Source organism: Ursus arctos, unplaced genomic scaffold (genome assembly GCF_023065955.2).
Source record: "Ursus arctos isolate Adak ecotype North America unplaced genomic scaffold, UrsArc2.0 scaffold_20, whole genome shotgun sequence".
Taxonomy (NCBI): Eukaryota; Metazoa; Chordata; class Mammalia; order Carnivora; family Ursidae; genus Ursus; species Ursus arctos.
The window spans coordinates 52,620,113-52,908,470 of record NW_026622875.1 but is presented as its reverse complement, the minus strand read 5'-3'; the positions used below and the strand labels follow the sequence as shown (position 1 = coordinate 52,908,470).

At 38.7% G+C, this 288,358-nt stretch overlaps 1 protein-coding gene across 46 annotated transcripts; it reads left to right on the top strand.

The window, feature by feature from the left end:
• Positions 1-116,743: 116,743 nt before the first annotated feature.
• On the top strand, positions 116,744-268,480 carry ARPP21 (cAMP regulated phosphoprotein 21). 46 transcript variants are annotated; one of them, XM_044383262.3, is made up of 21 exons: positions 116,744-116,974; positions 157,645-157,818; positions 159,586-159,752; positions 160,790-160,831; positions 161,594-161,683; positions 165,662-165,806; positions 167,238-167,316; positions 167,981-168,040; positions 168,766-168,906; positions 182,595-182,703; positions 184,594-184,695; positions 190,960-190,997; positions 192,824-192,883; positions 196,819-197,051; positions 204,604-204,834; positions 212,488-212,669; positions 213,561-213,665; positions 214,597-214,857; positions 219,034-219,160; positions 266,337-266,485; positions 267,673-268,480. In XM_044383262.3, exons 3-21 carry the CDS (start codon positions 159,624-159,626, stop codon positions 267,928-267,930), a joined length of 2,541 nt encoding a protein of 846 aa, XP_044239197.1. In that variant the 5' UTR covers positions 116,744-116,974; positions 157,645-157,818; positions 159,586-159,623; the 3' UTR covers positions 267,931-268,480. The 46 variants fall into 46 exon arrangements, with proteins under 46 accessions (XP_044239197.1, XP_048072140.1, XP_048072139.1 ...); XM_044383256.3 differs by lacking the exon at positions 116,744-116,974 and adding an exon at positions 117,378-118,267; XM_044383266.3 differs by lacking the exon at positions 116,744-116,974 and adding an exon at positions 117,418-118,267 and having other exon boundaries at positions 192,827-192,883; positions 196,819-197,048.
• The last annotated feature ends 19,878 nt before the right edge of the window (positions 268,481-288,358 follow it).

Below are 288,358 nucleotides of genomic sequence, written 5' to 3'. Positions count from 1 at the left end.
ATAAAATAAAATATGGTAACTAATGAATCATCTAACTTTACATCAAAAACCAGGGATGTACTGTATGATGACTAACATAGTATAATAAAAAATACTTTAAAAAATAAAAAAAATAAATTCAGCTGATTAGCAACCTCAAAAAAAATAAAATAAAATAAAATATGGTGATCACACTGGTGACATGTAAGTCCACTGAGCTCTTATTAATTGCTAATCACCACACCAAAACTTGACAAACAGTAACACTCTAAGATAGGTAATATTAACTGCATTTTATAGAAAAGAAAACCCAAAGAGCATATAGTAGTACTCATGGCAGTCACTTATGTTACTGTGTGCTACTGTGAACTATTATCTATCTTTCTGTATGTGTGTGTATATATCTATTCATCCATCCATCCATCCGTATAATTTTATAACAACCTTATGAGAGAATTCTTGTTTTATTCCTATTCGCAGAGGAGAAAATGGAGGCAGAAGAGGATAAGTAACTTGGTCAAAGTCACACAGTAAAAATACTACAGAACAGACCTGAACCCAGGTGACCCAGTTCAGAGTTCGTATCTAATCACCAAGTTAGAGTGCCTCTCAGGTGCAAATAAAATACTTGCTTTAAAAAAAGATAAATAAATGGATGAATGAATGTTCCTATGATAATGTAGCAAATAGGGGATATGATATAACAGAAACTCCTGCTCTGAACAAATAAGCTACTGTGCTTGTCATTTTGTTCTAAAAAAATTTCAGTCAGCATGGATTTTCTTTTTACAAACAAAATACTTGAAAAAAAGGAAAAACTTCATTTTCTGCATTCATCAATGGCAGAGTGAGATATTAACTGCACTGTGAGTGTAGGGTCTCCTGGATAATACAATTGTATCTTGCTTAGTATTACTTTCAGTAATGGGGCAAAATATTCTGAATATATTATACAAAAATTAATGAGAAAAAATTAGGGATTTATTACCCTACTCCCTCACAAACAGAAACAGAAACCATCTTGGTTTAACATCACTAAGTTTGATATTTTAAGTCATAGAATAGAGAAGCGGGGCTTACTTAGACACGGTATTCAGGGATTGGGTGAGGTGACTGACCCTTCATAGTGTGCAAAGTAAGCTTTTATCACTTACCATCATAATTTTAGAGGTAATGTCTGGTTTATTAAAACTGGTAATTCTTTCAAATTCTTTCCTTCTTTTTTCTGATTTTCAACATCTCCAAGGTACACTGGGCATTTGTTGGTTTGTAAACTCCTTGGAACGTCCCAGGTGTAATCTGAAGCCGGCTCCCTGTACGCAGAGGGCAGAGAGAGATAAAGAAAGAGGCAGGCCCCTCTAGGTCGGTAGGTGGCGGGCACAGTAAGCAAAGGGAACTTACACAGGAGGTTTGTCTTGGACAGCCGCAAGAAAAGTGGATCCCCACACCCACTTGCCACATCGTAGAAGTTTATAAAGAGGTTTTCAGTCCCATATACTGTGCAGATGCTCTAAACACCACATCACCATCTCAAGGCCATGTGCTTGGAGCAGCCTCTGGGAGCAGGAAAGGCAAGCAGAACCCACATTCCAAAGGCAGGGGAGGGGGTGAGGACTTCTAAGTGCCCAGGTCTAGCTCATGGGTCAACCGGTGGTCACATCTTTTTGATGACCTTCCCCAACAGCATTGGATAACTGTGGCCAAGTGGATTCAGGTTTTAAAATTCAAGTTTAAATTCAGGTGGGGATGTTCAGCTGGCTCTTCTTTTTAAATGATTAATACAGGTATGAATATAAATTATGAAAAAATGGAAAATATAGAAAAACATACAAATAAAAATTTTAATTTCAGTGTTTTAATTAATATATTGATATGCATTCCAAATGATGTCAATTACTTACTTATGTCTGTGGATTTTACAAAGTGAAGATTTTACTTTCATGATGATGTGTATATATATCATTATCATTTTCCATGTGATTAAATATTTCTCAAAACATAATTTTAGTCATGCAGAATATTTTATGGGGTCAGTGAGCCATATGAAATTTAACCAATCCTCAATTAAAATTTGTATTTCAGCTATAAACAATACTACGGTAAGCATTCCTGAACACTGCATTTCTGATAGAATCTGCAAAGTATCTAGGTGTTTCTCAAGAATTTCATGAGGATTAATATCTTTTTTTTTTAAGATTTTATTGATTTATTTGACAGAGAGAGAGAGCACAAGCAGGGAGAGCGGCAGGGAGAGGGAGAAGCATGCTCCTGCTGAGCAAGGAGCCTGATGTGGGACTTGATCCCAGAACCCTGGGATCATGACCTGAGCTGAAGGCAGCTGATTAACCAACTGAGCCACCCAGGCACCCTAAGGATTATCTTTAAAAAAATGCTTATGAATGTTGTTTGAAAAGTATATTAAAAAGAAAAAATCGAAAGTGCTATGTGCTATTTTATTTGCAAATAAAAGCATCAGTTAGGTATAAATTCAGGCAACGTCAACAGATGGTAGTTTTCTTTTTTTTTATTAAAGATTTTATTTATTTATTTGACAGAGAGGCAGTGAGAGAGGGAACACAAGCAGGGAAAGTAGGAGAGGGAGAAGCAGGCTTCCCACCAAGCAGGGAGCCCGATGTGGGGCTCAATCCCAGGACCCTGGGATCATGACCTGAGCCAAACGCAGACGCTTAATGACTGAGCCACCCAGGCACCCCAGATGATAGTTTTCTAAGTTGTATCTTTATTGTAACAGTTGGAAAACAATCTTGTTGCTCAGATTATTCCAGTTTCAATTAAATGTATTTGAAATGGCAATTCCATTATAATCTTTATTTACGTTACTAACTGACCCATGTAAAAAAATATAAATGGAGAGAAATAGCACACTATTTTTTAAAGAAATAATAATATTTCACAATTACTGTAGCAATTAACACATTTTTGTAAAGGAAAATGGAATTTTATGGGATGAAATAAATGCCATCTACTTGGATACTACCTTGATATGAAGTTTGGAGAGCACTTGTTATCCAAATACAACTGTATTTATAAAATTATAAATTAAAAATTATAGAGACAGTAAAAAGATCAGTGGTTTCCAGAGGCTGGGGTGGGGGTGGGGAATGAGTAGTTGGAGCAGAGAGGATTTTCAGGGCAGTAAAAATATTCTGGGTGATATTATAATGAAGGGTACTTGTCATTGTAGATTATTCCAAACCCGTAGAATGCACAACACCCTAATGAGAAATATGGACGTTGGATGATTCTGATGTGTCAGTGTGGGTTCGTCAGCTATAACAAGTGTATCACTGGTGAGTGCTATTGATAATGGGGGAGGTATGCCTCTGGGGACAAGAAGGAGTATACAGGAAATCTCTATCCCTTTTTCTCACTTTACCGTGACCGTAAAACTGCTCTAAAAAAATGAAGTCCCTTAAAAAAGCACTCATTTTCTCACATTATTTTTTCAATAAGAATATAGTGAATAAAACAAAGAAAACACACGCACATGTCAAACACCCCCTTTTCCAAAAAGAGAAAAGAACAGCAAACATACCCATCTTTGACTTTATATATGACACACATATGCTCACTTGATTATTTCATGCTGCCTTGTAGAGATTTATATGGGTTAACCAGGACCTTCTTTCAAAAGGTAACTTCTGTCAGGAAGTTTAACTGCATGTCTTCCCAGGGGAAGAAGAAGGATTGAACATGGATGCAGTTTTCAGCTCTTCAGCAAAGTCCAGGCCTGGCTGCAACAGTTAGAAATGCTATAGGAAGTAATTTAAAAAAAAAATTGAATAATTGGTGTAAATTTCCCTAACTTGTCAAATTCACTTGCTTTTGCATAGACTCTTGTTGCCTTAGTAAGAATCACTGTCTCTCTCCTATTAATGAGAAGTCCTTGCTGTATTGTTACTGTGTGATATATCCCCTTAACCCACCTCTGATTTCAGCTACAGCCCCAGAGCCAGTTCTTGTTTTTATATTTTACTTTTTATTTACTTTACGTATTATTGAAGTATAGTTGGCATATAGTGTTATATTATTTTCAGGTGCACAATGTTATAATTTCACAATTCTCTACATTACTCCATGCTCAACACGCAGCGCTATGACAATACCATTGACTATATTCCCTATGATGTACTTTTCATCTCTATGATTGATTGGTTGATTGATAATTGAAGTAGAGCTGACACACAATGTTACATCCGTTTCGGGTGTACAACATAGTGATTCAGCAACTCTATCCGTTATGCTCCACTCAGCACAAGTGTAGCTCCGTCTGTTACTTCTGTTGCCACACACCTCTAGTACAGTGCCATTGCCTGTATCCCCAAAGGGGTAATTTTCATTCCAAAGATGGTAATTCACCATCTCCAATAAGTGGTACTTATTTATTTCATAGCTAGAAGTTTGTACAGCTTAATCCTCTTCACCTCTTTTGCCCTTCCCCCTCCACTAACCTCCCCTCTGGCAACCACTTGTTCTCTGTATTTGAGGCAGTTTGTTCGTTCATTTGTTTTGTTTGTTAGATTCCATGTGTAAGTGAAATCATATGGTATTTGTCTTTGTCTGAGTTTGGGCCCACTCACCTTGCGCTGCTGGCATATAAAGCAACAAGTCCTCTGGATTCTGCTAAGGGCCTAGTTTTCTAAAGTTCCTGTTCTCTCTGGGCGGGGCTTACAAGCTTATTCTGGAAGTACATTAATTCCTTAATGCCTTAGAAGTAACCCTCATCCAAGGAGGTGGGGCCAGTGGATTAATGCCCAGGCTGGCTTTCCATCTTCAGGTGGGCAATCTTGGGCGTTATCCTACCAGCTCCTCAGGGGGGCCTGGTAGAATCAAAGGGTAAAACCCTTTTGCTTATAGGAAGGACGCTGATAACAAAACTTTATCTGGCTTTTCTTCCTTCTCTTTCTTTCTCTATTCCCTCATTCCTGCTTCTTGGGATCCCTTCCCTAGTTAACCTCTAGTACTGGAGTCCTTTTCTCAGACAGTCTTTGTAGGAGAACCTGAACGAAAAGCAACATTCCGGGGGGGGGGGGGGGAGGAACAAAACAACATTCTGTGGTTTATAAAAATTGGCAAAACATGTATTAGTAAATAAATGCAGCTTTTGAGTGAACATGCTTCTTTTAAAAGATGGCATGCATGAAGACAAAAGCAATATATGGACTTATAAATATTAGAGACACTTCTTTAAGGATTAATAATTTGTAATTGAAAATCATAGACTTCAATAAAAGGAACAAAACACAAAATCAGTAGACTCTGAAATTTGATTCCTCTTAGAGGTCTTCCTTGAAATGGAATTAGAGCAAATAATTGGTCTCAAAACAGTATTTAACAAAGGTTCAAGTTTTCCAACTTTGTGATATTGCAAACCAAGGACAGCCAAAGAGACCGATGTTCCCTTTTTTGCTGCTGCTTTCTACCATTTTCCCCCCATACTTCTATCACTTCTGCCAACCATATAATAAAGACCCATGACGCTTTACTTAGACCACGTAGCTTATGGTGAAAAGAGCCCAAAGAAAGGAAGCAACTCATACTGATGCAATTGGAGCAAACCTTGGAGTGGATCACAGTGTTCCCAAATTATTATAAATTGTGAGCCAATGGTTTTCTTTGTTAGCTTTTTTCCTTTAACCTTCTGTGCTTTACTGGAATTGATCAACTCAGCATAATCAACATCCTGGAGATGACTGAATTTAAAAAGAAACCAGTATTATCTTGAGTTTCAAGAACAAATTCATTAGCAATTAACAAATCACCATAGGAATGCTTGCTTTGAAAAACAAAAGATAAACAATAAATACTCACTTTCTCCTGAAGCTTACCTCTTTACTTACTGATAGTCAAAATAAGTCACTCATAGCCATAAAAGATGACATTGACCTTCCCTTAGAGATTATCCAGTCCAGGCAGTGCAAATACAGCTACCTCTCTCCAACCCTAACTGATTGGTGATGGCTGCCAGATTAGCTATGTTCAGATGGATTATAGGGCTTTGTACAAAACAGGAGAAAGGAAACTGTGATAGATTAATAACGACTGTCAAGGCCTGAATGCAAAGAGTGTCAGTTTACGCAGAATCTGAATTCCAACCTCCACTTCTAGAAAAGGACACTAATTCTCACAATGTCAGGACTTCAATTTTGAGGAAATCATTAACATTTGAAAGTGTTTAATAATTTAAAAGCTAAAATAAAGTAAAAAATAAATAGTGGGGTTAAGATCAATCTAATGGTTCTGAAATTTCTGAGTATGGCTTACCTAAGTCATCTTGGATGTCTTTTTCTCCAAAAAAATGAGCTATAACAAATATGTCATAAAATATAATAATCTTAAGTATACAGTGTGATGAATTTGTGTGTAAGTAAACACCCATGTAATCATCAGTGTGATCAGGATGTAAATGTTGCAACACTCCAGAAGTTTCCCTTGAACTTCTACCTGGTCACTAAACCCAGAAGTAATTCCATCTGGCTTCTATAACCATTGATTGGTTTTGTATGTTCTTAAACTGCATAGAAATGGAACCGTAGTGTGTACTTGGGCATCTTTTTATCGATGTCAGCTTATTTTCTGTCTTTGTGCTGGTAAGTGATTATTCACAGTAAGTTATTTGAAAGCCCAGCATCATACAAACTGAAAAAGTATTGTACTTTACAAAAGAAATTGTTATGGAGAAAGGGTATATTCTATCCTATGCACATCCCTAGTATCAGTGCAGTACCTCTTTAAGACAGGGCTAAACTGCTATCTGCACCTTTGAAAGGCTTTCTGGAAAACTGGATACTCTGAGAAAGCTCTATATAGAAATAACTAGAAATGTTAGATCAAATATAACAAATAGTCTTTTAAATGCACAAATGGCCTCAACAAGCCTCCAAAGAAAATTGCCAAGGACCAGGAAGGAATAAAGAAAACTGGAAACCAGAAAAGTAATTTTACAATCTACTTCTGCAGCTTCCCTGCAGTAAGGGGATAAGAGGAAACCACACTCCACAATCAGGGAGAGGAGCTGGAAAATTCTGCCCTTTCAAGGGGTGGCCCTGGAACTGAGACTGCTTCTTAAAGTAGGATACATCAGAGCAGCCCATGTGCAGTCAAAGTGTAGGGGAGAAGTCAACCTTTTTCAGCTGATGCAGGGAGGACAAAGGAGGTGGTTGGAGTTGCACAAAAACGAAAACAAAATCTACTTAGAATTTACTTAGGTCACCTTGCCTGGATTTGAGATTCCAATTTAAATAGTCTGGGTGGTCTGGAAATTCTTAACAAAGAAACTAACATAAACACGGCCATACTCCTGGAACACCTGGCAGAGGCAGCCATGCATCCTTAACCCAGATCTACAGGATTGTCATGAGTGCAAGATACACACGACAATTACAAGATAGTGCATGACAATCAAGATATACAGATAACAATGTTATTCAAGTGATTTAGTTTATTAAACAATTTGTTAAAATAGGATTAAAAAGACTGAAGCTAAAAAGTAAATACAAACTGTAAGAAATAAATAAAATACTATCAGGAGGAAGAGGAGAAAAGGGACAACATAAAATTCTATAATTGAGTATATAGGTATATATATCAGAGGTACACTTAAATGTTTAGATATGATGTATACAGGTTACAAAAAGTATAAAATCATTGGTGAAGTGGAAGATAGATGTAAGGCCATTATGCTGAAAAAGAAAGAATTAAAAGGTAAAAAAAATGAAAGAATTTAAGAAAAGTGAGAGAAGATATAAAAATAAAACTTAGCATACACAATAATGAGTGCTCCATGAAAAAAGAATGTAGGGAACTGGAACAAAAGAACATTCAAAGAAACAAAGATACACTTATCTAGGATTAACAAAAAGCATGACATTTTAGATTTATGAAGCATAATGGATCCCAAACACAATAAATAAAAAGGAATCCTCTCCTACTAGGAAAAGTGTAGAACACTAAAGAAAAAGAAATCTTAAAGACAGGAAGTAAATATCAGATCATAAGAATGGCACAGATTTCTCAAAAGGAAAACAAAGGTTAAAAGTGTTCAATTATATTTATAAAATTATGAGGACAATCACCAACCTGAAATTTTATATCCAGAAACATTATTCAAGAGTAAGTATCAAATAAATATATTCTCAAAAACAAATCAAACGTGACAGAACACACCTGTTTTTCCTTTTTCTTTGCCATTCTCTGACTTTTATAATTCAAGTCAAATTCACTTATGTACATTGCTGTAAAATTTTTAAACACGACATTACAAAATCAAATCCAACATTGCACCAAAACTGTGTAGTCTTCTAAATTTAATGTTGATGAGCAAGTTTGGCTTATCCCAGAAATACAAGAATATAATAATAGAAATCACTCAAAAATATGTGTTGAGTAACATAAACCCCTTTCATTTGAGTTATACATTTTTGGTCATTTTCCAGATGAAATACTGTGGAAGTTAACCTAGTGTGATGCTTAAGACAAAATAATATTTCATATTTAAAAATATAAATATATAAATTTTTATTGAATGTTATATTCATTATGTACTGCTGTATAACAATGTTATCACAAACTTGTGGCTGAAAATAACACTCCTTTATTACCTCATAGTTTACTGGGTAAGAGTCTTGGAACAGCTTAACTGGGTGGTCTGCATTAGGATCTCACAAAAGTTTTGGTTGGGGCTGCAGTCTCATTTGAAGCTCAGTTGGGAAGAGTACACTTCCAAGGTCATGTGATTGTTGGCAGCATTTAGTCCCTTGGCTATTGGACCTCCATCTCTTGTTGGCTGTCAGCTGGAGGTCATCATCTGTGTCTTGCCCCAGGCCATCTCAACATAATTGCAAAAACTTCTAAACTCATTCTATGAGGCCAACTTTACCTTGATCCCAAAACCAAAGACCCCATTAAAAAAGAGAACTGCAGACCCATTATCCCTAATGAACATGGATGCAAATATTCTCACCAAGATACTAGCAAATATGATCCAACAGTACATTAAAAAGATTATTCACCATGACCAAATGGGATTTATTCCTGGGTTATAGGGGTGATTCAACATCTGCAATCAATCAATGTGATATACCACATTAATAAAAGAAAGGTCAATAACCATATGATCCTCTCAATAGATACAGAAAAAGCATTTGACAAAATACAGCATTATTTCTTGATGAAAACTCTGTGCTGTGTAGGGATAGAGGGAACATTACCCCAATATCATAAAAGCCATGTATGAAAGACCTACAGCAAATATCATTCTCAATGGGGAGAAACTGAGAGATTTCCCCTAACGTCAGGAACACACCTGACCACTCTCACCACTCTCACCACCACTGTTCAACACTGTAATGGAAGTCCTAGCCTTGGCAATCAGACAACAAAAAGAAATAAAAGGCATCTAAATAGGCAAGAAAGAAGTCAAACTTTCACTCTTTGCAGACGACATGATACCCTATGTAGAAAACCCAAAAGACTTCACCAAAAAATTACTAGAACTGTTACAGGAATTCAGCAAAGTCACAGGATATAAAATCAGTGCTCAGAAGTTGCATTTCCATACACTAACAATGAGGCAAAAGAAAGAAAAATCAAGGAATTTATTCGATTTAAAATTGCACCAAAACCCATAAAATACCTAGGAATAAACCTAACCAAAGAGGTAAATGATCTGTACTCTGAAAACTATAGAACACTCATGAAAGAAATTGACAAGACTCAAAGAAATGGAAAAACATTCCTTGCTCATGGATTGGAAGAATAAATATTGTTAAAATGTCTATGCCACGTAGAGCAATCTATACATTCAATGCAATCTCTATCAAATTATCATCAGCATTTTTCACAGAGCTGGAACAAACAATCCTAAAATATGTATGGAACCAGCAAAGACCCTGAATAGCCAAAGGAATGTTGAAAATGAAATCCAAAGCTGGAAGCATCACAATTTCGGACTTCAAGTTGTATTACAAAGCTGTAATCATCAAGATAGTATGATACCGGCACAAAAACACACATGGATCAATGGAACACAATACACAACCCAGAAATGGACCCTTAACTCTATGGTCAACTAATCTTTGACAAAGCAGGAAAGAATATCCAAAGGAAAAGAAGTCTCTTCAACAAATGGTGTTGGGAAAATTGGACAGCCACATGCAGAAGAATGTAACTGGACACTTTCTTACACCATACACAAAAACAAACTCAAAATAGATGAAAGACCCAAATGTGAGACAGAAATCCACCAAAATCCTGGAGAACACAGGCAGCAACCTCTTCAACCCCAGGCACAGCAACTTCTTGCTAGACATGTCTCCAAAGGCAAGGGAAACAAAAGCAGAGATGAACTATTGGGACTTCATCAGGATAAAAAGCTTTTGCACAGTAAAGGAAAGGGTCAACAAAACTAAGAGGCAACCTATGGAATGGGAGAAGGTATTTCCAAATGACTTATCAGGTAAAGGGCTAGTATCCAAAATCTATAAAGAACTTATCAAACTCAACACCCAAAAACCAAATAATCCAGTCAAGAAATGGGCAGAAGACATGAAGACATACAGATGGCTACCAGATACATGAAAAACTATTCAACATCACTCAGCATCAGGGAAATACAAATCAAAACCACAATGTAACACCACCGCACACTGGTCAGAATGACTAAAATTAACAAGTTGGGAAACAACAGATGTTGTTGAGGATGCAGAGAAACGGGAACCCTCTTATACTGCTGGTGGGAACGCAAGCTGGTGCAGCCACTCTGGAAAGTAGTATGGAGGTTCCTCAAAAAGTTAAAAATAGAGCTACTCTATGACCCAGCAATTGCACTACTAGGTAATCAACCAAAATGTACAAAAATACTGATTTGATGGGGCACATGCTCCCTGATACTTATAGCAGCAATGTCCACAATAGGCAAACTATGGAAAGAGCCCAAATGTCCAACGACTGGTGAATGAATAAAGAAGATATAGTATATATATAATAGAATATTACTCAGCCATCAAAAAGAATGAAATTTTGCCATTTGCAACAATGTGGACAGAATTAGGGGGTATTATGCTAAGCAAGATAAGTCAGTCAAGAAAGACAAATACCATATGATTTCCTTATTGTATGGAATTTAAAAAACAAAACAGATGAACATAGGGTAAGGGAAGGAAAAATAAGATGAAAACAGAGAGGGAAGAAAACCATAAAAGACTCTTAACTCCAGGAAACAAACTGAAGTTTGCTAGAGGGGAGGTGGGTGGGAGGATGAGATAAGTGGGTGATGGGCATTAAGGAGAGCATTTTCTGTAATGAGCCTGGTTGTTACATGCAACTGATGCATCACTAAATTCTACACCTGGAACAGTAATATAGTATATGTTACCTAAGTTGAATTTAAATAATAAAAAACGTATCTGTTTGCTTCTCAAAGCCTGCAAGAAAGAAAGTCTCGTAGTAAAATGGGTTAAAATCTTATGTAAGATTATCATGATAGTGACATCTTATCACCTTTTCCATATTCTATTGAATAGAAGCAAGTCACCGGTCCCAAGCACAGTCGAGGGGAAGAAATGTCACAGGGCATGAATGAGAAGATAGGAATCTTGAGAGCCACCTTTCAGTGTGTTCACCACTAATGTATTTATATATTTAATATATTTTATAGCTATAAAGAGTTGAAAATAAGTTATTTTTCTTAACTTCTTTTCTTTGCTCTTTTTCTTCTTTTCTCTCTTCACTGACATTAATCTTTCAATAAGGCAAATGCTATGCATATCTCTTAAATTGGGATAGCTGGCATACAAGGTGAGTACTGATTTTGGCTACTGTCTACATCACAGCACATAAATGACACTTTTAAAGAAGTAATTTCACCAAGAGCTTTGAAGTGGATTATGTTTTCTAATAATTAAGTAATTTAAAAAGATAATGATATTCTTATAACAAGATCCAAGTGAGTGGGGAAAGGCAAAGCTCTGGAGATAAATTTCAAATTTTTTGGAGTTTTAACAATACACTATAGTATAGAAAAATTAATTTATACATTTCATTGAATGCAACTACTTCAAATTGGGGCCTACCAGACCAACTGACTGACAATAAAATTCTCCCCTTGTGCATCAGTCTGGGATTTTCTTATTGTACCTCTGCAGAATGAATTTTTCAGGGGAAGTGATCATTTATGTCTATTCCATTGTCTCTCAGAAAGGCTATTTTCTTTCAAACAACTAGGGCTCATTAATTTAGACTACTTCTTGGGAAGTCTGATCAAAATATTCAGAAATAACTATACTTGTTCAAAAAAGATCATATAAGCTCTTACTATATAAAAACCACTATACTTTAGACTTCAGAGTATATAATGTTATAATTGATTAAGTCCCTGTATTAAAGAAGAGTGACATCACTATCTATAGTGAAATACAGTAACTCAAACTATACCAACAAAAAGGTGGTTAGGTTTGGAATTAACAAGATTATGTTTTAAGAATCTATATTCTTTCCTCCCTAACGGGGCTTCTTTTTTTCTGTTTTAATTGTCTTGGGCTTATTGGCATTACATGACTAAATACTTCGGCATTTTGTTAATGTTGACTTAATGAAATGATCTTTATTCTTTTACTGCAAACCAAGCTGTTTCTGAGAAATTCGTTTATAGACTCCAAATTGTCTTAAGTTGCATCTCATAATTGTTAGGATAGTTTCCATCTAAAGTAGAGGGAAGATCTAGGCATCTTACATAAGCCAGGAGTCTGGAATCTTAGGTATTATTTCTCCTCCCTAATGACCTACATTAAGCAATTTTACAGCTCTTGAATCTGCTCCCTCTTAAACAGAGACACCATAGAATAGCCTCAAATCATTTTCTTGTAGAATGTTTTCTACCTTGTCCCTATTTGATATGAAGGATTGCTGTATCAATTAGAGGAAGAGATCAAATATCAATGTATTTGCAAAGCCTGAATTCATCAGTATAAATAGCTAGATGCTGAAGATCACAGGCAGATCTTGAGAAGAATAGATAAGAGTTTAAAAGATAAAGGTTAGGTTACTATGATGAATGATGTATCCTTCATTCTTCCAATCCTTTATGTATTTGAAAGCTAAAGTTGTATTAAAAAACAAAACAAAACTCTCCCTTTCATTTCTTTCTGTTTATCATTCCATTGCTTTAGGATAAAGTCCAAATTTCTTAAAATGTTCTTTGGGTTTTGCACAATTTGGCCCATACATACCAATTCAGCTTCAATTTATACCATGTCCACTCCACATCTTCAATTTATACCACCCACACCCCAGCTCTTTTATTCTACCACTGTGACACTTTGCCCAGTTCACGATGTATATGTTCTCTTCCACCACAGTGTCTTTGCACATAACTCTTCCTTCCCCTCGACCTGAAACCTGAATTACTAAAAGAATTCTCCCTCAACATAAAAACTTTCTCTCTCTCTCTCTCTCCCTAGTTAACTCTATCTATTCCTTTAGACCTCAGCTCAATTTTTACTTGCTCAAAATAGCCTTCCCTAATTTTCCAGATGAGTGTGAATCTCAGCATTATAGCATTTAGCAATATGCATGTCTTTTCACTAGCAATTAACATAATTGTAATTTCCTATAGTTTGTATGACTATATGCCCATCTGTTTCACTAGACTGTAAGCTGCATCAGGGTGATGTCTATTCTGCTCATCATTTCCTAAGTCATGTCCCCTAGTTAGAATTCAATAAATCTTTACTATTGAATTAATTTATCATGTCTTTACCGTAATGTTCTCTTCCGCTGCTGTCATATAATGTGGATAGTTACTCTGTTATGATAGAAGAGACCAATAATTCGAAAAGATGGTGCTATACTATCTGCACTGTGACAAAGGGCTTCCTGTGATGTACAGGAGTCTTTTCAATAGGCTCAAAGACCACAGGGTCTTTAATTTCCATGATGAAAATTATAGCTTGCTTGATTAGCCTTTGTCATCACTTAATGACCAAGAACAAGAGTATGAAAAAGGGAGGAAATAATGACACAAAAGCAGATTTACACCCACTTCCTCCAAAATCTAGCAAAATATACCAATACAATTTAATACTGTACCTATATTACAAAGCCATATATGATTCAACTTTTACTAATGAATCAATGAGGCGAGAAGATCAAATCCCCAAAAACAAAGTAAAGCCCACACCACACTGATGGCTTCATAAAGAAAGATGTGAACTGAAGGAACTGCATTTGTGACACGGGTGTAAAGAAGCTGAAAACCCCTTTAGAAAAACAAAAACAACAACAACAAAACTACCTGCCATTGTGGATAATCAATGACTCAAAGGATAAAGGGAAAATTGTTTAATTTGCCATTTATTTTGCCCTGGCTAGGAGAAATGCAGGAATGAGCACAGAGAAAGAACTAATCATTAAAAAAACACATGGAAAATGCCTTCTGAAAATCTCTCTTCCAATGATGATTAACCATTCCATATTCAAAACCCTAAAGCATTGTCTATCTTCTCTTTCCTCTTAGCCCTGCTCTGTGGCTCTTGGCAACAAAAGAGTAGATAGAAAAGCAGACCTCAAAAAAGATCAAAAAAAAAAAAATGACGGCACACACAGGGACTAAACAAGATATGAAATTAGTCAGAAAAGAGCCACTCAAAATATATTTGAATAGATGGTCTGAGTAAAAATACCCATGTGTTTTGTTATTTTCTAAGTAGAAATATTATAGACCACCATGTAATGACTTTGGTAAATAATAGCATAATTAGAAAAGTTTTAAAACTCATCTGCTTGGAAATATTTTAAAACTTTCTCTGAACAACTTCTAAATTGCAAAGAAAATCAAAATCCCAACTGTACACTATAAAAACAGCAATAATAAAGTCTCTGAATATGAAATCAAGCATTTAAACTGTATGAAAAGACATTGCAGAGTGTTAAACACGTGCATTATTAAACAAGAGAGAAGAAAATGAATGACTTTTCAAAATCATTAAGAAAAAACAATGCAGCTGAAAAAAGAAGAAAACTAATAAGAAAAAAGAAACACAAACAAACAATGATTTAGTAAATAGGTCATAAAAATAGCCTTGATATATAAATTTAGGTACTGATCTTTTAAATCTAATAACATCTAGTTTGGGGCGCCTGGGTGGCTCAGTCGTTAAGCATCTGCTTTCGGCTCAGGTCCTGAACCCAGAGTCCAGGGATTAAGCCCAGCATCAGGCTTCCTGCTCAGCTGGGAGTCTGCTTCCTAGGCCCCTCACCCTGCTCATGATCTCTCTCTCTCTCTCTTTCTCTCTCTCTCAAATAGATAAATAAAATCTTTAAAAAAAATCTAATAACATCTAGTATTTAGAGACAGATTTTAAAAGGTAACCTAATCATAAATTAGTAAAAAGGCAAAGGTAAATAATCTTAAGAAATAGAGAAAATATGCTGCAAAACCACAGGCAACGTTGTAAAGTCTATGTGTATTTTTTTTTTGAAATGTGCATTTATCTGTGTCTGCTTCAATTTCTTTCAAAAATGTTTTATGGTTTTTAAGGCATAAGTCTTCACCTCTTTGATCAAGTTTATTCTTAAGTATTTTATTATTTTTCAGGATATTGTAAATGGAAATGTTTTGTTAATTTCTTTTATAGATAGTTCCTTGTTAGAGTATGGAAAGACAATTGATTTTTGTGGGCTGATTTTTTTATCTTGCAACTTTGTTGAATCCATTTATTAGTCCTAATTTTTTTAAGAATTTTTTAAAAGATTGTATTTATTTTTGCATGAGAGAGAGCACACATGCATGCAGGAGCAGGATTGGGAGGCAGGGGAATGGAGGGAGAAACAGATTCCCAGCTGAGCAGGGAGCCCAATGTAGGACTGGATCCCAGGACCCTGGGATCATGACCTGAGCCAAAGGGAGATGCTTAACCGACTAAGTCACCCACGTGCCCTCCTAATTTTTTTATAGAGCCTTTAGGACTTTATTTTTGAGTTGCACACTTAGATTTTAATTAAAATGAAACTGATGTAAGAAGATTCTACAGAAAAATGACCTTCTAAGATCTATAGCTATCACTTTCTATAAATGTGTGTTTTTCGTATTGAACTATAGTGGACGCACAATGTTATATTAGTTTCAGGTGTACAACATAGTGATTTGGTGAGTTGATACATTATGTTATATTTAACACAAGTATAGCTACCATCTGTCTCCATACAACACTATTACAATATCATTGACTATATTCCCTATTCTTTACCTTTCATACCCATGATTTATTCACTCCTTAACTGGAAGCCTATAGTCCCCACTCCCCTCACCCATTTTGCCCATCCCCGTACCCCTCAACGCCCTCCCCTCTGGCAACCAGTTTGTTTTCTGTATTTGTGGGTCCGTTTCTGCTTCTTGTTTATTTTTTTTCATTTGTTTTGTTCTTTAAATTCCACATATAAGCGAAATCATATGGCATTTGTCTTTCACTGTCTGACTTATTTCATTTTAGAATAATACCCTCTAGGTCCATCCATTTTGTCACAAATGGCAAGCTTTCAATCCTTTTTATGGCTGAATAATATTCCATTGAATGAATACACCACACTTGGGTATATTTTTTAAGAAGATAGAAATTAATTAAATTAACTACAAGCCTACTAAAATGCTCTAGAAAAAAATGTCCAATAGAAATTTCTGATTGTATATTCTTAAAGAAATAAAAACAGAGGGGTAATTTTGACATGACTTCTTTCTCTCTCTCATTCACAAACACACACACACACACACACACAAATGCACGCATACCGGAAATGCCTAGAAATATTTAAAAATGCCCAGGAATACCACTATGATTTATCAATATTATGACTGTACCAGTCAGAGCAATTACTAAGAGTATAAAATAAGAGATGAAAATATGGGTTGAAGGAGACAAAATTATTATTAATTAAAGATGTTATCACTATATGCCAGAGAACATATAATGAGAGAAAAAAAAGAAAGTAAAAAATAGGAATCCAGTAGAGTGTCTGGTTGCAAATCAATGTATTTCATTTACACAAACAGTAACAAGTTAGAGAATATAATGAGAGAAGAAGTTCCTTTCACATTAGTGACCAGAAAAAATGTCATGGCTCTGAATGAAGTTAGTAAGTAAAATATTATAAGAAGAAAAACTTAAAACTCTACTTAACAACATCAAAGAAGGTTTGAATAAAGCAGAACATGTAACTGACTGGTCTTGGATAAGAAAACTCAACATTACAAAGACACTAGTACTCCCTTCCATGATCTTTACATTTCCATTTCGAATGAATTTATAGGAGGTTTATTAGTTTCTTAGTTTATAGGAAGTTTATTAGTTTATACAAGCACAGCGTAATGTATCAACTCACCAGTAGTTTACAGTGTATATCTGAGGTGGTGTGTGTGTATGTGTGTGTCTAAGTCAGAGGGTGGGCCTGGGAGAGAGAGGTGGGAGAGAGAAAAGACACTAAGGGCAGGCAATAAGGGAAACGGACCTGGAAAATAATACAGTAAAATTGATAGGAAAAATTTTTTAAAAATTAATGTGTAAGAAAGACTCTTACCAGATAATAGACCATATAAAGCTTAAATTTTTTGTTCTGGCATTCAAAGAGACATAAAAATCAATGAAATGACAAAGATTTCACACAGCCTTAAATAAATATTGAAATAAAGATGTGATAAGGAAAGTAGTTCAGACAAATGATGTGACCCTCTCTGTTTGAAAAAGAGGGAGGGGCGCCTGGGTGGCACAGAGGTTAAGCGTCTGCCTTCGGCTCAGGGCGTGATCCTGGTGTTATGGGATCGAGCCCCACATCAGGGTCCACCGCTATGAGCCTGCTTCTTCCTGTCCCACTCCCCCTGCTGTGTTCCGTCTCTCCTGGCTGTCTCTATCTCTGTGAAATAAATAAATAAAATCTTAAAAAAAAAAAAAGAAAAAGAGGGAAAAAATCGCAAAACTTTCTTATTTTATACTACAGTAGCAGTCCAATTAAAATTTTAAATATAATAATGTATTTTTAAAAATTCTAAAAAAGCATAAGTGGTTGGTTTGTATCTTACTTGAAGAGGAAGGTGTTACTAATTATAACGTGAATTCCAAAAAAAATAAATTTGAAGCAAATATTAAAAACGTTGATACTAAAGATAGATTTTATTAAAAGACAGTGAAAAACTAAAAAGTATAATTTACACATATTTCATATTTCCATAAGTACAAATAAAATATATTTCAAGAACTTTTTATCAATATTAATAAACAGAGGCATCTTATAGAAAAAAAATTCAAAGAATAAGGAAATCCAGTACACTAAAAAAAATACAAATGATGATGAGAAAATATACTAAATTTTATTAAGAATCAAATGCAAATAAAACAATTAGGCACAATGTTTATATGCAAGTACTTTTAAATTTGCAAAGATTAAATTTTAATCTGTTAAATAAACCATTGAATAGGGTCATTTTTGAGACAAGAAGGAAAATGTTTTTTTGACTACAGACTTGGTATTTGATTATAATACGTAACTGTTCATTTTACTGAGTTCAACAATGATGCAGTGGTCACATAAAGAAGTGTCCTTATATGTTATAAACAGAAACTGAAATAATGAGAGATAAACATAATACCATAATTTTATTAAGCACTTCAGAAAGAAGAGATGAAGCAAAATAGTGTTCAAATATTGTCATACCTATGTGATGAATACATTATACTATTTCCCCCACTTACGCGTCTTTGAAATTATTCATCATAGAAGGTTAAATAAAATGATTTACTGTATGAGCCAGTATGTGAAGAAGTAGGCAACTTCTTGTACCTAGAGGTCAAACTAAAATCGGGTGCCCATTTTTAATCATCTTAGTGGATGTTTTAGGAGCTTCTGATACTGTGGGCCATTCATAAAGCTCTGCTTCCCCAGCTCCTGGGACAACCCCTCCTTACTCCTCTCAATATTTCTTCTCCTTCCCCTCTGCACATACATCCTTCCCTATTGGCCATCAGCTCCTGTAGTTTCTTAAGGCACAGTCCTGGACTCTCCCCCACTGTCCCTCTAAAGTCTCTAGAAAGCTCTGTCTCCTCCTTACCCCACTTCAGTTACACCTATACACAGAAAGTTCTTATTCATGCAATGGTTGCAAACGCTGGCTTAGACCATCTTACCATCTTACAAAGGGTTGAAGGGTTACTAGGGTTTCTAGCAATATAGATATACATATACATATATCTCCATATAATCTGTATCTGTATATATTTACAACTATATAGATATATAGATTCATATCTATATCTGTATCTATTATCTATCTATCTATCTATCTATCTATCTATCTATCTATCTATATCCTTTTATAACTTTATATGCCACTACTGCTAACCCTGTTTAGAGGAGATGGAAATGGAGAGCTAAAGAGGCCCCTAATTCTATAACTAGTGGAGTGTATATATTTAATTCTCTAAACAAGTTTGTATTGCTACTACTGCTATTCCTGTATATGTGTGTGTGTGTGTATATATATATATATATATATATATAGTGCTTATAACATTACCTGAAATCTAATGAATCCAATTAGTGAAAGCTAATACTATTGCCAAACATATACCTCTAAGCCTTATTTTCATATAATTTGGTGGCTACTTGATATCTCCAAAGATATCTATGTGCATACCGAAACTTAGCTTTTCAACTTGCACCTGAGCTGGGTCCTCTTTTGATGTTCCTTATGCCAATAAACAATGCCATTATCCAGTTTGTTGCACAAAGGAGAATTTGCCTGGTTAATTTCCTATTTCTGCTGTAGCAAATTACCAAAAACTTTGTGGCTTAAAAGAACACAAATTTATTATCTTGTAATCTTGAAGATCAGTATTTGAATCTGAAATGAGTCTCACTGAGCTAAAATCTAAGTATTGACAGGACTGCCTTCCTTCTGGAGGCTCCAGGGAGAAGCTGTTTGCTTGCCTTTCCAGCTACTTGAGGCTGCTTGCTTTCCTTGGCTACTGGCCCTTTCCTCCATCTTCAAAACCAGGTGTGTGAGGTCTTCAAATATTTCCCTAGCTCTCAGTCTTCTGTCTTTCTACATTTATAGGACCCTGGTCATTCCATTAAGCCCATCTTGGTAACTCAGGATAATGTCCATATTTTAAGGGCAGCTGATTAGTAACCTTAATTTCCTCTTGCTATTTAAGGTAACATGCAGGTTCTAGAGACTAGGATGCAGATGCTTTGGGGAGCCATTATTCTGCCAAGAATACCAATTTACCTCCTATTTCTGATATATGATTCCTCATCAAATTCTTCCATTTTTACCACTTCTGTCCAATCTGAAAACATTTGGTTTGACAATCGCAACAGCTACTAACTAGTCTCTCTAACTCACTCTGTCTCCATATAAATCAAGTTTCTACAATCAAAGTTATACTTTCACAACAAATCTTATAAGCATCTTGTCCCTCCTTAAACCTCTTATGGTGTCTTATTGCTTATTGTTCTTAGGATACAGTCCAAAAGCCCCATTATGTTCCACAAGGTCATTAGCATTAGGTATCAGAATCTACCAAAGATCTTAAAAAACAAAAACAAAAGTAAAAACAAAACAAAACAAAAAACTTCCTGAAAAGTGTTGTGTATCACTCAGGACCCCAGGAGAGCAGAGGACATACTAAACAAGGATAATTTGAGGATAGCTCATTTACAGAGGATTTAACTGCAAAGATGTGTGTAAGCTAAGACATATCACCAGTAACAGTGCAGGTGTGCAAGGCCAGTAGCAGCAGCTCTGTTACTAGCCTCCATGTGAAGGCATGAGGAATGGGAGAGATTATCAGAACCCAGAAAGAATTGTTTTATATTGAGCTAGAAAAGCAGAGATATCTCTCAAGGGAAAAAATCAGCCTAAAGCAACCTCATCAAGAAGGAATATATACCCTTAACTCCACTACCCTTAACTCCACCTCAAGAGGGAATATACACCCTTAACCTCCACTTCTCTGATCTGTTATCAGGTCTCCCCACTGGGCAAATTCTACCAAAAGCCAGTAGACATGGGATTCCTGTTACCTAAACCCTGCTAGTCAGCCTCCCAAGGGAAAGAGTGGGATAGAAATGGTAGAAACTTATGGAAGGGCAAACAGAAGATCACTGGCCCAGGCAACAGAACAGGTGAACAGAAGTTAGAGTTCATTCTGAAAAGTAACAAGACTTTTGCCTGGGTATGTCAAGTCAGGGAGAGTGTGGCAAATAGCCAGATACATTTAGAAGCTGATGCTTGAGTTTATAGGCAACAATGACAGGTTCTCCAACAGGGAAATAAGATTTAAAGTTAATGTCTCAGGAATATCAGTCCGACCATTGTGGGCAGGATAAATGGGAAACCAGGAAGTAACAGTACGGGCTTGAAAAAATATATAAGCATACAGCCTAGGACAGTGTCCTTAGGAGTAGAAAGTAAGTGGTTTACACTGATATAATTATCTGAATACATCTTTGAGCAACTATCATATTACAGTTTGGGGCAAATTTTTCCTAGAATATTTCCAGAGGGTAAGAACCACTTTGAGGACGGATACAAATTGTCAAATTGCATTTTGGAACACTTGAGTTGATTTACACTCCTCACCATTGGGAATGGAATTGTCAGTGTCCGTATTCATCGATTGTTCTCATTTTTCTTTTTTTCCAATCTCATAGGCCACTGAGAAATTCCTTTTAATTACTTTGCAATGCTTTATGAACACCTTGACACCACACCGACCATATTTTTAGTCTGTTTCTGTTTTGGTCCTAGGTCTTCAAGTGCTGTTCACGGCAATGTTTCTGTTGTCTAATTTCCTCCCGTGTTTTCATTGTGACGATCTCTGAGAGTAAAATTGAAGAGAATGTCTCAAAGGAGGGTGATTAAACAGATGGTATTTTTAAGACCAAATGAAAGAAGATATCACATAAATGCATGGATTTTATCAACAAAAGAAATTCATTTAAAGAAAATAGGATTGATGGACTAGTAAGAAAGAAAGCCAGATCTATGGCATCCTTAATCAAGAAAAAGCAGAAAAAATATATATAAGCAATGAGTGTCAGTGTAAGGAATGCATTTACAATTAGAAGGACTGGTAGGTTTGGACCCTGATTCTGATGATAATCTATCCATTAAAAAATATGAAGAAACAGAAGGGCAGTGTAACAACAGGAAATGAGTCAAAATAATTAAGCAATTGCATGAAATCCCAGGGCAGAAAAGTGATTTTGGTGAAACTAGGGAAGATTTTAATGAGAGGTTCTTAGTTAGGAATGCAAGGATGTGCCAAAGTAGAAGAGAGACACGATAAAAGTGAAAGAAAAAGCTGATGCCTAGGAAGTATATATTTGCCTCTAAACAAAACTGAGGAAACCAGCAGCTATACGTGGAACCGAAGAAGATAGAGAATTTTTGAAATCTTGACAAAATAATGAAGATCTATTAGAGAATATAGTCACATGAGAAGATGTAAATATCTTCCATGCATGTCGAGGAATAAATTGAGATATCACAATTTAAAAGTTAAGATCATTTGGCATAGTAACTAGAAAATAAGCTTAATAGTCATATTGTTGTATGGTTGCTTTACTTCTAATTAAGAGATGTCATATATTTTAAATAAACCTGTAACATCTGGATTATTAGTCTATTCCATTAACGTTTAATGTAGAATTTAATGAAACTACTTTATTAAAGTTCTTCCTTCATTAAAAAAATGAAAATAGGGAAAGAATTTATTAATGAAGACAAAATGAGATGGGATTTGCTTACACAGATTCAAAGTCTTCCTAAGATCAGAAACTTCCAGTTAATCCCACTTGTATATCACCTTCATTTACACTCAGGACAGGCTGTAATGCCCTCTATGGAAATAGTTTATTGAAATAATTATGTATTATATCATAGACATTAGTCTGCAGGCTACAAAATTGGAATCTTACTGACTTGGGTTTTCTTCACTGGGAAAAACAGGCAATTAGAACTGTGTGTGAGTGTGTGTGTGTGTGTGTGTGTGTATTAGCCAAAGCCCTTGCAGCAAGTAGGGAATGAATACACTTGAGAGGGGCACCAACATTGTTTCTACGCCACATATTCAAATATGCATAAGAAACTAGCTCAGACTAGAAGTATTATAAAACCAGATATTAAATGGTGAAAGGACATCCCTTATCTCTGTGAATTGTTGACAGAGTCCAAGATTCTAGACCTACCTGCCCTTGCTTTTGGCCTCTTGATCTCATATTACCCTTACTCTGCCCAACAAACTGCCTGATTCCTCAATGCTTTTCTGAGTGGGAAAGATAGTATGCACCTCCTCTCTCCAGCAAGAGAAAAGGACTTTCAGTTTGATACCTGCTTATTGTGACATTAATTTCCTATTAGTTTCTTAGTGCAGCAACCTGTGTTTCTCTGCTCTTTACTTTTTCCATTGAGCATCCTCATTTCTGATTAAAAGATTATAGTTGTGGTAGCCATGGGCATTCAAATCAGAACTTCTAACACTAATACCCAGTGACAAATAGCCTGTTCCTCACACCCCTCCTCCAGCTTCTTTGCCCCACTCTTTTTTTTTTTTTTCAGCTCTCCTGTGTCCATCAAGGGGTCTTCTGCTCCTCTGTTTACATGCAAACAGGTGAATCATGATAAAAACACTAGAACAAGAAGAGATGTTAGATAACACCCACATTTTACATTAGAAACTGATTTTGTTGTGAATGCACAATTTCTTCAGTTGGTACTGGCTGCCTGGAGAGCCTGACTGATAAGGATAGTGAGGCTTTATTTGTACCCAGTGGGAAAGCTCCATGATTATTAATAATATCTGGTTCAGTCATGGGATAAGAGAGTGAGGTCACTTGAAACAGAAATAACACATTTTGGTCTAGTCCACTTTCCTTCTTATCAGATGAAGGATCTAGGTTTTTAAAGTTGAAATATCTGGTTTTCTAACACACCAGCTAGAGTCATGTCACTGCTGGAGAGATAACCAGATTCTCTGAGTCCTCGGAGCCCAGTGTCCAGGTATCAAAGAAGTCTGATTCCACAAATCACATTATCTTTACTTCTTGTTATGGTGAATCACAGTCACAACCCTTTAAACCTTCTCTTCTTTATTTGTGTCCCTTCCAGCACAGTCTCTTGCCTTTTCACACAAACCTGATGTCTTTGGGTTTTTTTGTTTCTTTGTTTTCTGTCTCTCACTGATTATTGTTCCAATCAATTTTGTTCTTGGTACTAGATAAATCTTCCTCATATGCTATTATCATAATCTTAATCTCAAATTTTAAAATGATCAGCACTTTAAGTATTTCCAAGATAAAATTCTACATTTTTAAGTTCTTCCATGGTGTTAAACTACCACTTGGGAAAATGTGTCTCCTACTATGACCCAACCAGCTCTTTTGGTTTTGCCATATACCTGAATATGGCATCATACTTTCTACCTAACAAAACCCTTCATTTGTTTTCTCTACCCAATTGTTAGCATCTACTTCTCCACTCTCTATAGCAGTTCATCCTACCTCACAATGCAAATATCCACACACATAGATTCACAGTTTACTTTTACCCAACAGAAATCTCATCAGTGCTGCCAGGGTCAGCTGAAATAACTACCAGACCAAAATATTACATGAGAAACTTAGCACATGAGGAACCACATAGAATGTTGGCTCAAATCTATGCCATACATAGTAAGAAACCCAATAAATATTTCTCTGTTAATGATGTTAATATAAAAAGATTGTAGTTACTCAGTTTGCCTATAATTTCATTAGCTTGGAGTATATCTACATACCGATTTTCTCCCAAAATAGACGCTTTAGAATCCCTAGACAATTCTTTTCATTACTTTTCTGAAATTGATCAATTTTATCCCTGGCTTGTTTGACAGTCAACAAGGAAATTGAATTGCTTTTGAACAAGTAAATGGGTTTCCACTCCTTTTCCTACTTGAAAGAAAATACTTATTTGCAGCCCAGATAAACAGCACACATGTCCATTTCCACAATACAAAAGTACTTTGAAGAATTCATTCAACTGGAAAATATATGGGGGTAAGAAACTATACACAAGTCTAACAAATGCATTAGGGTAAAAAAAAATCTGACAGTGTCTGTACTTATTTATTCCTCGTATAAGGGACAGCTGTGGCACCAAATTTCAGTTATTTTAGGCATCTCTTCACCATAAACCAGGTGGGTTGAGATTGTGCGAGATGGATGTAGGGAAGGGAAAATATTAGCTAGATATACTAGGATGTTTAAAATATTGTTCGTTTGATATTGTTTTATATTTGATTAATTTTAAGAGAAAATAGTATTGGTTAATAAGTAAGTTCTGGATACATGTAATCCCACAGATTCCTGTAGTCTATCTGTATCCCTTACAGATTATGCACTATGTCACTTACAGGCTATAGGAAGCATATTGTCACATACTCTTTCATGGGTCATATCATAAATTCTGCCTCATGGCCTTCTACTATGTGGTCAGCTCATGTTTTCTCTTGAAGAGACCATTCAACCAAGGTGGCTCTGTGATGTACTCATTCTGCCCATGGTCAGCTTGTTCTCTGTGCCTACCAGAGTCAACTGTGGGTTTTTCTTTTTTTCCTGAGAGTTCTGTGTTTTAAACTAGAATCCAGTTGTCCATGGTATACTTGCTATTACCCCGGGAGTTGTCCTCCTAACATGATCGTTGAATACTGCTCTTCTATGGCAGCCATGGCTTTGGTAATGAGTTGTCAGTTTCAAAATTCCAATTTCAGGGCTCTATTTATTTCTGTTTTCCAAGTGGATGCTATTTTACATCATCATTATCAAATTTTAGTATTTATATGCCAATATATACAGATCTACATTTTAGAAAAAACTGCAACAGGTTTTATGAATGTATCATGATTTATTTTATTTTTCACCTCAGTAAAAAATACCTACTCTTATCAGAAGCTGTGAAATCAAGAAGAGAGTGGAGTGAAATATTAAGTGTTGAAAGAAAAAAACCCACCGACTTAGAATTCTGTATCCTCACAAAAGTATCCTTCAAAAGTGGAGTCTACAGCCCTACCACCTGAATGTACCTGTTCCCATCCAAAATGAAAGAGATATGCTAAGAAAAAAAGGAAAAACTGAATCACATAAAATGCTTAATTAAAACCATGAAAGACACTGGAAAGCCATAAAAGAGTGAAAGCCAGAAATTGGAACAAAAAAAATAAGGGCAACAAATTGAAAACACTAACAGATGTGGTAGATATTAACCCAACTATATCAATAATCATTTTAAAGGCCAATGGTCTAAATATACCAATTAAAAGACAGAAATTATCAGAGAGGATCAAAAAATAAGACCCAACTATATCTTGTCTACAGGAAATTCATTTTAAATATAAAGACAGATACAGATGAAAAGTAAAGAGTTTGAGAAAGAAATCCATGCTGACACTAAAAAGAAACCAAGAGTACTTATATTAATTTCAGATAAAGCAGATGGTAGAGCAAGGGAAATTATAAGGGAGAAAGAGGGACATTACATAATAATAAAGGGGTCAATAATCCAAGAAAATATCACAATCTTCAATGCATATGCACCTAAAAACAGAGCTTCAAAATACTTGAGGAGAAACTGATAAAGCTGTTAGGAGAAATAGAAGAATCCGCTATTTTGGTTGGAGATTTTATCATTACTCTATCACAAGCGGACACACCAAATAGTTAGAAAATCAGTTTAGAACACAGTTGAAATCAACAACATAGTCAGTCAACTGGATATAATTGACATCTATAGACTATGTCATCTAATAACAGCATATTACATCTTCTTTTCAAACATATAGAACATATGCCCCAAAAAAACCAAATCCAGATACAGACCTTATATCCTTTGGAAAAATTAACTCAAAATTGATGACAGACCTAAAAGTAAAACACAAGATGATAAAGCTCTGAGAATATAATATAGAAGGTAATCTAGATAATCGTGGGCATGACAACAAATTCTTAGATACAACAGAAAACACAGGGCCCAAGAAAAGTAATTGATAATCTGGACTTCATTAAAATAAAAAATTCTCCTCTGTGCAAGACAATACCAGAGAATGAGAAGACAAAGGGACATAGACTGGGAGAAATATTTGCAATAGAAATATCTGATAAAGGACTGTTAGCCAAAATAGACAAAGAACTTTTAAAACTCAACAATAAGGAAATGCACAACCAAGTTAAAAAATGGACAAGACTTAAACAAATACCTCACTAAAGAAGACATGCAGCATGTGAGAAGATGCTCCACATTAATGTCATTAGAAAAATGCAAGTTAAAACAACAATGAAATACTATCTGTACAACTATTAGAATGACCAAAATCCAGAACACTGATAAGACCAAATACTGGCAAGGATGTGAAGCAAATGAATTTTCCTTGGGAAGGTAAAATGGTGTAGACTCTTTGAATGACTGGCAGTTTCTCACAAAACTAAACATACTTTTGTTCATACAATCCAACAATTGCACTCCTTGGTATTTACCCAAAGTGGTGCTTGGGTAAGCACTACCCAAAGTGCTTAAAAATGTATCCACAGAAAATGTTGCACACGGATGTTTATAGCAGCTATACCCATAACTACCAAATCTTGGAAGCAACGAAGATGTCCATCAGTAGGTGAATGGACATATAAACTGTGGTATATCTATGATGGAATATTATTCAGTGTTAAAAAGAAATTAGCTATCAAGTCATAAAAAGATATGGAGGAGCCTTAAATGCATCTTACAAAGTGAAAGAAACCAATTTGAAAAGGCTATTTACCCTGTAATCCCAACTATATTGCATTCTAGAAAAGGCAGAATCATGGAGACATCTAGAGATCAGTAGTTGACAGTGCTCTAAAAAATAAAGGAAAAAGGAAAAAAGCAAATGTTTAATGATATTCCATAACATACCCATATCCATATCCCATAACATAACAATACTATGTAACTACTGAACCCATTCTACTATTGATCAGAATTTATATATTTGTTAAAAATAAGGCTGTAGGGAAATTCATTTTTTACAATTGTTCTAACATTAGACCTAAATTATCAGAAGTAAAAATTGGCCAAAAGACCCAGAAATATTGAAATTTGATACTGATTGACAAATGCTCTCTGTAACCTGATGCCAATATTTAATCCTATTAACAGAATATGAAATTTAATTTTTTCTCCTGAAACTATGCTAACATTGAGCACTATTATTACTTTTAATCTGTACCAAACCAATAGTGGGAAACACATAAATCATTCTAAAATATTTGAATGTTTCTTATTGTGCAATTGAGAAATTCTTCATATGTCTATAGATCATTTGTACTTCTTTCAATAATTGCTAGTTTACACACTTGTCATTTTTCTGCTGAGTGACTTGTCTTTGATTATTAAATAAGAATAAGGGATTGAACTAAGTATCCAAATTAAAATGTTTAAAAAGAATAAGATAAAAAAAAGAATAAGACAAACTTTCAAAAGAGGGAGAAAATAATAAATTAATAATTATTCATAATTTATAATAAATGTTAAAACATTAAAAGAATAAGTATAAATGAAAAAAATACATAAATGCTTATTTTATAAAAATGTTATTAAAACAACATTTTGCACAGCTTGTAAAAATAGATTAAATAATTACAATAATTTTAAAATACTATTGACGATATAATCATAGACATATAAAATATTAAATATAAAACACACTACACTATCCCATGCTATTACACTTGAAAATCAGATTGAAATGCCTTTTTTTAGAAGATCATAAATTATTATAACTGATTTGAGAAGACACTGATATCAGTGGAAAAACATTAAAAAATTTGTCTAAAGTACCCCAAAAAATGTTTCATGGACATTTATTTCCTGGATAATTATTTTTAAAATGAGTGAAAAAAAATATGGATGTGTTTGTTTAAAAAGTTTTTTTCTGAAATATGTAATGCATTACAGGAAACACATTTGAATCTTTTAAAAAAGATTATTGCTGGAATTATTAATATTGCTTAAGAAACTTTAAAGTTAATTTTCTTTGCTGGCCGTTAGTAATATGAGTTCTAATTGTTTCCATTTATTCATTCAAGAAAAAGTACACATCGTTGGATAAATGAATAGAATCTATTGGAAACAAAGGAGATGTTGGATTCATTTTGTGCATGTCTCTAGAAAGTTATTTTATTAAAATTAACATACTTTATTTGCAAAGATAAATTTGCAATGATGATTAGTTGTAAATAAGGTCCTCAGCCCAGAGAATTTTATGAAGTCTATCAAACCTTCAAAAAATGATAATGCCAAATACAATATGAAGTTTTAGAACATAGACAATGCCAGCTTCCCCATTAATATTATACAGCTAGCAGAACCCTAAAATGCAGTTAGATTTTAAAAAGCCCAACAGGAAATGTAAAGGCCCATCACAACTAGAATATTTACAAAAATAAATTTTGATTAAAAACAGTTGCAGCTCAAATTTATATTGCATACTATGATTAAATAGTATTTTGAAAGAAATCAAAAGTTTTTGATATAAGAAAATCTACTAATATAATTAATTATATTAATAAAATTTTTAAAGGGATCTTTTCATTGGTTTAAGGGGGAAAAAAACAGTTGATAAGGGGATCTGGGTGGCTCGGTTGGTTAAGCCTCTGACTTTGGCTCAGGTCTTGATCTCAGGGTCCTGGGATCAAGACCTACATTGGGCTCCCCCCCATCAGGGAGTCTGCTTCTCTCTCTCCCTCTGCCTCTTCCCCTATTGATATTCTCTTTCTTTCTCTTTCTCTCTCACAAATGAATAAATAAATTCTTACAAAAAACAGTTGATAGCATTTGATGCACATTTTTGATAGAAAAAATATCTTAGTGAACCACAATTGAAAAATTGCTTTCTATATGATAAACATGACCGTGTAGAACCATGAAGTACTTGAAGCAGTGAATCAAGAATAAGGTGGTCACTGTCATTGCCATTAATTAACGATTTTTTTTAATTTTAATTTTTCTTTTTTAGAGACAGAGAGAAAGCATGAGCAGGGGGAGGGGCAGAAGAAGAGGGAGAGAGAGAATTGTAAGTAGGTCCCATACTCATCACTGAGCCAACGTGGGGCTCAAATTCACAACCCTGAGACCATAACCTAAGCCAAACTCAGGAGCAGCAGGATGCTAAACCAACTGACCCACTCAGACACCCCAAAACATTTTTTTTTAAGTTCTAGAGTATGCACAGAAAAGAAAAAACAATTAAGAAGTGAAAAAAGAAATAAGAGAATGTTGAAAGAAAGGAGGCATGATTTTACAGATTTTACGACATGAAAGTACATTAAATGGAAAACATGATAATCAAGGAAATAGTCGAGTATAAAAATTAATGTGCTAGCCATTTACAAAACATAATGAAAAGTATTTCCACCATAACTAAAAAGCTTTATAATATAAAGAAGTAAACATAAGGAAAGTGTGCAAAATTCATAATAACAACATTTCAAACCTTTAATTTTGGATATCAAATAATACTTGAGTAAATGAAAAACTGTACCACACCTCTAAATGGTAAGAGTTAAATTTGTAGATATATATTTCTTATGAAAACTTATTATACATACACCATAATTTATAATCAACATGTCACTATTATTGGTGTGTGTTTTTGTTTTTAATTCATTTTGAGTTTTAATTTCGGTGCAATGTTGAGGACTTGCAATACAGTCAAATTTCATTTGGAAAAATATATTTTTTAATATTTAAGACAATTTTGAACCCAAATGAGAAATGGAGGCAATACAAAAAATTAATATATAGCTATAAAGTTACAATAACTAGAGTGTGTCAAATGGGTGAGTAGTTCAATTTAAATAAGTGAAAATCTAGAAGAAAATGTAATCGTAATAGTTAATACTTATTAAGCAGCAACTATGTGCTAGACAATTTTCTAAGGACTTTATATACGATTACTATTTATTCTGCACTACAAACCTTAGAAGTAGGTCCTAGTATTATCATTTTGATTGTCAAATGAGAAAAAAAATCTTTAGGAATCTTTAGGACATCTTTAGGAATAATTTGTCTTTCTAAACATTATATTATACAGGCTCTAAGTGCATACTAAAATTGTAATCTAAAACCAGTGGGAATCAAGGTAATCACTGTAAATGATACAGAGATAATGGGTAACTATAAATAATGAGATATTCTTTATTATTCTATAATAATAGATGTGATATTCTTTATTATATATATATTATATATATATATATATATATATATAGGTCAAAGACAGAAAGAGCAAGCACAAGCAGGGGGAAGCAGCAGACAGAGGGAGAAGCTGGCTTCTGCTGAGCAAGGAGCTTAATGTAAAACTCCATCTCAGGACCCTGGGATCACGATCTGAGCCGAGGGCAGATGCTTAACCAACTGAGCCACCCAGGCATCCCTATTCTTAACATAATTAAGATTTAAATGTAAATAAAAGTAACCATATGGTTTCACTCATACGTGGAATTTAAGAAACAAAACAAATAAACAAAGACAAAAAGAAAAAAAAGAAACAAACAATAAAACAGACTCAAGTACGGAGAACAAACTGGCAGTTTCCAGAGGGGATACAGGATTGTTGAACAGTCAGGCAAGGATCACCAGACCATTACGGAAAGACTATAAATTGTTAGAAAACAAAACAAGACAAAACTAAACGATCATAAGGAGTTTGACAAAAAGCCAGGACAATGGAGGGAAAAATTTCAAAATACTGCACTTAATACCTTCTGAATGATGGGATGTTGCATCCTTGAAAAAGAGGAAGTTACAAATCCAAACAACATGAAAGATCTCTAGAAAAGTTTTCTTTTTGGTCGAAAATATTTAATGAAATGATGGCATTTTAAATTTGTGGAAATTTAAATAAATAAGAACCCTCCCTCCAATAAAAAGACAAAAGAGATAAATGGAGAAATTAGACAGAAAGTTTAATCCAAGTAAGCTCCTCTCTCCCAAAAAAGAGAGATAGAGTATAGGAGGAATTTACAAACAAATCAGTGAAATTACTTTAAAGAACTGAGAGAAATTAATTTCCACATTGAAAACTCTCATGAGCACAATAAATAAAAACAACCAGTAGCAAAATATGCTATTGAAAAATTTCAGAAGCCTGGATTAGAAACAAGGTTTTAACATTCCAAGAAAGAAAATTAACAAGCCACATACGAAAATATGAGAATCATAATGTCACCATATGTCTTACATAAACAAGGGATGCTGGAGAACAATGGTGCAAAAAATTCAAAATCTGAGAAAGATGAATTTATATTTGTATACTCACTTTGCCAAATTATTATTCAGGAGTAAAGGTAGGGAAGATCTTTTCAAAAACTAGTAAGCAAAATTTTAAAGTTCCCAAAATGTAGTTTTTAAAGTAACTTCAAAAATTGATAAGTAAATTGAAATAAGATAATAAAAAGACGGACATGAAACTAGGGAAGCTATTGATAAAGGAAAAAGAGGCAGCCACTCTCAGGAAGATAGGCTCCACCATCACAAAATGTTAAACCAAGTACCAATAGCGATAATATTAATGCCAACAAAAGACAAAATTTCAAACTGCAAAATATAACATGTGTGATTATTTGGGGTCTTAGGAGAGGTCGCTCCTTGGTGAGTTACAGGTAGACACTACACCAGGTAAAGTTGTCACACAAAGGAAACTATTTGCAGCAAATGAGATCACAGGGAATTAACTTCCCAAGCCATGACTTACTAGGTAGGGGTGAGTGGGTTCATATTATTTAAGGTTTTGGATGAATATTCAGAAAGGGGAGCTTTGTCATCACATGTAAATACTGACATAAAGTTATGTGTGTGTACTTAGAAAACATGCCTATACATGTGTCCTTTGTTATGTTAATGAAATTCTGGCATCTCCTAAGGCAGAGACTTTAACATTATAATGAAGCAGAGATAACTGCGGACAAGGGGAAGGAGCTTTGTGCTTGCTCTCAGAGCTGGTATAAATCGGATGTGGTCTTGGGCTCCTTAACTCCTAATAAGGAATGTAGGGCCTCGCTTACTTTTGAAACAGTACTGGGAGTTTTGCCACTGATTCATTGTCTCTGATATGGTTAGGTTATTTCCTGGCCTGGTAGAGACTGTTAGTTTTTGCATTCCCTTCATTTCCTTAAAGTCCTTAACTACTGAGGTTTTTGCATTTCTTTGTAATTCTGACATCTCCTAGGAAGTTCGACAAGAAGTGTGCTTGGCCAAATAGAGCCTGTAGGGCATAGAACATGGATAATAGCGGGGACCCTAAAATGAATTGTCTTACACACAACAGCTACATCAAGTCTTTCTTTTTCTGAGGACTCCTCACTCTTTCTGCTTACAATTTGACCAAAACTGAAAGTCTGTTCCAGAGAGACAAAGGAGGTTAGAGTTTTTGAAGAGCAAAGAAGGAATTTACATAATTTATTTTGAACGAAATATGATTGGTGTTGATATTAGCTATAGTTACACTAATCTATATGTGATTGGTTGTCAGGGCTAGTGGTATGCAGAAAGTCCATTTACGTACATTTTAACATGAAGCCAATGTCTTGACTTTTAGCTGAGTTCAGCAAAAATTCTGAGAATTTGAAATAGAAGTTGTGCATAGGCCCCAATTCCTCAATGTCTTCCTGGCTCCATTTTAAATAACCATCTTAACAACACTAACTCCATCCATTATCATTGAGAAAGAAAAAATTCCAAAATAAAATTGCCCCACAAGAATAGTAGAGTATCAGGCATTAAGAGTAACCAGTTTGGATTGAAGCAAGAAGATAGAGGACCAGAAATCTCCCAGGGCGGGATTGGGAGCAACTGGAAATGCAACTGAGTGATGAACTGATGTTGAGACCTCTTGAAAAGAATTTGGAGCAAATCAGTGATGTTGTCAACACCTAAGCCAAAAAAAATAAATAAAACAATTGCTAACTGTAGCAAAACATGAATTTATAAGAAAGGAAATCTCATTGCAATATACTTATGGCTTAGCTGTGAAAAATATTTACAGTCAAAATATTACAACTGCTGGATATTGATTTTACAAAATATTTTTGATATTACATTGGATGAATGGAAGGAAAGGGTAGGAAGAATTTGGGGATAATGTAAAAGAAATGAATCCTCAGTATCCGTGGTAGGAAGTCACTACATCATCTATACCACTGAAAATCATGAAATAGTACCTTAAGAATCTGCTGAGAAGTATGAAAGGAATACTAGAATAAATCTCTAAAATGTTAGGAAAAATGATAAGACTTAGAGGGGATGGTTAGATATAAGACCACTTTATTATTTTTTTTTCATTTTCATCTTTGTGGTACTTTCTGTTTTACTTTTTAAATTACAGTCTTCTAATAATTTAATACAATAAAATTTCATTTTCTGTAAGTTAAATAATAGCTTAATGAAATTTTAAAAAACAAATAGTGAACCAAGAAAAATGGCCAACATAAAAAATAAGTAGTGTTTAGGGTCATTGATACATAATGTGTATTTAAAAATTAAAACTACAATAAGAAAATGAAAGAAAAAGACCCAGAAGGGCAATTCACAAAGAAAAAAAAATAAAGCAAACTCAAAAAAAGTTTTGAACTGCCAATTAAGGAGATTTTCTACCATTTTTACACATCACGTTTTAAAGGGGTTGTTTGTTTGTTTGTTTTTTGGAAAGAATTCTTTTATATAGTAGATGACTGCACGTTAGAGTTTCAATAGCATTTCTGCAATTTGGCAGTTATTAAAATATTTCAGACACGTATATTGTTTTTAATATGGTCACTCTAATTCTAAAACTGTATCCTAAGAAAATGGGAAAGGCTGGATATCATAGTAAATGATGAAGGGTATTTTACATTGTACCCAGCTACAATGATTGTGGTTGTAACCTTAGACCCATAAAATAACTGAAATGGCCAGTGATGAGAATCAGTTAATACATTATAAAACTTTCCAAACAATATATCAACACACAAATGTGTTTATATACTTTGAAAGAACTTCAGAAAGTATTTTTCATATCGTTTTGATAAATTTGTGTCATCATCCACACCTCTGTTTTTCATAGCAGGGGAGAATCTCCTTTTTGCGGCTTCTAACAGAGCTTTCATTCTCTAACAGTTTCGTTATAATCCATTCTCCATGATGCCCATCTTCTATGGCTCAGTGTCTTCACACAGTCAACCTCTAGAACCCTGTGGATGGAGAAGACGTGGAGAGATGTGAATGAGCTAACTATTTGTAAGTAATTTAGTTGACTTCTCTGGTATTCAGTTTGTGTGCCCTATCTCTGCCTTCCAAGAGATATAGGGTGTCAGAGGACAAGGCTTTCTCTACTCTTGCAGGAAAATCTGCTTCCCTCCATTGCCTCCTGTATAGGCACTTCAGTTTCAGCTTCTTCTACTCGGATGCCAGTTCCCCCTCCTTCCCTCCTCTTCTTTCGTGCTTATGTTCTTCCTTCTCTCGTCCTTGCTGCCCTTGCTTGATTACATCACTTCTTATTCCATTCTCATAATTTAATGCATTTCAGGAGGAAACAAAAACAGGCATCGTGTATTCAGTCCTCTGTGTTTAGCAGAAAATACAGTCTGTCCTTTTCAAAGTGGGGGCTGATGTTACTGGACAAATGATTTACAAAAGGCTAGTTGAGGGAGGAGGAAAAAAATGGATTGTATGAGATTCTTTAGACTTCTTTCTCTTCCTCCACCTGGGACCAGGAGCAGCATTGTATCTTACCACATAGCTCCTCTTCTGCCCCATACACTAATGACCAGCTCCTTGCAAGGAAGGCATTTCTGCATGCTCACTGGTTAAACCACACTTCTCTGACAGCCCATCATTTTGTACCACCTTCAGGGAAATTCTTAGGATTTGATCATGCCATTCTAAACGAGAAGACATTGGACTTGCCAATCAGGGAATACCTACTTTGAAAAACTCTTTTAATAATTTGAATTGTGTGATTTTTTAATTTAAAAAAATAGATGGGTAGCTTGCTTGGAAATATTTGTAAGGCATGTTCTGTAGGATGGTGGCAGGTAGGCTTATGATTTAGCATGGGTAACAGACATTTCCAGTGCTCCACCCAGTTCCTTTGGATCGGATTCCTTGTTATCACTGTAGCACACCCCAGCTTGACTTCCAAAAGCTAGCCCCCTGGTTTCTGTTCGGAGAACTGCCATTAGACTGCTACAACTCTTTTTGCTTCAATATGTAGAGAGTCAGAGGTGCCTGGGGATTTCATCCTCCTGGTGGCCCTCAGCCAATAACTGTTGGTGCAGAACTATGGAAATCCAGTTCCCTTATCTTCAGTGAGGATACCTCTGAGTCACAACTTATGCCCCTGAATTTGCCTATGAAATCAGCCTGCAGTCACCCCCCCTCCCATGGAGTTCTACCTGAGATCACATCCTTGACTCCTCCCTGTGCTTTCCTGTCCTGCTCCCTGACTCTCTTGCATGTTTCTCCTGGTAGCACTTAATATATCACATGCACACAAGTCTCAAGCACTGGTTCTCAAGAACTTGACCCGAGAAGTAAGGCATTCATTTTGTTTCATGTCTTACTTTTATGTGACAGAGTATATATTAATTATAAAATAAAATTGCACTCTGCATCAACCTTCTCTGTAACTCAGGGTGCTTCTAATGATATGATGTCTAATGCGTTTTGAGGGAAGACAGTTTCTACTGCAAAACTCTAACCTTAAGAAAGGCAACAAAAGTTATGTTGTCAGATGTACAGGATTCAGAAAATATGGGCCCTGTATATTATTCTTTGAAAACTTTTCTGAAGTCATAAATTATTATTCTATGAAGTAAATAAAAACAAGTTAAAAACTCTAAAATGATGATCTTGTAGTAGATAAATTTTAAGAATTGATATTTTGTGCTGACTGAAAAAAAAAAAACCCGAACAACAGATAAAATGTTCTGATGACCAACACATCTTAAGTGCTGCTTCATACCAGGTAGGCACTGCTACATCAGGAATACAAGGGTGAGCAAACCAAGGAGGGTTTGCCTTCATGAAGCTTAAATTATAGTGAAGAGACAAATATCAATCATAACAGTAAATGTTAAATTGTATCTGTCTGAGTGATGTAGTTTGGAGTGGTGGGGTTCAGAACTGACAGTCAAAAAAGAATTCTTGAGGTGTCTTTGGGGACAGGATCCACGGGCAGAAAAACCTGCATTGTAAGTGGGAGGAGTGACTGATTATATAAGATTTTCTCTCCTATGGAGGTGAGGGTGATGTATACATAAGAGACGGAGTCTACAGATTTGCAGAACGCTGGGTATTGATAAGATTGCTTTTTTCATGTAAATCATTAAGACAGTTGCAAACTGATGGACACTCACATCCTGAATGACTGTGATCCTATCAGTTAACCACTTGTTTTTCCTTTTCCTTTGTTCTTGGGCAGCCAGGAGTGCCAGAGGAATGCCACACATATCCCAGCTGCAGGGGCAAGTGGGGTTGCAGGGTGTAAGCTTGTGTTTTGCCCTCAGATTGTGTTTTGCTCCCTCATCATTAGATTTGACCTAATAAGTTCAAAGATGAGTATGAATTCCTCACAAATTCCTACAACTTTCAAGTGACAGTCACTTATAGTTGATATCCATAATGCTGTTGAATTCTTTTGATCATCAAAGAGATTAGACTGGTATCCTGTACAATGCTGTATGAGCTGTACGTCTGTCCCCAACAATCCACAGACTGATCTTCAGATCACCATAATCACCAGTCACCACATCTAATGATGTCTATGCATGTGCCTTCAGGACTTCACATCACAATCTCTACTTAGGACCCCCTTCTCTCTTACTTCTCTTGTGCTGTGCTCTTCCCAGTCACCTGTGGGTTCCCTGTCTAAACCTTCTTCTTCCATTCGACTATCCCCTAAGGACTTCCACTGTCCTAGCCTACACTTTTGCTTGCAAAGTTATGACCCCAAGTGGCACCAGCAGGTAAGTATACTACCAAACTTCATCCAATCCCTATCTCTTTCTAATAACCCAAAAACCTGTCTGCATAGATATTTAATGCAGAACTCCAAAACTTACATTTGAAGTTCACTATTGCTGATAATCAGATTACTCTTCTTGCAGTAACATCTTAAAATTTTTATCACAGTGCTGGCTTCTCTCTTACATATATTCATCTTATGTTACCTTACTGTAATTATCTGTTTACATCTTTTCTCCTTATCATATATATGTGTGTGTGTGTATGTGTATATATATATATATGATATGATATATCATATAGTTATATCACATATATACAATCGTATCATATATACATACACACATACATGCATATTTATATATATTACATATTTACTCAACAGAGAATCCAGCACATATCAAGGATGTAAATATGTTTGATGAATGAATGGAAGAATTAAATGTGCAGATTGACCAAACCATTTGCTTATTGTACATCAACATGTTTCCATATTAAAAAAGAACTCATGAGCAATCCATTCAAAATGATTTATAACACACATACTGTATGTCAGGGATAAAACTCTTTGAGGACACAGACATGAATAAATCATAGGTCTTGCCCTTGAGGAGCTCACAGTCTAAGAGAAGATAATAAGCCTATAACATACATCCATAGTGGATTTGCTTCAAGAAGAAAATTATTTTTTATTAAAGAGTCACTTGCACTAGCAGTAAAGTCCTGCCTTAATTTAAATCCTCAGTAGAATACCCATCACATAAATGACAACTTGGGGAAGTACTTCACTTTGGAGTGTATGCCTGGATTTCGAATTTCAGCTTCCCCTAAGCCCAGTTCAGTGGATGATAGTGGATTGATTCTCACATCAAAAGTAACACAAAGCTATACATACTTAACCTTTGTAGCCAGCTACTGCTGGAAAAATAATAAGCAAGTCTTAGGAAAGGAAAGGAGTTGCTTGAAATTCTGCAGTTCTTTTAATCTTGTGAGAGATGGTTTATAAATCAATAAATAACAATAACATCACGAGGTGCAATTACATTTTCTATCCACTTAAAAACACTGGGAAGAAGTGGTTGGTTCCAACAACTTTGTTCCTTTAAAAGTAATAACAGACTAAATCTTTACTTGTGGAACTAGGGCATGAGTCTGGGTCTGGGTCAGTGTCCTTTCACTGTGCTAGAAACATTCTAACAAAATTAAATTGAAAAATAAGTCTATGTCAAGGGATTTTTCCCCCCAAACTTTCTCAAATTAGAAACATCTACATCTGTAAAGCTATATGTTAAAAAGCTCCAAAAAGTGACTATTTATTCGAAAAATTATAAAGATAATTGCAATCTTAGAGATCAAGTGACTTATTTCAAGTGAGAAAAACGTGACTTACCTAAAGTAATACAGCTACTTTTTTGGTATTATCATATTATAATCCTAACCTAAATACAAAAACGCTGCTAAGAATTTAACTGAACTTGGCATAATACCACTCAATGTTTTTTCTTCTTTTGTAGTGAAGTGGTTGCTTCTATGCCAAAGGTATTTCATTTTCTCAGTTTAGAATCGTTGGATCCTTTCCCCTGAATGGCTTGACAGTGAATTTTACTTTCTAGAAACAGGTAGCTTTATACCTGTTCAATTTTAGGTGTAAAACAATTTGCCTAAATATTCAAATAGAAAATTATCGATGGATTTGTGCTCAGAGTTCATCAATATATGTATCCTTCTTAGAATAAATTGTTCTCTCACTTAGCACTTGGATTTTTAAACTGGGAGGTTTGACGTAGGGTTTTAGAGCAGTGCAAATCCCAATAGGAACCCAGGCAGAAGGGAGGATTCATCAGCAGATTAAGTGGAATGAGTTGGAATAATAAATAAATAGAGGTACAATGACATCGGTGACTCATGAAAACTTCGTTGGAATTTATTGAAGATGAGGTCAGAGCAGAGACACTGGGAACATGCTACAGTAGCTTGCTTTTACAGAGATAGGATATTCAGGTGTCACTGACCCTCTCTAACTCAAATCTTTTTTATCTCATGAACTTCTTTCCTCAGCCAAAATGAGCAACCAGACCTAGAATTTCCAGGCTCATTCATCAAGTAGAGAGAATCTTACACGGATATTCGCTGGGGAAATAATCCTTCTAAAGAGATATAAACAGATGATGGCAGTTGCCTCATCCCAGCAGAGAGGTAAACTGAGGATTTGTGTACCCTGGGCTTACCTCTTCTTCCTTGCCCCACAGGTCTGAAATTTGGGCTGCAATCAAGTATGTGCTTAGAAACTTATCTGTGTGCGTGTGTGTGTGTCTCTCTCTCTCTCCTGCCTTTTGATTGTAAATACAACTCAGATACAGACTACCAGACAAAACAAATGAATAGCTTGGCGAATTCTTATAAAGCAAATACTGATATCAAACAACACAGATTAAACAACAGAACTTTGCAACCTAATGCCGAAGGTCCTGCCCTCCACCAAATGTAACCCTTCTCTTGATGTTCACTGCAGCCTGTTTGTAATAGCTGAACAAATAAATACATTAAATAAACATGCTAAAAGAGAAATAATGAAGTAAGGTATAGACACTCAGTGACATACTATGCAGCAATTATAAGATTGAAGTATTCAGTAAATACTTGATTTGTGAATGTGCAGATATAGTCCTAACTTCTGAACAAAATAAACAGTATTCATGTGCCTTTTAGAGGTGACATTTGGATGGGGGAGACAGACAACAAACAGGCAAACAAATTAGTAAGTAGTGCAATTGTAGTAAGTGGAAATACTTGGAAAAGAGACAGGATAGAAAGGCGCTGCCCAAGGAAAGGCCTTTGGATCCATGTACATGGGAGCAGGAAGGAAGGTAAGGGAGAGGATTCCAACCAATATGACTAGCAAGGAAGACACAATCTTTGAATAAGAGCAAAGCTAGGGTGGGAAGGTATTAGGAGATAAATTCCAAGTGAGGAAACTGCAGATCCTGGAGGGGCTTGAGACCCAGGATAAGGAGTTTGGATTTTATTTTCATTTCATTGGGAAAGCATTGGAGTGCTTTGAACAAAGAATCATCATTGTTATGTTTTTAAAGACCATGTTGGCAGTGAGGAGGATGAGTAATATATGTAGGGGGCCTCTTGCTGTATGTCTAGAGGAAGATGATGGGGAAGGAAGCTCTGCACAGAATGATATGAAAAGGCCTCCAAGGCATATTGTTGATTTAAAAAAGAAAAACCAAAACATGTCTAATGTGTGATCCTCGTTATGTAAAAATAGCAAAATTAGTACTTTCAAACCACACAATATAAACTCTGTGTGTGTGTGTGTGTGTGTGTGTGTGTGTGTGTGTGTGTGTAAATGCTTATTTAAAAGGCCCTCAGGAGAGACATGAAAGGCAACATACCAGACAAGTAAAATAACTCTGGGAACAGAGTGGGTTTGGCTGTGGGTGGGGATGAACGCTTTTGCATGATTTATTTTTATTTTTGTTTTTGCAGCAATTATGTATTCATTTATTGATTGCATATCTAAAATACAAATTATAAGAATTATGAAACTGAATGAAACTGGAAGGTATTGTCAAAATAAGAATTATAAAGATTTTTTAACTGCTACTTTTAAAAAGATAAATATTTTAGAGAATAGGTGATTCTGGAAGTATGAACTAAGTCCAATAATTTTACATTTACAAATTTACTGTTGAAGGGAAACCAACTATGATACCCCAAAATATGCCATTTTGGCACGTGGATTACTTAGAGTCAATCAAGACCCAGCAGGTTCAAAAACAGACAAACAAAAAGCATTTACTTCTCTCTTAACCAGCTAAAAGAATTTATATGGAGGGCCTGGCCAGAGATAATTTTTATCTGAAAGATCTATCTGTAAGGCATGGCAAACATCTAATTACCAAACATCTGCTCCAAGTCTTTTCATCCTATGAGTTACCCTTCTCCCTTTTGAAGTCCTAGGCCCCTATCCCATCCCGTAGCTCAGGAGAGCATATAAACCTCTCAACTGCCTGACTGCCCTTGAGCCTCATACATTTGGGGCTCCCATATGAAATTAAATTTGTTTTTTTTTCCCTGTTAATCTATTTTATAACAATTTAATTATTAGACCAGCCAAGGAACCTAGAGGGAAGAAGGAAAAATTTTCCGCCCCTACACTGTCAAATTATTTTACTACAAAGTTAATTTTGAAAAAGATTGGATATACATTTACATAGAAGATGAGTAGGATGTTGAGAAGGTGTGAGAACATGTACAGATTTATGACAGTTCTTCCAGAGATTTAGATCTAGAACGGCTGATAGAGAATAAGCAGAGAGGAAAAGCTAGTTTTAAGCGCACAGGATTTGGAAGGAGAATCTTGACAAGGAACCCTTTCCCCTCCATTTTATAAGGGGACAATGAAAGGCAGGTCACACATAACCTCTCAAACCTTCATCTAAGGTTTCTCTGCTAAAATGTGCCTAACCATTTCTACCTGATAGGGTTACTAGGAAGATAGAAGGAAGAGAGAGAAAGAGAGAAACAAAGAGAGAACATTGTTATTTAAAATCACAACTGACTGCTACTGCTTCTACCCCCTAAGGGAGTGGTTGTATTTTCTCCCTGGGGCAGGTGACCTTCTGTTTAGCAAGCCAAAGGATGGGACATTTAGCTGTGACAATATTGGCCTCAAGGCATGGTAACAAAGAGATTTTGTGAAACAAAGGTTAAATTGCCCTACAGGGTAAATAAGAATTTGTGTTTCAGGACTGAGAGAAGCCCTCTAAGGAAGGTGTGGATTTCAACCAAGGAGAGTAGCCCCAGGCCTTCTTAAGAAAGCTGCCATCTAATAATAACCAATTTCAATCTGCTTCCTGGTTGTGTGCAACGTGGCACACTCATAACCATTATTCACAAATCTCAGTTAAAGACTGCTCCAGGAGGAAAAAAAAGTTTTTGATTCTTGGGACTCTAGTGAATGAATATTGGGAAGGCGTCTGTTTTGGGGGATTCAAAAGTACACAATGTGTAAGATCCCAGAAGAATCATAATGTTACAGTAAGTTTTTTCTTCTCTGGTGCCCATGGTTCTTGGTCACGTTGCTTCAAAGAATGAAGAGGTAGACCAGACAGAGTGGTGGGCAGCTGAGCAAAGTTTATTGAGCAAGAACAAAGTGATAGTAGTACAAAGCTCCTGAGGAGGGAGGGGACCCAGGAGGGTTGCCACTGGAGTTTCTAAGTCTTGGGGTTATTATGGGCTGTTTTAATCTGATTAACCCTCCCTGTGCCTGCCGTCTAATCAGGTTTTTGTCATCTATCTATCACGTGGGAAAGGGTGGCGAGCTTCTTCCAAGGTGCTATAAAATCTCTGTTGATGAGGTCGGGGAATATACATGAGGTTCAGTGGGGTGGAGTCCGGAGCCGATGACCAAGAAAGAATTCTTGAGACGTCTTTGGTCAAAACTGGTGGTTTATTAAAGCACAGGGACAGGACCCGTGGGCAGAAAGAGCTGCTGCACCGGGGTTGGGAGAGGTGGCTGTTATATACCATGGGATTGGGGGAGGTAAGGAAAAAGGGAGGTTGAGAAAATACTTTCATACGTTAAAGAAGACTTACAGGATACGGGAGGCCTGGCCATTGTCAAGTTAAGGTAGTTTGCCCCTCTAGTAAGGCATTACCATGAAGATAGTTGGGAACTTCCTGGATTCCTAGAAGTATCTGTCTATGGTCTGCAGGCTATAAGACATTTAATTGCATTTACATTCCCTTCTGGAAACTAGGTTAGTGATAGAAATGCTTTGTTCTTGTCAACTGCTAAGACATTTGCAAACTGAGGGAGACTCAAGTCTTGCAGGATTGTGGTTAACTCTTTCTTTGTCCTTTAGGGCAGCCAGGAGTGCCAGAGGAACATCACATACATCCCATGGGGGGGGGGGGGTTGCAGGGTGTCAGTTTCTGCTTTGTCCTCAGCTTGCCTTCTGTTCCCTCATCACTTGTAAGGGTGGTTTCCTGTTAGGGCAGAGGCCCCATGTCCCTGCCTGCCTGCCTTCAAACTATACTTCATCAGTGGGTTTCTATCATAAGTGCAGTAGAATTTGTCACCAATGACAGTGTGCTTCCAATTATATCTGAGTTGCATAGAGGTGGTTGAAACAATGTGGGTGATAAGGGGTTCACAATGCCAGGAACAGAGCAAGTGATCAATGAATATTACTTCTGATTGACATACAGACAGTACTTGAGATAGCTGCCTCATTGAGTGCGGTCATAATTCTAGTTTAGCCAGCAATGTCAACATTGTATATTGCCTGCCACTGGGCAACATACTACTCTCTGGACCTTTATAAAATCTGCATACTAATTTTAACTTATATATTTCTTAATATATATATTTTGCAAGAATTAAGTTAACATTCATATGCCTTGAATGTTGAAGTAAATAATGTTAGGTTTTTTCTCGTCGCCAATGAAATCAAGACCGCAAGGCAAACGTGGTTCAAGGGATGAACTTTATTGCAAGCACCCTTGGGCGAGGTTCCGCCACTCAGGAGAAAGTGGTGAGTCGGGGAAGTCGCGCCCAGGGCAAGGCAGCAAGGGTTTTTATCGGGTACTGCTGGGGGTGGGGAAAGTCTGTCTTGGAGAGTCGCGGCAGGTTTTCATTGGGTACTGCTGGGGGGTGAGGAAAGTCGGTAGGACGGGTTTTGGTTTCCCGCCTGGGTTTTGGTTTCCTGCCTAAGTTTTGGTTTAAATCTTGGCGGGAGATTCTGTTATCTTGGCGGGAGAGTCGGCCATCTTGGATGTCTTGGCCCCTTTTTCTTGGCCAGCCCAACAAATAATACATATTATAATTATTAAATATTTATTTCTTGTACCTGCTACACTGTAAAGTAATCTCATAGCATTTAATTGCAATGGAGGCAGCAAGAAATTTTGGAAAGAGTAGTAACCCCAGGAGATGAGGAGCCCATCCCCACAGTGGCATTTACTCACTGAGCGACTCTGAGCCCAGTAGTCCCTGAGGCTAAATTGCTTGTTTATAAAGCATGGATTTAGAACCAGATAATGCCAAAGGTACATTTCCATTCTTATCGTCAAATTTTGAATCTCTAATGCTATATAAATGTATCCATTACTAAAGTTCACATACATATTATTTAAATATCTTATATACAAAGACATTTAAGCTTGTTTCCCATCCCCTTGGCAGAATTCTCTAAAGGTTAGTAAAGTAAAAAAGTGGCTTTTTATCTAAACCACATATTTTTATGGAAATACCTTTGTCTCTGTGAGGCTTAGGCAGCCCATGTATAAAAATAAAAGGCCATTTCAGAAGAATGGGATAGTGTTATGACCCAACATTGAGGTTGTCAGAATGGATGGAGGAAGGAGGCAAGAGGAAGCCAGGGATATGGCATATTTTCTGGCTCCGAGGGTTGCCACAGTGAGAAGCCATGGTCACTGGGGAGCAAGAAGGAAGCAGAGCCTTCTGGGAAACTAAGTGGGTTAAAGGTACCCATGGGAAGAAGGTAGTAACAGAAAGGGAAGAGCCAGAATTTACTTGGGGCAGGAGACAATTTCTGAGTTTTGCCCCAAGCCAACTAGTATGAAAGTGACTTGTAGGTGAGAAAAAATGAAAAAAATCCTCTTTATACTCAATGTACCACGCCAAACATGAGAATATCTCCAACCAAAGTATTGGCAGTAGAAATAGAGAGAAATTGATATGTTTGAGATATCTTTGCAAGTAAAATCAATGGATTTACCGATTGATATTATAGATTGGGGGTTTGGGAAAAAGAAGAATCAAGGATGATGCTGAGTTTCTGACTTAAGTAACTGCGTATTGGTTGATATCATTTAATTAGGTGGGAAAGACTAGAAAAGAAATAAACATGGGGAAGAAAATAGGAAAATTGGGGTTTCCATATTGGACCAGTTAATTTGAGATGGACATGTTAACTTCTGAATGGAGAAATCAAATAGCAGCTTATAAATAACTCTGGCATACAGAGGACAGGTTTTTTGGGATTTTGTTTTGTTTTAAGATTTTATTTATTTATTTGAGAGAGAGGGAGCACAAGCAGGGGAGAGGAGCAAAGGGAGAGGGAGAAGCAGACTCCCCACTGAGCAGGGAGCCCAATGTGGGGTTTGATCCCAGGATCTCGGGACCATGACCTGAGCTGAAGGCAGATGCTTAACTGACTGAGCCACCCAGGCACCCTGGAGGACTGGTTTGAGGTACAAATATTCTTCTTGTTGTAGCCCATGCATGAGTGGCATTTTAAAGCATCCAGAATAGATGAAATCACCAACACTAAGGGCCTAGCATCAAACCCAGGGAACCAGCATATACATTGGAAAAGAAGAAGGAACTGATAGAGGGGAAAGAGAAAGAGGGGCTAAAAAGGTAGGTGACCTTTAAGGAGGTCTTTAAGGAGGCTGGAGTATTCAGCTTTGTGAATTGCTGCTAAGAAAAGGAGGTTGAGCGTAGAGAGGAGTCTTTTGGATTTTGAACATGGCGGTTACTGTTGACCTTATAAGAGCAGTTTTGGTGTTGTCTTAGGAGCAAAACCCAGTTGATGTTTTTCAGAAGTGAGTTGGAGGTCTGAGTGAAAGGAAGCAACCTTTGCAGTAAATTATTTTGCAAAAGCTAGTTTTTAAGAAGAGCGGAAATATGGAGGGGAGCTTGATCAACTTGCATTTATTAAAAATTTCTTAAGGGTTTTCAAGTGTTTTCTGCTCATTGCCTGATACTGCATTCTAATATGAACACAGTCTCTGACTAAAACGAACTAGTAGTGGTGGCCTCTGGACCTACCATTCCTGGCCTTTTCATGAACTCAATTTAGTTGGAACTGATGGAGACATCTAGTGTATCATGGGTTTATAGAAGCCCTGGAGCTTGGGGTCATCCTTGATTTGAAGACAGAGGCTAAGGATGATACTAGAGCAATAGAAGTAGAAGTGTCCCACTTAGGTGTGGAACTGATCAGGAATGTGGTAGCGATTGGGTTAACGGACACAGGAAATTGCTCATTTTACCTGGGGCTCTGTAGCTGATGGGGAGGAATGAAGGCTGCAGCTAAGAGAAATGCCTTGTGGTAACCTTGAAGAGATGCTGTGAAGGCAGCTAATTATGCAGTGATTAGCTCAAACTATTCCAAGGCCTGACTTACGCACTAAACTATTTTCTAAATTTCTTTTCTTCCTCAATATTCTGGCTTTGGCACAGCTTCACAGACCCCAGGGACAGTTTACCCATTTAGTTGGCTCAGACACAAGTGCTCTTGTCCTAGGAGAAGACGCATGGCTGGTACCTAGTGAGATGGGATCTGAGATGTAGAGATAATAAACTTGAGGCCCTTAGAGAGTAAACTGCTGGTCCAGTGGACTGGAGCCTACACAGATCTTTCTAGCACAATTCAGAACCTAGAGGGTCCAAAATAAGATTGCATTCAAGTTAATTGACTTCAGATAGCATCTAATATTTATTATATTATTTCAGACTTCAAGCTATACTATGTTATATCTTTTGTCTGCATTTTGTTGTGTTCTTATTATAACAATCCTATGATACAGAATGTAGAGTATGATGAGAGAAGTCTAAAGCAGGGCACCTGGGTGGCTTAGTCTGTTAAGTATCTGTTTTTAGCTCAGGTCATGATCCCAGGGTCCTAGGATCAAGCCCCATATCAGGCTCCTTGCTCCGCAGAGAGCCTGTTTCTCCCTCTCCCTCTGCCTGCTGCTCCCCCTTCTTGTGTGCCTCTCTCTGTCAAGTAAATAAATAAAAATCTTAAAAAAAGAAAAAAGAAAGAAAAGTCTGAAGCTCTGAGATTATGCCAACTCTAGCAGACTATGGTGGACAGCAGGCTTGGGAGTAGATGGGCAGGGCAGGTAGCTGGCAATGAGCCAAGCTATGAATATGTGCCACATAGTTATTCTCTATAAGTCAGCCGTCATCGCTTTCTCTTTCCAAACAACACCCTAACTTTGTTTTGAAGAACTAGTTGTTCTGCAGTAGAATAAGTCTGGCAGTCAATAATTTAGGGGCCTTGTCCTAGCAAGAAGTTGAGCATAGGCCACTTGGGAGTTTCTTCTCCGGGATTTGAAACTTAGAAGAATAAAAAGACCAAAATGCCTGGTATCTACTTCATCCCCATGAATGTGACCAGTTGGGACTGTGATTCTGCTTCTTACTTCTGCAATTGCCTTGCTTCCTGCCTTGTTCCTCTAGCCTAATCAATGCAGCAACTGATATCCTTCTAAGGGGTATCATTTTGCTTAAATGCACTAGGGCTGAATTTTTGTTGCTTGCGGTCAAGGAGCCCTGACTGGTTCTGTGTACAAAATCCTGCAAAAGTTAGATAAAACAGAAGGGGGTATAAACACACACCAGAAACCGCAAGAATGGTGAAGGTGAACAAGGAGGAGCCACAGACAAGGTTTCATTTATCCAAATCTCAAACGCAAGAAATGTCTTTGTTTTGGGGCACCTGGGTGGCTCAGTCAGTTAAGTGTCTGCCCTCGGCTCAGGTCATGATCCCAAAATCCTGGGATTGAGCCCCACGTTGGGCTCTCAGTTTAGTGGGAGCCTGTTCCCCCTCTCCTCGTTGCTCCCTGTGCTTGTACTCTCTCTTTCTCTGTCAAATAAATAAATAAAAACTTAAAAAAAAAGAAATATTTCTGTTTTAATTTCTTCTAATCATACTTAATCTGTTCACAGAACTCCCTTTTCATCTGAATGGCAGATTATTTAATCTGAGTTACTGTAGAGTCTCTTCTTTCCTACGGAGAGGTATATAAGAAACCAGAACTTACCTGCCATCAGAAGAGGAAGGAAGAGCCTTGCTCCTGGTTTGGTGTGGTTTCTACTGTGGGTCCTTTCATCATCACTCTTTGGTCCACAGTGCTGCTATCCTTCTCTCACTCCATCATCCAGAGCGGTAGATGCTAGAAGCACACCTGTCTTCAATTTCCTCCTCAGTGTCCAATTCTTGCTCCATGAGAAGCTCAGATTTCATTTCCAGCCACTTTAACTTCTGTAACTCAGAAATTCTGGTCCATTGCCTTCCTCTACCTTGAACAATGCAAATCCGATAGAATCCCCTTCAGTTGGCCTTTAGGAACTCAACAATGGCTGCTTTCTTGGAGGTAGAGGTGTAGAAACGAAATGCTAACACCAGTTAGTCATTTTTTTTTCTTAATAGCATACTCTCTTAAATAACTGATACAACACATACCTCATGATGTCATAATCACTTTGTTTCTAACTGTAAAATCTATGACAACATGAAAATTTTGATTATCTTTACATGCCTACTCCCTAGTTCCTGGACCTATTGAATACTCAACAAATGCTTGTTAAATAGAATGCCACAAAAATGCACTATTTTTTCAAAGACTCATCTTAATGTCTTTGCTCCATTTCTGAGAGTAGCTTTTGTGTGAAGTCATAAAAATGCATTGATGAGTAGAGAACGTCCCCAAACCAAGATTTTCAAGTGCTTTTCAATAATTAAATTCTGAGGAACAATTTAAAGCTTGCATAGTTTTCTCTCAAATACTCTCTAGAGACAGCTGGTGCTCGCTGGGGTTCATGGGCTTCATTACGAGTTCATTTTCCTCTCTTCAGTGTTGGATGTACCGGCTGAAATGAGGAGGAGGGAACAGGAGCACAAATTAAACAGGTGGGATCTGGAAGCCTGCAAAGCCCTTGCATAGAGAGTTAAACAGCAGTCTGTGCTCAATCCTGGCAATCCTGGGCTTTCGTGTTCTAAATGAAATCAAGCAAGTGGTTGCATGGGCATAAGATGGCATTTGGGGACTTCAGGTCTAAGATCTGTTCAATCAATGAGATGCCCTCAACAAGTCCATTAGATATTTCAGCCTCATTTCTCTCTCTATCTCTGGATAACAAGATTTATAAACTGCTGTCCCAATGGAAAAGAGTAAAAAAACATCTTCAGACTTTCCACATGCCCAGAAGCACATAGACCATGCTAAAACTTTAATCCAAAGGGGCACTTGGTTTGCCCAAGTTAGAGTTTAATAAAAGTACACCTGGAGACCTTTCTATTTCTATCCACTCAGATCCCTGAGGCTTCGCCACCATGTTAGGGCTGCCCAGAACTAACTCTCCCCCCTTATCTACAACCCATTATAGGAATCCCTAGTCAATCCTGAACTTTCCAGTCACATCCTCTTCCTCCTCCAGGAAATCTTTTCTTTCTTAGATTATGTTTTCCAAGTTCCATGTTAGGCACACATTGGCATTACCTATCACTGTGAATTATAGCACTGATTATTGCTGATTATGTAAGAAAATAGTTTGTTCTCAGATGACAACTTCTGAGCCCTAAAGAGTGATATCTGGTGAAAGTTTTAGACTGCACATCATGGGCAATGGAGAAGGCACGTGGTAGGAGGTAGTGGCAAGAAGGGTTCAGGTCAGGGGCGCCTGGGTGGCTCAGTCGTTAAGCGTCTGCCTTCAGCTCAGGGCATGATCCCAGAGTCCTGGGATTGAGCCCCGCATCAGGCTCCTCTGCTGGGAGCCAGCTTTTTCCTCTCCCACTCCCCCTGCTTGTGTTCCCTCTCTTACTGGCTGCCTCTCTCTCTGTCAAATAAATAAATAAAATCTTAAAAAAAAAAAAAAGAAGGGTTCAGGTCTAGCAAATGAAGGATAGTCAGAAGAAAGACAGGCAACGACAAGGGGCCCCCACCCTAAGAGGAAATTACCCTTAAAAGGATTTTATACCACACTGGAAGGAGTCCTCCACTCTTTCCCACAATAAACAACTACCTGATAGGTAGGTGACCGTATGGAAAAAAACCTGATAGGGTGATGGGAGCATGGAGGGTTGGTCAGGTTGAAACAGCCCTCCAACAATCTCATAAAAGCCCCTAGACTTAGAACTTTGCTTTGCTGCCCACCACTCTTCATCTGGTCTACTTCTTCATTTTTCGAAGGGGCATGACCAAGAATCATGGGCACTAAAAAAAAAGAAATCTTGCAACATAGCTCTAGAGAACATTTCTTTGTCCTGCACAGTGACTAGGAAATGCTGAGAACCACACTTTTATTTGAATAAACGCCACTAAGTACTTGTGGAATAGCATAGGATTGAATGTCTCACAGTTCACATGTCAAAGGACATTCTATCAATTATTTAATTTTATCCTCACTAACAAACACCTTATAATTAGAAAGGATTAATCATTAAGCATAATTCCACAAGGTGAGGAAACTATAGATCATACAGAAAAAAAGAGGCACTCTTTTCAGCTCTGCCCTTATCATATCGTGGACTGGCACTGGGGGGATTAAGGCCTACATAATGCATGGGAGGATTGAAAGATTAGTATGATCACCATCCCTACTCCTGCCATGGGAGGTGAGGCCTGTGGGAAATCTGTGCTATACCTAAATTTAAACATTTTGATATTTAGGGTGTATCTCTTATAAATGCTTTGTAAATGGCTAGCTTTATGTTACAGCACGAGATTCTTCCCTTTGTTAAATTCTTTAACCCAGATTAACTCAGGTTGTAGGTCAAGAATAGAAACTGATAAATAATCCAGAGCCTTGCTTGGTCTTCCCATCTCTGCTCTAGAGTCATCAGGTTTTTTTATTTTTTGTTTTGTTTTGTTTTGTTTCATTTTGTTTGGGAGAGAGAGAGAGAAAGAGTGAGAGAGAAAGTGCGCACAGGTTGGGGAGGGGCAGACGGAGAGGGAGAGAGGATCTTAAGCAGGCTCCATGCCCAGGGTGGAGCCTGGTGGTGTGGGGCTGAATCTCAGGACCCTGAGCTCACGACCTGAGCCAAAATCGAGAGTTGGATGCTTAACTGACTGAGCCACCCAGGAGCCCCTAGAGTAATCAGCTTATAAACCAGTTATTTATTCAACAAATATTTATTGAGCTGCTTATGTCTCCAGACAAAATTTTAGGTGTTGGTGATTCAGTAATAAAGAAAATAGGCAAAATTTTATGTTGTAGGGGGGATTGTTGGGCAATTGAAAATATGAGACATTAATTAGATCCAGACGGTCTCAAGAGAAGAAAGAGCACATAGGAAATCATTAGTCCAGGGATGAAATTAGTATTCTGTGATGACATTTAATCCAAATATATGAGCGTCAGCTTTGCCCAATTAGGGATGCTTTGACCATGACAGGTGACAGTGGGCTAAGTACATTCAAGGACAGGTGTGTGCAAAATAGGAAAGATATGGTTGACTTAATAGCTTGCTTTCAGAAAGGATGTGAATTTTCAGTTTGGTCTTATGTTTCAGTTTGGAATCTCAAGTCATTGAATCATGTCGCCTTAAAGGTGGAAGGGTCTTCAACAGACCCCTTATTTAAACCCTCCCATTCTAAGACATCAACAACTGAGGCCAGACTTGCTCATGGAAATTATTTACAAAGTACTTTGAACAGTGCTTAACACATATCACATGCTTAACTAATGTGGATCTCTATATTTATTTTCAAGAAATAACATAATCTTACAGGATTATGTTAGCTAAGGGACTGGCATATTATACTTAGGTTGTGATGACAGGTATGTTGTCCTTTTATTAATGAGAACTACTTCCTCACGCTACCTTTGCTCTCCGGGGAAGGAGATGAGAGACCTAGATTCTCATCTTGCAGTAGAATCTGAGCAACTCATGAAATTCTTGAATACATTGTTCTTATAATTTAAAAGATAGTGTCTATCCTACCTCCTTTATGTGGACTCAGTGAGGTTGGTGAAGTCATGGATGTGAAAGTTCCTTAAATAAAACATTGTAAAATAAAACATACTAAACAATCTTGTTACTCTACAGACATAATAAAGAATTGATGGTTTGTGTTTGGGTCAGTCTTCATGGCTATCAAATTTCCCCAATACCTCTTTCAGTTACATCCCCTTTGCCTTAGAACATAGTGGTTTTGAGAGGAGAAAGGATATAAAGTTAAAATATATGTGGGGATTCCAAGACAGCTGATGGACTTGGCAGCAATTTTGAATGACTTGATTGCGTATGACATTTTTTTTTTAGCAATTCATTGTGAAAGCTGTAACACAATACGGTGTAAAGATATAGGGATCATTCAAGATTTCCCTGAAACTTGTATATATGCTTTCACATTAATTATTTGATGTGTTGGATGCAGTTGTTGCCTACTGGGGACACCAGATAGGTATTGTTCTTCAAGATTTTCGCTTACACAGAAGTGGTAATGACATAGCTCAGTCCTCACAAAAACAAATGCTTCATTGGGTATCTAGGAACTTCTCTTTTATCATTTATTAGGGCTCATATAGGCCTATACAGTGTCACTGAACATTCCAGAGATAAGTCCTGAGCTCTGAGGTCTTGTGCCACAGCTACTAATGTGACAGGATAGTGAGGTACAAAGACCAAAACAGACAAGAAAACTAAACTTTCTTTTCATTCAGCGGGTCATTAGAAGTACATTTACTATTTGACTTTCCTATTTGTAATGTAAGAAAGGTTTCTAGGTAAAAAGTTGCTATCTTGCCAAATTGTTATTGGATTTTTTTTTCATTAGTTCAGCTAAATCAAGTCATAGATGGGCAATAAGCTGAAAACTATTAAGACTTTTTTTTTTTAAACCAGCCACATCTGTAAAAACAATTGTCTTATAGGATACCCACCAGCAGTGTTTTTTTCACATTATTTCTTAGAGAAAAACAAACAAAAAAAGCACAAAAAACAACAAAACAAAAACAAAACACTATTCTTAGGAGCCATCGTTATTTTTTTTCAGTATTTATTTTTTAAATTTAAATTCAATTAATTAAATATAATGTATTATTATTTTCAGAGGTAGAGTTCAGTGATTCACCAGTCCCATATAATACCCGGTTCTCATTACTTCACACCCTCTCTCCAATGTCCATCACCCTGTTACCCCACCCCCACTCCCCAGCAACCCTCAGGTTGTTTCCTATGATTAAGAGTCTTATAAGAAGTTGGTTCCCTCTCTGATTCCGTCTTGTTTTATTTTTCCATCCCTTCCCCTATGATCCTGTTTTGTTCTTTAAATTCCACATGAGTGAGACCATATGATGATTGTCTTTCTCTTATTGACTTATTTCATTTAGCATAATACCCTCTAGTTCTATCAACATTGCTGCAAATGGCAAGATTTCATTTTTTTGATGGCTGAGTTGTAGTCCATTGGGGGTGTGTATGTGTGTGTGTGTGTGTGTGTGTGTGTGTGTGTGCATCTTTAAAAGAAAGACACCAAGCTAATGTAATCAGATAAATTTGGATGATTCCAGGGGTCAGTTTTTCTCTCCCTTTTACTGTAATTTAAGGACCTTTCACTTGTTCTTTCTTCTATTACCACATTGCAACACTGTTCTGTATGTGGGTCAGCCTCCCTAGTTTGGGTCTACGTGATGTGGGCAAGGTCTTATCTTCAGGCTGTCTAAGCCCAAAGAGGGAAAGTTTTTCACTAAGTAATGGAAAACAAAATCTATTTGGTTCAATTAAAATATTCATTTTACCCAATTGCTGTGAAAGTGATGATTCCTTTACGAACACATGTTCCCAGTAGTTGGTATGAAAGAAAAGAAGACATGACTCAAGGGCATACCCTTGGCCAAAGGCTCTGGAATGAAACGATGGCAGATTAGAGGCCAAGAACCAGCCCCAGGTGGAGGGAAAGCAATTGGACATTAAAATTCCCAGTTTATACTTCCAAGTTGCACTCAGGTGAAGCTCTGCTTTGTTAAGATCCTATAGTTTAGTTTTTGACCTGATAGGAGTGCTGAGAAAATCTCTAACCTTGGGAGAACTCAACAGATAGGCTTAAAGTCAGGTCATACATTCATATCAAGTTTCCCAGAGTATAGGGCCTATATATACTTATCACATATTAGTCATGTATTTCTTACTAAGAAATGCATCATAAATATCAGAAATCTTTTAGGTAACATTAATCATGCTGCACATGGAAGGCTCTAGTAACAGTGTCTAGAATACTTTCGACAAGAATTTGCAGTTATATAGGATAAAGAAGTCTACAGATCTAATATACAACACGATGACTATACTTAATACTTCTGCATTGACTACTGGAAATTTGCTAGAAGACTGGATTTCGAGTGCTCTCAACACACACACATACGCATGCACGCACAAATGGTAACTATGTGAAGAGATGAAATGTTAATTAACTTGACTGTAGTAATCATTTCACTATGTATATGTATATCAAATAATCATGCTGCACAACTTCAATACATATAATTTATATTTAAATAGAATAAATAAATAACAATTTAGAAAACAAGAATTTGCTGTTCATGTTGACAGAATAACATTATAGAAAAATTACTGTTCCCATAGTCAACTGCAGTTTTAAACATTTTAATGAAAAAAAAAGAAATGTATATTTATGAAACATATGAAAATATGAATAATTCACAAAACAGAAATGGCTTAATCCCTAGTGTCTAATATAGTAAAGTTTACCATTTTGCAGGAAAAAGAAGACCCATACTGTTGATAGTAGTAGGGGGTAATTTTTATTTTCCTCTCTATATTCCTTATATTTTCAAAGTTATTAACAATGTGTATTAATATCTAATATAATTACAAAAAAAATCCATTAAAAGCTTCTTTGGCTAGATTTCCAAAAAGCTGCCTCTTCTTACAGAGATTCTTTTTTGTGATCTTGCTACTAATCATTCCAGATGACCACATTCTTTATATTCACGAAATAACAAAGAGATTTTATTTTTAACATTCATCTGTACATTCCTGACTTTTATAGTTAATATTTTGATGGGACTTGCTCTCTAGAATCTCCTTTCTGAAGCCTTAAGTAGACTTTTTTGTGGACTCAGATGGTATAAATTGATTGCCATGAATCTGAAAATCCTTCTTCATAGCATGATTCATTCTACCTCTGATTAAATTAAAAATAATCCATATTCCCAGACATGACTTTTTGAAAACTTTTCTAGTTTACCTTTAATTTTGTTGTTGTTTTATTAACTCTGCTTTTCCTGTCACAAGTGACATCTCTGTATATCACATACATGAGAAAACTTAATGTCTTGAAAGCACTGCTGTAAGACCAATGCCAGGTAGGGTCAGAGAAAGTTGTCAGGCTGTCAGCTACCTTAGCCATCTTTAGTGTTCATATTATTGGCCTGCTCAAGGTAAGGTTATAAAATAATCAAATTGGTTATTAGTGGCCCTCTGCTTTTTCACTCAATAGTGTCATTGTGCTTCTCAGGACTCCCTTAATCAAGTCACTACCCCTCAGTCTTATTCTTTGAGCAGTGTCTCAAAAACTGTTTCTTACTTCCTTCAGCTCATGTCAAAAATTACCTGTTCTATAATCTCTGGGGAACCTTGTCCCCTGCATTCCCTGCTAACATCATAATCTGGTCTTTTAAAATTTATAGCAGACAATTTGATCATCAGCAAATAGATAATGACCATCTACATCATATAACTTTACACATACCTTTTCTTAATCAGGAAAGTATAAAAGCAAATGTCTGAGAAAGTCTACATGAACACAAATTGACAGAGTGGCTGAAAGGGAGCTTAAAATGAAAAAAGCTATCTGGGAGAGGTCACTTGATGGTCGTTAGCCGGTGACAGGGCTGTGGCTAACACCACTTGGTTAACTGGGCTTTTCCCTCCTCCGTTCCATTTATAAAAGCAGGATTTGGTAGAAAGTGATGGGAATACTGGGTTCTATGTGGAAAGGACTGACATGCTGGAAGAAGCAAGGGTTCTGCTCTGTTCACAGAACTGACCGGAATGGATCAGGCTTTTTTTCTAATTTGGTTTCTTTTTAGCCACACATCAACTTGGAAAATGTCTTATAAGCCTATTCTTACAAGATACTTGGTAAAACAGTGAGAAACAGAGACAGAGACAGTGAGAGACAGACAGAGATAAGAGAGAGACAGATGGGAGAGACAGAGATGCAAACACCATCCATTTGCCTGAGCCCAGTCTCCATGTGGATACCCTCCTCATTCTAAATCTCATTAGAATACTAAAAGCAGATCCCATGAACTTCAGAGTCTTTCCATTCTGGTGTCTATTCCAAGCCAGATGGCCCTTTCATTTTTCAGAGAAGTAACTGAGATAACCAATAAGCAAAAAATAAAAACTGGCTCTGCTGGAGGAGCAGAGGTTCCCCAGTTCACCTTTAATAAAATGTGTTCACACCTGTTAAACAGCTTCGTGACATTCCTACAGGCTGATTTCTTAAGGTTTAAGTGATTCTTGAATATTTCATATGGTATTTCTTCAAAGACTCCTATAACCTCATAACACCCATCAGCAACTTTCAATAATACCAAAAGGAAGCAAAAGCGAGGGTAGCACAGAGAAAGACGCACACATTTTCTGATGTTTGTCCTGCTTCCTACCATCTCCCTGCCTTTAAAATGCCCTGTGTTTTTCAGTCATTATAGTTCCCTCATGTCTTGTTCCCCAGGACACCGTTCTGACTGGCCTGTGGAAGCTGAAAACTTCACAGCCTGGTCCTTGTCAACCTTCATAGATTCACTTCCTGCTGTAGTTGCTACCTATGATGAGCTTCTGCCACATCAAACTGTCCAGCACCCCTTGGATCTTATGTGGAGCCTTTGCGCACACCATGCCTCTTTCTTTACTTGATAGCGTTTATCACCAACCCCTAACCTCCTCCACTGCTCCCATTAGCTCCATATCACCTCTCCACATCCATAGAAGGATCTGAAACCTGTTGTATTTAGCTCCTAATGATCTTATCGTAGGGTATTTACACCTTTGCTAGTCTACCTCCACACTGAATTGGGGCTGGTCAGGGCTGACCCTGTACAACTTCGAAGACTAAGTTGTAAGGCCACTGGGGCTTCTGTTCTGTTCTCTTAGATTGTTTGCCCTGAGGAATAATAGATACCCTGCTGAAAGGACACTCAAGAGGCCCAGAGGGAGAAGAGCCAAGGACTCCTGCTCACAGCCAGGACTAGTTTGGCAGTCATGTGAGTTACCTTGAAAGCCAATCCTCCAGCCATAGTCAAGTCTTCAGAGGATTGCAGCCCTAGTCAACATCTAACTAAACCTCAGAATAAACCTGAGCTAGTTCTGCCCAGCCACGCCACTCCTGAATTCCTGGTCCAGAAACTATGAAAGACAATGCACGCTTACTGTTCTTGTAAGCACTAAGTTTTGGAGTCATTTGTTATGCAGCAATCGATAACTAATACAACATCTTTCCTGTAGCTATGATGCTTGCCTCAGTGTGGGCTGAATTCTGCGTACTCAAGTGCTTTCAAGCTTCATATTAGCCATATTAAACTTTAGTCTTGGCATATTTGGTTTTCTTGTCTATCTTGCTCACTTGCTACAAGGTGTTTGAGGAATTATCAAATTCTCTCATTCCTGGAGGCTGCACACCACAGTAGCATTTAATTGTCACAGATAACATATATCCTGGACTGGTGAGAATTAATGAATAACCTCAACCTTGCCATCAGTGATAAAGGGAGAGAGGAAGTACCACCTAATTCTCTTCTACCTGGACCTTCATAAACATAAGGCATTTGATTGGTTTACAACCATGATTTGCCTAGATATTTTCTCTGCAATATGCAGTGGTGGAAAAACCTCAGTGGGATATTTCCAGGTGAAGATTATAGATCAAACACACACGTGTATCTTTTCCCACTAGAATGATTTTAAGACAAAGAGAAATGGAGCGCAGATAGCGGATGGGAGATGGTGCCTCACTTCTGGAAGAGGCAGAATGGTTGAGGATTAATGACTTAGTAGCACTGCTACAGCTATGAATGTGGAAGACTGTTTTAAAGTTTATATGAAGAGTAGTCAGATCCCTGGCTCTGCTCCAAACCCCACATAACAAGGTCTAACCCAGAAGGGCAAGAGGCTGATTCTATAAGGAAATGAAACAACAGGGAATGCAGGGAGGCAAATAGGGTGCTGAGCTGCGAATGCTGGCTCCTGAAATTAGACAGGTGGGCTTATACCTCCCCAGTTAACGGCTTAACAAAAATGTTTCATCGCTACCTTACCACTATTTGAGGAAGCCCAGAATCAATCTTCCCCTCCTCCACCACAGACACAGAGTTTCCAATAGGCAGTTTAGTGCCTCAGTCTTTAACGTAAATGGGAAACCATTAATCAAAGACATTTGGCGGATGTCTCAAATATGAGAACTAGAAAATGAAGAAAAATATAACCTAAGATCACAAAGAAAATGAAAGTGAAAAGAGAGAAAATCCGGGAAGCAGAATAAAACACCCCAAATAAGACTTTATCATTAATGTTTCCAGAAAGGTAATAGAAGGGACGGCAGCCCTGCAACCAGAATAGGAAACAAAAATACCAAAGTAAAGAAAACAATCAGAGTACAAAAAGAGTTCATGGAAATGAAAAATATACACAATAGTAAAATTTCAAATAATCAACACAGGAGTTAGAGGAAGAACTTGAAGAAATCTCCTAAAATATTAAATAAAAATACAAAGGCAGAAAATAAGAGAAAACTGGAAGAAAATTAGAGGATCTATGCATGAGGTCTGATACCCACTATATTAGTCCAGCAAAAGAAAACAGAGGACAGAGGGACAAAAAGACAGGCAAGTGCTTTCAAATTTTCCAAGATGAATCGTCAGAGGATTTAAGAAAGAAAAATGAGGATTCTCAAGTGATACTGATACCATATCTAATCTAAATGTAGGGAACTAGCACCAACTGGGTGACCACTGAATATGCTAGATGTTTACAAAGATAAGTTAACTTCGTTTTCTTTCTTTTTTATTTTTTTTAAGTTTTTTTTTTTAATTCATTTGACAGACAGAGAGAGCACAAGCAGGGGGAGAGGCAGAGGGAGAGGGAGAAGTAGACCCCTGCTGAGCAGGGAGCCTGATGCGGGGCTAGATCCCAGGACCCTGAGATCATGACCTGAACCGAAGGCAGACGCTTAACTGACTGAGTCACCCAGGCAGCCCTTAACTTTGTTTTCTTTCTTTTTTCTTTTTAAAGATTTTATTTATTTATTTGACAGAGATAGAGACAGCCAGCGAGAGAAGGAACACAAGCAGGGGGAGTGGGAGAGGAAGAAGCAGGCTCATCGCGGAAGAGCCTGGTGTGGGGCTCGATCCCATAATGCCGGGATCACACCCTGAGCCAAAGGCAGATGCTTAACAACTGCGCCACCCAAATTTCATAATTGCTAAAAAGTGAAGCCTGAATTAAAATATATGCCTCTATACCATTGCATTCAAACTTCTAATACTTCTCCAAAATTTTTTCTCAAAAAAAGTGTTTCATTAAAAAAAAAAAAAGAAGTATTATTCCCTTGTGGTTTTGCAAACCTGATGCTGCTGGAGAAAATGTCAAAAATGCATGGCAGAAAAATAATAGTGAGCAAAACAGATCCTGCCCTGAGTTTTTATTATTATTACTATTATTATTATTAATGTGCACTTTATAGGCCTTACAACTCATAAAATAAACTGGTAGACTCAACTGAAAAGGAGCTGTGGGCTCCCGGAAGATCTGCTGCAAGCAGAGATTTGAAGATAAAGCAAAAAATGAGGGGTGTCCAAGAATATCCAGTGGTGGGAACCCTGTGCTTACCACCTCACCTATTTTGCATCTTGCTGTCTTGTTTTGTTTTCTGGTCTGCCTTAATGTTCATTTTCACTGAGCAGGTCTCATTGTTTATTAGTTCGAATTAGGTATGGACATTTCAGCCATCAAATGAGGACATTTGAGGCTATGACCACACAACTTGTTTCCAAAGTCTCCAAGGGGCAGTGGGGCTAAGAGTAAGCCATTACACCAATAGCATCTTGGATATCTCCTTCTCCTTCCTTGGATCCAGTGAAAAAATTAGTAAACATGTTTGGATTACAAAGCACATCAGCAAGAGAAAGGGAATGAGAGAGAATTAGTCCTGTGATTTGTTGAAAAAGTGTGGTTCAGACAAGATAATGACCATAACATAATTCTGAATTTGTCATATTCTCTATTGCTTATAACTTGGTGTGATATTTATGAGTTAAGATTGTTGGATAAATGTAAATACATCTTTTTTTAAAATTAATTTATTTATTTGAGAGAGAGAATGTGCACATAAGCAGGGGGTAGGGGCAGAGGCGAGAGAGAAGCAGACTTCCCGCTGAGCAGGGAGCCCAAGGACACTGACACAGGGCTTGATCCCAGGACCCGGGATCAGACCTGAGCCAAAGAGAGATGCCAAACCCACTGAGACATCCAGGTGCCCCTAAGTACATGTTTGTATACTTTTTGAAAGGAACTGTTGGAACTTGCCAAATAATACTTAACATGTATAAAATTCTTCAGAACAATCTCATTAATCCAAATTAAAGAGAAAATATAAATTAGTATATTTTTTATCCCATATAATAATAATAGCACAAATAATAGCACTTGTGTGGTACTTATTATAAGTCAAGACTTCATTTAAATGCTTCATATATAGGAACTCACTGAACCCACACAGCAACCTGTGTAGTTTCTATTATTGCCACCATTTTAATGGAAGAGCAGAGAGAAGTTAAATCATTTGCCCAGCATCACACATCTAGGAAGTGGAAGGTGAGGGGTATGAAATTCTAAAAATCTGACTTGTATGTCCAGGCTTAGCCACTAAGTTGCACTGCCTTTCATAGACAAATATAGCTTATTGCTTTTAAACCATACATCAAATTACATAATCTACAGGAAATGTCCAGTGCATAGTATGCACTGAATAAACAATAGTCCCTTGACTTAATCTCACTGAAACAGGCAATTCAAAAAGCATCCATTGTTACTTATATTAATTTAAAAAACTGTTTGGGACCATTAAAAAATACAGGAAATGATAAGAATTTTTCTAACAGAAAACTACAGAAAAGTAGAAAGAAGAAAAGTTAACCTGCTCAAAAAAGGTATTTTAATATCAACTAGTCTATTTTTTTTCTATGTGTAAGTTTCTATAGCTATTTAACACAAGTAGAATCATTTTGGACCCTTTCATAAATTTTTTTCTTAAAATACTTCATATATATATATGTGTGTGTCTATACATATAGTTTGGTCTACTTTCTATATCAATAGTATTTTATGGCTACTTATTCCATCTTGCCATATTCCTCCTAGAATATATGGGTAGATACTCATTTTTTAATTGCTAAAATCAAGAAAATAAATATTCAGTATATAATGATTTTTTTTATTTAAATTTTTAAATGTTTTCTGAGGATAGATTACCTAAATCTAAAATTATAAGACCTTTGATTGAAAAGAGAAGTTTGATTTTCAAAAGCTGTATGCTAATTTATGCTGATCTCAGCGTGAAGCTCTTTGTTATTTGAAATAGAAACCACACCATCAGTTTAAAGTACGATAACTGGGGCGCCTGGGTGGCACAGCGGTTAAGCGTCTGCCTTCGGCTCAGGGCGTGATCCTGGCATTATGGGATCGAGCCCCACATCAGGCTCCTCCTCTGTGAGCCTGCTTCTTCCTCTCCCACTCCCCCTGCTTGTGTTCCCTCCCTCTCTCGCTGGCTGTATCTATCTCTGTCGAATAAATAAATAAAATCTTTAAAAAAAATAAATAAATAAAGTACGATAACTAACCTCCAGTTTCTGACAGGACGATAAATATCTGTTCTATACACTTTTTTAAAAAACCTAAATTGTGACACATAAACGGGACAATTCACTAGCGGAGTATTTGAGCTAATCGTGATTCCTTTCTACTGTGGTGACTTCCTACTGTGTCAGTTTAGCTAATTCAGAATGATGTCTTCCAGAATTCCTCTGTCTGTATGGTTATGGATAAGAACTGACCACAAGAGAAATTCAAGATTTGGAAGGCAGAAGTGAAACAGAAGCCATGTTTGCACTTGGCAAGTCAGTGTGGCGTCTGGCACTGTTGCTATTCATGTTTACTTACTGTACACCTGCTGGCTCACCTTTATTGGCCAAGGGAGGCTCAACAGTGGGGTCCCCTCTCTTCCAGCAATCGTTATTTTTCCTCCTTTGGCATCTCCACTCCTGCACCAGGTGTGTGCTTAATTCCATAGTGCAGGCCACCTGCATCATCAAAGTTGGATGTTTCAAGGCAAAGACTCACATGGGCTCCAGCTTGTCCTCACGGATGTCAGCACATTCTCACTGCTTTCAGTTTGTTCTTGCTCTCTCCCACTTCATGTCCATATTCTCAGTGGATGATGGCATCAGCTAACAATGGTTTAACAAGATTCCTGAATATTTAACAATTGTTATTTGCCTGCCTTGCTCACTTTAGGCACAGCACCAGGGCAGAAGCCAATTGTGTAAGGTCAAATCTCTATAACAAATCCCCTATTTGGGAGATAAGATGCATTAATATAGACATTGATAGAAATACGGATGTAGATCTTACTGGTTCTACTTCTCTGGTTAAGCCCCAATTGTTACAGTGCTTAAGAAAGTGATTAAATTGAGGACTCCAGTCCTTAACAGCTGAGGTTGAGTTTCAAAAGGAAATTCAGTAAATGAAGGTATCTCTAATTTGGTAAAAGTTCTGAGGTAAAATTCACTTGAGTCCATCTCAAAGATGGCCATTATAAGACATTTGTTAACAAAGGCTGACAGTTATAAGCATATAACTTCAGAGAAATTTCAATTTTAAATAATTCCTTAGAAATGTTATAATGAATGGTGTCAACAGATTCAGGCTGGTGAGTGTTCTAGATTCTATAAAACTCAAGTCAGTCACTGACCCACAGAAGAGAAATCATCCACCAGATTGTTAAAAGGTTTTCATGCTTCTACAGTCTATCTTAGCTGAGCATGCTAAATCTGCCTTTGCAATTCACCGTGGACGGTAAATAGTAGGCCTACCTGGGAAACGCACAATACCTTTATTGTTTTTTCTAGACAATGGAGAATTTGTCCTAAACAGACAAACAAGCTGCACTCTTGTCCCCCAAGCATAGTTCAATGGAGACTTACTTGTGCCACATCCTGGATGAACTACTGTTTTGTGGCTCTTTTTTTTTTTTTTAAGACTTTATTTATGTATTCGACAGAGATAGAGACAGCCAGCGAGAGAGGGAACACAAGCAGGGGGAGTGGGAGAGGAAGAAGCAGGCTCATAGCGGAGGAGCCTGATGTGGGGCTCGATCCCATAACACCGGGATCACGCCCTGAGCCGAAGGCAGACGCTTAACTGCTGTGCCACCCAGGCACCCCTGTGGCTCTGTCTTTTGGCCACTTGTGTCTGTCTACTCCAGGGATCACACGAAGCTTAGCAGGATGGAATCGCATGATGTAGCCATGCTCAACTGGAATGAGTTTTTGCTTTGTGAACCATATTTAGATATTCTAGTTTGGAAAGAGCCAACCAAACACAATTTGGTCCTCTTAACCTTGGACTGAATTATATTCAGATCACACCTTGCCATGTAAAGTTTATTACCATTCAGTCCTTTTCCTGTGTAGTACTTAGCATGCTTACCAGAGGACTTTGGCATAACTAAGTGGTATTTATTCTGACAAAATATTACTGGGAATATAAATATTTCAGAAAACGTTTGTATGCCATGATAGTGATACCCTAAGTTTTAGACCCAGCTAATATAATGGCTAGTCGAACTGCATTGTTTATTTGTTTCAACTAATTCAGCATGGGCCTAGACAGATGTTGTCTTAATTACTCCAGAACAGTTTTCTGCTGTTTGAATATTTAGTGGAAATTTCTATGAGTACTTAAGATGCTTCTCTGGTGAAATAAATGCTTATAATGGAAAAACAGTTTTGTTTTGTTTTATGTTATGCATTTATTTATTTTTGATAACCCCAAGTCAATATCTCTTGGCTTCTGTGGATACGGGTAGAGTGTGCCATGTGATTTGTGGCTTCAAGCATTGATACATCACCACTTTGTCTTTGGCATGAATTTAATATATAAGAATGCTGGACAGGAGCTGCATGGAAGTGTTCTAATGAGGCTGGCCAACACATACTCAGCTACTGCTGAGGAAGATGGATTGTCAAATAAGCTACCCAGCGCTCTGACAAGCTACCTTGGTGTGATAATCTAGTTTAAGATCTTGTTACATTATTCATTACTTTTCTCTGCCACTAATCTTTGCAGCATGCTTCTGTTATGTTACTGTTTGCATTCTCAGTGCTGTGGAGACTGTTGTTTTATGATAAAGATAAAGCCTTTCATTAATTTGCCCATGCTTTGCAGGGAGAGCAAGAGAAAGCAATGATAGTTTGCTGGTAGTGTGCTGTTCACAAACTGCATCCTGCAACTGGTAATTTCCACTGGCTGTAGAAGAATTAATTGTACGTGAGTAGAGATGATAGCAGGTTTCAACTAGGTCTCTGTCAAACATCCTTGGAAAAGGGGACTAATTAAAAGACTTCGGAGTACATACCTCCTTATTACAGCACCAACCTGGTTCCACCATGTTAGCATGTTTGCTTATGAGCACTTGGGTACATGGGCACACACACACATGAGTAGTGATGCCTTGGCAAGCACTCATATTCCATTGTCATTCAGCATCAGCTCCACTGTAAGAATAAGATGAGTTAGCACACAGATGTAGTTAAGGAATTGCAGAAAAAAAGATGAAAATTTTCTCATGAAGTTACCAGGATAAGTCCTAGAAAAAAATTTTTTAAATAGCTCCAAATAATACTGAAAAAAAATGTTAAAGGAATTGAAATGTTATATTAGAATTAATTTGCTTAATTGCAAAAGAAAGCAATAAAAGAGGAATAAAGAAACAAAAAAAAAAAGACAGGAAGCATAAAACAAAAAGTAAAAAGGCAGACATAAATCCAATTATACCAATAATAACATTAAATGTGACTAGATTAAACAACCAAAAGGCAGAGATTGTCAGAATGGATTATAAAAGAAGATCCAACTATTTGATGACTATAGGACACACACTTTACATTAAAAGATACTAATAGGTTGAATGTAAATAAATGGAAACATTTACATAATGCAAATAGAAGCCATAGGAAAGCTGGAGTAGCTATAGTAATATCAGACAAAATAGACTTTAAAATAAGATAAAAACATTGCAAGAGATAAAAAGGAGTATTTTACAATGATAAAAGTGTCAATCCTCAGGAAGATATGACAAGTATAAACATATATGCACCTAATAACAGAGCCCCCAGATACATGAAGCAAAAACTGGTAGAATTGAAGTGAAAACCAGCAATTCAAAAATAATAGTTGGATACTTCAATACCTCACTCTCAATAATGAACAGAACAACTTGACAGAAAATCAACAAAAAATAGACGACTTGAACAACACTACAAGTCAACTTGACCTAAAAGACATCTTTAGGACACACCACCCACCAACACCAGAACACACATTCTTCTCAAGTGAACATTGAGCATTCTCCAGAATATATCATATTTTACAAAACAAACCTCAATAATTTTAAAAAGTTTGAAAATATGCAATGTAATTTCTTCAACCATAATGAAATAAAATGAGAAATCAATAACAAAAACCAAGTTAGAAATTGGAAATAAAATAATATACTCTAAATAACAAAGGACTCAAGAATCAGAAGGGGAATTAGAAAATACTTGGAGATGAATGACAATAAAGACACAGTATAGCAAAATTTATGGGACACAGCAATGATTAGAGGAAAATTTATAGCTCAAAACACCCATATTAAAGGAAAAGATCACAAGACAATAATCTAACCTTTCACCTTAATCCACTGGACAAAGAGGCCAAGATACACCTAACAAAAGCAGAAGAAAGAAAATGGGAAAGATTTGAGTGGAAAATAATGAAATAGAGAATAACAAAATGAAAAGCCAAAACTTGATTGTTTGAAAAAGTCAACAAAATTGACAAAACTTTAGCTATTGGCCAAGAAAAAAAAAGAGGAGATTCAAATATTGAAATCAAGAATTAAAGAGGGGATATTAATGCTGCCCATATAGAAATGAAAAGGTTCATAAGGAAAAACTATGAACAATCAGGTACCAGCAAATTAGATAGCATGGATACAATGTATAAACTTCTAGAAAGACACAAACTACAAAGTTAATCAGTAAGAAATAGAAATCTGAGTAAACCCATAACAAGAGATTAAATTAGTAATCAAAAAGATACCTATAGGGAAAAATCCAGCAACATGTGGTTTCAGTTGTGTATTCCATAAAACATAAAAGAATGTATATATTTTCATATATAAAATATATTATTAAAGTATAAAATATAAAACAATGTATAAAATAAAATATACATTACAAATTTAAAATATGAAAGAATATATATTATATATCAAAGAATACATATTCTATATAATGTATATTAAATATACATTTTTAGTTTGAGATATATTTGACAATTATAATGGACTTAAAGTGTACAATATGATGATACATGTATACATGTAAATGGATTCCCACAATCAAATTAATTAACACATCTATCACTTCACATATTTACCTTTCTTTCTTGTTCTTGATGTTGTTTTTGTTTTGGTGAGATCACTTAAGTTCTACTTTTTCAGCAAAATTCAATTATACAATGTAGTATTATCAGCTATAATCACCATGTAATTATGTTCTCAGACTTTGTCTTATAACTGAAAGGTTGTACCTCTTACCAACTTCTTATTGCTGCCATCTCCCAACCCCTGGCAAGACAACCATTCTACTCTATGATCTAGACTTTGTGTGTTTTGTTTTGTTTTTTAGATTCCACATATAAGTGATACCGTGCAGTACTTGTCTTTCTCTGTCCAGCTTATTTCACTTAGCATAATACCTTTTAGGTTTATCCAAATTTTTGCAAATGGCAGGATTTGTATCTTTTTTTAAAACTGAATTGTATTCCGTACATTCCATTATACATATATATGATCTATATATCTCATGTTTTCTTTAACCATTCATCTTTTGATGGGTATTTAGGCTGTTTCTATGTCTTGGCTACTGTGAATAATAACCTGGCAAAATTGTGAATTATTTTGTCCGTTCTAGGTAAGATTCAGTTATTTTTATTTGATTTAGCAAACAATCTCTTATAACTGGGCAAAGATTCAATGACAAGTTAATTCACTATGCTTTACCCTCTGTTAAATTAAATGAAAGGTTTTTTTCACATAACATTTGATTTTAGGCGCCATATAAGTGAGAACTTCCTTTGAAAATCATCATCATAAAAACAACATTAAATACTATAAATCAAGTGACCTGATTATAAGGCTTACTATTATGCTTTTAATAAAATATTTAACTTAAAGATATTTATAAAAGAGCTGAAAGACTTCAAGACCTTTATGTCTTTTTTTCATCAAGAGAAATCTTCAGTTTAAAACCTCATAATTTTTAAGACCTCAGAGTTCTCTACTGCATTTTAATATAGGAGTTGTCATTGGATTTTGTATCTCTCTGAAACACTAAGAAAAATCAGAATTGTTTTACACTAGTATGCTATCTAAATAGCCAAAATAAAAGGTAGGCAATATTCTGGTAAGCTAGGAATCATGTAATTATATTTTAACTACAAAATTAATGTTATTACAGGTGGGACTTTGAAACATCAGTCATTGCTTTGGGTAAGCTAATAATAATAAAAAACTTGATTTCAGAAGACTATGTAGGAAAATGGGAGTGATTGGTCCATGACATGGCCTCTATCTTTCCTTAGTTAGCAAGAGTGAGTTTATTACAGTGGCAAATTCAGCACACTGTAAATTCTCAAGGGCCGGACCTCAAATGTCAAAGAAAGTTAACTTTGCTTGAATATATGAGCCCTAATAAATATAGGAGAAAGGAAACAGTTGTGGAAAGGCCCTGGGGATTGTGGCTTTTTTTTTTTTCCCCAAATAAATAGTCAACTTTATTATGAAGGAAGTACAAATAGGTGTGATTTCACAGACTTGACACATTAGAATACTAGAGCTTTCATTAAAAAATACTTTAGGTTTTATGCCTAGCCTTTGAAATTTACATCAAAAAAATCAGTCAACAAAGTACAGCCATGACCTTCACCAACATGCCTTTTGTTGCATCCGTCAAAGGGTGGAATTGTGGCTTCTTGAGAGGGGAAAAATCTTTGATAAACTGGGCCCCAGACTATCTGTAATTATAGCAGTAGCCAAAGCAACGTGTAGTAACCGTTATTGGGAGCTTACTTTATGCTTGGCACTAAGAACTTTATACACCACAACTCAAAAGATATATATTATTCCATTCTACAGATGGGAAAACTGATTAAGTAGCACAGGTAACTTACCTAAGATCACAGAGAACAAGGATTCTATTGCATGTATTCTGACTCCAAAGTTAAGGTGCATTAATGCTGCCCTTCACACAGAAATGGGAGACTCAACTGCTCAGTGAGGCCTAGACAGAATGCAAATGAAGTGATGCAAGTTGGGTGTAAAACAACAGGAATGATGGTGCCTGTGGAGGAGAGACAACCTATGTGTATTCCTAAGAAAGGTTTTATTTTAATTTACTTTGCTTTGTTCTTTTAAATTTTAAAAACATTTACTAACCAAAGACAGATCCAGCACAGTTTGCCCATTGAAAGCCTCCCAAAGAGGGGATCAAGTTCAAGGGCTTTGAGAAAAGTCAGACCCAGAAAACCAGTCTTTTAATTCTTTTTTCTTCTGAGAAATAAGTGGATCATTTCCAATTAACACCTGCATCAACTATGAAAAAAGAAATGGGTGATAGTGCCAACAGAGCTTAGCCCTTCTCTCTTGTCTTCTGCTCACACTTTTCTATTTCTAGACGCATTTTGCAAAAAAAAAAAATTCAAGAATCCATTTTAATTGGTGGGATGTTAGCTCCTTAAGCCTAAGACAGTAAAACTCAAAAACATAGAGATGAACCCTTCGTTCCCCCTTTTTACTTACCACAAGCCTCTGAAGTAGCTTGTCCTTAATCAAGCCCCACTGCATGGAATGGAATGCTCAGGGGAGAGGAGCTCAGAGGATTGCTTTTTCCTTATAAGTACAAAATAATAAGCTGAAATATTCTGTTTCCTTGAACTATGCCTTGTATTTGCTTTCCTATGAGACTCTGTGCTCATCTTCTGCCTCCTTGACATGTTACCTCACAAGGCACAGTAAAGAGGACTGTCTATAAACCTAAGCTTTACAGCCAGACACACCTGGATTTGATTCCTGACTCTCCTTTTAAAGGCACTTGTGTGTAAGTTATTCCATTTATGAGAATTTTAGCTTCCCTAACTATAAGATGAGGGTAGTAGTACTTGTTCAAGATTATTGTAAAGGTGAAATGAGTTAATGCCTGATACATTGCAATTGTTCAGTAAATGTCTCTTGTTAAAATTATTGTTACTTTCCTACTTTCCAACTTTCCAACTCTGAACACCCAGCTCTACTGGTATTTTCCCACCAAACTTTAAATTATCTTGGTAGAAGTTTTCCTTCCTTCTCCCATTTGTGAATAAATCCCATATTTCTCCTTTTCATGACACCTATTTCAGTAAGTGTCATAGAAATTGTTATATAATTTTTTTCAATATAAGTTATAATGTAAAGGTTGAAGCCCTATCTTATTTACCATTTATACCCATTGATGTCCAGTGTAGTATCTTGCTGATAGTAATCACGCAAAAACATTAATTGAATAAACCCAACACTCTTTCAAGCATTTTACTTACAAACATTAAATTGCACAAATTATAAATGTACAAGATGATGAAATGATGCAAAGTGAACATATCTATGTAAACCACTGCTAAGGTTATATAACATATTATTAGTGTATCATCAGTACCCAGGAAGCCACTTCTCAAAGTCTGCCAATCACAGCTACCACCTCTCATATTAATGATCACTATCCTGACATTTAATACCCTGCAGTATTTTAGTTATGCCTGTGTTTTAATTATGTGTACCTTTCTATGTATTAATACATATTCATAGGTAAGACTACTTTTTTTGTTTGTTTTCTGATGTCACGGGTATTATTATTGCATGTCACCCTATGTAACAGAAGTTCCTTCAAAGTACTTGCCAGTAGCATTTCCTCTTGTGACTGTTCTACAATCTATGCATTCTAGCATTGATGGAAATATGGCTTATTTCTTATATTTGGGTATTGTAAATACACTTCTAAATAACCCATAGGAAAAAAGAAGATATCCTAATGGAAATGAGATGCCATTAAGGTCATGTTTAGAGTGGAATTTATAGCCTAAGATGCATATATTAGAAAAGAGGAGCACTCAAACATAAATCAATATTCTTGTCATGTATACTAAGAATTTAGAAAAAGAATAAATTTAATTGCAGGAGACAAAAGAAAGACAATAATGAAGATTAGCTCAGAATACAATGAAATAGAAAAAACACACAATAAAGGTCATTGACAAAGTCAAGTCAAAGATCAGTTCTTTGAAAAGACTATTAAAATTGACAAGCTTTGGGGTGCCTACATGGTGTCCTTGGTTAAGCACTGGACTCTTAGTTTCAGCTCAGGTCGTGATCTCAGTGTTCTGAGATCGAGCCCCAGGTTAGGTTCCACACTCAGCGTGGAATCTGCTTGAGAGAAAGATGCTCTCTCTCTCTCTCTCCCTCTGCCCCTCCTGCTTATGCGCGCTCTCTCGCTCTCTCTCTCAAATAAACAAATACATCTTTAAAAAATAAATATATAAAAAATAAAATTTACAAGCTTTGGCAAGAATAATCAAAGAGGAATAAAAGACAAGACTCAATAACAAATCGAAACAAACAAAAAAGGCACATCACTACAGATCCTAATTTGTAAACAAATAATAATAAGATATTCTGAAGAACTTTTTGTCAATAATATATGCAAGTTAAATGAAATGGAAAATTATAGAAAAAACAAAAATTGACACAATTTTCAATCTTTTTTTCTAGTGTCTATGAAATAAAGAAGTCAGGAAAGGCTACAAAAGTGACTAAAATTTGTCTTTGGTTTGAAGGAGCTTGAAATCTAGTAGGCTACTTGAAAGACCCAAATCTATAATAAGAGATAGAATATAATAGCAAATTGGAGTCATGCAGATATTGTACTTTGAGTAGTTCTGATTTCCCAAGTTTTTTCAGACCAAGTGATGATAAATGTAAAATGCTAAATAAAAATATTTCTAAAATTTTAAAGCATCCAAAAACTAACAAAATAGTGACATACTGCCAACAGAAAATTTGAAGGGACATTGGGAACTCAGAGGTCAACAATTCAGCTTTTCCTTGAGGACATTTACTGATCCTGAACATTTGAACTTTTTGACACTTTACCCTGAGTAACAGAAACGAAATTAATGATCAGGACTCACATAATGCAGGAAACATAAACCCACAAACATCTTGCCCCCTAAACACTACAGCCTTAGGATAAGATTGAATCAAATTATCATGGGCATTTTCGTAGCCTGGGTCATATGGACTAGGTAGTTCAAATCACTTCAGATTTGAATTTGATTTAAGATGGTCTAATACAAGTAGTGCCTTCAGCTCCTTGGGAAAAGCAAGTACATATCCTCTGTAGAACAGCACACCTTCATCCATGACCCAATATTCCTAACAATAGTTTTACAAATATAACAAGCATCCCACTGTGAAGGCAACCAAGCAAACAAAGTAAAAAGATATGGTGAGCAAGACCTAAGGCAAGGGAAAAAGACCAGCAAAGACTTTATATCCTGGAGTTATCACACACATTTTAACACATAGAAAATACCTTAAAATATTCGCAAATAACAGAAAACTACAAAAAGTGGTAGATGTTGTGTTATGACTGATTATTCAGAAGAGAAAGAAAATTCAGCTGGGAGAACGTCATAGACTTTCTGAATGGGGCAGCATTTAAGTTGACCTAGGAGAATTTTTACAAAGATTGAAAGTGCCTTTCAGATGGGAAAAATCTCCCGAGTAATGACATGGAGTGAAAGCATTAGGTATCTGTTATAAGGGAAAACTAGTCCAATTGGTGAATTGGATATATGAGAGGGAGGGTTGGGGATAAGATCAGTGATATATTTCAAACATTAGGCTCTGCGATGATCTTATCACCACTTTTCCTACCCCTAGCCTTAGCTACTTCTTCAATTTAAAACTAAATACAACTTGCCATCCAGGCAACTCCTGGACATCTGGAAGATTCTTGACCCAATTATACAGGTGACTAGAGGAAGACCTTGGGGATAATCTTCTAGAAGCCAGAAAAAAAAAAAAAAAGCAAAAGCAAATTACTATGTAAATAATAATAATAATAATAATAATAACTGAGAAAAGCATTGGATCATGAATCCTCTTAAAGTATATCTACAAAAGCATGGTAGGAGATGACAAAAGATACTTGTGGTAGGAATTTTAAATTCTTCAGCATGCTCATGCAGTCATGTAGTGGACAAGAGAACAAATCATAATTCAAGGTTTGAAAAGAAAGCACAGCTATATATTTGTTATTCGGGATGTAACTGCCTGGTTAGGACATTAAAATGTGCTACAATCAGGCACTCTTTTTGATATATCTATGCAATTTCAATGTTAGAGATGTGATAAATAACAATGATTATATATTTGTAGTGAAAGACTATGTCTTCTTAAGATGAAAGAGTGAAAACAACACTGAGAAGAGAGAAAGGCCATGTCCTTGTCAGCTCTGAAAATTTAGGCAAATTTCTGGATGATAACAAGTGAATGGAAATGGATTGATGGGCAAACTTGAGCAGAGAGAAACAGCCACAAGTGTCCTTTGGAAGTGGCTGAAAAAGATGAGAAATGCTCTTCTCTGAATGGAGAAATTCAAACTTGGAGAAGTGAGGTTCAGACAGTGGGAATGAAAGGGACAAAAACCAAAATGGTCAATTTGAAAACTACTCATGGAATAAACGTGTCAATCCCATCTTTTCTTTGTCCTATCCTTTATAAAGAGTCACGGACACAGCTCATTCAACCTCCAGAATGAAAACAAAGTGATCCTCTGTGAAGAAATAACATAACTTCCTGGAGGAAATGAAGCCTCCCAGTGTAAGTGTGGACAACCGGCTCTGGAGCAAATATACCTAAATTATAGTGACTTAAAATGGTGATTTATTTTTCATCATTTCCATTGAGATGCTCTACGACATGGTGACTGACTTCCCAGAGAGAACATTCCTCAAGGACAAGCCCCAAGCACCGAACAAAGTAAAGTGTGAAGGCAAAATAAAGACTTACTCAGAAATGGACTCACAAATTTAATTTCTATTAACTGTCATGGGGAAAAAGTGAACTCTGGCAAAATAAAACAAAACCAAGTAAAACGAAGGAGAGAGAAGAGAGAATAGGACAGATCCAACTCAGGGATCCAACAGACCACCTCAAAAGGCAATGGAGAGAGCTCCCACTTTGAATCACGGTGTTGAGCACCTGAAATGGTTATGTTCACTTCTAGGGAGTTAACTAGGTCAGGAGGCAAGGGAGGCAAGCTTTTAATTTTTATTTAACTCCATTAGCACAGATCAAATTAGTACTTAACGCCTGTATTACTTTTGCTCTGATTTTCAAAGCAAAGTTCAAGAAGACTTATAGTTTTCTTCAATAGCAAATATAAAATTTATTTTGACATTATTAAACTTTTTATAGTCCTCAGATTCTTCTCATTTATACTTTGGGGATTATCTTTGATATGAGTTTGATATTCTTTGGGATTTTCATTGTTTCATAAAGTGGGCTTGATTTTTTTTGTATCTTCTTCTAATTCTTTTGGTCTTTTGAGTTTTTCGTTTGTTTTCCTTTGACGTTCCTCTCACTCAGTGTTTCTTTGATAACATGTAGAATTGCTGATGGGAAGATATTGCCCATGACTTTTATGTTCTACCTTTCTGATTATGCACTAATTAAGAAAATTAAACGTCACCATAAATGCAACCTTATTCAAAACAAAGGAGCATGATGAGCAACAAAGCTGTTCATTAACAACCACAGTGGACAATCTACATCGAAGAGGAAAATTTTAAAAAGAGAGGAGAAAGGAAGGAAGGGAGGGAGGAAGGAGGGAAGGAGAGAAGGGAGATAATGGGTACGGGGGAACGTGAATGTAACCCTCCTTGTACAAAGCATCTTTTAAAAAGAGAGCCTTTCTCTAGGGAATAAGCTATGTTTTGTGGACATTATCTGATTAAACTTAATAGCATTCAAAAAGCGAGAACAATGAGCAAGTTTGGGATAGGGTGGAATTATGATTCACAGAATGACAGCAAGGAAAATCATGTTCTCCTTACTCTCTAGCTGTTGTTGAATTATTACATATCATAATTGAAAAGTCTCACTTTGCAACCTTATAGATCTAGCAATGAAGGTCTCTAGGAGTTTATGGAAAAGTCAAACATGAAGGTGTATTTGCGTGCTTGAGGTTGCATTTTTAAGTTGGAATAAAGTTTGAGCTATGTAGGTGTTCAAGCCAAATCTATCTGATTCTTACTGGCCTTTTCCTATTCATAGGAGAAGTATGACTATCCTACAATTGGGGGAAATCCAGTTCAATATACATATGACAGAGTCAAACAACATGCTATTATTTACATTTATGTGGCATAGAAACCCTTATCAAATATCTGACTGGCATATCTCAAAGCCCATGCCCTGTGTATTAGTTAACTATTGCTACATACTAAAGCACTCTCAAACCCAGTGGCTTAAAACAACCATTTACGCAGCTCACAAATCTGTGTGTTGGCAATTTAGCCTGGACTTAGCGGTGTGATCCTTTTGGTCTTAGTTGGGTTTTCCCTTGAATATGTTGTTAGCCTTAGTTCTGCGGAAGAACTGTGTGTCTGAGAGTTGCCTGCTGTTGGTGGGTGATATAGAGGCAACAGTGCCATGTGTCTCTGCTCACCCTCCAGCAGCACTGCTGTAGAATTTCTCATGGTGACCAGGCAGGCTTCTGAAAGAGCAAATATTGGCATTGAAAACTTTAAGACCAAGGCTTGAAACTGACACTTACTCTTGTTTGGTGCAGTCTACTGTCTAAAGTAAGTCACAAGCCCAGCCCAGATTCAAGAACTCCACCACCAGATGGAGGAAAACCAAAATCATATTAAAAAACATTTCTGATGCCTGGAGCCAAATTATTGCAGTCATTTTTATATAAAAAATCCACTTTATCATCTTTATTGTTTTCTGGTACTTCCTTTAGGGTTCTTCACCATTATATGTCAAATCCAAGACAAATGACAACTTAATTTTGAAAATCAGGATCTACCCCAGAAATGATAAGATGCTTTAACATTAAAAGCCTATATTTAGAATTCAGTGCATTAACAAAGGATAATTTTTAATATCTAATTAAAATTTTTCTATACTTAGAACATTTCCTTTGTCATCCCTGATACAATGTTGATTACAGTGAATTACAGTCAATATCCATTGACTCATTTAAATTGTAACAAAAATACAAAGAGATCAATGCTAGTATCACATAATTTGCAGGTAAGAAACTGAGTCTTAAATGTTATAAGGAACTTGTCCAGCGTTCCTTAGGAATTAGCAGAACAGGGACTAACACACTACTTACAAGGTAAAATCATCTTAACTCAAAAGCACAGAACCCTCAATGATGATGGGCCCAATAATAAAAGGGTTTCTCTATACTCACAGTTTACAATCTTCAAGAAGCAAATCATGTTTTCTAGTGAATACAATGGAGGCTTACTTTGCTAGGTGCTCTATGCAACAAGGGTTCAATGTCCACATCATCATAGAGCTGATAGTCTATGAAGAGTTAAATTCCTTGGGAACCAAACAGCTGGAACATTTAGAAAAGGACAGCATGAAACTGAAGTTTTGTGCTTTGGGTTTTAGAGGACAGAGGATCCTACAGTAGTTCCAGGAAGCAAGAAAGCTCAACTTCAAATACTGCATCTACTCTTAACACCAGTTGGAGATTAGGGAAGCTAACGTGTCTCTCTTGGGGAAAGTAAAGATCTGATGAGTTAGTCCACTGGTCAGCCACACTTCAGTGCATTTTCTTTTCATTAGATCACAGTCTAGCTGATTCACTGAGTCAGGACAAGCATCCTTGATTTGGAGCCAAGAGAGTATAGGAGGATTAGGAGAATGAGAACATAGAAGGTATAAAGAACACATTCATTCATTCACTAACCAAAAAGACTGCTAAACTCCAGGCAGCGCTCAGTCTGCTGGTAGAGAAAGACTGATTAAAGTGAATGATTATTATTATTTGGGTAAAACATAGGCAGTTCCTGAGATAAGAAAAAAAGCTTAGTTAAGAGAAGAAATTATATTCATTATTGTTATTTTTATTTACTATTCACATTAGATGCTGAGAAAACTCAGGTTTGGGAATGATTAGTTCTTCCCTGCATGGAGATGTGCAGGATGAGAAGTGGTTTCTCTGATGGGGTGGCATATGAGCAAGATCTCAAAGAATGAGTAGGAGTGTGCAAAATAAGCCAAGCTACTTTCCCTGAATACTGAAGATGTACTATGAGAGGTTATTATGTAGCAACTGTGGTTAGTGCTCTGCCTTGTATAACAGAGGCACAGCATAACAAGTAAAGGGTCACAATTATTGAGTTCTAATCATGATTACCAAGCTTGTTTCCTTAGCTTGGGGAGTTAGTCTCTAAAAGCTGTAGAAATCAATGAGAGACCATGCTTTGCTGTAAGTCTTTCCGACAGAGCTGCTACTAATTGCTCCGTAACTGTGGGTCTGACTCTGTTATCAACCTTGCTTCTCAAGTGATCCTGTTCTGGTGTAATTCTCCTTTTAATGGCTATTTGTACAGAAAGGCAGAACCAGAATGGCCCTTGGAGACATCTTGTCCAGACTTTTATCGTTGGAGCCCTTTCTCTAGACACAATCCCATTTAACATTGTAAACAAATCAAAGAGGAGTACTCAACTTGTGGATCTCTTGTATGGCCTGACCTGTTCAACTACTGCTCAGACTCACAGCCGCAGTGACCCTGAAAGAAGCTACCTGTCACCTGATCAAAGATAGTGGCTGCCATCTTATCTAAAACCTTGCTTTTTACAGGGGAGGATATTGCTAGCCAGAAAAGTCAAGTGATTATTTGAGGTCACACAGCAAAGACTTGTAATAATGACCTCACATGCATGTCGCCTTCTACTTTACCATGGTTAATCTCCCAGGTCTCCTTAGTAACAAATATCAGGGGTTGGGCACAGAGACAAGGATAACATTTTTGCCACTTAGAATAAACCTCATTTCACTCTTTCATCTCCTCACATGAAACAATTCGACAGACAATGAATCTCAAAAGCCCGCTAACAACATGGAATTCTTGGCCCCATTCTGGAATTAATAAATTAAAATTTCCTAGGTCAGAACATAAGATCAAATATTTTATAAGGCCATCCAGGTGATTCTGATGTAGCCCACCTGCAATAGTCTTAGGATTTGCCACTGGACTTTATTATTCTAGGGAAGTTGTGACTTACAAAACTTTGGAGCTTAGAAGTTCAAGTACAGGAGAAAATGTGAGTGATATTCAACTTATAGCAGGACAGGATAACCTTAGCCATGGAAGAATTATATAGAGAGTTCATCAACAACCGTAGTTTGGGTGAGTGGTGGGCATTCCCACCCACCCCATTGTGTAGATTTCTGCAGAAAACTAGTGCAGAAAACTAATGTGGCCTGTACATTACCACATGACCACAAAGTCCAATAGGAAAGGCAACAAGGGCTGCATTAATACTTTCTGTCAGTTGTCTTTCTATCTGTAACTATCTGACAGTAAGAATATGCTTAAGACTTTAGCCTCCATGATAAAGAGTTTCCCAGACAAATAAAAACTAAAGGAGTTCATGACCATTAAACCAGCCAAGTACCTAAAATGTGGAGAGGAGAGCAGAAAACAATGGTTCAAACTTAAATGACCATCAACTTAATATGGACTGTCATATGCAGAAGTTATATACAAGCCTAGTGGTAACCATATATCAAAAACCACCAATAAATATGCAAAGAATAAAGAAAAGAAATCCAAATATATCAGTAATGAAAATCAGCTAAACATGAGAAAAAGACTAGGGAGGACCAGAGAAAACCTTCAGAAGCAAGAGCAAAACTCATAATAAAATGACAATAAATATGCATCTATCAATAATTACTTTGAATATAAATGGACTAAATGCTCCAATCAAAAGACATAGCACCCTATGGATAAAACGACAAGACTCATCTATATGCTGCCTACAAGAGACCCATTTAGACCTAAAGACACCTACAGATTGAAAGTGAGAGGATGGAGTAAGATTTATCATGCAAAAGAAACCCAGAGTAGCAATACTTATATTGGACAAAACAGACTTTAAAATAAAGACTGTAACAAGAGACAAAGAAGGACACTATATAGTAATAAAGGGGACAATCTGACAAAAAGATATAATAATTATAAATATTTATGCACCCATCTTAGGAGCAACCAAGTATGTTAAAAAATTAATAACAACCATAAAGGAACTGATTGATAATAATACAATAATAGTAGGGGACCTTAACACCCCACTTACAGCAATGGACACATCATCTAAACAGAAAATAAACAAAACCAAGAAAACAACGGCTCTAAAAGACACATAGAACAGATGGACTTAACAGATATATTCAGAACATTTCATCCTAAAACAACAGAATACACCTTCTTTTCAAGTGCACACAGAATATTCTTCAGAAGATATCATGTATTAGCACGCAAACCTCAACAAATTCAAGACTGAAATCATCCCATGCATCTTTTCTGACCACAGCACTATGAAACCAGAAGTCAGCCATAGGAAAAAATCTGGAAAGACTACAAATATGTGGAGGTTAAATAAAATGCTGCTAAACAATGGAAATCAACCAGGAAATCAAAAAATAAAAATAAACAAGCATATGGAAAGAATTGAAAATGAAAACACAATGGTCCAAAACCTCTGGGATGCAGCAAAAGTGATTCTAGCAGGGAAGTTTAGAGCAGCCAGGCCTACCTCAAGAAGCAAGAAAAATCTGAAATAACCTAACTTCCTACCTAACGGCACTACAAAAAGAACAACAAACAAAACCTAAAACCAGCAGAAGGAAGGAAGCAATAAAGATTAGAGCATAAATAAATAATATAGAAACTAAAAAACAAAACAAAACAAAAAACAGAACATCAATGAATCCAGGGACTGATTCTTTAAAAACATCAATAAAATTGATAAACCTCTAGTCAGACTTATCAAGAAAAAAAGGAGAAAGGACTCAAATAAATAAAATCACAAATGAGAGAGGAAAAATAACAACCAACACCAGAAAAATGCAATCATAGAAGAATATTTTGTAAAATTATATGCCAACAAATTGGACAAACTGAAAGAAATGAATAAATTCCTAAAAACATGTTAACTACCAAAACTGAACAGGAGGAAATAGAAATTTTGAACAGTCTGATAACCAGCAAAGAAATTGAGTCCATAGTAAAAAAACAAACAAACAAAAAAACAAACAAGCAAGCAAACAAACAAAATCTAGACAAACAGAAGTCCAGGACCAGATGGCTTCACAGGCAAATTCTACCAAATATTTAAATAAGAGTTTATACCCATTCTTCTTAAACCATAGCAACATATACAAAAGGAAGGAAAACTTCCAAATTCATTTGTGAAGCCAGCATTACCGATAACAAAACCAGATGAAGATACCATGTAAAGGAACTATATGCCAATATCCCCGATGAACAGAGATGCAAAAATTCTCAATAAAATACTAGCAAACTGAATTCAACAATATATTAAAAAAAATTATTCACCACGATCCAGTGGTATTTATTCCTGGTTTGCAACACAACAAAAAGGAATAAAAGGAATCCGAATCAGTAAGGAAGAAGTAAAACTTTCCCTATTAGCAGATGACATAATACCATATATAGAAAAACTGAAAGGCTCCACAAAAAAAAAAAAAAAAAAAACCTGCTAGAATTGATAAATGAATTCAGTAAAGTCACAGGATATGAAATCAATGTACAGACATCTGTTGTACTTGTATACACCAATAATGAAGCAAGAGAAAGAAAAATTAAGAAAACAATTCCACTGATAATTGCACCCCAAATAATAAGATACCTAGGAATAAACATAACCATGAAGGTGAAAGACTTGTACTCTGAAAACTATAAAACCGTGATGAAAGAAATTTAAGAAGACACAAAACGATGGAAAGAAATTTCATCTCATGGATTGGAAGAACAAATAGTGTTAAAATATCTATAGTACCCAAAGCAATATACACATTTAACACAATCCCTATTAAAATACGAACAAAATTTTTCACAGAACCAGAAGAAGCAATCCTAAAATTTGTATGGAACCACAAAAGACCCCAAATAGCCAAACCCACTTTGGAAAAAGAAAAACAAAGCTGGAGGCATCACAATTCCAGAATTGAAGTTACATTACAAAGCTGTAGTGTTCAAAACAGTATGGCACTGGCACAAAAATAGACACATAGAGTAATAGAGCAGAATAGAAAATCCAGAAATAAACCCACAATTGTATAGTTAATCTTCAACAAAGCAGAATAGTCAATGAGAAAAATACAGTCTTTTCAACAAATGGTGTTGGGAAAACTGGATAGCAACATGCAAAAGAATGAAACTGGACCACTCTCTTACACTATACATAAAAATAAATTCAAAACAGATTAAAGACCTGAGAGCTGAAACCATTAAAAATCCTATAAGAGAACACAGGCAGTAACTTCTTGGACATCAGCCATAGCAACTTTTTTCTAGATAGGTTCTCCTGAGGCAAGGGAAATAAAAGGAAAAATAAACTATTGGGACTACATTAAAATAAAGAGCTTCTGCACAGCAAAAGAAACGATCAACAAAATTAAAAGGCAATCTACAGAATGAGAGAAGATCTTTGCAAATGGCCTATCTGATAAAGGGCTAGTATCTCAGATATATAAAGAACTTATAAAACTCAACACCCCCAAAATGAATAATTCGATTAAAAAATGGGCAGAAGATATAAATAGACATTTCTCCAAAGAACACATACAGATGGCCAACAGACACAGGAAAAGATGCTTATCATCATTTATTATCAAACTACAATAAGGTACCACCTCACACCTATTAGAATGACTGAAATCAACAATACAAGAAACAGCAGATGTTGGCGAGGATGTGGAGAAGAAGGGGCCCCCCAGGCACTATTGTTAAGAAGGCAAACTGGTGCAGCCACTCTGGAAAACAGTATGGAGTTTCCCCAAAAAGTTGAAAATAGAACTACTTTGTGATCCAACAATCACATTGCTGGGTATTTACCCAAAGAATACAAAAACATTAATTCAAAGGGATACATACACCTATGTTTATAGCCATATTATTTACAATAGCCAAGATAGGAAGCAGCCCAAGTGTTCATCAATAGATGAATAGATCAAGAAGTGGTATCTATACACAATGGAAAAGTACTCACCCATAAAAAGGAATAAAATCTTGCCATTTGCAACAACATGGATGGAGCTAGAAAGTATAATGCTAAAGGAAATAAGTCAGAGAAAGGCAAATACCAGATGATTTTACTCATATGTGGAATTTAAGAAACAAAACATATATGCAAAGGGAAGAAAATAAGAGAGAGAAAGCAAGAAACAGACTCTTAATTATAGAGAATAAACTGATGGTTACCAGAGGTGAGGTGGGTGGGGGGATGGGTTGAAATACGTGGTGGGGATTAAGGAGTGCACTGTCCTGAAGAGCACAGGGTCATGTATGGAAACGCTGAATTGTTATAACGCATACCTGAAACTAATATAACACTATGTTAACTAACTGGAATTAAAATAAAAACTTAAAGAGGCACCTGGGTGGCTCATTTGGTTAAGTGTCTGCCTTCGGCTCAGGTCAGGATCTCAGAGTTCTGGGATTGAGCCCTGTGTCAGGCCCCCTGCTAAGTGGGGAGTCTGTTTCTCCCTCTCCTTCTTCCCCTCCCCCCCCACTTGTGCACTCTCTTGCTTTCTCTCTCAAATGAATAAATAAAAAATTTTAAAAAATAAATAAAAACTTAAATTAAAAAAAAAACCTTTAGCCTCCAAAATTAAGACCACTAAAACTATTGGAAAACTTTAATATACAAATGTACTCTACTTTAGTGTTTGTAGCATACTTCTAATGTAAGTGAAGTATAGATGCCTTTTTTAGCAAAATAAAGTGTTTTATAGATTTCAAAGGGATCTCAGAAGTCAGTTTATATTTTTACAGAGACGGATTAGGGATAAGGGGTGGTCTATTCATAGGTGGGACTGGGGCTAAGCTTGAGTAAAATACCAGAAAAGTGAGTACTGTTGTTGTTTTTTTTTAAGTGAGTAAATATTTTTAATAAATTATTAAATAGTATAAAAAATAGTTTCCCTCAGAATTATAGATACATGAAATTTGAAATAGGTAAGAATAAATAAAAACAAAATGGGATAAGGAGGAAATTCATTTCAAATTAGGATATAGATTACTCGGGAACATTGTAAATAAACTACTATTTTTTCAATTTGTATTTATTTTAAATCAAATGTAGACACACAATAGTTTAAAAATAAGGGATTCAACCTTTTTTAGTTTCTCAGCAAGAGTCTCAGTAAGACTGACTTGATTTTTAAGACACTGTGGTTTTAGATGGAAAATTTTCTACAAAGAAGAAAATGGCCAGCATACTAATAACAGTGATTCTGGGGGCTATCCTAAAAAATGCTCAGTCTTTTAAGCAGACATTCACTCTTTAATCATAACTCATACCTCTGAGCAAATGCATTTTATTCACTGAAATTCAGCATTTGATAAAATTTACGGCTCTGCCTAGACGTGCCAATGGCTGTGGTTTAAGTGGCTGTCCCTAACTCAAGTCCATCAGTTTATAAAAGAGATCTGAAGGGGCCAAGTCTTCCTCCCGATGAGGATGAGGACAGAACCAGGTGGCTCTGTCCACCACCACCACCACCACCCATCCCCCTCCACCTTCCTGCCCCCAGCTACCTCTTCTTGCCAGCAGTGGCTAGAGCAGTAGGGAAAGGGAAAGCACAGGGAACACAGGAAATGCTGCTTCCTGAGGTGAGGTGGTCTGGATCTGTGTACCAGGAAGTGTGGTGCTTGGACATATATCATCTTTGGAGTCAAAGAGTCCTAGGTTTGAACACTAGCTCCTTCTCAGATCTGCTGAGTTCTTTTTTTTTTTTTTTTGGTACTTACTGCGAAACGATTAGTCTTCTCCTCAACCTTCATCATAGATCTGATGGCCAGATGCCGCTCTTTTGACAAGTATACCAGTTACTTTGCATTGTGTAATAAACCACTCCAAAACATTTGAAACAACAATAATTTCCTGAGGTTAGAGTTCTGCAGATTAGCAATTTAGACTGGACTTAGCTGGATGGTGTGTTATGAATTTGGCTTTTCTTGGCTGGGCAAGAAAATGCATCTGCATTTAGCTTGTAAGTCAACTGGAGCTGTCTAGAACAATGGGCCTTTACCCATTTGGAGAGCCTGGGTTTGTTCCCATAGAAATAGTGGAGGGACCAAGAAAGCAGAGTAGAATCTGTAACACCTCTTGAGACTGAGGCTAGCAACAAATACAATGTTGCTTCTGCCACATTCTTTGGGCTAAATCAAATCATAAACCCAGCCTAGATTTAGAGGGCATAAAAGAAATTCCTTTCCTTGATGGAGGAGCCGAAAGAATTGGTGCAATGTTTGCAATCTCCCACAGCAGGTGTTCTGGAGACTATTTTAATTGATGGAAGGAGCACTATACTGCATGACAATGCTTAGTTCCTAGTGATTTTGTGAAGTCTTACTACCATCATCTACAAAGCAAGACATTTGTACCAAAGCTTTGTTATTTTATTTTAATTTAAACTTGTATCTCCTTGTGATTCATCCAGAGCTAAAACAAGCATGGATGACATGCATTTATTTATTTGGGGGTTGGGGGCTCCTCCTTTTTTTTTTTTTTTCTTTTTGACAGGTGTCCTGGGAAACCCTTCTGGAGTGGCAATCTGGCCCTTCTTCTCATTTTGCCAATCTGATCACCCTAGGGTAGGGTGATTTAACAAGAGTAATTAATCATTGTGTTTTCTGAAATTGGAAGCCAAGGCACATTAGCCTCATACCAGAGAGCATGTATGCAAGTGAGGGGGTTATGAAGGAGTGTGTGTAATGAGAGAGGTGAGAGTCTTATAATTAAGGAGGAGCATAAATAATAATGAAAGTCATTAGTGCCACTCGGTTGAAAGAATGTCATAAATGTAATTGGGGCATTAAAGTGAAATCCATTATGACAAACATTAACACATACAAAGGAGGGAAAAATGTGGTTATCTTGAGTTTGACAGATAGTGTCAGCTTCCAGTGGGGCCCAGATGGCATTCAGGAAAATGTTATGAGCAGTTTTATTTTAATATTTTTGGTTATGTGATATTTGGGACTCGAATGACACAAACACAGGAGGAATTTTCACATGCCTGGCCTTGAAGCTGCTAGCAGAGAATAGAGGTCACCAGAGGCAGCAGAGGCTGGAGGACTTCTGTTCTGGCTGCATGACTGTCCTCCTCGGTGCTGCGGTAAGTCGAGGCATATGATGCAGCCTGGCATTTGTCCTCTGTGAAATTCCCTGTTGAACGAGACACGCAGTTTGGATGCTTTCTTTAAAAAATAGCAAAGTGTGGGGAGAGCGACAGGGATGAGAACGAGGACATTTAAACAATTATGCAGGAAATTATATGATGCTAAAATTGAACACGGACAGACTGTTCAATGGCAGGATTCCCACTCGTGCTGAGCTTTGCAAAGGGGAGGATTCTTTTCTTTCTCTCTGAGACTGTAATTTTTGAGCATGAAATAATTCAGAATATAAAACAAAAGAAAAAAATTTAAATGTGTCTAGAGATATAAGCAAAGAGAAGCAGAAAGAAGGCAGTTAAAAAAGAGAATTAAGATGAAGTGTGTGTGTGTGTGTGTGTGTGTGTGTGTGTGTGTGTGTGAGTGTGTGTTCAAAGGGAGGGAATGATGAACAATGGTGGTAGTGGTTTGGGAAGAGAAATGTTCTTCTCTGGGGTTTCTTTTCAGGGCAAGACAGACTCAAGGGGATCAAATCTCTGTCAGAGAAGTGTATGAGGACTCAACGAGTCTATGTGAAAGGCTTAGCACACTGACTGGAAAACAGTAAACGCCCGATAAATTGGCAGGTATAGTAACCATCATTATAAATGTTATCGTATGTCAAGGCTGCTAAAGCAATCCTTGTATGGGGGGATCTAGATCATTCATGCATTATGGGGAAGAGGGAGGAATAAACTGACATCTGTGATAAGCCCATTCTATGCAGAGATTTAGATAATATGTTAGCTCATTTAATTCACATTGCAAAGCTGTCCAGCAGGTATTATTGCCTATAATCAAGGAAACAAAGGATCAGATAGATTAATACATGTAAAACAGTCACTGGTATATAACAAAGATCCAACAAATGTTCACTCTTATGATTGCTATGCTCAAAGTCACACAGCCAACCATTGAAGAGTCGAGATTTAAACTCTTCTCTTTTTAATTTCACTTGCACCAAGTTGCCTCTCACCTGACTCACTTGGAACAATCCTCACCCCCACAGAGGAATATTCTGTAGTGAAAAGGCCACAGAGACAGCTGAGATATAATAGAAAGTCTTTCAATCCTGGAAGCAATGTCTGCTATCATCCCTTAGATGTATACAGTAGGGCATATATAGCACACATGTAGACATGGTGCACAGATTTCCCTTCAAAAATGGATAGCTGCACCAGTTGCTGGGAGGACTATTAGCAGACAGTCTTGTCAGCCCTTCAGGGATTGCTTCCATTGTCAAGAATCACCTAGTATAAAGTCATGGCCCTTCCTGAGATAGTCCATGTTTGATGACTGATGGCTGTGGGACTATAAGATTGTAGGCATTCCACTCAGCAGGAGCAGCTCTGAGGGGCCATCATAGCTTTAGGGCTTTTCATGGGTGTCTGTGTACAAAGGTTGGCTGAGGCTGTCAGCAGGACTGCATGGCAACTGGACTTCTCTTTCCAATCCCCTGTCCTTTCCATCCCCACCACAGGAGTGGATCCCAATATCCAGCAGATGAAACTCTAGCTCAGAATCTGCTTCCTGGGGAACCCAAGTGGAGACAGTTTTGGATCTGTAAAAGGAGGCAGTATGGAGGTTAAATGAGAGATTTCTGTGAAGATCAGCTTATTCAGCCAGGAACACAGTTCTGAGCACATAAAAGAATCTCAGAAAATATTACTAAATCTAAAGCTGAGTGGATTGAAGAAAAGATGTACACATATCTTAACATTAACACTGAGCAGAGCTGTTCAGGAAGTAGAATTTCAGTTAACATCTCCATCCCACCCCACCCCAAGAAGATGTCATCCTTCATACAGGTTCATCTCTAGGGTGTTTGCCAGGCAAAAGACACCGTGTGAGTAGCAACGTCTTGCCGAACTTCCTCCACATATGTGCTCCAGTGTAGAAGAAACCTGTTTAAAATGAACATCAAAGGCATCAGACAAGAGATTCCTGGCTGGCTTAGTTGGTTAAGCATCTGACTCTTGATTTTGGCTTAGGTGATGATGTCAGGGTGCTGAGATTGAGCCTGAAGTGGGGCTTCTCGATCATCAGGGAGTCAGCTTGGGATTCTCTCTCTCCCTCTGTCCCTCCTCCTGCTCGTATTCTCTCTCTCTAAACAAGCAAACAAACAAACAAAATCTTGAAAAAAAGAATTCAAACGCATCTGAGAAGAAGAAAAAAGTGTCATAGAGAAGTGATGTAGAGAATAGGCTGGTGTCTTGATTTAAGGAGTCTGACTTCTGAGTCTAAATGAAAAAGAGCAGGATGTGGACTAATATGAGAATGAAACTGAGAAGGAGAGGCAAAAACTAGAGGCTGGCTTCATTTTGCTTAGTTGCTTACTTGTTTTCATATTTTTTAAGTTTTTAATTCCAGTTAGTTAATATTTGTGTACTATTCCAGTGTAATACTAGTTTCAGGTGTACAATGTTCCTGATGCTCATTGCAGCAAGTACATTCCTTAATCCCTATACCTTGGTCAACCATCTCCCACCCACCTCCCCTCTGATAGCCATCAGTTTGTTCTCTATAGTTAAGAGTCTGTTCCTTACTTGTTTTTAAATTAAATTTTTAACCACTTTAAATTAAATGAGTAATATATGAATATAATGTAATAATAAAAAATATGTTAGTCCTTTAAAGGTTCTAATGCTAAGCATCCTGCTCACCGTATGGGTTTCCCTTTAGGAATAGAGATTGTTGGGCTAGAGATTCGTTTCTATTAGTGAACGATATACTTGCTTTTTGAGGTGGGGGAATACTTTCTGTGTTTTTTTCCTTGTACTTTAAGATATTCATTTCTTTAAACTTCTAAAAATTATTTGTTGTTTGTAGCTTACTTTAGAATTAAACAAAAGGAACCTTATATTTGTAGCACTGTTACCTTTTTATTTTCTAAGAGTGTTTAATTGTATATTCTTTGTTATTTACTTAGAGAATTATCTGATTTTCAAAGAATAAACTATTCGGGAAAAATTGTTTTGGTTATGATACAATTAGAGTAAGTCAATCTTATCCTTTTATATTATTTTAAATTTTGGTTTAACTGTTCTTGTTTTTCTTTTTCAGTTGGATATTTAGATAATCACTATTCAATTATTCTATTTATCCATATCTAGTATATGTAAGGCTATGAAATACCCTCTGAGAACAGCTTTAGCTACTTTCCACTGGCTTGAAAAAAAAAGTCATTTATTTTAAGTAGTTTCTATATTCTATTAGTAGCATTTTTAACCAGTTAATCATTCAAAAGTGTGAAATTTAAATTCCCAACATGATTTGGAGGACATTAGCCATGAATGTATTATTGATTTCTAATTTCATTTCATCAAGATTAGAAAATATGCTGTTTTTTTAATGAGAGGCAATTCCTTCTTGCATACAGCATAATCTGTATTTATAATGTTTCATATGTTTGTGAAGAATGCATATTTTTTCTTTAAAAGGTATGAGCTACTCTGAGAGCTATTTGATCATATTTATCGTGTCATTTTTAAACTCTGATATCTTTGCTATTTTTCTTCTTTTATATTTGTCAATCTGTCTTTTGAATTCTCTCATTTTAACCCTCTATATTTTTGAAGCTATTGCAAAATCTCTCTTTGCATTTTCAGAATTCTATCATTAGAAATGGATTCTTCTGTATCCAAATAGATTTTTATTTTCAAAAAATGTTCTAATGAAATGCCATCAGCCTTGGAAAAGGTGATACTTCCAGCTGGCCTGGCAAACACAAGGTATTTATGCCATCTTTCTTCACTCCTGGGCATTTGCCAGACTTGGCTAATTGATCAAGGTCTTCCTTCCTGCAGAGTCCAGATGCTACCTTGGAATATACTGCTGGAGTCAGTTGCTACCAACTGACTACAGTTTGCCCTTCAGTTAAAACCTATTTGCCCTCCCTGCTTAAAACATTATCAATCAAGATAAGAAAGAAAGTTGACCAATGTCTACTAGGTTTGGAGGGGAACATTGAACTCATACTCTATCTGTCAAACTATTATTTAAGACAGTTGGCCAACACTGTTAAACTGGGGAAATCTCAAGTTAAAAAGCATCTATGAGAATTTCTTGAAAAATTATTTGACAAAGTCCAGACAACCAAGAGATGAATCAAAATAAACAATCCTGCATTAAAGAAACCATGATAAGTGGAATAAGATTAACCAATTATACTTATAGGACAGAATGTACATAATTTATACTTTGACCATGGAAATGAAAAATGTATTGAGAAGAAATAAGTTAAAACAGCTGACCCATGATTATTGGGAGGGTGTTGTTGGAGAAGGAAAAAAGCTGTTAATTTTATCTAATCTTCTTTTAAACATATTGGTAACTAAATCCCTTGGTAAATAGACTAATGGTATTTGCTAGAAGAAAGAGTTCTTTTTTTAAAAAAAGATTTTATTTATTTATTTGATAGAGAGAGACAGCCAGCGAGAGAGGGAACACAAGCAGGGGGAGTGGGAGAGGAAGAAGCAGGCTCCTAGCGGAGAAGCCTGATGTGGGGCTCCATCCCAGAATGCCGGGATCACGCCCGGAGCCGAAGACAAACACTTAATGACTGTGCCCCCCAGGAGTCCCTAGAAAGAGTTCTTATCCATGGAATACTCTTGCCAGAATATCCCTGGTTAGATTTGCTTATGGTGGACAAGACTAGTATAAATGGATTTATGAAGCATGATTCCTAAAGAATATCATATAAGCTATATGACTGGAATATCAAATGGAAATGTTTTATGACTAAGACATTTTCCATTATGTAAGGCTATGGCAAATTTCAGTAAGAGGCCTTAAATATTACTCTGGTCCAAAGACCTTTTGTCCCAAGGGGAAGAAAGAAGCCGAGGAACCATGCAAGGTCCCTGGGGCTTCTCTTTGTATTGCTTGGACATCTTAATTCTTGCATATTTAAATTTTAGCAAAGCTTAATATTGGGTAAGACCATTGATTTGTGTGATTCATATTTGACAGCCAATTCTTTATGTTTGCTGAATAACAAAAATTGGGGAGATGTACAGATGGGCAGAAGTACAAAAATGCCTATTTCTTCTTCTGTCTTTGCATACAGTTTAGCAATACTGCTCAAAATTGAAACATGGCACTAATAAAATGTTTTAATCTCAACCTTTTAATGTTTTTCATAATATTTTATATACTTATGAGGATATTTAGAACAGTCCATTCCTTAAAATATGAAGTTTGAAAGTATGTATGAAAAGTTTTATGAAAACTTTAAGTACGAAAAGTTTTATCTAAGATTTAACAAATCATATTCTTTTGCTCTTATTGTTTCTCATTCTAATCCAGTAATTTATTATTATTATTATCAAAATTAACCTTACTATATTCCCATAAATTCCTCTTAAAAATCATAATACCCATAAATCTCTCTAAAAAATTTCTGTCTCTACCTGCCTACCTACCTATATATATTTTTAAGGTGAGCACACACATTAGAAAGATTATTTAAACTTGAATTCTTTATAATAGGTAGAATGATAAATGGTTTATTGGTTATCCAAAAATTGCTAGCCAGATCCTAAGTAGGGATCAATGTAGCATTAGATCTTTTGGGGAAAAAAATCCTTTGGAAACACTAGAGGATGGGAGGGAAGAGAATTAAAATGTAGTACCTAGAATTCCCAGTTATCACATTTCATCTCCAATCTGGTGCTTCATACAAATTTTTAAATTGTTTATGCTACCTCCACTTTTTCTGTATGCATATATACTTACTATGTCCCAAGCACTATTTCAAGGGCCGATAAAAAGGAAGAAGATAGAGGATTTTCCCTCAAGGAGCTTATAGTCCAAAGTAAAATAAACATGTGGTGTGTTGTTAATGGGAGCAAGAACTGTGTGAAGTGTTTGGGGGACTTGGATGGTGGTGGCAGTAACTGCCTGGTACAGCTGAGGAAAGCTCCCATGAAGAGAAACCAGTGTACCAATGAAGGATATCTACTTCATCATATGTATGGAAGTTTGAAGACTTGGACATTCCATTATTCAAAATAACACCCTGACTGGAGAACAAATAACAATATCACACCTGACTAACACAGTCAGGAGGGAGAACCACAGTTTCCAAGGCAGCGCCATAGTAAAACTGAAAGAACACTAGCCAGCAAATGGACAGATCTGGGTTCTAATCGTGACCTCTACAATTAACATCATAAAGAATGTGAATTTGTGAAGTGACATAAAATCTCTGGGTTTTTATTTTCTTCATCAGATAGAAGGTAGGGTTAAATCATATTACCTAATATTTTTTGGATACAGGAATCTAAAGCATAGAATGGTGTTACCATAACTAATAATAAATTTATGCCAGAAGAGAGAAACGACCATAACCAAAACCTAGCTGAGGAGGCTATGGCTTGGCAATCAGACAGCAGGTGGTGAGTAGAAATGAAAGAAAGCAGAGGTTCTAATGTTGAAGAAGCAGACTATTTCTAGAGTCAAGTTAAGAGGTTTTGAATGGAAAAATACCCAATAAAGTTGGTCATCAGTTAAAATGATGTAAGCAAAAATCAAAACAAGAGTGCAGCCTATATACCCATTGTTAATTTTTTTCAGTGGATTAATGTGCTTCAGGGCAAGGGTTGGACAAAGGGTATAGCCTTCATACCTATGATTGTAGATAGTCTGTTGGAAGCAGGAGAGAGAGGAGAAAAGAAGAGGGAGGAGGAGAAGGAGGGGAAGGAGGAGAAGGAAGAAAAGGAGAAGGAGAAGAAGAAGAAGATAACAAGGAGGAAGACAAGGAGGAGGAGAACTGTGAGTATAGTTGTTAGCATGTGGAATTTACTAAAACCAAAATATAAGAAGCCTACTAAGTTTTGAAATATAGTTACTACCAAAGAAACCACCAAGAGCTTGAGACTTAAAATGACCCTTTGCACTAAATTCTCATGGCTGTGTGGTAAAAGGTCTAACATCAAAGCACAATATTACATGCTTTCTTGACATCTAATAAAGCCAGGAGAGCCTCAAGTAGCCTAACCACAAGTTCCCTTCCCCACTGGCCTCCCTGAGTTCCCATGCCCACCAGACCTCTTTATCAACCCTACCTTATCAAGGGTGCCAGGCAGAGTTTCTGCTTATACCTGAGTAATGTGTTTCAAGAAACAGCCATGGAATTATTCAAACATGCCAATCATAGCCTCCAGCATAAACCAGGGAGTACCGCCCCCACTGAATACTATACAGTCTACTTTCTACAGCCTTCGGCTGTTTATTCTTTTCCTGAGTGCAACCTCCATGTGGCCCTGCATGGTGAAGTGTTTTTTTCTCTTGAACAAATATGTGAGCATATGTAACTAATAAACTGCTTATCTGTCTAGTGCTAAGTATCCTGTGTTCAACAACCCCACAACCCCAGCGTAGAAATTCCTCCATCACCAATGGAGTGAATAGGAGATGATTAAAACATATTATCTCTAGATTTCTTAGATTCTTCCTTTTTTGTTTGTTTGTTTGTTTGTTTGTTTGGTCTCAGTCCAATGACGATATAAAGATGTGAAATTGAAAGGATATCCTATTTTACAGTGATATGAAAATTTATTTCATTAACATATTCCATTTGTTAAATTGTTGTGGTAAATCTTTAGCATTTTTCTTCTACATAAAAATTTAGAATCTTCTTTTTTTCAATCAAAGGAATCCAGCTGAGATATTAACTAGAATTTCACATACATATAGACTGACTTAGAGAATACTGTCATTCAAAATCTTTTTAATTTGCCTAAAATTTTTAAAATAATTTTAGTCATATAAATCTTCAGTACATATTAAGTTTGACCTTAAGGTATTATGTAGTTGTTGTAGTTGATTTATTTTTAGTGCTATTGTCATTAAATCTTTATGTTTCTTTTTTATTATATTTGTTTAATGAGTAATCACTTCTATGTGGAGAAGCTATTTAATTCTGTCTTTTTATTTGTAAATGAACCATCTTAGTGAACTGTCTTATTAATTGCACTGGAGGATATCTATATAAAGATCATTTGAAAATAATTTTCATTTCAGTCTTCTTGTTTCCAGTACTTATACCTATTTTCTGTCTCCCCCCCATTTTTCCCTTCATTAGCTTCTCATGGCTACTGTAACAAATTATCACAAACGTGGTGACATTAAAAAACTGAAATTTATTCTCTCACCGTTCTGGAGGCCAGAGGTCTAGAATCCATATCAACGGGTTGAAATTGAGGTGTCAGCCTGGCCTTAGTCCCTTCACAGGCACTAGAGGAAGATCTGCTGCTAACTTCTTAAGCCTTCTGGGGGCTGCTTTGTGGCTCCATCACTCTGGTCTGTGCCTCTTTCTTCACACTGCCTTCTCCTCTTCTGTCTGCATAATCTCCTTGTGCCTTTCTCTTATAAGGACACTGTCATTAGAACTCTCTCAGATAATCCAGAGCAATCTCTTCCTTTTTGGATTCTTAATCACATCTGCAAACCTGCTTTTCCAAATAAAGTAGCATTTACAGGTTTTACGTTTATAGAATTTATAGGACATGGATTTTTTTTTTCCTTTGTAGAGAAGGCATTTTAGCCTACCATATCCAGTTTGTTCCTTTTATTGAAATGGATGAAACTCCAGAATAACGTTAATTGTAATGGGGATAGTAATTGTACTTAGTGAGAGAGTTGGTCTACATCTAGTTTGCAATCAAAAGAAGACAAAAATATACTTTATTCCTTATGTCTTTTTAGTCACTTTATACATTTTTCCATAAGACATTTATTTTGTCTTTCCTTTAATTAAAATTTTGCATCATATTTTATTCTTTTACATTTATCTGTCTATGAATTTATACACTTGTTTCACATATGAAATTCATGTGGCTTTAATCATATGTTTGAGTGTGTCTCCAATTTATTTTTATAAAACTGCAAAAAAGAATCTTATATACACATTAATATTTAATATACTTTTATCTGTTCTCATTTTGTGTCTGTGTGTTTATCTTCACATGTCAATTTATACTGTTATATCTCATGATTAACAGCTCCGTGCATAGTTACACACTGCGAAAGTATTAGAAATGAAATTGTCTTACTTTTCACTCTTAAATAATGTTACAAAGAGCATCTATGTATACTTTTATCTATTGAGCTAGCTTACTAGTTACTTACATATTTAAAAATTTGATAAAAGTGTAAAATAAAAGTGGAAATCAAGAAAAGGAAGTATAATATTATAAATTTCTTAGCCTGTACATAAAAGTAAATGATATTACTTGTAGATAGACTCTGATAATTTAAAGATGTGTATTATACACACTAAAGCAAGCACTTAAATTTTTTTTAAAAAGATAAAATTATGTCATGAAAATATTCAATTAATACAGAAATTAATAGGCAGAAAATGTAGAGAAGAGAGAGACAAGATAAAAAAAAATAGGAAGATGACAGACTTAACCACAGCCATGGCAATACCCATACTGAATGTAAATGGTCTAAGTACTCCATTCAATAGCTAGAGATTTTAAGATTGAATGAAAAAGCAAGAAGTAATTATATGCATTATAAGAAACACATGCATTTTAAATATAAAGACACAAATTGGTTAAATATGAAAGAAAAAAAAAGGTATGCCATCTACCACTAGATTTAGAAATCTGGAATGGCTATATTAAGTTCATACCAAATAGATTCAAACTTAAAAAAAAAAGAAGAAGACAAGGGAAAAATAATGTTACTTCATAATAATGAAGGAATCAATTCATCAAGAGGGCATAAAAATTCCAAACACATATGTGCCTAAAACAGCTTTATAATACATGAATTTAAAACTGATGGAAGTGTATAAGAAATAAATCCACAATTACAACAGAATTTCAATTCTCCACTCTTAATAATTGATAGAACAAGTGGACACAAAAATCAGTAAGGATATAGAAAACTTGAACAACAGTATCAAGGCACTCGACCTTATTGGCATTTATAAAACACTGCACTTAACAATGGCAAAATACACCTTCCTTCCAAGTGCACATGGAAGATTGACGGAGACAGACAATATTCTGGGTCATAAAACATGTCTCAATAAATATGAAAAGGTTTCCTTCCCTTATATTCTAGGACAGGGCTGACCAAACCCTACCAGTGCCTTTACACTTAGGAATATAGAGATAGAATAGGGAAAATAAGGTAATAAAGACAAAAATAAAAATGGGTTGGGGGAGGAAAGAAATTTGGGGGAAGATCTGAGAGGGACCAAGTAATGAGTAGCTGTTAGGGAACGACAGAAGTGGGTTTGAGGAGAAAAGATTTTAAGTAGTGTTGCTATGGATTATATATTCTGTCAATAAAGATAAACAAATAAGGAATTTGAATTATTTTGACATTATTTCATTATTACTGGACTAGATCACAGACTTCACTGAAGTTGTACATCTAAGACTTACAGATACAAGAAGAAGATACAAAATTAATATGTAATTGAAGGATCGTGCAACATATTGCTTACCTCTGATTCTTGAAATCATTTTTTATACGTTTCTTTAAAATTAATGAAACTTCTCATACGCTTGGTAATTTTTCTCTCTTCACTATTTCTTCTCTATGTTTATCCAGAAGGAAATGTTTTTCAGAAGTCCGCCAACAAGCTTCCCCTTATGTCTTACTGTTTATAAAGGGGAATATGACCGCCACCCTCTTGGCTGCGAGACAGATTCAGAAAATGCCTGACAGAAGGTAAAAAAGATTGTTATGATTGACTTCAATAAGTTTGTCTTATCATCTGGAGCCTGGCCACCGTGCACAAAATCAGAATTCTTGTTTGTTTTAATCTAGGAGTCTATAGAAACATTAATGGTATCAAGTATTTAAAATAAAATGCTTTAAAAATGTATAGCATAATGTCTGGATTTGGGGTTCAAATATTTAAATAGCATATTTATTCATAGTCATGGAGCTACATGTAGTATTAATTAAAATGTATTTCTGTTTTGGGCTACATAGTTGACTTACGTCTTCAAAAGTTAGACATTAACATATTCTGTGATTTGACCAGCAACTCTGAGGTATATATCCTTGAGAAACTCCTGCATCATTAGTATATTGAGATATGTACCAATATGTCCAAAGCATCATTGCCTAAAGTACCTGAAAAACAGAAACAGTGCAAATGTTTGCCATGGAAAAATGGTTAATTATGCAATGGAACATTACACAGGAGTGTGAAGAAATGAACTACTGCTATATATAAAACATGGCCAAACTTTAGAAAAGTAATACTGAGTTCAAAAGAGAAAGTACAGACAATATATGGGTGTTTTTAAATTTTCTTCATAAAAATAAAAAAAAATAGGAAATATGAACAACATATTGATTTGAAATATGTACATATATGGTGTCAAGCCATTTAAAAAGGAACATGATAAAACAAAAATGGAAATAGTAATGATATTTAGCAGTGAAGCTATGGGATAGGACTTTAAAGGAGCTAATGGACAGGTTTCACAATTCTGAAAATATTCTAGATAACATTCTAGATAATATCCAGTTCATGGATTTAGAGCTGTTTGATTAACTTGCTTTAAAATTTTGTCTTTATTTCAAGGCTCTTTAGTATATATCAAATTTTTTATTTTTTAGAAATTTAAATATAATGAAAAATATTTTTTCGACAAGTCAACTGTTTGTCCTTTGATAAAAATTATACTTCACTATTTTCTTTCAGATAATTGTGCCTGACCACCATGTAAAAACAAAAAGAAAGCAAAAACAAAAAACGAACAAGAACTTATAAATACTAAGGAGGGAAAGAAAAAGAACTCCATAAAAAGATAATTTAATTTTGCCAGTGCCATACTTGCCTGATTCAGTGGAACAGCAGCTATGTTTTTGCACTAATGTCATGGGAAACATTAGACAATCATCACACAGGAAACATCATGGAGCTGCTAAGGCCAACAAGGAGGGATACTCAAAGTGATGCTACATAGAAAATTTGAAGGCGTCCATTTTTCTAATGCAACTTTTTCAGTTAGGAAACTGAACCAGATCCTCTTGTTTGCTCACATAAAGAGAGTATAGGCTGGAAGAAAAGCCACAGTTTCAGAGCCTTCAGTTTAAATATGGAGAGCAGCCTTTTCCTGGTACTTAGAAATTATGGAAATGCATTTCTCAGTGCATCTGAGGGAGCAAACTTCCAGAGCAATCAATTTCTAGAGACTGGGGACCTGAAATGACCACCACGCAACCTGCAAGGCAATGACAATGAGAGCAAGAATAATCAATGATGAATATTATTCCAGTGCCACCTCACGACCAACTGCAGAGAATGATGGGTGCAGGGCACACTACAGCAGAAGCCGTGTAACGTGCAACCAGCACATCACACACAGCCGCGGCGATGCGCTTTGAATACGCTGCTTAAAAGAAATCTCTGTGCTTGCTGCCATTGTCCACAAGCCTCAGGTCACGTTCTGTTTCATTTTTAATTCATGGTCTTTTAGAACTTGACCCTATTAGAGAGCTGTCTGTGTGGCCACATTAATCTCTACCATTTTTTTTTAATCAGTGGAATAATTGAGTTTTTTTCTGTGGATTAATCCAAACTTCTTTAACAGTATTTCTTTTTAGAGACTTGGGCCATGGAGATTGTACCCGCTATATTTCTGACTTTTTACAGGTCTGTCTCTTTGAAGTCCAGAGGATACTTCTGACCCTGACCCATACACTGTATCCCAAGGTTGCTGTAACATCCTTTGGGTCTATTCATTCCCCTCTAGTGCATAGATCTCGGCCTAAAATAGGCTTTTTCTACTACCTAAGGGATGAAGTTGGGAGCGAGACACATCAAGAATTTATCAGGTGCACTGCTTTTAGGCAAATGAGACTTTTGAGCAATTGAAAAGGTGTTTGAGGTCCCTCGCGGCTGCTGTATCTTCCCCTTGTGTTTTATGATCAACCTGGGAACCCAGCCTCCATCTGCCTAAGTAGTCCTCCCCTCTGTGATGCCACCGTGCTGCCCTCTCTCTTTATTTTCACCTAAATGTTCTCTAGCCTGGTTCCAAAACCACTTGGCAGGTGTATATATCTTTCCGACTCATAGCACGATTTTCCCCTCTCCTAATAGACCTGTAGATTCTGGACAGCTTATACACTTTCACTGCCTTTTTTTTTTTTTTCTTCCTGTCATGACCTTTTTTTCTGGCATAGCTAAGTGCCACATGGGACATCATATTTACTTATGCAGTGTCCTTATTTATTACTAACGTTCATCCATTTTTGTCCTCACTGACATTGGTGCCAGTATCTTCCATTCACTCAGAACCTCTTGTTCTGAGCTTCATTCTATTTAACAAGTCCTCCATTTAGGATAGGAACTTCTTGTGTTCACTAATAGGCAAGACAGGTTGTTCTGAAACATTTTTTCTTTCCTGTGACAGGGCAGAAATTTTTCATATGGGTGAAACATCCCCAAGTAAAATTTTAAAATATTTAGATTTCCCTCTTTACTTTCTACTCAAGTAAGCACATTAGAGTGCAAGAAGTTTGAATGACACCATTAGAGAAATAACACTGAATTTAATGTATTTTTAAAGTAACTGGCATAACTGGATATTTAAGTATTATTAGTAGCAAATTGAGACACACTTCACAACTTTTTGCAATATTCCACTATACTGCATTAATAACCACAAAAAGAAAAGAGCAAGAAGAAACATTCTTTTTTTTTTTTAATTTTATTTATTTATTCGACAGAGATAGAGGCAGCCAGCGAGAGAGGGAACACAAGCAGGGGGAGTGGGAGAGGGAGAAGCAGGCTCACAGCGGAGGAGCCTGATGTGGGTCTCGATCTCATAATGCCGGGATCACGCCCTGAGCCAAAGGCAGACGCTTAACCGCTGTGCCACCCAGGCGCCCCAAGAAGAAACATTCTTAAACATTTTGCCTTAATCGAGAGACCAGCTTAGATTTTATCCACCCTATAGTGGTGAATATATCCAGCAGGAAGATGTACAAAACACACCTAAAGGCCCTAAGAAATAGTTCCCCTGTTTATACTGAGAGAATTTAAGTGTCTACTGTCATCAAAGCCTGAGAGCTGATGAAATAAAATGCTTTTTTTCTATTCTTGATGAACTCTATTCCATAAACTCTATCCAAACTAGATTGGTTGAAACAAGTCTGCTTGTGTTTGAGAGAGGAAGATCTAGCCTTCAAACTTTATAAGGAAGATGGGGCATGTGATAAGTTTAGAAACCAAAGTAGAGACAGTGGCAGGTAATGTATTTCAGTCTACTTAATACCAATTTCAGCTTCCTTTTCCAAGTCTTCCTCACTACAGAGGATGACAAGGAAGCCATGGGAATGTGTAGGCTCCCTTGCATCTAGACATGATAATGAGACATAGTTTTTGACAATGGGACATAAGCAGGAGGACCTGGGTATGATATCTTTTCCCCATGCTCGGAAGCGAAGTTTGGTGAATAGTATTTTGTCTTCTAATTTCCCTCTTTCTTTCCTATGCCATGAAGAGTCTCGCCACTTAATTAGTTTTCTTACTACGTTTTTCTTTCAAGTTTATTTTACTAGAATGACCTTTATAAATTCTAATTCCTCTTGCTGTCTTCCAGATGATTGTATTAAAAAAAAAAAAAGCTCATAGAACTCAGGGGAATATTATTTAGGTCTGCTTCTTGTATGACTGAATAAACTCCTAACAGACCAAATCTCCCTGAGATGACAATAATAAACTCTGAGGAATAAAAGAAAGCAAATTTTGGAAGGGAAATGGTCTTTAAATTAAAGGACTAGTATGGTTGAGTTAAACATTTTTTATGGCTTGCAGACTGAGGGCAGTCAAAAGTCAGCACTGTATACTGATTAAAACTATGATATGAAAAGGCCCATAGGTGCAATAATCTGAAGGACCACTGGAATGTTAAATGGAGATTTCTGGAAAGCACAGATTCAGAGAAGGAGCCCCAAATTCTCTCTATAAACTCTTCTAAAATCTCTAGCTGATCCTTGCACTAAGTAAGCAGCCTACAAGAAGTCCAATTAAAAAAAAAAACAACAAAATGAGATTTCATCTGCTGACTTAACCATTGAGTGTGCAATTGGAGCCCAATCAAGTTAATTACCTGCTAAAGCAAAAATATCTACACTCCTTATTGGGCCCTAATACAACACAGTATCTCCACAATGTAACATTTACGTGATCCATAATACAATTCAAAACTGTTTGATATACAAATGTGCAGAGCAATGTTATTCATTTTCAAGAGAAAAAAAAAATCAATGAAGGCTGGCCTCCAAATAGTCCTGATTTTGGAATTAGTAAATAACATTAAAGCAGTGATCATAGCCAAGCTAAATGAGCTAAGGGAAAATATACTTGTAATGAATAAATAGATAGGAAATGTCAGCGAAGAAATAAAAACTGTAAAAGAATAAAATGGAAACTCTAAAAATTATAGTATCTGATTTTTTTTTTTAAATTACTGGATAAAATTTGTTCTTAATTAAGCCAAAGAGAATATATTTTGTTTCTGGGTGGGTTTAAGGCTATGTAAGGAATAAGTCTGCACACCACCTTAACAGATAAAATAAGCTACACAAACATCAAAGAAACTTGTCAAAAATGTTAATGTATATTTTTGTGTATCTATATGTGTTTGTTAATTATACGTAATATATAACTTACAATATTTCATGTTTATGTAACATATATTATGTATCATACTATGTTGTATATTTAAAACATTCATTGTGTGAACACATATATGTGTATATGTATACAAATATTTATATACACATATGTAAATATAACACACAGTGTATATAATATATAATATGATCCACAGTGTATATTATATATGTTATATCATACATATGCCATGTGATATATCAATATATACACACACATACCAATGCATATTTTAAGAAGCAGACAAACACAACTAAAAAGAAAAATCTTGAGGCTACATACAAGGCTATACAACTATCAAAAAACATGCTGAAAGTTTTTATATATAATATGTAGTATATGTGCTATAATTTTATATATGCTGTTATACATGTATGTATATGTGTAAATATATAATATATTTATATAAATGTTTGTCTTTGACCTGTTTGGCATAGACCAGCCAAGCAAATATTGCTCGCCAAGGGTAAATTATCAAAAAAGTGATGTGTTTTATAATGTAAATCCAGGTTATAGTGTCATCGATCTTTTTGGGAAAGAGTGATTTATGAGCTTCTCTCCTTGCTAATAAAAACCTAAGGAAAAAAAAAGGAGACATGCAGTTAATTTTACCATGGCATGCTAGGTATATGCTGAAACCTCTTCTCTCTGGCCTGAAGCCATAAAAAGGGAATTTATGCATAGGGAAATTACAAAGGGGTGTCATTAGTGCATTAGCAATTGTGGGAAAGGAAACATAGATGGAAGAGGGGATTAAATTGAGGATGTAATCCAAAACCTTTACTGCAAAAGTAAGAGGCTTTGAAGGGCTTTCATTCCCAAAGGTGGTAGCTTTTTAGAAGTAACAAAGCTCAGTGGCAATTGCAGAGGTGATAGTTCACAGAACGACAGTTGGTGTCCCTGGTTTGATACCCACATATCCATTCATCCATTCATGCACCCCTTGCTTTGATCAGGATGTATGAGGAAAAAAATAAAAAGTACATGACTGTAGCAGTAGGTAATTTTTTTTAATGTGTGGAAGAATAAAATGTACAACTATATACCCACAATCATGAAAATGTGGAAAAAAGTGAAATTTTAATTGAAAAATGTAGTTAAAATTTTAGTACAAGAAAAACTAGAAAACCAGAATATGCCAGAAATCATACTTGAAATTGAAATGTATCCTTAAGTTCTATGTTTTACCAAGCCATCAAACTCAGACTTGTTCCATAGATGAGAGAAATTGTATGATAATTGTCTTTCTCTGCTTGACTTATTTCACTTAGCATTATCTCCTCCAGTGCCGTCCATATTGCAGCAAATTTTGAGAAATCATTCTTTCTGATACCTGAGTAATATTACATTATATATACGGGCCACAACTTCTTAATCCAGTCATCTGTTGAAGGGCATCTAGGTTCCTTCCACGATTTAGCTATTGTGGGCAATGCTGCTATGAACATTGGGGTGCATATGGCCCTTCTCTTCACTACATCTGTATCTTTGGGGTAAATACCCAGTAGTAAAATGGCTGGATCATAGGGTAGCTCAATTTTTAACTTTTTAAGGGACCTCCACACTGTTTTCCAGAGTGGCTGTACCAACTTGCATTCCCACCAACAATGTAGGAGGGATCCCCTTTCTCAACATCCTCTCCAGCAATTGTTGTTTCTTGTCTTGTCAACTTTTGCCATTCTAACTGGCGTAAGGTGGTATCTTAGTGTGGTTTTGATTTGAATTTCCCTGATGGCTAATGATTTTGAACATTTTTTCATGTGTCTGTTAGCCATTTGTATGTCATCATTGAAAAGTGTCTATTCATATCTTCTGCCCATTTTATGATTTGTTTATTTGTTTCTCATGTATTGAGTTTGAGAAGCTCTTTGTAGATGTTGGATACCAGTCTTTTATCTGTAGTATCATTTGCAAATATATTCTCCCATTCCGTGGGCTGCCTCTTAGTTTTTTTGACTGTTTTCTTGGCTGTGCAGAAGCTTTTTATCTTGATGAAGTCCCACAAGTTCATTTTATCTTTTGTTTCTCTTGCCTTTGGAGATGTGTCATGAAAAAGGTTGCTTTGGCCAATGTCGGAGAGGTTGCTGCCTATGTTCTCCTCTAGGATTTTGATGGATTCCTGTCTCACATCGAGGTCTTTCATCCATTGGGAGCTTATCTTTGTGTATGGTGTGAGAGAGTGGTCAAGTTTCATTCTTTTGCATGTAGCTGTCCAATTTTTCCAGCACCATTTATTGAAGAGACTGTCTTTTTTCCACCGGATGTTTTTTCCTGCTTTATCAAATATTAGTTGCCCAAAGAGCCGAGGGTCCATTTCTGGGTTCTCTATTCTGTTCCATTGGTCTATGTGTCTGTTTTTGTGCCAGTACCTTGATGTCTTTGTGATCAAAGCTTTGTAGTACAGCTCGAAATCCGGCATTGTGATGCCCCCAGCTTTGTTTTTCCTTTTCAACAGTTCCTTGGCAATTCGGGGCCTTTTCTGGTTACATACAAATTTAAGGACTATTTGTTCCAGTTCCTTGAAAAATGTCATCGGTATTTTGATCAGCATAACATTGCAAGTGTAGATTGCTCTGGGTAGCATGGACATTTTAATTATGCTAATTCTTCTGATCCATGAGCATGGAATATTTTTCCATCTTTTTGTGTCTTCCTCAATGTCTTTCTAGAGTGATTTATAGTTTCTAGAATATAGGTCCTTTACGTCTCTGGTTAAGTTAATTCCAAAGTAACATATGATTTTTGGTGCTATTGTAAATGGGAGGGATTCCCTAATTTCTCTTTCTTCAGTCTCATTATTCGTGTATAGAAATGCAACTGATTTCTGAGCATCGATTTTGTATCCCGCCACATTACTGAATTGCTCTATAACTTCTAATAGTTTGGGAGTAGATTCTTTTGGGTTTTCCATATAGAGTATCATGTCATCTGTGAAGAGAGACAGTTTGCCTTCTTCTTTGCTGATTTGGATACCTTTTATCCCTTTCTGTCGTCTGATTGCTGTTGCAAGGACTTCTAGTCCTATGTTGAATAATAATGGCAAGAGTGGGTATCCTTGTCATGTTCCTGATCTTAAGGGAAAGGCTTCCAGCTTTTCCCCATTGAGAATGATATTTGCTGTAGACTTTTCATAGATGGTTTTTATGAGATTGAGGAATGTACCCTCTATCCCCACACTCTGAAGGGTTTTAATCAGGAAAGGATGCTGTATTTTGTCAAATGCTTTTTCTGCATCTATTGAGAGAATCATATGATTTTTGAATTTTTCTTTCTGGATAAAATCTAAGACACTGATAGATTTGCGAATGTTGAACCACCCTTGCATCCCAGGGATGAATCCCACTTGGTCATGATGGATAGTCCTTTTAATGTACTGTTGGATTCTATTACCCAGGATCTTGTTGAGGATTTTGGCATCCATATTCATTAGGGAAATCAGTCTGTAATTCTCCTTTTTGATGGGGTCTTTGCCTGGTTTAGGGATCAAGGTAATATTGGCCTCATAGAATGAGTTTGGTAGCTTTCCTTCTGTTTCTATTTTTTGAAATAGCTTTAGGAGAATAGGTATTATTTCTTCTTTGAATGTTTGGTAGAATTCCCCAGGAAAACTATCCGGGCCTGGAGTTTTGTTTTTTGGAAGGTTGTTTATCACTGACTCAATCTCTTCATAATTAATTGGCCTGTTTAAAAAATCAACTTCTTACTGTTTCAGTCTTGGTAGTTTATAGGTTTCCAAGAAGGCCTCCATCTCTTCCAGATTGCTAAATTTATTGGCATAAAGCTGTTGATAAAAGTTTCTAATAATCCTTCCAATTTCATTGGTGTTGGTTGTGACCTCTCCTTTTTTGTTCATAATTTTATTAATTTGGGTCCTTTCTCTATTGTTTTGGATAAGTCTTGCAAGAGGTCTGTCAATTTTATTAATTCTCTCAAAGAACCAGCTTCTAGTTCTGTTGATCTGCTCTACTGTACTCCTGGTTTCTAATTCATTGATTTCTGCTCTAATCTTGGTCAACTGCTTCCTCGTGCGTGGATTAGGCCTGTTCCTCTGTTGCTGCTCCAGCTTCTTGAGGTGAGAATATAAAACTGCATTTTAGATTTTTCTATTCTTTTGAGTGAGGCTTGGATGGCTATGTATTTCCCCCTTAGGACTGCCTTTGGAGTATCCCATAGGTTTTGGACCATTGTGTTTTCATTCTCGTTGGTCTCCATAAATTTTTTAAATTGATTTTTGATTTCCTGGTTTATCGAATCATTCCTGAGCCAGATGGTTCTTAGTCTCCAAGTGTTTGAGTTTCTTCCAAATTTTTCCTTGTGGTTGAGTTCCAATTTCAGAGCGTTGTGGTCTGAGAATATGCAGGGAATAATTTCAGTCTTTTGGTATCGGTTGAGACCTGTTTTGTGTCCCAGAACATGGTCTATTCTTGAGAATGTTCCATGGACATTAGAATAGAATGAGTATTCTTTGGTTCTGGGGTGTAGTGTTCTATATATATCTATGAGGTCCAACTCGTCGAGTATGGCATTCAAAGCCCTTGTTTCTTTGTCGATTTTTTGCATGGGTGTTCTGTCTATTTCTGATAGTGGAGTGTTGAGGTCCCCTACTATTAACGTATTTTAATCTTATTGTGGTTAAGAGCTGGCTTGTGTATCTTGCTGCTCCCCTGTTGGGGGCATATATATTTATAATTGTCATATCCACTTGTTGGATACATCCTTTAAGAATAATATAGTGCCCTTCTGTGTCTCTAACTATAGTCTTTAGTTTAAAATCCAATCTGTCTGATATGAGAATTGCTACCCCAGCTTTCTTTTGAGGTCCATTGGCATGAAAGATGGTATTCCATCCCTTTACTTTCAGTCTGAATGTATATTTAGGTTCAAAATGAGTCTCTTGTAGACAGGAAATGGATGGATCATGTCTTTTTATCCAATCTGCAACCCTGCGGTGTTTTATGGGAGCATTTAGTCCATTTACATTGAGACTGAATATTGAGAGATATGATTTTAATGATGCTATGTTGCCATAACGTCTTTGTTTCTATCGATTGTGACTTTCTGTTCTGTATCACTCTTGGGGCCTTTTTACTTTTATAGAACCCCCCTTAATATCTCCTGTAGGGCTGGTTTCGTGGTTACAAAATTGGTCAATGACTTGCGATTCTGGAAGGTCTTTATTTCTCCATCAATTCTGAATGACAGCCTTGCTGGATAAAGGATCCTTGGCTGCATGTTTTTCTCTGAAAGAGCTTTAAAAATGCACCCCCCCCCCAGCCCTTTCTCTCATTCCAGGTCTGTGTAGACAGGTCTGACGTAATTCTGATACCTTTGCCTTGGTACGTGAGAAATTTCTTTGCCCTGGCCGCTTTCAATACTGTATCCTTGGATCTAATATTTGCGAATTGCACTATGACGTGATGTGGCATAAGTTTGTCATGGTTGAGCATGGGAGGGGTCCTCTCTGCCACTTGGACACAAATGTTTGTTTCCCTTGCTAGATTAAGGAAGTTTTCAGCTACAATTTGTTCAAATATCTCTTCTAGACCTCTGTTTTTCTCCACCCCCTTGGGAATGCCAATGATTCTGACACTGGAACATTTCATTGAGTCAGTAATCTCCCGTAACCTACATTTTTGAGATTGGATTTTTTTAAGTCCAGATTCTATTTTAGCTTCCTCTTTTACTAACCCATCCTCCAATTCGCTGATACGTTCTTCTGCCTCATTCATCCTGGCTGTCAGAGCCTCTAGTTTTGACTGCATTTGGCTCATAGAACTTTCAATTTCTGCCAGATTTGCTCTCATTTCCACCCTTAGAGATTCTATATTCTCATTAATATTTTCTTTAATACTTTTTTCAAGTCTACACATCATCTTGACCATTGTTACTCTGAATTCCATTTCTGAGAATTTGGTTATATCCATATCCATTAGTTCTGTGGCAGAGGCCACAGACTCATTGTCTTTTCTCTGCTGGGGGGGATTTATCCTTCTCGTCATTCTGATGAGGAGAAGTTGCGGGGTTGTCCAGAGCCCAAATTATTTATTGGGACCCAGGCTGTTCACCCTTGTTTTATAGGGACCTTAGGGATGTGGGCTTCTTGATTTTTCAGCCTGCCTTCTGGGGGAAGGGCCTGCCACGCCGATACTCAGGCAACCCTGTTTGGGTAAAGTCTCCGTGTCCCCTGCAAGGGGGGATGTGGATGGGCACACTGTGAGCTGGTATTTCCAGGCTTTTGTTCTCTGGCAGCTTTCCCTGGCAGTTTGCTGTGCCTCTTCTGAGAGTCAGAGCAGCAGTAGCGGAATCTCAGTTTCTGTTTCAGAACAGAGGGATTGCGGAACATTCTCCACTGATGTTCTGGCCACTTTAACTCTGTTTCTGTTGGTGCTGCTCAACCCTGCTGTGTCCCGGGATGTGTGCCCCACAGCTGGCGTCCCAGCCCTCACTTCCAGGGTCGGTGTGTCTCTGTCCTTTGTGTTTCTAACACCGCCAGCCGTCAGCTGCCCCCGCGTGCTCCAGAGCTCCCTGTCTCAGTCTGGTTCCAGTGAGCACACCGGAGCTCCGTTTCACTCTGGTCGCACACGTTCCCTGTCTCATGGTCTCAGTCTGCTCTCTCACGGGTCCACGAGTCTGCCCACTCCCCCATGCAGGTGGCCTGAACGCTGCGGCTCCCTCCCCCTCCCTTTTATCTTCCGATATCTGTGCACGGTTTCACGGCTCCCCGCTTCGTACCTCAATACTCATCGCTGGAGATGTTCGTTTGTAGAGATCCAGATGTATCTTCCTGCATCTCAGGCTGATTCCGTGGATGTTCAGGCTGGTCTGGTACCTATCCAACTTGACTCAGGGGACCGGCTGGAAAAGGGGTCCCCTACTCCTCTGCCATCTTAACTCCCTCTCAATAGATAAGGAAAACTTAAGAGGAAAAAACTATAGATCTACCTAATTCAAGCGCATGTAATAGAGTGTTGGATAATGAACAAAATAGAAATTTTAGAATAAAATATAATATATATAGTTGTTGAAATAATAATATTAAAAATCAATAGATGGTTAAAGAAGAACATTAGACACACTGTAAAGAAAAAAGGCAAAGTTAGATATGAGGAAAACATACAGAAATCTGTGCAGAGAGATAAGGAAATTTTGTAGAAAGAAAAGCTACAGCTCATATCAAATATGAGTTCCAGAAAAAGAGAGAATAAAGAAGAGGCAATAATAAATGTGGGAAATTTTCCATAACTAAAAAAGGAATACTCTTCATATTAAATGTGTGTGTGTGTATGTGTATGAACATATATTATATATATGAAATATATATGAATACATATATATATATATGAAGTCCGGAATAAAATAAATGAAAACTAGCTATAAAACAAAGCCTGAGATTATATTTTGTAAAAGACATCAGTTTTATGTTTTTAAATGGTATATGACTACAATATAGAGAATACACATGTATAATACAAAAAATTTGAAATGAATGAAATATATATTAGCACATTCTAGCTAAAACTTCTAATATCTATATTAATGGCAGACAAAATAGAAGGTAAGGTAAAATCATCAATAGATAAAAAAGCATAGCTGATACAGAAAAAAATATCTACCAAAAAAACATATTATTTGTAAATTTGTATCCATCTAACAACACACAATTAAAAATGCATAAAGCAAAATTGAAACGATTGAAAAAAATTAATAAATGCATAAGAATAATTGAATATGTTAGCATGGTTCTCTTAGAAACAGATGGAACAGGACATTGGAATTGAAAGGATAATAGAAGATTTTTTAAAAAATGCAAATTTGTTTAATTTTATAAATCCAAACTAATAGATTTTATATAGAGCCCTGTACTAAATTGAAAGCATGCATTGTTGTCAAGAACACATGGACTATTAACAAAAATTGTTCATATCCCAGATCTTAAATAAGAGTTCAACAAATTCAAAATCATTAACTAAAATGAAATAAAATTAAAGCCCAATAATAAATAGTGAGCACTCCCTAAAAACTAGTACCTTTATAAACTAAAATTAAAGAGAAAAAAAATCCCTTGTGTAGTCTGCGGGATGAAAACGACTTATAATGGGAATTACAATATACAGTCAAATGATTAGAAGGTACTAATGGTAAACCTTTTCTTATGTAGCTAAAACGTACTCAGATAAAAAATATATATTAAGGGTGTATAATAGGAAATAAGAAATACTACAATTTAATGAGCTAAGCTTACTCCTTAAGAGGCTATAAAATAATAATAATTGAACAAACCCTCAAGTAATGGAAAGAAAAATACACATGGAGGACTAGGTGAAATAGAATTTGTAGATTTTTTAAAAGCTCTATTTTTTAGAAGAAGTAATACAAAAATTCTGGCAATATTAACAACAATTACGTGAGAGATGAAACAATTAAACAACTTTAGAAATTCATGAGGCTGTAACAAAATCATATGGATAAATACTAAGGGACACTAAAAAAACAACTGAAAAATGAAAGAGATGGATTATATTCATGCTTGGAAGACAAAACAAAGATGCCAGTTCTCCTCTAACCAATCTATAAAACCAATGCAATAAAAGTACTGGGAACATGTTTTATAAAGTTTTCTAGGCTATTTCTAGAATTCAAATGAAAGACACAGAGGAAGGTTAAAATATATAGGCACAATAATTATTAAAAAGAAGAATTCTCAGGGCACCTGGGTGGCTCAGTCTTTCAAGCATCCAACTCTTGATTTCAGCTCAGGTCATGATCTTGTGGTCATGGGATTGGACTCCCCACTTAGTGTGTAGTTTACTCCAGATTCTCCCTCTCCCTCTGCCCCTCCCCTCACTTGCTCCTGCTCTCTCTCCCAATCGCTCTCTTGCTTTCTCTCTAAAATAAAGAAAATCTTTTAAAAAAAAGAATTCTAAAAAAATAAAAGAGAGATAAATATGTAAGGTAATGGATGTGTTAATTAACTAGATGTGGGAATCCTTTTTCAATGTATACATATATCAAATTACTATGATGTACGCTTTAAATACCTTACAATTTTATTTGTCAATTATACCTCAGTAAAGCTGAAAAAGAAAAAAAAGAGAGAGAGAGAAGAATAGGGTCTTGCCTAGAAGATATCAAGCCTTAGTATAACACAGTAATTAGAGCAGTGTGATATTGGTTAGATGGACACTTAGTGCTATGACCTCATTTTAGAAATTCAGAAATGAAAAGTAACTGAGGCTTTAAGGTAGCAATGACTTATTCAAGTCTCAGGGTGATTTAGTGGCTGATGTAAGACCAAAATTCTTGTCTCCCGAATCCTAGGGCTGGCCTCTACTACAGTAAATATTACTCTCTTGCATGTTGTTAAACCAGCAGGGAGTTTATAAATCAGGGAATCCAGGTTGTGCTGTAGTAACAAACAATCCCGAAAACTCAGGGGCTCAAAATATGCTATTTTTTTCTTGCTTGGTTTATATGTCTGATTACGGTTCAGTGTGGAAGTCTGCTCCACACAGTCACCCAGTGACCCAGGCCGATGGAGCCTACAACATCATGTAGCTAGAATGTCTGGACAGTTGACCTCCTCTGTAGCTGTGTGGGGGTCAAGGAGGACCTGGAGAATTTCGGAGGCTTTTTATTGCCTCAGCCCAGAGGTGGTATATATCAGTTCCACTTACATATCATGGTGAGAACATGTCACATGGCCCTGCCTGACTGCAAGAGGGTGGGGAGTGATGTGTCCTACATGTCTAGGAAGGAAAGAACCAGATATTGTGAGCCATGGATTATAAGGATGTGTAGTAACATGAAAATAACTTTGAATTGTTAGGCCAGTGAGTCCTATTTGATTATTTTCTCACCCACTGAGGCTTCCAGTTTTTAAAAGTATTCCTGTATATCTGTGTCTAAGAGTTGAAGGATAAATATATGATAATGTAAGTCAAATTAGTGATTTTTGGCTCCGTGTTGTCCAAATGATTAAAATGATAAGCAAAGGAAGAGGATCAAAATACTGGTTTGGAGGTTTGCCCATGGTTCTTAGGGATTTGCTTTATTTCTGGAGCGAAAGAAGGCAGAGCCGCAGTCCACCAAATTATGGCTTCTTGGCCTGTAAAAGTTCACACAGCTTCCTCAAATATTTACCTTCTTTATAGAAAAAAAAAAGTGGTATCTGTGTTAAGAGAAAAGTCTGAAGCCAAAAGATAATTAGTAAGCTTACAGAATTTTTATTTCTCTTTCCATAGCAAGTATTGTTACCTTAATTTAATACAATTTAATTAAAAATATGCACAGAAAAATGTTTTATATGTTTTTAATGTTATATTTATTTTTAAATCTAAATAATTTATACCAGGAAGGAAATATCTTTAATAAAGATCAATGATCAAAACACAAGATATTTTGAAACTGATATAGCATCTTTAAATCTAGTGTTATGCCAAAATGTAAAGTATAGGCACTTTCGACGAGCAACTCAAATGTTCAAGATTTGTCCAAAAGGAATAATTGTCCAATTTGGAAACCACGCCCACCAATAGTTTTCACTTACGTATAACACACACATATTTTGTATTTAACAGGCTACTATACTCTCATTAATATGTTGAAATAGTCAATGTCATGGAAAGAACTCCCATGACTTATTCTAAAGAGCAGGGAGCACATTATAAAGTAACATGCATTTTGCAATCCATTTAGGTAAAACATTGCTTTATATTTGTGGATATATATATGCACAGAGATTGGCTAAGCACCAAAGTGATAGCTGTTTGGGTGGTGGTATTTTGAAATATTTTTATTTTCTCTCAAGTTTTGACCCTCATCCTTTTTTTTCCCACACAATAAGACTCTATAGATTTTGCAAATGTACATTTATTTAAAACAAAAAGAGAAATTTTCTTCAAAGAGTAGCTTTGGAGAACAAGCTGTACATTCAAATGCAGAATTACAAATCTCCATAATGTTCTTCGTCAGATGCCAGATAATGGCCTACAATCCAGTTTCCAGTAAGATCTTTGTTCTCTTGAAATATGAACATGGTGGATATATTTTACCTTTTACACACACACAGACACACACACACACACACGCACACACACTATTTTACGTTATGAAGCCCAGTTTTAAAATGCAAATGTCCTATATTTCATTAGAGATGGATTGTAGCTGCTTTATTCTAGTGGCTAATTCATAGACCTTTTAATATTATCTCACTGTCGAGAAGCCAACTATATTATTCCAAGTTCTGAATAACTTGGTAACCTTTGTCTTCCTTTGAGTGAAAAGGAGAACGGTGTTCATTATGGAGGAAAATTCTGTATCTCAGGAGCAGGAATGTGAGAATAGAGGCAGGATGACACACAGAGCTTTGGCAAACGTTAGGTTATGCTAGGTATCGTTCCTCGCATTTCAGCAGACTGACATTTACCTCTGTTCTCCTCGTATATACTCCTATTGCCTCTGCTTCGTTTCTGGGCTCAGTTTTTAAAAATCAAAATCATTTTTTGTAGGTTCCATAGGAGGTTGAGAGCACTTCATGCTGAAGCTGGCTGGAGGGGAGTGCTAACGCTGGCCAGGTAGACGGGGCCTGCTAGTCATCCTGCCAGAGCGCACCTGCTCTGCAGTCAGAAAGGGCACCTGCATGTGTGAGCTCTGCTGCCTGCTGCTATGCCTCAGCTCCGCCAAAACCATGGGTCCCTCGGGGCAGAGAGTGCAAAGAAGGAAAACACACAGTGCTCTGGGGGCCGGGGGGACAAAACCCCCCAATACTTAGGATGGGTCCGAATGCCGGCCTTTCTATATCAAGAGACGCAGGAAAGAAAGAAGGCAATTTAGGCAACAGCCTTTCTAGTCTTTTGGTGCTCAGATTTTTTTAGTCACAGGTTTTCTAAACATCTCTTCACTTGTTTCCTGCTTTTCTTCTTCTTGTCCCTCCTCTGATTTAGATGCATTGCTGTGAAAATACGACACACATTCATTTTTGAGGAAATTTCCTGGTTTGCATTCTCAGCAAAGCATCACTGTGTGCGTGTGCAGGACAGTGTTCATTTGTGGTCTGCCTGTGAGAACACCGAGGGTTCACGGAGATAATTTTCTTATACTGCGCGCTGCAGACTACAGAGGAAACATGGCTGCCCGTCAAGGGATCTGTGCCATCAGAACATTTGGTTTCTAGTCTCCCAAATCCTCTTTGTTTTTGATCGTGACATTTCTTCATGCTCAGATGCATACGTGATGTAACATTCTTTGTTGATGTTCTGAAATGTGTTTTAGAGTTATTTTGGCTTCGCACAAAATAAGAATGGGGAACTAAACTTTTCTGGTTGAAATGCAAATCTCCCTCCCCCCTCCTTATTCCCCTGCCTTTCCACACCGCACCATACCACGCATATTTGTATGGCTTTAAACCCAAGACTGGTATTTAATAGACCCTAGACGGTCTTGTTGAAAACAGGGCAAATGAGAAGTCTCTCCAGGGGATTTGTGGGCCTTTACTGTGGTGGGGAGAATGCCCTAAAGGGGCGTTCCTCCCAGCCTAATTGTTGAGGAATGATGGAAATTCAACAGCATGGAAATTCCACTTCTCGCTTCAGCTGAAAAGGTGCTTACAAAGGTAGCTGGGCTATTTTAGCAATTTGCCTTCTTTTGAAAATCCAATTTGGAAGCTTCATTAAAGGGCACTAATTTAGTGTCTTAGGGGAATATGTGTTTAAAGGAGCTTGTCGACAATCTTAGATGTTTGCCGGTGTGTAGGTGAGCTCAACTCCCCAAGCTGGGGTTACCTGGTTACATGTATGCTTTTTCATTTCAATCTGATACCAAATAAATTCAAAAGCATCCAGACGAAGGCAGTAGCAGCACAACCTTCTCTTTCCCCACTACCATTACTTCGCATCCCTAAAGTTGGGATGCTTTCAGTGCATAACCACTTCTGCAACTGGCATTGTGGGGCTGTCACCTAGAGGCCCAATAAGGTGCACAGCAGTTTTTGTGAGTTTAGTAGTGGTGAATACATGACAGACCAAGGACTGGAAGGAATGGCAACTGTTCCAAATTGTTTAAGGAAAAACACTGAATATCTAGAAGAATCACCTATTTCTCACTGCCTGCCCCGTATTCCCAGAAGTATATTTCAGTCGCGCATTGAGACACAAAATTTTAAAATTGGAGAGCTCAATGCTAATTATCTGCATGGCCTTATAAACTTGAACTTTCTCCAGTTCCTCATTTGTTGACAAAATATTATGAGAACAGGTAGAAAAATTTTTTCAAGATTTATTTATGTATTTTTAGAGAGAGAGTGAGCACAAGCAGGGGGAGGGGCAGAGGGAGAGCGAGAAAGAGAGAGAGAACCTCAAGCAGTCTCCACGCTGATTGAAGAGCCCACACTAGGCCCCATCTCACAATCCTGAGATCATGACCTGAGCTGAAATCAAGAGTCTAGAGCTTAACTGACTGAGCCACCCAGGCGTCCTTGGTAGAAAATTTCAGTTGAAGCAAATTAATGTTATTCTTCTTGGGGTGCCTGCCTGCTTGCTTGCTTGCTTCCTTCCTTCTTTCCTTCTGTCCTTCCTTTCAAAGATTTATTTTAGTTATTCGAGAGAGGGAGAGAGAAAGCTTGCAAGTGCATGCATGAGTGGAGGAAGGGACAGAGGCAGAGTAAGAGGGAGAGAATCCTCAAGCAGACTCCCGACCAAGCAGGGAGCCTGACATGGGGCTCCATCCTAGGTCCCTGAGATCATGACCTCAGCGGATATCAAGAGTCAGGTGCTTAAGGAACTGAGCCCCCCAACTGCTGGGGTGCTTTCTTTTCTAAATAAAGGCTAAAATCCATGAGAAATCACAATAAATTTTATCATCATGTTTTTGTATTCACTGAAGTTCTTGAAATATTCTGTCTTGTTCTTTTACATAATCAGTGCTAATAGTACTAATTGAGTCCCCCCCCCCAACTCAATTTCTAGAATTTCTATACCCAGTCTGTAGGATGGTTTTTTTTTTTTTTTTGTCAACTATCAAGGTGAAATCTGATTCATTCTAGGAAATCTTTGTGTTAAGAGCTGTTAAGGTTTCTTGTTAGTAGATTACCCACCCATCCATTCAAGAGATACTTAGGTGTAGCCCTATCCAGAAGGAAAATCAAGTACATTGATCCTTTGCCATGCAGTCCGAACTGTGTGAATTTATGACACAGCACAACTTGGCACAACAATTTCCCCCAAAAGAAAAGTAGGTTTTTTAAGAGCATGAGTTAAGATGAAAGAAAGGAAAGGGAATTAGAAATACCTTTTTTATTAATTTTCCTTTGAATTCCATATGGCTGGCCGAAAAGGAGCAGGGAATGCCTGTCAAAATGCTTTTGGGAGGCACTGAGTAGAAATCCTCAGAAAATAGATCAACGTAAGGATCTTAAATTCTTCAGGCTTCATTTGCTGAAAACTTATACAGCAGATTCATTCTTATTCCAGCAAGAGCTGATCCCCAAGGGAGAGAATTTCTAATATTTGGAAAATAATCATCTGTTCATGAAGGACCAGTACATTATCCTATTTTATAGCATTTTCTAGAACTACACATATCATCTGTGTGATAGTTTTAATCAATATCTTAGTATGTGTGAACACAGATACAGCTGTTGAAATTACATTCCTATAAAAAGTAGAAGGTATATCCCTTAATAAATCTGTTTATAATGTCTTTCATTAGGAATGGATGCCAATAAATGAAACTAAAAGGACATGGAAATTTTCATGGCATGGTTTATGCTAGTTATTTATTTGTTGTCTATTCATGGGGTTACTAATTGCAGCTGGTGAAAGTTGATTTTCTCCTCTTTAATTTATTGTGGGATGGGGCGTTCATTGCACCAGATCCATAGTTATTCAGCGTCTTCGTTTTAGAAACTGAAATGCTGGATACTGTCAAAATGAGCTTTGGCAATTCCATGCAAGCATGTACAACTATAATTTTGCTTCACATTAATAACAACCTAGCAGAGAAGCCCAGAATCAAATGCCTTGCTCTCAGCTGGGGGCAGAAAGCCAGAGTGATATATCTTGGCTGGTGACCTATAATGTTGGAAAAGTAGGCTCTACATTCACTCAGGAAGGGTGGGCGGTATTCCGGATATGTATCCCCATTCCTCCATGATTCCTTTTTTTTTTTTTTTTCCCCTTTTGGTAATGTGTGCCCCGAGACAATGAAAAAAAAAATGAATTACAGATAATAAAAATAGCATATCTCTAGAACAAACGGGAAATGCAGCGCTTTAATTTCTTCGGATGTCAACTCTGTTCCCTGCCCCACGCCCTACCCTGCCCGGGTTTCTGCGGCACCGCTGTGATTCTATATTGGCGCTGGGGTGGGCAGCGGTCTGGGCAGTCGCCCGCAGGGAGTCCACTTAGCGCTGCACGCCCAGGACTTTTGGTCTTGTTCGAAGCCGAGAATCTCTGAGAGCTTGGAGGCTACGGATTCATTTGGGTGGAGTGAGGTGTTATTATTGTGGGATATTCTCTGCGGAGTTGGCCGGGAGAGTGAGCAGCGCAGGAAGGGAGTGAGCTGGGCTTGGGCAAGTGTCCGCAGAAGTCGGAGGTGCCCCCGGGAGAGGTATGCCGGAGGGCTCGGGCACGGGGCGGGGGAGGGAGCGGGGAGGCGGTGTGGAGGGACAGGGGACAGCTTGCCAGTTTTCCCTCTGATTAATGACGCTCACGCTGCCGCGCGTGGCTCCGGCGCTTTGTCTCCAGCCTCGGGGCTGGCGGAGAACTGCCGGGGAATGGATGGCACTGCGCGCGGGGCGCACCCGGCAGGTGCCCGCGCTCGGACTCTGCCAACTCCGGCCGCGCCCAGTGGCAGAGGCCCTAGCCCCCGAAGGCGCCCGGCCCCGGCCGGCTCCCGGGTGTGGCGGTCCGGGGGGCTGGAGGCTGCAGCCGGGGCGGGGACGGATGCGGCCGGGGCTGCGGGGAGGAGCCGGGCGCGTGGGAGGGCAGGGACTGGCGGAGGGGCAGGCGGCGGAGGCGGGGAGGCAGGGGCGCGGGACAGAGGGACGGAGGCTGGCTGGTTCGGGGTGGGACGACAGAGTGACAGAGCAACGGACAGGTGGGAGCAGTTAGACAGCTTGAGTCGGGGAGAGCAGAACGCTGAGAAAGAGAGGCAGAGCGGGAGAGAGAGGGAGCGAGACAGAGGGAGAGGGCGCGAGAGGGAGAGAGAGAGAGGAAGAGAGAGAGAGAGAGCGAGAGCAGCACTCGCGTGCACCCTCCCCTCCAGACGCCCTCCGCTGTCCGAAGGAAGCGGCCGGGGCACTGAGTGGGAGCTGGAGAGCTATGCGGGCACAGAAGACGGGAACAGGGATCCTGAATTGCTAGTGGGACCGAGACACGCCGAGGGACGGACAGATCGACACACGCACGGACTGCCAGCCGGCACGAGTGGCAGCTCCGAGAGCAGAGCGCAGGAGAGCCAGAATCCAGCGCTGAGCTGCCCGGCTGAGAGACAGGCAGACAGACGTGCGGAGGGACAGACTGGCAGACAGGAGGCGGGGGCTCGTTCACTCCCGAAGCCAACCCGGCAGAGAAGGCGGCGGCGGCGCCCCCTGAGCTCGTCCGGAGCAGCAAGCAGCGGGGGCAGCGGGGTCGCCAGCCAAAGCCATCACAGTCGCCGGAGCCGCGCGTGGATCCCAGCCGCCGACCCGGCAGAAAGCTCGTTTTACTAACAGTTAAATAAATCGACCAAAAAAAAAAAAAAAAAAAAGAAAGAAAAAAAACCAAAAACCAAAAAAGCCAAGCCAAACCAAACAAATCCAGCCAATTCAATCATTGAGAAACAATATTAATAAAAACCAAAAACTAAATCAAATCAGTCAAGGCACCAAGACGCTGGGGGGATACCCACTGTTCCGTCAAGGTAATAATCAAGGTCTTCCGACGTGAACATTGCACGTCTTTTGTGATTTTTTTTTCTCCTCTTTTCTGCCTTATATCTGTGTTTTTCTTTAGATTTCTTTCTCATCTGTATTTCTCCTTCATGTTTGTAGAAAATTGTTGATGTTATACATGTATTGTGTTTTTATGTTTCATCAAAGGAGGGGTAGACTCCCCTCCCCCAGAAAAGCTGGAAGAGAACTGAGAAGGGCAGTTCTTTTCATCAGAGAAGTCTACAGTGATTTATGCAGGTTTCATGGTAGAAAGTTTAGGACCCTCTTATTTCATTTGAAAAGAGAACTATGCAAGAGGCAAAAAAAAGTTGTAATCAGTTTGTTGTTCTCAGGGTCTGGCTCCCAAGGGCTTTTGGGGGAAAAGATGTTACCTTTTATTTTTACATGTTTGAAATTTGTGTTTCATTGCAAACTCCAAACTTAATGTCTTGTGTGTTGGGTTGTAAATATGGTGGTGGAACTGAGTTGAATCGATCATGTATTCAGAAAGTTTCTTAGGAAGAGAAATGGACTCAGTTAATGTGTATGCATAGAAATAGAGCTGAAGTGGATGTGGTTGCTGACAGCTGCAAGGCTGAGTACTTGATCACCTCCTTAAGATACAAGATAAGGACAGAGTCCAAGCCTAAAAGGAAAGGCAAAGGAGGCATTGAAAGTTACAAAGGGATGAGAAGCTAGTAAGCACAATGCAAGGCTGGTAGAAATCATTTCTTGGGAACGTGTTTAGAGTGCAGATATCCATTTTGATTTCTGATTTTTAAAGGCTATTGGTATGACACTTTAGACTCTCCAAAAACAATGACATTCCCCAAATTTGAATGAATCTGTACAAGATTTTGCTCAAATGCTGAATAATTACAAATGATTCCCACCTCCTCCTCACCTACTTTGGGGATCAGAATCGCTATGATTGTTTTAAGAAAACAGAAAGGGAGATGACAGGAAATAATTTTTTTTTGGTAAAAGTTAGAAAACCTTTGACATACACTTTAAAATAAGTGCACCTACTCCTTTGATCCTCTGTATTTGTGTCACCATGGGACTTGTGTGTCTTAATAGGATTTTAGTTAATGTCATTTTCACAATGAGACAGTCGTTTGGAAGCCAAGAGCTCTAGCTATGTGCTGTTCAAATAGCCAAATAATCTAGTGTTTTGGCAGTAATTGCTTCTGCTGCACTCCTAACGTGGATCACATGTGAAAAATTATATATGCGCTCATTTCAGGTTTATATGGATTTGTAAGGTATGTATTTGTGTTTGATCCCGTATTTCCTCTCTTATCACATTCCTTCACTTCTTTTTATCATTTCAACAAACAATATTTTTTAATTTTCTGGAGAATGAGTTTAGGATATTTTTTAAGGAATACACTTCACACAAAAGATGCAAAAGTCTAACCTCTTACTGTCCTTGCTTATCAATACTATTTGTTTGCTTTAAATAATTTGGTTTATATGCAGTTTTTAAGACATTTAGATGCTGTGCATTTATGGCTCCGTTTCTCTTGACATGGTTTGTGTTATTTGATAAATAATAATACAAATCAATTGCTGTAGGTGAATGCCTCCTTAACAGAATACTTGGTTTAGGTAAGGCATATTTAAAGAAACTTCTGCAGCTTCAGAAATTGACTTTGAGCTTCTCAGTGACTTAATTTCACTACACGCTGATTTCTCTTTTACAGTATTCAACTCAGACAGAGACAGGTTTGTGTGAGCTCTTAGATTCGCAAATTGCTGATCTCCCAGTGACTTTCCCTCTTAGATCCCAGCTGAGTATGGTTACCTTGAGAACTGTGGCATTAGCCCTGTTAGAGCATGCTCCACTGGGGAGTTCTGTGCTGTCTATTTTTAATGCTATTTAATGAAGGAGGGAGCGCCTCACTCAGCAATAAAAGAAGCATGATGGAAGACAGAGCAGTGCATGGTTTTGGATACTGGAGAAGGATATATGAAAAGGTACAGACTGGCCATTGGATATGGTAATTTTAATTAGTCCTAATGTGTTGTACTAACAGAAATCAATTGATTTTAGTGAGAGAATTACACATGAATAGTCTGCTATGTGTTTTCATAATCCTCTTCAGTAATTCTTAGAAAGAAGACTCAGTCATTTGAGTGCCTTAAAACTTAAAGGAGATATTAACCAAGGGGTTGCTGCACACATACTATTTTTCATACAAGCTGTCAGATTCTTGGATGGTGAGAAGTGCAGAAATAATTTCAGATTCCTAAAATACTGTTCTAGTGGAGGGTTTGGAGCTTGTAAAATGTTTTGGGCATAAAACAACTAACATCCTTCTAAGACATTATAACTTGAAGCTCTGCCTTGTGAATTTTCGTTTTTCTTTTATAAACTTGGAGTCTGGTTCCAGAATTGTGGCAACTAAGTGAAGTGGGAAGTTTTGGTTGAACTTGGTAGAAAATTTGAGTTGTTTTCTCTCCTTATTTTGAGATAAGCACAATAGATTTATCTTACTGAAGGTTAGGTATTTTTAAAATGTAGATAGCAGAAGCAGCACTAATAATTTTTGGGAAGTTATAATGAGGGGGGAATATCTTAATGTTATAGTGCATAAAACATAAGAAGCCATCTGTCTGCAATGTTTGTATAACGTAGAACACCTGTCTTGAGGTAGACAGTGAAAACGTTCAATCAGAAAGGTCTCTGTTATTCATTTTCATATTAACAACATGCTATATAATCAGGTTATATATTTGTTCAAAGTGAAGCTAATTAGACAAATGCCTAAGTAGTTTAAAAATTAATAAACATGAGAGAAAGTGAGAAATTTTATTAAGTGGGGTAGTGAGTTATATAATTATTGTTAAATAAAGCTGGTAGAGCAACGTACAGAGTTTTTTAGATTTTGCCAATTTCTGTGAAGAATAATCCCCCCAAAATAAACTACTAAGAGAAATGTATTGTAAGGAGTTATTCTAATTTGTTGTTATTGTTGTTTTCTACTTTGTACTTCTGGGGGAGGGGAAATAATTACACACTGGCTGTAATATTGCCCTTAGTGGTCATGCTGTTTGGACCACAATGCTGATACCTTTCTCAAGATTCTCAAGTCAGTGGGCATTCTCATCTGAATTCAATGTAAATTTTGTCTGTGGACAAGATAATGATAAGCTACATGAGTAGAGTGTGGAATGAGTCAGCCCCTGAAGACACAATGTACAACATAGACAGAAGTGAATATGACTGAGGATTCTCATTAGGATTGGGAGACAGTTTGAAGTCCATAAGGTTGGAAATTGCAAATGAACCGTTTGCATATAAGTTAATGTAATTCAGATCTGCTTTGCAACAAGGGTAGGAAAGAATGTGGGGCTTAAAAATGATGTGGACAGTGAAAGTCATTTCTTCAAATGGTAAGTACTGGCATCACTCTAACTGGTACCATGGGGTGGTAGCATGTTTAGAAATTTGTGACTTTCTAATCAGAAAAAGAATTGTCTCCCTTAAAATGCATTATGTCACCTGGAAAGTTCTGGACACATTTTAAGTCAGTGATGACCTTATAAAATACAGACTTCCTCCCTTTAGACAAAGGGTCTTTATTTTTTAGGGAATCTTGTGGTTCCAGAGGCTCTATGTTTCCGCTGACTTTGCTTTCTTTTGTTTTTCATTCTAACATTTAAAGTTAAATATGATACATAATTTCAAGCAGTGCTATGAGTAAGTGCTGAAGGACTATTGAAGGTAAAGAATATTAGCAAGCTGTATCTGTGACTGGGTTTGTTTTTCTCAGGCTATCTTTGCTTCTGAGTGTTAGTTTCCTTTAAGGTACATTTATGCCAAGTTCTAATAAATTGATTTTTTTTAGTGTCTTATCCAAATTAATTTTGCTCATTTTGGGTTAAACTTGGCCCTGGATGTTCACAGGATTTATTATTTGTATTTACCTCACAACCATTTCATTGCCATGAAGAGCAGATATAAGCTGAGATACAAAGTATTTAAATTATATACATAAATATAATATTCTTGATAAAAAATAAAGTGCTTGGGATGGAGCATCAAGTTCGTTTAGGAGTTTTTAATGTTTGGTAACCTTGTTACCTTTTGGCCTCTAAGTCCTCTGTAGTCTGGTGATGTTTTCTTAAGGTATAAAATGCCCGTATAACATTTTGAATATACCTTTCTCTAATATTACTGGGACATTTCTGCATCCCGGGAAATAGCTGTGCAGGTAAACCAAAAAGTGAATTGAAATAATTATACCAGGAAAATAGAGAGCATTTTGAAAAAAACAAAAGGATTGGCTTGAATACACCAAATTGTCTGTCTACTTTCAGACAGAATCCTTAACCATTATGTTATGTTCCTCTTTTCTAGCTGCCAACATAGAGCTTAATGTTGCCAGGTGGAATGAGTGTTAATCACTAGCCGTGGCCACAGTAGATCAATATTTTGAATTCCTCCACACATTTTCCCAAGGACATTTCTTCTGGCAGTTTTTTATACCCCCGCTTAATGTATGTGTCCATGCCACATATTATATAAGATTGTTCTGAGTCTTATAATCAAGGGATGCCTATTAGGATAAAAGTGCAGCTTCAACTTACTAAAATACTGAAAAATTAGTCCAAAATGGTCTCACTCAAGACACTTATTCATAATAAATGTATGTATTTTTAAAGTAACATCCTTTACAATTGCTCCTTCTGTCTAGCAACAGAGAATAATGTCATTTTATCCAGGTGAAGGGGAGAGAGGACCCGTTGGTAATCATCCCTTTTAAGAACAGGCCTCTTAATCACATTCTCACATTTCACATTACTTCAAAATGACACAACAGTTCATAAATTAGAAATCCACCGTGGATAACACACAAAGTATTGAGATCTCGCTAACAAAATTACTTCTGCAAATAATAACATTGGTTTTAAGATAAATGAAAATAAAAAATATGGTTTTGAGAGGAAAAATTTGAGATTTTTAATAAGAAAACAATTACGTCACTTTTTATTTCAAATATTTTGTCAAAGTTTGAGATTTATTTGACATATTGTGGTTGTTTCCACCCAGAATCACGTTGTATAATATGTAATCTTTTTTCTGCAGTGCTGAGATATATTCACAAAGCTTATCTACCCAGATAAACCAGTAATCTCTTCCTGATACCCACACAAGCTAGGCAATAAGTCCTTGTGATAGGGACATGCAAAAGAAGAACTCGGTGAATTCTTAACGAGACTTAGTGCAGGAATGCTTAATAACGGATGCACGTTTCCTTACGTTTGTGGGATCCTCAGTTGGTTCTTTCTTACGCACTAAATACTTGAGATAAGGAGAACTGTCTCTAGGGAAGCGGAAACCAGATGAGCAGCTTTGCTTCTAATTGCTAAGATACGATACTCACTTTAGAACGTTCTCGTCCCTAGAATCATACTGAAAGGGAAAAAAATGCACGTTGACATATTTCGATCTAGTTGAAATTAAGAAGCAACACCAATAACTGAGGTAAAATGTTTCAACATGTTTAAAGAACAAAATGAAACATCAATTTCAAAAAGTTTTAAGGTCCTAGAGGTCCAAATATACTATCCCTTGGCTTGTAAATCAGAAGGCCTAGCTATCCTCTAACTGTTCAGTAACTTGAGTTGCTTTCAGGTGCTCTCATCACTGTGGCAGAGGCCAAAAGAATCAAGCCATGGGTCAAAAGAGGGTGAAGGAAGGGCACAAAAACTCCCTGGAATCCAGGAGCTACCCATAATTGTTTAACTGTTATTTGTTCATGAACTCAATAGGAAAATAAAGAGCTATTAAATTGCTTTTGGAGCTTTTATAAAAAGGTATATATTAAAATGTTTCTACAAACACAAGCTAAAATTCTCACACAAAGTTCTAATATTTTTTGATACAAAAATATCTATCCTCTGCATGACATGTTTTTCTCAGCATTTTGTCTGTTAAAATGTGAGTTTGGTGGAAATCCCAGCATTGCTGGCATTTGATTCAATTTAATCACCAAAGAGCTTTTGGACAGAAAATGAGTAGATTCTATGTGAGTATGTGACAGAATCAGGATTTCTGCAGCATTTGCAAGCTTCAAATACTCACTGGTTCTTTACAAAACTGAGAGAGTTGTTAAAAAACAAGAGAGACTTTGATTAGAAATATGGCACTTTATTTTCTTTTTTTAGAGAAAGAATATTGAAATTTATGGTTAGATGATGACTCTTTAAGCCAACATAGCAGACAGTTGAGTCAAAACTGCTATTGAATTCTGCAAATTAATTAATTGTCAGGACTTTGCAGCCGTATCTATGATCCTATTTTTTTTATCTGGCTTATGGGAATGATCAGGTAACACTTTTAAATTACATAGTTTCGTATTTGTTTATTTTAAACTTGCTTAGATATGTTGGTATTATTGGAATTTTAGGAAACGGCCAAATAACCTGCGTAAGCATTAAAAATAAGCATTCATAAGCACTCATAAGCATTCAAAAATCCCACTGCACACAGCTAGCTGGTATTAAAGATTCTTCATTTTTTTTTTTTCACTTAGGTGATGATTTAACTTTGGTCACGGCAGCTAATTCCTTTGTGAAGATTAAAATCTTTCTCCAACCCTGAAATTTCCACATAATCACTGACAGAGTCCTGGAAAGATAAAATACTAGAGCGTGCGATCGTGTTGGGCATACACGCGTTGCTCTCTGCTTAAGCCCAGTTAGACTCTCTAGCTGGACACCTTCGTCTTTAATTATTATTGTAATGATTGTCTTCGTCCACAACAATGTATGACCTAGGTTTTAGTGGGTTTTTTCAACATCAAGAGGTAAGGGAGTACACATAGTTAAATGTGAGAGTTTATGTATTAAAACAATTACACATATTCTGGGACGAGGTTGTCAATATCCCTCCAAGAGAGAGATTATTTTATTCCACCAATGACCATATGTCTGCTTTTTTCTGTTTGTTTGTTAGATAGGATATCAGGAGCTCTAGACAGAGAGTTGTTTATAATTCAGTGGAGCTTCCGATGGAAAGTCGGGTTCAAACTAGCAGAGGGGATTATACCAGAGGTGTGCTGTGAGCTTATCTGGGAGGGAGCCGGTGTTTGTTGTGTGCGAGGAAGGCAGGCTTTACCGCGGAGCTTCCGTGGGGGTCTGCAGGTTACAGATATGTGCAAACTTGGACTGAAGTAAAAGGTCTTGGGAAACAAGGCCTAAATACGGTGTTGTATTCACATCTTACTACTCCACAACTTACCTCCGATGCAGTTTCGCACCTGAACAACCAGTCCTGGTGTCTGGCTTCTGGGTCTGAGTAAGTAACAGTGTGACGGTGGCCATGACTCTAAACCTCTCCACCTGTCACAGTTTCTGCAGGTAAAATTGTGAGTGACACTCGTCCAATATAAACAAATTACTAGCTACACGACTTTAGCAATTTAGTGACTTCCTCCTTGCTTCGATTTTTTCATTTGTAAAGTCAGATCAGGCCTACCCGGAAGGATTGAAGCAGAAACGAAGTGCTCAGCACAGGCACATAGGTATCATGCACTAAAAAGAAGCTATCATCTTTTCATATAAAAACCTGTAGAGATTTAACCTCATTACGTAAAGGAGACAAACTTCCCTTTAAGATTTTGTTGTTGTTAGCAATTTAGAGTACAGCTTTCTTTTTTTTCTACCCTGTAACGTTTTTGGTGGTTAATATTGGAGACTAGCTTTGCTCTTTTTCTGTGTCTATGAAATATGGAAGGCCAAGCCAAGGTCGGAACTCCTCGAGGAGTGTATACTGCAGAAGAATCCTGATGTTGCACAAGGCGGCCACCTTGTGTCAGTCTCTAAGGGAAGGGGTGGCCCAGTTCAGGTTTGTCTACAAAGTGAACATATAGATAATATTTCTCCAAAACAGTTCAGCTGTGTCATTGTTACCATCTAAAAGGGATGGCTAAAGAACAGAATCGTTGAACAAGAAGGGGTTGGAATGGCTCCGTGAAGGAATAACCTTAAATCCTGTGTTAATGGATGAAAGCTTTTAAATGGCAGATTTGGACTGGCACGGGACGTGGAAATATTTTCAACTGTCTCTGAGACATTAAAGCAAGTGTTGACGCCTTGGGCTTGCTGGTCAGCTCCCTGGCACCCCACAGAAGGCTTTGGTTTCTCAGCACTCAGTGAGCTATTTGGGCTGAGTAGCTGATCTGGCCTCTGATCCTGAAACATCTGCTCTTCCTGCTGCTGAAATGAATCATTTCTGCACCCGTGTGAAGGTGGCCAGAGGAGGGGAGAAACTCCTCTCATAACTGGGGTTTAATCAGTGGGTTCCCCTTGTAGGAAATGGGATGCCACAAGGCATATTCAGTGCAAGAGAAGGTGAGCCTTGCAAAGCAATAAATTCATCAACTAATTGAGCTTTATTTTCTGTTATAATTTGAATATCAGCCATTCTTCTGAAGGAGAACACACTCAGAAAGTTACCTAATGAAACTTCTCAGAAAGTGAGAATAAATTTATAATCCTTTGGTATTCTGATATTTGCTGAAAAACAAACTAAAAACAAGGAGAGGGTAGACAGATTTTATATATATAATATATTTTGTAGGTCTATCTATCTATATATCATGTCCATCATATATATCTTATTATAAATATATCTTATATATCTTGTCTATCATATATATAATATATATCTACGATCGGCATATATCTGCGTCTATACCTATACCCAGAATCTGCATAACGCACATGCTTAGAGTCATCTAGCTAACTCACATTAAGCAAAAAGTAATTTGGCCCCCAAACATTTCCTAATACATTTTTCCACCGTCCTTAGCAGTCCTTGCTTGCATGTGGCAGATGTTTAATTAAAGTTTGTTGAATTAAAAATTGATCTTTATATTGTTGATGGCATCTAATATTCAGGACTTAAGATCAGCCCCCCAGTAAAGTTTTAATTGTATTTTCCCCCTAAAGTTTCAGCCTAGTGGACTTGAATTCATCTTTCTGAAAGAGAGAACAAAGATGTGCCCTTGTACGTGGAATTGTAACTGAGCTCAATATTGTTTGGACTGTCACAAAGGAGTCCCTTCAGATCTCAGGCTGTGACGTGGGCTTCTACAGGAATACAAGACCCCTAAAATTTTAGTCCACTTGAACAGAATACATAGATCACTTTTCCATCTGCATGGAAGGGAATTAAGGTCAACACTCAGTGAATGTGGTCTTGGGAGAAGGGATGAGGCAAAGGCAGGTTCACAAGAACTTTCCAAATCACTGGTACACAGAACTAGTGACAACTCATGTTTACTGGACAGGTGCCTGTGGAGAGATTAACGATGTTGAAGGTGATCCAAGATGTGGGGAGAGGATTCACTCCTCTAAAGGCTGAGTGAGCAGGCAGTGCTAGATTAGAAGGCAAGGGTGAGGAAGGGTGGGAGAAGCCAATGTGGCCAACTGGGGAGGGGGGAGGCCTCCAGTCTCCACTTCCTCCCAGCCCCGCAGCAGCTCTAACCAAGCTATAGGAGGGGCTGCCTTCTCTCCCTGCTGTATGGGAAAAGGAGTTTGGGGCATGGAGGATTTAGAATTCCACGTATACACAAAATTCCATGCAGTATTTTATTATTTACCATTGCTGACCCTCCTGGGATAAGATTATGGCCCCGATGCTTATTCACAAAGAAAGTTAACTAGGCCTCCTTCTGGAGAGTTTACTCTTAGCACCCTTCCAGGAGCAATTTGGGACTTTATCTAAGAACTAGAAATGATTTCAAATACAATTGTGGTAGACTTGTGATTTGTACACTTTGCAGATAAAACCAATAGCTATATCCAGCAGAAGGCCATTTGTATAATCAGAGATTCGCCCGACGGATCTAGCAAGAAAGGAGAGCTCTAAAATCAATTTTCCTAAAATCGCTGGAGAACATTACTTCATTGTTTCGACCTAGCTGTGAAAATAGATTGATTTTGATGTTTTAAGAAAGGCTGAGGGAATATCACTTGTTTTATCATTTATAGATTAGATCCTGGGGCTTAGGCAAGAATCAAATGGCTTGCACTGGTCGTCAAGGAATTCATAGCAGTGAGAAGAACCCAGACCTGCAAACTTGAAAGAATTCATCTATTTTACCCCAAGTCTTGGAGAACTTTCCTAATGTACTGAACTGATAGAAAGCCAACTTTTGGGTATTCCGGATGAAATACATTGTAAACATTCAGGAAATCTAAATGAAAAGAATGTGATATGTTTCTGTACTTTTTAGGAATCTACTGAGTGGCCATTTGTGGAGGAAATCTGTACTTATTTCTGTATTGATTAGGTCATTAGTCCCATTTGTTCGGCTCTGCGGGAATTACTTCACTTGGCTTGCTCCTTCTGCTCTCTGAACTACCTCACTTCTCCAGGCAAAAACTCTTATCAATAGAGAGATCCAAGATTTCTGTAGTTCTTCCTGTATCATTTGCTGATGCCACAGGGACAATGATAAGAAAAATCAATATTCCTCTATTGATGCTGACTTTACCTTTGGGTAGGTTTTTGATCGAAAGCTCCTTGTGGGGTTGTGGTTTTGGAAAACTAATTAGCTCAATAATTTTACAGTAAGTGTTAACTGATACTTATAAGCCACCTCTTGTGTGAAAGGCACTTGTGTGCCCATGTGATGTCCACACCAATCTACCCTCGGTTGTGATCACCGCTGTGGCAAAGTTTCTGTCCCAGCGTACTTGGGAATTCTTGTCTAAGGCAAAAGAAAGACGTCTATTTCATCCTTCTTTTGTTTCTTCTTTGTACTCTGGTTTATGCTGTCATATGTAATAGCCATGAGAAACCCAGAGATTTAGAGCTAACCTAGAGATTAGGAACTGAGAACCAGGGGCAGTGAAAGGACATGTGACTGGGCCATGGCATAGAAGGAAATAGAAATTAACTTGTAAAGCTGGTACAGAGTGACTGGAAATCTGTCTGTCTGCATCTCTGTACTTGTGGCTGCCATTTGAGACAAGAATGGATTCTCAGCTCCTGATTTCACCTCTGCTTGGGACACACTTTCACCTCATGTCATTGAAAGGAAATAGGCTTGAGGTCAAGGTGACCTAAATTTGAATGTCATCTCTGCCTCTCACTGGCCTGGCCAAGTTATCTTCAATTTTCTTATGACAATATTGTGGGCAGCAATACTGAGTTATTATGTGTAAAATATTTGCCACAAAATGGAAATGTTATCTCTTTCCTGCTTTCTCCTACAAGGACTGTTTATCCATTAAAACTTGGAAACCTACAAGTACATGTGTAATGAAATTATATAACAATGCTTGTTTTGAAAATAGTATAGAGTTGTAGATGGAGTCATTAAGTATTTTATCTGTGCACGGATAACTGAAAAAAAAAGAGAAATAAAATGATTTTGAGGGCTGGTGGGATTCTTTTGCATTGGCTTTTATAAGATGTTAACAATATATATCACATAGTTAAGGAAAAGAAGTAAAAAACCCCACACAACAGCACATTTAAACATGTATCTTTACTCACCGTCCAACAGTCTGAAGCAATGTTATTTATTTAAGGGACCCAATGGTTCACACTTATATAAAAATAGATACCCAGGGATAAGTGATTAAGTGCAAATATTAATAAAAAATTTTTGAGTATATAAATGAAAAATGATTTTGAAGATACTTATTAAGTTATAACCAGAGTTTAAAGAAGAATTATTTTCTTTCTCTCTCTCTCTCTCTTTTTTTTTCCTAATGGATTCACATGGTTTGGGCTTTTAAATGCATGTTGCTGGTACGCTTTTGTTGTGATTCTTTGTGGTGAAGGCATCTCAACTTGCTCTGCAAATAAGTGTTCTGGGCTATCCCTCTGTCAGGTTGGGGAAAAGTGCTACATTGTTTCCTCATATGCTGCCTTCTGTCCCATGGGAAGGAGCCAATGCCAGGTGCATAAACCTATTGTCAGTCCACCTGCCAACAGGTATTTATGCAATTACTGATATTGAGGATGGAATTATACACTTTTACTAGTATGTTCCCCCTGAAATTATCTTCTGGAAAACTTGAGTTAGAATTAGCCTGTGTGAGCTTTTTTTCATAGACTGTCCCCCATTTGTTTTCTACCAAGTCAGCCGCAGACACCTGGAGGGCCGCACCCTCGGTCTTTGCCTGGGCGTCCGTGTTTGGCACAGACGGTGACGGTTGCTTTGGGCAGATGTACAGGATCAAAGTGGCCTTTTTATCCTCCTGCCCTCAGGGAGTCCGTTTCTCAGATAAAGGAAGTGGTGAGGTTAACAGAAATTTCCGTTTACCCTGAAATAATAGTGAAGTGCAGCAGGTATGAGAACCCTATTTATTAATTATTTATCAAAGGTAATGGCTTTGTTAAGTTATTGGACAGAGAAATTTAGGGACGACTTACTTTTTAGTAAGCGAATGTTTATACTGTATTTTGTGGCCTGAAAGAAACTAACAACCAAAATAATCTTATTTATTTTCCCATTTAGCTAACCCGAAGAAATGGAAAACCTTAGAAATACTATCTATAGATAAATATATGGATTTATGTGATAAGCAATATATTTTACCTCATATACGGAGAGGATTGCTCCAAATTTCTTAACCTGTATATTTTATCATATGCATTAGCTAGGCTTACTTGGAGAAATATTGGCCCAGGCCTAGGGATTACCTGTAATTTTATTTTGGGGAATTTTTTCTGAAGAGAGAACAGAATAACAGAAAATGAATATATAGGCACATGCTTTTTATACATAAATACGTGTGTATATGTTGAAAATACATACATGTACACACACATGTTATACGCTATATATTACAGATGGCATAATTTAATTATATATTTAGTAAATTTATAGATATATATGATTATATTAAAACTTATACACATATATCTAATATACTATATATTAGATGTAATATAATATAGTGTGTGTATATATATATATACACACACACATATATATAAATTGGAGCACTGGTTATATTATAAAAAGAGTACTCCCTCTTATTGGGAGATCAGTGATGGCATGACATAAATTAGCTGCTTTTCTACTTTCTTTTCCTTCTGAATTCACTTTTTTCACTGATAAAGAACAATATCCTATTAAGGATAGGGTTATAGAACAGTGTCAATAAAGAGAGGAAACTTGCATTTATCCCTGTTCTCTGCCTATCTGCACCAATAAAATGGCAAGATGGAAATAGAGGGTAGTGTGATCAATTTATCCTTTCGAATGAAGAGTTAGGGATTTCTCTAGGCTTTAGGTTTTGGTTGCATAACTCTTTCCCAGTGACCAAAATGAATTATACCGTCTGTCTTAAAAATATAGGTTGGTGGTCTAGGACCCATATCTTAGCACAAATGAGCCATCCTATTCCTTAAGCCAATCCTATTATAGAAGGAAGGAAGTGTGAGTACCAAGTATGTCCTTTCAAGGGGAAGCCTCAGATAATGGCACTCTTCTTCTGCACCATGCAAGAAGAGCATCCCTGAAGCAGCGGTTCTCAAACCTGTGCAGACATCAGAGTCAGTTCTATTCAAGTATAGTTCACTGGACCCACCAGTCGAGTTTCTGATTCAGTGGACCTGGGGTGAGGTCCAGGTATTTGCATTTCTAACAGGTTTCCAGGGGATGCTGAGGCTGCTGGTCTATGGACCATAACATGAGAACCAACGATCTAAAACACAAAACTTCTTGTCAGAATGTAGATTTTGTATAATTGAGGTTTTATAATCTGAAATATTAAAGAAATACTGTAAAATTCCAAAACAAATTTTAATAAATTAATTTCAATTTACTTTGATTTAAAAATTATTATTTATTTATTTTTACAACATAGCATCTTAAGAGAAGAGAAAAAGATTGCAAATTCCACTAGAAAAAGAGGGAGGAGCCTGGATGATTATAGGGAGATGCTTGGATGATTATAGGGAGATGCAAGTTTCCCCCAAGGTTGTATTCTGAGAGTCTCCAGTGTAGGACTCTAAAATCCATGGAGATAGTATAATCCCTAATTCACAAGACTGGCTATTTTGAAGGTCAAGAAAAAACTTTAAAATAAAAACTAATGAGCACTAGAGATGAAAATTATGAATGCAAAATTGTGTAGACAGCAGTTTGTAATAACTTTCCTCATAATTGCCTCAAAATGCAATCAATCCAAATGCCCTTCCAAAGGCGATTGGGCAAACTGTGGTGCATCCATATGGTGGAATATTACTCAGTGATAAAAAGGAGCAAATTACGAATCCACATAACAATTTGGGTGGGTCTCAAGGGCATTACACTGAGTGAAAGAAGCCAGTCTCAAAACATCGCAGGCTGCATGATTCCCTTTATAGAACATCTCAAAATGGCAAAAATATAGCAACAGAGAAAGATGAATTAGTGAATGCCAGGAGAGATGTCAAAAGGGAGGTGTGATTGGAAAGGGATGGCATGAGGAAATTTGGAGGAGGCTGGAACTCTTCTGTAACCTGATTATGGTGGTGGTTACACAAACCTATACACGTGTTAAAATGCATGGAACTATATAGCCCCCACCCAGGATAAGCCAAGTTTATATATGGTAATTTATGATCACATAAAATGACGATTTAACAATTTAAAAAAATAAAAATCAGAACAATACTATCTTTTAGTTCTATCAAGTAGTTGGATTTGCACCATTATGTGAGGTGGAAGTATCAGCTTATTTAAATAAATAAAAATGCTTTATCTCGAGCAAATGGAAAAAAAATGATCTCTATAAAAAGGATTCTTTATAACTGTTCCTAAGGCCATTTGCTGCAGGCAGGGATCCTAGGCAAAATGTGGAAGTTGGGAAAATCTGCCTCATATAGTCTTTATCCGGTCACCTCTAGCACCGTCACCCCATTTCCTCCTTTGTTCTTTTCCTTGGAATCCTACTCTGTAAGCTTTGTCACTTTCAATGTGAATTTCAGGGGCAGGTTTGTTCTTATCATGTATACTAGCTGGAAAAGACAGACAATGCTAGAACTGTCATCCGGATGCCTCCTACATATGTGCATGAAGCCTCAGCAATTGCCATCCTCCCACAGCTTGAACAGCCCAGTGATGGCTCCCTCAGAGCCTTGGATGAAAGCCAATACATTTTGAAGTATCCATAATTTTTAGAGACACTGAGGTGTTTAGAAGTGTCTAGAAGGTCTGGGTCTCCAGAAGTGTTGGCAGTTGAATTCCAGCCAGAGCTCTAATCAGGTAATATCCATAAATCTCTGTTGAATGCATGCGTGTGCTTGTCCCACTAAGAGATAGTCAGTTGTTAATACATCTATAATGCTAAATACATGCGAGGTACTTTTCTGAGTGCTTTGCATAAACTCACTTGTTTAATTCTCACAATCATCTGTGAGGTAGGGGCTCTTCCTATTTCCATTTTCAGATGAGGAAACTAAGGCATGGAGACCCTTAGTAACTTGCTCAGTGAGTAGAGGAAGCAAGCTTCCACCCTGGAAGTTCAGCTTCAGAGTCCAAGCAGTTTGCAGCTATGCAACACTGTGGTTTTTGTGTTCTTTTGCTGTATTTTTTTCCTTTTAGGGCAGACTGATATTTTTGTCAATGGTGCATTTCCGTGTACATGTGACCCGGCGACACTGATGTTATTCATAAACTCTTGTATGGAATTGACCTTCTTGCACTAGCTAGGCAGGATGTGCCGACTCAGTTCATCAGGACATTGTGGGATCCTGTGTGACTGTCAGCTCAGTGCCAAAGGATAGCTGTGGATTGAGGCTGCACCACCTTAGGGTCTGGCACATGCCTCAAAGAAATCTCCAAACCTGAATCGTAACATGGTGGCCAAGATGAGATCTCATGTGCCTTAGAACCAGCCCTTCTCCAGACAGGGTAACATTCTAGCTCAGACCAGAGGTCACGCATGGACTTTACAGTATCAGAGTCTCCTGTAGCTCATTTACTTCTCAGTTTTAAGATGAGTGAAAGAGTCAAGTACTGAGTATGCCTTTTCTTGTGTTTCAGTGGGTAGTCAAGTCAACTTGACTAATGAAAAAATTTCCTGTTTCTGGCTAGGGATAGCAGAAATGATACTTTGTTATGATAAAAGATGTAGTTATTAGGTGGTTTGGCATCTTTCTTGTATAAATACTCGTGATTGTATATGTGGGCATTGCATTCACTTCTGAACACATACCAAGTGCATAGATGGAACAATGTGAGGGGAGGCGGTGGACAGGGCATGGGTATTTGAGATGTACATTTGAATAATATCAGTGTCATTTGACCTTGGGCAGGGATTCATGTTTTCTGAAACTTAAGTTTTCTTCCTTCCCTGTCTCCTTCCCTCCCTTCCTTAAATTTGTGGGAATGAGATTAGTGGCAGTGAGGATTAAAACACTATGTGTAAAGTGTTCCATGCAGCATTTGGCACATAATATAATATACAAAAACATGGTAGCTATTATTTTTTATAGTAAGAGTTAATGCAACTGTGTTTAAGTGAGGTGAATATGAACAATTAGGGGAATTTGTGATTACCATTTTTCGGATACCAATTTTGTGATTCACTTTTAAAAAGTGATAGGAAGGATCAATTTCCTTTGGCCACAAAATCTGCTTCCAAAGCTCTTCTCCTGGTGACACATCAGTAAGTCTAGTGAGGAAATAAAGTAACTAAATATGAGTTTAATCCTATCACCGCCGTAGAGGAAAATGTCTATAAAAGGAAGCACTTGATGCCTTAACTAGCTGTCTTATAGACAGATGCTTTCTGAACTGATCCTCGTTGGTCCCCAGGCGCTGGTGTGTGTGGCTGGACTTGTGTGAGGCTGAATTTTAAGAGTGAGTGTACAAATGTTACACACACTTACGCGTGGTGAGACGTGGAGCACAGGCCAATCTTCTGCAGCTGGGAAGAGCAATTAGCAGCTTCATGAATTAGGGACTTGTTTACACTGTTGTCCAAGATAATCATTTGTTTGTTTTAACGAAGATGCTCTATCTTCATCAGAGGCATCAATCCTCATATTTAAATGATAAGGTCTTTGCATCTCACAAATAATGTTTGGATTTCACAGCGGGAACCCTGTCACAGCCAGTATTTTCTCTCACTGACTTTGGTAATCAAGACACGAGTTACATATACATTTCAAATTATTCTTCAGTTACGAAAACATTATGTGATGTCTTCCAGCAATTTTTTTGACAGACTTATTTTTAAAAGTACTTTTATATGAACTCCCAGCACACAGACATAGTCTGCACAGACATGTGCACGGAACACACACATACATGTGTGTGAAATAAAATTTTACAAAAGAAGTCCTAGTCTTACGAAGGGCAATAATGTACTCTAATTCTTACCTACTCTAGTCTAGTTCATTTCATTCCACTCCCATCCTGTGTTCTGTTTATATCATTTTAAAAATTGAAGTTAAACCAATGATTTGACTTTATGATTTCCTCACTGGTCATAACCTAAAGTTTGAAAAACATTGATCTACATGTCAATTCACTTATGATTCTTTTTTTTATTTTGAAAGATATTTATTTATTTATTTATTTATTTATTTACTTATTTATCAGAGAGCGAGAGAGAGAGCACAAGCAGGAGGAGTGACAGGCAGAGGGAGAAGGTGAGGGAGAAGCAGGCTCCCCGTGGAGCAGGGAGCCTGATGCAGGACTCAATCCCAGGACCCCAAGATCATGACCTTAGCTGAAGACAGACGCTTAACCAACTGAGCCACCCAGGCATCTCTCGTTCACTTATGATTCTATCTTCTGTCCCAGAATTTGTATAAAGGCGTGCATCCGGCATTACTGTGTCTTTTTGATCTTCAGGTATGTGTAATCTTAATATATCAATCTACTGACTCAATAAATGCCAGTTAGCACCCCTTGAAGACAATGATAATCTAGTCACTCAGTAAGTACTTATGGATGAATCAGATAAAGTATTTCAGAAATCATGAGTGTGAGTCATTATTAAATTATATCCAGTTTTCCCAGAAGAGATGGACATCTTGAATAAGGTGGCCAGTGTATTTCTAGAAAATGTCTACAATCTGAATTGTATTCTTCATAAAGCCATAACACACAAGGTCAGTTGTTTTTTTTTTTTCCCCAAGGCATATGCCTTAAGTGTTTTATGATACTATTGATATAGTATCAGCAGTTAATATTTTAAACAATTGCAAAATTAATCCACCTCTCCTGGTTCAGATGATTAGAAGACATTCACAGAAGACATTGATCTTTTGAGAAACATTTGCTAATTTCCTATTATGTTCCAGATACCTTGGTGATTCCTAGGGACCCAGAAATAAGCAAGGCATAGTCCCTGTCCTTGGGGAACATACAGCCTGAGCTCTGACAAACTTAGGACCCTATGTGATGAGCACTGAAATGGAGGTGTTTGCCATGTTGGAGCTCAGTGTGCTCACAGAGGAAGACTAGACCACAGTTAATGGCAGTGGGGAGATAAGGATTTGATAAGGGAGGAGGTGACTTCTTAATCTTACCTTGTTGGTTAATATATAGGTTTAGAGTCATGATCCCTCACGTGTTGTAAGAATGAGTTTCTCCAAAGAAGGAAAACTTTGGAGGATGGAGAGGTTGGGCTGAGGCCCCAACTGGTGGAGGGGCTTCCTGTTTTCTACCAAAAGCGTTCTACTGGTCAGCAGCTAAATCAAGAAACACATGGGTACACTGGCCCCCGGATGTGTAGATTCACGTAAATCCTCGCTATAAAAACTTCAGAGAGCTGTTTTGTGACAAGTGTCGCAGGTGTGCATTGCACCATCTGCTGGCACAGGGAGAGCATGAGACACGCTGCCAAGGGCCAGATCGATGCTCTAGCCCCAACAAGCCTTCCTGACACCCCTCTTAGGGATTCCTGGGTTACGGGCCTTGACGTTTTGCTTTTTTTGACCTGGTTCCATGCAAAAGATGGTTTCATAAACAATCATAATTCTTTCTAAATTACTGAAAATTCTTTTAAATATTTACAATTGAATTGTTCTTTTCAGTTTCTCCAGCAGGGCCCAGAGGCTGGTCTATTCACGCACTGAGCAGTGAGCAAAATGACATCTATAAAGGGTGGGCCTAGCCACCAGAGGACCACTGGCTGTCCCATGTCCATGCTTGTTCTTGACTTCAGCTTCTTAATCTGGTTTGATCCTTCCAGACATGAGCAGTCAAACTCTGCCAGCCCCTTTCCCTGCACACTTGCCTCAAATGCACATCCCTGCTTCAGCCTCACTCCTCTGCCCCTTAAAACATCCTCACCACCGGCTGTAGCCTGTGCCCTCCTTTCTGATTTCTGCACCCCATCCCTGGAGAAAGGTCTGGAAAAATAGAGCCATACGTGGGAGGGAGGGAGGGAGGGAGGGAGGTTGCTGCCACCACGTCAGCGTGTATAACAACAGATTAAGATAATGAGGAACTCCGGTCCTAAAGTTCACTTCTTGATGAGTAATCGTCAGACTGAAAAAGACAATTTGTAATTCTTGACTGAGGACTTTGAGTAAATATTTCCTTGCTTACTTGTAGGACACCACTGTCTTCATCCTACTGGAAGAAAAGCTTTCTTCGAATAATGAATTAGTCTAGTCTAAATTTTTCCCTTGAAAATTAGTGAAATACTTGATAAGGATTTGTTTGGAATTCACTGTTTAGCATATTTACGGGAAAAAAGAGAAGATAAGTCTTTGAAAAGCTGAGTTGAGTAAGTCTTCATTTTCAGCACACTATAAATTTCTTCAAGGCAGATGCTAGACCGTAAAAATCGTTGTACCTCTCACAATTCCTAGCAGGGTGCCGTGCACCTAGTAGGAGCTGAGTAAATAATTGTTTATTGACTCCATTATATAAACAGGTCTGATTACACACACGATCACACACACATGGATTGTCTGCGCAATGAGAACTGGGTCCTCCAAGAGACCACATGTTTCACTTTGACCAATTTAAATACACATTTTCTCAGCCTTGTAAAACATCAAATACCTAACACAATTTAATATTCTCCTATTGATTCATTGTCATAGTATGAAAATCAGTTATTGAGCTGTGCTCGTGAGAATAATGATTCATGCTGCTAAAACTTCACCTCCCCAACGCCTATCCAGAAAGAGAAGTGGTAAATGATGGGACATAAAGACAGACAGAGATAAAGGGACTCCGTGAGTCCTTACTGGTAAAGTTCATAGAATACCGCTCAACACCTAGTAACACAATGCAAATGTTAGCAACTCTTATAATTGTTCAGGCTGCTCTGTTATTCGAATCTGGGAAGTGCTAAAGGTCGTGCTCTGTGTAGAGTAGCACAGAGAAGTCCGAACGCTTACAGGTTTCTTAGAGCTGGCGATACAATTTTTAAAATCAGCATATTCAGTTCTAACCGACCCTATTGTGTCCTGCCTATTCCCTAAAAGAGTACTTTAGATAGACAACAATAATAAATATGTCATGGGGTTAAAGTGATGGTAGGTCAGTGTCTTTTAAGTTGTATAATCTTGGGCAAGTTTCTTGGCCCGACTGAGTCTCAGTTATCCCATCTGTAGAGTGGAAACCGTGACAGCTAATTATTAGGGATTGTGGGGAAGCAAATGAAATACTTTGTAGAAACTTCTTAACACGTTGTAGGCATTAATTCCTCTGTTATCATAATATCTTTCATGTCTACTGTGTATCAACATCATGTGAGCTGCTGGTGGTTTTGGAATTACATTTAGGAAGGTAACTTGTGGAGGTGCTAACAAGTAGACATATGTTAGATTTGAGGTTGGAGGATTATGTAACCTAGTAGTGGCCTCTGAGAATTGGAGGTAAAAAATAGGATCATATTTCATATATAAGTGAGAATTCATAACTTTGGGAGGAGTCATAGATTTTTTTAATTGACTAGAAGTAAATATGTGGTCATGTTAAGAACCGGTAACTCAGAATTTTGGTTTGGCATACAAACGCAAATTGTATGTACATGTTTTAATACCTTTATAAATATTGAAATATCTGAATTAGCAGCAGTGGAGTGTCAGGGGTTGGAGAAGCTAACGAGGGTTTCTGGATTCCATTACGGCCACAGCGTGATTTCCACCTTCCAAAGGAATGTCTGAGGTGTCCCAGGTAGGCTTCTGGGAGGCTGCCTCTGACATGGAGTTTGGTGTGCTGGATGTTTACTACAAAGAGTTCTTGGGACCAATGCCAAGGAGGGGCAGGGAGGGAGAAGACAAGCCACAGTTCAGGCCAAAGGATGAGAACAGATCTGCCCAAATCCATGAGATGTTCTCTGGCTAGAATGGCCTTCAGATTGTCTTGCTAGGGTTGAGATAGCCAGGTCTTACATTCCCATCTCCATCAGTTATGGAAATAAATTACCCTAGAGAAAGAGTGTGGCATCAGGCCACTCAGCTCTCTGCAGTTGAAATAATCCCCCAAGAGGTCCTTCCTTGAAGAGTGATCTGTGTCCAGCCTGAGGTTGACCAGAAAGGTAAAAAATTAACACCAGGATGGCCTAGAGCTAGTGTGTTTCAAAGCATACACCAGGGTTGAAGAAAAATTGTCTCGCATTATTCCTGGGGAGAAAAACCTTAACTAGAAAAACCTTAACATGGGTCAGTTTTTCAAAGAATCCACAGTCTGTATTAGGTCTTCAAACCTCCCACATTCTCCCTGGAAAGAACAGCTCTCAGAAATCAGAATCTCTCTCATCTGGACTGAAGCTCACCTTGGGGGCATAGTATTTGTACCCAAAGATTATTTAATCCCAAAGAAACTGTTACATTTCCAGTTTTTTAATATGGAAGGTTTCAAAACATACAACAAACAGAAGTAATCGAATGAGAGACCCCCACATGCACATCGTGGAGTGTCAACATTTTGTCCTTCTCCAGAAGAATTTTTAATAGCATAAAGCGTAATCTCCTGTGTTGATCTGAGACAGATCCGGACAGGCGTGTCCTCAGAGGAGGGTGAGATTTCACAATGTTTGAAGTCATGGATGTCTCTTAATAGTGCTGACGTGAGTGCACTTGAAGCTGTCAGAGCCTTGGTTCTGGGAAGCGGCATGCCCATCCCCACGGACCTTCACTGTCCTGTGTCTGCATTCCAGGGCACCCAAGAGGGCCACACCGTGAGTCACAGGCCAAGGAAAGGGCAGGACATTTAATGCATTTGCTTCATTTTCATAATTGCGTTGTGTTGAGAGGACTGGAAATCAGTGAACTTGGAAATGACTTGCCAGCCTCCTGTGCTCTCGGCAATGTTTCAACCCACTATTTTTGATTTTCAAAATCAAAATTTCTGTTTAGGAAAGGGGTATCTCAGGGTAATGCTAAAGAGAATATCCAAAGCAATGTCCTGGATCAGATTGGGATCCTATGATTTGAACATCTGAACCATATCTGATTCCCTTGCAAGTTCAGGTCCCCAGGTGGCCTGCCAAAGTGTTCAGGCTGATGCCTCAGCCTGTCAGACCACGCCTTTGCTTGCCTGTCCCGAGCAGAGCAGCTCAGCTCTGGCGTGCTCGGGAGTGATTCAGCAGTCCATCTTACCCCTGCAAGAGCCAGCAGGAACGTGGTGGTTGTTTGGCCCCAGAGCAGGTGGCGGTGGGGGCTGCGGCGGTTGCATTTCCTCTTGGAGGTGGGGGCTCAGCTGTTTCCTTGGTCACGCGCCCCTAGTAAGTGCTTGGAGGAGGCAGGGGGCCAAGAATACAGCTGAGACTTGAGCTGCTGCCAGCTCCCAGCAGCTGCTACTCTGTTCTCTGAGCTGGAACCAACCCCAGGCTTCAATGTGGCCTGATCTGGCATTTGGGGAGGGGCCTGTGAGAAGTGTCACTTGCACATTCTGAGTGGCTTAACCCACCTGCTGTGTGTGTGTGTGTGTGTGTGTGTGTGTGTGTGTGTGTGTGGCCTGATTTAGGGGACAGTTTTCTGACATTCACATTGCATGAAAAATTTTAGATTGGTGAAGAAAGCAAGACTTTCACTCTTTTGAGGTCAGTGGATTTGCAGATCTTTAAGGAATTATTTTAAAAGATAAAGTTGAGGGTACCATCCTAAGTCAGAATCCATGTGTTTAGTATAAGCATGTTTGGGTTTATATTTTTGTCTTTCTATATATGCACAGAAGCAGCTTGGGAAGGATAATGCACTAGGAGCATCCCTAGAACCAAGTCCTAGGTGTTGTGTGGCCTTTACAAAGATAGACATGCGATTTTGGACATCATCATTGCCCTTGGCTGAAGCTTTTTGTTCGTTTATTTGTTTGTTTAATATGTTTAAAAATAATCTCCAGATCAGATGATAAAAGCTTGTTTTTGGGGTAGTAAGGAAGTTAAAGTAACTGGAAAGTTCTGAGCAAAATGCTATCCACGGGCACTCTAAAGAAACTACAGAATCAAAACTGTACTTAGATACCCACACACATCTATGTATCTATTTCTACAGAGCAATAATTGGTAGGTCTTTTAAAATGGTTTGCTATAGAGTTGTTTTATGTAATGTAAACACATCCGTTTGGAGGTTAGGAGATCATATCCAACATGGAGGATTCATTATTTCCTATATTTGAGAAACAAGAAAAAAGTTCTCTGGGTAAACATCACATGAGTTCATGACATTATCCTCCTATTTAGAAGCACCCCTATTTTCAAAGAGCCACTTAATGAACTCTACCCAATTTTGTAAACAATTAAGACAATTCTGAACCCTCAAGTCCAGGTCCTCCTTAAGAGTGGGGTTATATTCTAGTTGTCTCTGTTCCCCTTGTTCCTACCAAGGTACTTACTATGAGTATATAGATTAAATGAAAAGATATTTAATTTATTTAATTTATTCTGTTCATTATGGTTTTGAAAGGAAAACATACTGATGTGTGTTGTCGTGATGTTAAAAATAGCCAGATCATTTCTCATGCTATAAAGGCTCAAGTGGTCTTTCTCCAAATTCTCAGACCTTAGCTCCAGCCTTGCCCCTCAAAGAACAGTGGCTGCAGGTGGGAGTTGTTTAAAAGTGACAAACCTATGTGGGGACTGCTCAGTACAAGGGTTTAATAAATAGTATACGTGGAGAAACCTACAAATGATTGCAGATGTCACCCACGTACCTTTCTCTGAATCCAAATCGACAAAGCAGAAGGGAATCACATTTCTTTTGGTGAAGTTATAGGGTCTGTCCACATACTGTTAATTTTCCTTGACACTTTTTGATTGATTTCTTATAGAGGGAAGTCTGTTTAGAGCACAATATTCAGCAGTTATAGTTTACTCAGTTGTTACATCCTAGATGAATGTTTTTTTAAGTTAATGGGGGACTTTGAGACGTTAGGATTTTGGTCTTGGTGCTTGTATGAAATTCTGAGGCCTTGATTTAAACCTTTCCTTGTATCGTGATTTCCTTTGAGGTGTATTGCACTAAGTGAAACTTGTCAAATAAATCTTCCTTTTAAAAACTGGAAGAAAAAGCAAAAGAACACAATATTCAAGTCAGTGGCTCCGTATAAAAATGTCCTCTAATTCTTAAGAAATTTGAAGCCAGTCTGACCTGCAATTGTTACTGACTTGGTTGTTTAATGCAATTGAGTTGTATTGACCTTGATATTTATTCCAGGCGCAAAACATTTTGTGATCATTTAAATGTTTATATAACTAGTCTTGAGATTCCTTTGGCATTTTTAAAGTAGATTTTAAAATTTCATTACATTGGTTTGTGTATAAGGTGTTTCTCTTTAGTTTTATCTTTGACATCCTCTTAAAACACGTTTTCATAAACTCAGTTCTTTATTACACATTGCATTAGATGTAATTATTCTATACTTTTGATTTTATTAACAATGGTCTGCATTGTCTTTACTTCCATGTTTTCTGACTAAATGGGTAATTACATTGCAACCACAAATATGCTTAACAGTGTAATGAATGCTGCAAATAGCCAATTTGAATTAGCTCATTATTTTTTGGTTTCTTCTCAATCTTTATGTTGACTTTTTTGAAAAGAAGAGTAGAACAGTTTCACTTGAAAACATTCAGAAAAGTGTAAGCATGCGCGCACGCACTGTCCATCCCATCAATCACCCTGGCATCGCTCTGGGGTGCCTTTAGTATTTCCCACCCGGCATGTGGTGCCTGTTATCCTCGCTCATCTCAAAGTGTTGTGGTTAAAGTTGAAGTTTTGGGACCTGTCTGGCAGGATTTGAACTCTAGCCCCACCCTTTCCTAGAGTAAAATCTTGGCTAGGGTACTTCATGACTCTGTGACTCAGTTTCCTTCACTCCAAAATGAGACATTTAAGGGTTAGTCCATTTAAACTATAATTTTTAATCAAAATAATGTCAGGCACAGAGTGAGCATCCAATAGTTACATTGGAATTGTTTCAAATTGGCTCTGCTCATATTAGCATTTAACTTTATTTTTATGTAAAATCTTAAATTATATCACAGTAAAAGTAGTTTTATTTACCAATGTGATTTATGGTGATGATAATGATAATGGGGAAATAATTGCTAATTTGAGAGGGAGACCTCCCTGGTTTTGCATTATGACAAGGCACCGTAATCTCAGGACTTGTTCAAATTATGTATTAATTTGTTAAGTGAGTGCTTCATCAAACCATTGCTGACTGCCAGGTGTTTCAGTACAGAAAAATAAGGATAGTCCCTGTTTTTAAAGAACTTTGGTAAGAGAGAGATGTGTAACTGATGGATTCTTCCTGAAGAAGCCAGTCCTGTTTGCAGTGTTCGTTGAAAGCTGGCCTCCATCTGTAGCTTGCCTTACTCCTTAATGCGTGTTGTAGAGGTGCTGCATTGAAAGAAAACAAGAGGAAAGACGCACTGTAAGAGTCTTACAGTTAATGAAAGGGAAATACAATCTAGTCTGAAATGGGGAGTTAGATGGCACAATATCTCAACTTGCAATGAAATTTTGAATGGTATCGAACTATCAGCTCTCCAAAATAACGCACTCTGGGAGCTGGCAATGGAGCACACGTGTTGACACCATACACATCCTTGAATAGACACTGATTTAAAAAAGGCAGATCTTTATGTGCCGGGTTTATAGCAGTTGTGTACCAGGAATGATGACTAGAACATCACTGTATCACCTCTGACTTTCTTTTTCTCCGTTGGGGGGGGTTGTCCTAAATACAGAAGTATTATTTTTGTGGGAGCATATCCCTACTAAAATAAGGATAGAAAAAAATGGGAGCCACAAACCATATATATTACTTCTAAAAAATATTGTATTTATATCTATATCCTATAGCTCCATATATCCCAGGGGTGGGTGTGTGTGTGCGCACGCGTTTACAGAGAGTTTCTATTAAGAAGGTTAGAGGGTGCACTTTAAATACACCATGGTGAATACAATATCAGTAACTTACTATTGTCAGTCAGAAAAGAAACTTTTGCGCCACTATGTATTTCAAGAAAAGCCTGCAATTATCTTTCAAAATCCACTAAGAGCCTTGCCTAGATAATTCAGTTGTAATGCTTTAAGGAGAAAACAAAAAACAATGAAATAAATTTACTCCTGATTTGTTTATACAACTTTTGAAAAAATAAAATATGTGAAAATGCTGCATCATAATACCTTTTAAAAGAAAGCTTCCTAAATTTTCTAACCAGTTTTTAATAATGATGCCAGGACACATAATTGGCAACAAAACCCAAGGCATTCAACCAAGTTGTGCCCAAAGAAGGCCAGGTGATGAGGTAGGTTTTACTTGTAACCAAAGCACTTGTTTAAGGACAAAAATCTTCCAAAATGTGGCTGACTGGACTCATGTATAACTGCTACAGCATGCAGAGAATATCTAGATAGGCAGCACTTTTTTGAGGTTTGCAGAATCACCTTAAATTTGGCATTTTGGTGAGCCCAGTGGATTACCAGGGGAGGGAATAGTCTACGTGTTCTGCTCATGAGTTACTGTCCCCTTGTTCATGCTGGAGTCTCTGAGAATTGGAATAATCATGGCCTGACCTGAAATTGGCATCTATGGGCATGTGCAAGCCTTATAAGAATAGTCAGGCCTCAGAACTTCCAATAGAAAGCCAGTATTTCCAGAATTGAAATGGAACCTGCCAGGTTATAGGAATAGTTTTAGACCCCAGAGGATTGTTTCAAAGACCTGGGATTGTACAAATTACATATGCACAAGCACGCATGCATTCTGTCTCTGTCTGTCTCCCTCCTTCTGTCCCTCCCTCCCTCTCTCGATAGATAGATAGATGATGATGATGATAGATAGATAGATAGATAGATAGATAGATAATTATAGATAGATACACCTTCATCCTTACTTAGTATGTAAACCTTGTGAAGCTAGTCATTCATGTTAATATGCTTAGAATTCATTGGCACTTATACATTCAAATTACTTTTCTTATCATCATGTAGATTACTTTTGAAAAGTAACAGGATTCCATTGTGTTCTTTACCTTCCTTATATCTTTTTTTTTTTTCAGTGAAACTATGTAATCATTTGATGTGGAGAGCACATTTTTCTATATACCATGGTTTAGCAATATAGGGCAATGCTATCCCTAACATCTTATTTATCTAATGAACCATCCTGTCCCTGTTTAAATGTCAGTAATAATGGGTGATTGGCTCTTTCTGTCTTTCCAGTTTTAAATCGATTTGTGAAAGTTAATCTGTTTTTTAGGCTTCCTCATGAATTCCTCTGAATACTCTGTGTTCCACTTTCACAGATAAATTTTGCATGTTGTTTCTGTTGGGCCAGCCTGCCTGCCTTCTTCCGTTCTCTCCATCCCCGTCTCCTCCCCCTTTCTTTCTAATTTACCATTATGAGTAAAGAAAGGTTATGATGTTTTTCTCTCCACTTTGTAGTTTTTCCCCATGTTGAGGCCTTGGACTTTTTATTAAGGAGACCATATCCAGCAAAACCAGATTCTACTTCTGAGCGCATTTTGCTATGTATTACGAATACAATGACTGACTTCTTTTTTATATATGTTTAAAATCTTGAAGGTATCACAAATAAGCTGCAGCTCAAAACCTGAGCATTGCATATTACATACGATTGGCAGATCTTTTCTTTCTGTGATATATCACATCGTAAATTCGATTCTTTCCCAGATAATTTCAGACTGGCGTTTCCAATCTGTACCCTTGATGTACATTCTTGCAAACTTCTAACAACTGCATTCAGGTATGTTTGATGCAATACCAATTCCCAGCCTCATCTCAGGGATCAGGCTACCCTACTTTGTTGGGATGCTATGTCCATTGAGTTTTAAGCACAAGGCTGCATATCAGAGACCCTGAAGTGGGTGGGACAGCCTTGTGCCTTATAGGAACGTCAGTTTGCATTGGTCCCCTAGCAGCTTTCTTCTATGGAAGTGCCTGGAAAGCAAATAAGCTTCAAGACTATTTCATTTTAATGACACCACGCATGTACAAAGTGGATAATGCCCTCCAGGCCCTTAGCTTAGGCATTACAGAATGCCATGAGTAAAATGAGCCCGAATCTTCAACCTCACCATCAGGAAGCCTTGGGAGTTCTGCAAACAGCTTGACCCTTTTCCTTCAAGAGTCATAGGAAACTTCAGCCCTGGGACCACACGCTGGCATCTCTCAACACTTTATGTTGAGACTGTCCACGTGTCTCTTGACTGGCATTAATCATTTCTGCCAGTCCTTTCACATACAGTGGTTTCAGAACCTGCTTTTTCTCTTTCTTCATCAATAGCCAACTCTAGCAGGTTCTAATACCTCACAGAGCTTATGCCAGCTCGTATTTTTATAAGATTCTCAAAATGTACTAGGTATTTAAAAATATAGAGAATTTAAAAATGCAAAAATCCCATTTCCCTCGATGTGGGTTTCTCAGGGAGGAAGGGTCTTGTCAGGTTTTATAGAGAACAACCAAGGTAGGGGAGTCCATCAAAGGAGAAGGCCTTCACCTACAAATGCTTGTCGTCTTGAACGCAACTAACTCTTTAACTTTTAACTGTCCCTTTAAGTGAAAACATTTTGTTAAAAAATAATAAAAACTTTCCATGAGGTTGGGACAGGGAGAAAGGGGAGACATCATCCCGTCTGCTCAGCCTGTTGAGGAAGGGAGCAGTCATGTGATTGCAGTTTTGACGTTGAGTGGCCGCAGGCAGGCCAACTTTGAACTGCAGCCCCTCTCCTTCAAATGACCAACCACGTGCTCCCTTTAGATTACTTTCCAAGTGCAACATCTGGGGTCCAGTCAGCATTGCCACAGATGGCCCTGGAGCTAGAGGGCTGCCCAACACTAGCGGGCACACATCTGTTCATATGTCTTCTGGCTGAGCCCTGAGCACTGCAGAAACAAAGACTCTGCGTTGGAAGTTACCTGAAAACGTTTCCCTCCCAGGAAAATATCCATTTCTCCTTTAAGCAAACTGGTGTGGATTGGGCTTCTGCTGCGTATTAAGCACCATCAACAGTCCCAGATACACCAGCCCTCTGTCCAGGGAATTACCCTTCAGTGGCCACATTAGTCATCTGCCACATTTCTTCAGATGCTTATATTTAGAGCAGGATCCAAATCAAGCCAAACTCTTGGTAGCATAGAAATAAAAGCCTGGAAACCTTGTTTTGCATTTTGGCTTTCATCTCCTATACGTTTGTTCTACCTGAGTCTCTGGGAGTCCTCTCTCGGTAGATAAATAGCTCCTTCCACCTGCTGACTGCTTGCCTGCCTTCCAGGAAAGGAGGCACCATCAGAAGGACTTTACCACCTTTTCTTCAGGATATCCTGAACCCACACATGTCGTGTGGTGATTTTGCTGTAACTCTCCTAACCTACCTTTGAAATAGGCTTTCTAGAGATTTAATTGTGGGGAGGAAAAATTCCAACACCATGCTGCTACCCACTGGAGCCAAAAACATGCCAATGTCACAGGCATTCATTTATCAAGCCTTTCAGGTGCATCTTCTTACAGGAAGTCTGAGAATAGCAGGAATTACTTATCGTATATTATATTTTTCGCTAGCAGATGTGTTGATCTCACCACGGTGGCTTTTTAGTTTTCACGACTGGGTTTGCAGGGCTGTCGCTGTGTCATCTTGTGTAGCACTATGCCTGGTGGTGTAAAGAAGGGAACAACACAGCAGCAAAAAGGCAATGCTCTCACATTCAGGGAGGGGCAGAGCTGGCACATGCAATGGGGAGAGATCATCTTCCTCCTTGTGGTGTGAACACCACTGCATCTTGAAGTGTGCGCCACTGCCTCCTGAAAGGGGCGGTAACAGGTGGGCGAGAGCTCCATAGAGGGAACACCCAAGGAAACTATGTAATCAGTGAAAGGAGTAGATTCCGGAGAAATGAGAGGCACTACTTCTATATCCCCTTTAGCCTGGAAATGTGAGCAAGGCTAGTTGAATTATGACAAGTCATGCATTTGATTGATGCCATCGCTTTTCTCAAGAAAACTCAGAAACTACCAACAGTCTGAAGAAATTCGCCTGCATGTATGTTTTCCATTCAGGGGACCAACATTTTCCTTTTATCTTCAGTAAAAAATGTCTTTCCATTGTCCATTTTCTGTTCATTGTCTCTACTAGTTCCCTTAAGATTGGGGTCAAAATTATTCTTTGAGAACAGAAGACTTTGAAGAAACCTTAGCAGTGCCGTATCGTTTGTGTCATATGCTTTAGTCCTCTGGGTTGCTTTGCTCTTAAATCTCCCCATCTGTTGAATTCTCTCGTTAGATTGGTAGCTCCTTCAGGGCCAGCACCATGTCTTTCCTCTCTCTAGTATCCTACCCAGAAGGTCATGGAATGTTCCACGCGGTAGATGGTCAATAAATAAGTTCCCACTTCCTCTCCGATGGAAAGGCCCACTATCAGAGCCTTCTTGAGACCCATACATTCAGAAACATGTCACAGTTTTGCCTTTTTACCACTTAGTGGCTGTTGGGGGTTTTCCCTTAACCCTTCCGACGTTGATTAGTAGGTCTCTGAGTGATTAGATGCCTTGGCTTTTAGGTGGAGAAAGCAGAAACCGGGAGAATTCCCCCAGCCATCACTGATTAGAATGCAGAGAGAGGTGGAGCTCCCTTTCCTTCCCTGAGTCAACAAGCCAGGCTACATGCCAGGCATTCTTCTCAGCACTGAAGCTGAAGCTAAAGCAGAGGTAGACTGAAACAGGCACAGTGCAGCTTAGAGAATGGTGGGGGGAGAGTGATTTTTAGGACTTGATGCAAATATGGGGCCTCGTTAAGGAAGGACTCATTTGCATTTCGAAGACCTGGGGGATTCAGTGATTGAAGGAGTCAACAACCAGCTGACTTCATACTTAAGAGACAGGACAAGTAGGCAGCTTGCTGTCTTCCCCGCTATCGGCTAGCAATGAATGGTGCAGTGGATAGGTATGGAAAACAGCCCAAAATTGTCCATATCAAAGTAAACACTCAAGAAAAGCATTTGTTGGTGTGGTTGTTGAATCCTGTTAAAAGACAATCGAAGCCCAGAGAGCTACCCTCTGTAAGTAGAAATTCTCTTTGCGCCTCTGTCTCCTGAAATTCCCCATGCCGTACTTGGGATGGCAGCATACATCCGTTTCTGCTACATCTCTCCCTCCTCCATCTCTCCCTCCCTTTTGGGAGTAGAGCACTCCCTCTGCAGTCAGAGACCCTTAAGACCCTTAGGACATTTTGGCGTTTTATTTTGGGGAAGCACCCTTTGATTTCTTTTTTTTTTTTAATTTTTTTTTTTATTATGTTAGTCACCCTTTGATTTATTTTCTCCCTTGGAAAACCTTTCCATTCTGTGGTGGGCTGGGGGGTGAGGGGGAGGCAGAGCTGAGGTCATGGGCAGGTAATTTAAACTCCTATGTTAATTCTTTTGATTAGGTTTGGTAATGGTGTTAGCTAATGATAATTCTGAAGAGACAACATTAGGCGTGAAATATTCATAATCTATGGCACCAAATACTACACACTGACGTAAGGGAAAATAGAGACATCGCTGCGATGAAAACCTCTTATTTTTCCTAATTTACATTTGGGAAAAACATGAATTTTATGGTCATTTCAAACATCTGACAGAGTAACAATTTATCAATTTATCTTTGCTTTTATTCATTTTATCTACATGTCTCTTCCTTTCTTCTCTTCTGCAAGAAAGGTTTTAATAACTCAGACATTTAGCTCCCACTCTGCCACCTATCATTGCATCACATTTGTTAAGTTTCATTGTTTTCGAAGTGACAGATGCTTCCTTCACTTCTTGTAGGAATAAGGAGAGTTCATGTCAGATGTGCTGAATAAAATTAATATTTCTCTCCTCCCTTTTTTTAAAGTGCCTGTTCTCTTCATGATGAATTTTTATAATTTTGAATTTTTTGAGCCAGAGTTGAAAATATGCATTTTGTGACAAATCCTTGCTCCATTACGAGGTGTCTCCAGTAGAAATAACTGAAAATAGATAATGGGTTATTTTCTTAGCACTGAGATCCTCCAAAGAGGACATTTTTGAATACTGTATTGAACTGAACTGAATTTAGGATTTGGAAGTTTGAGCACCTGTGGGATTAATAACACCCAAGCAAAAGTACCATTTCTGTTGGTCTCCCCTTGATCCCTGAAATAGTGTTGCCTGTTGTAGGAGATCACAGTATAGTGATATTGAGATATTTAGGATGAGTATGTAACCCAATGGGATTCCTGGAAGATCTAATTATTTAGGAACCTTTTTTATTTTGGCAAAGTTAAATGGTATCATTATCAACAAGATCCCAGCAGTGTTATTTAAGTTCACACACACACACAAAATTGCTTTAGTTGTACTTGGAATTACAAGGCAACTCCCCCAACTCTGAAATCCTGATTTTTTTCTGCCTGAAGATCGGGGAGACATTCATTACTAAAGGTTACATGTGTTCTGGCACCAGTATAGATTCTAATTAATTGTTCCACATTAAAAATTTATAATGCCTTCCTGCAAACCCTGGGCACGGCTTATCTGGGAATCCTGCAGGCATGTGATTTCCTATATGGCTTCTGGAAAGATGGGTAGTACTGTGAGTTCTACAAGTAGAAGGAGGAAATTGAGCAGATAGCTAGCAGATAACTTTAGGTCATTCTGATAATTATGGTTTATGAGCTTTTAGGATTTTAAAAGAGAAAGGCTGAGAAAAATGTCTAGAAAGCCACATACATCCATGTGATATTGGGGATAAAATCAGAGAAGAAACACATACATCATCAGACGATACATTTGTGCCGTTTCTATGCAGTATTTGATGGCTCCTGTTGGCGGGGGGAAGATAGTGGTCTAGTGAGAAACAATGTATTGGTCTCTCTCACACTACCTTGGAAATTTAATTGCATAGATTAGGTGAGTTTGGCCTAGATTTCTGAGAGAGTCCTCACTAGAGGAACACAAGGTATTAAAAAGAGCTCTGATCCCCAATCAAAATGACAATGTTTTTGACCCCATTCTGTCACTATATGTTTGTAGATCTTGCCCAGGTTGCTGGATGTAATGTCAGCTAGATTGGCTCATGTCGAGGGTCTTTGCAGTGCTGTGGGTCTCTGGGTACTTGCATTTTTTTTTTTAAGGAGATCGTACCTGGCTAGAGGTTAGATGATACTACCTTGTAAATGGATAAATCATTCTTAGACTCTAAGATAAGCTAGGAAATAAAGGTGGTGATGAGTTGGTATGGGTCGTAAGAGTTAAGACTATTTAAAATTTCCAAGTATAGTCCCAGTCCCAGGGCTCACACAGTCAAACCCATATAAGCCTCAATGCTTTTTCTGAGTCTTGGATTATTTTCAATTTTGGCAGCAGAGCTATTAGCCCTGTTGTCTGTGGCATTGATTTTGGTCAGAAAATTCTCCTTTTCGGCAACAAAAAATATGCAAAAAAAAAAAAAAAAAAGGTGAGTCAGTGACGTGACAAGCTCCTACTGACCAGCTGCTTCATTACAGCCAACTCTCTCATCCAGATTATTGACAGCCCCATGTTTGCATTGCACTAAGAACATGCCCAGAATTGTCTTTTTCAGTTAGAAATGGTGTCTGTTACCTTGCGTGGGGGAGAACGCATTGGCCACAGACACACTGATTCTGGTAGAGGTGTAGTGGAAGGTTCTCAGTACAACACATCCTAACCTCTTTATTCCTGGAATGTCCATACTGGATAAAATAAATTGAATAGCAAAGCTTATCTTGCCAAAGACAAGACTGCTAAGATGATAATGAGGGTGACGATGGTCCCATTTATTGGGTATCTATAAGTCAAGTACAAGTCTGGGCAAGTTATATCCACAGAACTTGTCTATACATGGACGTGTTATTGATACATCAGAGGAAATTTGTAAAGTAGAATGACAGTTCCTCCTCTTGGACTATCATTTTCTGCCTTTGATCTCTTTGTATGTATATTGATTTGTTTACTTGTGATTTATATCATATTCAGGGAGAAAAAGGTTTTGTAGGTTCTTTTTTATTGTGATAAAATATACATGATATGATATTTATCATTTTAGCCTTTCCTAAATGTACAATTCAGTGGCATTAAATACATTCATAGTATTGTATAACCATCACCACATCTATACCCATAGCTTTTTCGTCATCTGCAACAAAACCTCTGTACCAACTAAATAACAACTCCTTTCCTCCTTACCTCCAACCCCTGGAAATATCTACTCTGTTTCTATGGGCTGGCCTATTCTAGGCACATATAAGTAGAGTCATACAATATTTGTTATATGTCTGGCTCATAATATTCTCATAGTCCAGCCATCTTGTAGCATGTATCTGGATTCTATTCCTTCCTAAGGCTGAGTAATATCCCACTGCATGTGTATAGTGCATTCTGTTTATCCATTCATCTGTTGATAGACACTTGGGTTGTTTTCAACCTTTTGGTCGTTATGAATAATTTTGCCATGAACACTGGTGTACAAATATCTGTTCAAGTCCCTGCTTTGAATCCTTTCGGATATATATCTAGGAGTTCAAGTACTGGATCATATGGTAGTTCTCTGTTTAAAAAGGTAGGTTCTTTTTTTCTTTTTTCTTTTTCACTAGTTCTAAATTTTGGAGCAAGGCCAAGGCTAATTTCTCTTTCTCTGAATATTCTTTAAGCATTTGAAAATAGCTATGATGTCCTTTCTAAGTCTTCTCTTGTCTAAGCTAAAAATTCCAAGTGATGTAACCTGCTTTTTTAGAACCCAAATGTAAGATCTTCTATCAACCCCAGCCACATTTCATGCCATTACTTTCATCAATTAGTTCATGCTATGGGGATATTCAAATAACTTATTCTGGGATCCAATGTAATAGACTCCTTTCACAAGTTTATGTTTCCTACTTTTGAGATATGTTGAGAAAATATTTAAGAATTATAAAAGCAAAAGTCATCTTTCTTTTCCACTTCATGAATAATCACAAAGTGGACGGTGAAGATAAAATTACTCAATCCATCTTTAACATTTCTCACATGGATCCATTAGAATCATTCAACTTTTATTTTGCATTTTTAGAAAAAAGTGTTTTGTTGACCTTGGATTAGTTGACTTGAATACCGTGTCATAAGGTGGAACATCCTTGCACATAATAGAGGTTTCATAAGACTTGTTGTAAGAACGAAGAATGGGGTGCCTGGGTGGCGCAGTCCTTAAGCATCTGCCTTCGGCTCAGGGCGTGATCCTGGTGTTCTGGGATCGAGCCCCACTTCGGGCTCCTCCGCTAGGAGCCTGCTTCTTCCTCTCCCACTCCCCCTACTTGTGCTTCCTCTCTCACTGGCTGTCTCTCTTTCTGTCGAATGAATAAATAAAATCTTAAAAAAAAAAAAAAGAACGAAGAATGGAAACATTGGCTTTTTTCTGTTGGCTGTTTTTACTGAGATCAGACCTCTCTGGTTTTAAAGGCACTTGTGATTATTATGGGGCTGTTTTTCTGTCCAAAGTTGTGGCACCAGTTATTTCCATTACTGGGATTCTGCTACATGTTGATCTAAGTTATGTCCGTGTCTAGTTTACTACTGCTTAAAGAAGAAAAAGTGATACTCTACATATGATCTCCTACATGTTTATAAGCTGCCTAGCTCTTAAAACTCAAATAAGAATATTCATGTAAAATCTTTCCAACCCTAAAACCCTAGTATGAGAATTCCTTTTCTTAAATATCCCCCTAGGTTCTTCCTCCAAAACAGTTGTGTGGTTATTTTGGCATTTGCTCGGGTTACTCAAGAATCTTACAGAATGCCTGTGCATTGGGTTGACCAAAGAGTTTAGTTAGAGGGTAGAGCTACTGGTTGACCGTTTCTTGTATTGGAGAAGAAAATTTTCTTTGGAAATTAAAATTCTGTGAAAATTTGTTATTGATGTTTTACCGCCCCGGGAAAATTTCAAACTTGCTGAAGATGTTGGTCTGTGCGCTCTGTTCATTCCATGGTTGATCTCATTTTGAAACGATCATATTCCAACTACTTTTTTTTCTCTTTAAACTTAATTTTACATACTCAGAATATTTTTAAGCATTAACAGAATACCTGTTTTGAGAACAAGATGTGCCTTTAGTTTCTAAGTTGTCACAGTTTTCAAAAACCTCACACAGCCAATTGACAAATCAGTAATATCCCCACAATTTGCAAGTGGCATACTTTGCAGAACTTTGACCAGCTTAAAAAAAAAAAAAAGAAGAAGAAGAAGAAGAAGGAGCAATACATTATACATTAGGGGAGAAACATCTCAATTGTTCAAATAAATGCATGTTGATTGTATCATTTCCTCATACATTACCTATATTGATTTGGGATAAAATTAGTCATCCTGTGTTAATTTTTAGTAAAAGGATTATGAGGAAAGTGACTAATAAAGTAACCTGCCCGACTTGCTAATAGAATTCAACTTTAATTTCCCATTTTAGATATCCCCTGAGAACTAAATTACTCCTGGAATTTGAATCTAATCCTGAGCTTTCTCCACATGACAGCCCAGCCGTTGCACCTTGCTCCCCTTTCCCTGGCTTTCTCATCCCCGTGATCCCACAATTGCTACTATTTTCAACTCTACAGTAAGCTTGAGAAGAAACAACCTAAATATGAGAAGTGGTAGTGATTTTACTCATTTTCCTCATGGAAAACAATTGACAGCACCGTTGATCAATTTCCTATAGCTTGTTTTGCAAGCGATTGACTGCCTTTGCTAAATACTATCCCTTAAATTATGGTTACAGTATCGTTTCCACTGAAAGAATTGCAGTGACTTTTATTTTGTGCCTTTGTACAGGGTCTCCTTTTGCTCCCTCCACCCCTTCCACTCTAACAATTGAAAGTTGGCCAGCATCTCCATTAATCCAATGTTGGATATTTGTTAGAAATAGTTTTGCTTTTTTGTGAAAATGGGAAAAATTTGAACAGATTAAGATTAAATAGCAGTGGAAGAGTCGGGTAGTTTGGCGTACAGAAAGCTGGAGTAGGGTTGATTTCCTGGCACTGCTTTCTTAGCAAAGAGAACAATTTTAATCAGTTACAAAAATATTTGTGATCCATATGTTCCTCTCTGCTCATTCCCATATGCCCATATTCCCTTTTATCTCGGTAGATGATGACTTTATGATTCAGGCATGCAAGAATAATACCTCGCTGACTTTAGAGCTCAGTGCTATTTCAAAATGTGTCCTGGTAATTACGCACACACATGTATCCAGGCTGTTCACGCTTTGAGTTGGTTACGTGAATATCAGTTTGTACTTCCTTTTTCTTCATGGAAAGAATTATATCTTGCATCCACCTACTGGGGCTGGAATAATGCATCTAAGGCTTAGATTTGAAAACTGCATTGCCATTCACCTGCTGGATTAAATGCCACTGTACAAATATGAGGATCAGAGAAAAGAAGACAAAAAGATTGCGGTGATCGTTGATAACTTCATTTTCTTTGGGAAAAGGAAAACAGAATCCAAAAAGCATGTGGTAATTCCATCCATCACTGGTACCTATTCTGAGGCATATTAGATAATGGGCTGGTTACTTAAATAGATCCTAATTTTAAGACATGTTGGCTTCTATTTAATATCTAGTGTTATAGTAGCCATGGTGAAACTGGTCAAAATTGAAAAACTAAAATGACTGTTGATTAGCGATCCATTTTTGTCCTTAATGCATGTTCGCTTGTCTCTCATAGCTATATAATGTCTAATAACCAAAGAAATATATTGCAAAGCCAAATTGGCCATTCTAATAACACATGAATAAGGCTAGAAATTATTGACTGTATTAGTGATTGCAGTTTCAACAGTTGTTTCTCCCTTGCACAACAAATGGTGTTGTAATCCAATATGTCGTTAATATAGCCAGAGCAAAATCCGTTGAGGAACCGGCTGTGCTCATTTAAACTTGGGAGGGGGGCAGCAAGGGGGAGGCAGAGAGTGTTTTTCAACTTCAGACAAAATAACTGAGATGCATTTAGTGTTTGCAAAGATGGGTGTGTGATGGAAGGGGTGTGCATGCTGTTGGATTTAGCAGGTGTGCCCCTGAGTTGCAGGAGAAGGGAAAGATACTGCTTGGTTTTGGCAAATATTATTAGGAATCCGTCTCTGTGTTTGCATTCAAGCTGTCTTTGCTGCTGCTCCTGTAGGAGTTGTGAGAAAAAGAAAGTGCACATTATAGCGTGGATTGTTTTCAACGGGCTCAAAGTTTGCAAATCTGTTGAATCCCTCTGACAGTCTTTCTATGCTGTCAAGCAGAATGCCCAGCTGGTGGAGGCAATCCTGATGGAAAGGGAGGGGATTGGGGAGACCGTATTCACTGCCCAATGAGAATATTAGGAATTCTTTCCAAACTGTAAGCAGGGAGGAAAGAGCTCTCTCAGCCATGTCGTTGCTAAAGTTTTCTTTTTTCTTTTTTTTTTTTCACTTTTATAGATAATGCCCGTTAAATCGAAATCTTTACACTTCATTAGGATTACTTTCCTAAAGAAAGGAGTCTCAGAAACAACATTAAAGTATATTATATTAACCTAGAATTAAAACAAAGGCTTTGGTTAAAAAAGGAGGCAAGACTTTAGCTCATAGGTGATCTGGATTCTCGTTGAGGCAAACACACAGGCTTGTTTTTTTTATTTTTTTTAATATAAAGTGCGAGATTTCACTAAAAAAGGTTAAAATTGAAGTGAGTAATCTTCGGTGCATAATGCAATTGTTAATTTTAGCTCCCTGCGTGGGTGCCGCTCTGACTTGAACAGCCGGGCTGTAGCCTTCATTAGAGAAGAAGCAGGCAGCCCGAGACAGGTGGGGCTGGATCAAGCCGTGAACGTGATTTGCTGGAAGCTGGTCATTAGTGTTAGAAATCTGGTCTTATTTATTTGGTCCTTCACCCTACCATGACTATTGCAATTATTATTATTGACTTTTCATCTTTTTTCAGGTTGACGATGTGTCAAACTGTGTAAGGGAATCGCATGGAGATGGGCATTCTGAACTGTTAATGGGGACATGGGACTCCAGTTGTCTCTGATCACTTGTGTGGATTTTCCTGGTGTAGAACGACAGAAGCCGCTAGTAAGTCGCCAAGACCTACGGCAGGAATTCTGCGCGAAAGGTAAAGGCCTTGTTGTCCGGCTGTCATCTCATCTGTATTTTGTTACATAAATGTGCCTGTTTGGTTAGAAGAGGTCATTCAGTGTAACCAAAACAGACAGGATCTAGAGCAGGGACTCAATTGGCTTATAGTTTATAAAATTAGAGCTCAATTTGTTCATTCCATTTTAAATCTAGTCACAATCTGTTTTTATACTGAAATGCTTTGAAGACAGAGTTAAGGCAAAAGAAGTCCATCTCCTCCTTCTACCCAATACCTTGAGAAATAAGCTGTTTGCCATGGAGAAACAGAACCGTTGTTAACTACACACATAACCCAGCCAGTGTCACTGAAATATGAGGAATCTATTTGAATACACTGGATGGAGTATCCTCAAATCTCCCCAAACTTAAAAGCATTGCTCACCAGTAACTCACAGACTCAAGCCACCAACCTTTAGAAAACTTTTCCTTTTACATTCCCATAATCCTTTGCCAAGTAAGCCTGTGTTTTTTAAAGATATCATTAGATACCATCTGTTCTGTCATGGTAGATCTTAGCAAATTTGCAACAGAAATCGCTGTGGTTGAGATTTTTTTCATGCTTCCCATATCCCGTTGGAAATCAAGTTACTGAATTAGTAAATGGTAATGAAACACTCCCAAAGAAACTTATCCCTAATTTGTCCAATAATCATTACCATTGTAATGACTGGGAAGAGGACAGTCATTGTTTGGGAATTTCTGTGGAAGAACTGACTTTCTAGGTCACACTGTCTTTCTTTTTCTCTCTTTTTCTTTTCCTTCCTTCATTCCTTCCGTATTTCTTTCCTTTCTCTCCTTTTTTCCCCCTCACATCTTAAAAAAAAAAAAAAAGAACTGAGGAGGAAGTAAATGCTAAATTATTCATGAACCTCATTTGACAGCACATCAGAAGGGGAAGTGTCAGGGGTTGTATGGAGGGAGGGAGAAAAAAAAAATAAGAGGCTTTAACTTCGAAAAGCCATTTCCAGCGTCTATGCAGTACTGTACTGTGGGTCTGCAGTTGCGGGGTTCAGTGGCTATAGCTTCATTACAGCTGCCTGCCAGAGACGTCCTTCCACAGGGTCTGTGCACCAGCAAGTGCCAGGAGCTCGGGCGAGCACTCTTGCTTTTAATAATGTAGCTGTCAGTTTGAAGCCTGAAAATGTTGGCCCTGAAAGGTTTATTGCCAAATTTAGATCTTATATTTATCCTGAATTATTAGCTCTTAAATCGATTTTTGCCCCTACTTGTAGAGTACACAGTATTCCTTATGCCCAGGAAAGCATGTCTGTGGATTGAAACTTGCAAACAATTTTTGAATCATCTTAGACATGCAGCAGAGCACCCATACCACCACCTCTTGCCTCAGCAGTTGAGGGTCATCTCTTCAGGAGTTGGAGCAATGCTCTCTTTTCCTTTTTCTTTTTCTTTTCCTTTGTACTGGGGTATAGGGACTGGTAGATGTGTGGGAGTTCTGCGTCTCTGTCTTAGATGTGTCTATCCGTTTCGATGGCAAGGTGTATTCGCAAGTGTGTGTGTATATGGGTGCAGAGGGGTGTGGATAGGGCCACGGAATCTGCCTCGTGCTTTTGCCTTGGGTACGGGGTTTGATCTTGCTTTCTTCTTCGCCTTTCTTGTAAAACTGGCAGAGATGCCAGAGTTGCTCGTTTGAATTTGAATACAAAGGGAGAAATGAAATACTGCAAGAATAATAGGAAGTGCTTCACTGTGCACTGACTTTATGTTCGACTTCTTAACCTCGCAGGGCATTACACCTTGTTATTTTAATTTGCATCTGGGAGAATGTCTGAGCCAGGAGACCTGAATCAGGCAGTAGTGGAGGAGGGCGGGACTGAACAGGGGTCGGCCACCCCAGAGAACGGCATTGTGAAATCGGAGAGTCTGGATGAAGAAGAGAAGCTGGAACTGCAGGTGAGCTTGGCAATCTTTCTCTCTGGCTAGCTCGCACCACTGGGCTCAGTTCAGTTCCTCTCTTTCATATTGCAGAATACTTGGAAGGTTTGTTTTCTTTTCTTTTCTTTTTTCGTTTAAGAATTTAACTAGTAAATGAATAGGAAATCCATAAAGGTACTCCTCTCCTTTTCTAATTATGAATCACTTTTTTCTGACCAAAAGGTGCTCTAAATTGCCCTTTGAAATGAAAAAAAAAAAAACCAGAGATCGTGTGTAATGACTGAATTTGCGCACAGCATGTCCGGAGTGATTTCCAGACCACCTCAAGGAGCTTGCGAGGGCTTTCTCCCTGAGGCAGTTTTAGGCTAGCTGAGTTTTAAAAATGGATTTGCTATTCCAGGGAAAGCTGAAGACCTAGCTCATGATTGACTAAGAAAAATCAAAGACCTGAGCTCTGTGGACCTCTGAGGGCAGGCCAAGTTTCAATTTATATTAGCAAACAAGCCTAAGCCCTAGAATTCACAGCCAGAGAGAGAATGAGAAGTCAGAGACAGAGAAAACCCTAGAAAAGTGCAGGTGGGGAGGGGTATTGGGGGAATTGGGGATGATTGATGGTATTGAAAAGGTGATATGATTAAATACACTATGATTTATGAGAGCAAGAGATTTGGTAGAGGGAAAACAAACTGTACTTGCAAATAGCCTGTATTGATTTTCTTTGAAGTCTTTTTATATACCAGTGAACAAAGGCAGATAACCACATAATGGCCAAAAGCCTTCAAGGTCAGCTTCCCTGCTCCGCACCGCCCCCCCCCCCCACCCCAGCTGCTCTAAGGAGAAGGAGCTAAAAGTTAAAAGGTCAAAAGTTTGGGGAAGAGAGGGAAGGGGAGCCCTCCCCAATGGTTATAATATCTTATTGTTACTATTGATTTCTGGACTTCAATGAAACCTCCTCTCGCTCTCTCTCTCTCTCCTCTCTCTCTCCTCTCTCTCTCCCTCTCTCCTGGTTGTTGGTTTACTGTTTGTTTGTTTGTTTTACTTTGTCTAACATACAGAGGCGGCTGGCAGCTCAGAACCAAGAAAGAAGAAAATCCAAGGTAGGGTTCTGGAAATTCCACATTGACCTGATATCACGGATGTCAATTGCATATTTCATGTTGGGGTTACCAATTCAACTGGTCGTGTGTGGATCTTGACTCTCCTGGCCCTGTCCCCTTTTAATGGGGTCTTGTTGACACTTCTTGTCTTTCTTTCTCACTCTGTAAGCTTTTCAGTTAGAGCATTTAGGGTTCACACTGCTGCAAATGTATGTCCCTGATCCTGTTTTCACAACTGCAGATTTGACAGTGCTTTGCAAAATGAGTAGCTGCTTGTTGTGTTTTCATTTTAAATAAAATCTGGGGTAGACGTTTTAGTCTCGCCAGTTGATTTCTCCCTTGAAGTAAACAGGTGCTGGTGGTTAGGTCCCTTTCCTCATCTTCTTAAACACGTTTTCAATCAGATCCCTCCCAAACTCAGTTTTAGTAGAAATTAATTTCCGTCATCTTTTCCTCCTTATAATTTCACAAAATGGCAGCAATTCATTCTTTGTAGGTTTCCGATGTGATGGGCACAATTTGCTAAAAGAGCCCCTTAAATCCACCTATTCATGTTCTCCTCCACCTGCATCCCCACCAACACAGGTCTCTGAATCTTGAAGCCAGTGTAGACAGACAGCACTGAGCAGCCAATTTGAAGCTCGGTTTTAGAAATCTGGTTTGGGAATGTCCTGGGACAGTGGAGAGAAGTTGGCAGCTGGAGAATGTTTTTTGTTTGTTGTCTTTATTTTCCTTGCCTTGCCTTTTCTTTCCCCTCCCCAGTCAGGAGCAGGAAAAGGTAAACTGACTCGCAGTCTTGCTGTCTGTGAAGAATCCTCAGCCAGACCAGGAGGTGAAAGTCTTCAGGATCAGGTATACCCCCTGTCATTTTCATTAACTGCATGAATGGCATCTGTCTTTGTGTGCATGAGTGGAAATCTGGCATTACACAGTGTTTTGGGGGAAAAAAAATAAGCAAAGAAAGACATAGTTTTTTGGCTTCATCCCCTGTTTATGAGACATTCTAAACTAGCTTAACAGTTTGTCACAGAGTATTACGTTTGTTTTTTTCCAGACTCTCTGAAAACTGCAAATGGAAAGGAATTCAAAAGAATTTAGATTAAAAAAAAAAAACTTAAAAAGTAAGCACGGTAGTGCTGCATTTCCTCAAAGGCTCTCTCTTGATAAGACGAACCAAATATAGTCCTAAGTATCCCGTCTCCTTCCGTATTGGAGATTCTTACCTCTCACTTCCCCAAAATGCACTTGCCTATAAGAAACACAACCCTCGGCTCTTAATGAAACTTTGGAAATAGTGAATAAGGTGCATTGAGCTTTGCAGACATATTTTTATGGGCTTTGGTAGAGATTTCTGAATACTGGAAAAATTGTCCAGAAATGAATCTGAGGTGATGGTGAATTTCATATTATTAAATTTTTATGAATTTAATATTATTATATATCTCTGTGGATCCTTTCACTAATTTTTGCTCCTTACAGCAAGACTATTAGGGTCTGAAAATTCAAATTCTGACAAAACCCTCCTGTGACCAAAATGGGGACTTCATATCATATTTATTTTTGTTTGCCTTTTGGGCATCATATTAGCTTTTATAAAAATAGTCTAGCAGCTGAAATTTTCCTTATTTTATCAGAGGCTGAGAGAAGTCAAGACAAAAGTAAAATGATTTATCTGAGCCCAGGGGAGAGAAAATTGATTAAGATATCATTACTTTTGTTTGGGCTTGTTTGCTTTCCTCTTTTTACTTTAATTGAAATACTCTAAATCCTCCTCATGGATACAGAGAGCATTGAGAGCACTTTCTTTGAAAGGACCAAAAATAAAATACCTTATAGATTTTGTCCTAAGAGTATTTTTTTTTTCCCTTAGCCTCATTTTCTTACCGTGCCACTCATGTCGTAAGGCATGGACAGGCTATCTTTCTCTAGCCATCACTATGTTTCATACACAAGCTTTATTTTACTTGGGCTCTGAGAAATGTGTGGCTTTTCTTCAGCATTTTATTTGTGCTTCTATTTTTAATGGAGACTGAAAAGGGGGACTGATGCGACTATCACGGCTTGTATTATTAAATGTTGATTGATGGCTTATAATGTACTGCACACAATATATGTTAACTCTGCAGAATGACAGACTCTGGGAGAAGTCATGCCCCAGGTGTCCCCCACTCCTAATACCAGGCAGAGGAGGACAGCCTTTATAGACTTAATTTGCTTTTCATCCCATTTGACAAGGTACCAGGAGGAAATTTTTTAAGAGATCATCTGTATCATAGTGCCCGTCCTAGACCTAAGTCTAGTTTCTCCATACAATTGGTGCAGAGAAATAAGATGTAATCAGTGCTTTGCTCCTGCTGGTTTCAAGCTCAGTGACCAAGACTAGCTGTGTAGGAGAGAATTAGAACTTGTGCACTTCTCTTTGGGCTGGCTGAGGGGTGGTGGGAGCAGGCGGCCAATAGAAAATACCCAGACACACATATTAGCGAGTGGGCGTGCGCTTGCTAGAGAATAAAGAAGCAGAACTTTGAGCTTATATGCAATGCTTTCATGAGGTACCCCTGGCACTTACAAAATGTGGGAACTGAATCCCAGAGAACCCTGGCAGAAGTATACAGTACATGGATTGTATTGCTTCCTTAATATTTGTATATTCACAGTATTTGAAAACTGCCTTCATTTTCCTGTGTGGGAAAAACTCTTGCTACCTGTATTACTTGATCTCAGACCCATAGCTGATGGTTCAGTCTGTCCTTCAGTTAAAGGAGTTTTGCTTTTCTAATGTTATACTATTTACCTATCAGTGTATTACTGTGACTTGAATCATTCTTTTATTGTTGTTGGATATAAATTTATCCTGTACCAATGTATTAACACTTGTATTTTATTATTGAGCATATCAATAAAAATATTAAAAAATAACAGATTGTTTTTTACCAACTCTATAGCACTTTTGTGTGTTCTTTCAACACCGTAATGTGTATTTATGTATAGAAAAGATAGGTATTTTTCTGAGAATAGTATCTGTCCACACATGGCGTGAGTTTGTACTTTTTTTTTTTTTTCTGGTGGAAGATATCTTTCAGCCTCTGCTCTTGTATTTATGCTTCCAAGCCTCTTTGATTGTAGATTCAAACTGACAGGGGCTAGGTGATGCAAGAGGTTTTGAAGAAGCAATGAGACCACTCCAATGGCCTGGTGCCCTCAGTTTCTCCTCCCGATCATCTATTAAATAGATTCTTCCCCACCCCCAACTATATTCTCTGAACCAGAAATGTTCCAGCTGTCTCCTTAGCAAGCAGAAGCAAGTCAAAACCTTAAAATCTGCTCGAAACCTCTGCAGTCTAAAGACATTTCTGTCCCAAATCACATGGCAAAAGAACGTATAATCAAGTTACACTCAGTTTTACCTATTTTGTGTAAGTCCATCCCCAGGATAAACACGTGGATGTCAGGCAATCTGGCTAAGATAAATATTGATCATGAGAACGTGTTTTATTTCATCCTCTCTATCCCTGGTGACTTTTTATTCCAGCCAGGAGTTCACAGTGGAGCCCCTCCTAAAAAGCAAACTTCGTTTTGGCGGCCTTGTTTATGCTTGTTAGGTTAGCCAGGTTTACCAAGAACACTAAAAATCCTAGGATGGCCATAATTTGAGGAGGTACAGGCATTGCTTTAGTCATCACTTTAGGCATCACACGTATAGGAGTTTCGTTTTTAGTGAAAAACACTATTAGTCATTGGGAATTTTTTTTTTTACACCATAAATTTTAATGTCACTAGCAGAAAAAAGCTTTCCCATCAAATGATCTCTTACATAAGAGGAAGCAGGCTTGATGTTGGTTAATTTGTCATAGTTTTGATCATAGCATGGGTTATTCATAAAGCTTCTTAAAAAATATGATTTGGCTTATTCTTCTTCAAAACAGTGAACATACTATCAACCACATGGCTGATATGTGAGTTAAAACAGAACTATCTGTTTCTAGTGGAAAATAAATAAGTATAAAAGTGGATCCAGTCCCAATACTGTAAACGGTCAATAGCGTACCAAAGCACCAGGTCAAGAGAATTTTGCATTTTGGAAAGAATTGACTGATACAAAAATTAAAATAATATTAAATATTTATATTTAATTGATGGGAAATATAGTTCTGTTTTCTAAAAGGCAATGCTGATTCTAACCATACGTTATGATGACTTATTAATGGAGTTTGTAAACAAGGTGTGATAATCATCCATGCCCGAGATTCCTGCATTTAGATAGCTTGGTTTTTCTTAATAGCAGAAATCATTGTTGATGTGGTTCTAAAACAGACTTTTTATTGTAAATTGGCTATTAAGGCCTTTATGTCTGTTCTATCTGTAATTATGATTCGTAATACCTGTCTGTCTATGTTTGTGCAGATTTCTCCTTATAAGGAATTACAGAAAAGATCTCAGAAGTTTTTTTTTTTTTCCTTTCTTTTTTTGAGACATGGCAATGGCTGTGACGCAAGCTTACTGATAAGGAAATGCTTCCTAAGTGTTTAAAAATAAACCTGTAGAGAAAATAAGAGGTATGATCTAGGGGAAAGTAACTTGCTTAATGTTAATATTCATGAGACCAAGTTTTAGTACTAGATGTTTCTCATGACCTCCCATTGACTTCTGAAGTTTAATTCACCTTAAAGGGCAATTATTTTTCTGACAGGTTTAATTTTTTTACCATTTAAGAAAAAAAAATCTGCTCCTGGCTTTCATTTTCCTGTACTTAATAACCTCTATGCAAAATGGAAACCAGACAGAGATTCTTAAATCTGGCCCTAAATTATTATATTTTTTCCCCAACAGGAATCAATTCATTTACAGCTTTCCAGTTTTCCCAGCCTGCAAGAGGATGATAAATCTAGGAAAGATGACTCAGAAAGAGAAAAAGAAAAGGATAAAAACAAAGATAAAACCTCTGAAAAACCCAAGATCAGAATGTTATCAAAAGGTGAATGTGAACATGTTTCCTTAACTTACTGAATTTGGACAGATAAATAGTCACAGAGTACATCCTAGATTTACACACATATTCACCTGCCACCAAACTCTGCATATACTTTATATGTGTATGTGTGTGTGTGTGTAAAAGATGTGAACTCTATTTCCTTTCTGTTCATGGTGTCATTATTTGTGTATCCAGAAAGGTTAATTTTAGGATCACTTATCTCTTTGGATTTTCATTTGAGTCTTCTATTTTCAATGATAAGTTTGTACAAATGACTGAGTGTAAATCTGCTCTTAATTCAGGTTTATTAGCCCAATTAACTTGGGCTGATGAACAGTAATGAAACCCAGTTTTATATCTTAACTTCCATGTTTATCTTAAAAGACAGACAGGAGACGAGCAATTCACAGCCGATAAGTGATGTCGTCCCCAAAGCACAGACGTATATACATCAGTGTCAATGGACTACGTGATTAACATTGTATCTGCCACAAATAGATTTGGGCTCCACAACCCACAGAACCGCCACATCATGTCTCACCTAAAAAATATACACTTCTACTCCAATAAAATTTTTCCAAGAAAAAAAAATCTATTCCTTCTAAAACCCCAAGCCCATAGTCCAGACTTTTCAAATTGTTGGCCATACATACAGTTGTACAAAAACAAAACAAGAAAAAGGAAACAAAAGTTAAAACAAAAGTAAGTTAAGTTGAAATCAAGTATACCATGAATAAATAACTTTGCAGTAGACATTTTTTTTTTAATAACTGAGAAAGAACAGGGCATCCGATCAGCTGAGGAATGATGACTGCTTATATTATGCTCTGTAGCCATGTATCTGCTTATAATGATTATTTCTGCTACTGAATGTCTAAAACCCAAGATGTGACAGGAGTAAAGTGCAGGTTCCTAAGCTAGCTTTAGAAAGTAAGCTTTAGCTAGCATCAAAAGATTTGAAAGACTTGGGAATGTTTAGTGCCCTCCTGTGTTTTGTACTGATGAATATTTAGACAGCCTTATCACAGAGTTTTCATTTTTTGCCTTCTCCATTTTAAGAGAAAAAGGGTTTCCTGGAATCTTGAACTCTTGAGAGCTCTCTCTGTGGGTTGGTAGTACCTGTCACATGGAGGCCGCGGCCTTGCTGATTGACAGCAGGGAATGAACACGTGACATTTCACCCACCAACCTCCTACCCGACTGTGCCCACATCCCCTCCCGTGACAGCTGGATCTTTCCACTCTCAGGATCTACTGGGTTCCTCCATCGCGAATCTGGTTTTCATTCTGGTGTTACACTGCCAATTTGCTAGTTTTGAAACATGTACCTTCACGCCAATAGCTTCACCTAAAATTTACCCAACAAGAGAGAAACCTTTTCCACCCTCCTTCCCCATCAGCATTCCTGACAATTCCCTCCTGCTGTTTGTTTCAGATTGCAGCCAAGAATACACGGATTCTACTGGCATAGACTTACATGAGTTTCTGATTAACACATTAAAGAATAATTCCAGGTAAATTATTAAATAAACCTCTTACTTTTAGAAGAGTCAGGTAGACTATTGTGAAGTCCTGAGTCCAAGCACTTCTAAGTACAGAGTTGTAAAGTGCAGGCACATTTTCTAATGTCTTAAACTCTCTCTTATATTTCCTCTCTTCTGCTAGTGGTTTGCATGTTTACTGTTTCTAGATAGTCTTAATTCCTGGGTAGTTACCCAATGAATAAATTATAGTTTACGAGTTCTGCGTTCCTGGTCACAAAGAGATACTGATTAAGGGGAAAAAGAGAGAGAATGAGAGTCAATGTTAAATAAACTGATTATGTTTGACTGCAGTTCTATAACTATTTACTTGGGCTTGGCTTCGCTCCAATTTCCTAGTAATTTAAAATATACAATGTATTTGATGTGTCTTATGGGCTTAACACCTTACATGTCTTAATTAACATTAAAACTGCAGAAGTTTCAATATTACGAAATACTTTACAAATGAAATGAGACATAATCTTCAGTAGAATGAAATCATATGCATAAGGACAGCATATTCTAGAGAAGAGTTAGGTAAAGGTTTATAGTCACATAGACTTAACCAATCTTTTTCAGACATGCAAATGAACTTTTTAGGTTTTTGGGAATGGCAAGTGCCTCAGACCTTTACATTTTAACATTTATTTTGCAGGGACAGGATGATACTCTTGAAAATGGAGCAGGAAATTATTGATTTCATTGGTGACAACAAGTATGTTATATTGCAGTGCTGATTAATTTATATGATGTGCCTTGGTTTGGTATTTGGGTTTAATGATTCATTCTGGAAAGATTTAAGGATAGATAAAACATTATTTAATATGTTTGCCGATTTGTTAAATGGAGACGCTATTAGGATTAGAAGCTATATATTGATGGGAATTGTTGCTTGGACCATGTGTGCTCCTGCTTGTTAAATTCCTGACAAAATGGCTATAAACAGGGGGCCGCTGATTAGCATAGAGTAGCTGTGACAAGAAGCAACCCTTTTCATTTTTATTATAGTTTTTTAATGGGCTCCAGCTGGCTGCAGTCAGTTATGCCTGGTCATAATTGTGCTGCTTTCAGTGTAAACCGTGTAATGACACATCTCCAGATAGGCATCTGCAGTCACATACTATGTCATATGATTTGTCCTGAGCCTGGCTCTGTTGATAAGGTATCATGGACTAAAATAGAATACTTTCCAACAGACATTAAGTTCCCTTTGCTGTGAGAAATGTGCAACTGTGAAACAAAGATACTTAGTGTAGCTTAATCGATAAATCCATAATAAGTGGAAAATTGTCTGGAAATGAGGACATGAAGTGATGCCAGAGACGAAATAAGCTTCGTGGTTTGGATGAAAAAAGAATGGTTTTGTGTGTGTACCTACAGAATGTCCTACGGGCCAGAAACACAAATGCTGATTGCACTGCTTCTTGTGTTCCTTTCCAGTAACCATTATAAAAAGTTCCCTCAGATGTCATCCTATCAGAGGATGCTCGTCCATCGGGTGGCAGCTTACTTTGGGTTGGACCACAATGTGGATCAAACCGGGAAATCTGTTATCATCAACAAGACCAGCAGCACAAGAATGTAAGCCCATCACTGTATTTATTTAGCACTTTCTTTTCTCTTATGGACTCATTTATAAGAGCATGTTATAAAATTCAAAGTACATGACATTTAAAATGTGCAGTGTTATTTATCTCTTGCACTTATCAGCAGCGTGTGGCATTTTTCTGTAGGAGATTATCTGAGGACCGGGAAAGTTTATGAAATCTAAGCAGTAAAGGGGGTTTATTCCCAGATCTTTTACATAGTTCACGAAACGTAAGTTTCTTTCTTCCACCAGTACTCGGTGTGATTACAGAAAAAGGCATGGGACATTTTATGTCAAAGTATAATTCAAATTCAAAAAACAGACATTTTAAAACAGCAATGACATATACAGGATAATTGTCCTTGTCTTTCTTTTACTGGTTTGTAGACTTCTGTCTTACTGTGGTTTCTAGAGTAACGAAGTGCTCTGCACCCAGAGACGGAAATCCTGCGCCTTAAGTCCCAATTCTTTTACTTACTAGCTGTGTGACTTGAAACAAGTCAGTTAAAATCTGCCATCTCGGGTTTTTTTTTTTTTTCCCCACCTGTAAAAGGAGAATTTTGAGCTAGATATCTAAGTTTTATTTGGTTTTTCTCCTTAAAGTAATCGTTTGCTTCTATCTTAATATCTTTTCATGGTCCCTGTTGAGTCACCAAAAGCATAGGATGAGTAGTCATGTGCTTTGGAAATTTGGACCTGGCTCTCTTAAAGTCATGTATGGTTTGAGCACAGAGCAAGCCACTTCTATAGCAAATACATGTTAAGCTGAAAAACTGTCCCCATGCAAAGCATTCTCGTAAAACATTTGTGCATTGTAATTTCTTTTTTCACAGTGTGCTTGGTAACTTGTGTAAATTACATGGTTTTTAGGAATGCTGTGCTAGTGAAGGTAGCGTTGGTGTCAAGCAGAGCAGCGTGTTTCAAACACTCTATTTTTGGGGGCACCTGGGTGTCTCAGTCAGTTAAGTGTCTGCCTTTGGCTCAGGTCATGATCCCAGTGTCCTGGGATTGAGCCTAGGTCGGGCTCCCTGCTCAGCGGGGAGTCTGCTTCTCCCTCTGCCTCCTGCCCTGTTGGTGCTGTCTCTCTCTCTCCAATGAATAAATTTAAAAAATCTCTAAAAAAATAATAAATTAAAAACAATCGAACACTCTGTTTTCTGCTCACCAGAGTCTGGACAAGTATGGCTAGAGATGAGGCTCTTTCTCTACTCAAGGCTCAGTCTGTGTTCAGCAGAACGAGAGTGAAGGTCATAGTGGAGAGAACACAAACAGAAATCTGGGATGGAGCTGGACTATTATCTCAGGGACACCGAGCTCTTTGCTTCTCTGGGCTTCCAATTACTTATTTATCTGCAGAGGAGTTTGAAGTGGATGATATTTAAGGGCTCTCAAAGCTTCAGAATTATTGGGTCCTACGTTGCATTCTACTGTACTGGCAAAATACATTTTAAAATTTATCAGCTTTTCCACTTTATCAGATTGCTGGGACATGCACCTCGTATTTTCAACTGTCGCTGGAATGAAAGGTCACTGTCCTTTAATCCTTTATATGTCCCCTCTCCATCAAGCATTCCTCATTGTTGCTGTTGTTGGTTTTCATTCTCCATTCTGGTTTCTCTTTATGACCCTCAGATACCGTAAGTGCAGGGACACACTGATTGCAAAATAGGCCAGCAATGACAATTTTCCTTTTCATTTGTTCTTTTCCTCTTTTTCTCTTTAGGCCATAACAGACATGGAAAAGCCCATAGATCAAATATGTTGGTTGATACAGGTTCAACTAGTAGAGATAGTGCATTGATTGTTAATTCACGTTGATTTTGCAACTGCATGGTCACAATATTAGCGCACATGTTTGGAGACCTGTTTCTAGGTAGAGTGGTTTTTGAGAAAATTAAGCACCGTGTAAAGACTCTCAGTAAACTTTGAGTGATAGTTCTTTTTCTTTTTTTTTTTTTAAAGATTTTATTTATTTATTTGACAGTAATAGAGACAGTGAGTGAAAGAGGGAACACAAGCAGGGGGAGTGGGAGAGGAAGAAGCAGGCTCCCAGTGGAGGAGCCTGATGTGGGGCTCGATCCCATAACGCCGGGATCACGCCCTGAGCTGAAGGCAGATGCTTAATGACTGAGCCACCCAGGCACCCCTTGAGTGGTGGTTCTAAACTTGCAATGTCCAAAATGGTAGCCACTAGCTACGTAGAGCTATTTACATTTTGATTTAAATTAATTAAATTTAAATAAGATTTAAGCTTCAAAATTCAGTTCATTGGTCAGGTTAGCCACATTTCAAGTGCTCGTATGAGACAGAACATTCATAGAATATTGCCATTATTTCAGAAAGTTCTATTGAGCAGCTCTTGTCTGAACTTGTATGATTCTTGTAAGTTTCCAAATACTGCTGGAGGATATAATCTGTCCCTTAAAACTTCCATTTTCTGGCTAATCGGTATCATATTATCATTTTACTAGACTTCTTCAAGTGCAAGAGAACACTAGCTTTTTTTTTTTTTTTTTTTTGAAATGGCCAATTTTAAATAGACACCTCTTGTTTATGCCTTCCGGAAGAGCAAAAGAGGGCACGTTCAGAGAACACTTCACGTGTAGTTGCTATGATGGAAGGGCCCGGACTGGCTCCGTCTCTTCCTTGTGCCTGCTCTTACACACACACTCTAGACCCTTTCCGTGTATCAGGCCATGCCTAAACAAAAAAGACAAATGACTGTAGGTCATGGACTTTTAAGGTATTTCCTGAAGAGTTGAGCTTACTAATGTTCAACCCAGAGCTGTCAAGTCGTGCTGTTCTATTCCAGCCCCCTTTCCTATCATCCTCTATTTGAGTGGCTGTTGTTTGGGGATGGGGGCAAGGAGGTGCTGATATCTTTCAGGACAAGAGAAGGGGATGAATTAAATAATCATTTTTTTCAAATAGCAGTAAGTCAAACTCTCAGAACCTGAATCACTGTCGGCAGCTTTAGCAAAGGAGAATTGTTGTTCTGTAGAAGGTTGTGTGTTTAAAAGTATTCCAGAAGTTTGTGACCATGTCCTTTTGGATTTGAAGTTTGAAATGGAACATTCTGTTCAGAACATTTTGTTTAAGTCTTGGGTGTCTTGATTATCTTTGGTTCTTTGGAAATTTCAAGAGTTGTGCTGTCAGGGCAAATGGAATATGATGGTCATGGGGATCAGAGTAATAGATGTATTATAAGAGAATATTATTGGATGGAAATATTTCCACTTATGTGGGGGAGGGAGGTGGAGGTGGAAATTCCTCAGATGACTCCTTGTAGGTTTTGTGTTTTGGGAATGCCTTGCAGGGGGTAGAGTTTGATACTACTTTAGTGCCAACACATGAAGATGCGTATTTTAAATGGCACCAGAGCTTGAGAGAAATGCAGGAAAATGCAGATGGAGGACACAAAATTAACTAAAAGGCTGACAGAGAGAAAGCACGTTTTAATATAACTTTTAATTTTTCTTCTTCAATGACACTGGTCCTCTGAGGTGGATGCCTACCAGCAACAAAATGGCTGGAATTTATTACCCAGAATCCTTGCTTCTCTAGATTATGAACAGTTCAAGTAATTATACAGTGTGACTTGAGGATATTAAGTTTTGCCCAGAGAGAGAATAGTTTCACATGAGGTTCAAAACATTTACTCATGACAATACCCTGTGAGAATTGTATTTGTGGGTGTCTGTACTTTACTTTCCTCCAGGATCTTCTCTGATCTCCTGAGATAAAATATATCTGTCCTTCATGATGAAAAAAGTTTGTCTAAGGACAGACTTGTCAGTTGCTTAAGTGATACAAGAGCATTACCTACTTATTATTCATTGCACTGGATACGTTACCTCTTATTTCATGTATATTATTTCATTTAATCCTGAAAACATATTTACAACCTAAGTAATTAGAGCCTTATTTTACAGAAGCAGAAAATGAGGCACACACTCAAGTTCAATTTTGGGATTACAGAGAAGCAATGATTAGCATGGCTGGGATCCAAGTCAGTTTGTTAAATGCCAAGAACGATTTTCTTAAATAATCTAACTCTCTTAGAGCAAAAACACCCAGAACATCTTGCGCAAAATCCTCAACAAGATTCCCTGGATTGGTCAGGAATTCCACCTCTTTGACGTCTTTTGCTGTCTGATAAGAAACAGTGAATGGGCCCAGGGGGGAGGGGAGATATTTTCAAATACGAACTCTGGTATCAGTAAACAGTGCATACTTCCCACAATTTGACAGTTCTTGCTACATTCTCTGTGTTTATCACTACTGCAGCATTTGGTAGGGGGATGATATCGATTCAGCTTCAACCTTGCTTTACTCTACTTCAATCTTTTTTTCCCCTAAAAATGAAAAAGCTACACTTAACAATAATGTCAGTGTAGGAGGTAAACCTACCTATTGTATTATTACGAAATTACTGCTACAGGCAAGCCAATTGTCCAGATCCATGGTTTCATGCCAGAGCCAGAAGAGTGTGGGTTGAGGTTGAAGGATACAGGAGTCCAGAGAGAGTAGGAAATGACAGCCGTGCTCATGTGGGAGACGTTCCAGGAAGGTGCCTTTCTCTGAGCAAACTTGGGTACTTTAGAGAGTTGACCAGGAAGTCACCTGACCCTCCAGCCCCGAAGCCTTGTTGGCTCTCCGAGCTAGCCAGGGTAAGAACAGGTGAGTATGTGTCACCTGGAGCCTCCCAGCACAATTATCGGTCCACAAATTGGGTCTGAATAGCTGGAGATGCCCCGCACTAGAATTTACAGCCTTTGTTGAAATGACGAATGGCATTTTCGAGCTGAGACTCACCCTGTTATGTTCTATCACCTTTAGTTTATCCCTCTTTTCCCTGTATATTGCCAGAAATACGTTTCACTCTGTAGCACTTTTAAGTTGTTTTCTGTTGGGATTCTTTGTTAACTGTCAGATTAGGTGGTAGCAGCAAATGAGCCCCTTGGGAATCCAGGTAGGGGGTGTTAGGGTCTGTGTCATTTTGGTGCTACAAGTGATATTTAAAATATACTTACTCTGTATACTGTTGCTTTTTATTTTTCTTTTTTGGATTGAGGCTAAAAATACGAACAACGATTTTATAAAAAAATATTTAAATGCTACAAATATATGAGTCTATTTTTATATGAGAATCTTTGCCCTTCTCTTTGTCTGACTTTCTGATCTCCACATTGTCTTTTGTGTACTTTTCTGGGTGTTTAGCCCAAAGCAGCCCATTGTTCTTTTATTAGATGATTTCTTTTTTCACCTCTGTCTGCCTTTCTCCGTGTTAGAGAAAGGATATATGCTCAGGTTGTATCATTTGGAGGCTTGAAACCATCTCCTTGCATTAGTATTTTCCAAAGGGCCAAGATCAGTCATAGGCAAAGAGAGTCCCATGTGTATCTGAATGTCTTTGCATATGTCAGAGTAACTGTTTAACTAGTCCCAGATAATTGTCATGTTAGAAGGTTGTCATCTCTTGAATATTTTTTCTTTTGACTTTGGCACCCGCCCACTGTCATTGCCTCAAATCCCCTACTCTCGGCAGAGTGCAGAGCAAAGAAGGAAATGACATCTCCACTGGAGGAGAGAGATCCCTGGCCCCAGAATGCATGAAACAAGAATAATGATCCAAAGGCAGAGATATGGGCCCACACCTTAAGAGACCACAATGCCTGGATTCCTGAGAATGGTGATCCAAGCGATCCAGGGGATTTAGAACAAAACTAACTAAAACCCCCAGCTTTCCTTCCCACATGTGTTCTATTCCATTTCCTTGGGCTGGGCATGTGAATGGCACCGTCAGTAAACTGAGTAGCGGTTTACTCCTGATACTGCTGCTTGCTTAACGATTCTCTGAAGAAGATCAGGCATCAATTTATTCAAGTGCCTCTTGGAAATCTCTCTGAGTGGTTGGTTGGCATCTTGTTATTTCTAAACGTGGTAAATGTACTCTGCACTTTTTATAGGAATAGCCTTGAAAAGCATCTGACTCGAAGCCAAAGATCAGAAACCTAAGTAAGAATCACAGTGCTCTCAGGAAAGCCATGAAGCTTTATTTACTGAACCGACCACCTAGTCCTTTAATCAATACTCAGGCTCAAAGTAAGACTGATTTGTTAACATTGGTCAAACTCTGTATCCTTTCTCTCAAATGTTGTATTTTCTCATATTATTCTCAAATACTTCAGAGAATGAATCCTGCCGATGAGATAGGTAAGTCTCAGAAATATATCGTGAGGAGAGAAAATAAGTTTGTTGTGTTCCTTTCCCTACTTGAAATTATTTATGGCTCTTGGATGTGGCATGGATGATTTACCCCTTAATTTTGGAAATGAAACATGCCTGCGACTTCTATCCCATTAGAACCTTTTTAATGTAACTTTCTCTTAAAAGAGCTTTTCCATGGAGTGGTGATGCTTTTAAATAAATAAATACGCTAGTGAGCTCACATAATTCGAGGTAGATAAAGCTAGCCCATTTTACAGGAGCAAAAATTGAGATTCATGTCTTGATCTTACTTAGTCAACTCAGAGAAGATCTAAGACTGAAATCTGCTGCTCCTGCCTCAGCCGTGACCCTTCTCCTAAGTTCAGGGAAACAAACACTAATGTGAATAGATCAATACTCTGAAATGATGAAAAAGGAAGAAGAAAACCAAACGCTATCCCTTGGTTTCCTTACAAAACTCTAATTTGTATTTCGTTATTTTTTAAAGTTGAACAGGGAACTCAATGAAACAATTGTAATACTAAGGTGGACATTAAAACTCCAGAGCACACTGGATGAAAAACTTTCCTGGCATATGTTGAAGCAAGACAAAACCCAGTTCCAGGTTCTTAGACGGTGCCGAGTGGAAAGGGCATCTCTGATGTTCAGTGTCATGCTTTGAACACAAGAACTATAGGCTATAGAACATGTCTGTCTTCTGTTTATAGTTTACTTAAGGAACTGAGATAACTTTCATCAGGACTGTGTGTGTGTGTGTGTTTGTAAATATATGATCTGTGTCGTATGGGTTGGGACAGTTGGAGAAGGGTTCACTGTATACATATATACCGCATACAGTCTTATCCCAAATGTGCAATAGCTTTGGAGGAAGCGATATTACTAGAACGCGGTTGCTTCCCCCTGCAGCTTTGCTCGCTGTAGGCTACAGAATGAGACCCAGTTGCAGAGCTCTCCCTTTCTTGCTTCTAGATCCACCTTTAGGATTGGCAGTCACTTTAGCCTTTGTGCCTCGGGGACAGTTTTCAGGCATACTTGAAGATGTGGGTCTGGCTGTATCTAAGGAACAGCTGGTCTTCTCAATGTAGTTCTTGTGTCTTGTTGATCTTAAGATTTCTGAGAGTGGAAAGGCCATAAGCATGTTATCACAACTTTAGGAAAGATAGAATTGGCCATACAGTAGAAAGAAAAGTTGTGTTTACTGGTCAAAGGTGTCTGGTTTCCATTGAATCACATACTTAAATGCTAGACTGTAATTATTGGTACCAATCTTCAAACAATAAATTGGAATCTACCTCGAGAAGTGGATGCGCTCCTAATACATTTTACCCCACAGCTGTACTCCTTCAGCCTCCCAGCCTTTCGAGATACCACAGCATTCCCAAGGGAGCACAGTCCTCGCTTCCCACCCGCCTGCCCTATAAAACAGGAAAATGAAAAAAAGCAGCATTTTTTTACACATACAAAAAATATTTAGTCATTTTCTATCAGTTAAAGCACACCGATCACTCTGGACCTTCTCAGCAAGTAAAATACTATATTTGCATATAAGCTTAAATGGAATGTTTTTATACACAGCATTGTAATGTGTAAGCAAAAAGCTTTTCATGCCAAGAAACAATAATCACATTCAGCAGTTTCAAAAGAAAACATTACTTTCCGACAATTGTTACTGCTTCATTTGGAACACATGAATCAAACCATTATTTGAATATTATAGTGCAGATTGGATTTATCCTAATTAAGGTTAACACTAATGTAAATGTTGGTTCAATATTCATTGGGGGTAGCTTTAGATTTGACCACTCAGAAAGATAGGAACAATGGTAATGATGGCTTATCACGTCTTTTGAGTGCTTCCCTGGTACCTGGCATTGGGCTTGACGCTCAACTTGCATTATCTTGTATCTCCTTGATTCTCCCAAACACTCTAAGAATTATTATTGTCTTTCATTTTTACAATAAAACAAACAAACAACACCTCCGTCTTAAGGATGTGAAGTAGATTGTAAAAAGCACACATTTAGTAAGGTGCAGAGCTGAAAAGACACCACAATGCATGTTTTGAAAAGTCAAACTTTTGTTAGGCCTGCTTACCAGCATTTATATGCGAATTGTTTAAAACTAGCTTAATTATTAAAACTACTGCTATGTTAAATTTACTATGCTAGTTCGCATCCATTTTATATAAAGCTATTGGATTATTCAAATGCATTGTGCTTTGGGGGAATGGAGCTTTGGTCATTGAATATATTAATGCTACCGCCTTTTACTGTTCATGTAATATTGAAATGGAAGATGGAGAACTTAAAAGTTCAGTGATAATCTAGCCCTTTTTAAAAAAGTTTTTTTTCATTTGTGGAAATCCTCAATTTATAGGTAAACTTGCAGAAACAGACTTGTTTTGTTAGGGTAAGTGTATCCATCTGATGTGTGTGCCTCTTTGGTATTGTTGGCAATACCATGCTCAGTACTGTTCAGAAATAGCCAAATTCACGAACACAGAATATAATCTTCTAGGTCTTAATGCATAGGATTTCTCTCTCTTTTTCAAATTTCATAATGTCTTCCTTTCTTCCCTTTCCCCCTCATCCCTCTTATCTTTTTTCTGTATCATTATTATTTAGATTCTCCCTTTAAAGAGGGAAAAAAAAAAGGTCTTGAGATTAAACACTGTCAGTTTGTTATTATCCTTAGAGTATCATTAGTAAATGCAAGTCTCTATGCACTTTGATCAACAAGGACGTAGCAATAAAAAGGGTGATTTTTTTTTTGACAAAATGAAACAACTAGATATCCACTTTAGATCATAAAATCATATAGGACATGAAAGAAAATGTTCAAAACATAAGAATATTTTAATTTTCCACAATTCAATGATTATATACAAGCCACTTGAAGGTTGTTGAATTGGTTTCATATATTTCTAAACCAATAGCATTTATTATTTGTTGTTATAAAATGCTATTTATTATAATGATCACAAATATATAAAAGGTTAGAAGTAAAAGTTGCCCATTACTCCACCATCCAGAGACAACTATTCTCATTTTTCTTGTTAGACGTTATACTTTCAACATAAATGCTCTGTTTATATATACAGTACAATTGAGACAGAGAAGAATAAAATGAATTTGTCAAAGGTATAGAAAATTGAGAACATGAGTTTGGAAGATGCTAATAAAGGAAGCTGGATACTTAGTACTGCTTATATGGGGTTTCTAAGATGTGGTCTCATTTAAAAGACAATGAAATGGTATAAAATCACCAAATGGTAGGGGAAGTTAAGAAATACTTGAAGAAGAGTGTAAGATTTTATTTTTTAAATAAAAAACATCAGCTATAAATATTTTAATTGAAGACTTAAAAGTACTAAGGGAACAGTGCTTCTTAGATTCCCCTAATATGTTCGGCTATTAAAATATTTTTGATAGATGTCTTACACCATCAAAATATTTTATCCTGTTGTGCACAGAAACCTTTTTTTGTTAAGATACTTATGCATATTGATGACTGTCTTTCAGTTATTTGGTATGAAATGCAAAGATTCCCGTTTGAGCCTGTCCATATTTAGTAGAATTGAATTTTTCATCTGTGTGTATATGGGGAGAGGAGGGATTAAGCTTAACTATTTGGAAGAAAACTAATAAATTCGGTCTCAAGAAACTGACGGTGAAAATATTTTTAGATGAAAAAGATTTTTAAAATGAGTGTTCATTTATCGTAAGCTTAAAGTGGGGGGGAAACCCTAAAATTGTAACAGATTGACTAGAAGACAGAGTTTGAATGTCTTACTTAGGGTTTCACTCAGCCACACTGCCTCTCAGATCCTGAGCTCTGTCTAATGAGGAACAGTGAGGACTTAATTCTGATTGTTCAGAGGTCTGATTGGAGATACCAAGACACTGACTGGAAATGCCAGTACTGTCACCACACACGAAAAATGAGTTTTAGAATAAATACCCTACTACAAATTGTGCCTTAAGAAGAAGAAACTATCTTTTCACCAAGAAGAGAGATTATCCCTTTTCTCTGCTTTTTGATGATGAGAGAGAGAAAGCTAGAAATAATACCTCATGGACTATAGTCCATCAGGAAAAGCAATCAGACCTGTGTTATGCATGACTATGAGATATGTATGTAGTTAACTCTAGCTATCATTAATTTAATAAATACCATGACATTTTGCAGCTTGGAGGAGTTTGTCTTAGAGTTACATCCTCATATTGATACACTAAAAGTTATTCATTCCCATTTTAAATAAAGGTCCATAATATATTACTTCAGCTCCATTCAGTTTATGGCTAAGAAGTCACATTGCTATGATGTTAAATTTCTGGTAAAAAGGATTTTTAAAAGCTCTAATATAATGGTGCATTACCAGTAATTTGTATTTCAATCACATGCAATACTTGAGTTGTATACTTTAGTTTGCATGAGTTTAAACTGCAAATTGCCCTTTAGCTCTAGAGTAATAGAGAATTCTTAATAAAATCAACCTGGAACAATCTTACTGTGTTTTTTTTTTTTTCCCCTTTTACACAAACTTCAAATGGTTATTTTACAATCACTTAAAATATTTTTGGAAAATCATGAAGGGACTAATAATTTTGACTGTTAGGTTCTAAAGTCTGAAAAAAATTTAAACAAGATATTTTTGAAAAGCTATTATGGAGAATGAACTTGACATAATATGTATCAGAACAGGAAATACTTTTCCTCTGTATCACATTTACGTTATTGATTAGAACAAGCTCCTTTGACTATTCTTTTCTTATGTGATGGATGTATTTTTCCTAAATATGTCCTGCAATGAAAAACAAATAAGAAAAGAAATGCAAATGAAATTTCAAAAATAATGTTTGAACAGCTCTTGTAGCTATAATACTTTAAACTGAGGCGTTCCAAACTAAAAAAAACCCTGAGATTCTCATTTCCACCTTTTTTCCCCAAAATGCCCTCAAATTTTAAAAACTTTTTAAAAGTAACATAATTCTTTTTTGTCAACTTGAACCAAAACATAAATTTGATCTTTAAAGATCTTCCTCATGTTCTAAATTTGAATTTATGATTCTGCTAACCAAACTCTCTCTTGTTGTTTTGTAATTTAAAAATTTATGACTACACATCTTATTCAGTGACTCTTTGATCTGTCCCTAAAATATGGTGATTCGTAAACAGCTCTATTAAATTTTCATTCGTTCATACATTGATTAATTTATTTATTCAACCAAATGCTTCCCATATTCCAGGCACCATTCTAGGCACGAAGAATTAAGTATTTAAAAAGCAAGGTCTCTACAAACATGGAGCTCACGTTCTCTCCCCGGTTAGTATGCTGAAATCGCAAAGCAGTTTTCTTCTTAAAGAAGTTAGTCTAAAGCAAATTCACCTGCTTGTGAATCAAAAAGTTCACATTTCCCGACCATTTTATGTCTAAATGAACAGTTACGGACTATTAGCAACACATACAAGAAGTAGATCTGTAAACTTGGCAGCAAGCAAAGCATTTTATCTACTAGAATTCACCAGGCTATGGAGTTTAAGCACATTCAGAGAGACTTACTTAGCATTGATGCAATCAGCGTTTGTATTTAAGTTGATATCCCAATTTCACTTGCTACATTAAAAAACAAACAAACAAACAAGTAACATCTAATTATCAGCTGGAAACGTTAGGAGGCTTTAAAAAAAGTTCCTGGAGAATCGTTATGGCTTACAGAGGCCTGCCGGTGCTCACACTAACACTGTAGGACTCTCCAGTGGGGTGACAGGTGTGCCCTGAGCCGGGTATGAATGAAGCACGTCTACCTTCTCCACTGGAAATGGCCTTTTCACTGTAAAGTGCACGTTGACTTTGTTCCCTTAGTGCTCTGATTTTCAAATGTCATATTTGCACTTGCAGATTGTTTGTTGTATCATATTTTACATTTTAATTTTGGTGGAAAACATCTCCATTGATCTTTCGGATGATGTCATGCAGGGTTTTTGTTCTTCGTTGTGAGGCTGGAGGGCCTCCGGCCCGCCGCCGTGTGCTGTGGAAGGGGAGAAACTGAATCACATCTCTGCAAGGTTGTGAATAGACTGTTTAATGCCTGTGGCTTGCTGGGAAAATCTATAAACTTGGGAGTCAAAGGATCAAGGAGGGATGGCTTCTTTATCTGTAAAAGAGGCATGAAATATTTGCTTCTCCTATATCAAAGTTTTATCGTAAGGATTGAGTAAGATAATGATACCATTTTGCCAAAACTATACACAGTTCTGGAAGCCATAACTGGTACTATTCCAATTTTGTGTTAGTATCTGCTCACCAATATCAGTATAATCTCTGTACATGTATTTGAGAAAAGGGTGCATTGTGTCAAGATTTGAACCACATACTTAAACGACTCCTTTGTTTTCAACATGCCATTTGCTTATTTGGGAGCTAGAAGGAAACTATGACATTCCCTTAATTACTGGTCACCCATATTAAACAACAGACACTGTGAAGTGGCTTTCCAATAACAATGCATAATGAACCCAGTAGAGATAGAAAACCCACTGGGCTTCAGAAGTAATCCATCAGACATGACAGAGACGCTTTAATGAGAGTCATCAATTACAACTTCTTCTAAACCTGGGACAAACATTTTAGCACTTCCTCTGGGGGTGAACCCATGCCCAAGTCATTCATTGAGTTCTGTGGCATGCAGTGATGAGTGTGGGAAATTAACAAGAACGTGGAGCCCTTTCCAGTAATAGTATAAAATGATTAAGAGGATCTAAAAAAATCAATTGACTAATCAATAGTGTGTAACTGCTTGGAGCATTTTCCCCATGCTAATCAGCCATTAAGTTGTTTAAACTAAATATGTCCTGTTTCCCCAATTACTGAACTGATTTACAAGACATGGTCAAGGATGTCAGAGTCTACTGGAGCCAGATTCCAGAATATTTGTCATTGAAAGATGAAAGGAATTTATAGATGACCCTCTCTCACTATGGATTCTGATGGCTCTTAAGAGGGACGGTATGACAGGAGCCGTCCTCAAATCTGCAGACATTGGTGAATTAATATGGTCTGCCCCAGTTCTAAACATGTGTATTTGTTTGACAATGTGGCTGTGAACTAGATTGAATTCAGGAGTAATGGAGGTCAAAATAATGAAAGTAAACATCTATATGCTACATATGTTCAGGCCTTTAAAATGTTTTTTTAACTTCAGCCGTGGTGAGAAGCATTCAGCAAACAGGACTCCGAATTCAGAACAACAAAAGGTATTCTCACAAGACCTGTGAAGTGACATATTATTACCTACCTGTATAATGCCGGCAATTCTAGCATCAAAACCACGCGTAACTTTTTTTTTTTTTTAAGTTGAATGCCACTGTGGGGGAAAAACAGCACTAAGAAAATAACTTTAAACAGGGGGGAAAACTTTTTTATTGATATGTTTTACTTTGCTGGCAGACCAGAGCAAAGGTTTTGTGAACATTTAAAAGATGAAAAAGGTGAAGAATCCCAGAAGCGGTTTATCTTGAAGCGAGATAACTCTAGTATTGATAAAGAAGACAATCAGGTTGGTTCTCAAGTTTGAGAGTGGCTGACATTGTTGTTTTTGAAGGTGGGCTGACTTATGTTCTTGTCGTTCTGTTGTCCCCTTCTCCCTCCCCCAGCTCCCCCCTGCCTCAGATACTGACTGTCCTCTTTCCGACCTCCTTGCCCCCCCCCCGCCTCCCCCTTTGGCATTCAGTGGGTAGTCAAGAGCACATGTCCTGACTGCTTCAGCAATGGCTCTGCGTTGGGCTGCATGGGTGGTGCTTGGCGCAGTTCCTGCTGCATGTGTTGGGCGGGCTGGGATGCCACGGCCGGAGCTGTCGGGAAAAGCTTTGTCATCGCATTTCCAGATGTCTGTGTAACTATGGCAGTCCTTCCACTCCTACAGCTTTGTCCTTCAGTTGTGCACAAATTGAGCTGGATTCTCAATACGGACCGATGACCAACTGGTGTAGCTGTAAAGAACAAACCTTGTTATGGTGAGGACAGGTGGATTTTGCAACTCTCCTAAAATAAGTCTTCACAGAGAAGAATCGAGTTCATGTTTTAGTCTCCCCTCTCCTCCTTCCCATGTTCTACTGTCCATGTAAACCGTGTGCTTGTTTTGCATGAAATGTAGCAGAACTTTCTCCTCGTTGTGCATTTTGCTTGTGACAAAACATTATGTTGTCCTAGAGTAGCCTTATTCATGGTTCCTCGGCAAGGGTAGAGAGACTTTGCTAACCCTCTTCTCCAGATTGGGGGTTGGGGAGGGTGGGATCCAGGGTGATTAAGAAGAAAACTAAGTGAATGGCAAAAGCAAACAAATGTTAAACAATAATTAGAACAGTAGGGAGTTATATAATGCCACTACAATTATACTTTGTGTCTCTGACTATCAAAATAGATTTTTTGAAAATAGATTTTGCTTTAGAATTCTTAAAGGTAAGACAATACGCATCTCGCTCAAGTTATTATTTTAATGACTCTCAGTGAGTCACTGGAAGCCAGTACGTGCATCTCTGACGCACTTTTTTTTAAAACCTGTTCATCATTTGTATCTCGTTTCTTCCTACCCCCACCGCCACCACCATCAAGCGACAAGTAGCTCCCGTTGACTCCGAGCCACATGCCTGTGTCGTGTACTTCGTGGGCGTTTGTTGAATGGATGGATGAACGTGGTTAATGCAGAGCGTTTTGTGAGGAATGGCAAGAACACGAGGGGAGGGCAGTTGAGATGCAGGCAGCAGTGCAAATGCAAGGCTGAAGACCAGTCCTCATGCTGGGTCCTTTGGATTGTTACTCTAGATTCCCTGGCATTGACCCTAATCAACAAACAGGCTTCTCAAATTTAGTTTCTACTTTCTATGCAAAACACAGGGCACAGGACCAGTCAGTCACTGAGTAAAGAAGAAACACAAATTAGAACATGGAGACATCATGTCCACAGTTTCCTTTCTGCCCATTACTTTCTCTGTTCCCTTGTTCTGTGTCTCTAGTGCCCAGGTTTTCAGAGCCATTTCTTCCCTTAACCACCTTGAACTAGCCATTTCCTCAACATGCTGCCTTCGTCTAAGGATGCCAAAGCACACGGGTTAGTAAAGGAGACAGAGTCCGTTACTGTAACCCACTTCACAGTTGAACTGGCTGAACACCTGAGGCACATCCAGGTGCTTTCGTTCTGGAAACAGCTGTACTGCCTACATCCAGTGGGGAAGCAACCAGGAGCAGCAGACACCTGCCATTGCGTGTCATGCACACACACCGCACACCACACACACCGGCACAGCCTCCTTAGGGACCAGAGGGAATGAGACTCTTCATGCTCCATTTATTTAAGTGAACATTTATTATTCTCAGCTGACAGTTGCTTAACTGCAGATTTCCAGCAGCTCAACTTGGATAACCGTACCGATTTCTTTTTTCTGTTCAGCAAAACAGAATGCATCCATTTAGAGATGACAGACGAAGTAAATCAATTGAAGAGAGAGAAGAGGAATATCAGAGAGTGAGGGAGAGAATATTTGCACACGATGTGAGTAGTTGTTTTAATTGCCTCTTTAGTGCGGTCCTTCCCCAGACAGTGAGCTGGCAGGACTCAGGAAGCTGGAGCCAGGGACAAATCGAACGGCAGCACACCAGAGGTGTTTCTGGAAGAGGACCTGGTTCAGGGAAGTGATGGAAAAGTAGCCAAGGGTCGTGTGTATTCCTAGGATCTGACCTAAGGGGGAATAGACGTGTAATTTTGGTCAATAAAATGGACCCTAAGTCCGCAGCAAGGTTGCCAGATTTGAAAAACTGCCTTCACATCCATATTAGCCTGCAGACAGCCAACTATTGTCTTTTTAACCCTAACGTTGTGCAGAAGAAAGACATATAAAAAAGAAAGAGAATCTGTTAATCACATACATAAACACAGGATTTTCTGCATTCTTAGCAAGCTCAGGCATTTTATTATACCAAAGTTAAATGATAATACTCATTTTCCCCCTCAGTTTCAGATCAAATTGGGTCTGTGAGCAGTTTATCACAAGGGAATAATCATAAAATGATTTCTTTTGTTCACATCCCTGCAAAGAAAATGTGGTGGGGGATTTTTCTATCCTTTTACCCACTGTGGCCAAAATAAAATGCAATTAAATTAAATAAAAATGGAAAAGTGATTTAAAAGAGCTGGATTCAAGTGCAAGAAAGCTAAAAGGGTAAGCTAGTGCCATCATAGCTTTTCCTTTCCATGAAATCATTTGTCAGCCTCCTAAGATGTTGTGGGCTCTTCTTCCCTTGGCAAAAGTAGAGGCGGGAGCTCCTTTGCGCAGATCTTCTGTGTCTTTGCTGGGTTAGGTGGGCCATCCTACCTCCCTTTGTGATTCACTCTGAAGGCCATTACCAAGCCAGACTAGAGACCTAGGCTCCACCACTTAGCATGGAGGAAGCCTTCTGACCTTGGAGCTTTCAGGCCCAAACCAGTTTCCCTGGTCCTCCAACTCATGCTGGATCCTTCAGTATAAAGCTACAGAGGAAATTCATACTCCACCAACAGTGCATTTCTTTCATGTTGATACAGGTTTCTGTTACCTCTTGTAGAGCCTCACTGCCTTTCTTGGATACAATAAAATGGAACTTTAACGATTGAATAATCTGGCTCAGAGCTCTGGAGTTAGCCCAGTGTGAGCGAGGTAGCTGTAGAAAGATACTGTCCATGTACAATTCTAGAAGATTTTGTGTATGTGTGGGCTACTTAGACTTTTCTTATGGTCATAGTTACTGGTGATGCAAAGCATAGCCTGACACATGGTAGGCTTTTAACTGTGTTTCCTGGATAAAAGGATGAAGGAAGGAGAGGCTCTGTTGTACTCATGATAGTACAGTGGACTAGGAAGCGGCATGTTCCTGTTTGATGACCTTCACGGAGAGAAAGTCTTCTGAAGTCTAGTTTATTTTTTACCTTTTTTCTTTCTTTCTCTCTCCCCATCCTTCCCTCCCCCTGTCTTACACACACACACACACACACACACACACACACACACAATTTCCCTCTGATTCTCATTCTGGCAAGTCATAAAATTTATAAATGAGTTGTGTTGAAAAGCAAATACTAATCACCTAGGTGATATACAAACATTATGCTTTTTTTTTCAGAGTAGTGCCACACTGCCGGGCACTCAAGGGCTAGGTGGCAGGAGAAGCATCCTTGATGCCTGCCTGTGAGGAGAAGCTGCCTGTGTTCATCCCCGTGTCCACAGAGGGGTCATCGCAGGCACGGAGGGGTCAGCACGACTCCCTGTACACATTGCATTTCCCGACAGCCCTATTAAGGAGATCAACAGCAAGGAATCTGGGTCCCAGGTTAAAGATTAGAAGCAAGTGTTGCTGTTTCAAGCCTCAATAGCTAACTGCTGACTTGACATTTCTTAAAACAGTAAAAGCAGACTGGGGGCACCTGGATGGCTCAGTTGGTTGAGTGTTCGGCTCTTGATCTCAGCTCAGGTCTTGATCCCAGGGTCATGAGTTCAAGCCCTTAATTGGGTTCCATGCTGGGCATGGAGCTTACTTAAAAAAAAAAAAAAAAAGTAAAAGCAGACTGAAGTGTGGGAAAGCTTAAATGCCAAGCTATTGTCATAACTTTTCCAATCCATGGCATCTTTTGGCAACCTTCTTTGAAATGCTGTGGTTTCTTCCCCCTGCAGGAGTAGAGGAGGGGTGTGAGCTGCTGTGATAGGTTCTCTGGTGGCCAACAGTTCCGGGTTTATTAATTCAAGTGGGGCACCTGCCTGTTTCTGGCATTACTTTTCCACCTGATCTCCTGGGCTGGTGTTTTTTAATTGGCATCCTGTACCCAGAGTATACTCATCAAAAGTCGTCAGAGATTAAGTAAAGTCCCCGACATCATCTGCAAAATATTACGTCCATGAGTGTAGGTACATTTTTCTTAGGAAAAGATCTTGATTGTTTATCATAGTTTTACAAGTTTTCATCCCCCTTAAAAGGCTAAGAGCCACTCTCCTAGAGGGGAAAAAAGATTCCCAGTGCTTTCTCCCCAGCCCTGCAGCTCTGTAGAAACAATGCAGTCACAAGGCTGATGTTCCCTGTGTTTAGCTATTAATTGCTGCATAACACATTATCCCCAAATTTGACAAATTAAACACACAAAGTGCTTTTTACCTCACAGTTTCTGTGGGTCAGGAATCGGAGGGTAGCTTAGCTGGCCAGTTCCGGCTCACAGGCTTTCGTGAGGTTACAGTCAAGCCATCAGCTGGGGCTGTGGTCATCTGAAGGCTTGATGGAGTGGTTGTCTGCTTCCAAACCCACCCGCATGGCAGCAGGCCTCAGTTCCTAGCTGGCTAGATGGAGATCTCAGTTCCCACTATGTGGGCCTCTCCGTAGGCTATTGACCATCTTTATGACCTGGCAACCAGGTTCCCCAGAGCAAGTGATCCGAGAGAGAGAAAGAGAGCCCAAGATGTAAGCTACAGGCTTTTATAACCTAATCTTGGAGCTGACATACCTTCCCTTCTGCTGTATTCGGCTGGACACACAGACCAAACTGGTATGATGTGGGAGGTACTACAAAAACACCTTGGTTGTGAATACTGAGAGGCAAGGATCATTGGGGACCACCATGTGTTCACAGGATATTGCATTTATTAATGCAAACACAAGGACATAACATAGTAATATGAACTTCCTTGAATACATATAGTAACACATCTTCCTTTCCACTTACGTAAAGACAGAACACTTTGGGGGGGGCCTTCATCTATACAATTCCAGATTCCCAAATGACCATTACCACTTCCCAGATTCCTGAAGTACACAAGGTAATAAATCAAGTATAGTAAGTCAACTATAAAACCGATGCAAAGAATCCAGCATGAGGAAACTAGTTACAGGTGTCTAATGTTTTTCTTAACTGGCCTTTAATTTAGTGTCTTCATAATTTAAAAACTGAGGTAATAAAAGCAGCATCCCTTGCCAATTACTATTTAAGTAGTGGAGTCATTCAAACAGGTTCAAATAGTGACATATTTATGTAGAGGTGGTTTATTTTTGTTTTTGTTTTTCCTATTTGAAGTTACAATAGTTATAGAGAAATACTTCCTGGTATTGACAGTTTAGCAAAATCAAAATTTATTTTAAAATTAGTAGTGTTCTTGAATATTTTACAAATGTATCTTGGTGTCTAAGGTGTGTGTGTTTGTGTGTGTGTGTGTGTGTGCATGTGTGCTTTTTTTATTTAGGTCCACAATCAAAATATGTGGATTATTTGGGGATTTTCTAGAAAAATAATTTCAATATAGTTTGAGAATTTGGGTAGTCTGAGATAAGGCACATTTATTATTTGAGAATGAAGTTGTTGTAAGTCAAGACACACAACAATTTAGTTCTCAAATAAAAAATGAGTGTGTTTTTGTAGTCAGAAATATTTGAAATATAACTCTTATTTCCTTTAGCAAGAATTTCAGCTTATTTTATGATTAATTCAATGCAATGTTGCTGGCTTTGGCAAGGTTATGTTGCTAAAGCAATATATTTGAGAAAGACATGTTTTGCCTGGAGGTTGGTTTCTGAAGGATATTTATGTGTAAACAGGGATTCTGGAGGAGCTCATCCTTGGTCTCCCCAGCATGCACTGGGATCCCTCTTCCGTGACAACCGTTGAGAAGGGCATGTGATGCCACCGGGATTGGGGGTGAGAACTCTGTGGGAGAGAACTCTGTAATCCATTAGGCAAAACCATTTTCTCCCTAAAAGAAAGGAAAAAAGAGCCCTTTATATCTGAGAATGCATATAAGTGACAGCTTTGAATGCTGCACTTAATTACTGTGACACTTTTATCTTTCTCTGCTATTAAAATTTGCAAGTTATATTAATAACTTTTTTAAAGTTTATTTTCACCAGCTACTGAATCACAGCCCATAACCATATCTGCCTTATTTATGAAACTATGTTGAAAGGATCATGTGATAAATCTTTAGGACCTTTGCACAAAAATTGGAAAATACTCTTGAGATATGTTTTTGGGAAAGTTATCTTTTACTTGCATGTACCTTCTTTTTTCATTCAAAGAGTTACGGCAGCTTAACTTTACCCCCCAAACTATTCGATTAGTGAGTCTGAAGAGGTCAGTATGTCTGATCAACTCTTTCAAAGAAGTAGTAGAGTTTCAGTAATTCCGCTACCCAGCCAGAACATTATAAACATAATTGACCTCTTTCCAGCTACAAGAGCTGAGTAGTAGCAAAGTATTGAGTTCATAGTATATTCCTGAGACAGTTAATTCCATGACTTGACTCAAACCAGAAGTAAAACCAAACTAAAGGAAATGGAGATAGTGGGATATTTCACTTACTATAAAGAGATCTTCACAGGAATAATATCAATAGCACATAAATTGTATTTGTTTATAAATACAGATGTCAAATTAAAAAAAATACTTTCTGCAAAGCTTTTTTCTTAATTGGCTTTTTTTTGTTTTTTTTTGCTTTTTGTTAAATAAGATTTTTGTGTACTCAGGTTGCATGTTAAATGCACAAAGGTTAAAATAGAAATGGTTCTAGAGATGCCCTCACTGAAATGTTCAGACCACTGAGGAAAACACATTATGCCCAAAGCTCGCCCTTTGGTTTAGTGGAAGGAAATGATTTCTCCAACAAAATGTGTGGAGAAACCGATACCCTGTTTGCCTCTCTGAGTAGTGGTTACATTAGCTAATCTTTTAAAAATTTGATATTGAAAGGTCCTTATTTACTTTAGTTTTATTTTCTCTTAAAATGGACCTGTTAAGTCTCAATTTACCCATGTAGCAGGTCATTTATTCATCATTTAGAAAATCTACACATATAATATGGCATATATATTTATGTTTAGAAACTCAGTATTTAAAAAAAAAAAAAAGAAACTCCGTATTTTGAAATGGTTTTTTTGTTAATTCCTAAACACAGTCACTATGTTATAGGACCATTGCACCATATTTTGTTTAGATTTCTTTTTTTCTGCTTTTTAAAATTTAATTTGATTTGCCTTTCTGCATCTTGTAATGGTAATGGAATTTTCTCTTCCCTACATGAGTATTAAACACAAGATAGTGGAGAAGTGATAGCTAAGGGAATGGAAGCTAAGAAGAAAGTCATTGTTTTTCTGTGTGAAAAACAAAAGCAAAACAAAATATTAGATGGGCTTGACTTTTTTTTTCTGATCACCTTTAATTTGTTCTCATTTGTCTTCTGCGCGGTCCCCCTATACAAATCGATTGATGGCATCTCTTCAGTTTTGAGAATCTTGCAGTCAGTCTGTTTATTTCAAGAGAGTCTATGATTGCCAGGTAATAACTGCAGGATTGTGGTTCTAGGACTGTCCCATCCTTAGGTGGATCGTGCTAAGTGCCCACGCTCTGCCTTGATTTGAACCGGTCCTTTGGCTCTTGTTGGGAGCTGCATCTCCGTAGCCCCAGAAGAAACTGTGCGCTCAGGATCCGGTGGGCACATGGGTCTCTGACTCTCGGACAGTTTCATTCACCTCTCTCCTTCTGACCTTGATGCTGAAACGGGCTAAATCTATCTGTAATCTGGAGATGCCCTGATGGAAAAGTACTTGTGTGCTGAAAGAGAAAGAGAACGGTGTACATGTCTAACTCTAACCAATTTTTTCCTTTTTTATTTCCACTTTTACAAAACATAGTACATATTTTTCTGAATTCTTTTCCTCTTGGAGGGGAAAAGTAGTTTTAAAAGCAGGCAAGGATTTGGGATCCCTCAGCACATCCAGAACGTCTGATACAATGCCTTTTTTTATTTTTCAGTCAGTTTGCTCCCAGGAAAGCCTTTTTGTGGAAAACAGGTAAAATGAAATTTGCTTTTTCATGTCTTTAGAAGATCAAAGTCTGTCATGTGTGTCCTGTATATTCATAGGTATATATCCCATGTATAAGTGTGTGCTTGAATATATGTATAAATAAATACATATATCTATGTGTACACACTTATATGCATACACATATATGTTATTTAGCATGCCTAAAAACTATTTAATTTGGGGAAATACTTCTCTGTTACTTCCAAACATAATTTTGTACATTTTCCTCATTTAAAGTCTCAACTTCTGGTTCTTCCAGAGGTCTAATTCCTGCTACCTTTACCAGGCATTACAAGGCACAAATGAACTTGCAATTTCATTGGCTTATGGACTAGCCTGTTCACAGTATTTGTATATTGGGTATCATTAGCCGCTTCCTGTGCCCCATAATTATATACGGCTATGCAAACAGTAATTGGAATAATATTGCTTTAAGTTTCTCACTCTAAACAACCTGTTAGTCTAACTTGGAAATCTATCTAAACTGATCTAAATTTACTAACTTGAGCGTTAGTAGGGAGGTAGTTGTTGTGAGATGAATGGGTTATACAACTTACACAAAGTCTTGAGCATATGAGCCAAAGGTTTTCCAATTTAACATATACTTTTAAGAAATACTTCTAAACTGACATAGATATTCAAATGCTCCATTGATTTAATTGCAACTTTTCAAGGGGAATTAAAGAATTCCACATTAGCTGTATTAATCACATTTAAGGTGCATCAGAGTGGGCAAGTTGGAATGGAAATATGGTATCCCTTCAGAAAGTGGTGCTTAACTTTATTTCAGGTGTCAGCTTAATGGGTGCCCCTGTAAAACTGATTAAAATGGAGGCTGTTTGATTAAATTCCAGTACTTAGAGAAAATTTAAACTGAGCATAAGAGATGATTGGGGAAAAAAGGCTATCTTTTATATTAGCAGTTAGAAATCTTTGAGTAGCTAACCCTCTCATTGAACAGCCTCTTCTAGAAGAATAGATGAAAGTAGAAAACATGTCTAAAGAAGGTGTTCAAAAACATCCTCAAAACCATACAGATTTAAGTGAATATTCCCTATTTACAGTTAAATTAAGAATTCATGAGCACTAACATCTGAGGGATGATGCTGAAGCATTCCAAAATTCTACATTCTAACTAAAACGATGAAGTGAGTGCTTATAATTCAGTTTAGTGGGTAACCTTATTCCCTAGTCATCCAGCCAATCATTTTCCCTGCTTTATGCCCAAATTTTATTCATTTACTTGAATTTTTCATAAGAAGACTGCTAATGCACTTTAAGTGTCCCTTAGATTAAAACTGAATTATATTCATCATTACCAAAATGGTCACATACATGCATTGCATATATGAACAAATCTTGATATTTCCAAAAGCAAAAAATCTAAGTGAGTAGATTCCCTACCAAAATAAAAGCATTTCTTAGATACCTGTCTTTGGAATGTCAGTATTTCACTCTGCCCGCCCCCCCCCAAAAGATAACTTTAATATTACCCAAAGGGCAATAATCACAACTAATACATTTAATATCTATTAAACATCAATTTCCTTTCTTTTCCTCTCCTCTTCCATTCCTTCTATTTCTCCTTCCTTTCCTTTTTTTCTAGTATCAGCCCCTTAATTTTAGGATAGGGGGAAAAAATCATTCTGTCATTAATTTATTATTGCAAAGTTCAACATCATGCACAGAAAACAGCGCACGGGGTTGATTTGCAAGTGCGGTACTGTTACAAAAGAGTACACATCCGTTTAACGTAGGGCATTTAGTGTCATTAGGTTTTATATCATAAAAACCATGTTTTTCATTTCCAGTAGGCTCTTGGAAGACAGTAACATATGCAATGAGACCTATAAGAAAAGACAGCTCTTTCGGTTGGTATGGTTTACTTTTTTAAAACTGTGTTTTCAGATTATGTGGCAGAATCAATGTTAAATATAAGTGTATTAGTGTAAAATATCTGTTCATAAAATAAATATGTTTGGTTATATCTTTGTAAAGCTTGTTACAGAGCTGGAGCTGAAGCCATATTGAATAATGTGAGATATGGGATTGGGAAATTACTGCTTGGTATACAATCCTTTCAGGTTCTTCCTCTGACTTTCCATTTTTGGTAGTGTTTTGGTTTTTATTTTGGTTTCCCCTCAAAGGTTAACTTTGGCAGCACACCGATTTAACATTCCCAAATCAACTTTGGTGAATTACACCAAATTAAAATTTCTCTGACAGTTTGCAATTATATATACATGCCTGGTCCTGGAAAAGAAACCAATGATAGCTCCATTTGAGTAGTTAATTTTTAGCCACTGCTATCCATCATAATATTTCAAATATGTTTTTCAAGCACAGATCTTAATTCTAAGGAAAGGTACAGGATTGCTTCTATTTATAATGAATTACTTAAATCAAGATCTGTGTAAGATAAGGGGAATGGATATATATGTATTTATTATATAATAATATTGTATGTTTTAAGTTCTGTGCTAGGCTGGAAACTCCATGACAGCAGAGGGACCATACCAATGTTGTTACTACCCTATTAAATATACCTAATATTCATTATGGGGCAAAAAGGGTGTACAGCGCTATCAAGGTACTCAATATGTAATGCATATATTCAATATGCTACTGCTTTTATGAATATTAGCATTCATCTCTGTTGTAGGAGAGAGAGAAAACTTATTTATTTACAAACAAACAAATCTCTTGCCCACTTAGAAGGAAGAAAAGACCGAGGAAAGTAAATGGATTGTGTGCTCAGAAAGTGTCTTTTTGTAGTAAATGTGAATTTAGGACCTCATCATCAGAAAAGTTGGATTAATTTTTTCCCGTTAAACTTTGGCAGAAATAAAAAGATTCTTTAAAAAATGTCCTTCCTTTTGTAGGTTGAACTACATAGTCTAAATGCCTTCCCCTTGTATTGATAGACCATTTATTATCACACTTGTAGATTAAAATAAGTCTGCATTGTTCCTTTGAAAACCCAGAGAAGAACAAGAAGAATTTACCAGTACTCCTGTACTGACACCACTATCTTGTTTGTTTAGGCCAATAATATATGAAATGTGGGTTCTTGTCCCAATAAGCCAATTGGCTTTACATAGCCCCGAATCTGGTCCCTAGCCAGAGCTATGCGATCTACTCAGATCAGTCATCCCAAATATGGGTGCCATCACCCACCAAGTCATCAAGCACGATGACTTAGCACGAAGACATCCATACAACAGTAAAGCAACTCAAAGTATACATCATATAGAACTTGGCAAAAAAAAAAAATGTACAGACATGAAGGAAAATAAATGTTAGTTATATTAATCAGCACAGAAACAGAACTTAAAGTACATGCTTTATGATTACTCTGGGATCAAATTCTCATTACATACACAAGGGCCAACTCCTCTTGATGACCAGGCACCTCATTACCATTGTATTCCTGGTTCCCAGTAGGAAGGGACCAAGACTGGGCTTCGGAGGGATAGGAAGGCACTGGTGGTTACACCCAAATAGATATGAAATTCAATTCTGGACCTCACTTTGCCAATGCTAAGGTGAATAATCAGTAGATAGAGCTATAAAATATTGTTTCAGTGTATAAATAGAGATCCATAAATCAGAATTAGATGCATTATTATGAATCTCATTAATGCTAGCTCTAAAGCAGCAACTTAAATTCCCTTTTTTGGGAATTTTGACAGCTCTTGACTTCGGGATGCTGATTTGAACTGGTGGAGAGTAGAGGCAGAAGAAGTTAAGGAAATTTTAGGTTGCCTTATTGGCCAAGGATGTGGCACAAGTCTAGAGGAGTTACCCAATGCCAGAGTGAAGCCTGCAAACTCCAGCACACTAGTTTGCACCCAGGAATAGTGGTAGACATTCTTTTGCAGACAGGCTCAGCCACACTGGCATTTCCTCTCATGGAGGTCCAAGGGGCATAGGGAGACGGAAACTAAAGCAGAGTTCATGATCATCACTTGCACATGGGGAGCTGCCTTCGAAGGCATCCTGTATGCTGAGTCTAAGGACTACCCCAAATCTTTTCTTATATGCAATATTCCAAATTAGCTCCAAGTGAGACTATTGTCACATCCCTGGTGCATTCACAGTTGCTAAATAATGATTTTTGCCAGGCTCTGTCAAAGACAGGTCAAATTAATCAGAATTAAATGCGAAAAGAATAAAGTTGAATTTGGAACTTGAAAGGAAAACAATCAGGAATGGAGCACCGCACCCTTGAACAGGCTGGGTTTTTTCCCTCCACCCCACCTCCTCTGGCTTTCTTGAATTTCAAAGGAGTTTTTTAGGAATTCAAGCCACCTGACCGTTGGTGAATGTGTGATACTTTCTACTCACAATCTGGTCTTTTTTTAGATGCTCCTTCTAAACCCAGCCATCCCTGAGGTGCTAACAGAGAAAATATAAGAAAACATTGATGCAGGACAGCAGGGCGCTGAGTGCTTTTTGTTTTGTGAGTTTTCTGTCCTCCCCTCAATTTACAAAGTTCCTATCACAGATGACCCATTTCATTTTTATTATCTCTTGGATCCATTTACCTTCTTAAGTTCTCATAAAACAAAAGAAAAGTTTATTAAGTAAAGTCGAAACAAAACCTGAAATTTTCTGTGTGCCTTCTGCACAATTTGGAGGTGAGTGTTTCAATCAGATGCGCATACTCCTAACATCTCCGTGGTCTGTTGTTGTCTTTATTAACAAAGCTATTGACCACATCTGTGGATCTACACTGGAGCATGTCACGTTGCTTAGTGATAATGAAATTAGGGGTTGTATCTATTGCCCATGATTTATGTCCCCTTTACTTACTTATACTCCATGAGAATCTTAGAGTATTTTAATCATGTCTTATTTCTAACTTCAGGAAAAGCTTTGAAAATATTCACTAAGTTCCTCTTTAAGCAGATTGGAAACCAATGAAAATGCAAATTTCATCAACTTTCTCTATAAAACACATGTAATTTTGTGTCCTACTTAGAGATATTCTGGAGTCTTCAGAAATCACTTCTGCCTATTGGATCTCTTCCCATACATTCACTCTTTTTCAGTTTGGATTTTGAACCAATGTGTTCTTTCACCTACGGGACCTTTGTTATTTCCATCGATCCCCTTGGAAAGTTTCATGTCAGTGTAGTGTTTATACTGGTGTTGTTATTATCATAAGTTTTTCTATGTGAAAAGGATTAAAAGACACTTTCCTCTACCCATGAAGGTTAAACTCACGGGGCAAAACTCTCACCCTTAGGTCAACAAGGTAATTTCCATGATTTCTGTGCTGTCAAAGCCTTAATGAATTCAGATAGACATCTCATCAAGTTAGAAAATAATAAATGGCTTCGCTGCCTCTGTGTGCATTTTCCCATGGTCCAATTATTTAATGCTAAAGGGAGTGGGAGTTGCTTTCAGGATCATTCAAGATCATAATTGTTCCCAAACCTTGATTCATTGTTGACTTGGGCCAGGAGAATTTATCCTCCTCTCTACTCCACAAGAGAAGTTAACAACTATATTTCATACCATGTTTTTTCTACTTGTTTCTCCTTCACTGGCAGAGGGATGGTGTGACATTTCCAGGTCTGGTTTTTCTGTGTGTAAACATGCACATTATGTGTGGTATGTTATCTGTCTGCGCATCAATGAGGGATCTGTGGCTCTGTTTGTGAGGCAACAGGCTTAATGTAAAGGGTTGCAAGATGGGTCTCGTGTAGACGGCTCTTCCAGGAAAGGTCCCACTCTATGTCCGTACCACTCATGGAATGTAACACTGTCCCTGTGCATCTTTCCGATGGCTGTGCTCCAGGGGCAACAGAGATGGCTCGGGGAGAACATCTGGGAGTCGACAGAGCAGCTCAGAGAACGAGCTCAAGTGGTCGGACCACCAGAGGGCCTGGAGCAGCACAGACTCTGACAGCTCCAACCGCAATCTCAAGCCCACCATGACCAAGACGGCAAGTTTTGGGGGCATCACGGTGCTGACCAGGGGTGACAGCACATCCAGTACCAGGAGTACCGGGAAGTTGTCCAAAGCAGGTAGTTAGTACTGAATGGGTTTATGTCCTGTTGTATTTCCTAGATTCTGCCCAACCCATACAGTCATTATTTCTTCTGGCTTCCCGTTAGTTAATGATGATATTATTTGCTGGGACACCTGGGAAGTCAGAAGATGCAATGAAAATACTGACCCTGTCTCTTTCTAACTGTGTGCCTAGGTCAAATTACCAACCTCCCTAACCTTCGGTTTCCTTATCTGTTGTCAACCTAAAATTGTCAGGAGGCAATAATTGAGCAAGAGCATTTATCTGAGATCGAAGCATTACAATCCAGGGTACACAGATACGGGTAGCAGCCCAAATAGTGTCCCACTTGGGAGCAAAAGTCAGGAGTTTTTAAAGCAAAAAAGGGAATTCTTGTGTACGTTGTTTACAAAGAATTTTTGATTGGTGTTGGTGGCACAATGCTGATCTTGATTAACTATAATTGGTTTCAAAGGCTATTGCTAAGCCATCTCTTACTGTAGCAGGTTGCAGGTATTTGGGCTGAGTCCTTGGCATATTTGCAGTTTGGCTCAGTTCAAAAGGTCATGGTTCTACAGGTGAGGACGTGGCAAATGCCCATCTCCTTAATGGCCTCCTGACCCCATTTGAAAACCTCTTGACATAAGTGACCCAATGTCATTTCAACTTTCAGGTTATAAAAGAATATGACATTTCCCACCCCCACCCCCGCCCCAGAAAACTATTGTATGTTAAAGTTCAATTATTTATATACAAATGGTTACCAAGGCACCTGCACATGGTAACTATTTAACAAAAGTTAGCTATTGTTTTTAATATAACACTATGATCAGTTTCTTAAAACCACTCTGTAAGGTAATTATAATATTAATAGTTTGGGCTGCTGCTTTGGCATGCTGTTAGTATGATTGTGGACAAGTTAACCTATTTGTGTCTTGGTTTCCTCATCTGAGAAATTGTAGTCCCTATATTGCAAGGTTATCTGAAGACTAAAAGAGTTAATATACACAAGGCTATTAGAGTAATACCTGGCAGGTTATAAGCCCTCAATAAACATGAGTTCATTTTTATTTTCATTATTGCCACTTAATGCTTCCATCCGTGCTTCACAGATGAGGAAAGTGAGCCTCAGAAAGGCTTAGAGTTCCAAGTAGCCCAGTGCAGGCATCTCTTTTATTAACCTTGTGTTTTCTTCTAAGTGAATAGTGATCTTTTGAGGTAGGCAGCTCAGGTTTGCATGGACAGTCTTTGGGAGGTGAGCACTAATGAGAACCATGACCTGGAAACAACTTTAAACTGATGGAAGCATTAATACTATGGGGTTCATATGAGTCCAAAAAATCCCTATCATGGTCTGCCATTCCCAGCTCCTCTGTCTCCAAAATCCCTTACCATTGTTTTCAAATTATTTTCAAATGTTCTCAATCAAAATATCTCTTAGAATCCCTGGAAAGTGACAGATGACCATTCAGTAGTTCTCCATGAACTTCAGTTTGTGGTTATAGTTTGTAATGTTTCTGCTTGGTTTTGGTTTTGCTTCAGAAGTTCAGAGCTAGGGTGGGGGTTGAGAGCTGTGATTCAGTTACATGCCCTGGGTGTCGGACACACTGGGGGTGCATTCACAGGCCTGGGGTTGCAGAGCGGGGAAGGGGATGGTGAATGGCCAACACCAACAGCTATTAGACATGGGTTGTCCTAATGGTGAATACTTTCCTAGCCAAGCTTCACACTCACGCTAGGGGGCACTCTTTGTGAAATCGAGGCTCATTATGCTAATGGTTTAACATAATTATGTTGTTGAAAATGCTCCTAAGAAATTATCTCGTGTTTTCCTACACAGGCAGAAAATTAATAGTATTTAGTCACAGCCACTACTATATGCATACATATTTCCTCCTCCTTGGAAAGATTCAGGTGGGCTCACACTGCCTTCTGCCTTCTGTCATATTACCAATTGGTGAATTCTTGATGTCTTACTGTAATTAATTGCTCTTATATCCCGCTATTGCAGCAACTGAAGTCAAGAAAACCCACTGTGGTGCACTTGAGCTCTTGTAAACTAAGAAAGGTTAAATAGTTTTAAATCTCCTTAAAATGCAGAAACCAAGGACCTTAAATGGTGCACTTAAAAATTCCAGCACACCAAAAGAGCTCTTAAGATTTTTAAATTAATCGTCATTCTCCATACACCAACCCCCCAATCACTTCCAAAGAAAAGCTCTTTGGAAACATTTAAAACACTTCAAGAATGCTAAAATGCCATGTTCTTTGAAGAATGATTAGAAATTGTAAGTGCTTCAGACATTTTTTCCCTTTTAATCTAAGTGTCTCCTTTTGAAAGCTTGTCAAGGTGCAGGAACAGAAAGCAAAAAAAAAAAAAAAAATTAAAGGCGATCAAGATAGAATGTCAAAACAAGCTTACAATTTCCCAAGATGGTTTTATGAAGCAAAGCTGTCAGTTTTGCTGTCATGGATCTTCAGAACCGCACAAGTTTTCAATTTTTTGCCTCATTATTCGCAGTGGAGTTGCAAACTTTTTTTTGACCTTTCAGAAACCAAGCCTGGAGTTGTGACATTTAAGTTACTCTTCTCCTCCTCTAATTACATAGGTTCGAGCTTTAAATAGATAATGATGAGACTTTCCCAGGTGGGAACATGCTTTCCTACATTTTGGAAGGAGCTTATTGCTGAAGTCTGAATGTATAAGCACATGCTGTGAAGGCCTGGGCTGTCTTTCCCTTAACGTATCCCTGACAGTGAGCTTAGTGATGGTCACCTACCGGATGTCCAGCACACAGCTCCAGACGTAGATGACGTCATTCTGTCATGACCTCCTCGTGGAGGGGACGGGAACGGTGCTTGTACCATAACCTCTGCTGCGTCTTGGTCGTAGCTATGAAGTTGGGAAATGAGTAAGAAATCTTTCTTTCCACCCTGGTCAAAGGACATTCCTTTACTACCGTCCTCTCTTTCGATCGCCAGAACAGGGGTTCTTGACTATAGCTGTGCTGGAATCATCTGAAGGATTTGTGAAAGCACAGATTGCATGTTTTCAAACCATGCTTTGAGAACAACTGCTCTGGAGAAATAAGATATCCTTATGTTTTGTTTTAGTAATTTTACATGGCATGGTATTTTGTTTTTGGGATCCAAGTGTATTCTTGTTGTCATCTCCTTGTCTACCTTCTGGAATATTTTTGGAGCCAATGCAAGACACTTCATCTCTCTACCACTTCCTCTTCTTTGTGTTTATTTTCATTACAGTGCTAATGCAGCCTAGGTGTTCTCTTTCTCCTTGTAATTACAGAAGCTTTAGGTCATTCTATTGAATTCTCCCTGAATCTGGAAATATTTTCTTGAATTATTAATCCAGGGAAAAATGCTATGGTTCAGGATCCTTATAAAAGAAGAATTTCATCAGACGAGATAAACAGACAAGGAAGGTTCTATTCATAACTATTGCAGTAAGGGTCAAGACCATTGCAGTAGAGGAAGAAGACTGAAATTAACCCTGCACTAACGAATTGCAGGGGAGTTTTAAGTGCTGGAAGGAATCACTGGAAAAGCACTGGGGAAAGGTAGACAGGTGGTTGGTGAATGCAACTAAGTCGTCTTTGCTGATTGGGGCTTATCCAAGTCAGTCTTCTTTCTACCCTCCCACAGAAACTGGCAGACAAGGGCACTAGTTCTCTTGATTATTACATTCTAAAGAGATGGCTCCTGAATCCTCAAGAAAGACATACCTGGGTTGTAAAGCAGTTAAGAGGCAAGAGGAAGATTTACACCACAAAGGGGCAGAAATGCTCTAAGAAAAGGGAGATAGAGGGCTGATCCTCTGGAAGAAACCAGTCTAAAGGTTGGTCAAGCTAGGAGGAACTTTAAGGCCATCATCCTCATAGCTACTCACCATTTAGTCTGGTGACTTACATTTTACAAAAGAGAATAATAAGGTCTAAAGAAGTAGTCAGTCAGTTCAGGGGTGCCTGGGTGGTGCAGTCAGTTAAGCATCCAACCCTTGGTTTTGGTTTAGGTTGTGGTCTCAGGGTCCTGAGATTGAGGCCAACATTGGGCTCTGGGTTCAGCGCAGTCTGCTTGAGTTTCTCTCGCCTTCTGCTTCTCCCCTCCACAATCTCTCTCTCTATCTCTCTCAAATAAATAAATCTAAAAAAAAAAAAAAAAAAAAAAGAAGTAATCACTTCATGAAGAAAACACAGCCAGTCAGTGGCAGAACAAGAGCTAGAACTCAGGATGCTTCCTCCCTGGAGAGTGTGTGTGTGGGGGGTGCTTCCTTATTCCAAGGGACTCTGCCCACACCCCTCCTCTCTGCCCAGTTTTCCATTTTGCTTTGCCTTACAATCTTTTATACAACCCCCCCCATTTTTCCCTTTTCCTTTTTCCTGTCTTTTGAGTGTTCACCAGAGTCCCCCATCAGTCACCCTGATGTCTTGTCCCTACACCTTCCGCCAGCTGCCCCTTAGGGTCCAGCCTTCATGTCTGAGCATCTCATTGTGGGCAGCCCTGGCTTTCTGTGCTGTATCTGCTAGAACTTGGCACAGTCCTGATGGGCCTGGGCCCTGCCTACGTGTCACTCTAGTGACTCTGGGAGTAAGGCGTGGTCCACGTGCTCCTGTTGCCTGGGTTTGAACACAGACTCTGCCCTGCACATGAAGTATGCTTGGGAAATTTACTTAACATCTCTGAGGATCAGTTCTCATTTTCAAAATGAGGTTGCTGTGAAAATGAGACTAGGTAATTCACATAGTGATTAGCACAGCACTTGTCACGTAGACATACTATTTAAATATTTGCCGTTGTTAACATTCAAGTCCCTGAGAAAAGGAGACTGGACACACTTTAACTCTCAGCATCCAAAGCAGTAAAGTTCTCAAATATCAATTTCATTTTTTTAAAAATTTTTGAACACTTCTAATCCTGTGCCTTTTCATCACCATTGCTGGCATCCATTTTTGATCAAGAATTTCACCAACACTGGTTATGTGTACAACATAGATGCTTGCAGGCTGTTCAAAGCTGGTTGTAAGCCAGCCAAAAAAGCCAGTTACCAACCCTGGCTGCATGGTGGTTGCTGAGCCACCCCCCTAAGGTGTATTCACTGTCTCCATCTTTCCAAGTGTTGAGAGTTTAAGCTAAATCCATCTCCTTTCTATCCTTTTACCTGTGGAAGCAGATTCTTTATGTTGTCTTTGTACTGCCTTCTCATTGTTCCTGTTGAAGCTGCTGCTTTCTCCTGTTGATAGAACACATGATTTTGCACATCAGTGATTAATAGCCGTCTTCTGAAAACCAAAAAGAAAAAACACTCTGGATTTTCTTGTGGCACATCAGCTGTGTGCATCCGTCCCTTCATGACCGCCTCCCTCCCCGTGCCAACACCAGCTGACACCTCAAATTACTCAGGACATGCCTCCCTAGTCCCAACACTTTCCGTTGTCTGACCCCTCAGCCTGGAGGTGGGCTGAACCTATTTCGTATGACCTTCGGTGTCTGGGGGCAGGAGGTTTTGTTATTGTTTATTACTCTTGTTGTTCCCTCTGCACTAGTGTCAAACTTGGACTGCAGCATCAAATCACATGGGGCAAGTTCACAAACACACCCTGCAGTTTGCACTGGCCCTGTGACGTTGGGGGCATCATGCCAGCCATGCACCCTCAAAGTTAGCATTTTCAGATCTCCTTTTAGATGTTTTATTCCCCCCACCCATACATTACTCAGAACCCATCAGCATTCCAAACCAGTTAGATGGCACATCCTGAATTAACTTATAACTTTATCATTATTAATAATCAAGTCGCGGGAAAAGAAGAGAAGATTCCCAACTGAGAACACTGGTGGCAGTCCCTGGCATATGCATAAGCTTGCCCTCAGGAGGCGGTGCTGGGTCACAGTTAAACCTAGATCAGTCTGCCTAAATCACATCCCGCTGTCACTAGCTGCATGAGTTGGCTTTAATTATCAAACTTCTCTATCCTTCAACTTCCCTATAGGCATAGCCAGTAATAGTACTTTATTACAGTCTGTCCAGGTGCTCACACATACTAAACACTCAATAAATATCATTGTCCTCCTTCTCGAAAACTATGTCCTCCTCTAAACTCTCTCTGATGGCCCCTCTTCTCTGCAATTACATGCTGTATTCCTATCACTTATTTTTCAAGGTCTCCAGTTTAATTTAATGTCATATTTTCGAATCTTGAAAACAATGTTAACTCTTCCTTATATATGGTTTCCCTTTAATGACATAGAAGAGTGCATTTTTTAAAAATGTTTTTTTATTATATTATGTTAGTCACCATACAGTACATCTCTGGTTTCTGATGCAAGGTTCGATGATTCATTAGTTGCGTATAACACCCAGTGCACCATGCAATACGTGCCCTCCTTACTACCCATCACCAGTCTATCCCATTCTCCCACCCCCGCCCCTCTGAAGCGCTCAGTTTGTTTCTCAGAGTCCATAGTCTCCCATGCTTCACTCCCCCTTCTGATTACCCCCCTTTCTTTATCCCTTTCTTCCCCTACCGATCTTCCTAGAAGAGTGCATTTTTAATGACATAAATTGATAGTTGTGGGCTAATCATTATAAAAATTTCTTGTACTATATTCTCGCAACCTATGACATCATCCAAATAATCTGTTAGTTAGAATTCACTAATACAGAGATGGGGCTTGGTGCATTTTCTCTCCAATGCTCTGGTTAATATTCAGTGCCCAGAACAGCATGCTCAAGGGTGCCAGAGCTCCTTGGCTCTGGTTGTGGTGAAGGGCAGGTACTGCCAAATGGATGTGGGATATAGCAGGTGTTTCTTTGTCCACAGTGGAGAGATAGGGAGATGGTTGGGTTAGATTCCACCTTGTAATCCAGTTACCTACAAGTTTGCAAAATACACAGTCCACAAACCTTCCCCCGATTTTACTCTTCTGTGTTGTCTAAAGGATGATCCAGCATTCTCACGAAGCCAAAGCCCTTCTTGATCTGCCTCTTGGGCATATCAGTAAGATTTCTGTGACTATGTGAAATACACACCTTAAGCACTCCCAGGAGGAGTGATCCAGTTCTTCTACTCACATCTGAGGGGAAAAGATTATTTCTGGCCATGCCCCTTCACAATGCAGCTTTATGGATATTGGAGAACCTGTGTCTTAGAGCCACGCACATGATCAGCACATTCTAGGACTTCTTAAACTGCAGTCTTTAATATCCACCTGGCATTTTATTCTCCTAACCCCAGGAAGGCAGCCCTCTGGCTTTAATTCCTCAGGGTGATGGTCATCTCCAGGCATGAGTCCAAAGTTTTAGGGTACCATTTCTCAATGTATCACCCTAGGAGCATGTGAGAGGCTGAAAGAGAGTGTTCATTCTTAACCTCTCTTTTCCTAGGAAATCGACACATCTGAAAAATATGTAGCAGATATCTCAGTAAAATGTGAGCCACGAATGTTGCCCTGGTCCTGCTGCACTGGCATGCTTTAAGGATGGATTATGTAAACTAAGCATTTAGATCCGGAACTCTCGGTGTTGGATGATTTTCTGATCCTTTTCTCTGTGGCAGGCTCGGAGTCTAACAGCAGCACAGGCTCCTCGGGGTCTCTGCCCCGCACCCACGCACCCCTGCAGAGTGCGCCCCTGGCTGCGGGCGTGGCAGCTGGCTCTCCAGGCTGTGTGCCCTATCCGGAGAGTGGAGCAGGGGGCCAGGCAGCCCCCAGCACCAGCTACATCCTCCTTCCACTCGAGGCTGCGACAGGCATCCCGCCCGGAAGCATCCTTCTCAATCCGCATACAGGTTAGTGCCTTACCTCTGCTATGGCAAGGACTCAAGATCAGAGTCCTGTTCTTGTGTTTGAGCTTACAAATTCGTCAGCAAGTTTTCTTAAAATTTCACTGAGTAGGGTCTTGATTTAGGAAGAGCAGATCTATAGCTGTAATCTCTATCTCTATATTGATATCAATCTTGATATGTAATTATAGATTCTTCCCAGAAATATCCACTTTTCCCTCTGTCCTCTTTGTGTTGACCATGGTGTGTCTCAGGTATTCCTGGGAGCTAAGACCAGAGACCATAAAGTGATGATCTGGGAAATACTAATTAAAATATTGTGTTTTGCAGACTAAATCCCAGGTTAGCCTTTTACTATGTCAAAAGTGTTTTTGCATCCAAAATATTTCACAAACTTGAGATATCAATTGGGACACAGCAGATTCTTACCTGTAGAAGTTGCTCTCTTGCCTTAGAACTTCCCCCAATTCTACCTGGGGAATAAGGAATGGCAGTGACAAATGGGACATAGGGAGCAAATTCTTATGTATTTTAGGGATCCTAAAACTAGACTGGTTTTGGTGAGGTTTGGAAAATTGGTAACTTCATGATGATCAATTTTTCCATGATCAATAGTTCTTTATTTTTTAATTTCTCTAGTGGTTAGTTAACTTCTACACTGATTCCAAAGAACCCAGAGCACTGGGCAAATAGACTGACAAGCATCCGCCTCATGGGTGAAACTTCTCAACCAGGGACAATTGTGCCCACACCTCCAAGGCCATTTGGCAATACCCACTGACATTTTGATTATCATGACCGAGGGAGGAAGGGGATGCTACTGGCATCTAAGAAGGTAGAGGCCAGAGAGGCTGCTAACCATCCTACAGTGCACAGGACAGCCCCTTCCAACAGGGAATTATCCAGCCTAAAATATCAGTAGTGCCATGGTTGGGAAACCCTGGGATAGAAGGCTTGACATTGACTAGTCGCCTCTTTGGAAGCCTTTATAAATAATTGGGGGAAAAAATTGAATTTTCTCAAAATATGTCTGAGGTTTGGTTTCAGTGATTCCAGAGCATTTCCGTGATTAGCTAAACTTGAAAAAGCGAAAGTGAATGAGAATCTCATAAAAGCAATCTGACTTAATCTTTTCACATATATAGCACTACTAGTAATTAGGAAATTCAGAGAAACATGAGAATGATAGTAAAATAGTTACTTGAATAATTGCCACATTTTCATGAAAACATATGGCACATTCTCAAGGCATGGTGTTTGATTGAGACATTTTGAAAATGCCATAAGCTTGAGGGAAAAGAAGGCATAATCATTTTATTGAAAACCATTTGAAAGCTTTCAGAATAGATACTTCTAAGGAGAATATTAGATTGCTTTTATTTTATTTGGATCATTGTAAGCACTAAAAGGAAATTAAAAGAAAACCAGGATTATAGTCATTACTCTGGGCACTGATCGAAGTATGGTCTGACTCTGTTGGCTTAAATCCCTTCACTTTTAATTGAGACAGAGGGCTTGCAAACAAGAGCACACACAGGCATTAGTTTTGAGTCATTTGTTTTAAGCAAAATTACTGTGTTTCAAAAAAGCTCAACAGAGTATTTTTTAGGGTGTAATGAAGAAATATTATTTGTAATGATATAATGGTTGGGCATGTGTTTTGTGTATATTATCGTGTATAATCTTGCTTATAGAAAAAGAAAGAAAGTGCTTTCTGGTGCCAAGTCCCAATTCTTATTCATTGGATCCAGTCATTTAGAGCTGTTATCAAAATATCTCCTTTGAAAAAGGATCCTAACTGAGGAAAAGGATCTAATAACACTGTTGAACAGCTTCTCTGTACACATTTCTCTGATCTGACAAATGCTTGACATTAAAATATTCCAAGACCAGAAGGAGAATGTATTAATATATTGTATACCATGGTTGAGTGGTAGGATGGAAGGTGAATGCTGTTTCTTCTTTCCGAGAATATGTTTATTTTTGTAAATTGAAAACATGCACATGTGTATAGGTGTATACAGATCCGTCATGAATCATATATACATATATGTGCATATGTGTCTCTCTATGGTGTGTATATGTGCATGTCTCTCTGTCCATCCATCTATCTATTTACTCTCCTATGACTCTACTATCGAAACTGTAAATTTGCCTCCTTTGGACTGGAACTCATCTTTCTCTGTCATTGCTGTGAACTCCTGAAATCCACACCTCTCCCCTTCCCTGAATATGTGGTAGAAATTCTTTGGTGTTAGGAACCAACAGCATATGACTACTTTACTTCCCGTGTGAATAGCCCTTGGATTCATTTCTCTGTTACCAGCTCATTTATAAGCTCCTGTGGGAAGGAGCCATCCTTGGCTATTTTTTTACTTCACTAGAGTGGATAACAAAGTAGTCTTAGGCACTGTGCTCAATAATTACATAGTATGGAAATAATATCTACTACTCATTATATGTTGATGTGCATAGTAGAACAGTTTTTTATCTAATACATTTGAGATTGTGGTTCATGTATGAAACTATGATAAAATACCTGTCTTTTAAATTTTTTTTATTTGAGTATAGTTGACACACAATGTTACATTAGTTTCAGGTGTGCAACATAGTGATTCAACTTCTCTGTGTGTAATGCTCTGCTCACCACAAGCGTAGCTCCCATCTGTCACCATACAGCACTATTACAATATCATTGACTATATTCCCTATGCTGTGTTTTTTATTCCCATGACTTATTCATTCCATAGCTGGAAGCCTGTACCTCCCATTCTGCTTACCCCATTTTGCCCATCCCTTCATCCCCCTTCCCTCTGGCAATCACCAGTTTGTTCTCTGTATTTATAGGTCTGATTCTGCTTTTTGTCTGTTTATTCATAAAGTATCTGTCTTAAGCAGGCATAAGACAAGCAATAATTTGAGAAAACCAAGGTGCCTGCCAGTCGTGTCTACTAAATGAAACAAAATGAAACTTCCTTTGTAGGCACAAAGTACCAAATATTTGGCAACCTGAAACTAAACCACCCACATATATTCTCGCAGTTTCGCAAATGCAATCACAACCTTTTATCTTGTCCGGCCTTAGACTCAGCTCTTAGCCAGTCTGTTTCTAACTCAGGACTTCTGGCTTATTCTTTCTGTGCTTTTCAGGCCTCTGGATGAGCTGCTGCAGAGGCTCTTTTTCCAAGTTACCCCTTATAATGTATTCATCCTCACAAGGCAAGCCCGGGTTTGACTTTTGAGTTTGATTTTCTTCTTGCTGTCTTGGACTTGGTCTCTTTTTAGAAATTTTTATCAGAAAGCTCATCTTTGTTTGGCTATTTTCTTTCAATTCAGAGCTATACAGAGATGCCGACAGGCATTAACACCCCCCAAGTACTCATTAATCCCCATATCTCTTGTTTTGCCATTTCGCCTTGCCTTCACCTGGCACAAGTTCACAAGCGTGTGATGGAAGGGCGTGCCATCGGCTGGGATTTCGCTTTGGGCAGCCTTTTAGGGCTCATCTCTTTCAAAAGCTCCTGATGGGTTCTCCTAACACTACACTTTGTATTTTTCACAGGCCTTCTGGCATCTATTTATCCAAACCACTTCTACCTCTTATTTTTTTTTTTTTCACCTCTTTCTTAAATGTACCATGAAGGTTTTGTGTGTGACATGTCCGTCAACGTACCTTTGCAAGATCTGGATTAACCTTTGCCTGTCTGTAATCAGCAGCATCCTTATGGTTTGATTGATCACCTTCTAAGGACTAGGAAAGGAAAATCTCTTTTTCTCACGCCCTCTCTATCTTTTTAAATAAATATCCTTCTGCCAAGCACATGGCAGAAATGCTTTGGTGTTAGGAACCAGGAGCATTTAATTACTTTGCTTCTAGTGTGACGCCCTTGGGTTCATTTCCTCATTACCAGTGCATGTATAAGCTCTTTGTGGAGAGGGATCAAACCAGTTTTTTCATTTTTATTTTGTTTTGCATCCCCGGAATGGATAACCATGTCTTAGTCCTCATGCAGGGCTCAATAATTATATAATAGTAAAATAATATCCGCTGCACAGGATGCTTGGGTGGTGCAGTCACTTCAGCATCCAACTCTTGGCTTCTGCTCAGGTTGTGGTCTCAGGGTCCTCAGATCAAGCCCCAGGTGGGGTTCTGCCCTCACCAGGGAGTCTGCTTAAGACTCTCCCTCTCTCCTGCTTCTCTCTGCCGCTTGCTTTCTCTCTCTCTCTCTCTCTCAAATAAATAAATAAATAAATAAATAAATAAAATCTTTAAAAAAGTATTATCTACTGCACATTATTCATATTGATGTGGACAGTGGAGAAGTTTTCTTCTAAGGCCATGTACTGAGTGAGGGGAATGAGCCCTCCGCCAGCTCGTGACAGCCCGGCTTGCCTGAGCCCTTTACCTGTGCCAACACACATGCTGGGCCTGCAGGGCATGTTTGCGCAGTTCTGGGCATGAAAACCTCTTCTAAGCTGGATGGTCCTAGGGCCAACCAGTCTTGCTTTCCCCTTTGGTCTTCAGCCGCTGTCATTCAAACTAATTGCCTGTATCCAGTTGTAATTGCATCTGGATTGGCAGAAATGGCAGCATCTAGAGAGACCACCATTGCCTGATTTGAAAACCAATAGTCGCCTGTCCTAACTCTCTTAGGAAATCATGTCTCTTCCCTTCCCTGACATCCATCTTACTTGTTTCATTCTCTCACGTCTTTCCACCTCTCCTTAGTGAGCATAAAAGCAGTCTTTTATACTCTCTCTTCTCTTCCAGAAGAGCTGCCACCTCTCTCTACCCAAGGGAGTTCTGAGTACTCTTCATATGCAGTTATTTGGAAATGTTTCTTTCGCCTGGCTCATAGCACATTAATAATATTTCACACAGAGGATCTAAAATTTATCAAAAAGGACATCTGAATAATTTGTGGTTATGTTTTTCACCCTAATTATGGTCCGTTTTCACGCTACCTTATTTCTCACTGGGGTAAATTGGAAGTCATAGAAAATATAGTAAGGATCATTTTATTTTTACTTTCCATGTCTGTATGTGTGTGTTGTGTGTGTGTGAGCACAGAATGAGACTGATTTTGAAATGATATCTTATGAAGTTGCTGTGAAGATTTTTTTAAATGCTATGTATCTAAAATTTTCCTCTTTTTGCAATATATAAAAAGGGAGGGGGGTTAGGAATTAGAACACTAAATGGGCTGATAGATTTTTGGAAATTGAACTATTTTTTTCATTCTTTCCCAAATTGAGGCTTCGAGGAGAAAAAAATGTGTTGCAGATTTTAAATCCAGAAGAAAGTTATTTCTGAAAAAAGAAAAAAGTATTTAAAACAATTACATGTAACTATGATTAAATGACGGTGATAGGAAAACAAGTGCCTATGAAGAACATTAACATTTTTTTTAAATACCTCTAAATTTAGTCATTGTTCTGTGACTATAATTCTGGCACATTTGCTTTTCCATCACAGCACATTGTTGGTTATGAAACTGTTGTCAGAACTCCCTCAGTTCATGAATATGCAGCATTTAAGGGTTTCACGTTGCACACATATAAGTTTATTTGGGCTGAAAATGTGGGGTAATCATGGGCACACTAAACTCCTATTTCCGTTCCTAATGGGCCTGAAATCAAGTCCTGGGAGCAATTGGTTTGGCTTCACTACAAGCCCCCTGTTTGGGGTTGTACCTTCCAAACCTACTCTAAAATATTTTCTCACTATAAAATGTACATACCTGGCCTGTAGCCTTGGCAGGTATTTGTATATGTGAACACCTGTGCAGACGCTACCTAGAAGGAGATATAGGACATGACTAGTGTCTCGGGAGGCTCCCTCCTGCCCCCTGAGAGGTCCCACTCTTCTGACTTCCATTACCATGAAGTTCTGCCTGACCTTGAATGTATTAGAAATGCAGTTGCACATTTCCATAACAGCTGCCCTTTGGGGACTGGTTTCTTTCACTCAGTGTATATTAGCTCATTATCTCCCATTTTGTAACAGTCTGTTCTTGTTGGGTACCACACATATTTTTTTCCCACTAGAATACTGTTTGGTTTGGGTCAATTTTTTTTATTTTCACTCTCTGACCTGTTCTGTTTTGTTACTAATTTTCCTCACATCACTGGTTGTTTTTCCTATATATTATTAATGAAAAAGGCTGCTTTCTTCAGCCATCACATGCTGCCTATGCTGGTTAAGAGTGCTCTTCCTCTCCCACTCCCCCTGCTTGTGTTTCCTCTCTCGCTGGCTGTCTCTTTCTCTGTCAAATAAATGAATAAAATCTTAGAAAAAAAAAAGAGTGCTCTTGTGAACCCCATATACCCGAACTACGTGAGGGGAGGCTTTCAACTATGTGCTTGGGAGGAACTTAGCAAGCTGCCTCTGACATCCCCATAATGTGAGTCAGACTATTCTTTACCTGCCAGTCCTGGGTGTGACTCCACCTGAAAGCATGGCCCCCACTTCTCCTGACTTCTCGCGTGTTAATGACTTTCAGTTATGATTGGATTTTGTGTCTCGTTGAGCATGTAGGCATTATATCCAGTGGATACTGCACTGAAGTTATTTGGTATGATGGGAAGTAAATGGACTTTGGAGCCATTCTGACCAGGGCCATTTCCTGACTCTCACGTACTGGTTTGGCCTTTCTTAGTGAGTTGCTTGGTCCATGCAGGCCCTAATTTTTTTGGTCTCTAAAGTGGAATGAGATCGTGTATCTCTGGGGTCACCGAAAGAGCTGAGACAGTGTGTGTAAGCTGTCTCTCCCTGTGCCTGCCACACTGGAACTTGACTGGTTCTCCCTTCCTTTCTCTCCTCTTTCCCTTGCTTCCATCTGCTGCTCTTGCTCGCCTCCCTTCTGCTCCTTCCCTTTTCCTATAACCTTTTCTGCAACATAGGGAGATGACACCATCCTTCCTCCCAGAGTCGTGCTGGGGACCTGATGATACTATTTTGTAAACCATAAAATGCTCCTCAAATAATAGTAATAAAAATATTGAGCCATGCCATTATTTCAAAAGGCAAAACAATGCATATTTGCTTCACCATCAGGAGATGATGCTGTGATGCTTTTATTATGCATCATCTTTAAAATCTGAACCCCTGCGTGCTCCTTGTTGTGTCTGTTTAGAGAAGCAAGTGTGTGGATGTGGTATGTTCTGTTGTGTATTTATCGGGAGAACTGATCGCCATTCTGAGTTGGTGACAAGGCTAGTGGAAGCCAAACAGATGTACTGGTAAATACTGTGTAACCCAGTGTAGCCGGAATTCTGTAAAGGGAGGCAGCCCTCTCTCTCAGTGTATGCTATCTTGCTGATAACGGTGAGGGCAGGCAGCGAACACATGGCCTCCTGAAAATTGCTTCTCCACTGGGTGCCACTGTACACAGATGCGTTTAGCTTTACCAAGGCTCTCTGAAGGCAGTGGATTTATTTGTTGCTTCTTAAATTGCTCTGGGCTTACACCGTTAGCTAGCTTAACCAGATAGGTCACAAACGGGAAAGTCTTCACACTGGTGAAGTTCCTGGTGTCGTAGATCTCCACTGCCCTGCCCCTTCACCTTAGGTTACTTGTTTCTTATCTATCAGAAAGGTTCTTCCTGCTAACGGCGAGCCTGAGAAGCTCACCTGAACCCAGCTATGATTCCATTGCAGGCCAGCCCTTTGTGAATCCTGATGGAACCCCTGCAATATACAACCCCCCCACCAGCCAGCAGCCCCTGCGAGGTGCGATGATAGCGCAGTCCCAGCAGCCACCGCAGCAACAGCCTTCTCCTCAGCCACAGCAGCAGGTGCAGCCACCCCAGCCACATATGGCGGGTCCACTGGTCACTCAGGTAGGAGCTGGTGGGAAGGCGGGGAGGGGAAGTGTTCCAAGACAAAGGCTGCACCACCCTCAGAGCAGCAAGTGGTGCATTAGGAAGAAGTGATATTTTTCACTGGGGCCACTTCCACCCGCTCATAAATAAAACCTGGCAGCCTGGAGCCCTTGATAGCAGGTTGATAAGATTTCATCCAGATCCTGAAGTTTGGGTAGACGTGAATGCCCCATCCAGTGATTGGCATGGTGAGCACACTGCACTAGGGAAAGTGAGTGTCAACTTTTCTCTTAGGTCTAGATGCTGTTTTCAGGCATCATGGAGGCCGTCTTGGAGACTGAACCCATAACCTCAACCAGGCCTTTGTATCCTCTTCCTCACTCGTTCCCAACACAGGCCAAGTGCTCATGTCTGCAAAGGGATAGTAGTGAATGCCTTATCAATAGGAAGAACAGAAATCAGTTCATTAGAGGTGGCCTGCCTGTTCTTCAGGAGAGGTAGAGTGGTCCTCCCATCCTAGAGCAACACATGGATATAGCCACGGAAAGCTGTGGTGTTACAAGTAGGTTGCCAGAGTGAACCTCATTTGGAATTTTTTCCCTTACTTCTCAGTCCCTGAGCAATATCTTTAGATCCAGTGGATATGACTAACAACAATGACATGAAAAGTATTGCAGTACTTTCTGAAAGCAGTGTTCACTCTGAGCAAACATGCCTCCTGCAAGGCTGGCTGGCTGTGCTCTGCATGGCATCGACTTTCCCTTGGTGGCAGGTCCCCCTCTGGAGTTCACTGAGCCAAGAGGACCTGTAGGGTGGTGTAGGTGGTGCGCTTCCGATAAGCCAGGCTTCCTGTGCGATTTCTGCCCCCAGTGCCTCCCCGTTACCTGATCAGCTTTTTCTTTCCTCCAGTCGGTGCAGGGGCTGCAGGCTTCCTCCCAGTCTGTGCAATACCCAGCGGTCTCTTTTCCTCCCCAGCATCTCCTGCCTGTGTCTCCAACGCAGCAGTTCCCCATGGTACCGTATTCCACGCGTGCGACCTTTCCCCTGGGAGAGCATGTCCACTGGTTTTATTACTTTCCTGCAGGGCTGGCTGATGCTGGGTGGGTGCCCCGGGCTGACTGTGAGAGGGCATGATTGAGTGTCTCATTCCAGAACATTGCAACCCATCTTCAAAATAATGGTTTCCATTCTGCCATCTGTCCCATGTTTGCTGCTTCTGCAATCGGGTACCCTTTTAAGAAGTAACCGGCTAAGCAGGGATTGAATGCCCTGAGAGTTAGAAGTCAGAAACAGAGACACGTGAACTCGGTGTGACGGGCTTGGTAAACAGCTTAAAGTCAGTTGAGGAGGTTGTCACTCTGTGCTACTGATGTGGGGGGTTCCCCCGCTCCCTGATTCCCCACTCTCCTTTCCTTTGCCCACAATGCACTAAGGCCTTTTGGACAACAAGAAGGAACACTGCCCCTCAGTTTCAGGTCAGGCCAGTGAAAAATGCTCCCCAATATCTGATGACACCATGGTTGGCTCCATCTTTGCACCAGCCATGGGTGGTGGTGAATACAGCCCCTTCTGCCTCTGTCCAGAAGGCAGAGACTGTGGTTACTTCTGGGAAGCCCCGCTGACCCTTCAGGACAGTACACCAAGCCCTCCTTGACTCAGCGTCATCCTGAGGAGCTCGAACCCTTAGTGAAAAAATGATTTGTTTGCATTGAAAGAGGGAGATTTGGTCAAATTGTTTACCATCTCTGATCCTCCAGATGGTTAAAATCTGTTTTCCCTTGTTATGTTCTCTTGTTGCTCTGGACAGAGAATTCCTTTCTGTTATTGTTAACAGTTTGCGTGCCCTCCCTTGCCCACAGTGACGAGCATGGGGCCAGAGTCTGCCTCTGTGTGCCTCTCCCATTACTAGGCTGCTCTTGCTAATTTCCTGTTTGTTTCTGTGCAGAGAGACGATGTGGCAACACAGTTCACCCAGATGAGCCTGAGCCGGCAATCCTCGGGGGAGACTCCTGAGCCCCCATCTGGTCCTGTCTACCCGCCGTCCCTCATGGCACAGCCAACCCAGCAGCCGAGCTACGTCATTGCCTCTACAGGCCAGCAGCTCCCCACAGGGGGGTTCTCAGGCTCTGGGCCTCCCATCGCCCAGCAAGTCCTCCAGGCCCCTCCCTCACCACAGGGATTTGTGCAACAGCCTCCACCTACACAGGTCAGTGTGGTTTTCTCTCACACCTGTGACCTATAGGTTGTTCATTGGGTATTTTGACATCCTCATTTCCATGTGGAATATCACCGGGTCAACCTGTGTGGCTCTTTCTGGTCCATACTGATATTCCCCACCTACAGAACCTGAGCTGTCCTATTCAGCAGTCGTGCAAAGCTGTGGGGCTCAGAAAGTACTTTTAATGAAACTGACCCAACTTCCCATGATACGATGAGGGAGTGGCCCACTTTCCAGGCTGCGGGTACCGGAGCGACAGGAAAGCCTTCCCTCCCGTGCAATGTCTGCTCACTGGACTGCCTAGGAAGGGAAAGTAGGAAGGAAGAAGAGAGCCTGCTTCTGGGGGACTTTCCACTCTCCCCTGATGCTGCTCTGGAAATGTGTTCTTTCCTTAAGCATTTTCTGGAGCGAACCTGGTGCTTCAGGCAGGAGCTCCTCTATGAATATAAAGGAGGAGGCTGAAGTGGACATACACTGTCCTTTCCTCTCCCTGGGGGGAATCAGAGCTCCTGCGTGCTCTCACAGGTAGTCATTAATCATATTTAATTGACTTGAGCATGTAAGACACCACAGATCACTGATTTTTACTGTCTTCTCAAAGACTGATTATCTGTTCCTGTTCACCACCAAACATCTCTGGTGCTCTCCTGGGCATCCCTTGCAGAATATTGCAAGTGATTACTGTCAAGATGTGAAATGCATGAAGGCATTTTCTGGTCCATTTTCAAGGCACACATATCCCAAGCAAATTCCATCCTAATTAAGAAATATTGCATTGGATGAGCTCTTTAAAGTACGGTGTCACCTTTGTATTATTTGTTTCACTGCCTTAACATCTCGAATAAATTATTTTCTTTTCAAGCCATGCAAAACCCTTCACCATGAGATGATTTTCATTCAGTCGTTCATTTTATTTTGAATGACTAATTAATTGTTCATCTTCAGTTGGCTTTTCTGTAGTATCTCTTCACCAGTAGGATTTAAGGAGATGTGAAAAAATAATTTCAAGTTACAGGAAAAAGGGTCTCATTAATATATTAATTATTTTAGTAACAAATTAAATACTGGGAAAATAGTGTAGCTCTTTTATTCTAAACAGCATCTAAGTGTTCCTGCCCGTTTCTGCTATCAAGGAGAAGAGTTGTCAGAATATTTAATTGAAGAATTTTTTGAAAGACTTAAAAAAAAAAGTCTTCCTTGGTAAATGAATTTCAATATTAGTACGCTGCAGGAGCAAAGACAACTCAGAACCCCTGATGTGTCTGCAACAGAAAAGCTTTCATCCCTTCTTCAAAAGACTTAGAAATAGAAAGGGAGGGGAGCAGAAAACAAAACAAAACAAAATAGATGTTCATAGTTCATGGTCAGTCTGGACATGCATGAACTTCTTAGGTATAAGACATAACCCATTGCGAGTTTCAATTTAGTAAACATTTTACAGCTTGATTACTCAACTGTGGAACAATGAAAAGAACTCGAGGTACAGTCCATGGGCATATGGAAATACATGAAATGTATGCAGAAAGTGAACCTATGTAATAACTTTGAAGTTAGTTTCGTCTGCCATCATGTATGCCTTCTGAACACCCCCTGGAAGGTGAAGAAAGAAACACATGGACAAGCCAAAGAGGAACTTGAAGGTGGTGGGAGAAGAGATTTTTTAATATGGTTTCTTCTTTTTTCTCATTTATTTCTTTCCTTTCCTAACCTACTCATATTTTGGTTCTCTGTGTTTTAAAATATATATAGTAGTTGAAAATATACATTTTCTCCTCTTGGGAGCTATCCTTACTCTTTTCTCCCTTCCAACCTTGCTTTTGGGTCCTTTGATGATTCCTCCTAGCTCCACTCAGCACCTTCCTCCATGGGCAGGATGAAGATGAGCCAGGTGCCCATGTCCCCTTTGCCCCATATGACTGGGAGCTGTAACTGCTAAGCACTGGCCAATGCTCTGCCCAGGAGAGGTACTGGATGGAGATGACCAAAGCTCCAGCACAGCCTGTCAGGGTATCAAAAAAGGGAGGGTGGGAGAAAAAAACTAGAACAAAACAGGACAACTGAGTACTAAAAATTGAGGCTCTCCTTTAAGAGGTATATAATCTCTTTTGGATGAAAGTATATGTCATCCAAACCATTAGTGCTCATCAGGAAATTTTCAAGGGTTTGAACTCTGTCCCTCATCCCTGAAGGTATTTTCATGTTTTATATTGAATGTGAGAGAAGAGACAGACCAAGGATTGGGTAACATATTTATGAGCTTCCATTGAATCAAGTCACAGATTTTCCTAAAGGAACAAATTGCTATTCTTCCTAAAGGACATAGAAATATAAGGCTCATGAATAAATTACATAATAGTTGTTCTTCTTCTTAATTTTAGGAAGCATCTGATGTATAATGGTAGTAATCTTTGATAGCATCGTGATTTGCCAGAGCGTAACTAAAACCTGTTATTACTCTAGGATTCTTTGGGTTTTTATTGTTATAAATTGCCTTACAAAGAAAGGGAGAAACAGGGAGAAAGAAATCACTATAAGCAAAATGTACAATCAGAGTTAGTTGCCAAATACTGGCCCGTGTTCCCTTGAGACTTGTTCAGTCTCTTACCCTTGGATATCCGTATTGCCAGACAGAATTAGAATTCATAACAATTCTGGGGGATTACAGAACCACAGCTCAACACACTCCAAGTTATCTTTTGTTCCAATGTGATGCTAAGGCAGGAAAACATGATACATGTGTTTCAATAGCAAGATTGAAATTAAAAAAAAAAGTGTTTCCTCTTTGACATGATCAGATCAGAAAATAAAATAATCATTAAAATCACTGTTCTCAAATATAGGTGGATTGTAATTTTATTCTGTGTATGTGATACTTACTTGTAGACTGTGTCCTTGAATACCTCTGTTTACACTTTCAAGAAGATGATAGAAGAATGGTCAGAAGCCTGGAGATGAGAAAACATTCAAGATTAGTAAGAGAGCGCCTTAATATAAATGAACTGAGGCAAGGAAGACTTTCCAAGAGGCATTTGGTTGCAATCTCATTGGAAGTAATTAGAATATTTTTAGCCATTCCCAGTCATTAGAAAGTGACAGTAGGTAACATAAACATTATTTTAAACATATTTCCTTTTTTAGATTGAACATAAATTCTTTTGGATACTGGCTCTGTGCCAATTGCTTTGCCAAGTGATTTAATAGATTTGACTGTATTTTGTAATTCCAAACCCTGTTTTCCATTAGAAAAACAATTCAAGTTAGATAACTGTTTGTTGTTGTAGATGACTGTTTCATTCCCCCCCTTTTTTAAAAGGTTTTATTTATTTATTTATTTATTTATTTATTTATTTATTTATTTATTTATGTGAGAGAGAGAGAGAGAGAGTGAGTGAGCAACAGAGAGAGAGCACAAGCCAGTGGGGGTGAGGCAGAGGGAGAAGCAGATGCCTCACTGAGCAAGGAGCCCGATGCAGGACTCAATCCCAGGCCCCTGGGATCATGACCTGAGCCGAAGTCAGAAGCTTAACTGACTGAGTCACCCAAGCACCGCTGTTTCATTCACTCTTGTTTCATTTTGAAAACACAGAATCCAGTGTTTTAAGACAACAACTACTGTATTGTTCACGACTAGGTCAGCAGCTAGAGCAGGACTCAGCAGGGATGGTTCAGCTCTGCTTCATGCGCTAATGGCTTGGGCAGCTTGCCTTGGTCTGGAACATCCAAGATGGCCTGGCTCCCGTGCCTAGAACATCGGCATAGCCTGTCCACTGGGGTGCCTGTCTTCTCCACATGGCCTCTTTCTCTAGCAGGATGGCCTGGACTTCTTTTCCTGGCAGCTCAGTGCTCCTCCTGTGTGAGCATAAGTGCAAGTCTTCTTAAGGACCTGGCTTGGAAGTCTCAGGAGTTGCCATTTCTGCCTCACGGCCTTGGTCAAAGCGAGTCACAGAGCCAGCCCAGATTCAGGGACCTGGGGAGCAGATTGCACATCTTCACGAGAAGAGCAGCACGCACGCACGCATAGGCCAGGGTGATGTGTTTGGTGGCCATCTTCACAGTCTACTACGATCGTAGTACGTCATAAGGTGACCATGCAGTGTATGTTAAAAATGTTACTCCTATACATTTCTCATTCCCTTTCTTCCCGTTCTTCTCTTTCTTCCACAGATGTCCGTGTATTACTACCCATCTGGTCAGTACCCTACCTCAAGCACGCAGCAGTACCGGCCCCTGGCCTCCGTTCAGTACAGTGCTCAGAGGGGCCAGCAGATGCCACAGGCAGCACAGCAAGCAGGTACTTGGAGTCTGTTTTCCATGCCCTCCTCTAACCCACTGATTTTTGCATGTAAATCTCTCAGCTGTCCTCTTTGGATGAGTATCCAAGCTTGGCAATTTAATCGCCTCATTTCCCTTACCCAGACAAGATAACGGAGCACTGGATTAACTCTGTATGGAAAAGTAACAGGTACAAGAAGGTGAAGTCCACGTCACTCCAGCACCCCAGACATGCATGCTAAATACAGTCTCCATAAATTATTTTTGGATCTTCTTAATTTCTTTTAAAGCAGAGTGCCAACCACATCCTTATCTTCCTAGTTCATACCGTTTCCTTTTCTATTTCCTTTTTTTTTTTTTTTTTCGGTTTTCAACCTGAGGAAAATCCCTCCCTTGTTCCTAAGGCTAGGGGATCAAATTAGGTTGTTTCCGTACCATCCTAAAAAGTACTGTCTTTAGAAGAAGGCCCCCGACACTGCAGCCCGTGTCCCCGGTGGAACTTTGACTCCATGGCTCACTGTCTCGAGGGCCACACGCCTCCCGCCCAGAGCTTGGCAGCCACTGTGCAGTGGGAAGGGGGGCCGATACACTGTACGAGAGTGAGTAGCAGGTCTCACAGTGAACCGGTCTCTTTCCCTACTGTGTCACACTCCTAATGGCATGCCAGTGCCCCGAGAGCAGCAGGAACCCAGCAGGGCCGAGTGACTTGTGCTAGTGAGAGGCTTGTGTCCTTCCTGCTGACCACTCTGCAGGGGAAACTGCTCCTTGCCATGCTGAAGACCGCCTGACTGGGGGACCCTGCCTTCCGTAAGTAGGTTGAGTGCTACAGCACGTGCTCCCACTGCCTCCTGAATGGCTGCGCTGCCATCGGATCTATGCTGATGATATGTCTATGCGTATGTGATATGTACATATATGTGTGGTATATATGGGAGATGTACAATTTTTATAAGCCAACGAAAAGCACAGGCCTTGCCAAGCGTTCACACCAAGAATAGACACCCTAAGAATAGGATGCGGACACGACTAGCATCATGTCAGATTGGAGAAGTGATTCAATTCCTCTGTATTGCAGATACGTATACAGTCTTCGGTTCATCTCATGGCCTGTTTAAAGTCTGTAGGAGAAGAATTAGAGAAATGTATAGTTGCCAGCCAGACTTTTTTTTTTTGTTTCAACACTGTAATAGTTTGGGGGAAAATACACTTTGACCTCTGAATTAACTTTACATTTTTAGAGCAATAAGAACACAAAAGTGTTTATTTTTTATTATTATTTAAAGATTTTATTTGAGAGCGAGAGAGCAAGAGCACAGAGGGAGAGGGAGAAGCAGACTCCCTGTTGAGCAGAGAGCCCAATGCGGGGCTCAATCCCAGGACCCTGGGGTCATGACCTGAGTCAAAGGCAGACGCTGAACCGACTGAGCCACCCAGGCACCCCAAACACAGAAGGGTTTAAAATGATCAGTTATTTTAAGAAAAGAGTTTGGTAATATTTTCTCTGATTGTTGGAAAATGTTATTATCTCTATCGCTTGGTGGTAACTATGCTATCAATTTAGATATATACTATAGTAATGTGCTGCTTGCATTCCTCCTGCTAATGTTTGTCAGAGAGTTAATTTATCATCTTCTAGCTACTGGTCCAGAGGCCACTGTGAAGTTTTCCTTTTGGGTACCAATGCCTATAGAAGAAAGATGCAGATATCTAATGATAATGAGTGACCAAATTTTAGTTTACTGCTGTTATTTGACAGTTTCCTGAAGAGATATGTCAGGCTTGTGTTATAGTTCCTACACAGGCATGGGGTTACAAACATTCTAGAACCTACTGAACCTGAAGACTCCGGGTCTGTGGGGGGGGGGGGGCTGAGACAGTTGGATGAATATGTTCACTGGGCAACAGAAGTAGATTTAGGACAAGCCTCAGGCTCTCCCTGACCCTTCTCCACCGTCTTTATTGGTGAGTGTCAATATTAGCAAGAACATTGTGACTTTTTTAAATCTTTTTTAAAACATTGTGGGAGAATTTAGGGATGCAGAACCTCCCCCCATCTCACAGAGATCAAACTGGCCCCAACTACATTCTATGGCAGCCTGGAGACATTGACTCCTCCCACATTCCATGGAAATGCCACCTCCAAGGCGAGATAATGACACTGTGATTAGAAAGGTGCATTTTAAAGTAGTATCATATCCAAAATAGAAGTGCTTCAAGTGTCAGGGAGGTGAGTGGAACTAAGGTAGTCTGTGGGGACCAGGAAGATGAGAAAAAGGAAATGATGTGTGAATGGTAACCTCCCGGAAGAGACAGTGTCGACATACATGTGAGACCTTTGAGTTCCTAGCTTTTGAGACCATCACGTCTGATATGAGCTGAAAATCTCAATGCAGTTTCCACCATGGTGTTGTATTTACTGAAGGTTTGGGAAGACAGACACTGTCGCCTGACATCACGAAGAATCATCTCTGCTAACAAAATCCCAGTCATCTAGCTCATGCAATGCAACTGCAGTGACAGTACGTGACTATAGCTAGGAGGCCATTTGCTTAGTTTAGTGATACTAACAGAGACTTATTTGGGAAGCCACATTTCCTGGAGGCGCTGGAAGATAGGCCCTCTGTCTCTTGTAAAGCGACCTGGGGACCGGGGTTGGGCTGGCACTAACCCCCCCCCCCGTGACTCCCTGACTCTCTGGGACCTGACCCTCTCCCACCTTCATCTGATACCGCCTTGGCCTGTGTCACAGCAAACTCCACATCACAGGGTTAGGCATTCATGTGGAGCAAATTTATCTCCGTTATAACTAAATGAGAGTTTAATCCCAATTTGCTTCTTGGCACGGTTTTTAGTCTTTATTTAATGGCAGTGAAAAGTATTTCTTCTTTGTCCTACATTCTTGACCAAATTGAAACCTCTGTAAGTCACGACATCTTTCAGAGGCCTTAAAACTACACACAGTGGATTTTTATAAAGGAAATCAGATATTCTACAAGTGACCAAATAGGCCCCTTGAGTTACTTTGAGGCCCAACAGGGGGACATAAATTCTTCCTCCTGGTGATTTTGTACTCTTTACACTACCAACCTGTGATGGAGGTGCTAAGTCTCTGGAAGAAGGAGCCTACACGGGTGGGGATTATAAACAAGGGTCATTAATTTGGAGAAATTAAGCGGCAGATTTGAACAGTGATATTTGGATTTTGTAGCTACATATACAAGGGAAATAAAAACCATTAATACAGAAGTGTCTCTAATGGAAAAAAAAATATGTTGTCAATTTAACATTATCAGGTACTCCCAACAGTGAAGGTAGTTAATTTTTTTTATGAGGCAGTTGTTGATGACCTGAAGATGCATAGAAAGGCAGTTGCCAGGTTCGAGCTCTGAAAGACTTGGAAGTGAGGGTGTCCTACCTGAGAACAGCTTCTTCCCAGGGGTCAAATACTGAAATGCAGTTCTGATGAGCAAGCCTTTCATTTCACAATGTTGTAGGCTTACTTAGTAGTCAGTTACCATATTGCATTTCATTAATACCTATGTTGCTATGATTTTATTCTGGTTTAAAAACTTTTTGTTTTGTTTTGTTTTTAAAGATTTTATTTATTTGAGAGAGAGAGAGAGCATGAGCAGGACAGAGGGAGAGGGAGAAGCAGGATCCCCACTGAGCAGGGAGCCTGAAGTGGGGCTCGATCCTAAGACCCTGGGATCATGACCTGAGCTGAAGGCAGACGCTTAACTGACTGAGCCACCCAGGCGCTCCTAAAAACATTTTTCAGGCCATAAACATGTTAGTAGTAATTATAGCCACCATTAGTTAGGTCTCTACGTGGCTAGTTGCTATGTTAAGTACTTACAAACACTGCATTGTTTAACCCCCACCACAAATTCACAAGGGAAATAGTAGCTGTGAGCACCCTTGTTCAGAAATAAATTCCCCGGGGTCCCAGGGTTGATCAGATCAGGAGGAGCACCCAGGCTTGCCTGGTTTTAAACCTGCGCATTAACCCCTTGATCATAATCACATAAACCTAGTTACTAGTGTTGCTTTTATTTACTGTCATGGGTGATCATAGAGAAACGGGCACGTTGGAACTAAACTGGCAGGCCCGTGTTACAGAGGCAGATAGCGTTTAATTAATGATCCAGCTACACAGGTTGACTAATTGCAGAACAAATGGGGGACTCTCGACTTTGGCTCCAGACCCACCACAGGCTTTCATATTCCTTTGTGGTGCTGGTCACTAACAGCAGATGACAGAGCACAGCTGAGATATTTATGTGCAGATCACATTTTGAAAAGAGGGGCAAAAAAAAAGAATTTGTCTTGAATCTTGTCTCCAACTCCAAAGTCCCTTTTCAGTTTGACTAAAAAAGAAATATATGTAGCTTCTTTCTCCACTTTCCACAATCTTGCATATGTTCTAAAAGCCACAAAAATGGGCTTGTAAAGTCCTATCCACTTTCATAAGTGGGCATGTGGGGATGAATAAATCCTGGTTTTGGTATCAGAATAATAATGGCCTCATAAAATGAATTGGGGAGTGTTTCCTCTTCTTCTGTTTTTTGGAAGGAATTGTGTAAAATGGTGATGAATCTTCCTTAAATGGTTGATAGAATCCTCCAGTGACCCTGTCTGGGCCTGGGGATTTTCAGAAGCATTATTTTTTACTTTTTATGTGAATATAATTACTAGAGCCTTTAATTATGAAATTGTTATGTTACGAGAATATTCAGATGATCTGTCTTTGCTGAGTTTTAGTCCTTTGTGGTCATTGAGGAATCGGCTCGTTTCTTCTAAGTTGTTGGATTTATGAGTGAAAAGTTATTACTGGTATTTCTCTATTCTCCTTTGAATGGCTGCAGGATATGTTGGGATATCCTGTTTTTCCTTACTGTTGGTGATTTTTAAAATCTCCCTTCTTAGGTTGGTAAGTCTTGCTAGATTTATCAATTTTATTGATCTTTTCAAAGAACTACCACTTCATCTCATTGATTTTCTCTATTGTTTTATTGTTTTGATTTCATTGATTTCTGTTTTTTTCTTTTTTCTTTTCTTCCGTCCGCACACATAAGCTTTTTTTTGTTCTACTTGATGTAGTTTCTTGAGGTAGGAAGTGAGATTATTGATTTAGGACTTTTTCTCTTTTCTAACGCGGGCATACTTAGTGCCACAGGTTTCCTTCATAGCCCTGCTTTAACAACACGCCACATATTTTTATGTGCTTTATTTCCATTTTTATTAATTTGTATGTGTTTTTAAATTTTCTGTGAGATTTCCTCCATGATCTATAGATTATTTAGAGGTGTTTTGTTTAATACCCAAGTGTTTGGTGGTTTTCCTGTTGTATTTCTGTCACTGACTCTAGACTGATTCCATTACAGTCAAAGAACATACTCTGTATGATTTCAACTCTTAGAAGATTGTTGAGGTTGGTTTTATGGACCAGGTTTGGTCTAACTTGCTGAATGCTCCATAAGCTCTTGAAAACAATTGGGTACTCTGCTGTTGTTTGGTAGAATGTTCTAGACATACCGATTAAAATCTTGCCAGGTTATTTTGTTGTTCAGGTCTTCTGTATTTTTGCTGATTTTCGGCTTACTAGTTCTATCCGTGGCTGAGAGGTGATATTCACAACTCCAATTACAAGACTTCCTATAGTCCTGACATGAATCTTAAGGCAGAGGTTACCCTCAGTTTCCCTGAAGTCCAAGGATGCAGGGGAGACTTTGAAGTTATTCAAAGCATGTTATCATTTGTTGTTGTTGGGATTTTTTCCTCAAATAATTAAGACATGTTTGATTCCCTAAAAAAAGTTAGAAACATTCCATAAAAATAGTTTGGAATGTAAGGCCTTGTGACCAATGACATTTGGGTAAGCTGTTCCCAGACACTGTCACCTACATCCCTCACTTGCCAGGCTTCCAGCACTTTGCTTAATGCCAATGATACTACTTGAGGTTTAGGTAGAAGAATAATGTAGATTACTGTTTCCATCAGGCGGTCCAACAGTGCTGCTTTTCTAGTAGATCAGGAGAGCCCGGATTCTTAATGCCATGACAATAGAGCAATAGAAAAATAGAATGGAGGCAGAGCAGAGCAGGAAAGGGAGAATCACACTACTTGAGGGAACCCTTCATTCGGTTAGTTCATAACTGCAGCAAATCCTTTGGTGTAGATTCTGAAAACTCTGGAGATGCCGCTTACCTCTGCTTTTTAAATCCCTTTCCTGCCCCACTTCCCCACTCCCAACCATCTGCTGAATGCTTCATTTTGGGTAAAAACCAGTTTCATAGAGCAATTTCTGTGAAAATGTTTTACTTTTCAAATTATAGTTCAGAAGGAAACCATGAAAAAGAAATCTTAAATAATGCATCATACTGCAAAAGCCCATGCAGCTTTTGTGGGGCTTCCTAAAGCCTATTTAATTTACTTCGGCTCCAGTCCTGTCAGGGCTCTGATTTGGGAAATGACGAGCCAACCCTCCTGGCAAAGAGCTGGAATCCTTGCAGGAGACAGTGACAGAGGTCTTCAAAATGGTTTGAGCTGCTTGACTCACTCTTTCACTTATATTTAACATAATTCTTACCTGGACTCTCTCTTACAATCTGCTGAACAGCCATCATGAGGTATGAATAGTAGAGACAGAATTTATATGCTCCGTTTGGTTAAATGAGGAAACTGAGGAAGGCCAGCCTCCTGCCCGGTGTGGCGTCTTTCTTGTCAGAGCCAGAAAGGGGGCTTCTAGCACCTCGGTCTTTACAGATTCAGTGACAAATGTGGGTTTCAGAAACCCAGCAGGCTGACTCAGTGTGACTAAGTCTGACTTGTGAGTCTCTGCCCTTGGATATTTGAACTTAGGGCCATGTGCAGGTTATAAGGAGATAAGGAGGGCATGCAAACAAGAGTAAAATACTATCCAGAAAACTTAGGAGATGTGTTATCACTCCTCCCCCTTCCTAAGACAAATGGGCGCTTCCTCCCCTTAGAGTATCATCTTTCTCTGTCTTGTTAGAGAAGACAGAAACAAGCCTTGCAACGGGCCTCCTTTGTCCAGTTGATCAGAGAGAAGAAGAATGATGAATGCAGATAAAGAACTTTGCAATGAATTCAAAATATATGTAAATAAAGAGCATACAGAACACCGAGGGAAGAGAAAACCAGGTCAGGGAATGTAGATCCTGTTTGTTTTATTTTGCTAACTGATGATAGGATAACAGCATAATCCAGGAATCTTTAGGACATAGATTACATTGATTCAAATCTCCATTCCACATATGCAGAAAACCTTTTGTGTGTAGGGAGTTAGTTCTTCACTGAAGACCTGTAGAGTTGGAGGGTTCAGCCTGTCGGAAATACTAGCTATATGACGGGCCATTGGATTTTTCCAAGCCCCTCTGGATTCCTGAGAAGAGCTTGTAAATGCCATTCTCAGCCCCTCCCATGTTGTGGGTGTTTGAGGGAGGGTTACTGTAGCCAGTGCTCCCTAAACTTTAATGAGCATGTATACCTTGATCAAATGCGTATTTTGACACAGTAGTTCCAGGGTGAGTCCTGAGATTCCGCATTTCGAGCACACTCCCAGGGGATGCCGATGCTAAGGGTCTGCCATCTGGAGAGCAATGTCACAGAGAGCAGATTTGTAATCACGGCTGGCCTGTGTGTAAGCTGTTGCAAAGGGAAAGAACCTACCTAAATTCACTCTTTGATTTGACATTGCTTATATTTTAGGCAAAAATTAATACTTCGTAGTTAGCATATGACTCTTATGAATTATATTTAGAATTAGTGTGTTAATGTTTACAGATCCAAATTTTGAGATCGAAAGTAAATATAGCATGATTCCATGACAGAGCACGCACTCAGAAGTGTTGAAAGAATGAGTAATATGTGTATCTCTTTTCAAGTTAGCATGAACACAGAGGGGTAGCATGTGTCAGTGTGCGTATGCGAGAGGGGGGAGGGAGAGCGAGAGGGAAAAAAGAGGATGTATGAAGATTGAAAAGGCTAAATGGAAACCTCTCAGTCATCCGTCTCAAAAATGAATAAGAGCAAAACTGTAGTTAAAGGTTATGAAATCAGAGAGAGAGACAGCCTAACAAACCAATCTGCAGCAACAGACAGCACGCATTTTTCAAAGTTGAGACATTTGCCCAAGGTATAGGTCACAGGCCGCTCTCAGGGGGATAGTATGTTTGGATTTGTGTATGCTTTGCAATTCAGGGATTTTTATAAATTTAAAGGAATAGTGTTCCTATCAACACTCATTTCAACCGATTAGTTTTGAAAGTGTTCAGATGGCGGGGTAATAACCAGACCTTGACAACCGCTCATAGGACCCTCTGTTCAAGGCAGCGCCTTCCTTGAATCACTTAGCTCCCTTTCGAGTGTTTAACAAAGGAACAGACTCAGTGGCATCTCTAGCAGGAAGATGTCATTATCTGTGACACATGTATATTTGAAAATAGACCAAAGCCACAGCTCCTTTCCTGAGAGGGCTGCATGGAAGTTCAATAAACAGCAGTATGTTTAGCTTTTTTCTTCTTGTGGTAGTACTGTTTTTGTTGTGATAGAATATTGTTCATGATAATATCTCCTAGTAGGAAAAGAGATTATTGACTCTTTAATGTTGTTCTGAAACACATTTGGGATGGGGCAAAATGTACCTTAATGGAGTCTATAAATTTATTTAACCAGAGTGCTTGTGTAAGGTTGACAGTGAATCGTGTACTTTTAGCTTGACTTATTAAGCAGTGCTAATGCAACGGAGAGGAGTTTTATCTTTGAGAAAGCACTCTCTTTCTTTGTTCTTATGGCATTCCTCCCCTTGACTTTTTTCCCCTTGGGAATGGGTGGAGATGGGAAGAAGGACTATCAGAGCTAAAGAAATAATTTGGGATACCAGTGTGACCAATAAGATACATTAATTTCTAGACAGTGGGGTTTTCTTTTTTAATCTTAAATCGCCTTCTCCAAACTTGATGGTTTTAAAAAAGATTTATTTGTCTAGTTATCCTCTGTATAATTTACGTATATATTATTGCTTAACGCCTTATTAATCTCTCTATATATTTTTAAATACATTTTTAAAAACATATAACCAATAATCACTCAGAGAAGCAAAGCAGAAATTGTTGCATTTGACCACCTTGAGGAAGCCATGTGTACCTTGGGTGTCTGCATTATTATGTTACTAAAAGCAGAGGGGGTTGATTATCCAAGAGTTACACGAGGATTTAATTGTCTGATTTCTGTTAACATCAGTGGAAGTCACATGGATAAATCCTTGCGGAACATGCTGTTCTGAAAATGAGTCTGGAAAAGGTTTCTATGGAAATGTTCATGTGTTTCTTTCATTAATTGGTCTAATTATTCCATTTACAGAAATGGGAATGAGAAATATTAAGCCGGGGTTATGAGAAAGGTTAACATTATTAGGAGCAATAATAGGAATCATGCTATTTTTAGATCTGAAAGCCATACAGGTAACCAAAACAATATGGATGGCCAGGTTCCTTCTGTCCCCTAGGAGGTTATAGTGCACAGGTTTATTCAACATGTTTCTAAGAGTTGCTCTGGCATTTTGCATTTTATTTAGCTTTTGATGTTTACGTACTCATTTGTTATGCAGTTAAGCACCGCTGGTGTGGTTAGGATTCCTGCTTTTCTATAAAGATAGGGAGAAAGATAGATCATAGCAGTATCTTGTATTTTTCATATTATGCAACCAAACGTGGAAGTAGTAGTTTGTTAGAAAAAAGAAAGATTTGGTTTAGAGATGGCAAGGAAAGAAAGGTGGCAAGAAAAGCATACAAATTATGGTGGGTTTTTTCTCCCCAAATTCTAACATTCCTGTGCAGCTTTCCTAAGAAAGAATCTGAACTCTAGAAAAATCTGAAGAACCCAAACTCCTAGTTCCAAGTGGTCAGGTTTATCTGATGGTTTCACTGAACTAAATGAAGAGAAGTTAGGATATTTCATGGCATATGCAGCCTTGGTCCATCCTTTTAATTTGCTCCTCTTTTTCTTTCTTGTTAATTTGTTGCCAATTTATTGTTAATTTCTGCAGGGAGCTATGCTTCCATCTATTGCCTTGTTTTTCAGCCTCTCCTATATTTGGAAGCACTTTGTTCTTTCAATTTTTCATGGTATTCTTTGCTTCCCCATCTCCAAATCTGTCTTCTCATTTTATTTACTTTCTATCTTGAATTCTCTGGACCTCTCTCTCTCGCTCTCTCTTTTGTTTCTTTCTCCTTATAATAAACATGCTTTTCACTCTCAACTCTAGGTGATCATGCCGTACTTTAGTTGTCTGCATTTCTTCTCGTTTTAATTTATTAAATTTATTTCTTTCCATTCCACACACTCCTTTCTATTATGAGATAGGACACCTCATACCTCCGGAGATATTCATGATCCAACATTCCAATGACTAAGAAGAATATGCTGGGTTTTCCCCACCTTCTGTTCTGAGCAGAGAGCATCAAGGGTACTAAACCATCTTCTCTCCACCTTGCAGTCCTTAGAGCCAGCATAAAGTTACCCGCAGGGTTGGTGACTTCAAACTTGGAAATTTGTAGTGATAAAAAAGTGAAGAGCATCTTCAAGAAGGTTATTTTTATTTTTTGTTTCCCAAATTCAACAATGCAGTGATGCCCACAGGAAAATTGTCAGGCTTTTGGATGGTGTTTAAATTTGTCATTTCCAAGGGGTTCACTATTGCTTAGACATTCTGGTGTTTGTTCTTTGAATAGAGAGCAGTGTACAAATCATTAAATTTAAAAGACACGACCTCAGAAGTTTGCAGCCCTGAAACGTGCTGTATTCTGAAATTCTTTCTTCTTTCCACTGTCTTCAGATGTGGCTGCTTTTTGCTGGGACACAGTAAAACCAATTGGCTTGGACTTAACACAGGCTAGTTTGCCCTTTCCCCAGACCATCAGCATAAGAACAGATTCTAATCACCCCCTCCAGCCCTGAAAAGCCATGGGCCTTCCTGTCCCGCATGAGTGGTTCCTAAACATTTTAGTTCAGAGCCAAGCAGCAATCTCTATAACCCAGGAAGGCTATAGGATTGTGTGAGCCACGGAGAATTAGTATAATTCTAGAAGAAACACGGTGACTCACACACCCTCTTTAGAGGTGGGGGGGGGGGGGTTACATGCTTACAAGTAGGGTCACTAATTGATTCAGCTGTTACAGAATGATTCCATGGCACAGGCGTTTCTGCACATCTGTTTGTTGGAAGAGCACGTCCGCAGCATGCAGTAGCCTTCGTACTTAAGCTCTCATCCAAATCCCTGATGCTGCCACAGGCCTGCCTCTGTGGTCTCTCCCAGGTGCTATTCCCAGTTGCCCACTGACCCTCCCTGGCTGCCGTGATGGTTTCGATGCCCTTCAAGGACTGCCACCAATCCCTAATTGCCTGCTGACATCTTCTTCCTGATTCCCTCACCATTTCCTTGAAGGCACCTAGAGACTCATTATAATTGAATTTTTAACATTCTCCCAGATGCTCTTACTCTTGTGTTTTATTTTTATTTTTGTATTAGGTCCAGCACCATTGCACTTCTCATGAGCCATGTGGGTCATAATTGTTTTGAGAATAAGAAATTAATGGCAGAAAGAGGGGCCGGGATAGAGCCCCAAACGCACTTTGCAGAATGCAGGATAGTGCACGGAGCACGCAATCCGAGCTCTTCTAAGAGCATGCAGTAGAATTTGCCGAGCCAGCTCCATGCAGGCATTGCATGCACTGTTTTCCAACGATAGCAGCTTATCAACAAATATCACTCTAATTACTCACCTATGCACAAAGGGTGTTAAGCGGACTGTGTGGTATTACGCTGCGGAGATCAGAAAGCTTGAGGCGCTTTTCAGTGCATCTTGATGGACACCTTGATTTCCCCAGTTGAGACTAACTAGATCTATCTGGTCCGAAAGGCTCAGCTCCTGCTGCAGAGGTGACTCAAAGAGAACAATCCAAAGTATGAATCAGAGTGAAAAGCTCCTGCCTTGCTGAAAATTGTGGCAAGAATTAGGAGGAAGAGAAGATTCTTTTTATGGGTAATTTTTATTTTTTTTCTGCATATGTAACTTTAATAATCTGTCAAAAGAACACAGTACTTGCAGTAAAGGATGTTTTAAAAAAGATGCAAAAACTCCATGCCAACACAATAATGGATTATTTTTGCCTCTTCCTTTTCTGCCTTTAAGCTTATGTATGTACACATGATCGACACATACATGTATTGCAATCATAGATCATGCCACTTCCTTATTAATATAGCATTTTTACTCACTCAAAACTCATTTTACACTTGCATGTAAACTGATTCTTCCGACACTTCTGTGACACGGTCTTTTTTAGAAGTAAGGTTGTATGTGCAGATGACACGCATATTTACATTAAAAATTCTAACCAGTGTACAAAACAACTACTAGAACTCATTAGGGAATTTAACAATATTGCAGAATATAAGGACAATATACATGAATCAATATTTAATATACAATATTTTTATATATTGGCAGAAAACAAATGGAAAATTAAAAAATTCAATTTGGAATAGTGTGTGACACAATTTTAATAGCAATGATGGCAATCACCCTGCTCCCAACCTTGTAGGTCCAAGGGGCCCACGGCATTGCCTCAGTCACTGGGAAGCACTCACAGTGAGCCCCAAACACCCCACGGAGTCTTCTAGAATAATAGCAATTACAACACAAAATGTTTCCCAAAGCCGTCCTTGCATTCCTGGTTTTTCCTTCAAAGAAGAAGTATTTAAGGGGTGAGGGGAGGGGGAGACTAAAGCTTTCAAATCTCTCATTTATCTATCTTTTTTAACTTCCATATCCAACAAATGTATCACAATAAACTGTTGTTATTGGCTTGCCACTGCTCTCCCCAGGCAGGGAGGACTCCACAGAAGTTTCAGGGTATTTTTCCAGCTTCTGTCAAGCGCTTTTGTCTTTTTAATTTCCCATTGTTAAAACTGATACAATTCAAGGGGCTCACACTCTTTGAGTTGGAGTCTACCTCAAGTGCCTTTCTGAACATGCCACACAAAGGAGACGGTTTCCTTGGCAACAGGAATGTGGCAAAAAAAAAAAAAATCCATGGAAACATGTGCTCCCTACCTCCTTCCCTAGCGCCCTCAGCACTGCTGTTTGCCAGGCACAGAAACTGCAGTCGAGACAAGAGTCCCTGCTCTTGATCAGCTAGCCAATGACCGTAAGGTGCTGCTGCCTTCAGCTTGAAATGGGCCTTTTCTCATCATTGCCTCTAGCTGGTCTTTTTTAGACATTTAAAAAGAGAGAAAGGGGAAACTGGGTTTTAAGAAATCCGTGTCTGTGTGTGTGTGTGTGTGTGTATGTCATTTTCCTAATGAACTGAATTTAAATGACGGGTAGCACTTACTTTTACATTTATTTTCAGTCTCTGAAATTTTCATCAAAGGTATTTTTAAATCTCTGGCAGGACATAATGGCATGTTTTGTGACTGCTGTGAAAATTAATGTATTAATTTGGCAAAACTCATGACATACTTATTAAGTATACTTCTAAATAAGCTCCCATAAGCCCAAAATGCCTTTCTCCCCGCTATTGAAAACAGTAAGGCAAATAGAGACCTGCGGATTTATAGATAGGCAATCTAAGAAGTCTAATTTCAGAGACGTCATTCAGCAAGTATGGGGATTAACTGATGTAATTTTTAGTCCTGAACTCTCACGGTGCCCCAGGATATCAATAAAACCATATCGGGAGCCAAAGCTCTACTTCTTCCCAATCCACTTTATCCCTCTTCTCTGTATTTTTTTCCTTCTTAGAACAATGAAAGAGAATGAATACTGTACAGTTGTTGATTTCTAAATTATCCTGCTGCTGAGCTTGTGAGTTATTCAAGGATATTCAGTGTCCTGTAGGCTTTCGCTTCCTTTTCTGGGTGATTGAGCCACCCGTTCAGCTTGGAACTTTAGGAATTTAGTTCGCCAATAGTTCAGCCTCTTATTCGGGAACCAGTCTTCAGCACAAGTAACAAAGCTCAGAGATTAGTATATGCTTTGTTTGTGTATGGGGTTGGGGGGTGGTGTAAACAACTGACATTTTTTTTTCTGACACTTATGGTGTCTAGAAGTTCAAGGTCAAGTTGTCGGCAGCTTTGATTTCTTCTGAGGCCTCTTTCCTTGCCGTGCAGAAATCTGCCTATTCTTTTCAAACTGAAGAGTTGAGGAAAGATATTAAGGTGGAAACCCATGTGCTTTGCCAAAGCGTTCTTATGATGTTGTCAGCAAATACTAGCACTTTGGATTGTTTTACCGCCAGCTAGAATTAACCAGAACAGAAACAGCGTATTTGTGTTCCTTCTCATTTTGCTCACTCTCATGTTGCAGGAATTACATTATACCTTCAGGAACTAGATGGCATATATTAAACATCACGTTGTATCTGTGTGTGTGTTTATAAATGGAGATTAAAAACCTGAAAAGGACATGTCCAGGTTTATTCAAGAGGCTGTGAAAAACAGAGTAAAAAGACACCAAAAGCTTTCTTTTTTGTTCTTTTTTTCTCCCTTTGTGGTTGTTGTCTTTGTTGTTGGTTTGTGGTGACAGTAACTGACTATAAATTATGTGAATCCGTAATGCCAGCTCTCAGCACCCCAGGAACTCTCTTCCCGTTCCAGCTCACACTGGTGGCCCTCGGGGTCTGCAGTATTGTCGCAAAGACTGGCTATGCGATTCTGTACATTTGCCTGGTGGTGACAGCCAGCACTTGTAGGACAAGTGCCATCTGGCTCTTTCTGCTAGATTTGTAGCAGAAGTCTCTCTTGGGTTTGGGGAATGTGCGAGTCTCCAGGGAAGCCAGAACCTCTGTGACATCACCACAGATGGCTTTATTTTGGGAGCTAACAGGCATGGAAGTAGAAGTAGGAAGTAGGAAAATAAATCAACTGGGAGTTTCATGTCTGCTGGCCTTCAAGGGACTTGAGATGAATTTCATTGATTTATTAGAACTTTATTATGTACCTGGAAGAATTTGGAGGCATTGTGAAAGCAAATGGAAACCTTAAAGACTTTAAAGTTAAAGACCCCATCACAGAACAGTAGATGGTAGACTTTTCTTCAGGAAAGGCGGCGATGTGATAGAAATCGGCCATGGGAAAAATGCACTTGCATAGTCCCTAAGTCATTGTTTTCCAAGAGATTTTCCACCCATATTAGGATGAGGAGGGGAGCTTATAAAAAATGCAGAAAGCTGGATTTTCCTGAATTGCTGAGGGTTGGGCACCACCTCTCCCCAGGGATTACTCAGTTTTTATGGGGAGGCTATATTTCTCCAGTCTCTGTAAAAGCTTTTTTTTTTAATTTTTTTTTTAACTGAGCGTAACTGATTCTAATGCTCAGATCAGCTTTTCCAAAATACATTCTCAAGGAATTAACGTGCCATTAATATTCAAGTGGTCAAGAATGATTTCATTTCTCAGTCCAAACAAATCTACTGTGAGAGTTCTCCTGATTTGTATTTCCTTCCCTGTGTTCTAAGGAATCCATGGGTGGGATACTATCCGGTTCAAACTGGGTACAAATTTCCCTCCATATTTTCCAAGGTGTGTATGTGGCCAAGAATACTGTCTGATAAGGCAAATGTTTGTTTTCTCTAGATTTAGGGATGTGTTCAGAGAAGACTCTGACTAAAAGGTGGCTGAGTGTTTTTTGATGGAGGCAAGGTACATGAGAAAAGTGGCATCTGGCCAGCAAGTGTGAAGACTTATAAGGCAAAGCGACTTATAAACTACTCATATGACCTGTGTGCCTTCTTAAGTGTTTCTTCTTCATATAGTAACATGATGAAGTTATGCAGTAACAGCTCACGTGAAGACAGGGACTTTCTGTTGGAGAATAGCCTTCCTGCACTACCTTTTCCTCCTCTGTGCTTTGATGCCCATGGAGGTGTCCCATGAGGACTGTCAGCAAAGTTGGTGTTCTACTCTGTTTTTAAAAGGAATATTTTAATCTTCTCTGAGGAAGAGATAATCTGAGTGGAACCAATGTGATTCTTTATTATTAAATGGTAGAAAGTGAGAGCTAAGATATCGTGGATTTCCAGAAGGTAGAGACTGGAAAGATTAGTGCTATAGCTACCAGTGATTTTAATGCCATGGGCAAAAAAGTTTCTTCAGGATATATTATGAGTTCTGTTTCTACAGGTTGAATTTCCAAGTGAAAGCCAAACATCAATTTTGTAACCAGGCACTTATTCAGCAAGAGTTTATTGGGTCCCTAATAGGAGGACCAGGCAGAAATCCAGTGATATCTGGAACACAGACCTGGTGTCATCCCATGCTGAAGCTATTTGCACTAGTCATCACGAATCCACTCAAATCTGTTGTGATTTTACAACACGTTTAAATAACAAAGAGTTTTTTCCAAACACAGAGCCCTCAACACCAAAGTCAAAAACTTTGTAGTTTTTGACACACTCACACACACATATGGAATATATATCATTATTCTTACACATAAAAAACAATGTTTTCCCAGAAGTTAGTTGATACTTCTTCATATATTTTTAAACCAAAATTACAGAGATCTTCTGTCATGGAAAATATTTTTATTTGTGTTGGTAAACAAGTAGACTATACTTTATTTTGACAACTTAAGGAATGATATTTGTGATGCTATTAGGGAAACGCTGATATTGTTTCTCAGTTTTTGTATTTGCTTTTCTATATACAATCAGTAATGCTGGCAACAGGTGTGATACTAGTCAGGTTATTAGTATATTAGATCCCCAGCCTGAGATTTGCAGGTCCTCATGTATTTTCTCTCATTATAATGTCTCCTTATTTCTGGTGAGTACTGGATTCATGGGGGCTAAAAGGCAGGGAAAGGAAAACATCCTTGACCACTTATGACCAGTTGATATCAACTTTGTCAATATAAACCTCATGTAGCTGGCACAGAGGCAGGATTTCTTGAATGAACAAATGGCAGGTATCACAATTTCCTAAAATAATAAGACCAAATGCTGGAAAAGATGCTTCTAGGCGTACAATTGAATCCCGATTCAAAGACTTGCTTATGTTGGGGTTTTGTTAAGGCTTCATTTAGCATCGTATTGATGGCCAGAAGTTTAAAACCAGATGGGGCCTTTGGAGCCAAGTAAACTATAAAGCACCATCATTCCCAAAATTACTTAGTCCTACTGGGAGGGGTCACCTCTCCACTATCCCTCAGTGATTCCCTTTACTAAATGTTCCTGATTCTAATGCTCAGACAGACTGAGTTCTCTGATAAACTTCAGACTTTTGAAAGAACCACAGAAGAACTAAATCAGGGGGCCTCCATAGGGGACACAAGCATAGGACCAAACAATTAGACCCGATAAAGGAAAGCCCCTTGGGCATAGGGCTAAGATTAGTGATTCTGTGTGTCTTTTTAAGAATATGATTGATTACACAACTGGGTTTAAGGAAACCTATCAAAAGTTCTCTAATAAAATTAAATGATATACTTTGTGCTCATTAAGGTCCCAATGCTGCTGCTGCTTCTTTTTCTTCTTCTTTTTTTTTTTTTTTAAGATTTTATATATTTATTCATGAGACACAGAGAGAGAAAGGCAGAGGGAGAAGCAAGCTCCCTGCAGAGCAGGGAACCTGATGTGGGACTTGATCCCAGGACCCTGGGATCATGACCTGAGCCGAAGGCAGACGCTTAACCGACTGAGCCACCCAGGTGCCCCTAAGCTCCCAATACTTCTGATTAATAGTTCTCCCACTTGTTTCATTCCTGCCCCTCTTGGATATTTCTCTTCCAGCCTTGCTCTTGGTAGAAGAAGGTGGGATTCTCATGCAGCCTTAGGACAACTCTTAAGAGAGTCCACACTACCTGTGAGTTGATATCTGTGGAGGACTGCCTAGAACTTTGGTTTATGAGTTTGATAATGTTGTTTAAGTCTTGACCTGTATGTAACATCCATCTGCTACTGACATGCCTCACGGAGGGCAAGAAGTAAGGTGGTGGCTGCCTGCTCCTTGCTTTTCACCCTGCAGTTAACACCCAGTAGGGAAAAAAAGCTATGTATTCCTAAATCCCATGGAACCACATGGATCTTGGACAATGCCCAAAATGGCAACCCACTGGTTCTCTTTTGGCAATCAGAAGTCTTTTAGGGATCACTGTAAAATCTAGTAAATATTACGTAAGTGAATATAGTACATTATTCTTGAGTTTGAAGTCACAATTGACTTTAGTGACAAATTAGAGGCCTAACTAGGGGCATCCCACAGTTCCAGTATAGAGATCAAGTGTTAAGTGGTATCATTTCCAAATTTTCCATCACCTTTTAATATTTGTAGAAACATTCCGAAATTGTTCATCAACAGTAAAATTTTGCTCATGACCATTTTGTGTTCCAAATATTATTTTCAGATGAGGTTGAATTACTAAGGCTGATGAACATTTAAATGTGCATTAACAAGATTTTTATTTGTTTTAGGCAATTAAGCGTTAGTGTCTTTTCTTGTCCCATAGAAGAGTATGGTGAAAGTTTTAACTTTTGTTGGTAAGCCAAAAAAAAAAAAAAAAAAAGAAAAAGAAAGGTTGATGGAAATAATAGTTTTAGTTCTTGTGAAGGCTCTTAGAAGCATACTTGTCAAGAAAAATTATAGCTGTATTATGTGCATACTTCTGAATGGTAAATAATAGCATTTTTAGAAATGTTTAGTTTTAATACTCTGCCTTTAATTTTCAAACCTGACAGCTTGCTCTAGAAAGATAACACTTGACTAACATAAAGTGGTGTGGCAACAGATTTCAGTGTCTGTTTGCTTTCCTCTGTGTATTCTTTTTTATTTTTTCTCTCCAAGGGCTGATGGATGACCCTGGTCTTCAAGACTGAATTTGGATTTTTATGAGCTCTCGTCCGTTAGCGCTGTGGGGATAGCAGCTCAGAACACAATGGGTGGAAGTCAGGAACTGACCTCACAGTCACACCTCCATCCCTAACTCCAGGTGACCTTCTCAAGTACAGTTTTCTTTGGTCACAAAGGAGGTCAAGTGAGAATAGAGAATTACTAGGCAAAGGAGGGAACCCCAGATAATGTTTCGTGGGAGGTTTGGTTTTCTGTTTGCATATATATGCAGTTTGTTTTTTCTAAATGGTTGTGGAGAGGTAAATGTAAGTTTACCACTTTTACTAAAAAATCATAGTTCTGTTGCTTATATATGAGAGAGAGAAATATTCATTATACACAGATATACAGAGTCTATAGAGGATTTTTACTTAGTTATGGCAAAGAGTTTAACATGCATTATCTTCAAAACCTCTTCACTGCTCAGATTCTGAAGTAATTCTCTATGTTCAGTTGATTAAATACAAAGTCACAACATCAGCATTAGAATTATGAGACAACATTGTTGTCTCATGTATGTACTGTTGCTGAAGGACAGGGATAATTCTGCTTAGGTAGATTAAAAAAAAACATCCTTTTAAGTAATTAGACTTAAGTGTAGAAGTGTACTTTCCCACCTTACTAAACAGAGTATGTACACTGAATATAACCTCGTTTGTTCTTACCCTAGACATCCCAAGTCTATACTTGTTTTTCCTGGTTTACACATGTCAAAATAGCAAATTCTAAGCAGAATTGCCTTGAACCCCATTTTTTTTTCTTCTACTCTGATTAGGATTGAAAGCATGATAACAAAGCTTGTTAGAAACATGTCTGAGATTGATTCTGAGTGATAGCTAAGCTTCTTAGATAAGAATGAAAAGCATAGGATTTAGTACAGAGACACCGACAGGTAGTTAACTGGGTCTTCTCTTTTGCCCCGAGTCCTTTAGCTTATTACGTAAGTGAAGCATCAGTGTACAGAACATCAGTCAGCAATCCTTTTTGTCAATTAGGCATAGCTGGGATACAGTTTTGCATGCTTTCTTGCCAAGGCACAAAGCCATCCCAAGAAACAAAGGGGGTGACATGAAAGTGTAATGAGGAGAGTACTTCGAACGCTTATTAAATTAATTGAATGTAAGTAGTTTCCTCCTACTGAGATCAAAACTGAGTAAGATGGAAAAGGTAAGAATTGGTCCTTTTAAATAGATAGGCTTCATTAATTATTACACATAAATAATTTGTCCTATATAATGGAACAGTTAGAAAGAAGAACTAGGAAGTTAGATTACCTAGCTTCAGATCTCTGCCAGGTCAAAGTGTTCGACTTGTACCCATTAACCACTGCCTCAGTGTTCAGATCTATAAAATGAAGATAATCTTAGGACTGACTCATCAGTCACCAATGCAGTAATGGGAGTGGATTGTTTCAATTGTAGTCACTTAGTAAGTGCTTGATGCATAGACAGCAAGGCCTGGTGAGTTATGTCACTTTGAGCACCTCACAGAGGCTGCAGAGGACAGAGCACCGATGCCGAAGATCTCTTCTAAGGCGCCTTTTTTCTACTTAAGAGGAATATCTAATACCCAATGCGGTAAAATGCTCCATTTGGTGATCTTCCACTAGAAATTAAAGTTTCTGGGTTTTAAATGCTTGTCCCATAGTTAAAGTCATGTTTTTATTCTTTCAAGAGGAAACTGGGCATTTTGGATTCTTTGGTAAAATAAAGGCACGTGGCTCGGCCAAGTTTTGTTCTGGAACCAATTTGTAAATCTCCACCAGTTATAGTTTTAATGGCACATTAGGTGATGTTGAATGCAGTATGGAGGTGCCAATCTCATTATTGATGGAAACAAGAGAAGCTTTGCTATTAAACAAATAATGAAAACACTATCGCAAAATAAACCAATCAGGTGATAATTTGTTTCTTTGCCTGCCCTACCTGCCACTGCGTATGAGGGATTATCATGGAAAACACATTCTCGCTATAATTTGGAGCCTTTAGTTATTCGATGTGCCAGTTGCCTTCACTTGGATCTGGTCTGTAATTTGTCACTGGTGTGTCCTACCCCGCTCAAACGTGCCCTTTGTGGGTCGAGGCAAAGCTAATATACTTTCCAAGTGTATTTGAATTGCTTCAATAAATCACAGCTGCCACTGTAAGCAGTTTTATCATTTGCCAGAACAATAAGTTATCTCCATGCTTTATAGATGCAATGCTCTCCAAGACTTTTATTTGTGTAAATTGTAATGCATCATAACCCATTTCCTAAAATGAAATTAGGAAGCTCATAGTATATTTTTTAAGATGCAAGGAAATATTCCAAGGAATTCATGTAAACTCACAGAGAAATGCAGCAATTTTTATCCTACTTATTATTTAGTAGCACTTTATTCTTTTATGATGACTGTAATAATGTGGGCATTAAAAGCTTGCAATTGGGGTTAAACTTCATTTAGCTCTTTACTGCTCTGGTGTCTCAGTGAAACCAGTCCGCGAAGAAATAGGTCTCAGCACAAATGGTTCCTGTTAGGTCTGCTACGCTCAAGGTGAAAAAACCTGATGTTTAGCAAGTATCTATCCCTACTGACAACTCTTTAAAGACAGCCATTCCAATTAATCAGGCTGCAGAATTGCATTTTTGCCTATAGTGATCTCTGGGATTGACTTCCAATTTTCCCTTTATTTCACAATGACCAAACCCCATTTCAAACCTGATTTGAACCCTTTAGACTCCTGAGAGGGAAAATGTATTATATAACGATATTATGTCTGCAGTTCCCAATGAGGAAAACATAATCCAATTTTAATAGTATTTCAGGACTCTATTCAGCATGATGGACAATAAAGTGTGTTCTTCTTTTATTGGCTTGACTGAAAAACTGCTAAATATTTATAAACTAATTTGCCATCACTTCTTACGTGATAGGAAAATACTTTTGTCTGTAATCGCCTCAATAGTTCATTCCAAGCAGAGAAAACAGTGTCTATAAAGGAGCCAGGTTTTATAATTAGAAACTAATTTATTTGTTTCAAAGCCAAGTGTTTTCCCATGTGCAGTGCAATATTTGAATAAGCCTTCATTCTTTCTGTCTTTATTTTCAAGAGCGGACTTCCATGTCCTGTGATGGAATTTCAGATTTTTCCACCCTTCTTTCACGCGTTGCCATGTTCTTCATCTTTATATCAAACTACCCGCTAGTGGCTGTTGAGAACTTCAGAAACATCTCCGTCACACCTGATGACCTCACAGCAGTGTTCCACAGCCTCTGGGTGGTGGTCCCATCCTGCCCCTGAAACAGTACTTGGACATCAATGTCCACGTGAAACACCAGACACTCCCCATCAGCCCAGGTGAATCAGGATGCACCCCAGGATTTTCATCTCCTCATTAACCCTCCTTTTCTGGTTTCTGGCTCCACCAGCCACCTCCGTGCCTCTCTGTTGTCAAACCCAGGGAAACCCACCCCAGCTCCAGGCGCTTGCCCTGCTTGACACCCGTGCATTCCACTGACTGTGTGCATGTGAATGTTGTGTATGTGTGTATGTTTGTGTATACACTGTGTACGTGTGTATGTGAGTATGTTGGGTGTGTGCGAATGTGTGTGTGTGTCTGTCTGATGTGCGTACCTGTGTGTATAGGTGTGGGATGGGGGTAAAGAATGGAAAGGCTGGGGATGAACATGGGCACTCAGATTCTCGACTCAAATTTTAAGTTGTACAGAATTCTGCCTCTTTCCTTCCCATTTCTTTTTCCCAGGCCCTCACCTGATTCCCTTCTCTCTTTGACACCATGGAAGGGAGCTGGTTTCCTGCTCCCCAAAATGGACTCAGATGGCAAATTCCACTCCAAACAGTTTAAGTAAAGGAATACCATCATTTTTTGGAAGATTTACTTATTTTCCTCAAATATGAGACATAGCCTAATACATATTAGTGATTCCTTTTCTAGAAAACCAATTATTTATGGGACTACTGCTATTGTGTAAATACCCATTCAAAAAAGAAAAACAACTGATAGCTTATGGTAATATTAATTTTGATAGCAGTATATTTTTAAAGAAAAGAGCTATACAATAATAAAACAGCAATCCTTCATGGGTGGTCATTTTCACACTTAAAATTGGCAACTTCTATGTGGAATCCCATTCACAGATTTGTTTTTTACTGAAAGTTCCATTGTAGCATGTTGAGTTTTACATTTTTTCAAGTGCTTAATTGAGCATGACTCACTCTCATTTATTTGTCTTCTCACTGAAAGGCCACCTGCATTCTTTTCCAAATTATTACAATATGACAATATTATTACTATAATCGTTTTATCGTTAAATGCTTGCAATTTATTGTCGTATTGTCATTGTGTTCCTTAAATACTGGCGTGATATTTTTCAGTATTTTATATTTTACAGTTTACTATGGAATTAGAAATGTTATGGAAATGAGAAAGGGTTAGAATGAAGGAATTTTGCCTTCTGGTGTCCACCTGTGTGAAGCCTGGGAAGAAGGTAAAGGGAAATGAAGATTGATAATCCTTGAAGAAATTATGCTTTCTCTCTCTCTCTCCCTCCTTCTCTTTATTTCTCCATCTCTTTCTCTATGCCTATGTATCTGTATCTTTAAAAAGTGAAAATTAGCTCAGACTGAGAAAGTAAAAATCTGTGCAGCCATTCATCAGGCTGGAATATGAGACACAGTTAGCTGGTGCAACGTCAATGAGAAATGTGTCTCCCAAGGACCTGTTGTATGAGCTGTAGTCGTAATAACCCCCTTATGTGGATAATGCCTACTGTCCTCTCATTCACTGAGAAATCTTGTCCTCTAAAATATAGACTATCAAACTTTGTTCTTTGAAGTTATATCCATTGAGAATAATAATTCCCACTCTTGCTTGGAAGACCTCAGTCACTGTAACATAAGGAACAGCCTTGATTCCTATCCCATATGCAGGGTTTCAGATGAGAGCTTCTGGATACGACATTCCAGAATCTCCCTCTACATTGTGGTTCCCAAGGAGGTAGGACCTCAGGTCCACTATGCAGCCCAGACAGGATATTGACTCCTTGACACAGTCCTGCTTTGCTTCTATTAAACTCCCTATGATAACTCTATATTTTTCTCTATCCTTTGTTGGAGAGACAGCCCATCATCCCTCTGCTGTATGGCCTTCCTCACTGCCATGAGTAATAATTTGTCAGATCACAGTTTTATTCTTGATAGCCAGGTGGACTGTCCTAGAACAATCTTTATGTATTTATCCAGACCCTTTTTTTTAATTTTTTAATTTTTTTTATTATTTTTTTAAGATTTATTTATTTATTTTTATTTGACAGAGAGAGACAGCCAGCGAGAGAGGGAACACAAGCAGGGGGAGTGGGAGAGGAAGAAGCAGGCTCTTAGTGGAAGAGCCTGATGTGGGGCTCGAACCCAGAATGCTGGGATCACGCCCTGAGCCGAACGCAGATGCTTAACCACTGCGCTACCCAGGTGCCCCAGCCCCTTTGATGGTAATTTCGGGCAGACTTTCTTTGCTACCTGCCTGTAAAAGTATACATTCTGTAGCCAAAGCGCTACTTCCTCACCAAGAAACAGAAAAGGCAATTTGATGGGGAGACATAGTGTGTGAGTAAAGGTCTTGCTCAGAAGGGCAGGTAGTAGTTTGGCTTAAAAATGCACAAAAGCTCACCCCACCCCTAACTACAAAAATAAAAAAAATGTACAGGTCTGTGGGAGTGTGGGGGTATATAGCTCACGGAGGGGAGGTTTGACAATTCTGGTGACTCACTACGATTTGCTGTGTTGTCACAGTTAAAAGGACCCATTGCATCAGTGAAAACCTAAAGGCAGCTAGAAAGTTTCTCAACCACAGCATTTATGAGCAAAATACTCATCTGAAATATGCTGCTTTTTCATCTTCTCTGGGATTAAAATCAAACCTGTTTTATATGATACCCTTCTTCCCAGCAGAGCCCCAACTGGGATTTTGAATTCTCTTAAAGAAGGCACTTTGGTGTTTTGGATGTCTAAAATTATTCTTTCGATTCATTTCTTTTCTTTTCACCAGCTTGGCCAAGGAAAGAATAGCTTGTATTTTCCAATGACAGTTTCTTTAAGGGTATATGTTAATAAGGTTAGTGAGATGGCATCATTCTTGGTCTTGAGAGCCAATTGAGGCTTGAATAGCTCAGGCTACCTGTTGGAATTGCAGCTTTCTGTCTCGATGATCTGGGGACTGAACATTCTGAAATAGCATGCCATTCTCTTTATCACAAACAGCATTTATTGTTTGTGGTGAAACAGTCACTGCCACATTTTTGAAGACTCTTGAAGAATGGCCTGGACTACACCCAGCCTTCAGAAGTGTGAACACATTTGATTATGAGTTTTCACTGGTAGGCAGTGATTTTGCCAACTTGCATTGATGCCACACTTGCTGAGCATCAGTTTTGAGCCTGGTAGATAACCTGCAGAAGAATTAAACATAAAGTGTTGAAATCAGGAACAGTAGCTTGCTGACTGTATCCCCATGCCACAATTCCGTATGCCCTAATAGACATTTTGCGTCACTTCCGTGATTTATGTAACAATGGGGAGGACATATGGGAGATCACTGCTGTGATATATTATTTTGGTCAGTGGATGGCCATTTGGTAACAAAGAGAATGGATGAATTGTCAATGAAGACCCAGGGTTTAGGACATGAATTAAGGACATGAATTATTGGAGCTTCAGGAGTCATCCAGTTTCCTCATTTTTCACCTCAGAAACAGGTATAGTGAATTTGCCCAAAGCCACAGCATTCCTCTGTGTGTGACCCAAGGCTCCACCGGGAGAGAATTGCCTTTCTCCTGATTTTGTTGAAAATATTTCTCATTGGCAGTTAGAGTTACACTTGGCGGGTTGGGAAGTAAGTAGAATTGACCATTCAAATTCCTCCCAGCTAGACTTTAGATGGGTTCACCTGGACCAGGTGCACATTGCTGTCCTTTGCCTATTTTGCTTGTTGGCCTCTGGGTTCTACTCTTTTTAGAAACAAGTTGTTTATGTGAAATGTTACATAATATCAGGTGGCAATGCTTTTTTTTTAATCTATAGACATTTATTCAACAGTAACAATGCATTTATTAAGCATCTGCTGTGTATGCAGGCTTTGTAACTACATGGACGGTGTGGGGAAAGCAAAGTGGGAAAAATGAGACAAAGATAACACAAAGCCATCTCTTAGGGGATTACACTCAAGAAGGAGAAGAAAGGTGACTTAAAATCATTGCCTAGTCATTTACGTGAACAAAATATTTTTAGAGGCCTTTTGAACTATCCTTTCTTCAGATCAAGAGGATTTTTTGGTTGCTTTGTTTGTTTTCTCCCAAAGATATAGATTAGACTGACCTTAACAGACTCCGTAAAAATCCAATTCACATCAGGCAAGATTCTTTTTTTTCCCCTTTAAACAAACTTAATATCAGATTTGGTTCAGGCTCAATATTATCTTTTTAAGTAGCAAATGTGGCTGTTCTTTGAAGCCATTTGAGTTCTAATTTTGGTTGCAGTTGGTTTTTGTGTCCAGTCAGAAATGTAACCTTTGATGAATTGGATAGGTTTAAAATTCAAAGCATTTGGGGGCATCTGTTGAAGTGGTATTAGTATCAGCTATTCTTGGAAGGGGGATCAAAAGAAAGGATATTTAAATGAGAAACATCTTCCAGAGCTTAAAAAGCTTGCATCAGAAAATCATTTACTTAATTGTCCTCAATGAGGGAATCCTGTTTAATTTTTAGAATGTCAGGCTCAGAAGAGATCTTAAACAGACCCAGCTGAGTTCAGGACCCCAGCTTTATGGTCATACTATACAAAGACAGACGGTGAGAAAGTCACTTGCTCAGAGCCAGACAACAGAGTCAGTTTGTGAGCTGACATTCAGATGGCCGAGCCGTCAGTCAGGGATCAGTGAGGCCACCCTCATTTCGGAAATTGGGCATGTTTTCTGCACTCAGAGGTGAGGTCGAGTCCTCCTGGGCGGTCCTCACCATCCCAGACTCTCAAGCACATCTCCATTATGCCTTTTCAAAGCCAACCTGTTTTCTTTCTGGTCCAGTGAATTTACTTGTACGCGGTGTAATCCTCCTCTCTTTTTATTCCACTTTATTTTGGGCAATCATCTGTGCGGTGCTCATCACAGATTTCTTAGCTGCAGATAAATTAAAGGGCTTAGGATGCCCGAGGACAGCTGCCCGACTTTGCCCGGGTTGCTGTCCTGATGTCAGCCTCCCAGTGTAGGGTGTGAGCTGGACCCTGGATCAGCTGTTCTTCAGAACTGCACTTCTGTAACTGAGCTTGGCATGATTAGATTGCAATTATTTTTCCCTACAGCAGGCTGTTCCTCCTAGATATTTTACTTTTTATTGAAGTGAGATCAAAAGGATTTTGTACTTTAAGAACTGGGTTTCTTCGCCATAGCTTCAGCCTGCCTAAGCATTGAGTTCCTTACTATTCGTAAGACTCAAAACTGTGGCTTGAAAAATGAATAAAAAGCACATCATCTTGAGGATAAAGCATATTATTAGAGTGTGATGCCTTTTGGGCAATCCTGGGGGTGGTATGCTCTTAGCAGCAAGTGAATTTCTAACTTCAAATCATTTTTTTCAAGTTCTAAATAAAAGCAACTCTCAATATGCCAGGCTGTGTGCTTAGAGGTGTTATGCTACTTAATGCTCACCCCAATCCTGTGAGATAGATATCATTATTGTACCTCCTTCCTCATTTACAGATGATGGAAATTGAGGTTTGGCAAGGGGAAGGAACTGCTCTAGGGGACACAGGAGCCCGTCTCCCAAAGCTGGGTCTTTACTATAATACACCGCCCCTCATGACTTGACAATCTGTGCTTACAAAATAAAACAGTAACCATCCTTGCTTTCTCCCAGAGAAATGCTTTTACTAATCTTAGGATGAAAGGTGTGCGTCCACTGAGACGTCATTAGATGTATGGTTCTGGGTATTAGATATCAAACAGCAGCGCTTTCACACTTAGGTAAAATAGTTGTAATCATCTATTTTTAAACTGCTCAACTATGTCCTTCATCATGATCTTGTTAATAATGCCAGGCCGTGTAGGACCTCATGGTCATGAGATTTCATCATAGAAACTTTCCAAGGGCCCTCACCTGCTGAAATACAACTTTCCTTAATTAAAATTGTATTCTCAAAAGAAACAGCTCTGCATGTTTTTCAATAAGTTAATAATGGAACTCATTATTGTGCTGCACTGCATCTTTGGCTACAACTCTTTAAATACGGGCATTTGTAGCTTTGTGTTCCCCCGGCAGCAGTGTGGAGGCCCAGTGTCAGCTCAGCTGACGTTTATACTGGGGGGAGGTGCCCACACCATTTTACTCGCTTTGCTAAGACGGTGTCTGTATCCTGTCTTTGCAGTTGTACAGTCGTCATATTGACAGCCAGGTACAAGAGCCTAACAGTTAAGTGTTCTTTGTGAATGTAGAGGAGGTAAGGTGGAGAACATCCCCCTAAAATGTGCTTACCCATTAATAACAGATTAAAAAGGCTTTCCCATGTGACAAGCAATTTAAAAAAATGGCTGGAAGTGTAACTGAATGAGAGGCATTTAAATGATATGCTTTATACTTTGGGAGGTCCATATCAGGACAAATTCCCTTCTAACTTCAGTTCATAAAGGCCTCTCAAAGGAGCATGGTACTTTCATTGGTAGCCTCTCTTGGATCAGTCATAGACTCCTGAACTTGTCTAAGTGACATTGAATTGCTCTTCATCAAAGCAAATGTATTCCTGTGTGTTCCTCAAGCCCTGCCTCCCTCTCTTCCCCTGCTTTTAAATACTTAGAATCTTGCTGGAGGAGTGAGAAGTGGACTCCATTCATATTATGCAATATTTGAATGGCAAAGAATGAGAATTGCTCATCTCTCTGGCTAGAGAGTTTTAAATTCTGGATTCTGTGATGGGGTTTCTGGAGTTCCTAAAACCAGGGAAGTTTTATGCAAGATGGCTTTTTTTTTCGTGTGTTCCTGGATACAATTGCCTAGAAAAGGGTTCAAGACTTTCACCACATTCTCAGGTGATCCATACTCCTCTGAGATTGTTAAATGCCCATGTCCTTGACCAACGAACAGTCAGTAGTACCTATTGTTACAGTGCCCTGTTCTCCTTTCAAACATTAGCAGAGATTAGCGAGGAAATTAAACAGTGATTCCCAAACTGGACTTAAGGGCTTTTGAGAGTCCTCGCTGTCAAAAACAGTAAATATGCCAAATTTAAACAAGATTAATACATGAAATTAATATAACCACTCCCCTCTCCTCCCCACCGCCAAGAAAAATAACTCTGAAGATGTACTGAGTGGGAGGCCATTAATAGATTAGAAGAGAGAGCATGCCCTCACTCCGTCACTCATGCCTTGGGCACTGTTCTGAAGCCAATTATCTGCCAAACTGTTGCTAATAGTTTTAATTCTAAGCTATACATTGTTTAACTTTATATGCATAATAGCCCATTGATTAAGGACAGGAAGAGAAAAGACAACAAATGTTGCAATGGAATTTGTGAACAGCACACAGAGTAACATTTCTCTAACTTCATTTAAATCAAATTGTCACTATCTTCATAAAAAAAGTATATTTATGTGTAGATATGCCTATATACATATGCACACACATGCAGAAGCACACGTGTGTATCTGAATGTAAAAGTACATATGTGTGTATTTATCAGTGTGCATGTGTGCACCTACATACATATTGTGCAGTTATACATGTACGTACACATATATCGTAACAGTACTATTTATCCTCTGAACCCTTACATATTTGAGAGTGAAAAAGGAAGGCTGTTAAAAACTGTGCTAGAGCAGCAGGCATTAATGGATACATATGGTCCCTCTATATATAACTGCAAAAGTTGCCTCTATGATTTAAAAAAAAAATTATTAGAAGTGAGAGAGGTAGATTTTCATCTTTATTTTGTGCTCCTTTAGACAATATATGTTAAATAAAAACTGGTGATTGAAAGTAAATTAATACATTCCAAAGTTTAAAAGAGGAAAATAGTGACATTTATATCCAATTTGGCTTTTTGTTTAGAAGAAATAAAGGCTATCTATAATCTACCATGTGTTTTTTTTTTGTGAATAAGTGCTTTCAGTGAGCAGCATGAGTCCTTTTGTCTTATCAATTAGAAACAAAACACAAAAATCATCAAAACCAGCCAGTTGATTTTTAATGCATATAAAGTGTAACAATTTCCAAACGTCAAGTTAAAAAGCGTGTTTCAAATCTATTTTGGGACTTTAACGTGTCTTTAACTGAAGTGCTCATTTTATTATTCATTTAATTCCCGGGCCCAAAATTTCAAAAGGTATTTGTTCACAGATCATGACTTTTTTTTTTTCTTACATAGTTAAGTAGAAAACAAATGAAACATCAAGTTACTTGTTCAATGGGAAAAAGTAAAATTGTCCCGTATATATCATGAATATTATTAAATATTGCATTTGAAAGAATACTATAATAGAATCAATAATATATTCATTGAAAAGACAATTTTTCTCAAAAACCACTTGCTTAATCATCTAGCATGAATAATAGTACAAAATGGTTAGGTTAGAAATATTCGTAGAGTGAAAGATTCTCTGTCCCTCTGCAAACATCACAGGAGTTCTAGATGTGGGGAAGCATTGTGATAGTCTAACAAGTTAGGAGATGACCTTTATTCAGCAAGAGCAGCTGGCCTGGGAAGCAGAGGAGGGGGCCCCTGCTTTGTGTCCTATCTTTGATGCGATGACAGGTCTCCATTATTAAATGGGCTTATTCAAGTCACCAGAAAATGATTGAAGGGCGCCTGCCCAAGCCCAGGGTGCACTCAACAAACACCCTTTTGCTCCGAGACAGCTTCAGATGAAAGGGAGCGATCCATTTTCTGAGCGCTCTGATCAGGTGGGGCACACAAAGCCTATGGGAGGCGCAAGCCTAGCTTTGATTAGGAGACAAGAGGCAGAGGAGAACAGGGTTTGTTTCTCCTCGGGAACAGACGGAGGCCTCACATTCTGCTGAGTCTTTGGGAACAAACATGGAGGAGAGCCTGGACTGAAAGGACAGAGGACCCTGGCTGTCCTAAAGTTACAGTCTAGAAATGGGTGATCCACCAGGGCTTGGAGCCCAGGCCCAAATGCCTTTCCAAATGACTCCTGCCTGGACATCTGCTCCCCAGTGATGGCCAGCTCCCCTTTCCATCCCCTGCTCTACTGGGTACTTGGCCTACCTTCACATTCAGAACTGCTTCTGCTGTTTTTCACTACTAGAGATGACAACGTTCCATAATCCAAGGCGAAGGAGCATAGTCCTTGCATTGTCCACGGTTGTGTCCATGTAAATTGCACTTAATGACTGTGCCTCAGCTCATAAGGAAATTTGGGGTAGCAAAGCCTCCACATTGGCAGCTAGAAGAAGCAGTTCCAGGGTTGTTTTTGTTTTGTTTTGGGGTTTTGGCAGGTGGAGTCCATCCTGGTACTATCAACGCCCAGTTTGTTTTTCATTTAAGACACAATTCTGGAGGGAGTGAGAACACTTTCATTTACATAGGATCGTTTGGTGGAAACAAATGTCAACTACCATGAGTAAATGCCGTGTGCTGAAGAACGTGTTAGTCACATCACCTGATAGCTACTTGACTTTCACAAAAGCCCCAGGAAGTTGGGAATTATCAGCTCCTAGTTAACAGGCAAGCAAAACAAAGCTCATGATACTAGATAACTTCCTCCAGTCACAGAGCCAGTGGGTGGAAGGGGTAGCCTTTAGCCCCTTGTCTGTGATTACAGAGCCTGTGATTTTTCCATTAGGAAACAGAAACTCCTTAGATTTAACACCAGAAGCCTTATGTAAAGTCTCATTTAAGTATCCCTTCCTACTGTTTCCTCTTGCCAATATTTGCTTTAAATATTTGAAAAAAATTATGGCTACATGTACTAAATTTGAGACCAATTTATAGCAGAGCACTTTCTAAACCAAATATGCGTAGGGAATGCAAGGGTCAGTTAGGGTCACTATAGAAATAAACTAGATCCTTTTTCCTTTCTCATTTCCCCTGAAATATTCTCTGCCCGTTGTTATCCATTTGATCTCAGCCATCTGGTTCTGCTGCCAGCAAAGGAAAATGTCAGATTCAACAAAATGAGTAGTACTGCTTGAGTTGAATCATAATTTAACTTTTTTTTTCCTTTGCCCTACAGGATATTTAAACAGTAACATTACTTAATAGTAGTTCCGAAGTTATTATCAATTCCCTACAAACATTGCCATTTCCTTAAAATGGAAAGGCAAGCATTAAGGCAAAGAGTCAAATATTCTGCCCTAATATCTAATGACATATAACTTTGAGATTTAACATTTACTTAATTGCCAAAGCAGTCATGCTAAGTGCATAGTCTGACATATTATCAGGTGTTAGAAAGGATAATTTCTGAAAGGAAAAAAAGAGATCTATAAAACCTCAAGACAGGACTCTGCAAAAATCATTATCCACTCTCTTTAAAATCTTTATTTGAGCAGGTTGGTGTGGTAGCTTGGGAAATAGTGCCTGACACAGGAATGTACTCCTCGTAATCTTCGGAGGAAAGTGTTGTGGGGTTATTTTCTGTTTGCCTCTCCCCCCTCATCGTGTAGCTGTTCTCTTTCCTTCTCTTCTGACCCTGAAGACTGCATCTCTCAGATTCCTTTGGCCTGGGGCTTCCAGGTGGGTTCTGGTAATAGAAGGCATCAGCAGCAAGAGAGCAGAGAGGGCTGAGAGAGAGAGAGAGAGATCAGCCACTCCCTGCCTGCCTGGGGATGTGGGATGCATCTGGTTCTCCAGATGGCCCCTCCAGCTCTTAAGGCTCCTCCCCTAAGACCTTCAGGCTGAAGAGTGAAAACAGTGCCCCCTCTGTTGTTAGGCTCTGGGTTCCTCCCTCACTCGTTGGTCCCTTAACTTGCCTACTCATTTGGCACCACTGTCTTTATTAAAGTCTCCTCAGATGGATCATTTGAGTGGAATTCTGCTGCCTGCCAGGCCACTGAGGTGGGGAGTGTGGGGAGAGAAAGCTTCAGTCCATTGCTTCAGGGTTACGTGGCCCTAACCCATCTACTCAATTCCTTGTGCTTCATTTCATCCTCTATAAAATGAGAATAATAATTGTACGCACTTATAAGTGCTTAGCTCAGTGAATACAGAAAGGTGCATCCCTAAGTATTACTACCATCTTGATGAGGTGAGGAGAATGCTTGCTTTTCCCGAGTTGAGTTAGTGCAAGGGTAGATTATACTAATCCATGATATAACCTCCTGGGAGTGTTGCCTGTTGGTAAATAACTGCTAATATCTGTATCTAAACATCGGGATACAGTTGGGCTGGTCAGTTTCAAAAGAGATGCTTTGATTCTGGTTTTTGCAACTCGTAAGTTCCCTGAATCTCCAAAACTCTTATTTTGTGTCTCCCTAAGGCCCTACTGTGTGTTATCTTGGAAAAGTCTGTTGGTAGCTATTGCAGACAAGCTAGCCGAGCTTCAGGTCAGGTACAGGAGATGTTTTCTCCAAGCTCTTAGTAATATGATAACAGCGGTAGAGTTTTCACATGTGTGGAAAGGAAACAGCATTCTCATTCAATTATGAAACACATATGGATTATTTCCCAATCTGACACAGCACAATTCCTTAGTGTGAACATTTAGGAAATAAAAACATTCCAAGCAGTCCAGTCTGTCCTGCTTGGAGGAAGCATTATAGCTTGTATGCTTATGCAGTGACTAACAGGAAAATGAGATTTAGTCCCCGGTTTATAAGAAATTCTGTCTGTGATCCTGTGTGAGTGATTTCTTTAGCCTCACCACCCAGAGCTGGTTGGACCAGGTAATTCCAGATCCAGGGTCCACAGTCAAGCTGAATGCCCAACAGGCTTAGTGGGTGCCAACAAGAGAATTAGAAAAACAAGGAAAATTAGCTTGAACTGTATCAGGGAAACTAAGTGAGGTCTAGGATTCTTGATTTCTTTTCTTTTAGGACAAAGGAAGGCTGAGGCACAGCCAAAGGCGCATAACCATTGGTTAGCAAACTCAGTTACAGCCTAAGAAATAGGAGGCTACAGACATCTCGTTTGGTTTCCCAGATGCTAGCATTTCCCAAATGCTAACAGATAGATTTGAGAATGACAAACATAATCCGTTTCAGATGCATTTTTCCTTCTCTTTTCCACTCCCTTTGTCAGCTCCTTCCCAGATTTCCTCCTCTTTTCCTTCTCTGGACCTATCTGTGCCTCCATCTCAATAGCAAGAGGTGAATTTAGAAAATAGTGCTATGCTCTCTTGATTTGCCATTAGAAGGAACTTCTTTGTTCCAGAGGCAAAGGGTGTAAGAGAAAGTAGTTGACATCTCGTCAGCTTTTTAAGGAAATTCTGCTGTGGAGTTGACAAATCCTTTGCCTCCTGCCAATCCTTGTGCTTGGGCAGGGTTTGGGGCTCTCTCTTTTGAGTACGTCAATTCTTCTTCATTCTTTCCTTTCAAATTTTTGTTTGTTTCCTTCTTTTCTATTATGTCACATCAAGGGATTCTTGTAGGGTGAGTGTAGTATGGGCAGTTTCTTCATCAGCACTGCCAATAAATCTTCTTGAAGTGCCGAATGGCGAATACTGGGTGAGGCAGAAATGCTCAATACAGACATTCTCTTCTTGAGGATCGTAATCTCCCTGGGAAGCAGGACCTAAGTAAGTAATACAATATAATCCAAGTCCACACAGGATGGAAAGTGCACAGAGCGGGGGAAGGGAGTCACACATGCTGGTCATTGCCAGGTGCTCACTTACGGGGGTGTACTTTCGTCCACCCTAACACCCACTGTAAGGACGATTGTCCCCATTTTATAGATGTAAGGAAATGAAGTCAAGAGGAGAGATGGCTTCCCACAGGGTGCGATTTGCCAGATCCCATCATTCACTCTATAAAGGGAAAAATAATCAGTGCATTAAACAATAGGAATTCAAGGGAAAGTTATTTTTTGAGAGCCCAGGCCCAGTAGTGGTTCTCAAAGTGTGGTCCCCAGAGCAGCAGTATTTGCATCACCCGAGAACTTGTCAGAAATGCAAATTCTCAAGCCCCAACCCAAACCTACTGAACTAGAGACCAGTGATTTATGTTTTAGCTGGCCCTCCATGTTGTTCGGAGACAGGCTAACAGTGAGAAGTGTGGACCCAGGGAAGAGTTCCAGCTGGGTGGGGAAGCAGGCAATCAGAAATGGAGACAGGATGATGAGGCAGGATTGAGTGAAACAGTGAGAACCCAGGCTCTGAGATGCCAGCATGCCAACCTTGCTGGGTAAGGATGGGCCTTGTATAGCACTTTCTCAGAGGTACTTCTGGTGTCCTGCCAAGGATTAAACCTGAGGCCTTTGCTGGCTCTGTTAGACCCAGTGTGTTTACATCATCTCATTGGACTGAAGAGAGCAGTGGTGCATTTGACCCCAGAGAGCTCCCTCTGCCTAAGGTTTGGAGAGCCGGCTGTGCCACATGGGGGGTTCCTCTAAGGCCTGGCAGGGAACCTCAGGCAAGAAAGGTTGTGACTTTTTTAAAATGCTCATGCTCCATTTGGGTGCTTATAAAGCATTTAACCATATGAAATGTGAATATCACCCTTGAATGCCTTGGGTTGAAGGGAAAAATTAACAAGTGAATGATCTGAATCATTTCTCTTTCTACCCTGGAGCAGGCCACTAAAAAAATGAAACTGCTCTGTCATGGGGGAGACAGCCTGCCCTAGAGGGATGATTGAAAGAGGATTCAGGACAGACCATTTGTCCTACAGTTTCATTTTCACTTTAATTATTGCAAAATCGGATTAAGTGTTGACCATAGCCTCCAATTCCAGTCAGCTGGAAAGATAAGCCCATTTGTATTTGTGTGGACGAAGTTGAAGCCTTCTGATTGCTGTCTCAATCCAGATGAAAACAACACTTTTAAATAACAATCCCCTGCATGGTGAGATTAAAGATATTTCTTATTGCTGTTACCAAGGATTACCACAATTGACTATGTATATGAGCAGAAAGTGTCTCTTTATTGTTCCTCAGAGTTGTGACATCATCTGGTACCAGAAGCTTTATTTTGGGGTCATCTGTTGAACATTGATAAAGAGACGGAATATTAGGGAATCAGAAGTCATGTTCCTCAACTCTATCTGCAAAGAAACCAGTACAAAGGTTAATCTCCAAATTCTTCTTGGAAAACATCAGCTATAGGTAGAATGCAAAGATTTATATCAAGCTCTGTGGGTGGGTTTTGTTTTGTTTTGTTTTAGCTCTACATTACATAATCAATAATCAGTCAATCACTCTTGGTTTGTAATTAAATGTAAATAAATTGAATTTTTAACTTTTCTAGGCATTCTGAAGCTCAAGCCTGACTGATTATATCTACTTAGACCTTATGGAAAAATCAGAAGAAACTAGATCTTGGAAACATTAGCGCTTGGCATTTTTGCACATACGTTCAAAGAATTTGTGTCCAATGTGTAACAGAAAACGTCTCACTGATGCTTGTTTCAGCTTTGTGTTGATGGAAATTTCACTTGATTATCTACTTCAGTGGATAATATAGATCAGGTCATCACATCAGTGGATCCTGTTGATTGATTTTGAATGGAGAGTTTGTGGGACCATGGGCTTCTCATTCACCTCTAATCAAGGCTTCCTTCCTGCAATTCCATGTGAATCAAACACTAATCAGATTCATAAAATGAGTAAGGGCCTCTTTCCTTCAGATTCTTGTCAGAAGTTATCTAGGGTATCTTCTGTTGCCTTCAAAATTATGTTACAGCATTTTGTCATGTCTCCTCATAAGCTCTCTGAGCTGTCTTGTGTCTTCAACCAATTTGGCAGAGAAGGAAGACCCAGGATATTTTCCTGCTGGGTCAAAGGAGGTGTATAATAGTGAGGAGGGGACATGGAAAGCTATCAGATGGGTGGGAAAGAAAATGCAGACTCTCTGTCACTCTCTGTCACTCAGGTCCCAGCCTTCTCGGTGTGTGTATCCCTTGATGTTTAATGTGCTATGAATCATGACAAGTTCATAGATTTTCTTATCCTCTCCCAGATTTTTAATCTTTTTCTCTTTACTTCATTTTCCAAAAGATAAAAACCCTTACATTCACCCCATGTTAAAACAGAAAAAACAAACCCGCAAAATCCTGTCCACCCGATGTCCCTCTCTAGCTCTTTGCTCTGTTCTCTACCCACAACTTGGTCTCACTGTCAGACTTCTCAGAGGAATCTCCTTTCTTCCTTTTCCTTCCTATTTGGCTACTTTGCCCATTACTGCCTTTGCATTTGTGAAGATCCCTAGCATATTTTTGAACCAAAGGTCTCATTTCTTCTCTTTCTCACCAATTCTATAGCTGCAGTCATTGGCGTATTTCTCTTTCTTGAAATACTACTCTCCCTTTTTTGCTGACACCATTCCCTTCTGGTTCTTCTAATTTCCCCATCATTCCTTGTTCTTCTATTCAGATGTTGCATTCTCTAGTATTTGAATAATATTGTTCCTTAAGCTCCCTCTTGTTTGTCTTCCCAGCCTGTACTCACTCATAAATATACGGCCTTCAAGAGCGACTATGGCCTGAAGAGTTTCAAATCTGTACCCCTAGGACCCTCAAGCTGGCCTGAGCTCTAGACCTCTTTTGCTCATGTGTTCCCTGTTTGTCTCCATTTACTTGTCCCTCTTATATTTACTGCTAAGGCACTACAGTCAATTCCCCTAACCAAACCCGGATTTGAGATTGATACTTGGGTTTTTCCTTTCTATCACTTCTTCTTGCAGCTCCTAGATGCCAGTGTTTGATGGTTCACATGCTAAGTATTTCTCTGAGGTGTCCATTCACTCCACCCCTACCAATCCAATGCATGTCTTCCTTGTCTCTGACCTAGATGATTGCCATGCCTCCCAGGAGGAAATTCCCTACCTCCAGGTATGCAACGCCCAAGTGACTCCTAAAGAATCTTCATGAAATGGCCATCCATCATTTCTTTGTTAGGTTTATAAGCCTTACATGGCACCCTAATCTGTCAACATTAAGTTCCAGTTTTTTAAATGGTTGTCAAGACCCTAGGATTTGAACACAGCTCCCTCCCTCTCCCCTATACTGCCTCTCCTCATCTCTGACCTGCCGTCACCTCTACATACTTACAGTCCTTGAACATATGCCCCACATCTTTGGGCTTTTCACATGTTGCTCCGTATGTTTTACCTCTTTATCCTGATTATTCCCACTTCACCCCACCCCATTAGCAAACACCTACTCATCTTCTAGTACTCGGTTCAAAATGATCTCCTGGAAGCCTTCTTTCACTTGCTCCCCATTTTGTCACTCTCACCACAAGTAAATCTCCCTGTCAGTAATGCTAGAGTCTGAGACCTGCTTCCATCCTAGGGCCATCCTGGTGTACTGCAAGTTTCTGTTCGTGGCTGGTCTCCACCACTTGCCCAAGCTCTGTGAATGGCTCTTATAGTCATTCTTTTTTTTTTTTTTTCTTATAGTCATTCTTATGCCAAATGTCAAAAAGCAAATAGTAAATGATATTTGAAAAGGTAGGATAAAAAAATGAAACTGAACTGAACTGAAAATTTCATTGCTTGACATTGAATTTGGGTCAGTGGTATGCCACTCTGCTCAGCTATCTCATCCTGGCTCACAAGAGCAACTGTTAAAAGTCAGGAATCTTTCCAGCTAATTGTTAAGGTGTTTGTAGCTTAAAATGGGTGGTGACGGAAATATTTACATCAGGGTAATCAGGGAGAACTACAAATCGGGGTTTTTGTTTTTCAGAGAGTGAGTTTTCCAGCAGATGACTGATATTCATGATGGTGGCACAGTCACCACTAAAACTCCTAGATGCCACTTTCTGACAATTCACATCCTATGTATCTCTCAGTATATGTCCCTTCCCTCAATTCCTACCTCTCCTGCTTTAGTTCAGGTCTTCATTGTCTCCACCCTAGATCAGTGCCATTGCCTCCCAGAAGACTGCCACTAGAACAATAGTATTGTTAAATGTCCCACTAGAATAAGGTTTGGATAAGAACCCTGCCAGTCTGGAATTGAAGAAAAGAAGATAATTATTTTTGGTGACTTGGAAAAAATAAAGTATAATGCTTCTTATATAAGGGGGGCACTTTTGATTCACCATTAGTTGCCTTGAACTAGTTTTTCTAGTTGTTGTGATGGGTAGATTTCTACAGACTGAATCTATGTTCACAGCACTTATTTTCAAAATAGTCAGCCAGGGCCACGTTATAGGACATAGCCCTATGACCGTGATGGTCATTTGATCACAGTGATGTTAACCCCATGGCATTTGACCTCACGATTATCCTCTTTGAGCCAGCTGATCAACAGCAATTCATCAGTGAAGATACCCACCAGGAGGGATGATATTATGTAGACAGCGATTAGAGCCATTTCCAACCTTGACTTTGCCCACTCCTAGTCTGGGGAAAGAGGCCCTCACGTTGCCTTGGCAGAAGTTGGCTGTCGCCCAGCCTGGCTGTCTTATGGCAGACGTGCAGGGATGCAGGAGTACCACTTTATCTTCTAAGCCATGCAGGCTTGCAGCAGCCTCGTTAGGAAAGGAAAACGTTTGCGGGTCTTTTATGCAGCTTTTCTCCCTCTGGGTTGTTGAAGCTCTCTGGCTGTCAGCACAGCACTCTTGGCCGGGAGAGTTCAGAGAATGACTTCAATAATATGACAGCCTCTTCCATTTAAAATGGTATTCAGTGCAGCTTCTCTCGGAGGCGTTCATTCAAAGTCCGTGCATGATTCATTCCTCTAGTCATTCAACAATGTCTCTCATGTTTGCCCTGATTTAAAAAAAAAAAGAGAGAGGAAGAAAACCAGCTTTGTAGTTGCGATAACATGGATCAGGATGGTATAATTGCAGTGAAGAGGCCCCCGAGCCGTCAGTAATAGGCTGGTTCATCTGATGTGTACTGCCATTAGAAAATGACCCATGCGTGGATGTTCTCGGGGGACAGGAAAGAGGCTTTTAAGAATTACACTCTGTGCAGTATGAAAGCTAATGAGCAAAAGAACAAGTGTGAAGAAAAACTACTGCTTCAGGAAGCATACTTCCACTTAGAGCCTGTCACAGCCTTCCTCAAATTCATTAGGACGGACTGGTCTTTGCCAGGACGAATGCTGCATTACCTCTGCTCCCGCGCAGACTCCCCGCAGGGCATTCTGTATCATGTGCCTGCGAAATTAACACCACAGAATAATAAATGGCAAGGAAAAGAAGAGGATCGGTGCAGAAACAGTCAGCAAATAAGGTGGAGGCAGACATTTACACGAAGATGAAAGAAGTCATGATGGGCTTTAACGAGGAGGAAAAAAAAAAAGGCAGCATCTTACACTCCTCTGTTTGAAGTCTTAGGACCGTTTTGTGTTATTTTACTTCATATATAAGAACAGAAGAGTATCTGATTATGATTTCTAGACTGGGTATTTTTATCCCATATCTTAATTTTTTGACAGGTTTAGAGATTTAAAACAGTCTTCCAATCTAATCTATACTGCTCTTCTGTTTTAAAAGTCTTACTTGGAGTTTAGGTCACATCAATGGGGAGTGTGGCATAGAGGCAAGTGCTTCAAAAGGTGAACACCTTGCTTGTCAATGTGGAGCCCACTTGGCCGACACTGTCACACCTGGGATTTGTCACCTGGGTGTTGTATTAGAATAGGCTAGCATCAGCAAAGGCCAGACTCAGGTGTCTTCCTTAGTATCTGAGGACCCTCTGGTTGTGGGAGGCCTGAAGGTAAGATGTCGAGGTGACCTTCCACCTTATGTGAGGGTGGCTGATAGGCAAGGGGCATCGATTACCCCCAAATCCACCTCTCTAAAGCATAAGACTGTGGTTCCTTTTTCAGAAAACCATAGAGACACCATGCTGCTGCCTATCCAGGCTCCACTCAAGGCCACCTTGAACACCAAGGTGCTGTAGGTAGATGAAGCCAAAGAGGATTCCCTGTCTTAGACACAGTGGCCTAGTAACAAGTAAAACTTGGGAGGAAAGTCAGGGTATTTGCAGAATTAGAAAGTGTGACTGTTGTCTATAAACTCCCAAAGTACAGCAATCTCTGCGTGGCTTGGGGGATCTTGATTTCTCCAAGCCTTAGTCTGACATCTTGGATCATTTTGGAGAGTCTCTGTGTATCTCCTTTCTCTTGTCTATTTCTGTCTCTCAAAACGATTAATACTAGTTTTGTTTCCAAAGGCCAAGTGACTTTCCTAGGGGCAACCAGCTGCCTAAAACAGTCAAATGATTAATCTCATATTTAATGTAAGCATAAGTTTCTTTTACCTTATATTTTAAAATCATTTTTGAGAAAACAGTCCAGAGAAAATATACAGGTCTCCAAAGATTGTGAAAAGAGCCATTATTTAAAATGCTCCCAGTAATTGAAAACTATAGTATCAGTTTATTAGGAACTATGAAGTAAATGAAGGGGCTAGAGTCTGTTTGACTCACCCCAACCCTATTCCAACCCATCTGCCTGTCTAGTGTCCCTTAATCTGCGCAATAAGACTTTAAAACTGTTATTGAGTGGTATGAGTTGGTTTTGACAGGACAGACTTTGATTTTCTTTCTTTGATACTAACAAGATCTTCTTCAGCAAACTGTGGATCAAAAGTCTTGTCCTCTTAATTGTTTCAATTATTGAGAAACAATGAATGCAGTAAATGCCCATTGAGTACCTGCCACACTAAAGGAATTGTTAGGGTATGAGAACTAGAAGAATGTATACTAAATAGTACTCCAATATAGTGAGTCCAGGCAAGGTGGCTGATGTCAGAAAATCACAACTAATCACTACACCTCTCTGTCAGCTTTCTCTTTTGTAAAAGGAATTTAAGAATAGTGACTGTTTCCCAGGATTGTCATGATAAAATGTAAAAAAGCATTTAATTCACTGTTCGGATTAAACTAAATGATCAACAAAAATGGCTAGTTAGCTAGTTTATAATGGAAAAATCTTCAAAGAAGACGGAAGTGTAAAGGAATTGATAGGGAGGGAGCAGAGAAACAGAACTGGGAAGATACTGGAAAATGGCCCAGTGCACAAACTACAAAATTCAGCAAAGGGAGAGGCCAGTTCTGAATAAGCATTTTTCTTCATACTCTTCACCAACCATGCCACAGCTGAACTACTGTAATTCCATCTCAAAACTATGTACAAAGAGCAGAATTCAGATTCATAGACAGCTAGCATATTCCCTAGGAACTTAGAGAAATATTTGTATCTTGGTTCATCTAAGATAAGCAATTTTTGTATTAACAAATTATTAACTTTAATATTTGGAAAGACATTCCAGCTCGTTAAGACTATTTTACTTAATAAACAAACATGTAAATTACACCAACTTGGGGGGGTTGGGGGAGACAGTAAGCACTGGCTAGTTTCTCATTACTTTGTTCTAGAGATATTTGCTCTCTTAACTATTCATTCCCCCATCTTCACTGCTGTAACCAACAGCAGCTGAGACAACAAAAATCTGAAAATACAGTTTGTTCCTTTGTTATTTCATTCATTTCAAAATGTTGGATCTGCAACAAAGTATTCAAATACTGGCTAAAATAAGGTCAGTCACAATCATGCCAATTTATATTCTCTAATCAATTTACATTCTGATTTTTCATAATTGTGGTATATCAAGAGAAATGTTTCCTTGACAGAATATTAATGAATAATGCTCAAATTACAGAGTATTCAATAACTGTTGTATTTTAGTAGAAACACTATTACATTTTCAGATTGATAAGATCCAGACATTTTAAATCTTCTAACCCCTCAATCTTAGCAGAGTGCATTCTTTTATTTGCGAGGAGACATTTGTCCATTCCTAACCTTTTTACCTTCAGAAAACAAATGATGCACGTGACTTGAAAATTGAATTAATCTTGACTGAAAAAGAAATAAAAATAGCTAATGTCTTTATGATTTCCATAGCAAGCCTACAGGGCAGATACTGTTGCTGTTTCTGTTTTGTAAGATGCATTATATCTTGCTAATCCTCAATAAATATGAAAACCAATCATTTCACAGCTCAGAATTGACAAACGGGAACACATTTCTCATTTGAATAGACGAGATAAGCAGGTTGCCATCAGCTCTGCCCTCTCTGCCTTCGGGTGTGCTGTGTCCTGGGCAGACACTGTTAGTTCATTCTTAGGTCACTGCTATCACATTTCTTTTTGTCTATTTCTGGACCAGGGCTCAGGTTCACATTCCAAAAAGTCTCTTGTCTTAAGGACCATTCTGCTACCTACCGTAATGTAAAGAAATGAGCACCTCCAATTAAACCATTCCACGTGTAAATTTCTTGCCTGGGGAGAGAGTTGAGAAATGACTGGGATTCATGAATATAAAGTGAGCTTTCTTTTCATGTAAGTTTTCATTTTGAAATTGTAGAGCATTATTTGCTCCCCACAGAAATCTCTATGTGCCCTAAGTGTGTTTACTACAGGAACCCCAGTGCAGAGCTGGTAACTCGTTGCTCTGCATCACTGAGTATTTAGGTTCACAGGTCATGGGGCAGAAGAGGCCTGGGGAGGAATCCATGGCTGTGCACTGCAACAGTGCTCTCAGCAAAGATGCATCACACCCTCAGGTCTGCACCTGTACTGGGATGAGGCCACACAGCCGCCTTAGGCTTTTCCTCTCCTTGAATATTGTTTGACGTGTGCTTCCTCGTCCTATCAAGACATTCTGTTTCTGTATATCTAAACAGCTCTATTATCATAAGACTTATTTCCCTTCACCCCAGTTTTGGTTTAGAGCTAGTGTAATAAATAAATCTCTCACAGGCCACCTTAGCTTCGTTTTGAACATTTTGAAGATGACTCTGTGAGAGGATGGAAGGATTCAATAAGCAAATACATAAATAATCTCCAGGAGCAAGGCCACCGCACCTCTCGCTATTCCCCCTCCCCCCGGCACCGCTGCCTCCATGCCTCCCCTCTTTTTGTTCTCATCTTACTTATGTGTGTCCTGCAAAAGGTCCATTGAGACCAACGGGGCTTTCACTGTGACCAGAAATAAGTCAGAGTTTTAAAAGACATTCCTCACTTTTGTAACCTGTGCTTTGAATCTTCAGCCAGAAATAAGGCTCTATTATACTTACCATTACATAGACTATAAAGTGTGCTCACACATTCCCTATTCTTTGCTGTGGAATTAGATGATAGGGAAGAGTATTGGTGATAAATTTTCTACATTCCTACCAAGTTATTTTCTTACCTGTGTAACAGTTCTTGCTAGCATGAGTTTGTTATGGCTAGGAATAATGTCGTAATAAAATAGCAAAACAGCAACAGAATGTTTCAGGGCCAATAGATAAATGAATTAGAGTGGAAGATTTAGATAATGGAAATAATAGAAAACAATTGTTTGCAATGACAAGCATACCTCAGAGATGCTGTGGGTTCAGTTCCAGACCACTGCAATGAAGTGAATATCGCAATAATGTGAGTCAAATGAATTTTTTGGCTTTCTAGTGCATGTAAAAGTTATGTTTACACTATACTGTAATCTATTAAGTATAGCATAGAATCGAGTCTAAAAATGCAATGTGTGCGCCTTAATTAAAAAATATTTATTGATGGGGTGCCTGGGTGGCTCAGTTGGTTGAGCATCTGACTCTTGATCTCAGCTCAGGTCTCAATATGAGGGTCATGAGATCAAGGCCCGTGTTAGGCTCCATGCCCAATGTTAGGCTCCATGCTCAGCATGGAGCCTACTTTAAAAAATTATATATATATATAACTAAAATATGCTAGCCATCACATGACCTTTCCGTGACTTATAAACACTGATCACAGATCACCATAACAAACAAAATAATGAAAACATTTGAAATGCTGTAAGAATTACAAAATGTGACACAGAGACATGAAGTGAGCAAATGCCATTGGAAAAATGGTGCCAATAGACTCATTTGAAGCAGGGTTGCAGCAAACCTTCGATTTGTAAGAAATGCAGTATCTGCAAAGCATATTAAAGCAAAGCTCAATAAAACAAGGTATGTCCGCAATGTTAAAATAAATTTCTCCCAAGTGCCTCTCCATACGAGGTGTTCTGGGAGACAATGAGGACAGTGACATGGCCTTTGTTCCAATTTCTTGCTCCTGACTGGTGGGTTTTCCTTATCGTATAACCTGTAAACCTTCTAGGTATGCAGCCCCCTGAGCTGATGCTCTTAGTTTTACGTGGGCCTACAGAGCATGTCCAGGGAAGCCTTTGACTGTGTACCATGGGCACAAAGTAGATGGAGGGAAGATGGTCATTACTTTTAATTATATTCTTAATATGTGGTGTCCTCACAAGAAGTTAAAATAACTCAATAAGTTAAAACCACCATGGAACTGAAGTAAGATGACTAATGTGAGCACGAAACAATGAGAAATGTAAAGAAGATCAAAGGGTGATTTTCTAAATTCCACAATTGCCCCACCGAGTGGCAGGCACAGGTCCGGCCTCCCAGCTTGGCTTTTCCCCAGGCTTCCTCTCTTAGGTGTTCCAGACGGACTGCACCTTATTTCCATCTAGTTTGGCCAATGGAGCTGATCTCCCAACTCAGTGACTTTTTGCAAGCCATTGTCTCCACAGTATTTCTAAGATTAGTAAGGTCATTTTACATATGCCAAAAGATAGATAGCAAGATACTTTCCCCTGCAAAGACTACAATTTAATTTTACTGGTCCTCAATTTAAAGTTAAAACTCACATGCACTCAAAACACAGGTTCTTTATTAAGAATTGAGGGGCGCCTGGGTGGCTCAGTCAGCTAAGTGTCTGATTCTTGGTTTCTGATCAGGTCGTGATCTTGCGGTTGTGAGATTGAGCCCCATGTCGGGCTCTGTGCTCAGCGTAGTCGGCTTGAGATTCTCTCCCTCTCCCTCCTGCTCACGTTCTCTCTCTCAAATAAATAAAAATCATTAAAAAAAGAATGCATATTGATTAGGACTTTTTTTACCCTTTGTTTCAATTTTTAAAATCTGGTTGTAAAACATAGTGTATGTTAAAAAAAGCATAAAAAAACTAGAATTTTAGGGGCACCTGAGTGGTTTAGTCAGTTAAGCATCTGTGTTCGGCTCAGGTCATGATTGCAGGGCACTGGGATCGTGCTCTCTCTCTCTCTCTCTATCACTCTCTCTTGCTCAAATGAATAAATAAAATCTTTTTAAAAATCTAATATTTTAAAGATTTTCTTTCAGAGAATTGTATTAAGACAGCAGTTCTACTTTCTCTCAAGGAGTCAGCATGGTTAATAATATGAGCTGTGGAAGGGCTTTATTTTATATCATGAAGTAAATTTGTTTCATTTTTCTACCACATCACTTTCACCTAAATCATAAACTTCTTCCCAGAATTTATGAGAATAGTTTACTTCCTTTAAGAATGCCTTTTAAACCACTTGTGGTGGGGATTAAAATAATTACAAGTAAATTATGATCCATTAAAAAAAAAAAAGAGAGAGACCAGAAACCCAAGCAACTGACCCACTCAGAAGGACACAATGGATCAAATTTTTTAAGTGCTGTATTCTGTATTATCTGTTGTATGTACATGGTCTCTTATTAGAGTGCTTTACCAGAACGTTCTCCTGGGAGCTGGTGTTGAAACAGAATAAAAGCATGCCATATTTTTCTCTTGTTCCTGCCTTTTGTCTAAGGCAGTGGACATTGAATTAGTCAGGGTAGTGAATCATTTTATTCACTAAAGTGTGGAAAGTAGAAAGTTATTAGGCAGTTTGATGATCTCTGGGTGAAATGAGGTTGTGCAGAAAGGTGAGATAGTAAGAAAATTAGTCAATTTAATTAGAAAAAAATACTTGATAATTTGTGAATACTCCAAATGTCATTGAAACAATGCAAACAACAAATGTGAGAAGTGTAATTTATAGCTATTAAATGCCAATAGAGGTTACCATGTTTGTGCCATAAAAATATCTACCATTGTCACAACGTGCTCATTGGACCGTTCTACATAAGGCTGCAAATATCAGTGAATCTTTTGGCTTCCTACTCTTGTCCACTCTTAGAGAAAGGAACCACATTCTTAGGAAATAAGCATCTGAATAACACATTGCCGATAGGGAGATCGAGATGTCTGAAGGTTGTCTTGTAAACAAGTGTTCTTACCCCATGAAATATCACTTGTGCTCTTCCTGGCACAACCAGTTCAAAAGGTGTTTTTTCTTGGCAGGTTACCAGCCAGTCTTGTCTGGTCAACAGGGGTTCCAAGGCCTCATAGGAGTGCAGCAGCCGCCCCAGAGTCAGAGCGTGATGAGCAACCAACCAGGAGCTCCGGTGCAAAGCGTGATGGTCTCCTACCCAACGATGTCTTCTTATCAGGTGCACATCAGCAGCTTGGAAAATTGTGGTTTATAAAGTAGCACTGGCCAGAGTAGAGGCTGTGGGTATGTCCCATGTTGGGTGGTTAGCAGGGTGATGGGTGCTTTGCCCAGCCCCTGTTGATGGTTGACTTTGAATTAAGATTATAAGTAGACAATGGGACGGGTATGCTTCTCTAACTGCTGTGATTTTGAATGTCCTGCTAAATGTGGTTCTATATAAACTTCTATTCACTGAAGAAAAGTCTGCAGCTTATAGAGTTTTAGTCATGAAGACCTTTGGCTATTCCATTGTAATTTTGCTCATTGGGAGAAAGCCTTCATGACAAATTTCCACTCATTTTTGTACACAGCCTTCAAAATTGCATTTTACCACAATTTTAACTTAAAAGAGATTTTTAAATAGCATCTCGGATTTGCTCCAAGGGCATGGATAGGGCTTATACCAACCTCATTTTCTAGACTAAACCCATACTGGGTATTTAAAAAATGTCATGCATCGTTTTGTGATTTACATCCTGAGATACACTGGAAGTGGAAGTGAAGGGTTAGTGAAATGCTTTGACCGGTAAATTTAGCTGCACCTGCTACTTCTGACCCTAAAACAAAGAAACAAACAAAACAGAACAAAATAAAAATCCTATCCTCTGCCCTCCTACTCTGACAATCCTTACATTGCCGCAGTTTCTACCTCCAGTTCCACATTAGATGTTCTTTAAAGCTGTAGGTTGAGAGTGAGGCAGGTGCTTGGGACAAAAGCCCCTTTTTCTATATGGCTCCAGGCCACTTTGTGTACATGAAACCAGAATGGGAGTGTTGCTTTCCAAACCGAGGGAAAATCTGAGCAAGTAATTCAAACTGCAGTCCCCGGAGGGTAAGGAGAGAGAAAGGAAAGAAGAGTAGAACTGACACCTTCTGAGCCATCACCAGACGTGTCCCAGCACTGTATATCAGCCTTGCAATCTTTTCAGTGACACTTTGCATAAGTGTCCTTATGCAGAAGGTCTAGGCTATCAGAGAGGTTAAGTGACTTGCCCGAGGTGAAACAGCTGATAAAAGGTAACGCTGGGATAGGTGACGAGTTAGGTCTGATTCAAACACTTGAGTATTTTTCCTGATCCCACAGTAGCTCATGGGACAGGCAAACACAACCTTTTCACGAAGGGCTCTCTCTTGTGTTTTCTACAGGTGCCAATGACCCAGGGTTCTCAAGGACTGCCCCAGCAGTCATACCAACAGCCAATCATGCTACCTAACCAGGCAGGTCAAGGGTCACTCCCAGCCACTGGAATGCCTGTTTACTGTAATGTCACACCGCCGACCCCTCAGAACAACCTTAGGCTGATTGGTCCACACTGCCCCTCCAGCACTGTCCCCGTGATGTCGGCTAGCTGCAGGACAAACTGTGCAAGTATGAGCAACACCGGGTGGCAGGTCAAATTCTGAGTGCTCTGGCTGTGGTACGTTTCTTGCAATCTTACTCATGGCCTTTAAGGGAAGAGGAGCAAGGTGGGAGACTGGCTGAGGACTTAAGTATTCACTCAACACTCAAACGATTGCTGCTGGTATTCTGTAAAAAAACAAACACAAAAACAGAAACAAAAAACAAAGACTAATACATACATTAGCTGGTTAATGGTGCATATTTTCGTCATGTCTGCTAGGTATGCCTTTATAGCTTAGCTAGTGACATGAATTCATCAAGGTAAGATTTTCTCCTACCACTGAATACCACTGTGTAGATTATAATATCCCTAATTTGGATTATTAGTTTTGTACTTTGTGTTGAGTTTGTGATGCTAAAAGTATTTAAAAATTATATACTGAAATCACATTGTACCAAAGCTGTAATGGAAAAGCAAAGAATTGATGAATGGAAGGAATAATTTATATACACTATAAAGTTTTCTTTTTTAATGGATATATACTGTATTGTAGTGTTTAATCAGAATAAAACTATTTGACCTTATGGAGGAAGGTCATGTTTTTACCACCAGTTTGGTTCACTCTCTCTTCCAATATGTGTTTGCTTATGTGTCACTGTTATTCCCCTTGAACAGTATTTCATGAGTAATGCACGATAAAGATGTTCTAGATATTTGTAAATGAACTGGCATCACGTTGGGAGAGATGATAGGCAAACACAAACCAACTGCAGTTTCTTGTCCTAATACTACAGGGGTCCTGGGAATAAGATGGCTTCCATTTCCAGCATTCATTGACTTCACATTTTTGAACTGTATATCTTGATTTTAGTTCTATGGGTATTGACTACATGTAGCTGTACTTCCCCAACTCGAAAACCTGAGTGACTTCTCATAGCAACCCTATACCAAACCCTGTTCTGTCTTCTTTGAAATTCCACCATCTACCTGAAAAACAAGATTTCTTCATTTAGAAGGAAATTGGAAGAGGCACGGTCTAATTCTATTGAATATATACATACAACGTAAAGCGCCACCAGTTTTGAGTCAATAACTCAAAGGTGCTAACTATCGTGGCAACTGAAAAGAAGGTAAAATACAACAATAATTTAGCCACAAAGACTCGGAACATTGGGGAAAAAAAAACATTTAGAAGAAGCCAATGCTGTCTAATCCTAAAATCTTTATCTAATCTCCTGTAGATTCTGCAGGTAAGACTGATTTATGACAACCTTTGAAAAATAATAACAGAACTCCAAATACCTGCTTTGGCCCTTCTGGGAGGTATTTAGTGGGGAAATATAACCCCATAGCTTCCACTTTGCTATCACAGTACAATGACTAATAGTTTTCTCTTCTATTCTCTCTGCCTAAAAACCATTATTACTGATGAGAGGGGTTTGGAGAGAATATCTGGATAATTTGCACTGTTCTTCATTCCCCATATTAGATCTTTCCATTTTCATGTTGCTTAGTTGGCGATAGCATGAAGCTACTAGTTAAAAACTCTACCTAGGATTACCATTTCTTAATTGTATACTCTCATTTTCTTTTTCCTTTAAAAGGGAACTTTTACACATACTCTCATTAGCTTCATTCCTTGTGACATCTTTCCCATTGCCCCAAAGCTCAGTCTTCTGAATTTTTCATTGTAAATAAGCTCTACCCATGAAAAAACGTTATAAAAAGAGGATGTTGCATTTTTTTTTTATTGAGCCATTAAACCAATAGGTTGAGTAGCTATTAAACCAATAGCTGCTCTGAGAAGGAGCAATGTGTTTGCCCAATTAATACCTTCCCCTAAGGGAAGGAGGGGGCTGACCAATAGAGATTCACTTTAGAAATATAGTCTCCATTTAGCTCTCTCATGTTGGCAGTGATCCCAAACTCAAGGATCCAAATATGAGTCTGAATGTTTATCTTCTTTTCACAGAATTCTGAGAAATTTTTCTTCTCTTTAACGATTCCTAGCATGACTCAGCCTTCTTTATCTGAAACATACATCACGCTCGTGGTAAAAACAGGCCGTCTCTGTCTTTGGCCCCCCTCCTGCAAACGTGCCACACTCTTTCCCACTTAGACATTTGACTTTTCCTGCATAAAGCCCTTTGGATACTGTTTCAGGCTGAGTCTTCTCTACTTTCACTAAATGTTGGTACCCAACATTGTGTTAGTCCAAATCTTATGATGTGCTTACTCTCTTTTACATTATAGTATTTGAGATGGCTGTGCAGAGAGATGACTTTATCAGTGAAGCATTTTCAGGATTTAATTTATCATCAGAACATTCCGTTTTTTCATGTTGGCTAATAATTTTATCACAATCACATTTTGTAATTACGTATTATTCAGTTCATAAGCTTATATAGAGAGACATGGATACATATATATGTAACTATATAGACACATAGATACAGTCATCCCTAATGATCCTCTGTGTGAGCCCAAATGAGAACAAGAGTGACTTATGCATTCATTACTCGGCAAACTTTTATTGCATACTTGATTATATCCTAATTACGTGGCACCATTCCAAATGAGTACAAATAAATTTAAAACACTTAGATTTATTCTTGTAAGTTTTATCATACACTTAGTTATTCTGCGATAGTTGGAACTAAATGTTCTAACCAGGATGTAATGAATTTCAGCCATAATTATTTTATTGTTTTAATATAGTTTCGCGGGATGTGGGGTGGGATAGGAGAGCATGTTATATAACATTATGGAAATGGAATTATGTAATTAATTATAAGTATGGTTGGAAGATTTAAAATAAAGTTATAAATCATCATAACAAAAATAAATGGGGTTCACATAAGCCAGAGCAGCTTTGTAAGAGACATTTGAAGTGCGAGGGGAGAACTATGCAGCAGAAATGGCTTTGAAGTCTAACAAATGTACTTTCGGACTCGGTTTCCACTCTGGCCAGCAGCAAGAGTGTGGTGGGGTGTTTTCAATTCCCATGATCTACTCCCTGTATTCTGTGCACACAGGTCCCCACTGTTCACGCAGGCGCAGGCCCACCCCTCACCTCTACCCTGCCACTTGTCTTCGCAGGTGACTTGATCACTTACAGACCAGAAAGAAAGCATTATAAATATCTCACCCTAAGGGCAGAGTTAAAACACAGAGTTTGGGTTTTTTTCCCCAAGTAAGACCTTGGAACAGTCATTTCTAAAGTATTTTCCATGGTAGACACTTTCCTTGGGATTCATACAGTTGTTATCTGAAGAAGACTGTTCCAAGGATAATAATGGTTGGGAAACAAGGTTAATGAAGATTAAGCAAGCTTCTTTTCTGATTTCTGGAAACCTTTAATATATCACTTTAGATTGTGAGTTTCCAAACAGGCGGCATAAATTGCAGTTTCTCAAACTTAGTCGAGCACAATATCTTTTCTTCGCAGACTATATCAAAAGACTAATATTATGAGGAACATATATTTTAAAACATGACATTAGAGACTCCTAAAAAAAGAATACAAATATAGTTCTTTAATCTCTATAGAAACTACATCATACAGCAACATGTAATATCACAACCCTCCTTCTAACCGTGACATTTTTTGGTAACTACCCTAGTGTGTATGCTTTCCTACATGAGTATGTGAGCCTGAAAGGTAATGCCATATTGGCAATATTTCTGGGCTTTTTTAAAAAAAATTCTTAATGTTGAAAGAATTTATATGTAAAATTATTATAGTAATAGTCATATAGAGATATAGATGAAGCTACCTCTAATGATCCTGCACACCTCTCTACGAGTATAAAAGAGAACAAGAGTGATTTATGCATTTTTTTATTTAATCACCTTTATTGTGTACTCACTAATTTCCATACTTTGTGCCAGTCTCTGGGGCCCCTGCCTTTATGAAGGTTATGAATTTTCAGAAAACATTATACCAGTGTACAAATGACTAAAAGATATAGGAAATTAGCCATAGGCCTCATACAAAAAAGACACGTAAAAACAGGATTTTAGAGGAGCAGGTGGCTCCTGGCTGTGGTTTTATGAGGCTTTTGACCTTGGCCATGATGGTTAGATGGGATTTGGGCATGCAAACATGAGGAGAGAAGTCACAACCCCAGCCGAAAGAAACTCCTGAGAGCAAAAGAAAGAAACCCAGGAACCCATGGACATTCTCATTCAGGTTGGTTGAAGTGGGAGGTAGCTAGATAGAGGAAGAGGACAGGAGGAGTACTTCAAGGTTCGCGGTGGGCCTGATTGGCAGGACCTTAACAGCCAGGCAGAGTTAACAGGCCCCCAGGGACTTCTGAAGATTTTCGAATCAAAGGTGATATGATCCAGCCATAGTTCCTAAAGAGGCATGGACCTTGAAAAGTAGGATGGGTTAGACCTGAAAAGGCTCTTCATTCAGAAGGTGGAGATGAACACGATTATAGTTAAGGTTTGCCATTGAACTACAGCCATCAGCAGCCTAGTTGGGAGAAGTCAGAAATGAGTCCTGGCTCTCAAGCCTTAGCAATTGTTTCCACGCACAGCCAGTCTTTATAGCGGTGTAGGTCTTGTTTTTCCCTCTTAGACAGAAACTTGTGCATGTAAGTACCCTTTCTCAAGTTCGTCACATGGCACAGTTACTATACCCTGTCCGGGTGAAAGAAATGAAGTCTGAGTTGAGACTGGGAACAGCACAGGGAGGACTGCTAAGTATTCAGTATCTGTATGCGATACGCAGTGAAATCTGATCTCGATTCCCTATACCCCCTTGTTTCAATAAATGGTGAGAACCCTTTTCTGTTAGGGCTCAGGAAAAAAAAAAAGTGTTTTCTGTACCCTTATGGGTGACACTTCTCCTACACAAGACCAGACATCTTTGCTGCTTTCCATATTATTTTACCCCAAACCCTCTTTTCTAAGGAAGTTGTTCTCGTTAGGGCTTTGAAATTTTTTTACCAATAGTTCTCAGCATTAGTGCTCGTTTCAAGTTCAAATCTTTCCTCTGCTTTCTGTGGGGTTTCACAGCCTCCAATCTTCTCTACAAAAAGATTTGACGCTATTATATGCCCCCAAGGGCGCGAGAGGCTCACTCTGACCTTGTTCTCTGCTGCTTCGGCATTGCGGACACAGTGGGGGTGGCGGGCATCTGATACTCTTCTGTGAAGGCAAATCATTTCCCGATTGATTCCTCAAAGAGCTGATTCCTCCACTGGGCATGAGGCTGCATTCTCTAAGACAATATTAACCAACTCCCTGACTGCGGAAGCTCAGGGGGCGCTTTGATGTTTGTGTTCATGATTTGATTTGTTTTGTTTTACTGCTTTATTCCATTTTACTCCCAGTGTTGGCATAGAAGGAGTCAGGAGAGGTCAGATATTGAGCAAACAGGAGGACACAGAAATCTGAATAGGGGTGAAACCTGAAACTGGATTTGATGGACGATCAAGAAGCAAACCCAGCAGGCAATCACGACGATGCAGGTGCAGATGATGCAGGGGCCCAGACAGGCGGTGCAGCTGGATAGCATCCTGCTGGAGGAGAGTCATTTCCTGAATGTTCGAGGCCTCATTCCTTCAGTGTCTAGGGGGACACAAGGGATGGAGGAGGGGGGCTTGCAGGAGTGGGGAAGGAGAAAGTGAGGCATAGAGATATATGTCCTGGAATTCAAATTCAAAATAGGGCGGCTATTTTTTTGTGAATTTTTAGAATCATGTTTCTTACTAAACATCCAGCACCCCCATAAGAATCGGCCCAGGAAAATAGATGGTTCTGAGTACAAGTAAGGGCCATATTGTTCCCTCGTTAGCCTATAAGTTTTTACTGTGCTAGTAGATTTGAAATTATCAATGTTTGGCTTGCCATAGTTCTATCATAAGACTCCCCACCCTCCTGCGGTTCTATCTCTTCACCTCATGGAGTCTGCAGCTGATTCTCCTTGGTTCCTGAGCGAGTAAGTTAATAGGTACCTCTGTCCGTGCAGATATATTCTTCTCCTTTCTGTAAAATGCCTCAGCTAATGCGGGGTTCACATTTCGTTGAAGAAATGAGTGTTTTTACCTTTCCATTACAGGGACGCTGCAAGAAACGCCACGTGTATAGTGCCATCTGGGTCATTGTATCAGACCCATGAATTGTTTCTAAGCTGGTGGAAAAACTCAGAAGCAGGAAAATCACCTGTTTTTCCGAGAAACAGGATGCTCACCTGTCTTTTTTAAGTGTTTCACATTTTTGATGTACAAGAATGAGGTCACATTTTTAAATGAAATGTACAAGCCAATTTCATCCTTTTCAAAAGAGAGAGGAGTTACTTACGGTGCTTAATAGTAATGTAATAGAGAGCAATGGCTTGAGACGGAAAAAAAGCAGCAATTTAAATTGGACATTAAGAAAATTTCACTTGAAGCCAGGGCAATTATACAATGAAATAATTTCCTAAGGGAGAAACAGTGAGATGCCATTAAAAGAGTTGTTTAAAAGAGAGTAGATAAACACACTCACAGCTGAGTCTGCTGGCAGATCATTTGATGATTTATTGCTTTACGTTGCCTGTGTGTCACCCTCACTGGAGATTACCAGGCTCGGTTAGCTTCCTTTCCGCCAGGGGAGGATCCACACTGTACCAGAAGACGATGATGTCTGTATTCTGTTTTTCTTTATGTAAAAATGTAAAGCTCTATGGAATATGGGTACAAGAGGCCTGGGAAACACGGGGGCTTCTAGTTGTTCAAAATCTATTCTGTGTCCAACAGTGTCCTAGGATATTTTTTGACACACACACACACACCCCTCCACACATGTATCTACATCTATGATATATCTAGTATCCATCTGTCTGTCTATATATGTAGCGAATCTTATTCAGCTCTTCAAGCAACTAGTTGATTGATTTGTTCAAATTGGCGGTTGTTCATCAGTCGGTGTTACTTGGCATGAGGATGCATGACACTGTGACTCCTTTGCACCAACCTATTGCCACACCTGCAGTGTAAGATATAAAAAGTGTCCTTTGCTTGATGACAGAAGTCTCAAGTTTGAGTCCCAGCAATGCCCCCACCCCCTCGCCGCTGCAACACACACGCGCTCACTGAGATTTGTGCAAGCCCCTTGGCCTCTCTCACAGCTTCATACTCTACATTTGTAAACGCAAGTGCGAAATGCTGTATTGGCTGAATGGTGTTCATGTATAGAGGTTAAGCCAAGTTTTTAGTGCACCTTTGTATAAAATTCTAAATGAACAAGATGCTGCCATGTTCCCCTAAAAAAATTCCTGGAAATTCTCACTACTAAGGTACTTTCTGGAAACCTATGCATTTTTGTGGATATTTAAAATTTTCTCTTACACTCTCTGAAAGTACCCTCCTAGAAGAATCTATCACTGGAGTCTCCATTTCTGACCTTGCTGTCCCCGACTAATTCAGGATAAAGGGGCACATCACACCCCCACTCAGCCACCATCAGTGTACCTTACACCTAGACCATGCCTGGTCCTTGTTTGTGTTGGGTCCCACCTTGGGACAATCCCAAAATACAGTGCTTGTATCCAGCCTCATTTACCATGTCTGTGTGCAAGCACCACACTACAAGAGGGATGGACACACACTATGGCTGCCCAGTGTGGGCTCCGCTTCATATGGAATGATCAAGTCATAAAAGTAGAGGACCCGGAATGCCTCCAGGCTTTAAGAATACACAGAGTTATTTTTTTTTCCCCCTTATTTCCTTGTCCTCAAACCCTGTATCAATTTCTTATGGTCACTATAATAAAATACCACAAACTGGGTAGCTTCAAACAAAAATATATTCCTGCACAGTTTTAGATGATAGAAGTTCAAAACCAAGGTGTTGGTAAGAACATTTTCCCTCCAAAGCTTCCTCACTTCTTTCAGGTCCTGGTCTCCCCAGGTGTCCCTTGGCATGTGGTGACATGACTCCAACCTCTGCCTCTGTCTTGCTCACATGGCTGTCCGTCTGTCATTTGTGTCTCTGTCACAGTTTCTCTGACTTTTCTCCTTTCCTAAGGACACCCATCAAAGGGGGTTAAGGCCCATTCAAAGACCTCATCTTAACTTGATTACATCCACAAAGACCGTATTTCCAAATAAGGTCATACTCACAGGTTCTGGGAATTAAGAATTGACACAGTATAACCCATAACACACCCAAAGCCTACAGGTCTCAAACTATAGCCAAACATCAGTCTGTGTTGTCTGCTGTGGTCCATCGTTGGCCTTGCAATTGTTCATTGTATTTCATAGAGCACAATGAGGCTTCGGGTAAAGAAAATCAGATTTCAAGTCCTTATGTTTATTACATGGGTGATATTGGACAAGCCTTCATTTCTTCAAACAATTTCTTCTTGTGAACCCTTCCCTCTCTCCTTGCTATTTTCATTAGGCTTCATATAACTGCATTGAAACTCCCTCTTCCTGACTGTGTGGTCCATCTTCTCTCCTTAGATAAATTACTCAATCACTGAATCTGTATTTTTTACCAGTCTCTAAAATAGAGACATATGACTTCTCCTTCACTTGACAACTTGAAGGACAAGGAAAGACTTCAGATAGGAAGTCTGTCCAAGCCTCGGTCACTGCTGGAAGACTGTCCACAGGCTCATCACTGCAGTGTCCATTGTAGTACCATGGTCCTCAGGTAGTCTGATCACTTGTGAAGTGTGGGAGACTTGTGGCCAATAAGTAGAGTGGGTGGCAGAGAATAGGATTTCAGGATCTCATCTCTTTGGAAAGATCTGCCAGTGGCTCTGTTGATCAGTGAGATTTGGGCTAGAGGACTTTGAAATCCCTGACATATCTAAGGGACATGTAAAACCTATGTAGAAAGTCGAGGTCATGATCTTAAGACATAACTTCCATCTAAATTACTCAGGACTATGAGAGTGTTTAGGGTGATTGTCTGAGTGTTAAAATGGAGACTACTCAAGTCCATGGATGGGAAGCACAGAGCTTTCCAGGATAGAATTTGGTGGGGGTGGGGGCTGCAAAAACCTAGTCCTCCTTTATAATTTATTTTTTAAAAATAGCATTACTATTTTTAAATAAGTTTTTATTGAAACAGCCACCTTCAGCCTTCTGTTTCTCCACTCTTGCCTTTTTGGTGGCAGACGTTGTCTGCCTATCTATTTCATTCCAGAATGCCTCACCAAACTTAGCTGTCATTGTAGTAACTGGCCCTTAGCTTATGATGACAGCATAACCTCCTAACACTGTCATTTGGGGATGCCATCATTCCCATGATATTAGTGTGCCTAGCTCTGTGACCACATCTCCCTGGTCTTCCGAGCAGGCCACCACTAATCTTAATGATGCTGGTGTCCTTATCAGCACAACTCTGATGATCTTTATGAATCATGTGTCCTCCAGCCCTCCTAAGAGAAATTTCTAGCAGATCTTCTGACTCTCCAAAACATTAGCCACCCAGAAAGCCCACCTCCTCCACCCTTGTCATTTCCCTCTCCATCATCTGTCAGTGAATCTTGGGCTTTTCTACTTCTCTCAGGACTGAGCAGCACTTTCTTCAGGACTCTGAGAACCCCAAGGTCCTTGCCAGAATGTTAAACCCCATGTCTTGAGAAAGTTTTACATCCTAGCTACCATGATCAAGCACCCTCAGAATCTAACCTCTAAAATATTCCTCTGGATCCTGCTGGTACATGTTCTCTAATTACTGCTGTTCCTTCCTTTATTCACCTCTTTCCTCCCTTACCAGCCCAACAACTGTCCAGTCATTTTATGTAGGAATGTAACACTAGTTACCAGCCTGGCAGCCAGGAGAAGAAGAAAGGGCATTTCTTGAGGGGGAACAGGGCTTCCACGCTCTCTTCCACACAGCCTTGGGGAGGTGCCATTTCTGGGAACTCTGAAGTTTTAGAGGGACCTGCAGAACCAACATCCCCTGGGATGTCAATCAGGATGCCCTCATTCCAGAGGCACCTGGGTGTCTTAGTCGGTTAAGCGTCTGCCTTCAGCTCAGGTCATGATCCCAGGTTCCTGGGATCCAGCTCAGCCTCGGGCTCTCTGCTCGGTGGGGAGCCTGCTTCTCCCTCTCCCTCTGCCTGCCACTCTGCCTACTTGTGCTTTCTTTCTGTCAAATAAATAAATAAAATCTTTTTTTAAAAAATGGCCCCATTCTGTGTTTCAGAGTCTCTCATTTCTTCAACTATGGCCCTGGTTTAACACTGCAGACCTTCCCCGCTGAGCATTTGAAGTCTCTGGAGCTCTGAAATTCTATTAGATTTTATGTTTGTTGTTGGCGGCTCAGCTCTGTCCCATCTTCCACTGAAGAAGTAGAAGCAATTTGTAAGCTCCCAAACAGCATCTCTGGTTCTAGCCCTTAAGACTGATAACTATTTGTTTATGGTCTTTGGGTCTTCATTAGACTTCTGCAGAATGTCAACACAACTTAGCAATAACCTTAACTACCACTCTGTTACCTTTGTGGGCATAATTTGCCTCATATCTCTTCTATGCTTGAATCATTTTACCTACAAGGTCATTTTGCTCCACAGGCGTGCTTTCCCCCATCACCGCCATTGCAATATTTAGCTACTGAGCTATGTGCCAGGGAACTATGGGTGGTGTCTTCTTTGTCCTGAGCCCCATCTTACTGCCCCTTATTTATACCACACTTATCACCACTTGTGTTAGTTTGGGTCCTCTGAAAAGCAGATGCCAAGATGGGATTAGATTTTTTTTAAAGATTTAGGAGGAAGGAAAAGTGGGGAGGGAGCTGAAAACAGAGATGGTTTTCAGAGCACTGTGGCTGGGGTCCTCACTCAATCTCCCTGCAATCAGAGGTTTGAAAGGAGCATTCCCATGGCTATCACAGACCCAGAGTCCTTCCATCCTGAAGATTTATCCTTCTTTATAGTCTTAAAGTCCTCTGCATTCAGCCAGTGCATATGAAGGGTGGGAAGTGACACACAGCCCTCTGTTCACATTCATGAAGATCAACCATGCCGATGCACTTCATGAGAAAGAGAGCCTGGGAAATGTGTTCCTAGTCAGGAGGCCACTTAGCAGCAAGAAGTCTATGATATGAAAAAGAAATGCAAACCTTTGTTGGATGGGGTCCTTCCTGCTACTTAGCATGAACAAAAGTGAGTGAAAAGATTAATAAAAATGTCATTATTCTAATGGAATTGATAATAAAAAAAGAAAAAATAAATAGTATTAGAAAGAGAAAATGGGACATAACTATAAACATAGTATAAATAAAAAATAGTGCCAATACTCTGAACAACTGTATGCCAGTGAATTTAAAAAATAGAATATTTGCAAAATATTGATTAACAAAAATGAAGAATAAATACAAAGGCTGAATAATCCACAAAAACAAATAAAAAATAATATAATATTAAAGATATTCCAATCCCAAAGCACCAGTCCCAGAAATGTTTACATATTTGGGTTGCACTAAACAATCTCATATACATTTTCCAGAGGGTTTTTTGGGTTTTTTTTGTTTTCGTAAAGGCCATTCCTAAAACACTGTAGGAGTCTGCTAACCTTCAAATCAAAACAGTGAACAAGGGAAGAATAAGACAGTCAAATAATAGGCCAAACTCATTCATGGAAAATAGATGTAAAATTTGGAATAAGACATTAACAAGTGCAACCCAACAATGTCTATGTGTATCTGTGATCACGTCAGAAGACACAAAACCTACCTACATGTTGGTCTTGGACTTTAAGCCCTCCAGACCTGCAAGAAATAAATTTCTGTTGTTTAAGCCTCCAATTCTGTGATATTGTGTTATGGAAACTCTGGTAGGGACTCCTGCATGGCTCATTGGTTAAGCATCTGCCTTCAGCTCAGGTCGTGATCCCAGGACCCTGGGATCTAGCCTCATATCAGGCTCCCTGCTCAGCGGGGGTCCTGCTTCTCCCTCTGTCTGCTGTTCTATCTCTCTCTGGCAAATAAATAAATAAAATCTTAAAAAAAAAAAGAAACTGGTAAAATAATACATCAGTTTTCCACATGTTACACTATATTCCAAACAAAGTTTCTACATATTTTTAAGGAACTTCAAAATTGTATCCTGAACTCCCTATGGCATAACAAATTGCTAAGAACATTGTATGAATATTAGACACAAGATGATGGCATTGCTCTATCCAATATCAAGACATTTTATAAAGGTATACAGTTAAAGTGGCATGGTAGTAACACACTAGTAAATTAATATATCCATAGCAATAAGACAAAGAACCCAGAAATAGACACATCCACAAATGAAAATAATCCAATGCAAACTGTGAGAAAGTGATACTTACTCCAGTAATGGGAATCTTTATCCAGTAATATCTAATCTCTATGAAAAAATGAAGTTAGATGCTATATCACACAAAATCCACAGAAATAACATAGAAGTGGATGAAAATCCTAAATAAGTGAGGTGGTGGATGTGTTGACTCAAAAGAAAATCCTTTCACAGTGTATACATCTATCAAATCATTATAGTGTATACTTCATGTACCTTGCGATTTGTCAATTTTACCTCAATAAAGCTGAAAAAAGAAAAAAATCCTAAAGACGAAATGCAAAAACATACATAATACCTGAGGAGAAACTATAAAAGAATATCTTCATTTCCTCAAGTTATGTACTGATTTTTTATAGGAGACACAAAAATCACATAAAAAATCACTACTAAATTTTGGTTACTATAAAAATTAAAATCTCTCTGAAGAAATGTCATCATGACAAGGTAAAGAGAGAAGCTATTGGCTAGAAGATATTAAATATATTCAAAATATATAAAGAACACTTACTTATAAACCAATTAAAAAAGACAAACTCAATAGAAAAATCGAGCAATCAATTCACAGAATAGTAAATTTGAATGGTTTGTAAACATATTTAAATCTTAACGGTTCAATATCACTAGTAATCAGGGAAATGACAAATTTAAAATACCATTCTACTCTCAATCACGTTAACAAAAATTGACAAATTTGGCAAGAAAAAAATATTAGGTGAGAATGTGAAACAATGAGAGCTCTCTCTTTCTTTTTTTTCTGTGAAGCAATGGGAGCTCTTAACCTCAGTAGGGGGTACAAGGTATAAATTGGACAATCACTTTGGAAAAGAAAGTAGCATTATCTAGTAACATTGAAAATAAGCATACCCTGCATCCAAAAATTCCACTTGTAGGGAAATACACTAGAGTTCCCTTAGCACAGGGAGACAAGACATGCTTACAGGAATGATTAATGACAGTGTTTCTAAAAGAGAAAATTAAAATCAACCTAAATGCATACAATTAGGAGAACAGATAAATTAATGCATTCATACAATGAAATATAATGCAGCACTAATAATGAGTTAACGGAGCTGCATCTATCAGCATGGAAAAATCCCCCAAATAGAAGTTTCTGATAAACATATAAACAGAGAAATATTTAAAACACAATACTTAAGTAAATGTGAAAAGATTCAAAATAAATCAATGTATGGTTTATGAATATGGATAAAGTATAATTTAAATATGTGATAAAAATGCATGTGAATAATATTAAATTCAGGCTAGAGGTTAATTCTGGGGAAAAGAGAGGGAAGAATGGAAAGGGAATATTTACCCAAGAAATATAAAATGGAAAGGGTATATTTACCCAGATCTGAAATATAAAATATGAAAGAAATATAAAAGCAGTGATTTCACAAAAAATAGATGGTTAAATATCTGATTGTTTGCAAAATTTATTCTCTATATTTTCCTAAAAGTTTGACCTTTCAAAGTAAAAATTATTTCAAGACCCACAGGTCAAGGGGTTTTGCTCTTGTCATGAGTTTTATTTTATTGCTTTACCTCTGAGTTTGGTGAGTGTTCACAACTGTGAAATAGCCTGCATTTCTTCTTATAAACACTATAGTGTATAAAAGAATACATTTTGGAGGTTTGATAGCTCACCTATGAGTACTACCAGCATTTTGTCTTTTGCCTGTGTCAGAAGAAGTGCTGCTTCACATGGTCATCTGGACACTGGCTCCCCATTTGGATATTGTGACATTGTCTGCAAAGAAATAGAACTAACACTATGTTAATGGAAGAAAAGAAGGTGTGTGTATGTATGTGTGTGCACGTGCATGCATGTGACCTCAGATTGTGTGGGTTCTTTGTTAGAACAAGTAGAATTCAATTTCCCAGAACTTTTTGAGCATTTGGGTATTGTTGGTACTTTTATGTTCAGTTGAATTCAAATAACATCATTTCTATTTTTACTGTAAAATAAATAAATAGCATTTACTAGCCACTCATTGAATACCACACTAAAGGCTCACTGAAAATTGAATTAACCGTATTTAAAATAGTCTTAAAATAAATATGCTTCTTCAAGGTCCTGATTATTTTTCTTGGTATACCCATATGTCCACGAGTGAAGCTGATTTGAAAGTCCTAAACAATTTCTACAACTACAGGCAAGTTAACCAATGTTTTGGGCTTGAGTTTCCTCATCTCAGAAAGGTATCATTAAACTTAAACACTGTTTATTCTTCTCCTTTCCACAAGATTTTCTACATCACTATAGCAGTAGGAAATCATTGAATTGTAAACTCTTGCACATAACAAGACTGTAGAGAGCATTTAATGCTAACAGAGACCCCTCAGGGTGAATTTTGATAGCTCATAGTGAGTGTCAGGACTACAACCCAGATGTTCTAGTTTCCATCTTAGTATTTATTCATTGTAAAATGAATTCACTTCATTATTCTCCCTCTGTGGGAAAAAAGTAACATCACATCATCATCAGTCTCAACGTTTTTTATTCACAATGCCTAACTTAAATTTAAAAAAATCAAAAGACATTGCAAGAAGAATAAAAAGGAAAGAATCAGATAATAGAAGCAAATCCAGAGATAAATAAGATATAGGAGTAATGGGGAAGTTTAAATGGCTATCAGAAATAAGTTAGAGAAAATAGATTTTTTTTTAATGAATTTCATTTGAGATTTGGGATTTATAAAAAAAGAATCAAATGGGCGTTCTGAAAAGAAGTATCACGCCTATAACTGAGGAATACTGGGTGGGAGGAAAGGGACATTCGGCAGAAGCCAGAATTTGCGCAAAGGCAGAATATATTAAAATTAAAACGAAAAGGCACAGGAATGATGGCAAGGGCAGAACAGCACAGGAAATGTGCTGGACACAGATGGTTTAACAGACAGGTGGATGTAGCCTAAGAAGATAGAGAAATGCAGTAATGAAAGAATGAATGGTCAAGATGTTTCCTAATATGCTGAAAATGATCTACATACAGATTTGAGAAGCTCAGCAGAACCTAAAAGAGATTAATACAAAGAAAATTGCACAATGTTTTGGGTGATTTGGGCCGAGCTCATGTATCTGCATGGTCAGAGGCTGGCTTGCCTGGGGCCGGATGTGCTGACCTGCCCGATCTAGGAAGGATGGAGCTGCCTCCATGGAGTCTCTCGGCCTCCAGGAGGCCAGCCTGCTTATGCTCAAGGCAGAAGGGGCTTCCAAAGAGGAAGAAGTAAGGCCCAAACCTGACACGTGGCACTTCCACCACATTCTATGAGCCAAAGCAAAATACAAGGACAGGAGAAATAGTCTCGTCCTTGATGCATGGGCTGCAAAGTCACATCGTATGGAGTATGGATACAGACAGGGGAGTAACCACAGACAGTTTTGTAACAATCTGCTGATGCTTATCCAGGAAACCCAGAGCTCTTGCATACATATACCATTTCTTGTAATTCTTGACCACAGTTTGGGTTAGGTTTTGTGAATGAGAAAAATCAAAGAAAAAGGATGTTGCATAATCTGTTTCAGATTACAACGAGTGGTAGAAACGTCATTAACTCTTTTGTAATATGCTGCCTTCCAAATGCCTGTTCAAAGTGTTACATAAGTGACCACCCTGTCAACTAAACATGTCTTAAATTGTGCTTTATTTGGTCATTAAAGTGTTTTCACTAGTTGCTGAAGATTTCAAGTAAAGTCCAAATTCAAACTTTCTCTTGAGATCAGAAGATCTATGGCAAGGGACCCATGACGCCCCATTGCAACAACTCTGTAAAAGAATGGCCCCCCCATCTGTCCCAGCTCCCGCACCCCCACCCCCACCTCACCCACAAGCAGTTTCCCCACATTCCACTTACCCCACGGGCCTTTAGATGCATTTGAGTCTGTAACTCCCTTCTCTATGCCAGGAACTCAATTCTGTTGTTAGTATATTAGCTACCAATATTGTGTAGGATAACTAGTTTGCACGTTTTTCTTAGTGTAGAAAAAGGAAACACAAGAAGTACTTATCTTTCCCCATCTTGCCCTCTAACCCAAGAAGAATTGGCGACATACCGAGTCCTAGAGTTGTGGATACTGACTGAGATGCAGGAGATGTGTTTGTGGTCTGAGATTCTGCATTGCTAAACAAGATCCCAGGGGATGCCTTTGCTGCTGGACCTCACTTTGAGCAGCCATATCACAGGGAAGTGCAGTCTCCGTAAGCTCCAGGGCAGGGTATAAGGGGCTTTGTCTTCGTGCCCTAAAGGCCAAGAAGACAAAGAGCTGCTCCGTCCAGAAGGAGAAAAGATTGCTGTTTAAGGAGTGGAGTAAAGGGTCTGTCCAGAATGAAGGGAAGAGTGAGTGGTAAGGTTTTATGACTCTGTACTTAACAAGGACGTATTTCCTAAGAGAGCCAGCCTCACCAGAACTCATCACGATAAGGTGACTTGGGGTGACCCATGACATAAAGAACAGAGTAGCAGGCCAGGCTTCATGGACATATGATCTTTGGAGTTCCACAGGCCTGTGCTTAGAAGGATGTGCTCTTGGTTTAAAGCTCTGCTCTCACCATCTTAAAATTCTTAAGTTTGACTGAGAGTTTCTGAGTTTTCTTTTTTTCCCCCACTGAATCCCACATATTATGTAGCTGTTTCTGAGTAGCAATGACAATTACTTCAAAAGATACCCATATGACAAGAATCAGAATGAGCCACCCATCTTTGAGGTTAGCTCCTGAGTTCAGATTAAGGAGCATTTAAGAGACGATCACAATGAACTTCTCTCTAAGCCCATCTGTCCCATCCCCCTTTCTCATCTGAATGCTACAGAAGACTCAGAAAATGTTTGCAGCTTCAGAAAAAAAGGGAGTCCTCAAACATGGCTGAGCTTGGATTTCTTGTTACCCAGGGGAGTACAAGCTCAAAATTAAATTTAATTTGATTTAGATAGATAACAAAGCATTTAAAAAAATCTTGGATGGTTTAACAAGGAATATTACCACTGCACATGTTTAGAAAAACAGCTCAATCTGATTTAGAATTTTACAGGCAGTCAAGAACAGTTATAAGTACATAAACACCTAGCCAAAAGGACATCATGTCAGCTAAATTGATTGACTGTTAAATGGAGGGTAGCTTGCGATTACATCTGTTCGACAGACTCTGTTGTATCCACATCATCAAAGCGGTGCTATTGTGGCCGTGAGCCAAGAAGGGGAGAGGGTGGTGTTATGGGGACTGGGTGCTCTGGTGGCATTCATTAAGATCGGATGCTGTCAGGCATCTTGAGTGATGAACTGGAACAGGAAGCAATTGACATTTGTTCAGATCTTTCAAGGGAAGCTGGATGTGTGAACAAGAGGAGTTTGAGGAAGGTCTTCATTAGTGATGAAGTGATGCATCAAAGCTTGCAGGGGAGACTTTGATGCCCAGAGGCTCAAGAAAATACATGTGTCAAAATCAGAAGTGAAGCCCATGTTGATTTTTTTCTCCTTTGACATCAATCATCTTGCTCATGTAAAATTAATCTCACAGGGTCCATCTATCCTGTATGGTTAGAAATTAAGACACAATTGAGGATGTCTGTATAATCTAGTAGAACTGAACTGTGCTTTTTACTTTATAAATTAAGCAAGTAATCTATCAAATACACACCGTGTGAGCAACCCTCTGTTTTGTGCAAGGGTCTGTATGAATACAGAGGTAAATCAACCTTGGGTCCGGCAATCAAGATTATACTTTGCAGAGATAGATGAGACACAGAAAAAATAAGATAAAAAGTCATGCCCTGTGAAAAGTACTCTGAAAAATGCTTAAGGTTATTGTGAATTCAAGAGCTTTATTCCTACTTGGGAAGACTGGGTGGATTAGGGACAAATTGACAGAAGATGATGCAGCCTTCTTCTTGGGTCTTAAAGCATTGTAGCACTTGACTGCTTACCATGAAGGGGGAAGGCCATTTCAGGTACAAGAGACAACTTGTATAAAGACAGAGGCAGTGGAGAGTAGGCATATATGAAAATTTTGGGGAAAAATGAGCATCTGAATGTGCTAGAATGTGTGGTTCTGCAACACATCATGGAGTGAGTGCCTGCAATAGAGAGAGAGAAAAATTTTTAACTCATCGGGTGGTGCTAATGCTTTCCATTGTCACTTTGTTTATTTTTATTTATTTTTTTATAACAATTTTTTTTATTATATTATGTTAGTCACCATACTGTACATCCTGGTTTTTGATGTAAAGTTCCATGATTCATTAGTTGCGTATAACACCCAGTGCACCATGCAATATGTGCCCTCCTTACTACCCATCACCAGCCTATCCCATTCCCCCACCCCCCTCCCCTCTGACACTTTGTTTATTTTTAGAGGATTTTTACAACTCCTAATATTCTTATGTTCATACTGATTCTCAAAAGGAAGACATTGAAGAGTTTATTATTTCTTAAGTAAAATTTAATTTTCGAACAGTTTTAGATTTACAGAATTATTGCAAAAATAATACAGAAAGTACTTGTATATATTGTACCCAGTCTCCCCATTGTTAATGTGTTATAAATAATATGGTACATTTATCATAATTAATAAAGTATACTGATGTATTATTATTCTATTATTATAATGATATCAATTTATACTTATTATTATTAATAACTAAAACCCATACTTTATTCAGATTTCCTTACTTTTTAACTACCATTTTCTGTTCCAGGATCCCATTAAGGATACCACAGTAAATTTAGTAGTCTTGTCTCCTAAGGCTCTTCTTGGCTGTGCTAGCCTCTCAGATATTTCTTGCTTCTGATGACCTTAACAGTTTTGAAGATTGATGCTCAGGTACTTTATAGAATGTCCCTCAAATGTGATTTGTCTGATATTTTCCCCATAATTAGATTGGGGTTATGGGTTTTAGGAGGAAATCACAAGGTAAAATGCCATATTCATCACACCACACCAAAAGTACATAGTACCACCATGGCTTATCGCTGCTGATGTTGACCTTGATCCCCTGGGTGAGGTCATATTTGTCAGGTTTTGCACAGTGAAGTTGCTTAATTCCTGCCCCCCATTTCCATACTCTTTGAAGAAAGGGACGGCATTTAGCCAACACTTCAGAAGTGAGAAGCTGTGTTCCACTTCCTTAAGAGCAGAGTGTCTACAGTTGACTGTATTTGTGTGAGTCTACTGCCAGGCATAGCATTCTGTTCCATGGATCTACGAAGATAGAGTAGAATTCTACAACAATACCATGCCATCCTGATCGCTGTAGTAAATCTTGATATTGGCAGTGCCTACCACCGTTGCTCTTCTTCAGTGTTTTGATGTTTACTCAAGGTCTTTTGCTGTTCCATTAAACTTTACAATTCATTATCATTACCTACAAAATAGATAATAAACATGTAGACCAGAGAATAAAGAAGATAATTTAAAGTTGTGGAGGTGAGTGGTAGTGGTATGTGTAAGAGAGTGACTGGGGGGCTAATTTTGCTAGTGTGATTAGGTAAGAGCTCCTTAGGGACTGTCATTGGAGATAACTGAATGTCAAGTTCAAGAACGCTGATCTTCAGTGAAGAGACTGAGGAGTGGTGAAGGGCTCAGAATAAGGTTCAGTTTGCTTTGTTTTAGCAACTGCAAGAAGGCCAGTGTGGTTGCTGCCAAGTAAGCTGGGGCAAGCTCTAAGAGAAGCAGTGGAATGAAATTGGAACACTAGGAAGGGATTAGAACACGTAGGTGCTGACGGGCAATTACACATGGAGTTCTAGAGAGGAGCAGGGTCAGAGTAACTCTGGACAATTGTTTGACAGAACCTGGGGAGGCACCCTTAGACTTGATTGAAATTCACATTCAACAGATAATTCCTGGCACTGTGTTCAAATTTTTTCCCCACTCTTTTGTACCTTGGTAGCAGTTATAAAGGCAGGCTAGAAAACATGAAAAGAAATAACTCAGAGATCTGTACTGAAACAAAGTTTCCAATAATCATATATACCTGCCTCACATGTAAAAGATAGGTTAAAATGTAAGCAGAAAATGTCCATAATCTGGAACATTCCCCACGATCTTGGACTTGTGTACAGTCACCTGTTAAATTTCTTACTATTCTTTTATTATATCTCTCCTCTAACTGCTGTCTCTCTCATTTCCTCCTTTCTTCTGTCCTCCCTCTCTACTTTCCCCCTCCCTTTTTAAATAGAGTTCTATCATCTATCTATCTATCTATCTATCTA

Excerpts from the sequence above, each read along its gene's own strand:
- ARPP21 (XM_044383262.3), top strand. The coding sequence starts at position 159,624 with ATGTCTGAGCCAGGAGACCTGAATCAGGCAGTAGTGGAGGAGGGCGGG. Across the intron at positions 190,998-192,823 it reads AGCCTTTTTGTGGAAAACAG|TAGGCTCTTGGAAGACAGTA; the intron begins GTAAAATGAAAT and ends TTTCATTTCCAG. Across the intron at positions 212,670-213,560 it reads CGGGTCCACTGGTCACTCAG|TCGGTGCAGGGGCTGCAGGC; the intron begins GTAGGAGCTGGT and ends TCTTTCCTCCAG.